The sequence below is a fragment of the Rhinolophus sinicus genome, linkage group LG04 (genome assembly GCF_036562045.2).
Source record: "Rhinolophus sinicus isolate RSC01 linkage group LG04, ASM3656204v1, whole genome shotgun sequence".
Taxonomy (NCBI): domain Eukaryota; kingdom Metazoa; phylum Chordata; class Mammalia; order Chiroptera; family Rhinolophidae; genus Rhinolophus; species Rhinolophus sinicus.
This window is the reverse complement of record NC_133754.1, coordinates 12,506,388-12,794,745: the sequence shown is the minus strand read 5'-3', so window position 1 is coordinate 12,794,745 and position 288,358 is coordinate 12,506,388. Positions and strand designations below refer to the sequence as shown.

General features: G+C 34.6%; 1 protein-coding gene, 1 long non-coding RNA gene and 2 pseudogenes across 6 annotated transcripts; 1 reads left to right on the top strand and 3 right to left on the bottom strand.

Moving 5' to 3' along the window:
* Window positions 1-27,825: 27,825 nt before the first annotated feature.
* On the bottom strand, window positions 27,826-28,690 carry LOC141571296 (histone-lysine N-methyltransferase SETMAR-like; annotated as a pseudogene).
* Window positions 28,691-78,008: 49,318 nt separating this feature from the next.
* PCDH17 (protocadherin 17) lies at window positions 78,009-171,695 on the bottom strand. 5 transcript variants are annotated; one of them, XM_019712614.2, is made up of 6 exons: window positions 171,137-171,695; window positions 166,598-171,013; window positions 135,897-135,955; window positions 135,591-135,763; window positions 96,595-96,678; window positions 78,009-82,765 (listed from the first exon to the last, which is right to left on the bottom strand). In XM_019712614.2, the coding sequence occupies exons 2-6, from the start codon at window positions 169,166-169,168 to the stop codon at window positions 82,083-82,085; spliced, it is 3,570 nt and encodes a 1,189-aa protein (XP_019568173.1). In that variant the 5' UTR covers window positions 169,169-171,013; window positions 171,137-171,695; the 3' UTR covers window positions 78,009-82,082. The 5 variants fall into 5 exon arrangements, with proteins under 5 accessions (XP_019568173.1, XP_019568174.1, XP_074185449.1 ...); XM_019712615.2 differs by having other exon boundaries at window positions 166,598-170,320; XM_074329348.1 differs by having other exon boundaries at window positions 166,598-169,708.
* Window positions 171,696-173,048: 1,353 nt separating this feature from the next.
* LOC141571285 (uncharacterized) lies at window positions 173,049-216,568 on the top strand. Its single transcript, XR_012496046.1, has 3 exons — window positions 173,049-173,195; window positions 202,437-202,496; window positions 216,383-216,568. It is a non-coding gene; the product is annotated as an uncharacterized LOC141571285 (long non-coding RNA).
* A 58,435-nt stretch (window positions 216,569-275,003) lies between these two features.
* On the bottom strand, window positions 275,004-275,159 carry LOC109435054 (thymosin beta-10; annotated as a pseudogene).
* Window positions 275,160-288,358: the final 13,199 nt, after the last annotated feature.

Sequence of the window (288,358 nt, the reverse complement as noted above, 5' to 3'; positions counted from 1 at the left end):
AGGCAAATCAACAACAGCAAAGGAAAACTGAAGATTAAAGCTACTTTTTAAAGAATGCCAAGCGTATCAATTTTTGCCTTATATATTTGAGTATATCAGAGAGGGATATAATTTCCCTGAATTATTTAGGCAATCGATTCCATTATCCAATATGTAATGATATGATGAAACAGACTCTTTAAAGTAACTACAAAGTCTATGAATATATGATTTCAATATATATTTTTTTACTTAGATGGGGGAAGGGACGATACATGGATTAGAATCCATTTTTGTCAACTCTGTTTGGTCTTTGTTTTCCCCATTAATCTGTCTTCTATAGTAGACTTTATTCTATGACCTAAACTACTTTTTTCAGTTTACATTGAATGCACTTTTATTTATTTTTCATTATCCAAAAACAAAGTTATCATTAAGGGTCTTCCTCAAATTCTACCTACGGTCACTGATGTTAATGTCTATGTAGAGTATTATAATTGTGTTGCCTCCTTGATTTCTCTCCTTTATCATCTGAACATTGCTTCTCTCTCCAGGCCTATTTCCTAACAATTCTCCATCAATATCTCATATCCAGTGATACTGACGTAAGTGAAGTTTTTCTAAGAAACTTCTAAGATTTTGCACATTTCACTTCTCTGTTGGGATTGCCATTTTCTCTTCCTCCTTCTTCCTCATTTCCTTCATTGGAATATCTCCTATTCATCCTTCACAATAAGGCCCAACCATTCACTTCACCAAGAACCCTTCCCTAATTACCCAAATGTGGGTAGGGCAGCACCTCTGTGATTCCAGAGCACACTAGTTATACTTATTCCACAAATAGAATGGTTTGCTGTCCTAGGATGAATCAGTGAACACCCTGTAACACAGCCCTAGGCTAATTTATTAGAACTCAGAGACTCTTTCCAGGTTCTACTTTTCATTCTTATAGTTTAATTTGGTTTCAGTGCCTTCTCAAAGCCTTTCTGATGGCCTCTACAGAGCGTGCACTCGGCACAACCCTAGCCTCACCCCACGAGAAAGTTCCTTGCACCCAAACCCCTTAGTCTGTGCTCATGATTTAAGAATTTACACTGCACAGCGCTGTCCAATTGCACTTGCTTCAGTCTTGAAAATTCTAGAACTGCTCTGTCCATGCCAGTAAGGCACTAGCTATATGTGGCTACTGAACACGAGAAATGTGGCTACTGAGATCAAGGAAGCAAACTTTTACTCTTAAGAACTAATTTAAATTTGAATAGCTCCATGTGGCTAATGGCTACTGTAATGGACAGCAAAGGTCTAGAATCTTAGAACCAAACTGAGGTACTTTTCCTGGAAATTCATGAATGGGTTCCTTTATGTCTTGAGAAATGGAATCTAAGGATCTGAGAATAGAAAAAAGGACTTTACCAAAAGTATATTAGAAGGCATAAAAGGAAAGAACAGTCCCTGCTTATTGTCTCATCTTTACAAGAGCAAATGTGGGCTTTGTAACTATCTGAGTTATATTCCACTTTCAATGTGCAAGATGCTGCTCTCAGCCACCCATTCTTCCTCTCATTAGTCCACTGATTCCCTTATTGATAATTTATCCATCTGATATGCATCTTGAGGTCCTACAAATGCAGGCACTGTGCTAGAAAATGGAGATAGAAAGATAATTCCATATATCATAGTTTGGACTATGAACTGAAGAACTTTCTAAGCAGAAGAACGTTTTCTCCCAACTTCAAAATATGAGGTACGAGTATATTCTTTTCTTCTGGTGTCCCTTTTTACTGTCTTAATGTTAAATTTCCAATGTTCTGTCTACATTTAATAAGAAGAAAGTACACCTGCCAAATTTTTACTTTGTTTTTGGCTCTCCAACCACAGTTTTAAAATTGATGGGTAAATAGCATGGGCCTTTTTTCAAAATCATGTCTAGCATATATGAGCTATGTGAGATTGTGAAAGCTACTTCTCTGAATTTCAGGATGTTGTCTGTTATGTGTAAAACAGGGTAATAATAATAACAAATATGTACACTGTTTCCTGTTAATTTCAGATCGTGTCCTCTTAATCATTGCACTGTTTTAGAGTAGCATGTTTTTCTGACAATTAAATGAGATATATAGAAACAGCGCCTAGCCAAATGTCAGACACATATTAGGCACCAAGGTATATTACTTATTTCTCTTTCCTCTGGATATGCCAGCAGAACATAACTAAGTGAGAGGCAGAGGCGCCTGTCTGCCTGCATTTCAAGCCAATTTCTAGCTGAATGAATGTGGGCAAATCACTTCATCTTTCTTTGTATTATGGCCACATTTACAATGGGGACAGTAAAAGTCCCTAGTGCCCTGGGGTGTTGTGATGATCAAATTGGTTAACATATATGAAATGTTTAAAAGAGCATCGAGCACAATATAAGCATTCAACAATTATTAACTATCATCATCATCTTGCAACTGTTTTTATTACTGGCTTCTAAACCTTCAGTTTCACAGTTCATAGGGCTAAAATGCCAGACAATGAATAAGAAATATTTTTGATTTTGAGCATGTAAGGATACTTGAAATATGCTATTTACCACCAAAAAATTGTGACGGCAGTATTACGGTTTTGTGAAAAGGACACAGACTTTAGAGTTAGACAAATGGAGTGCTATGTGTGTTACTTGGTACAAATTGTTCTGTCTCTTTTACTCCTCAGATTTCTCATCTGTAAAAAAAGCATAAAACCACTGCCCCCATCTCAGAGAGTTAGTTGCCATTACATAAGAAAAGTGTATCTAATGCAAACTCTGTTATGTAATAAATCCTTAATAAGTATTACTTCTCAATCGTGCTATTTTAGGCAACAGTTACTAAACGAATGTTGAGGAATCAGAAATACACATTCAGTGGATCTCAAATTAAGTGTGTTCCATGTTTTTAAAAATAATCCATGGTCCCTACATCTCCATGGGAAGATCTGACTATGCATACACAAATATGCATTTAATAAATTAGCCCATCCTCTCCTTCTCCCACAAACAGTAAACTCCAGTTAAGAGATCTGTAAGGTCCGATGGACCAAGTGTTGAATCAGGAATTTGGTGCCATTGCCCAGTGTATCCTGCTTGGCTCTTGGTTTTCTGGTGACTGTTACAAAAGTCACTTAACTTTTCTTCACTCCCTCTACCTGTGAAGTAAGCATCTAACTTCCCCACAGGAAAATTCATGAAGCAATGGGAAATCTACAGATGAGATGCATGTCCTTTGGCCTGAGGAATCTGTATTCTGTCCGTTACTCCAGTACCACATCTCAGTCACCGGTAGTTTCTAGGGTTGGTAAAATGCCCAAGTGCACATACACTCCGAACCAAGGCTATAAGAAAAATCTGAACTAATTTGCTGGTCCCAAAATGACCACATCACATGATTTGGAAATGCATCACCTTTCTTTTCCACATTGCCCATCCACAGCTTGGCACAGATCTAATGATTTTTCAAGGGCCAGTTTAAATGTCAACTCTTCTTTGAAGGCTTTGCCAAAATTCATTGGCTCTGCTCCACAGAATGAATCTCTCCATCTATCCTTTTTAATTCTACAGCATTTAATTGGTGTGATTAGGATAACATAATATTATTTATCACATTTTATTATAGTGCAGTTGTTGAAATGCCTAGACTGGGTGTTCCACTCCTAGACTGGGAGTTCTGTGATAGCAGAATCCTTTCTTTTTGGTTAAATCAGAGCCTGGCACAGAGTAAGCATTCTATAAATTTTACTTGAATTAAACCAAAATCTTCTTGACTACTTGGCAGTTCCTCTAAGCTATTTTACCTCACTGAAACAAATACTATTATTAAATGATTATATTCCTGAATAGAAACTCAGTTTTTATTTTCCTGTTGGATGATAATGTGGGATTTCTGATGGTAAACTGAAGGTCATGAAATCAGTGAGGTAAAAGGAAATGCTCTTTTAAATGAATAAAAACTGAGATATTATCAACCTGCCACATCTATTTTGAGCAAATGCGTGAATATTCACACAAACAGTAAACAGACAAACATAATTTATTGAATTAGTACAAAATAAAACATAGCAGCCTCAAATAAAATTTCACTCATGGTTTACAACGTATGCACATAATGACAAACTGACTCTAACTTTAAAACAACTGAGCCAAATGTTATTATTAAGTTGAAAAATGTCAACCAATCAAATGATGTCATATTATAAAGTTTACACAATACAAATATTTACTCTATGAATAAGTAGCCTGGGCATTTACTAGCTGGCTGGACTATTTGTTTTCAATGCATACATTTAAGTTGTATCTACATTAAACTAAAATAACTGGTTAAATGCGTAAACCAACCTGTCTGTCTCTAATATTGTACCAAAGGTTTTGTTCCATTCACTTCTGTATGACACGTAACCAATCTTAGGACTAAAGATTTTGTAATATTACTTGGAAGGCATAGAAGCATTCAACAAAATCAGCTATTCAATGATCTTAGCTGCTTTCCAATTAGTGCTGGGTCACCAACTAATTCTTTGCCAGGTGCCCAGTCTTCCTGGATACCAGCATTGGGCTGAGATCTCTTGATCCTTTCTCCTAACGCTCCAACTATATTAATGACTTGCGTCTCGGTCAGACTTAGACAGCAGCTTTCACAATTTAAAGAAAAAGTATCCTTTCTGTTTATTTTAGGAGTGGGGCAAGTCATAGCAAACCCAAATAGAGCTTTATCACCATTATTTGTTAGTCATATTCTAACAAATTTACTTGGGACACTAGCTTCCCGTAGGTATCACACTTGTATTTGTTCCACCAGGATTTTCTACCACAACCCCTGAGGCCATCTGGGACTTTGTCCTTCTTTCCCTCATTTTCTCACAGTTTCAATTTCCTGGTTTCCAATGTTTTCAGATTATTCAAGCATTTCCTTCACTAATAAGCAAGAGCCCCTCTCTCTAATCTTCCATGTCTCTAAAGAGATCTAGCTTTCATAGTTACACTTGTTTTGAAGGGAATGTTACAGTTGGTACCTACAAATATTTATTTTACTATTCACTCATTCATTAATACTTCTTCCCACGGTCATATCATTGATATCATTGATTTGTTCTTCTGTTTTTTCACATTATTAAATATTTACGGCCTTATATTTAAGTAACTCTCTAATGTTTGAAGATGTATTTAATTTTTCCAAGCAAGAAGGAAATTAAACTAGACGCTATTAGAAGCCAAGTTTTTTGCATTAAAAACTTGTTCACTCATTTATTTGATAAATACGCATTTACTGTATGTTACGTGTCGTCTCAAACTTAACAAATATAGAGCAGACTCTTGATTTCTCCCTCTTCATCTAGTCCTGGTCCACAGTTTTCCTCATCTTTTCAAACCGTATTATCCATCTCCTTTCCCACTTGCTCAAGTTAAAAATCTAGGGAGTATCTTTGATTATTCCTTTTTTCCCCCACCACATCCACTTCATCAGTATGTTTCCAACTACATTCAAAAATATATAGTGAATCGATCCATTTTTCTCCATCCTTTGTTGCCTGGTATTCCAATTGGTTTCCTGCTTCAACACTTGAGACCTTCTCACAAAAATCGTAACAGCCAGAATTGTCTTCTAAAAATGAATATCTGATGCCTTCACTTCCGAATTAAAGTTTGTCACTGACTTCACACTGTACTTGAAATAAATCCTGATTCCTTATCCTGCTTATAAAATCCTATAGATTCAGACTATGCCTTTTCTCCAACCTTATCCAATAGCCCCCTTTCGACCACTCTGTTTATGCCACATTGACTTTCTGTGTATTAAATAGTGCAACTTCTTTTTTTGACCTTATAGTCTTTGCATTAGCTGTTGCCTCTGCCTTTTGATTGCCCTGCTAATTTTCACATTGTTGGTGCTTTCAAGGCACCCATGTCTTCACTTAAATGTCGTTTCTCTGAAAGGTCATTCCTGAACACCAATCCCAAGTAGTCACCCAGATATATACTGTGACATCACCTATTTTAATCATATGCACAGCACTTATTGCTATGAGATATTTGCTTATTTCTTTAATCATCTTCCACTGGAATATCAGTTCCACACAGACTGGCAGCATTTACTCTTATTTACTCCTATGTCCTCAGGCCCTGAAACAGTGTATGAGTGAAGGGCAGGGCCCATATAGTTGCTCTTCTTCTGAAGGTTTTTTTTCTTTTTTTTTTTTTCAGCTTTCTTAAAGTAGAATTGGCAAAACTGGATATTTTTGATATTTAGAGGGTACAGCATAACGGTTTAATATACATATACATTGTGAATATATTTATCCTATCGAGTTACTTAATACATCTCTTTCCTTCCTTCCTTCCTTCCTTCCTTCCTTCCTTCCTTCCTTCCTTCCTTCCTTCCTTCCTTCCTTCCTTTCTTTCTGTACTTATTTATTTTGGTGAGAAGATTTAAGTTCTACTCTCTTAGAAAATTTCAATTATACAATATAGTGTTATCAACTATATTCAGCATGTTATACATTATATACATTATATCCTCAGGCTTTATTCATCTTGTAAATCAGTATTTATACCCTGTTACCAACATCTCCCTGTTTATCCAACTGCCTTCTCCCCTAGCACCTGGCAAATATTTTTATACATGGATTATTTTCTTAATTTCTAATTCTGATAGTTTATTGCTGGTATAAACACAACTGATTTGTATATATTGATTTTGTATCCTGTAATTTTATTGAATTTGTTTACTACATCTGAAGGTTATTTTCGGTGGAGTTTTTAGGGTATTTTATATATCTCATGTTGTCTGGAAATAGAGATACTTTGACTTCTCCCTTTCCCATTTGGGTGCCTCTTACTTGTTTTTCTTACCTTTACTGCTTTGGCTCGGACTTCTAGTACTATGTTGAATAAAAGTGTTCATTGTGGGCACTCTTGTCTTGTTCATGACCTTGGAGGGAAAGCTTCCAGCTTTTCAGAATTGAATATGGTGTTAGCTGTGGCCTCCTTGTGAAGTTTTATAGACATGTAGTTTCATGTGAATAGTGGCTTATTAATGGAGCACAAGTAAATTCTAATGATTGACATTGAAGTTTTTCTATTGCTGGTAGGCTGGCTACTGGAACTTGGAGTTTCAAAATGCTTGGGAAAATGACTGCAAATGTTAGATTCACAAAGTAAGTACATTCTAAAATAACATTTAGTTGGATGTAGATTAATGAATGTTCAGTAAAATCTGTTTCAATTCTGATATGCACAACTAGTACATCATCATATATAAATAGGTAAAATTTAGGACCATTTCAGTAGCCATAAAAATTAATTCAGTTGCCTAAAAAGAATTTTATTGAAAGGATCTGGGTTAGCTCACAGAATTGAAGGAAAAATTAAAACTAACTGAAAAAAAATAACTACTACATGAAGTTTATATATTAGGGTAACCTTGAAAATCTAATTAGTTTGGTTAACATATCTACTAAAAGTACCGAATATTATCAACACCCATGGTTTTCAACAATTTGTTTGAGATTCTTTCAAGTGTACTCAGTAGTTCCTAGAGAATAAACATTAATTGTGATGCTGACATTGCCAAATACCATTGGCATGACTGAAGACGAAAGTCACTTACATTTTTGGAGGCTCAGAATCTTTATTCATGGAAATGGGGTATTCAATAATTTTTCATGGGCATCACTGTGCTGATAAGATAATGTAAGTAGTAGCACTTATAGGCATTTTTGTACTACACATTTCAGTAGCCATTACACTCAAATCTTTATAGTGGCAGAAGGGGTCTTTTGTTTCTATCTACTTGGTGAGCTACTGTCTCCTAGATTTATTCAGGGAAGATCCTCCCTATAGCCTCAAAATGACAGTGCCTGTTACAGCCTCATTTCAATCTGACCCTGAATAGAGTTCAACAAAAACTACTTTTATTCTCACTGGATGACAATTATTACCATTTCCACATATCACTATGATATTCTTCTGTTGGATTTATAAGATAGTAAAGTTTGTGCTATGTCTATGTTATATAGGATTGGCATAATGCAAACGGGGCGAGTCATATTTAGACAGTTGCATGAATAGAGGTTTAAAACTATGTAATTCTTTATTTCTCTATATTTCTCAATGTAGCCTAGTTCCAAAAACCCTGCTTAACTCAGCAATACTAAGCTTGCCATTTCACGTAACTCAGTTACTTCCAATTTAAAACCATCTCTTTTGATAACTACTTAGTCAATTCTGGATTTCACACCTTTCTCTTCTTTCTTTCTCTTTGTTTTCTCTAACTCATAAGTGAGCTTCATCAGGGTGGCAATCTGAGTATCATTATGGTATTCTAAGTTGGGGGATAATTTTTGTATGTGGAAGTTCTCCCTCATACTGAGTGCTATTTCCTGAGACGTGTCCTTGGTCCCACAACAGCCTCCATGTGTTCAGTTTACACATATTTCTTCTTCATCTTCTCAACCATAAAACCTCATCTGACCGGCCATAGCACTCAGCCATTTCTGTATAATTTTAAGCGGGTAGGAGCACTAAGGAAACTTTGTCTGTGTTCTCCTCACCTCAGTGAAGAGTAAGGAACTTTGGAAAGCTCTACAAAGAGACATTTGTCTGCTTCACTCCCCATCATGAATGTGTTATGTTTCAGAAGCCATGTGAGAGGGGATAGTTTTCTAACGGTTTCTATCTGCCAGGCTACATGTTGGGAGGCTAGGCAATCTTCTCTTCTGCCCTGAGAACCTCCAAATTATAAAAGGTTTCTACTGTTTCCCACATACTTAGGAAAGCGGCCCAAGAAAGGTTATTGAGGAGTTATATCTTTCAAGAACCAACCAGCATCTAAAATTTAATCACATATCTGTTACACATCTATTGATTTTTCTCTGTTTTATTGTCTTATTAAGATTTCACACATCGTGGGGAAGAAAAAAAAAGACAAAACTTGTTACTATGCTTTCTTCCCTATTTCATATCTCATGGAATAATTACTACACTTTTAGTCTTCTTAATCTTTGGCTCTTAATATTTAAAGCCAACTTAGAATTGTAAAATGTTCTCTCTGATAGACTCCTGCCTGCTGCAATCCAAGCATGGATTTCAGGACAATTGATTCTACTATAGATTTCCAAAACATCAATGTGAGCCCAAAGCTCACGAATCAATTATCTCCATCCCAAGGACATTTGGAAAGAATACCTGACCGTGTGCTGTTTTTGGTGTAGTATCGAATAGTATCATATAAAGCAGGGATCAGCAAACTATGTGTCAAATCCAGCCCATCAGCTGTTTTCATAAATAAAGTTTTATTGCAACACAGTTGTTCACTTATGTATTATCTATGACTACTCTCATGCTACCATAGCCGAGTTAACTATTTGTCACAGAGACCATATGGCCTGGAGAGCCTAAAATATTTACTATCTGACCCTTTATGGGGAGACTTTGTTAACCCCTGACATATCAAAATATAACACTGCTATATAAATAAAATCTACTACTTGCTATTCTATAGTTCATCATGTCATGTCTTACTCTTTCCTGTTCAATAAAGGAATTCTTATGGAAGAGCCACAGAGTTGTTCTCAGAGGGTTGGAATATACAAAAGGTATTAAGGTTCATTGAATCATACTATGTCCTAGATATTGTGATAAGAAAGTTAAATGCATAACTCCACTAACCAGGGTTCTCATATTTGCCGGATGGACATCATCAGAAGAGATGTGTCAGAAAATATGCTAATTACTATATATCCAGAATCCTTTCTTCATTGTCCAGCTTTTCACTATCAGGGTCATTCACAAGCAGAGACCTTAAAGTAGAAATGGCATGATCTGACATCAAAATTGGATTGCAGTAGATGGAATGTTATTTGGGTTCCTTTTTTAAAAAAAAAAATTTTTTTTCTCCATTGTGTGAAAATATTTTGATGTTTCACAATAATTTGTTGTTGTTGTTGTTGTTGTTGATTTTTGTATTTTCTTCCTCTTCAGGGAGGGAGCAGGGTTTTGATGTATCCTCCACTAAATGTTACTATTTTTGTCTAAGTCTTATTTTTCATATTATCACTAAAACTTGAAATTTGTACAGATTTTTCCATCCAAGATCCCTTTCAGCATTAAATTTCAATGATTTTTTAAAAATGGGACTTTTTGGAGAAGCCAGATGTTACTGAGCAGTTCTGTTTACTCATTAGGAACTAAATAACAAATATTTGGTGATACCCACTTTACTCTTAATTTTGAGCATTCTGTTGCTATAAAGACAAATGACAAAACACTTTTTCTAGAGGGAGAAGAGGAGTTTTTCTGAGGCATCCACCTTCTCAATTTAGGGCTCTCTCATTTGTAAAACGAGTATCTAAGCTTAGTCATCTTTAGCTATGAGGGTATTTTCTTTCTTTTTACAATGAACTTATGTGCCCTTATCGTTATCATTTGAAGTTTATTACCTGCAAAATCTACCGTACCACTTATAGTTGTTTTATATCTGCTTAGTGATAATGAATCAGTAAATTTGTTCAAGATGAACATACCTGTAAATGATCTAGGCCCTTTGAGATTTCATCACAAATAATTTCTCAGCACATTAACTATTATGTTGAACAAAAAGAAAAAAAAAGTTCATTATGTTTTCAGACACTCTAGAATATAATATTGAAACAGAGGGTAATGGAAGAAAAATGAAAATATGTTCAAGAGGATGAGAGAGTAAAAGAGATAAGGAAAAACTGGCATCATTTGTTTCATTGATTATTTCAAGCAATGCTTCATAGAGTGAGAAACCACTAACTTCATCTTTAATATCTGCTTTACAACATTCCTGATGAAAAATTAACTAAATTGGGCTTAAAAATCCAGTATCTGGGAACTATTTACAAGAATGACTCCTCCATTGCTACATATTTCTTAAAGTGATTCTCAATATTGATCTAAGAATTTAGCATTTAGTAATGTTTCCCCATCTCCTATATATACTTTCTTTACAGTAAAGAGAGGAACATGTCTGTGTACTCCCTCTTGTGTATGACAGCCTTACAGATATTTGAAAACTGGTATTGTTTCCTTAGCCTTCTCTTGCCTAAGCTAATGACTCTACATTGACACAACCTGGTTTCTAAATTCCTCATTTATTCTGTTTGTCCTCCTTGGTACTCATCAATTTTGTAAAATACTTCTTAATATGGACTCATTACTGTACTTAATGTTCTCCACATGTCTAGGGCTATAAGAATCTACAGTGAACATTTTGCAATATTCTTTTGTGTTTTTTTTAGTTTTAATGTTTGTATTCAAGGAAGGCATATCCATATATATATATATATATATATATATATATATATATATATATATACACATATATACATATTATTTTTGACAATATTAAATGTATATACTCAAATCCCATTATAGTAGTGGGTCAAAGTAAAGTTTACCTCCGTAAACTCTCTCTAGAATACAAACTTAAATTAGATTAAAAAACATGTTTTTTTATTTCATTAAGTAGATTTTAATTCCAAAAGAACAGCTAGAACTGGATGATTTTGTTCCTTTGTCAAATCAAGTGTTCTTTAGCCTTCTTTATTTTTAGCAGACTACCTCTATGTCACAGGAAAGGTGACCTCCCAAAGCCCCAAACTAGGAAGTCACCATCTCAGAGGGAGGAAGACCCTAACTCTATATTTTCATAAGAAATCACCCCAAACAAATTTTGATTGGGTCTGCTTGGATCATGTGCCGAGTCTATAACCATCCATTTATCCACGGGAAACTCTGGCTTGACTACCGTGGCTCTCACACCCTCATCTATGCTGGAGTCATTGGAGATCTTAAATTGATAGTCCATTAGATGGAGGAGGCTTATTCTCAAAGAAAAGATGTTTTGTGGACCAAAACCTAACAGGGGATTACTGTATTCACTCTACTTCATTTAGTACTAATGGAAAATAGTTTCAAATCATTCCTTAAGTCTTCATTTACTCAATTTCCTACTAATGTACATGTCACACTGAAGCCTAGGTATCATGGTAAGGCAAAAGCAACCATGGTCAGAAAATAAGAAGCTGATGGAGACTCATTCCATATAACTGGTCTGAAAGTAGACTCATCAGGACTTAGTGATAGGAATTGGCAGCTTTTCTGCGTTTATGTGCACGTGTAAATAAGAGGCTCTCACTTAACAGATGTTAATCGCAAGGAAGATATATATTTTTAACCAAAAGTAGCTTATTTATTTCATTACATGAGGAAATCTGATTAGTTGCTGTGATCTGAATTTTTTAATGGCGAGAAGTGAACTAAAACATTTTTTAAATAATTTATCCTCTTGGAGAATAATAATTTATTTTGTGGCTTCAATAAATATTATATATCCAAGAAGCTGTGAAACATAGCCAAAATTTATCAACCACCTCTGTCTCACTGGCCTTCTGGAATTCCAAGGAATACACAAAGTTGCCCAGAGTAAGAAAAGTTATAAGAAAGACAAAGACAGTTGAGAAAAGCAGAACAAGCATACCCGGAGGGAATATGCAGTCTACCCAATTTTAGGTTTCACCTAAATTTGAAGTATCCAAGGATACAACTCTGTGTACAGGAGAAAGGTATCCAAACATTCCTGACTCGTAAGGTTGCAGTGACCTCTTTTAAATGTTCCACAGTTCTCACATATTCTTCTCTAACTGAAACTGTCTGACTATAAAGCAGTCTCTCCATGAACAATGACCTCCCCACGGCTATTTCTCTTTTTGTTTCCGCAGAAGGACATACAGCAAGAATAGCATATTGAGAACTTATATATGTTCTTATAGATAAGATGATGGCATGCTTGTTTTAAGTGCTTTATTTATATTAACTTATTTAATCTTTACAACAGATCTTTGAGATGGTTACATTGCTGTCACCTATTTACCAATGAAGGGATTGTGACACAGAGAGGTCACAACACTTTCCCTGAGGTCACTGAGTAAATGATAGAGCTGGGATCTGAACATACATTATTTGGCTTCGGATCCTAAGCATTTGATCACTTGCTCTACTAACCGCAGTACAGCAGGGACAGTAACAATAGCTACAGTCCATGGAGCAGTCTTTGTGGTAGACATTAATGGTTTAAAAAACTTACCTTGAATCCTGAAAACAATCAAAGCAACACTTTTAAGTTAGGGATTATTATCCCCATTTTCAGAAAAGGAATTGGTAGATCAGAGGCTTAATCTATTTTACATGAGTCATACATATAACTAGTAAAAAGCAGAGTCAAACTCAATGGTCAGATGTCTGAGTACAAAAGCCATTCCTCTAACATCAAGAGAACTCAGATCATAGGCTTAGCTCTATCCCTGACAGTATAACCATGAACATCACTTAATCTCCCGAGCTTCCGTTCACTCAACTATAAAATCAAAGTCATTCAAACTTAAGTAGTCTTAGGATACCTTTGAGGTATTTATTATAAATGCACATTTCCCAGTAAAGCCTAAAGAGCTTGATCAAGCATACCTGGGGCAAGGGTCCAATCTTTTGCACTTTAAGCAATCATCCTTAAAGATTCTGATCCAAGTGCTATGTGGACCATGCTTACAGAAGTAACTGGCCTCTCCGTGAAATAGTCATTAACCAAATGCTACTTTTGCTTTGCTCTGTTATGACTTTGATTGAAACTCAGCAGTCCTAGACTAACCCATATGGCACCTGGACCACCTGGGCACTTAAAGTTAATAAATACTAATATGTGTATGTCAACTTCATAAGCAGAGGGTTTATAAACCATACCCACGACTTTATTTAATATGCAAGCTTGATGCTACCAACTAGTCTAGATTCTATTCACGCAACATCAGAATTACGGCCACAGTGGGTCATCCTCCCTGGAGTCGTTTCTCTATAACTCATTCTGAATATGTTTTTATATTATAATTGTCCTTAAACATCATTTCATCAACACATTTGTAATGATCAAAGTCCTTAAATTGCTCTCTAGTTTCTCCTACAGTAGGTGTAAACTTCTTTCTTATTCTCAGAGTTATTAGGCATCTAATTACGAATGATTTCTCTTTTATAATTCCCTAGTGCCCGAAGCATACCTTGCACTTCAGCCAGGATTGTCTTCTCATTATTCTGGGAACAAACATGCTCAAGTTTATTCCTCTGATTTGGACTTTCCCATTTGCACCTTCACTTTGCTATTCTTATTGTTCTTCAAAATCTGGCTCAAATTCCATTTTTCTGAAGACAATTTCACTGACTCTGATATTAAACTATATTTTGTTTCATATTATCTTGCTCTCCTGACCTTGTTGTAACCTTCCTGAAGACAGAATCCTTGCGTACTCTAGAGCAGCATTTTTTTTTAATCTGCTCGTACTGGGTCTCAATTAACATTTTTAATTATATGGAATAAAATAACTGAATAGAGAGTAGAAATCAAAGACAACATCAGAGTGTTTCACTAATATAAAACTGTATTGTTCCTTGAAAACTTTTCTTTCTGTCGAAATGTGTGTGCATGTCTGTTGGTTCACAATATAAAAATGTATTTAAACGTGGATCTTAGTATAAAAGATTTGAAAACTACTTCTATAGAACCAAACATAGCATTTATCACATAGAAACTAAGCAAGCATCTGCCATTTGATTGGTTGAAATGATTCTCAATTAATATATTCAATTACTGGTAGGAAATTAGGTCCATGACAGACAAAATAATCATATTGGGGCTAAAACAGTGTACTAAAATATATCTTTAATTATTTAACCATTGCAAAGGAGAAGTTTAAGTTACAAATATAATAAGACTCATTTAGCATCACTTAAACTTTCCATTATTCTGGTTTTTTAATTTAATCTCCTCTCTAATGAAAAATCAACTCCAGGTTGTATATTTGACAAGAACAGGAAGACTAATAGGCTTGAGTTATTTTTTTTTAAGCCATTAAGTAAAAAAGGGATTTAAAGTTGACCTAATATGTTTTAGTTTAATGAGTTTTAGACTTTGGGGCTTTATTTCACTTCACCGTAAACACCTGAATTTTAAATCTAATACTTCTCTCCATAGGATTTTCTATAATCGAGGAATAAGGAAAAAGGTTTTAGCTTTTTCCAGTTGGTATAAAAGTGCCTTATTTTAGTACTAGTCACCACTGAAGGCTGAATTAAATGAAATCAGTTGATGATGAAATACGTATCATGCACATGTTTCGTTGGTTATATCTCAGCAACAACCTTTGAACGAAGCAGAAAAGATGGTTAAGAGGATTGGGGCAGGCCTTTATTACATAATATTTAATGATATGATAAAATGTGGAGCTGTATAATTCAATGCCAAATTTTTCTCAAGCACCATGAGTGAATGAATTACAATCACTTCAAAATCCTGTCACATTTTTTCCATCCGATGTCTCAGCAATTTTTAAGGAATAGTATTTACTGATCATTTTCTTGCCTAATGTCAATAGAAAGAGATAGAAGAGAGTGTTTGCTTATGTGCTTTCATTTTGTTTTGTTTTGCTTTACATAGTAAAAAAGAAAGCCAAGGCAACACAGGACAAATAGAAATATTACAAATAGAAATATTACAAATACAGCAGAGGTGAATTTTTTGAGAGCAACAACTTATAAAGTAATAAGGGCATTAAGGTCTCCGAGGTCATGGCTGAGAGGAAGTGAGACTAAGCAGGGTGCTGAGGGCACCCCCAGCCAGCACAGTGGTTTTAGATAACGAGGCATGACCCAACATGGGGAAGAAAAAGCGCACACAAATCACAGATCACATTTCACTTGGGAATCTGAAACCTTTGCATTTTAAAGCCAGAAGGGACTTAGTTCAACACTCTCATTTCACAGAAGAGGAAATTGAATCATGTTCTGCTAAGTTATACGGTATGTGTCCCATGTTTTTAAAAAATTGCAAGCAGCTTTTCACAACCAGGCTTACACGCTACATAAAATATACATCCGTCTCCCTCCCGCAGACCCCCTTCCATTGCTTACCCTGCAAACTCTGTTTATCCTTCGTCCCCTCTCACTTGCTATTATTATTTATTTTATTTTATTCATCAATACACTAAGTGTCTTCAAATTTTCAAGGATTGTACCAGGCACTGGAAATATGTGATCTTCACCTTTAGGAAATTAATGATCTAATGGGTGAGAAAGATGATACAAGATGGTTTTCTGTTAAAACGACAACTCGGCCATTCCCTAGATCTATGGAGAATGTGATGTCTAAGCTGAATCTTAATGCATTAGTAGGAGTTAATCAGCTTTTTATAAAGACTATGCAATGGAATAAGTGTTTTGTTTATATTTTCCTTTGTATTTACAGAGGTGGGGGAAAAAGACTTATGTAGGTAGTGATTTAAGTACAATACTTTGAATAAACTCTATTCTATTAGAGTCTTGTTTTTCTATCTATATTTACTCCCCAAGTGATTCTCATCCTGCCTCCTGATTTTAAATACCATTTATTTGCTGGTGACATCCTAATTTATACCCTTAGCCTGTACTTCTTTCTTGAACTTCAAACTTGTATGTACCCAACTGCTTACTCAGAATCTCCATTTAGAAGTCAAACAGGCATTTTTCATAAAATGCATCCAAAAATAAGATCTGATTGCCTTCCAAGCCTTTACTTACTGAAAATTCCCCATACCTAATTGTTGAGATAAAAACCTTAGAGTAATTCTAAACTCCATTCTCCATCAACCCAGATCTCCTAACTACACCTTCTCAAGGAATCTCACTTCATTGGTACCTCTCTGCTGCAATTATTATAGTCCGACCCACCTGGCTATCACAATAGCTTCCTGATAGGTTTCTCTATGTCTACTCTTGTGCCTTCCAATCTATTCTTGATCCCATTAAAGAAAATGAGTTTCCACATCATTCCTTTGCTCAAATACTTGAAAAGCTTCTCATATCACCTAGAGTAAAAGCTACAGTTCTTACCATAACCACATAGACCTCCCCGATCTGGCCAGGTGTTATTTCTGTGCTCCAATCATCAGCTCCTCACCCCTGTCTCACCCAGCTCTAGCCATTGACCCTCACTTTTCCTCAAACATGGCAGGCACACTCGTGCCATAGGACCTTGCACTTGCCATTTTTTTGTACTGGGAAGACATTGTCCCCGATATCCACAAGACTAACTCTCTTGTTTCCTTCAGGTTACAACTCAAATGTCATCTTTTCAGTGAGGATTTCCCTGACCATCTTATGTAAAATATATTTTACATGGGTATCTTGTTTTCGTTTTGAGGGTTTCTTTTGGGGGGAGAGGGTATTGTTACTGATGTTGTTACCATGCATTAGAATATAAGCTCTATAGGGACAATGTTTCTTACCATTAAGAATCAGTTCTCACAGGTTGGTACAAACCTATCCCAGCACACCAGGGCTAAATGTAGTGAGAATGGGAGAAAACCATTTCTGCCCAAAGGCACTGTCTCATCATCGAAAATTCCATGATTGGAAGTGGCTTGGATAAAAAAAAAAAAAAAAAAAAAAAAAAACAAAAACAAAAAACAACATCGTTTTTTTTCCCCTCTCTTTCTAAGTACTGATGCTCCTGGGAAGAGACAATACATCAAGTTAAATGAATTATTAATAAGTTAGCGTAAGATCATTAATTGCATATGATTGTTTCTGTGATAATTTCCTTTAAAATATGCACTAAAAATGAGGTTTTGCAGACTGGGAGAAGACAGGGTTAATTTGAAAAATGTGGCAATATCTGGGTGAAAGACACTGGACCACTCACTCCTGAAATAAGAAAGCCAGAGAAGATATAATAATGGATGAAGAGTAGGATTGGCATGCTAGGTACTTACGCCAATACCTAGCGTATTGTGATTCTGAAACAACTGGAAGAGTAGGACAGCAAGAGACTGAACTGATGGAGAAGAACTTATTTAGTTCTCAGGGTGAAAATCCTGAGATTAAAACAGGGGTTATGAAACTCATGGAAGTTATGTTGCATATCAGTAAACTGGAAATCAGATTTAACTTGTAGGTTTTTGTACTGAAGATGTATTAAAAATCTGAATTAGATAATGCTTTCAAAATATCTAGCTTCATATATGGCAAACAGAAGCTACTTTAAATAGAACCATCAATTGGGGCATATTGAAATTTCAGCTATTCATTGATGGTTTATATGGATACATTTCATTGGCCGCATTGTTGGTTTATATGGACATAGAGTTGATCTACACTGCAGATTACATACAGATTATATTTTTAAACATAAAGTCAGATGGATGCTCCATCTCCAGAACTTGGTATTACATAATTGGTAAAGGAATCTCCTTTTATGAAATCATCAATCATTGTCTGGTTTAAAATGATGTCTTACGCAAATGTAGAAATGTGGTCTCAGAAGATTCAGAGTCGGTTCTATTTTTCTATGACTCTCTGAAAATAGATGCTAGAAAAAGTCAATGTGTGATGCGTAGAAATAAATTATTTCATCTCCATTTAGTAAATACATCATTCTTAGTCCTAAATGGCATACAAGACAGATGGGAAAAGAGATAGTACCATAGATGACAGATATAGTTCAAAAAATAATTTTTTTAATAGTACAAATATCTATTTCTTGATTTTTTTGCCCCTTAGGTCTAACAATTAGCCATAGCGAATGAATAAAGGTGACACGCTTACATTTCTCTGGACCCCTGCATGATGTTTCCAAAAAAAATCAGAGGGCACTATGAATCTCACATTTCATGTAAATTTCACATTTTATGGCACAGGAAAGCAACAAGCAACCATTAATATTTGATATAAAGGAGTCAGAAATAACTGAGAAGAAGCAAAAAGTAGAAAGGCAAGTGATGAGGGAGATTGATCCAAATGAGTGAGCAATTATTAAGGAATCTTGCTTGAGCAACACAGAGTCAGCATTGTAGGGGGCATTAGTTGAACTAAGGAATCAGGACTGATTAAGAACAGCTGGTAGAAGGAGGCGCTGAGAACTACATAATCACCCTATGTGAATTCAATATAATTGACTCAGATTATCCCGGTAGCCTCAGCTACTTTCTAGCTCCACCAGGCACTTTCAGAAATAGAATTAACTCTTTCAGTCATTAATGTCTTTGATGTCCTGCAGAAAATTCTTGCAGCAGCTCACAGATGTGTCTTTGCCAGAAAATATCCAGATTCATTATAAAATACTACAATAAGACATAGTACAACTCAAAACAACTAGGAAACAAAATGCAGACATTTCATCTCCCTCTTGTTTCCCCCAAGAAAATGCCAGAAATTCAAATGTCTAAGTCTGAGAAATTCCATTATCATATTTTATATGGTAGTACACTTTGTTTCCCAGAATTGTAAATCATTTTCAGTGTGAATTTTACTTTTCTAGCCGACCTCCAGAAAGAACACGTAACTTTTTTTTTTCTCATTGGTACTGCACTTAAGGCATCACTGAGACATGGAAAAATCTGAATTTAACTTGTGAGGATTATGTAGCTTAATACCTTGACAGAGCATACATATACATTTGCTCTTAAAAAGAGGAAGGAACAGTGTGAATACCCAATGGGAATTTAAAAGGATCTATGTCAGTTAGAATATGTCAGGAAAAAGAGATTAAATAATACTAAAAGAAACTTTAAAGGAAATCTATATTTATAAATATATCAGAAAAGAGAGTCTACACACACGAGCACACACACGCACACACACACTATCTTTAGAATGGAAAAATTGAGTCACAATGGAATAATTACTGCAATTCTTTGGGAAAATTGTAATATAACAATTTTTAAAGTGCTTTAGAAATAAAAGAAAATGGGAGACTCATTTAACGTATTCATTTCAGATTTAGACTTATCTTTTACATAAATTATTTTGTACTAGCTTTAATTGTTAGAAATATGGGACAAGATATCAAAATAATGCTGTATGACTTAAAAAAAAAAGAAACAGATTTTACTGTAATGAACTAAGGAATGTAGCTGGAACATGTCAACTGCTATACTTTCCCAAGAAATTCATGCTCATATTATAGGATTCGAAACTCTGAATTTTGAGGCCGTAACTCATCTTCACATCTAGTCATATTCTGTTGCCATGTTTCAGCACCTTATGTAATATTTGTATACTTAGGCCATGGAACCAGCGTCATTGGGTCACAATAAATAGTGTTTAACTGGTGGCAAGCTAAGGATAATGTAGGGGAGTGCTTCTCAATTTGACCCTGCACGCAAATTGCCAGCAGCTCTTCTTAAGAGGCAAATTATGATATAGGCCTCTGAGGTGAAGCCTGAGATTCTACTTTTCTAAGCTGCACTCATGTATGTAACGCTGATGCTATGGCTCCATCACCACACTATATATGTAGCAAGATTTTAGACTTAGCTGCTGTTGATCTTTTCTTATTAAAAAATGTTGACTTAGATACACAAAATGGCACATTGCCTCACTTTAAGACGCTGTGCTAATATCCTTTTTCAGAAGCAGAGTTAATATGCGTAGAGAGTGTTGACCAACAATTTGCTTTTCAGTCGTTCTACTTCTAGATACTTTATTGCTATTCTTCCTTGAATCTAGAGAACACCTTAACAAGAATGAACCAGTAACAGGAAGTGACATTAATGAAGCCTCCACATTACAGGCTATGAAATTGGTCTTTGATGTAGGTTTCTGTCACCTTGGCAAAATATCTGTGACAAACAAGTCTGAGCTCTAAACTTTGACTATTATTGCATAATAAAATGCCAACATGGAAATTTTAGCATCAAATTTCAGATCTACATTTACAAAATATTTTTTAAGATTGAATCGATTCATTTTTTTGGCTTAGGTTGCCACATGCATTTCTCAGGCCTATGACATGTATGCCTGGGGACTCTGAAGTCATATTCAATTGCATTAATTTCTACAGTTGTGCAAAATTCATGACATGTACCAACTGTTTAGGTAATCGATAGTTTAGTATATTTTGCATCCTTTCCACGGTCAATGTAAAATAATAGTGACTGCGTATTTCCTGATAGAATATTTCTTTTCATTGGTATTTGCTAATGGATCCAATAATGTATCATCTCCACTGACAGGATCCACAATACCATGAAAATGGCTGCAGATACTAAAGAAAGTCAGGAAGTGATATATATACACTCAGAAAAATATGGATTATAGAGTAGTACAGAAAGCAAATTATGTGAACTCACATACTGATTGTAATTGCTAGCCCTCCAACAATTCAACCACCATCTTCATATTTGGGAAACTATAAAAATAGCAAAGGCAAACTTCCATGCAAATAAGTCTTCTTTCTTCCCTGTCCTCGATTTATCTTTTGCATTACATTTAAAGCCCTAAGCAAAGCAATGTCCTGATCCAATGAGCTAACATCCTTTTAACATGGAATAGAGCAGTGCAATTGTAACAAAATACAGGAACACACAATGCCAACTGTGATCCAGACTATGATCACTTTAAATTAAATGATGCCCGGAAACCAAAGGCACTGTCTACAGAATGTCAAAGTAATTTCTTATGAAGACTTCATGTACACATTACCAGGAGAGGAGATGTGCAGAATCCCTCCGACTGTTTGCTCCAAATGAACAAATCTCTGGCTTCAGATAACAGACCTGAGGCACGAAAGGTAAATTTTCCAGTTGAAAGGACAGTGGAGGTATGCGGCAGAATACAATAAATATAACAGAAAAGAAACATGCAAATGCTGTTTTTCTCAGGCACAAATGATAAAGGTAATTTATTAATTATTCTACATAGAATAACAACAGAAAATACTATAACCTAAATCAAGGAATTCAATCAGAGGTGAAAAAACAGGTTAAAGAATGTTACCTAAGGTTATCCAAAAAAATTTTTAAAAAGCTTTGTTTTTTTAAAATGAAGGCATCAGAACACTATACATTCAGATGACATATAGCCATTCTTTGCTATACATGTATAAGTATATTATTTTAAATATGTGAAATGCTTCAAATCATGTCTATACAATTTAGAGTTTATTCTCACTGAAAAAGCACAATTCAAACTATAGAAGCCTCAGCATTGCATTACAAGAAAATTAATGAAACTTTATACTATGTTCATGAAAACACATTCATTTCCACCACTGTGATCTATTTTGGATTTTGACATTTTCTCTATTCCTGTTACAAAAGCTTGTCAAGATATGCCAGAAAGTTAGACACTTCAGTGGCAGGAAAAACAACCAAAACTTAATATTTAATGTTGTTCCAGCTAATCTAAACATTTTTTTAGCAAGATAAAAAGAAAATTAGCCTTAGATCCAGCAAGGATCAATACAAAGCCTAGTATTTATGTAAGATAGAAGTTCATTTTAATGTTGAATTAACAATATTTTATGCTGAGTTGAGTTGAATGTGGAGAATCTCTTTGTGCTGCATGTTCCTTAATTTTAATTGCCCAATTAGCCGGGGCTGCCTTGTTCATGCTTAATAGGATCGAGCCAGATCTCTGTAGTAAGCAGCACAACCATTAGGTCTGGGAGTTTACTCATCTGTAACTAGAAAGCAAATTACCCTGCATTCCTCATGAGCAATATCAGAGGAGAACCAGGATCCAGAAATCTAAAAGTAATGAAAATAAAAGATTAATGTTAAGATGCCATTACTACTTCCCTCACTATTTTGCATTATTTTCTCAAAGAACACCATCAAAGAATACAATTCATCATTAATGGACCACTTTGATTAGAAAGAAGAAACAGTTCTTTAAAAAGAAGCTTTGTGAAAATTACTGCCTCCTATGGAAAATAGGGTCAATATATATATAAATATTTGTAAACCTTTATCCTGTGGGGCTACGGTAAAAATCTTTCCATCAGATTTTACAATATTCCTAAGTTCTGTATGCACCCCAGAAGACTCAAACAGAAGGCTTAAAAAAGAAAAAAGAAAAAGAAAATGTGAACACATTATATTATTAAGAACCCCAAGAGGTATATACTACTTCTTAAGTTGAACTTCATTGTGACAAATCACAAGCATCAAAGCACAGTAGGTAGTAAGTATAAATTTGTTAAATGACTGATTAAGTAGATACTGTTAAGTTTGAAAGTTAAGGCAGAAATAAGGAAGACCTAAAATTAATAAGCTTTTTACATTAAATGTGCTGCGTCAGAGCATAAAGATATGGGCAATTCTTGCACTATCAAAACCAAATGAGAAAAGGAGTATCCGAGACAGAAAAGCTCATGCAAAAATCTATAAATACACACACATACACACACACACATATTTATGATTTCAAAGCTTGAAGTGTAAAAGAAAAATATAAGTAAAGGAAAGGTGGCAAATGAAAAGAAGATTCCAGAAGACATTAAGACAAACAATAAGATTTTTTCAAGCATGGAAGGAATAAAATGTCAGTGACAGAGAGAGTAGAGTTTCTTATAGATGGGCAGAGCAATTTACTGACTGAAAAGACAGGCATTGCTAAAACAAAAATCAAATGAGTTCATTGCGTTTCTATTCTCACAGAGGACTTGGAGAACAGAATCAGAAATAGACATAATTCTCAGAGGAATAAGAAAAAGGCAAAAAATGGAGGACTGCACTGTGCTGAAACAGGTGCTTAACGACAAGATGAGTTATTTGTTTTTAAATAAGACATAAAAATTCCTTATATCCTTAACAAATATATTATTTTATAGTTTTTAAATGGAACTCCATGAGTTTCTGAAAGAAAAGTGTAGCAGAATCCCACCAGCCGCTTTTTCCAAATTGGGAGAGTCCTGGGACACAGACGCTCTCCATTTGGAGTCCATTTCCTAGGAAGAAAAACAATATTTGGAAAGTTTCTGTAAGGGGTCCCAAAATCTATACCAACCTCAATGAAGAGAAAGTCACTGAATGACGGGGCTTTTCCCTGAGGTGCCCATAACGTCCATTACAGAGCAAGAAATGGCACCAGAAGCAAAAACGTTGACCTCAATAAAAAATGCCTGAACTAAATAGAAAATTCAATTAAAAAAATATATGTAACTCACAGAAGCACTTTCACTAAACGAAATAGTGCTTGCATAAACGTGTCTTGTTCAGTCAGGACCCAGTTCCCACTGCTTGGCCTATTGGATCACTAAAGTGACAATTTCAAAGTACAGCTTGTCCTTGATATTAAATACTGAGAAGTGGCTTTGTAATACTTGTACATCCAGGTGGAAAGTGAGAGAGCCAAAAAGAATTTCATTAGACTTCAGAACGAATGACACACAGAGACTGAAAGTAAAGGGGTAGAAAAAAATTTTCATGAAAATGGAAACAAACAAACAAAAGCTGGGGAAGCAATATTCATACCAGACAAAATATACTTGAAAACCAATGCTATATAACAAGAGACAAAGAAGGATCCAGCAACCCCACTTCTGGGTGTTTATCCAAAGAAACCTAAAACTAATTCAAAAAGACATATGCGTCCATATGTTCACCGCAGCATTATTTACAATAGCCAAGATATGGAAGCAGCTTGAGTGTTCATCAATGGATGAATGGAGAAAGAAGAAATGGTACATATATACAATGGAATATTACTCAGCCATTAAAAAGAATGAAGTCTTGCTATCTGCAACAACATGGTTGGACCTATGTTGAGTGGAGTCAGATAGAGAAAGACAAATACCATATGATTTCACTTATATGTGGAATTTGTAAAACAAAACAAACAAAACAGAAACAAACTGATAGATACAGAGAACATTTTAATGGTTACTAGATAGAAGAGAGGTTGGCAGAATGAAGGGGGAAAGGATTAAGGGGTATAAATTGGTAGTTACAAAACTGTCAGAGGGATGTAATTACAGCATAGGGAATATAGTTAATAATATCTTAATAACCATATATGGTGTCAGATGGGTACTAGATTTATCGGGTTGATCACTTTGTAAGTTATGTAAATATCTGACTACTATTTTGCACACCTGAAACTAATATAATATTGTGTGACAACTGTAATTTAAATTTTTTTTAAGAATTTCATTGATACTATTTTGGGAAAAAGTAACATAAGATGAGTAAACAGGATGGACAGTGTGAACGTCAGCCTTGTAAGAGGCTTATAAAGACTATAAAAGATGTAGAATAGGCAGTTCCAGGTGTAGAAGAAGAACATAATTCTGAGAAACATATACGGCAGGAAGCAGAAGACTTGAGACACTGTTAGTCCCTAGCTGATCTGCTTTGTATGCAACGGGTATAGCCATAAAGATCACTGAAATGGTTACCTTCCAGGCGTTATCTGTGGGCCACATACGTATGATGAGATGATGGGGTGGTTTATTTTATTGTCAACTTGGTTGGGCCTGGGTGCCTAGATATTAGGTCAAAAATTCTCCTGAATGTTTCTACAACAGCTTATTTGGATGGGATTAATGTGTAAATCAGGGGACTCCAATGAAGACGATTACCTTCCATTGTGTGCGAGGGCCTTATCCAATCCATTGAAGGCCTTAGCAGAACAAAGATTGACTTCTCCTGAGCAAGAAGGAATTCTGCCACCAGAAGCAGACTGCCTTTGGACTTGAACTACAGCTCTTCCCTGAGTCTCTAGCCTGCCTGCCTACCCATCTGATTTTGGACTCACCAACCCTCCACAATTACATGAGCCAATTGCTTATAATGAATCTCTTGATACATAGATAGATGATGATAGATAGAAAGATGGATAGATGATAGATAGATATTCAATTAATTCTGTTACTCTGGAAAAACCTGACTAATATAGATGGCAAGATTAGGCAAACATTGTACATTAGAATGAATTTTAAATCCATTTAAATAAGCCTGGTCTTGAGAACAATTATGGTCCAAATGTGAGTCATAAGAATGGGACCTGTGTAAGTAAGTTGCCCCATAAACACCTTTACTCTTAAACCCATTCTCATTACTGTTTAGCCTGGGGATCAGAATCCCTCCAAAATTATAGTTAACATAATGCCCTCATGAAGCATTCGCCAAGTAAGACGGTAAAAGAAAGTGGATCCTGTAGAGAAACCAGAGTCAATTTAAAAGAGTGATGAGAATACAACGCTAGAAACTAAGAGAAAGAATTCATATTGCACAGCAAGAGGATGCAAGAATATTAGCTCTTTGTTCTTTTGACAATAAACTCCAACCCAGAAATAAGGCAGAAGCCATGACCTTCAATCTCAAAGTAAAGAAAAGCTAACCATTAACCATCAAATCCACAGTGGCCTATTATTGTGAGGTAGAAAAACTTTTTAAGATATGTCATAAATATTGGACATCTATTACAGCAGCTAGCGTAACTCTAATAAAAGCAGGAAAAAGTAAATGAACACTAAAGAAAATCAAATTAGTGTTGACTATGCATGGCGAAATATCTTCTATGTCTTTTAACTACAATAAAGAAAATAAAATTCTAGTTTTAAAACAAAGTCAACCAAAGAAATAAAAAATGTAAATTAAAATATTCATAATTATATTTAATATTTTGCATTTCAAAATGTGTTATGGACAAGTTGTGTTCATTAATAAATAACTACCTTCAAGACACTTTAATGTTCAAATAAAAACAAATTTATAGACTTCTCATTTAATTCCAATTTAAGAAACAAATAACAAAGCAAGTTTAAGAACAGGAGGTGAAAGAACAATAATGATAAATATAGAGATCAAGTATAATATTAAAATATTCCTAAAATATGTTCCAGAGTAACTGCTTTTATATGAAAATTGTTAAAGTTATAGTTAGATAAGGAAAACAGAAAAAGTACACAAAAATGAAGAATAAGCAAAAATATATTGAAAACTGTTATTATATTATTTGGACAAATTTATGCTAACAATTTTTTAAATAATAATAAAATAGATTATTTTTATTTTACATTACAAATGAATTTAGAACTTTACAAAAAAAATACTATAAAACCAAAAACCAATCATTACTCATGAAAGATATAAAAAAGCTTTAAAATAAAAGAATTAGAATATTCTGGTTTCCTGCAGTTTTACATGAAATCTCTATTAAGGTTTTATGAATCTGATAATTTTTACTTTATTTATACTAATTCAGAGAAAGCAAAAGCTATAAAGTTTCCAATAAATTTTGTAAGGCTACTATATATGCAAAAACATTGCAAAAGGAAAAAAATCTCACTCATTCTTAATATTCTAAATAAAATACAAGGAAATCCAGCCTAAAGATACAAGCCATAATCACATAGAATTTGTTTCAAGTGTCGAATTTTATTCCAAAAAATATATTACTATAACTCACCATGCTAGTGGGTCAAAAGTAGAGAAACCATATGGTCTACAGCAACATTTTCTGTTTTACCTGAACCTCTTTCAATCTCTTTTTGTTGAAGATTTTACCCTAAATAGACACATAAGTATATAAATACTTGGCTACTCTAAAGGTGAAAATGAACCACAGAAAAATATCTGTAGCATATTAGCAAAATGTTAACACCTTCAATTTATAATAAATAACTGTAGGTCATGTTTATAAAAAATGCGAAGTTCCAAAATAGATAATTGGCAAGACAATGGCTAATGTGCATTTGAACACCTGTTCGAAACAAGTAAAAACAGTGAGAAACCATTTTAACTAAATCATATTAGTAATGATTTAAAAGTAATTTAATTTTCAAAACTGGCAGTGACATAGGCACTCTCATGATTTCAAGGTGGGTGTGTAAATGAGTATAGCCTTTATAAAGAGGAACTTGACAGTAAGAAAAAAGAGCACATTTTGACATGGGAATTTGTTTTTTTAAGTTGACTTGAAAAAATATTAGGTTGGTGCAAATGTAATTGGGGTTTTGGACTGTGAATTTAAAATCATTATAGCTAAGCTCGAACACATCTTTATTAATCAAAATAGGAACCATTACAATCAACATTTTTGCCAATAAGAAATAAGTTTATTCCTGTAGGGTAAAAACCCATGCTTCATGATTCTATGAATTTTGGAAAGCATTTTCTGCATCTTTCTGGTTGTGGAAGTGTTTTCCTTGCAAAAACTTAAGATGTTTGAAGAAGTGGCAGTCAGTTGGCGAGAGGTCAGGTAAATTTGCTGAGCATACTTCTCAGATGTAATGGTTTCTCTGGAATTCAGAAAGCTGTAGTGGATCGGACTGGCAGCAGACCACCAAACAGTGACTATGACCTTTTTTTGGTGCAAGTTTGGTTTTGGGAAAGGCTTTGGAGCTTCTTCTCAGTCCATCCACTCAGCTGGTCATTGCCGGTGTCATATAAAAAAATCCACTGTTCATCTCATGTCACAATCCAATCGAGAAATGGTTCATTGTTATTGCATAGAATAAGAGAAGAGCACACTTCAAAACGACGATTTTTTTGATTTGCAGTCAACTCATGAGGCACCCACTTACCAAACTTTTTCATTTTTCCAATTTACTTCAAATGCCGAACAACCATAGAATGGTCAACGTTGAGTTCTTCGGCAACTTCTTGTGTAGGTGAAAGAGGATCAGCTTCTATGATTGCTCTCAGTTGGTCGTTGTCAACTTCTGATGACCTGCCACTACGCTCCTCGTCTTCAAAGCTCTTGTCTCCTTTGCAAAACTTCTTGAACCACCTGCACTGTACATTTGTTAGCAGTTACTGGGCCAAGTATGTTGTTGATGTTGCGTGTTATCTCTGCTGTTTTACGACCCATTTTGAACTTGAACAAGAAAATCACTCAAATTTGCTTTTTGTCCAACATCATTTCCATAGTCTAAAATCAATATAAAATAAACAGCAAGTAATAAGTCATTAGCAAAAAATATATAATAAAGCGAGAAATGCGCATTAAAATGATGCATAACATAGCCATACATTTATTTAAGAATGTATTCCAATATCAAACGGCAAATTCAACAGTGCAAAAACCACAATTACATTTGCACCAACCTAATAGTCGCAGATTATATTCATCACAGCTATATTTATATGAGTACAAATTTTAAATTAAATCTCAACTATGGTGGAAATATGTATAATTTTTTCAGAGGGTGAGTGTAGAGACATTAACAATTATGATATGAAATATTTGTAATGACCCATGGAAAAGTTAATGCTAAAATGTTAAATGGGAAAAGGCACAATACACATACCATATACATAAAGTATTAATATGAGATACTTCATATATATATATATATATATATATATATATATATATACACACACACACACACACACACATACCTAAATGTGTGTATATATATATATATATATATACACACTCACACATACCTAAATGTATGTATACATACAGAGAGAAAGAACTGTGACTGCAATGAAGATATCTATGCTAAAATTTTAACAGTGACTAATTCTGCTTATTGTTATTTGGGATAATTTTATCTTTATATTGTATGTAGTTTCCAATTGTCTATAATATGTTGTAATTTTCTTTATAAACAGAAAAATGGCTTACAGCTGATTTTAGTAAACTACATAACCTTTGGGTCAGTAATTATTTCCTTGAGATCTCACCCTAATGAAATAGCCTTAAGGAACATTAACTATATATGCAAAAACATGTTCATTAAAATATTATTTGAAAAAGAAGAAAAGTTGTAGTAGATTAAAGGTCATAATCATAGACTTGTCAACTTATGATAGCATGGATAAAGATGATTTTTCCACCGATATTATGATGGGCTGAGCATGTGTAGAAGACTTGATTGCTTATATGAAGTCCAATGACAACATTAATGTAGACATTAAGGCTTCTCCACCCCAGCTGTAATGACCCCACTTGGACAGTTGTACAAGGTGTGATTTTCTCCACAGTGTAACACCTCCTTGTTCAGACCACTTTCATTTTGTCACTAAAAATTAGAAGAAGCATTGCGAGGAGATGTGGAAGAAGTGAACCCTGGACCTTCCCCCAAGCCTTGCATTCATAGATAAAACAGGAACTAAAATTACCTGCATATTTTATCCTTTACCATATGCTAATCAAACTGCAACAAGTTTGAAAACAAAGAAAAGTGTTCTATCCTCGAAATATCTAAATTTATGAAAAAGGAGCATGTAAGAATGCTACAAACTCAGGCCTGGGACTAGTAGTAGAGAAATGACAAGAGATATCTTCCTCTTCCTCTGAACTGAGCAGATCTTTCAAATTTCATGGTTGGAATAAGTCCCCACTTCTTATACTTTATGATCATTAATTAAATAAAAATCCACCTCTGGAGAAAAATGCAGAATAGAAATATTTTATATTCCTTAAGACATGGGAAGTGGATTTGCAAAATCCTAACCTTCTTTACTCCTAGGATGGGACGACAGTACTGCTCACAGTTTTTGTTTTCTCAGTGTTAAAAGGCATACAGGACATGAAAATCCAGCACTGTGTCTGGCATAAGGTAGTTTTGACAAATTCGGACAACTTTTTTTTTTTTTATTGCTGTTGATCTATTACACATATACTGTCGTAATCAGGGCCAGTTACATGGGCTTGCAGTGTGTGCAGTTACAAAGGGAACCATAGTCAAAAGAATTTCAATGCTAGATTGAATGCTTTGCTGTCCTCAAACTGGAATTCTTAATAATTTGTTAACAAGGAGCTTCAATTTTTTTTTATTTTTTTATTTTTTTTTGCGTTTTGGCTAGCCAATTATGTAGCTGGTACTGGTTAGAATAAGAAATGACTTGACTTTATCAAAGCCTTTAGATTATTTTGATGTGTCCCAGTACTTACTATTTTATGGACTGCCACTCCTAAATAATCTAGGACAAGTCATTTATCTCCACTTTATGACATTTATGGGCACCACTTTTTACATAATCTCTATAGGATAAGGAAATACGTGATGCGCATAGGATGTCTTATAAATTCAATCTGATTTCAAAAGAGCACAGTCATCACTTTGATCATAATGACTTGGAATCATCCTGAAGATTTATGGCAATTTTGGAAAAATACAATTTACAATGTATTTAATGAAGTGATGTCTGTTAGAAGCACTTTGTAATCCACACAGTGTTATGCTAAAAGTACTTTATTGATTTAATTAGTTAAGACGTGCGCGGAAGGTTTATGCGATTTCTCATAGCAAAACAGCACACTCACATAGTAGCCATTATAGGAAGTCACAATTATGCCATCTTCTTCAAAGTCATAAACTGGATTCTAATTAGTAATAGAATAATCACGCCTCTACTTTCATTACTTAAAAAACGTCTACTATTGTGTGTGTGTGTGTTTAAAGAACCCATTTTGTAAAAAGCAGAATTCAGTAAAAGGCACAACTTCTTCTCTGCCTCATTTAAGTCGTAAAGGATCAGGATCAGATTTTTGAATTGGATCTGACAAGAAATTGATGGGAAGTACAGAAAAGAGGAGTGTTTAGTTCTGTGAGAAATCCATAGGAAATGCTTTTTAGGAGCTTCTGTCTAGGTCAGCATTCTGTAAGCTGTTGTTCAAAGTTCCAGTTAAAATATATTGTTAACATTAAGATATTAAATGGTATTAATCTGAGCTTCTTTCAAACTTCAAGCTTCTTTCATTCTATACTTCAAAGCTGTGAATTGATGTCTGTATCCCATAATCTGCTTTTTTAAAATTCCTCAATGAATAGAAATTGTAATCAAGATGTGATGACACTTGAACAAAAAAACCTGAGTGACAATAGCTCTACTGGCAATTCCCAGAAATAATGTTACAGAAATTAACAGCCGTTTACTCGTACTATGATAAAAGGTGCTACTCCCTTCAAAGCAGCAGATAATAAATGGATAAAAACACACGTACCGTAGCATGTTGGGCTAGCTTGAGTCAGACAAGAAACAGGAATGCTAAAACATTTATAAAGTGAAACTTCAATCCCTGTCGACAGCAGCAGCCTGCGTAGGTGACCCAATCTGGTCAAATGAGGCAGGAGAGGAGGGGAGAAGGCATAGAATGCAACTTGTTTAAATTCACCTTTATCACTTACTTCTGGAATGATTACAATCATCTTCTAATTGGTTTTCATTTTTAAATGTACGCATTCTTTTCCTTAGAAGTTTTCAATGACAGCTCAGGTCTTTTCAGGTTAAAATTCTAACTCCTGCACTTGTCTTCCACAAGGAAGGGCCTTTATTATTCTTCACCTGCTTACCTCTCCAGTGTCATTGATTATGTCACCTACACAAGCAATATAAGTTTTGTTGACTTCCATGAACATCTTCAAATTTCCGATAGGGACCATGGCTTTCCATATTTTTGTGGTTACCTATATTCTGTTAGCTTTGCTTGGAATTTCCTTTCCTAACTCCATCTGTCTTTTCTCTTTAAGCTCAACTCCCACAGTACTCCAGTTTGGCTTCGGTACTCCTTTTCTACACTTAGCATCGTTCCTGTTATGACAGCAATTGGAGTAGCGCCTGTCTGTGAGATTTGGATGTTCAGAGGAATATTAGAATTATCTGTATCTGTATAGTGCCACATAGTTAATTACCTTGAAACACAGAAGCTTAAAATAACAAATATTTATTTATCTCACCCTTCTCTGTGTGTCAGAAATTCAGGAGCAGCTTGGCTGAGTAATTCAGGCTCAGGGTTTCTCTTGAGGCTGTAGTCAAGATATGGGTTTGGGCTGAACTTATCTGAACGCTTGACTTGAACAAGAGGAATTCCTTCCAAGATGGTCCACTCCATTATCTTATGAAAGGCCTCAGTGGTGGCTGTAGACTGAAGGCCTCACTCAGTTCCTTGGGATTGGCCCTCCCCATAGTGATAACTCCAGTGTCCTCACTACCTGGCAGCTGGCTTCTCCAAGAGTAAATAATCTAAGAGTGAAACAAAAATGGCCATGTTTTCTATGACCTACACTTGAAAGGCATACTCTATCATTTCTTCAGTATCATATGGGTTACATAGGCAATCCTTAGCCAGTGTGAGAGAGGACTACACAAGGTCATAAATACCAGGAGGTGAGTATCATCATGAGTTATCGCAGAGGCTGTAAAACTGAAAAAAGTTTAATGTTATGGAAGATTATATTAATCATTGAATAATATCTTACAATCTCCTCAAGTATTCTATTTTAATTGTGGAAGAGAGTCTTCCTGAAAATTTTTGGCTTCCAGGAGATCCCAATTTAAAATGAAGAGGTGTGATTTTAAACGTTATTAATATTTTTATGTGATATATGTGTATACATGTTTATTTCATTTTTACAACTGTATTTTTACTTGTGAGGAATCATATAGTTAAAGAAAAGCTAAATCTCATGAAAGACAAAGTAATAAGAGGACAAAACTTTCTTTCAAGTAGCTGTGTGGCCTTGGATCATCTATGGGACTTCATCATGCTTTGCCACCATTCAGATGGGTAATATAATTAATTGTCCTTCCATCTCCTGAGACTATTGTGAGTATAAAGAAGATCACTGATGATAAGCAGCAATAAAAAGTTAAGTGACTATGAAAAAGTAAGGTGTCTTCATTAAGTGATATGCAAACATGTCTCATAAATGTTATTTGAATATTTGTAATTACCTAGCATGCATTACATACAAATAATAACTAATACAGTCATTGAATGACTTTTAATTTCAGGTGACTTTTATTAAGGCAACTTATTTTGCTACCAGATTAGCTTATTAAGGAGCTAACTAGATTTCCAATGCCACATGGAAAGACAAATGTGTTCTGATTCAAGCTCAGTGCAGCAAGGCAAGTGAGATGGAAGACTGGATAGGTGTGCGAACATTTCCATCTGTGTGTCCTCAAATCACAGTCTTTTTCAGAAACCTCAAAATTGTAGTGGTCTTAATCGATTTTGGAATGTAAAAAGGCAGACAAAAAGGAGGCCAGAAAAGTAATTACTGGTTCTAAAAAAAGCAAATTTTTCAATTTCCTCAAAGTTCAATTTGTGAACAGTCTTCCAATAAAAAAGAAAGTTACTCAGTAATGTTTCAGGGCATCCACAATTGGCATTTAACTTGGAATACAAACAGGTACTTTTCAGAGAGGAACTCAAAGCATTCGTACTAGCTAATGGCAGCCCCTTTGTCACGGTTGCCCAGTGGGCAGAGATTGGTTTTGTTCTCCTCCCTGAAGTCATGCATCCATCTAGAAGGAATGTTAGGCCTCTCCACATTACCACTTCTATGAACTACTTTTGAATTCTATCCAGAAACTATATAGTGACCTCTCATTAAACATCATTTTAAAAAATAATTTATTTCGCTCAGCATTACTCTGTCAAGATCCATCCATGTTGTCACAAATGTTCCTATATCATCTTTTCTTACCGCTGAATAGTATTCCATTGTGTATATATACCACAACTTCTTTATCCATTCATCTATCGAAGGACATTTTGTTTGTTTCTGTGTCTTGGCCAACGTAAACAAAGCTGCAATGAACATTAGAGCCCACGTGTCTTTATGTATAAATGTTTTCATATTTTTTGGGTAGATACCCAGGAGAGGGATTGCTGGGTCATATGGTAATTCTATTCGTAAGTTTTTGAGGAACCTCCACACTGCCTTCCATAATGGCTGCACCAGTCTGCATTCCCACCAACAGTGTATGAGGGTTCCTTTTTCTCCACAGTCTCTCCAATACTTGTTACTATTTGTCTTGTTGATGATAGCCATTCTGACTGGGGTGAGGTGATATCTCATTGTGGTTTTTATTTGCATTTCTATGATGATTAGTGATGTTGAGCATTTTTTCTTATGTCTATTTGCCATTTGTGTTCCTCTTTGGAGAAATGTCTCTCCAGGTCCTCTGCCCAGTTTTCAACTGGGTTGTTTGTTTTTTTGTAAGAAAAAATGATATAGGAACATTTGTGACAACATGGATGGATCTTGAGAGTGTAATGCTGAGCGAAATAAGTCAGACAGAAAAAGCAGAGAACCATGTGATTTCACTGATATGTGGTATATAAACCAAAAACAACAAAAGAACAAGACAAACAAATGAGAAGCAGAAACTCATAGACACAGATAATAGTTTAGTGGTTGCCAGAGGGTAAGGGGGTGGGGGTTGGGGGGTGGGAGATGAGGGTAAGGGAGATCGAATATATGGTGATGGAAGGAGAACTGACTCTGGGTGATGAACACACAATGGGATTTATAGATGATGTAATACAGAATTGTACACCTGAAATCTATGTAATTTTACTAACAATTATCACCCCAATAAATTTAATAAAATAAAATAAAAAATAAGAAAATAATTTATCAACTGTTAGGTTGGTGCAAAGGTAATTGCGGTTTTTGCAATTGATTTTTAACCTTTTAAACTGCTATTACTTTTGCACCAACCAAATAGTAACTTGTAATATGTTTCTCCTTCAATTTGTTTAGAGCAAAGAGTAAGAAACCACTTGACTTACACAAAGGATTCGTTGACCTTAATTTGAGGCATCGTTGATTTAAGTCCCTGAAATTTTGGAGATTTTTTTTTTAAGCACAGCATAACCTGTCCTTATATTACTGATATAGAAACTGCAACGCAGATGTCGAAACAAAAATCTAAAATATTGTATCATTGCTTAAGGGGCTCGCTGTTGGGGACAAGAAAACTGATATTAAATCTGGAAGGAAAGTTATTCAGTTTCTGCAGTGGTGAAATAATGATTAATAGGTCACCCAATCATAAACTGGAAGGCAGATAATGTTGATGGAGAAGATGTTGGAAAACAGAATGTTGGTAAAGTGTGCTAGATGTTAATTGAGAGGATTTCACAAGATCTTAAAATAAAGAGATGATTTCAAGAAAAACTGAACATTTCCAAGCAGAAAAGAACAAAAAAAAAAGGAGGAAAATTCAGGAACTTGAAGGTTCGGAAAATGCAACTACATCTCAATGCCCAAAGGTAAACTAATATGTTGAAAATTTATAAAATTCTGCTAGAGGCAGGGACGAAAACAATGTTTGTCCTTTTACTCATTATTTTAAAAATCTTTGAATAGCTAAGGCAGTGCATAATAAATCTTTTCATTTGCACAAAATTGTTTTGGAGAAAGAGAGAAAGTCTCCACTTCTCCCATGAAAGCTTAACAGGACAAGCGCCTGCAATTATTTTGAGAGCATGAGAGTGAGAAATTGGGGGATGGTGAAGGACAGAATGCAAAGAAATATAGTAAATTTAAGAATACATATCCATAAGAACAAAATGGAGCTATTGGCACATGGAACTGACTGGAATCAAATAAAAAGCCAGTAAGTGTTTCAAAGTCATTCTGCCAAAAGAAGCACTAGACTAAACTAAAAGATTATGACTTTTTTGGAATAAAACCATTATCTGGTTTTCAATCTTCTATAGGCAGAAATCAGTTCAGTTCTCAAGGAGGATATGGTCCATAATACTCAATTCAGTTATGGTCAAGAAGGATAATATAAAAGAAACTTCTAGTACAATGAACTGAGGACTACCCTGTTAGGGAGAAGAACTGAACCTAGTCAAAAAGTGTTTCTCTTCCCCAGTGTGTGAGGACCTCACCAATGTCTGCCAAGCAGGCTATCAGAGTTGGCATTGCTATCATCGTCTCCCAGTCTCCTCTTTTCTGTGTGTGAGTGCTTACTGTGATTATTTTGACCCTATTTATCCATTATAAATTGAGTATGTGAAATAGATAATATCTCTTTGTTCATAATTTTCAAGAGGATCCAAAAAAAGAACTATCCAGAGATTACCATCCATAATAAGGGCATTTATAGACCCTGACTATTGAGTCAGATGCTATAACTTCTTGACACTTTTGTATTGTGTTTATCGGAGAAAGACGAGGAGGATTTCTCTTGAGAAACGAGAGTGAGCTGAATAGTTGGTAAACAGAAGAAGGAACTCTGGTAGTTATTAATACTGCTCAAAGATACCCTACCTTCCTTTTCTAGCCTACAGAATTGGAAATCCAACTGGTTGAGACTAACCTTTTACAGGGATGGAATCGACTCCCATCAATGTGTTTCAGATTTTTGTAATGCTTATATATAAAGATGCCTTCTCTAATAACTTAATCCTTTTATGTAATGATGCCACTTTCCCTGAGTCACCTTTTTCTCTCCTTTAAGCGGTGAAATATGCACGGTTCTTCTGTATCCATAATCTCATACTACCTGCTCCCTGAGTGATGTGTTCAAATTTAAGAGCTTCAGCTATCAATTGTACTTTGGATGAATATTAAAGTCTGGTCTAGATTTCTCTACTGAATATTAAAGCCTAATATCCAACAACTAATGTTTATAATTTCCTCAAATTGAATTCATTGTTTTTATCACTGGAAATGTGGTTGTCTTCCCAAATTGACCCTCTCATTGATAGTACTGAAGTTCACAAGCCATGGAATTCCCTTAGAATCTTTTCTCTATATCCAATTGCTCACCAAGTCATGCTACTTCTATTAACTATCTCTAAATTGCAACCGGTTTTCATTGCTGTGACTGTTACCTCACTATCTCATGGCTTTGTCCTCCACTGTAATCCCTGACCCAAAGAACTTGGAATATTATTTGAGACAGAAAAAAAAAAAATCAGTGATTATGATAAAATATAATAAATTCTGTAATAGAGGTTTGCAGGAAGTAATATTAAAGAAAGACATCTGAAATCTACTTCACTTTGGGAGATCAGGCAACACTTCTATTTTACTACCTCACTTCATTTCATAGATACTTATGAAGTGAATTCCCTATGAAAGGTCGTCTTTTCCTTTGTACCAGGCAACTCTCCTGTAGACTGGGATATAACCATGAACAAGATCAGACAGCATCCCTCTTTAATTCTCTGAAGAAAAAGGTAGGAAATTATGATGCAGGGATAGTGTTGGAAATAATATAATTCCCTGGAAGTGAATTGAAGACTGAATTGAAAAGTACTTGTAGAAACATGAGTCCAGAAATGTCAATGTTGGACTAGATTGTGAAAGACCTTGCATACATTTCAATACTTTCGAAATTTTTATCCTTGTAACAACAGAAACCCTAAGAAAAATAACTACCTTCTGGAAAAGAGGTGATGGGATGGTAACTGCATCTACCCTGTGTTCCAGTCCTTAGGGGCAAACAAATCTAATTAGTTTAAAGACAGGAGTGGAGTTACCTCAAGATAACACTTGAATAATTTATTCAAAGTGAAAAATTAAAACGTGAGAGTAACCTAAAAAAACTCAACTGGAATAAGAGTGAAATTCATACTTTACACAGATCAAAATGTGCCTTCAACAGGAGTGTTCCGAACATAGAAATAAATTTAAAATGGTGATTGTGGGAATCAAGAGAATGGAGCAGTAACATATAACACCATTTTATCTGTGACATTTTTAGGGATGTAATAATCCTTATATAATTTTTCATATTTTGCAAAAATTTAAATGCACATGTATTATTTTATAATTGGGGATAATAAAGATACTAACAAATGTGTTAGTGACCTTCACATGGACTTTGTAGGAAAGCTAGTATTACCAGGAAAATAAAGCATTTCTTATTCTATTGGACATATTAAGAAACACATTATCATATTAGAGAAAAATATATGTACTCATGGCCTCCAACCCTCTCTATTGAGTTATGAGCTACTAACTGGAGTAATGCCACTGGTTGTTCAGATGTTCAAATATTGTAGGCTATTTGTCATGCTCTGTTATTTTTGTTGTTGTTAAATTGGGAGATTTCTAACAAACAATGGGTAGAGAAAGTTGGGAAGTAGAAACAAACTAAGAAAATGCTACTATTGAATCCACAGAATCTTGAAAAAATTGAGGATCTAACACAGATTTCTAGTCAAATCTCTCTTTGTTAGTAAAATAAAAAATTTACAAGTATTTGGTAAATCTAGTGAGTTTATACAAACACTGTAAGTAAATAGCCAACACTATTTGTCAGTACTTTTCCTTGAACAGACATGAAGAAAAATTATAAAGGCTTATATGTATAGAGATGTTTTAAGTCATCCAAATTGGTTGTCTGCCATAGTTAAGCCAAGCTACTTGGTTGATTATTTTATATTTAAAATGTAACTGTATTCCACATAAAAATCTGCACATGGATGTTTACAACAACTTTATTCATAATTGCCAAAACTTGGAAGAAATCAAGATACCCTTCAGTAAGTAAATTGACAAATAAATTGGGGTATATCACACAATGGAATATTATCTAGCATAAAGAGAAATGAGCTATCAAGCCATGGAAAGACATGGAGGAAACTTAAATGCATATGACTAAATGAAAGAAGCCAATCTGAAAATGTTACATACTGTATGGTTCCAACTGTATGATATTCTGGAAAAGCAGAACTATGGAGATAGTAAAAAGATCAGTGGTTGCCAAAGGTTGGAGAGGGAGGGGATGAATACATGCAGAGAATATACAGGGTGAAAATACTCCTTATAATATCATAAAGATGGATACATGTCATGATTCATTTGTCAAAACCCATAGAATGTACAACACCAAGAGCAAATTTAAACGATGGACTTTGGGTGAAAATTACATGTTTATGGAGGTTCGTTCTTGTAACAAATGTACCATACTGATGGTCTGGGCTATTGATAGTGGGGAGGTTATGCACATGTGTGGGCAAGGTGTGTATGGGAAATCTCTACACCTTCCCCTCAGTTTTGCTTCAAACTGCTCTAAAATGTGGAAGTTTTGATTTAAACCAACTTTTAACTACATTGATTTCAAGTAATTTTTCTGAAAAATTTTAATAAACTATTTTAATAGTAAGAATAATATGCTCAAAAATATTTCAAGACTTTAAATATCATTTTAAATATTATTTGTCTCACTTTACTTTGAAGGTGAATACAATTTGGGTAATTTCTTACTGAAGATAATTTAATATCCTAGACCTGAAAATAAAGATGCAACAAATAAAAATAAAACTTGAATTATATTTTAACCATTTGCACATACTTTAGTGAGTGTGAGATAAGAGTAAGCTTTAAGCCATAGACCAAATGGAAGTATTATGTAGGTCCTGAGCATCTAGGAGAACAAAGCATGATTCGTCAGAGTTACTCACTTCAAATTCAACATTAGGTTTCAGGATTATCCTTTTGACAGTAGGTTAAGGAAACTAGGTAGAGAAAGTCTCCAAGGAACAAGCATATTCAGCATGTGACAAGCAGTGAGAAAATACGTTATATATGGATCTTTGTATCTGCACTCACTATCTGGTACACATCTAATTCTACCTGATGAGCCCCAAGATAAAAAAGCAAACACACACACACACACACACACACACACACACACACACACCAAACATAAAAATAAGAGGAAATGGAGCCAAAGGGAAACATATCATGAAATCCTTTATAATATGATTGTTCTTGATATTCTTTGTTTTACCTTACACCCTGGTGTCTTTTCAGTTTTCCAGATAACAAAATAAGGCTTTCACATTCTTCTTTTGTAAAGTGTAAGTGTTTCTGTTAGTTCCGTTTGCCTCTGTCTCAAGAGACAACCAGAGAGATGGAAATAGGAGTTTTCCATCTTTGACTCTCCTCCTCCCAAAGAAAATGTACACAAAAGAAATAAGGTAAAAACTGCTTATTCATATTAACATTAAATAATGATCTTCCATTAATTCATTGCAAACACATTTAATATTATATATTTATGTAGTAAATGTATGCATTTATATTTGATATATACATTTTTAAATGTTATTAGGTTTGGTAATAATTACTCATACATAGAAGACTACACATGGTATATCAAATATAAATGCATAAATGTATTACATAAATATATCAAATTAAATGTATTTGCAACAATTAATGGAAGATAATTATTTAATATTTTACAAGCAGTGTTTACCTGTGAGCATCCACACACAAACACAAAAAAGCAACTACTGGTGTATTTGGCACGTTAGTCATGAGTGCAATGGTTGTCATTACTTATGCTTGTGCTTCTTGGCCTGTATCTGACTGACTAGAAAGAAATGGGTTGGCTTTCCCTAATTTGTTGGCATTCATGGCCTCCTATTTGTTAAAGGTGAAAAATTTAGTAGATTGAATATTTTATTTTTGATTGTTTTTTACCATTTTTTATTTCATTGACCAGTTCTTTTACTCAGTAATTTAATCAAATTGAATAAAAGTCACTGCTTGTATAGCTAAGATCTTAAGCAATAAAATGGTAGAATTGGTAAAAAGTGCCACCAAACATTCTTGGCTGATTTTCATTTGAACTGGTGTTACGTGCTGCTGTGCCAGTGTATCCTTAATTTCATTGGCTCTTGTTCTTCACTTATTACTGCAGGACCCTAACCTCCATGTCAAACCCTGCATATGATTTCTGGGATTCAACACAGGTTAAATTTGCTCATAAGAAAGTACATTAACTTCTCAACTACTCACAGGTGCTCTCTCTGATCAGTACAACTGCATCCTCACACTTTCATTTTTTTTTTAATTATTAAAGCTATAGTGTCTTCCTCTCCACCATTCTAGAAATCCAAGAATAACTCCTTTCTCAGACCTCACTGATAGATCCAATCGTGGGCTCAGAGACAAATTTGAGTGTACCATGTTGTATTTAGAATCACACCTTTTTGGTGAGTGCATTTTGTTATTCTGCTAGCTTTCTGACCTTACCTTTCTCTTAGGGAGAAGTTTCTTCTAGGATTTACTTTTGTGGACACAGCTGGGATTCTCAATGACACATAGTCGAGATGTTAGATTTCTTAAAGATGATCATTCTTTCAAATAAATATATGGCAATTTATCCTTCTTCACATCTGTACTATTTCCACTGGGAAATGCTGTCTTTCTCTTGAGAACTGACTGACTTTTTCTTATTATTTTTTTACTCCACTTAGACTTTATTTAGATTATCCCACTTATATTTAAGTTATTTTCTCTGGGATCATGGTGTATAATTTATAAGCATGACGAATATAACCCTAATAAATAAACAAAATAATGACTAAACATATTCTCTTGATTAATTTAGATGAGTCACATTATAGTTCTATTTACACATAGATAATATGTTGCTAATAATAAGTGAACATACAATTAAAATATGACAATAGTATTGCTTGGGATTTATACTTCAATATATAAACATCTCTCGTGATATGATTAAGTTTTACCAGCATTATATCAGTAAATGTTTAATAACTGGCTTTTCAGGAAATAAAAGAACCCTGATTTATAGCATTTACCAACTTCCATGTTGCAAATACGGTGACTGATTCAAGCTACCAATATGTCGTCACTGAACACGCAGTTAGGAAGAAATGTACAAAATCAGCGCTCTCTGCTTGGTGGTGCAAGACAGTGTCAGCCTGCTGGAAAACACTATTGTTTGTTTGTATATATCTCACAATAAGTACAGTTTCTACTTCTAAGTTAATGTATTTTAAAATTTGAAGTATAATTCTGTATATTTTAAGGACTAATGTTATATAATAGCCTTAAAATGTCAATCATTAGCAGCCTGCAGCTACAGATAATAAGAATGCTGTATCCTGGAAATCAAAGATAAATATTTCTATAAGTATGATACACAAATATAATGGGACAAAACTGTGAGAGAACCGTAATGCTTATCGTGATGGACACACATGGGCAGGGGTATTTCTTAGAAAATCAGTTGCAAGTATTTTTCTTAAGACACTTAAAAATGGCCTACATAAAATTAAATTGCTTAGAAAATAATTTAATATTGAACTCAGTTCACTTTACAAGAGATAAAAAAATCACACTGTTTACTAAAACCTTAAAAAAATTGTTCAGGAAATTCTGGTTTTGACTTTTATATATATATATATATATATATATATATATATATATATATATATATATATAATTGATCTCTGAGCCCATGGTTGGATCATATAAGACTGGGTCTTAATATAATATAATGTAATGTAATATAATATAATATAATATAATATAATAAATATAATATAATAATATTGGGTCTTATATAAGACCGAATCTTATATTAATTTTTGCTCCAAAAGACACATTAGAGCTGATCCTGCTAGGTCTTTTTTTTGGGGAAACATGGTATCAGTAAGATCTGAGAAAGGAGTTATTATTAGGTTTCTAGAATGGTGGAGAGGAAGACAGTATAGCTTTAATAATTATCTGAGGCCAGCACAGAAAAGAAAGTGTTTCCTCCTTTTCACTATATATATATCACAACCAAGTCTTTCTGTTGTGATCACCACATACAGTGAATGCTGCTGCCAAGTGCCATTCAATGGAAAGGCAGGGATCTTCAATAAGGGAGGTGGCAAGTTGAACCTTAGTAACAGTGTGTGACAAGGTTCAACTTGTTTGGTGCAATTAGTCAGGCGTGAGCTACCATTGAGAGAAGGTGTGTTTTAAAGTGTGCCTTAAATCATCCTCCATTATGACAACACTCTGTGTCACACATCGCTTCTAGTAAAGCAATTTCTGGCAAATAAAAACATTACGGTGTGTCCTCATCTACCTTGTTAACCAGATTTGGCATTGTGTGACTTCTAGCTCTTCCCCAAAGTAAAAATGATTCAGGGCATGGAGGCAGCCATGACAGCGCAATTAAGACACTCACGAAAGAGGACTTCTAGAACTGCTTCAGAAAGTGGGAAGAAGGATGGGATAAGTGTGTTTGAAGTGAGGAGGAGTATTTTGAAGGGGATTAATGGTAATGTGTCTTTTACCGTAATATATATTTTTTAATTTAAACATTCACCATATTGTTTGATCACACTTTATGCAGTTTATTTATTATAGATCATTTCTAGCATTTGTGCTTAAGGAAACTAATAGTCTGCAAAGTATATATTAAGTCGTCATCACACAAATCCATACACACACACACACACACACACACACACACACACACGCCACCCATAGAAGTTTATATTTGTATTTTTTATGTCTAGGACAGTAGGAACACCACTCTTGTTTTCTCTTGGCATTTGGGACTTTGTAGCAATAAAAATTGCCATAGAATCAACCAATGATAGTGGAAGTTAGGTACAGCAAAACATAAATAACAAGACTAGAATGTTCTTTCCCTTAGATCCCTCTGTTTTTCAATAATACACACTTAAATACTAATCTTCCAAAATCCTTTCCAAAGAAGGCCAAATATTTTAAATGATTGTAACTATATCCATGATTTCCTTTATGCAAGAAAGTAAACAAATTGGCCTTACCTCCTCTATCCTGGCTGGCAATTTTATCACTTGCTGCATACTTAGATACAGGAAATTATTTTTGAATGGCTGTCTATAAGTTAGCAGAGATTATAAAACAGACCTACATGAAATACTGATTCCTGGGGTTATAAAATATATTTTAAAAGATCAGAATAACATCATCATCCTCTTTTCTCCCCTTTTTCTTTCCTCCCTTTGACTCTGCTCCTGAGAGGTCAGATACCCAATGTGTGCTCAAAGGAGCATGGTCTTTCTTCTCTCTATTCCTGAATTTCTCTCTTTGGATTCTTCCTTGTACTCTACTATTACACCCTTGCTCTAAATATTTCTCTATTCTGTTTTCTCTTTCACCCTGGACATCAAACTTCTATATATCTAGCTTCAACATCATTTAAATCAGACATGATACTATAACTTTTCCCCTTATGTGTGGGTACGAGTGTGTATAAGAAAAAGTGACTGACAAGTGTCTCCTTAGTAAGGTCATGTGAGAGATAATTCAAGAATCTTTGAAGATAACTTTTGGAAACATCCGATATTCTTTTTTCTACATGAGGTTTTCTGTTTAATATTTGGATAATATTAAGTGTGAGTTTTCCATTAGCTAAATTAATAATATGTGTGAAAAACCAAAATTGCAAGATTTACGAATTATTGCTGAAAGATCTTAAATTTCCAACACAAATTCCAGTGGTTTTGATTACATTATAAACCCAGGATTTCCTGAATGAAAAGTGACCCTATGCCACTGACCCATTGCTTGTATCTAAAAGAAAAAGGTCTTAAATCAAAACTTTACTGTCCACACATTCTGGAAATATCCGCTTGTTCTTCCTGCCAGTTCTCAGCCAAAACCCTATTAAAATATTTCTATGCAGTTTATACCATAATTTGAATCACACAAAGAGTGACAGCAGTGGTATTTCATATGTTGATACCACTTTACACAGAGATGAGAGTAAAGATGTAAAGATCAGAGTATATTTTGATAAGTGTTTCTGGCACAATTAATGGTGCCAACTTATTTTTTAATTAGATTTAAAAAAATTTTAATTCTAGAGATTTTTTTTTCATATTCTATTACTCTGTGCAGCCAGTTCTCTGCACTAACCCTGGATAAATATCCTTTGAAAACTGGGAAGCTCAAGGAGAGGTTTAAAGACTCGAATTTTAAAAAGACTTCAGAGAAATGGTGTGCTTCTAATTAGTGTTGAATCTCATGCCTACCTTTTTCCTGGCCCTTTATACCAGTTTTTATTCATTGACTTTCTATGCATCTTCTGTTCTGTCCTCTCTACTTCCCTTTTCACTGCGATCCTGCCATATTGATTATAAGCGTCTCAATCCCTTTCTTTTCCACATTCCTAATGTTGACATTTCCCACTGTGATCTATCCTGAGCCACCTACGGCCTGTATATTCTGCCACAGGATCCTTTTCTCCCTTACATACACATACCAGTCATCTGCTCTGATGTAAGATGAGCCAAAAAGGAATATTTGGGAAGGACTGCAAAAAGCAGTGGGAAAGGGACGATCCTGCTCATGGTTTGTGATACACAGTATAATATTTGCCTTGCTGATGTTTTGACTTTATTCATGTTTCAACTTCTTCACAAAAATGTTACGATTGATTAAACACAACAAGGAAGAAGTGAGACGATTAGGATGAATCCTACATGACAATATTCTTATTTCAAATATGAGTAATTTTATAAGTAAAAATTTAATAATAGTCATTGAAAGAATACCTAGAATGTCACTTGGATGTTTTATTGTACATTGATGTTTTTGGAACTTTATCCATTTAATATATATGAGTCTAAAACAGCCTTTGGCTAGAAAAGAAATTAAGTGTGAAAAACTGCATTTGTAAACTGAAAAAAAAAAAGTGACTCTTGTCCATTCTTTATTTGCAGGGCAGCACTGGTGAAAATGTGTACTAGAGATTTGCCCTCTTCCTCAATTTTTTTTTTTTTTCCAACATGATCTTTTAGCCTCAGTTGTATAATGTGATAATTTTTACTAAGGTAATTTAACTGTTAGAATGTGCAATCTCGGGGCTTATTTGTTTTTCTTTCAACAGTTTAAACAACTTCTGTAGGCAATAAAATTACCTTTACCATCTCCTCACTAGTTTGAAACACTAAAAAAAAAAAAAAAAAAAAAAAGGATTTTAAACCATAATGGAAAAATGTGGTAAAGAAACCAATGCAAAAAGCCAAATGTGTTCTAACATGTGCCGAAAATATAATATTCTTTGAGCCAATGCAGCTCAAGCAGACCATAATAACCTGTTGGGGTTAGGAAAGTTCATGCCAAAAACTGATGATTTCCCTAGAGCCAATCAAAATGATGGAAACGTTGGTGCAAAATCACAGCTGAGCAGGTTTAGTCCGCTCTTCACTAGCTACAGATGGCATGTAATTTAGGAATGCCCATTTGGTGAAATTTACCAGTTCCTCTAGAGATCACACATATGGGTTTGCATTTAAAAAGCAATTGCACCACGAATAGCTTTTTAAACAACAGATGTAAGTATTGACAGTAAAAGGATGTCCAAAAAGCAAAGTATGTCCACATAAGAGAAAAGAGAGTGTATGTTATACTTTAAATCACTTTAAGTGGTCTTTTAACTTCAGAAAAAAAGACAAAAAATAATTATGAAATCAATGCATACAATATTTGCCAATCCATAGATATGAGATTCTGTCTTCACACTATGTCACTTCGAGTATTTTACTCCTGTTTTTCACCTTCACATATATTACAACCACATTCTTCAATCTCCAAAGAATACAAAAGTACCTAAGAGGAGTTTGAGATCTGTGAGTCAATCTGAGCTCTCTGCTTTTCAACAGCACTGTTTTTGTTTTTTTTCGGTTTGATTCTGTTTCATTGTTTGTTTATTTGTTTAAAAGAAGTTTACAATGGCTCTGTGAAAACCCCATTTTCATTTAAAAATTGAATGCATTTGTGTAAGCATACACAAAGGGGGATTTTTTGTGTTTGCAGATTGTGCAGTAGTTAGTAAAGGATGTTATAAGTTGTAAGGTTTCCAATTGCCTGTCCTTTATTGCTTCCTTTAAAGAAGGAAATTAATTGTGTGAAATTGCCTTGCTAGTAAAGTGATTCCAGATTGCAATGGCAGCATTGACCTAATCTAGCAGTAAAACAGGCAATCACATTCTCAATGAACACTCATAGACATATTTGATTTCAGGAGTGTGCCGGACCAAAGTTTCTCTGGAGAAACACACACATCATTTCTATTCTTGTGTTTAAAGGTAAGTTGTGGATTTCTCCTGTATAGTGCAAACTCTCTTTGTTTTTACTGAAGGATAAGCCCGTGTACCTCATATATAGTACAATCCCATATGGAAAGAAGCTATAATTACAAGGTTAGGTTTGGACATCAGGCTTTTGACACTGATTGTCTCTTGATTGAATAAAATATGATGTTACTTTTTCTCCTCTGATGCAATAACACACTGGAATACTAATAGCTATGCAAATGATGACATTAACAGGAAGATTCCATTTTTCTGGCCGCTTATGACTAGCATCAGGTGAAAAATTGTGGGAGATTGGTTCCTTTTGTTTGGAGGTGTAAAGATGGGCAATTGTTACTATCTCAGGAAGCAAAGAAAAATGAAATTGCTTATGCAAAAGGATGAACAGATTCAGATTAATACTGAAATATTTATGACACCATTAAATGGGTATAGTGAGGATGCAGAATATGGAATGTTCATAAAGTACATATTCAAATAAGGGAACTGTTGTTATCATGCTTCTTCATCCATATTTATCTTTATATTTGTACTGGATATGAAGAAACCATAACATTGCTCAAGCTGTATTAAGTTTGCATATTAAATTAATTCAAGTGTTTTCTTATTTCACAGAACAGAGTATTTTAGATATAAATGCTTGTGTATATTACATATATAACCATAAATGCAATTGATTATTGTATTCCCACAGTGTGCTAACTGTTACTATGCAATTAGATAGAGAGCTCTGATTTTAGAAATTTGCAATTTGAGAAAACAAAGAACCTAAACAAAACTTCCGCTTTACATGCAAAATTATCAATTGTTTTCATTAGATATGGAAAAATTTCCTGCAGACAAGAACGTGCATTAAAGCCAGTTTTGATGGAAGAGAATGTCTACAGCGGGCAGACAAACTGAAGATTCCAGGCATACAAAAAACTCCAAAGGTGAAACACAGAAGCTAATCGCATGAGTAATTGGGAAGTAGGGATGATGGTCAGAGTAGCTATGGCAGAGTTGTTCCATCGTGATCCATATGCTGGGAAGGGCTTTGTAGGGTATTTGAAGATTTGATTTTTCCCGCACTTTGATATCTCTGGGTTTTCTCCACTGCTTAGAGGCAGGCAGTCAAAGAATACCCTAACGTGAATATACATTTTTGTACTTTAGACTTCAAAAGTGGCCCTTCAGGGGTAGAAAAGATATAGGTTTCCAAAGTGGCCTTTCAGGTTTAGGGAAGACTAGGAAATAGAACAAATATTTGCTACCAATCCCCTTTTCTTTACACACCAACACTCTCCCTAAACTCCCACCCCACAGTCACATAAGACACACACAAGTCATTTGAAAATCATTTCAAATAAAAAGAATTGAAGGGGAAAGTAAAATAATGTAGGTCAGTACTGGGGAGTGGCCCTGAGAAGAGATCATCACACACCCATGACCAAGAAGGGGTGACCTTGGCTGGCAGAGCAAAGTGTAAGCAGGTACCCGGCAGAGTCAGGAAATCTGTCTGCTTCTTCATGGGGGACAGGAAAGCCCTCTATTCTTTGCCCAAATGTGGCTTGAACTAGCAGACTCTGTCCTTTCAACTGACATACAGAAATCAAGAGGTGTCCAGACATCGAAACCCCGGGTCACAATTGTCCTAGAACCTAGGCGACTTCCTAGAGAGAAGTTGGGAAAGTGTGGAGCTACAACTGATCAAATTTATCCTAAAACAACTGGGGACACTATCGAGTCATGCAATTTATCCTGAATTGGTGACATTAAGTATTTCATTGCCAGATAAAATACCTCATTAAAAAATTTAATGCAATAGAGAAAAAAAATAAGGTTAAATTTTTGCACATCTAAGTGCACAAATGGAGAATGTATACTTGCTATGTAAGTTAATCAGTAGACAGCATTTTAGAAAATAGCTGTGATTCTTGATTAAGATTTAGTTGTGGAGATAAAACTGGTATATGCAGGACAATTGTTAACCAATCCATGATGGTATGTGAGTGACCTCTCTAATCTTCGCTAATCATCTGTTTTTCAAATGTCCATGGTAACTAGTGGTCTGTATCACAAAAACAACTTCCTGGAAGTTCTGAAAAGATGGCTATATCCTGATAGAAAGAACATCTGATAATGGAAGAGGGACAGAAAAGGGATAGCAGAGAGACTAAACTGTAATCATTGTGAGGAAAAGGGCCCTGCCTTCTACTAAACAATGTATCATCAATACTCAGTCGGACATATGATGGACAATCAAGATGAAATTATTGACTGATGATAAAATATGATCATTATAAATTTCAAAGACAGAGGGAGTAGTCCAGGGTTTCTCAACATCTGTACTACTAACATTTTGGACCAGATAATATTATTTGTGTGTACTGCTGTCCTGTGCATTGTAGTGTTCTTGTGTCATCTCTGGCCCCTACCCACTAAATGCAAGTAGCAACCCCCCTCCGTCAAGTCATGGTAATGCAAAATGACATTTCTAAATGTCCCGTGGGAGGCAAGATTGTTTCCCATTGAGAACTACTGGATTAGCCTGACTACACCCTGGCAAGGAAATGAGGAGATGAGGTATGACAGGTAGAGTCACTGAACACATTTTTATAGATACAGGTTTACATGTTTTATTTGACTGAGTTACTGCTTTGTTACCTTAATATGGCACCATGGATTGAGTTCACAGTCTGTCCTAGCATTGTATTACGTGCTTTATACTAATTATTTCAACTCTGATATAGGTATTACTATCTTTATTTTGCAGAAAATGAACTGCGAAGTCACACAGTTAAGAAATGAACCCAAACTGAAAGGCATATTCAGCATTAGCTGTCCTGTTCTTCTATAATGCTATAAGCTCATGGGATAATCAGATTTTTAGATAGCATATTTACGCACAATATGTATGTATAACTATTGGCAGAGAGATGATAGATGGATACATATATACGTAAATACATACATAAACATATTTGTTCCACATCTTATGACATAGAATACACTGATTACTTTGGAGATGAGATTATCTGGAATGAGATGTGTATTTCAATTATCACCTGCACCGTATTAATCTTGCTTTATTCAATTTGAGGACAGTGTTGACTAACACTTCAATTAGTTCCACTTTGCTTGATTTCACACCCCATAAAAGTTAATGCCGGCTGTGTCTACACAGGCAAAGTGCAGATGATTATTAACAATATCATAAGTAGCAAACACACATTCTGTCATTGAAGAAAGGTGCCCTGATAATCCCAGACTATTCAGATTAGCTTTCTACTTTCAGGGCATAATGGTAAAAGACAAAAAAATGTTAGTTGACCCTTGGAGAAACTGATTTTATATTATATTTACCTCAGAAAAAGAAAGAAGGATAAAGTTGAAGAGTATGTCTGACCCTGCTTGACAACTAATGTTAAAAAATCACTGCACTGTACATCGGAAGCTGAAGCTGAACAATAATGAATGTCAACTACAATAATATATATGTATATGGTTACAAGAAGCGGAGTACAACATTAAGAATAGAGGCGATGGAAATGTAATGGCTGTGTGCGATGTCAGAGGCATAGTAGATGGGGGGAGGAGGGTTATCACTGTGTGAGGGATATAAATGATAAATGTTTAACTATTACATTGTTTTGTACACCTGAAACTAATAAAAAATGTTTAAAAAAAAAAGGAAAACAAAAACAAAAACAAAACCACAACAAAAAGCCACAAATCTAAATCTCAATTTCACATGTGAAATAAACAGGTTGGGAGAAATAAAAACTTTTGGAAGGCTCCCCTGAACTGTAAAGTCCTGTTGAGCTCCTGTTACTTTCACTAAGCAACATGGCTGCTGACTCTTCCAGTTACTTTAAAGACATCCTTTAAGGTCCTAAGGCCTCCAAGGTCAGGCAATTTAGTTTTTTCATGATAATGATCACAATACACTTGTTTTTGCACACAATACAATGGACATTCACATTAGAAAGCAACAAAATGATACTGGGCATTGCAGCTCTCCAGCTTGAGTTCAGAGGGCTCAATTATTCTGTCCTTGAGTTCTTGTACATTATTCCCCAGCTTTGTACCTATTCTCCAGTTTTGTCCCTTCAAGCAGGAAATCTGATTGGAATCTGGTCCAAACTCCAAAAATGCCATCTTATCATTTCTCCTTTTATTTGCCTGTTAATCTAGACTGGTTATCATGACACAAAACTTTTATGGCCTCTTCTCCGCAAAGGTAGTAATATAGAGCGGAGAAGAGAATGACCTCCTCGGGCTCACTGGGTACATCCCAGTGGTGGTTTCACCCTCACTATTCGCATATCTTAGAGCAAATTATGGAAGCTTTGAACTTCAGTTTTACTTATTGATACTATTAAAGTAATATAAATACATAACTACATAAGAATATTGTGAAGAATAAATAGCTGAATAATGACAAAGCACATACCATGTTTCCCCCAAAATAAGACCTAGCCGGACGATCAGCTCTAATGCATCTTTTAGAGCAAAAATTAATATAAGACCTGGTCTTATTTTACTATAATATAAGACCGGGTCTTTAATATGATATAATATAATATAATATAATATAATATAATATAATATAATATAAAATACCGACTCTTATACTAATTTTTGCTCCAAAAGACGAATTAGAGATGATTGTCTGGTTCCTATTAAGAAGAAGGAATTTTAAAGAGACCAGGACTGTTACCTTTAATACACCAGATGCTGGATTTGCCTGATTATTTTCTTATTTGTTCATTGAATCTACTCTTCTCTTTCTGTAGTTTTCCGTAAAGTGAATGTTAGTTCTTAGGTCTTGATTCAAATACAAATAAACTATTTTTGTTAAGAACATATCATACATAACCTGGGTCCTTTATGTGGTGTGTATCAGGAGGTATATGATATTGGGTTGTCTCACTATTACTTGATGCTAATTTGATCACTCAGTTAAGGTTGTGATCACAGGATCTGTATTAAGAGTCTTTTTCCCCTTAGCATGTAATCTATGGGATGATATTTTTCATTGCAGAAATATCTTTTAATGATCTTTGCTTGAATAAATTATTTCATTGCACATTGTAAAATTACTTTATTCAATTTTTCCAATTATTCTCTGTTTGCTGGTATTCTGGTAGTCTTCTGTAAATAAATATTTCTCTGATACCCTGTGGGTAAACTTAATTTACTCATTTAAAAATAAAATAGGACAGAGTACATGTTTAATTCCTCCAATTTAATTACTAATTTTCAAAATCTGTGTACTACCGTGTTTCCCCAAAAATAAGACCTAGCCAGACCATCAGTTCTAATGCGTCTTTTGGAGCAAAAAATAATATAAGACCCAGTCTAATATAATATAATATAATATAATACTGGGTATTGTATTACATTATATTATATTATATTAATTATACCCTGTCTTATAGTATATAAGACCGGGTCTTATATTATATTGTAGTATATAAGACCCAGTCTTATATTATGTTAAAATAAGACTGGGTCTTATATTAATTTTTGCTCCAAAAGACACCTTAGAGCTGATGGTCCGGCTAGGTCTTATTTTCGGGGAAACAAGGTAGTTACAACTTCAATGGTGTCTATTTTTATTTTATATTTCTATTATGTTTTATATATTTATGTATTATATTTTCTATTTTTGGAATATATTTTATATTACATTATAATATATTTATAGTATTTTGTTTTATACTGTATTTATATTTTATTTTTATTTTATATTTTTATTTTATTATTAATACTTTTTAGCTTTCTGTGTGTCAGAGTTTAGGATGACATAAATCCTCATAATCTTACCATTCTCAAGTAGGTCAGATTTGTAATCTTTGCCTATCCATTATGTATCCTATCATCCTGTCTCAGTTTTGATGACCACAGAGATACCCATGACATACTTTTCATCAAAATTCACTTGTTGCTTTGCTTGACTCTTGTCTTTTGTTAATATGGAGTCACTAGAGTAGAATAATGTCTGCACAGGAAGTTGTTAAGTTTTTCTAATATCTTTTCAACCATTTCCTCCATAACGATGACTTTGTCCTTTGAAATGAAAATTCCCTGAATTCTTTTACGTCGCCTCCATAATCAGCTTGTCCTCCTACATTACTTATTTGCTAAAGTCATCATCATCACTTTTCTAGTTATTGCATGTCTATTAAATTCAGTTGTCTTCAGGTTCAAGTTCATGCAGTAAATGTTTATGGAGGATCTATTATGTTCAAGACACAATGTTCTAGGTACTTGGGATACACAACAGTGAAGAAAGGAAAACAAAACAAAACATAGATCCCTTACCCTTAAAAAGCATAAATTCTAGTAATGAGATGAGTCAATAAATGTAAGTATTTTGGTAAACTATCACTGAAAACAGGCCTCAGTGACAAGGTGAGAATGAAGCTGAGACTTTAAATAAGTGAAGGGCTTAGCCAAGTTAATGCTGAGAATAGTCTAGTGAACCTGAAAACAGGGTAAGGGAATGGGAGAGTGGTGTGTAAGACAATAAAAGTAAAGAGCAAATAATCTTTTATGCCCTAATGAGGTCTTTGGCTTTTTCTCTGAGTGACATGGAGAGTTACTTGCAGGTTATGATTTCAAAGGATCACTTTGGAATTGAGTTGAGAACACTCACTTAAAGGGCTAAACCGAGGAGCAGGAAGACATGTTAAGAGATTATAAAGTAACTCGGGAAAGTAACAATGGTGTCTTGGACTGGAAGCCACGTGAAGTGGAAGGTTTATGTTCTTTGAAAGAAGTGCCAACAGGTTGCCTGGCAGATTGAATGAATTTGAAAGGAAAAAAAAAAAAATTCAAGGAGGCCTCGGTGGTTGGGGCTTGAGCCACTGAAAGGATAGACTTGTCATCAACTGAGACGCAGGAGGTTGCAAACAGATCATTTTGTTTTGTTTTGTATTGTTTCGGTTTAATTGTGGAGGTCAGAGTTTGATTTCTGGGTATGTTGATTTTAGATATGAATTACGCATTGCAAATAGAGCTATCAAGGAGGGAGTTGGATGTGTGGAATTGGAATTCAGAGAAAGAACTCCAGGCTGGGGATATAAATTTAGGAATCATTTGTACATTGATTAAAGCCATGAGACCAGATAAGACCACTAAAGAAATACATATAGGTAGGGAAGAGAAATGATCCAAAGACTGAATTCTGGGGTGCTCCAAAATTAAGAATTTATGGAGAAAAATGGAAGTCAGCAAATTATACTAAAGGATCAATCAGTCCCAGAGAGTCCTTGAATCCAAGTAAAGAAATATATAGATGAAAAATGAGTGATCCAGTACCTAAAATAACTGCTCATGGGCATACAATTGACTGTTGTATTCAACAACCTGAAAGTCAGCCTTGGGTTCATCAACCTTGACAAGAGTAGTGTCATGGGAATGAGAGAAGGAAGCAAAAGCCTGACTAGTTTGGACTTCAGAGAGGATGGGAAGAGTTTTGGAGACAGAGTATAAACAATTTGTTCAAGGGCTTTCATTGTAAATGGGAGTATCAACAACAGAATAGGAGAATAAGCAAAATGTATGTGTGTGTGTATATTTATGTGTTTATAAATAACAACATATTTGTTTGCTAATTGCAATGCTTAACAGAGAGCCAACCATTGATTCAGAAGAGAGTGACAAAAATTGCTTGGAGTAAAATCCCTGAGAAGATAAAAATTTGCGCAGAAATGGAGGAATTGGCTTGAATGGGAGTAGGCAAATTATGTGGGTACATATTCTATTTTCTCTTTTGATTGCTCCAATTTATCATCAAGTAGGAAGCAACATCATGAGATTTGTGAAAGTACTTTGATATCAATAGAGATCTGTTAAGGTCATTATTCATTTCCTATCAGGACAATTGCCTCATCAATTCACTTTATTTGTCATTCTATTACACATATGTTTTAGATAGACAGTTTCAAAACCTTTCACGGTCATCTTTGGTATGAAGTGCAAACTCATAACAGAGCACTCAAGGTCATCCAAATCTAGTACATTTTGAATATAATTCTTCAAGTTCATTGTTCCACATTCCATATTCCAATAACATGAGTGTACATCCCAATATCCAAATAATCTATGAAATATCAACCGCACATATCTTAGCTCTTCATGTCCCTTATCCTACAACTTTCTTTCATCTTCCTACTCTTTTAATCTCATGAAGGTCTAGTTTGACGGTATAGCCTTCAAAACTTGAAGGTAGGTATTCACCACCCCCTTGGGTAGAATTCACCCAGACAAAGGTAACGTACCGGTGAGACAGCACACATTGCAAAACTGGGCCTTGGTTAGAATCCTGTGTAAATGTCTAGACTTCAGTTTTCTTATCCATTAAAAGAAAGATAGTGATAATAATATACAACAAAATATTTATTTTTAAAATTAAATGGATTAAACCATGTTAATTAGAACAAATTATGTGTCTCTCTTCACCTGCCTTAGTACTTCTGTAGGTACATTACATATCTAGGATTCTCTTATATTACCCATCTTTCTATTTTACACAGCATCTAGCATATTTTTAAAGCTCAATAAATGTTTTACATTTTGAAGAAAAATGAATAGTAAAGGGATGGCATAATAATCAGCACTACCATTTCAAAAGAAACTAATATGAGCCAGGCACTGTGTACAATGCAGGGTCTCAGCTCCCGCTCCCTGCATAAGAACACAGGATATGGTGAGGCCAAAAAAGAACAACAACCGAGCCATAGATAGGGGAGCCATACCACTATGTTCTCAATGGCGGCTGGTCGAGACACAAAAACAAACATCTGCCAGTACCCCAACCAGGGGTCTTCCTGCACCCCAGTCTCGTTGGCGGCCGGGCAAGACACAGGTAGTAGGATCCACACGATCTGCAATCTGCCATCCACGCTTGTTAACCCCACTTGCTAGCTGCAATCCGCCATCCGCTTCTCTGCCAACCAACCAAACAACCAACCAACAAACAAACCAACCCTCTAGCATAGCCATGGCAGTTATATTAGTGGCTAATGGCTAACTGGTAACAGCTGATGGCCACCCAGCCACAGCAGATGGCCATCTGATTACAGCTTATGGCCATGTAATAACCGAGCCAGCACCTTTCCACGTGAGGCCGAGAGCCTGGAAACTGCTCTATGGGTCTCTGTCCCCATAGTGTTATACGTACATCGTATCATAAACATGATCACTCTTATCATCACAATAGCCTAATGAAGTAGTCATAATCATAGAAATGATAAAATGTAACTCACATAATTTAACAAATTGCCCAAATTCACCAATTTTGCAAGAGTTTGAAGTAGATTAGCTCATAGTCGTATATCCCTCTTATTTAAAATCCTTAATACATGATCTCTAATTATATCTCTTATATTTGAATTAGAGAAACTTTCAGATGGGAAATAAGTAAAATAAGTGACCATTTTAGGACACTTTACATAATGAATCTTAAATATATTTATGCTGCTTGTTTGCTTCTAGCTCAAGTGGTGGGCCAGGTTGAATAAATATATACATTTATATTTTTAAAATACTGAGTTTGCCTTATTTATGTGTGTGTGTATGTGTGTGTGTATATATATGTATATATGTGTGTGTATATACACACACATACACATAAATAAGGCAAACTCAGTATTTTTAATATAATTCTATACAAGAAAAACAAAATTTTAAATGTGTGAGGAAAGAGAGAATAAGACAACTTCTAAAGGTCTGTCTCACAAATGTGATTCAAGGGCACTGAGCCAACAATAGCAAAGGTTATAATTTTGGTAATATACAAATATTTGGTAGAAACCCTCACTCAGTGTAATGCAATACACCAGTTTGGTATAAATATTTTTTCCTGAAATGTTCCTTTAGGGACAACCAAATCTGTTGTTCCAACACTGCCACCCACATCCATATGTATCGTCTAGCCTGCCAATATTTTTAGGTTAGTTTTTGCTTTGTTTTGTTGTTTTGCTTTTGGCCACCATGTAGACCTTAAATAAGCAATGCATACCTATATACACAGGTATATCATGAGATATAAATGGCATATATGACATAACTTCAGAAAAAGGACTTTCCATCAAAGTATAATTAGGGAATACATGTCAAACTCAGGACATTTTAATTCATTGCTAATTACCAAGTTTCTTAGCAATATGAAGTAAGATCTTGTAGAAACTAGATAATTAATACAAATAACACATTCGGAAATCATGCCAAATTATCACTTCTTTTTGAAGGAAATCACTTATTTCCTTGGAAAAATATCTGTCTTCTTGGAATAACTCTTTCACTCTAGTTTTAGCACATTGTTTGGCAGTTTATTAAAACTTCAAGTGGGAGTCATTCAGGTTAGTTTAAATATCTTTTTTTACATTAACACTAGATTTCTGTTGAACCTGAGAACTTTATATTCATTCATCATCATTTGACTGTGAGGCTGCTGTAAGCCAAAAATAGTCAACACTGTGGAGTATTTAGTAATTAAGAGTAACAGTAAATTACATTTTAAGGGTTCATCAAGGTAAGAATGAGACGCTTCAATGCCACTTCTTGCTTCCTTGTTAGGAACTTTACCAAAATGGAAAAATTTAAAGGTTTGTTAAGTAGCGTCTTATCTCATTGACTTTTCTTCACTTGGAAGAGCATCACTCCACCTACACTCATTCTCAAGTTGTGGAGATCCCCTCCATGACACTGATTTGCTTTTTTTCAACTGACTTGTGGACAAAGGCACAACCTCTACTTATATTCACAAACTCAAATACAATTGCTAAAGCTGGATCATGTAATCCATTCTGCTTCTCTGACACATTCTATTGCATCTCACAATTTTATGTTTATACCGTGCAGGAAATACGAGAAACAAGGAGAACAAAAAGAATATGGACTAAAATAATCTCAGAATAATAAAATGACCACAATAAAAAGCTCTCCTATAAAGTTTCTCTAAAATTAGGACTCACATTTTCTCTGGGATATGCTGATACAATAGTTCCCCCATATCCATGGTTTCGCTTACTGCAATTTCAGTTACCCGTGGTCAAATGCAGTCTGAAAATATTAAATGGAAATAAACAATTCATAAGTTTTGAATTTTGAGCCATATGGAGTAGAGTGATGAACTCCCCTGCCATCCCCACTCAGTTCCACCCAGGGTGCCCATCATCCTTTTGTCCAGAATACTCACACTGCATGAGCTCCCCACCCAGTAGTCACTTAGCAGCCCTCTCAGTCATCAGACCCACTGTCCTGATATCACAGTGTTCGTGTTCAGTTAACCCTTATTTTACTTAGTATCTCATTCACCTCATTTCATTTCATCATGTAGACATTTTATCTCATATCATCACAAGAAGAAAGATAAGTACAGTACAGTAGGATATTTAGAGAGACAGAGAAGAGTCACATAACTTTTACTACAGTACATTTGTCATGCGGGGTCTCTGGTCCCTCTCCTCGCATAAGAACGCAGGATATGGTGAGACCAAAAAGGAACACCAACAAAGCCATGGATGAGGAGTTCATACCACTATAATCTCACTGGCAGCTGGGTTGGAGACATAGGAAACAGGCTCCATACGATGCACAATCTGCCGTCTGCTTCTCTGTCAACCAACCAACCCCACTTGCTAGCTGCAATCCGCGCCTGTTAGCCCAGCCACAGCAGTTATATCAGTGGCTAATGGCTAACCGGTAACAGCTGATGGTCAACGAGTCACAGCTGATGGCCATCTACTACCGGAGCCAGCACCATTCCACGTGAGGCCGAGAGTCTCGAAACTGTTCTCTGGGACTCTGTCCCCACAACATTCTTATAATTTTTCACTATTAGTTATTGTTAATCTCATAATGCGACTAATTTATAATTAAACTTTATTATAGGTATTTATAGATAGGACAAAAACAGTCTATATATAGAGTTCAGTACTGTCTGCAGTTTCAGGCATCCACTGGGGGTCTTGGAACATATTCCCCATGGTAAGAGCAGACTACTATGCATCCTTGAGTATCCGGACTTTCAAAGTGTAGGTTTTCATTTTTAAATTCATAGGAAATTTTAGTTATTACATTTAAACCTATATGATACTATATTTATTGTAGCAGGCTAAAAATGACAGAATTCATATGTAAATAAAGCCACGTTCAAAAGACATTAGGGTATGTGTACTAATTAATGTTTGACAACAGGTCAAAGAGATAAGTGGTAGGAGATTTGTGTCACTATAAGATGCTGAGTAGTTGAGCAAACTTGAAACCACCTGCAGTCAGTCCCTAAATAGAGCATTGTGCCATGTTCGTATTCATGTTCCAAAGTGGCAATTTAGTTTCCAGAAAACACAGTTATTCATCATCTAAAATTAATTGTGCTTAATTAGAGTTTCATTGGATTTTTATTCCTGTTTGTGTATAATTTATAAATTTCTTTTTAAATTTAAGGTCTATCAATGTGTGGAATTCATATTCAGTTTTGTATTCATTCTTATACACAATTAATTAACATAATAATACAAACGATCTGTTAATAACTGAAAACTTTTGATACGTTTACCTTTAAGGAAGTAGAGGACCTCCAAGGAAATATTGTGACATTGTCCTTCATACCATACTTGCCAAGAAAAATCGTTCAATGAGCTGATACGTCCTTGCAGCAATCAATCATTCTAGTATAGCGTTTTCTAGTAATATCTTTTTTCGAAACAAGTTACGTTTTTCAGGCATCTGGGTTTATATACGCTGCTTTCATTTCCTAGACTTCTATTCTTTCCACCAATTTTTCCATCCCTCCATCAGTATACAGACTCCTGCTTCACCTTTGAGGCAGCTAAGTAGTGACTTCCTGTGACAACACTACTAATGAAGATGATTGGCAGAATCAACTTCCATGCCTTAGACACAAAACGAATTCAGCTTACATCTCCCAACATGATCCTCAAGTGTCCTAAACCAAAACTCCCAGTAAAGAAATGGGCCCTAATTATTGACAATAGTGTGGTTCACCACTTGCATTAGTTAGCAATCACCAGAGAAACATAACCAATAAGAGATAGGTAGATAGATAGATAGATAGATAGATAGATAGATAGATAGATAGATAGATACATACATACATACATACATACATACATACATACATAATTACATGGAATTGATATATAAAATGAAACACTATGCTCCTTTGTATAAAATGCAAAATAAAAGTGTATGGAAACAACATAATTGTAGGATATCCAATAATTATTTTATTCTCCCCATAATGACTCTGATTCTTTAAAAAATATCGTAGATGAAAATTACAACTTTTTTTCTTTATTTTTATACCAGTGCTTTGCTGATGCTCTTAACGTGTGCCTCGTCTACTTACGGAGAGATCCAGCTTTGAATGTAACCTTACACCTCTAACGGATTTCCCCAATGCGGATTCATTCAGTTCTCAGCTACTAACATTAAGTTGTGAACTGCATGTCATATGTAGCTATTCTTGAGATTTCTGAAATGAAACAGTAATGAGAATTGAAAAGGCATATTCCTGAGAAGAGTATAAGCCAAGAAGCTGAAATGGGATAAAAAACAGCAAAAGAATCTAACCTTTAATGAGGATACTATATGGGCTTCATTGTGAATGCCTCTGATATTGTCAACGTATTCAGTAGAGTCTGTCAGTAGATATTTAAAAGTACAATAACCTACAATGTCTGTTTTTATCAGGCAAGGTGTGGAGCTCTGATTTTACTTTGTAACACTGCCCTCTCCCTCCATGCAATATTCAATAATGCCTAAATATTTTTTGGTTGGCAGAGATGCAAGCATTGTAAAAATTAAAGGAGAATATTTTGGGGACTATTGTGGGGTTTTTTTGTTTGTTTGTTTGTTTTTGTTTTTTTAAACTTGGGACTAGCCTTGCAGGCACAACTACATGGAGACTCTTTTTTTTTTTTTTTTTTTTTTAAGGTAATTTGGTCTTAAAAGGAGTTAAAAAGACTAATTATTGGTAGAAGTATTCCTAAAAACATGTGCATCTCTTAAATTTAAATTATATTTTACATTTTCAGACTGTTATTTTTTTATACTCAATATACTCTTGTAAAATTGAAACTTCATGGTTATATTACCTTTTATATTTGGATTAAAGAATCTCATTTAACTATATTTTCATTTTTACTTAAAGTGAGTCACATAAATTGCTCCAATGTGAATTATTACCATGATTGCTTCTTGTGGGATTCTAAAAGTTCAAGTGTGCTAAAAATACAATAAATTTCTCATGGAAATCTTATTCTTTCTGGATAAGATTATGAAAATATTTTACTTTCCTTTGAAAAACACAATGAACAGATGTTAGGTTTTAGGATGGGGTGGAATCAGAAATCAAATTATTTTTCCAGATTAAATACTAACTTTTAAAAAAATAATGCTGACTTTACCTATGGAAATTTAATTTAATCCTATGCCATTACTTTCTATAGGCATTTAAAGCTGTTTTAATGAACTTTGAGAGAAAAGGTGTCATGCAGGAGACCCTGCTCGCTGCGCCATTTGTCCTGCAGGGTGTCAGGCGGGGTCTCTGCTCCCGCTCCCCACATAAGAATGCAGGATATGGTGAGGTCAAAAAGGAACACCCACGGAGCCATAAGTAGGGGAGTCATATCACTATATTCTCTCTGGTGGCATCCGCCTCTCTCAATCCGCGCTTGCTAGCTCAGCCACCATCTTCTTAGTAGCCCCCATTTTTTGCTAGCATAGCCACAGCAGTTATATTAGTGACCAATGGCTCACTGGTTACAGCTGACGGCCAACTAGCCACAGCTGATGGCCATCCAATCACAGTTGATGGCCATTTACTACCTGAGCCAGCAACTTTCTATGAGGCCGAGAGCCTGGAAACTGCTTTCTGGGGCTCTGTCCCCACAAAAGGAAACTATACTTGCATGTGTTTTTTTTTTCCTTGAATTTTCCCACCTGTAGTAACTTTTCTAGTTATTTAAAAATAACTTCATTGACCTCCAAGAAAACTAAGCTTTTCCTTTGGAGCTAATGTTTAAAAGAATTCAAAATAAAGAAATATTTCTTTTTTCTTTTGTTAAATTGTCTCTTTCTTAATCATTTTTACCTTCCCCACCTTCAATTCTAAGCAAGTCTTTTCAAGTGGTTCTCACATTTGCCACCTCATTGCTTTGTGATCCCCTTGTAATTTCCAGGTGCTCTGTTTCATGGGCTTCATATGTTATATAGAGATGAAATCACGTATCATCAAATGCTTAATGCAGTACTTTAAGTAGAACACAATTATAAATGATTTTGAATATAATCTGAGGAAAGGTCAATTCACCCTTTTAAATGAGAAATAGTTGCTGCAGTGATACAGCTTTTTAAAAAAATTCCATTAAAACAATATTCTTTTCCGCCTGCTAATTTTACTTTAAAAAAAAAAGATAAAAACATAGTTTTAACAACTATCTGAGTTACACAGTAAGACTCAATTATACCAGGTGGTATTGACTGATGTATTTAATAGTGGAACAAAGAGGCCAACCATGACAGAATTGGTTAGTTTGATATTAGGGCAAAATGCCATTAATTCCACAAAGTTGGCTAATAAAAAATACTGCTTACAATGTGATGAGACCTGTCAAATAAATTTATGGTATACAAAATTCATAAGCTTCCAATATTTCTTTGGAGTTTGGCAGCATGGACAGCCTATAATGTGCTCTCTGTATAAGAAACAAACAAATTGAATGGAGGTGTGAGCTGGCTAGTAAGCAGGCCACATTACCATTGATTAATTAGAAATATTTCAAGTTCTGTATCCATCTTTTACCTAGAATGCTCTTCTTTGGAGTGTTCTATATTTCACATTCAATTTTTTATGTTCACTTGCAAGTTTCTCTGGTACCACAATTCAAAGAGAGTCTGTTGAAGGGGAAATTAGAGGCTGTGATTCAGAATTCAGTGAGTCTAGTCCCTGCAGAAACTTGGCAAAGGATAGAATCAGTTCTTGGGATGCCAAATTTAGTGGCCCTAGGCCAGATGCTAATTTTGAATGCATGGCACACATCACTTTGTGTCTCGATTAAGCCATGTCTGTGACTCCCATGCAAGCCTAGGAACAGATTTTATGCAGCACATGTATTAGTGTTCTGTGCATCATAGATTTAACTCTGGCTTTAAACATGTAAGGAAATTACTTACTTACATTATAAATTCCACCTCTTTGGGGGAAAAAATGAATAAGGAATGTTAATTGACATTTTTTTTTGTTCATGATTCCTTATTTGAATTTTAATAATATCATATTTGGTCATTCTTTATAAAGGCACATTCAAGAGGAAAGAAGTAACCTTACATAGTGTAAAAATATAATAGGAATGGTATAAGATTATTTTCCCCCTCACTTCTTGCTTCTCCCTATATATTAAATATAAATGTATTCACAAAACTGGATTTGTTAATTAAGCTAAAAAACAAATAAAAATTATGGAGCAAAGGAGACTAAATATCAATGTATAAGACTGAATAAAAAAGTTTTACTTATCAATATTTTCACCTTACTGGAATCATACTGCTGTTTTATCAGCTGGGTGCCTTACCACGTTTCCCTCTGTTGTCTACATTGGGAATCTAAAGCATTCGGTATTTGCAAGCCTGGGGAAACACAACCCTTCCCATAGAAGTTCTTTTGGCATTGTTCTTGTGGAAGTCATTTGTAAATACATATATATATATATATATATACATACAGACATTTGTAAATATATATATATATATATATATATACATATATATATTATATGTAGTGCATATATATATATAATTTAATGCAAAAAAATTAAGTTACTAGTATAGATTTTAAAAATGGGAGCTGGAGCCCCTGAATGATAGAGGATTGATGTGCTATCTTAATGAAATAACCTTGAACTGTGCCAACTTGCTTTGTTTTCAGCCCCAATTACAAAGACCAGGATGAATCAGATACAGCTGGCTTGCTGAATTACATTAAAGCATAATATTCTCGTAAATCTATTGTCTCAGAGCTGTATACAACCGTCTTTTACATATACTAATTTTTTTTTTTAAACTAAACCGATATAGGAGAAACCCTGACCTTTTGTTCAGAGGAAAAAAGTCCATTATTTAAATGATTGGTTTAGTGCTTAATTTTTTTTTTTTCTTTACAGCGTTTTATTTCCTTTCTGTGTTCCTTTTTAGTGTGGCTTATGTGACTCTGAGTACTTAGTCACCATTGGTAACTTCAAAGAGAGTGGAAAAGGCAAGGGCCAAATTAGAATCTTTATGAATTGTTGGCTCTTGTGGCAGCCAATCTTCTTCTGAGTCGAAAAAAATAATAATGTTGCTTTTTTTGAATTAAAGAGAGAGAGCGAGAGAAAAAAGAGTTCAGTGTAAATTACATCGTTATTTTACAACATGCTTGCATTGGCCTAAGGGAAATACACATTGAAACAGGAGAAAGTTTTGAAGCACAGTACGAAAAAATCTCGTTTGCATCCAACAATGGTTTGACTTTGAGAGGATCTGGTCTAAATTGTGGGTACCAGGGTCATATATAATTGGAATGAGATTGGGGAGGCCTGACATCTCTTTATTTATTCTACCAGTGTAATGCTAGCCACCTCCTGTTTTTATTATACCAATTTAATGCCAGCCATTTCCTGTTTTCATTAGACCATTGTAATGCTAGCCTCCTACTGTTCTCATTAGTGCAGGACTGTGTAATGGCAGCCACCTCATGTTTTCATTATAACGGAGCTGTATGGTGCCAGCTGCCACTTGTTTAACTTTACTGAGAGGCATTTGACCATGGACTACATATTTCTACAAGCTCGTGGCAAAACAAGGTAAAGGTGTCCGGGGTTCCGATGAAATAGTGCTTAAGTGCTTTAAGTGACTTTTTAGCTGTTAAACATAGCAGGAATATAGTTGCTGGTTAACGGCTAGGAAACTACAATAAACCAAATCAACCCTTGAACTGTTTTGTTATTGTTGTTGTTTTGTTATGTTTTGCTTTAGAATAATTTGTCTGACAAAGACCTTCAACAGGATATTGAAATTATGTATTGCGTTTATGTGTGGATAGATTTATATTACTAAGGAGAATCCATTTGCAATAATGGATAGCATTCATTGAGAGGTTACTGTGTGTCCAAAATGCTTCTAAGCTTTTTATGTATTATCTCATTTATTCCTTACAATTGCCTTAGGAGTTAGTTACTCTTGTTCACATTTTACAGATGGAGAAACTGAAGGATATTGTAGTTACATAATGTGGAGCTGGCAAATTTCCTCTGTAAAGGGCCAGATGATAAATATTTTCTGCTCTGTGGGCCATACAGTTTTGTGCTAACGACTCAAGTCTCCTGTTGTACTGGAAAACAGCCAGAAACAACATGTAAATGAATTAGTGTGGCTGGCTTCCAATAAATCTTTATTTACAAAAATAGGCTAGGGGTTCGATATGGCCCACAGGCCTTAGTTTACCCACTCCTGATAAAAGGTCACATAGCTAGAGAGTAGTAGGTGAGAGCTGTGGCTCTAATTGAACTACCTCTCAGCTGCACAGCCTCTGGCTTTAGCTACCACCGTCTACTTCCTCTCTGTGACTTTGTAACTGGAAATACTTCCAGTTCCATTCATTAGGAGCCTTCGCTGTGCTGTGATTAAAGTTTTCAGAGAGAAAAACAACTTTGCTTCATTATGTATTTTTAATTCTTTTGTTTAGTTCTGTATATTTTCATAGTTTCGTTCCTACTGCTTTTATTTATGAAGTATCTAAGAATTCTTTTGAATAGTAACATACACAAGAAATTTATTAGGAAAAATAATAGGAGCCTATGGATAAAAAAACAGACTTTCAAATATATTTTAACCTACACTTCATTTTCTTTATGTAGAAATGTTATGGAATTTTTTTTTTAATCCAACACTTTGTCATCTTCAGATTGCTGCATTATTAACTTTACCAAATAGGGTAATTGACAGATGTGTATAAGTTTGTTGAAATGATTAAAAGCTGTTGAGAATTGTAACCTGTCAGTGTTCCCTTGGAAACAAAGTCCTGTCCATCTGTTAGGGGACTCTCCAAATGATTGTAATGAGTCACTTTTAAAATAGCAGCTGTCACCTTAGGATGTGAACCTTGAAGCAGGGGAAAAAAATGCATTATATATAATGATGCACGTGCTTCAACAAAAAGGGAAAATATATCCCCCAGTTTCATGCTCTTGATCACAGAAGGAGGTTGAAAAGAAATGCCTTGTTATATTAGGCTGTGATCTATGGTTTGCGCTCCTGTCTGTCTGAGGCCAATAAAAGTCAGCAGGATTGATGTTGAAGTTTGGTACGACATTCTACCTCTGCATGTACTTCTCACTTGTCTTTCACAGTGAGTATACCCTCACAATGAACTTGGTGTGGCTCAGCATCACTTGTGACACTTACTTGCATGGAACTGCAAAAGTAAAGACTTAGAACAAGAGAGAAGGTTGAAACAGAAAGCCAGTGCACTGGTCCTGAGAGCAGGAAGCATCAAGGTTTTCCATGTCCTATCCAAGCTGCTGGGTTCACGGCTGCCACGTGGGCATGGATGAGTGAGAAATGTCTTACATTCATCCACTTCTTTAAGTGCTTCTATTTTGTCTCTTAGTTTTGGTGTTTTATCTAAAATAGGGCAGGTGGAGTCATAACATTTGCTGTGAAATCAAATGCAAATTCCACTATGCAAATAGACCATTAGAAAGTAAATTAGCTTGAACAGTAGTGGTATTTCAGCAATTATACTGCTTTTTAATATAGAAAGATTCCAGCATGAATAAAAGCCAGCAAGTCTGTGTATGTGCTGTGGAGGTGAATAAGTCTCCACTGGGCGGAGAACCTCCAAGGCTATGGCTGTGGTTTTCTCTTCTGCCCCTTGAATGCTTTTCAAAGTGTCTCTGGTCTGTTGGTAACACCATCATTTACTACCGTGTAGAACAACCATGTTTTTAACATACTTGGTGCATATTTAGCCGAATCATATCAAATAAAATCTCCAATGTGGATTGGCTATGGTAATTACAATTTATTTTAATTAGCCTGTCAATGTGCAGACTTTCAACTTTCCACTGGAGTTCCTGTCACCCTTTTAACACATTACCATTATTATTTTTAAACCAGAGTCATTTCAAGTTCAAATTCATAAAATGTGCATTGGAACCACCCACCCGGCATTCCAGATGGGTAAAACAGAATATGTGTCAAGAGAAATAAAACTTTTAAGAAACCATTTGCACTCACCTTCCCCTCACCTCTTTAAAAAGTCAATTTGACAGTTTTTGGCATTCCACATATTACTCTGAAAGAATTAAAATCAGTACTTATGGTAGGAAGAAGACTAAGAGATCAATAGGTATATTTGTTCTACAGTATGGAGGCATGTTTATGGCCACCTTGCTTCTGCTTGAATGTTGCCATTGTTTAACCTGCAATTTCCCCACCATCATCATCCTTTCCAGTTCTGGCCCCCACAAACTCCCAATGTCATGGTAAAGACAGATTACACATACACATTAAGGACAGGTGATTTGAGGCTGGAAGATAAACTGATCCTGCCAATTGATGTCTAAGGCAATAGTTGGCTAGACCCTCGAGACGTCCCAGAAGCAGACTCCGCCCCTTTTCCCCCATTACAGCTGGGAGATTGTAACTGCCCTTCTTAGGGAATCAGCTTTAGACCACTTCAAGAGGAGTGGAGCAGATATCCATCCCAAGCAACACCTTTCTCTTTCATTCCATGGAGATTCTTCCAGTACATGTGTTATTGGAATGGACTGAATTCTGAGAAAATACTCTCAGCTGCAAGAAGACACTGGCCCTGCCAATCTCCAGAGCAGAATATACCCACAAGAAGTTGGAGATATGTCCTTATGCTAAGTAATTTAGGAGAATTTCCAGGATTCCTCTCAAAATTCTGGAAGGAAACATGTCAACCGATTTAGTATCCAATGCCCATTATCTAAAGCCCAATGTTTTTCAATCACTTAACTACATCCTTTTTCTTGAAGGCAGGATTTCTCAACCTGGGCACTATTGACATTTTTGACAGAATAAATCTGTGTGTGTGTGTGTGTGTGTGTGTGTGTGTGTGAGTATGGAGGAGGGTGGAGTGTATTGTATATTGCAAGATGCCAGTAGCAACCAAACTCCACGACCTCTTGACAATGGAAATGGTCTCTAGATACTGCCAAATATCCCTGGGGTCAAAATTGCCCCAAGTTGAGAACCAATAATATAAGGCCATTATTCCCTATTTTACTGCCTAAATAATCAATAATTATGAGCTCCTCTACTGATGTGCATAGAACATTATGGAAGAATTAAGATAGGACACCTGTATCAGCCTAGAGGTGCCTGGGACAGTGAACAGAGACAAAAAATTCTTAATAATAGAATAATTCTGCCCAACAGAATTCACACAGCAGCTACTCAGAGATGCTTAGAAAATCTGGGAATGTTAAAAAGCCACTTTTCCAGGATGAAAATCATCCATGCTCTTGATCTTCACCATTTTCTTCTGTCTCTTTTTTGCCTCCCAAAGCTTTGAACATGATTACAGATATCAAAGGAAGAATTATTTCTGGGAAGCTGGAAACATACACATAAATACTCTGCTGAGGGCTTGAAACTGAGAACTTCAAGATTCAGCAAAGTTGGCATTGCCTCTAGATAATTGGACCCAACCCAAGAACAAGGTGCTATTAGGCAGGATCTTATAAAGAATGGCTCACCAGACAGCAGCAAGCTGTCCTAGTGTTATTTTCCTGAATTCACATACAGCTTGGCAAGCCTCTGCCAGAGCTCTCCCAACTAGCAAGCCTAATTCAGGTGTCCTCGAGTCTCTTCCTTGAAATTGTCATTTGTGGGACATCTCAGCTCAACAGTCAGTAGTTCCCAGCAGGTCCTAACCCACATTTCCAACCCTTTCTAACTTTCCAATCAGAAATATTAGGACTTCATTTAACTGTTTTTGCACACATGACTTCTTTACTTTTCCATAATGCATTTCCTTTATATCTCTGCTGCAAAAATCTTATCCCACCTGGAATATTGAATTCAAACGCTGCCTTCTCCAAGAAGCTGTTACTGATTCCCTCTGCCACCCCTCATTTCTGCAACCGAAAGGTCTCTCTTTCTCCACTGCAACTTGCACTTCTCTCACAGTACCAACTACAAACTGTACTGGTGTATTAAATATCTTCATTTCCCCGTCTATTTTTAATTCTATACAGAAACTGTGTTTTGTTAATATCTGTGTGCTCTATTGTATAAAAAAACACAATACATATTCCATAAATTAGTGTTGAATTGAGTTGAGGAAAGTCACCAGAGGAGCCACGTTTGACCCATTCATTTATTTCCTTCCCTCCTCTGGATTATGAAGAGAGTACATTTTAGTAGTTATCCAAAATGAAAGAAATGATGAAATATGTATAAGAGTTGAGTTGTAGAAGCGGCTGGGGAAGAAATGTAGATTGAGAAATCATGAGGACATCACCTCAGAGGTAAGAGTCTTTTCTTATATTCAATTGAAGCCAACCATTTGACAAGATGAGATATTAAAATGAGGATTTCTTAATATAGGAATTAATAACAGTCAGATGACTCAGTGTCTATCACTTTCAACATTTCAATGAAGTAGCTAGTCCCTCTGACATAAAGATTTTAACGAAATCCTGCATCCTCACCTGTTTGCCACTTTATATACCTTTGTATATTTTATTATGCATTTTGTCAATGTTAGCGCTCCATGTAGGTTATAGCTAAAAACTATCCTTAATTTTCCTGCAGCTAAATAAAAACAGTTTGGATATTTACAACCTGATGTAATTATCAAGTGAGACATCACTACCTCTATAATTGATCCATAAACCTGAAAATACATATAAATATGAACATATTTAATGGAAAATATAAATAGGTAGGGAAAGCTACATAATAATTAATATTGAGACAAAATTATGAAATGAAGATAAAATAAGAGAATAGTCTTATACAGCACAGTAAATAAATATTATAGAATATTTGCTACTATAAACAGATATAGACAAAGTCTGATTTTTTTTAAAGAGAAAATCTAAAAGTTTAAAAATCTTATCTCAAAGCAAATTATTATACTGAAGACATAGTCATTCAACTGCAATAATAAGGGAGAATAATATCAAATTGTGATTTAATATTGCTGAAGAAGTAGTGCTGAGTTATTCAGCAGATCAATAAAATGAATGAACATCACATCCCACCTATTTGAATTTAGGTTTCCAAAATATAAAATGGCTAGTTAGTGTTAAAAGGACATTAACATTTATTTCTGGGAGATGGACCCAAGATGCCAAATGAGGTAAACGCTATGCCTGCTTCATCCCATGACCACAAAAAAATTACAATTATAGAACAATTAACCTCAAGGATCAACTGAAGACAGGCTAAACAGAACCTGTATAACTAAGAATGTTAAGAGGAGGCCACATCGAGACTGGTAGGTGAGGTGGAATTTGAAACAGGCTGACCTCAAATCCACAGATAGTGGTTAAATACCAGGAGAGGCACCTCGGTGTCAGACGTCACCCAGAAGAGGAAGAGGTACCACTCCCACACCAGAATCCCGGCCCAACATCTGACAGTGAAAATCAGCGAGGTCTTTATCTGCCCATCCCATTGAGATGGAAGGCAGCTGGAAACTCAGATGGACTCTTAACCTGCACACAGACTTGCTCGCTTGCAAACACTCACCTGCTATCTGGTGGATGGGTGGCAATTCAGGGCGTGGAGGAGACATACAGGAAAAGACTGAGCTGTGTGGCTTTGGGTGAGTTTCTCGAGAGACAGGAACCATTACGCCTGTGTGGAGCCTGACTCACATGCAACCTACAGGAAGATGCAATATTTTCTGTTGAACCCTCCTCCAAAGGGCCAAATCTGAGATGGCGTTGGTCTGGGGAAATCCGTACATGCACACCACCTTGGTGATGCCCTGGTCCCCGCCCATAATGGCTGGAGCTGCATTGCCCAGGGCACTCTCAGATGCTTAGTGGCTAGCTCCACCTGACAGGTGTGGAGGCCTTTTACAGCAGCGGCCATCCTGCAGTGGCCCAGGAACAGTTTGTGGTGGGCAGTGACAAAGACCCTGTGCCACAGCCTTTCTCAGGCAACTCTCAGGGACCTGTGGGCCTGAGGTGAGCAGGGGCTGGCCATGTGCTCTCAGGACTTTTTTGTGAAGTGGTCATAGCCCAGCAACACCGCAAGAAGAGAAACTGTATTAACTTTGTAAAAACCACTGCCCACACCCTGTAGCTCCTCGGAATCCTGCCCTGCCCACCTAGAGCTGCATTGCTGGAAGCACTCTCAGCACTTGGGTGGCTGTCCCTGTCCCACAGGCTGCTGAAGACTTTTACAGCAGTGGAGAGCCTGCGGCTGCCTGGGGTGGGGATTTTGGTGGGGGGAAGTGGCCCAAAACCTGTGCTACAGACTCTCCTGGACAGCGCTTGGAGTTTGCAAGCCTGAAGTGAGTGGTGGCTGGCTGCAGTGATCTCGGGGCACTTTGCAAAGTAGTCACAGGCTGGGTACTGGTGCAAGACCTGAGTCTGCATTAACTTGGTAGAAACCTCAGTCCATGCCTGTGACTCACTGGGATCCCCTCCCCTCCCCATCCCCCAACTAGGGCTGCATCACTGAGGGCACTCTCAACTACAGGTCAACCAGCCTGGCCCATGCACCTAAGGAGGCTCTTTCAACAGCTGAGACTTTTAGGCAGCCGGCAGGTGGCAATAGGCCTAGAGGGCCCTGGGCCATTTGCTGAGCTGCCTCAGGCCCACTTCTGGTGGCAGTTGGCCTCAGTTCAGAGCAAGGTCAGCCCCACATGCTTCCAGGTCCAGCACAGGCAGCAGCCAACCACGTACAACTTTGTGGCTCCTACCATGTAGCTGTGGGCCAGTCACAGGCCAGGCTGAAAGTGGCATGTAAGGGAGACCCTCCTAAGAGACACCAGGGACAACACACCTAAAGGCCAGCTTCAGACCACACTAGAGAACTCTCTGGTTATCCCCACAAGTGGAAAACCCAAAGGGCGGTCTTAACAGGCACAAGAGCCCATGGAGGGCAAATCCTTGTCTGAGAGGTCAGCTCCCACACAGCAACTCATATACTGTGGACGTAGCCAATCCCAGTGAGCCTGGGAGGCAAGGGAAAAAAAGCATTTGACTAAATCCAGTATCCATTTATGATATAAACTCTCAGCAAAGAGGGAATAGAGGGAACATATGTCCACATAATAAAGGCTGTATATGACAAGCCCACAGCTAATATCACACTCACTGGGGGAAAAGCTAAAACGATTCCCCTAAAGGTCAGGAACAGGACAACAATGTCCACTATCACCACTTTTATGCAACATATTGTTGGAATTCCTAACCACAGCAATCAGACAAGAACAGGAAATAAAAAGCACCCAAATGGCAAAGAAAGAAGTTAAGTTGTCATTATTTGCAGATGAGATAAAATTATATAGAGACAACACCAAAGATTCCACCAAAAAACTATTACAACTGATAAATTAATTTAGTAAAGTAGCAGGATACACATAATCCTAAAATCCGCAAAAGACCCTGAATAGCCCCAGCCATCCTCATAAAGGAGAACAAAGCTGGAGGTATCAGCTACCTGATATCAAATCATACTACAAGGCCATAGTAATCAAACAGCGTGGTACTGGCATAAAAAAACAGACATTGATCAGTGGAACAGAATAGAGAGCCCAGAAATAAATCCATGCCTATATGATCATTTAATCTATGAAAAAGGAAGCAAGAATTTACACTGGGGTAAAGACAATCTATTCAATAAATGGTGCTGGGAAAACTGGACCACCTTCTTATGCCATATACAAGAATAAACTCATAATGAATTAAATACTTAAATGTAAAACCTGAAACCATAAAACTCCTAGAAGAAAATATAGGAAGTAAACTCTCAGGCATTGCCCTTAGTAATATTTTCACTGATATATCTCCTAGGGCAAAGGAAACAAAAGAAAAAATAAACAAATGTGACTACATAAAACTAAAAACCTTTTTCACAGCAAAGGAAACTATCAGTAAAATGAAAATACAGCCTACTGAATGGAATAAGATACTTGCCAATGATATATCTGATAAGGGGTTAATGACTAAAATATATATATAAAAAAAACTCATACAGCTCAACACCAAAGCAAGCAAGCAAACAAATAAACAAACAAAAAAACAATGCAATTAAAAAATAGGCAGAGGACCTGAATAGACATTTAAAGAGGTCATACAGATGACCAATAGATATATGAAAAGTTGCTCAATGTCACTAATCATCAGAGAAATGCAAATAAAAACCACCATGATATACCACCTCACTCTTGTCAGAATGGCTATCATCAATAAATCAACAAACAAGTGCTGGTGAGGATATGGAGAAAAGGGATCCCTTATGCACTGTTGGTGGGATTGCAAATGGTGCAGCCACGATGGAAAACAGTATAGAGGTATCTCAAAAAATTGAAAACAGAACCACCTTATGACCCAGCAATTCCACTTCTGGGTATTTATCCAAAGAAATTCAAAACACTAATTCAAAAAAATGTATGCATTCCTACGCTTATTGCAGCACTATACACAAAAGCTAAGACATGAGAACAGCCGAAATGCCCTTCAATAGACCATTGGATAAGGAAATTGTGGTATCATTCTGCCACAAAAAAAGAATGAAATCTTACCATTTGCAACAACAGGGATAGACCTAGTGTATATTATGCTAAGAGAAATAAGTCAGACTGAGAAGTACCTTATGATCTCACAAATACGGTATGATCTCACTTATATGTGGAATCTAAAGAACAGATATTTTTTTTTTTTTTTGCTAGATGGGGGGAGGTCGGGGGATGGGTGAGAAAGGGAAGTACAAATTGGTAGTTACAAAATAGTCATGGGAATGTGATTTGTAATATGGGGAATATACTCAAGTGTTGTAAAACTAAGGTGTTGGGTGGGTGCTGGACTTGACGGGGGGCATCACTTCATAAGTTGTACAGATGCCTGAATACTGTGCTGTACACCTGAAACTAATATAAAATAGTATTGAATGTCAACTATTTTATATATATGCTCCCCCATCCACCGTCATGGGATGTAGCATACAGCATAGGGAATATGATCAATGGTGTTGTAATAGGTATGTATGGTGTCAGATGGATAGACTTCTTAGGATTAGCACTTTGTGAGGAGTATAAATGTTTAATCATTATATTGTTTTATACACCTGAAACTAAAAATAATAATAAAAAAGGCATTAAAACTGAAATAATATATATTTCTGAATCTTTTGAGAATAAGGCTGTTTTTCTGTAAATTGTAAAAAGAGATATTAAACAAAGTGTTAGTAAGTTAAATATGGGCAGAATCAGAACAACTTTACTTTTGATTAACCAGTCTGAAAATGACTTTGATGGCAATTGCAATCTCTCTTTTTAACCTGATCACTGAAGAAGCCAATGATACAATATTTCATCCAATTGTGGATGAGGCAATTTAAAAATGAAAAAAAAAAATGTCATTCACCCCTTAAACATATGGCTACTGTTTAAATTCCCTCTGTCCTTAATTTTGTCATACTGGCTTTTGAAATTATTTGACTCTCATGTCTCTATATGTGTATATTAATTCATATATGTGGATGTAATATTTTAAAATCTCTTCAATATTACCAGTGTTTATATAATTATTTCTAAGAAGCCAATTAGTAATCCTATTAATTTAGTATGTGCAAAATTTAATGATATAAAGGAATTCAATAAAGTGTATATGACTACTTCTAGATGAGACAAAATACTATTTCATAAAATTCCTTTAGAATATTTTGGAAAACATCACACCAATGTTGGGAAACATTTTTATAGATGGCAGTAAAAAAAATGAGGGCGATCATAAGAGAGGCACAGTTCTTATGATGTCTTTTCATTTTCTTGAAAACTGCATTCCCTGTTCTCTGTTTTTCAAATTTTTTAATACTATTAGGAACTATTAAGATAGAGATGATCTAAATTCTATGATGTGACCATTAATTTAAAGGGGAAGACATATTACTGGAATACTAATATTTCAGTGATACATTTAAGGTACTAGAGAGGCAAGATGTTAGCTAGGGCAAGATGGTAGAATTCCCAAAATCTGGAACCAGCACAGGAACTGAACTTCTCATTCAAGGGCGGAAGCCTTCCTAGCTTGTTGCCCTTGGGTAAGGACATTTACCTCTTTGAGCTTCAGAATCCTTAACTCTGTACAGTCTTGTGAATTTGTGAAAGTGCTCTGTGAATTGGAAAATTCCCTACAAACAGAATTTATCAGTATTAATTTAGGTTTGTGTAATTATTCTTTTAGATGTCTGGCCTGAAGCTGAAAACCCCTAGGGAAGTAAGCACGATTTTCAGATAAGGACTGCTGAACACCAATGTTTTTAACAAAATACAAGGACAATCTGTATAAAGTGAACAAGAAGTGGGTTCCAAACTTGGTTCTGCTTGTTTATTAACAATGTTGAAAAATGTTAAGAAATAAAGTTGGCTGAGCAAGATAACTTCAGGAAACTAGATTTTTAAATGCACAGCATAATCAAAATTTAGTTTATTAAAATGCTATAATTTAATTGTGTATAAAAAAGGGAGTAGAACAAATAATAAGTTGTTCTTCTCAAAGTGAAGTGTTTCATTTGTAAGACAAAAAATAGAATACCTATTTTGATCTAATGGGTGATAAAGTCAACATGTGTGATACAGTGTGTACCAAGACCACTGAAATCTTCCTTCCTTAATCCATCTTTGCATGTAAGATACTCATTACCACATTAAATAGTTTGAAAAAACTGAGGCATTTTTTTGGATGACTTTTTCTGAAACATTAAAAAGGGGGAACAGTAAAAGAACTGTATCCTCTTTTAATAATACTGAGAATTTAATCCCTAATGCACAACGGATTTCCAGTATTATTAGTGTCTAAAATGAACAGAAAATGATATATTTCCTTGCTGAACCATGTGCAACCATCTCCAAAGGCATGTAATAAAGAGTTTGAGAATGGGTCATTAACTTGCTGATCTATTTCTATGTGCCGTATTGATGAACTTTAGGAATAGGTTCTCTTCATATTTTACAAAGAATTGTCTATGATTGTCAAATAATTATAACTTGTGGGCATAGCTGCTTAAAACAAACATAATTGGAAGAGCTTTAATAAACCATTGACATGGAATCAGCCTGTAACACATGTTCCATTCCTGACTTCCTCCTGATTGCAGCGTAGCCAGGTAGGTTCTTCATTTGAATGATTCAGTGCTCCCTCAACCCCAGTCAGATGGTTCAGGTGAGTCAATAAACAGCTTGCTCTGCTCTCACACTTGAAAGCAGTGAATGGCTGCTAGGTATGTGGTTTTCGCTCTTCTTAAAAGCGAAATGATTTTCATTATGAAAAAGTCACAGTGTCAAAGAAACAGCAGGTCAATTCCTATTTTTGTATGTATCACCTAAGCACAAACAATAAGTTCTCTGAGGGTAAAATGTAATTGATTTAGTTCTTTGTACCTGAGGATCCTTGCACAGTACCTGACACCTAAGTGATGCTCAATGAAAAAAGAAACAGAGAAGTCACACACAAAAAAAAAAAAAAAAAATGAAATGAGCAAAAGAAATGAATAGATAAGCCGTTTCGTCGACCCCAAATGACTCGAAAACTTACGTCTTCTTAAGTACGAGAAAGCAATGCACTTTTCTTGATATATGTTATGCTTTCAGAAGAACAGTAAAATTAAAAGAAAAAATCTAAGGAGGCAGAATGTTATGTTGGTTTGTGATTTTGGAGATGCCATTCTCTGAGAGTGAGACAGCAAAACTACGGGGTATGTGGAGTAACTGCAGAAAATGCAACACACTGAATCCAATTTATAAATAGTAATGTGAGTTAGAACTTACCTGTTTGTTTCACTCACCGGACTGTGACCCAGGCATCGTTCCTTGTTTACTGTTTACTCCTGGGGCATGAAAGCCCAGAGCAAACACACCATAGAAATTCAGTAGATGTTTTTTGAATGAGTAGAACGAGAGGCTTATTATTTTAAGATGCCATGATAAACATGTATTTATTTTAAAATGCCATTTATAAACATGTGCTGTCATAACTCATGTAAGATGACGAGAGGGCTTATAAAAATGATTTTTCTGAAGTCCTTTAGGATCTTGTACCAAAGTATCTTCAAACCAATAGTAAATATTAAAAGCCACTAGTAGCAATAGTCTATGACTCCCTGGTAATTATTCGACTAGCCCACTTATCTAGGCCATCTGAAATATTGTTAACCCATGCATGTGAGAACCTAGTGCCATTATTGTTACATAAAACTTTTAAAAATCTTCTACTGGCAAACAAATAACTAGCAAAAAAAAAAAAAAAAAAATTGTGACGCCAGAGTTACTTTCCAAAATAACTATGATCAGGGTCCCTATGGTATGCAGTGTGTAACACATCACTGGTGTGCTAATGAATTCAAGGGAATGCAATGCCACTATTAGTAATAGCTTTTTATTCGGAGTCCTCATTTTCCAAATAGGTCACATTAAACACAGCCATTAAACAATAGCATTGAGATAAATCCATACAATGTATGCTGCTTTTGTTGTAGTCTTTGTCCACCAATTACTTGGTGCAGCTAAGAACCTTATGGAGTGATGGGGCTGATAAATGGGAATAGCCAACCTGCAAAACACTGGGGCCAGGAAAGTCATACTTTAATCAGGTCTCGTTCAATTATGTTTTGAATCAACACATCTTGATAGCCAAAACTCTCATTTGAATCAATGCGCTGATAAATGCCGTCTGTTGTTAAAAGAGTTTAATTAGACAATAATGAATGGGCATATATTATGCCAGACCGCAGTCTACCTGTTGACCTCAGCAACTTCTCCATTAGGCAACAAACAGCTTTTAACATGGTTCTAATAAAGCATACTGCTCTATTACTACATGACTTTTTTTTTTTAATGGTGTCATTTTTTATGTTGAGCAGGGCCCAGGTTCTTTAAAGGGAAGTCATGTTTTACAAGATCTCAGCTAATGTAGGAAAACAAAACAAGTCAATTTCTCAAACAGGAATTTAATTAATTTATGTAGTAGTGAGCCAATCTTTGTATATTGCCTGCAAAAAGGATAAGTATGTCAGGTTAAGAATTATGAAAGCATTCTTTGAAATTGCATGATATGTCTCTTTAATGTTTACTTTGGTACAGATGTAACTAACACTGATTCTCACTACTTTTAATTTTGATGAAAAGATCTTTCACCATTCATATTTAAGGAAAAGATTGTTTTGTTACTGATCTGTTTTAGTTCATCAGTAAACAATTTTTAGAATGTTGACTTTCTTACGAAAATTCCTATAAGTTTTTTTTCTGTGCTTGACTTCAGTTATTTAAAGAACTAAAAGACAAAATGTTATCTAATTATTCATTTTGGATATGGGATTTTTTTTTTTTTTTGAGGGGTTAGTAAGTGGAGGATGTGAATTAAGACAATTTTTTCAGATTCTGAGTGATGCTGAAACCCCTAGAACTATCACTGTTTGAACATGCATCACCCCTTAGAGCAACTTGCTTTGTAAAGGGGTGATTTTGGCATCTCATAGGCTTCCTTGGAAGCCAAGCACCAGAGGTCTGTGATAAAGGCAATTGCCAGCCAAACGAATAAAAACAAGATTCCCTCAACTCAACTGTAAAAGCTTAAGAGTCCTGACTGCGGAATTACCACCAACTTGTAAATAAATAATCACTACTAAATACAGATAATGTGTTAAACAGCTAACACTAGTAAATCACTGGTGACAGATGGCCTAAAGGTAAATCCCTCACACATTTGCACAACCAATCCTTAAAATCTTATAGTGTTTTAATGTCTTCAGATACATATAATAAATTGAACAACCAGCTACTCCACGTTAAGAATGTTTTTAAAATAAACCCTACTCTCTTTGTTGGTTTCATTTACATACTGCCTTAGATTTTCCTAAGTGGCTATCTGTCTAGTAAGAGAGAGGCAACACTGGGTAAGACGAAATGGAAATTGGTTTCCCATCAAATTTCTGCCATCGAGCTAAATCAACCTGTAGTCTCCTGGCAGAAAATAACACCATATAACAGAGACAACACATTTCAGATACATAAATTGTCCAAAATATAGAGAGTCAATTCGGTTTCACATGTACAAGATCCTTTCTTTTCTAATTTAAACATTTATGAGTAAGAAAAACCAAGATTAGAGCTTTGGAAAGGCTGTTACTAGGAACCAAATACAGTTCTCGAGAGAATAAGGCTGATGGGAGTTGTCCACTCTTCCTTTCAAAGCAGTTTTGCAAACGAGGTACAGTCTAAAATCTTGACAGCATTTGACAAAAATATTTTCAGTTGAATTTGTTGAAGTTTGAAATTACAAAACTGAATCCAGTTCCATGTTTGTTTTTGTTCTTGTTTTTGTTTTTAAGAGAAGGATTTTATGACATTTATGCTGTTTCTACACTGGCTTGGTGGCCAGAAAAGAAGGCACAGAATTCCCCACCAGTTTGCAAATAATGCATTTTTTTTTTTTTTTTGCTCCAGTGCACAAACAGCCTTTATTTAACACAGCACCACATTTTCTAAGGTATGGGGGCTGGAAGCTGTTTGTCATGAAGCTGTAAAATGCCAAAAAATTTAAACACTGAAGGAAAATGTCAATCAAGGCATTTCCCCATCTGCTGCTACTTACTTCTGCAAGTGCTAATTTTATTTTTTTCCCAATTCCTGAAATTTGAGGTTTCCTAGCCTCATATGGAAGTACATTTGAAACTTGCTAAATGTCACAAGAAAAGATGCCACCCAATGAAGGAATAGAAGGTGTATTGTTCTCAAAGGACAGCAATACAAAGAGGCAGAAGAGCATTGAGAAAAAGGAAGAACATTTTGTTAAGACCCAGACCTCTTGAAAAACACTACACAATGCAAATAATCAGTGCTGGTACCACACATGCATTAAAGCATTTTTCATGGTTTTGAAATAAATGGGAACACACATCTTGAACCACTTAAGATACTTTTAAAAACCAATCAACAAACAGTATGGTATCTACATAGGCCGAATCTGTGTGTTATTGAGGAAAGATGAAGAAGTTTCAGGTATTGGTCCAAGTGTAATGCTTGTGATTTAGCATGACTTTAATAAAAGCTTCTACAAGGACTTGCACATAATCATGACTGACAGATGTATTCTTTGACCTTTCAGATAGCTCCATCAGCTCACTCAAACACATTTTGAACAGATTATGTACTGTAGTACTTGGGAGACTATACATTAAACAAGAGACTTTGCTCTGAGGCACTGCTTCCCACACTCCATGGGGAAAAGGAAGCAGGAAAAAACAAAACTCATAGAGTTCGACAGCTACCGAGGCAACACTTGCCATTTACAATATAAGCCCAAATATTTTTGCAACACAACTATATATTAATTTAATAAAATACACAATATAGCTCTTATACACTCAACAATTTGGCTCATATGCACTGAATCTGCAATAAATCAATAAAAATATGTCATTTGATGTAAACACATTGAATCTTCATACATTTGCACATTTAAATGGTCATGTGATCTGTGTATGTCTAAGACATTTTCACTTTCCTGAGCTATTTTAGTGTCCACAAATGAGTAAAACATACTCACCATGTTAATTTTCTCTGAATATTCTCATTCAATGGCAACTATTTTTCAGAAGTTTTACAGGTCAACTTAAAAATATATCCATCATTATTTAGATATTTGTGGACACTAAAATGCTAAAGAGGCATTTTAAACCTTTAAATCTTCTTCTCCTTTAATGAAGTGAATTAGTCTATGTGTGTGCAGAACAAAATGGACTATATTTTTTTACACTTAACTTTTATACGACATAAGGTGTCTTACAAATGATCAAGTTTCTTTTTTTCTTTTTTTCTTTTTTTCCGACTAATGATATGGAATGCTGTTTGTGTTTCTATGTGTGGCAGGTAACTTTATACAGAAATGTTTACCACAAATATGTGTTAATGTTTGGTGTAGCTTGGACGACTGCAAGGTCTTCTCGGGACTTTCAGTAGAAGCCTATGATGACGGCTAGAAATCCACCACAGATCACAAATTATGACCCTGCTTTGTATGGGGTTTATAGGTAAACAGTTAAGTCAGCATAAATCACGGAGGACAGTCTTAGAGTGATCAGAAATACTTCAACTCTCACACCGCGTACCTTCCTAACAGATTGTCAAAAGGTAACTCGCCTCCTCATCCTCCTTTATCTTCTCTCCTTTTTCTTCTCTCTCTTTTTTTTCTTTTCTCTTTGAGTGTCATTATTTCTGTCCTAATATAAGTTTGTTCAAAACAAAATCATTGTTATCTCTGAAAAAGAAACAGCAGTGAAAAGAACATACTTGTGGGCACTTCAGATGTTCACTAAAAGCCTTAAAGTAGCATTGGTCTCTCTTCATCCCCTTCTACTGGGTTGTCACCAGGAGGGATCATACTTACATCAACAGAAGAGACAAGAAAATGCCAATGCTTTCCTCCCCTCCCCCCTTTCACTTTCTCACAGCCACAGGGTCATTTCCCCGGCAGTCCTGCAAAAGCTTATCAATTTCTCTCACGACCTCATCTGCATCCACGGACTCTCGCCCCAGATCCCTGTTGGGGTGATCCAGCTGCTCAAGGACGGCACCCATCTCACTGGACTCCCGGCTGGCTCTACAATGCACGTCTGCGAAGACCCTTGCCATCTGATCGGAAGCGGGGAAGGGAGGGTCTCTTGGCTGCTTACTGGGCGACAGATACTGACTGTCAGTGGGCAAGTACTGGCTGCTTGCCTCTGCCAGGGCTCCTGGTTTTGCCTCGCAACCATCCAGAGTGCCTTTTGTTGAGGTGCAAGGCTCGATGCAGGCCTTGGTCGGGCTGCTTGATGCTGAGGGGACCTCTTGGAGGAGAGGGCTCAGGGCACGTTTGGCTTTTAAATAAGGTTTAACATTGGCAATGAGAATAGTGTGCTCTCGCTTGTCTTTTCCAAATGTACAAAAAGTCTTTTTCCCAGTGGGATTCACAGTTTCGTATGTCTCAGTCTCAACATTAGCTTCAACCGTGGGTACGAAGAGATTTGTGCGGTAATCTGCATTTTCAGCTTGATTGGCTGCAGGGAACTGTGGCATCCAACACCTGTCAGAATGACCAAGCACTCGGCATTCATCTGTGCAATTAACACACTCTTCTGGTTCTGCAAAACAAGAAAAAAAAAAAGCAAATCCAATCACAAGGGTGGCCTCTGCATTTCTATCCAGGCTGTGGACCAGCTCTCAGTGGGCTTGCTGGACCTCTGGTCTCTTAATTAAAAAGGAAAAGAAAACAATAATTAAAATGTTTCAGGATGGTTGCATAAACCTGCTGGTTGAGACAATGGTTTTTATTTAAGTCTATTCTCTAGATATTAATGAATTCCCATGGCCTCGGAAGAAGTAAAACGAGGCCGCTGGAGAATTATTCTCAGTAGAATACTACATCACTGTAAACTAATTTCCTGGCGATATCAGTCAGACTTTGTTCTGTATAATCCATCCTGGAAACAGTGAACTTCAAAAAGGATTAACAAGATTAATTTTTCAAATCAAATAACAGGGCAAAAACTGGATTGCAAAGTTTTATAACAACTCTTAAGCTGTTTTTTTTTTTTAATGTTTTATCCTAATTTTGCTTGTAATTGTTATTTTGATGACAGTCATAAAATAAAAGGTTTCCTTTAAAAATCTACTTTTCCTACAGAGAGTAGTAAATGGAATTTTCTATCAGAATGTGTTATGGAAAAGCTTATCAAAAAGTGCACATTCCTATTTTGTTAGATATGAGTATGGATTATGTAATCAGTTTTCTTTACTTCGGCTTTTTGGTTTTGGTGTAAGTAGTTGAAAATGGATTTAGTCAATAGATATAGTTCAGAATGAATGACAGATCATGATTTCCTATTTTAAACAATAAGCCTTTCAGTGAGAATTTTTGCTTCTTTCTTTTGCCAATAGGCATGTAAAGAATCTAAGTAAAGTATTCTTTCGTGATTCCTATTTCAAAGATGCTGAACAAGAAAATGTGAAAGAAAATTCCTTCATTATGACAATAGCTGCATATATCCATGACCCCAATATTTTAAACTATGACTTTGAACTAAATTTTCCCAGTTGTCTCTCTCATCTACAAATGGGTGCTCACCTTAATGCTTGATGATACTTTTAAAATCAGGTACTTTTTTTTTTTTTCTTTCAGGAGAGGATATTTACAATTTACCTGTATGTGATGGGAACAGAATTTCCTACACATTTAGAAACCCTTGGGATTGTCATTTAATTGATGTGAGAGGATCTCTACAAATTTATAGTGTCCTGTATAAGGGAAAAAAAAAAGTTTACATGAAAGGTATTTAAAATAAAAAACAGCAAATTTAACAGCATTGTGGTTACTTTTTAAAATCATAAATAAAATCTGAAACACATAAATAATTCCCTCTTGAAAAAGAAATAAACCACAACTTGATATATCTCAGAAGGTTTTAGGATAAAATAATTTCCTATGAGACTAATATTTTTCAAAAAGAAATCAAAATGGTGTCTTGACAGAACAAACACTGTGGTATTTCACAGCATATCTCATTCTCATCTGTAAAATGTTTAAAAACTATTCAGGTAGCTTGCCTATACTTTAATTGTTTTCATGTTTTAAAAAACATATTCACCTGTGAGTGAATGAAATATGTTAAGTTTATTATGTAATGCAGGCCAGAAGGGTTACATGTAGTCTCAAGCTGAACTCTGCACCAGAGGCTCAAATACTCCCTAGGACTTGAAAGGTTGTTAGTCAGATGGACACAAACAGAAGCAGAAGAATCGAGGCATATAAAATTTTCTAGGAAATCTTCATATCATGTAAAATAGAATTAAAAAAAAATATATTCAGAAAAGTTTAATATCAGATATCTATTTTCCTTACCTATTCTGAATGGCAGTCATAAAAATTACCTGTATATCTTTGTTAGTGAGTGTTAGAAAAAAGGATATGTATCATTTCATTCAACCCATTTTATTCTTCAAAAATGCAATAGAAAACTTACTATCTATTTCATTTGTTAATACTTTTGTATCTTTTAGAACCATGATTTTTAAAAAAATTCATTTACAACCCATACATTCTCTTTGAAACGTACTAACATAGTTTTGTATCCCAATATTGACTGGCCTTCAATTTCAGCCATTTGGAGAGCCTAGCATTGAATAAATTCAATATGAATTTAAAAAGAGAATGAAAGAGATGGAATAATGCAGATATATGAAAGTGTAAATCAACCTTGAATTTGAAACCATCAACATAAAATGATTGTTTGCACTTCATTGCTGAAAATCTGCAGCTTTTTACTCGACTCCTTTATGACACATCCTAGGGAGAAAATTTTGAGTATTGATTGTGATACATTATAAGCTGTTCACCTTGCGATTAGACTGTAATTTTGATGGCAGCGGTTCACAGAGAGGGAGGAAAATCGAATGGACACTTTTGTACAAGCAGCAGAAACTGGGAACACAAAGTGAACAATAACAGCCAGGGTCAAATAAGGATTTATGGGAGAGTGAAATTATTTCTGAAGTAACATAAATAAATAGATGAATAGGCAGGTACATAAAAGAGACACAGGTAGTATATATACAATGAATGACTAGCTAGACAAAAAAGAAAAAAAATGGAAGAAAAAAAGAGGGAAGAAGGAAAGCTAAGCAAAGGGAGAAAAGGAGGGAAGAGGAAGGTGAAGGGGTTTAAAGAAAGAAGAGTTGTCGTAGAAGCTTCCTACCATGTGTACCTTTTATTATATAACTAAAAATCCTTTCAATAAACTAAGTGTGTATAATGAAGAATAATAGTGTGGAGTGTTTTCTCAAGACCTAGTGCTATAAGGTAGATAATCAGACTTCTGTACCTTAGGAAAATAGATCCCAGAATAGGTATGTTGAATTATAAACTATAGAAATTAAAAAAAAAAGAAGCAAATTATATAGACAGCCACTATTTGTATTTATTAGGTATTTGTATCAGAAAACAAATTCAGAGACCCTGCACAGAAGAAATCAAAGCAAAAATAATTGATCCAAGATTCACTTTTTTTTTTCTGGATGAATCTGGCATTATAAAGAAATTATTTACCTTCATTTTCGTCCTTTCCTCAATATAGCATGATTACCCTTTCACAGAATGAGCCCTTTGCAAGGAAGATGACATAATTTAAATGATATGCAGATGAGAAAAATTGAGAGATAAGCGTGTTTATACTGCAAATAGAAAACAATTCTGAAGTCCAACAGCTGGAAATCTGGGCAGTTATGCCTATAGGGAAAGTTTACAGTGTCTAATTTTTAAAATGTATGATTCCCTGAAGGATCATGTGACAATCAGATAAATTTAAATACTCGTTTAGTATTAAGAATCATTTTCTATACTCCTACAGCCACATCTGACTATTACACAAGCTCCCAAAGGGGAGGATCTAAATACAGTCATCCTAATTAGTTCAATTTTGCATCTTAATTTGAATGACTTTTTTTGGCAAATGATATAACGTCACTCATATGACTATAGTACTTTTAGTTCAGCTGTACCAAAACATACACACACACACACACACACACACACACATACTTACACGCACCTATAGATCTTTATTTGTGTGTGTGTAGGATAAAGTTGAGTTTTCTACAGGATGCAATCCATACAAAATTTATAAATTCCAATGCATAGCCAATACATTCCTGAAAAGTAACTATTAGTAATTGCCATAAGTGAAGTACAAGTGAGTAAAAAAACCACAGGAAAGTTCTATATTCATAATATGAGGAATAACACACACACACACACACATTTTATATATATATATATATACACACACACACACACACACACACACACACAGAGGGTGCTAAAAAACATATACACATTTTAAAAAAGGAAAAAGCTGTATTAAAATTGTAATAATATATGCCAATAAAAGATGAATACAAGTCACGTTTGACTTCTGCAATTACAATAGGTGTTCAAAGTGGTTAACATCAGCATAATTTTAATACAAATTTTTCTTTTCTTAAAATGTATATATGTTTTTTGGCTATGTGTGTGTGTGTGTGTGTGTGTGTGTGTGTACTTATATATAAAACATTATATTATATATAATGGGTATATATATATATATATATAAAGCTTTTTATTTAATATCTATGATTGGCCCAACAACTTGACTACCTCTGAGTTTAAAATTTTATATAATTCAAGTTGATTCAGACATAAAGATGTCTGAAATCTGTATATTCATATTGGCTGACATATGTGAAAGCTCTCTATTTTTTTAATGTAGACTAAACAGTTTAATAACTTAATCTTAGAGATAGTACACAAGCAATCATTTTGTGCCAAGATATACCTTCAAAATAACTGTCATTATGGGAGTTATGTCTATGTAAGGAAAAAAAAAATATTAGGACTAATCATAAAATTATTTGCCCTTCAATTATTGGATTTTAGCAATCTTCTATAAAGGTTACCATACTTAATGTTTACAATGTGATTTTAACATTGTAATGTCACTATATCAATAGGAATGCATAGTCATTTCAACGATGGGTAATATGTACCAAAATTACTACCTATAATATTAAAATTTGAAGCCCAAACATGATTTAACATGATTTAAGCCAGAAAGGATTAACAGAGATTTAGGGGGGCTCTGCTGAACATAGTTATTCTGGGAAGAGTGAGGAGAAAAATCTTTGGGTGTTACAACTCTGTGGTGTTCCCTTCAAAGGAAACATGAACAAACCAGTCCATAAAATTTCTTACCTCAGAATAAATCTACCTCTTTATTAAAATCTGTCTCACTCTCAGGCAAAACTTTAACACAAATCAGAAGTTAAGTTTATTTTCCCTGTATTGAAAGCATTAAACCACACCACCCAAAGAGAGATACTTGGCAACTAATTTGTTACCACTTAAGGAAATATTAGATAACATAAAAGGATTTCCTCCCCTTAGTTTCAAACTTGTCTGTTGCCTCGGGAGCCCACATATTTGTACATCTGAAACATGAATATAGTTTCTAACATTAGAATTTAAGATATGCCTCTGATTTAATTTTTATAATGAGGAAATAATTGTCTGTGTCTTGGAAATTTGAAAACCAAAATCCATAAGTCTGGGCATTAATGGGTAAGCTTTAAAGTGCTGTGGCCATGGGGGGAGGGCAGTTGAGAGTTTTCTCTACTTAATGACTGTTAACAAAATGGTTTTACTTCAACTTTGTAAATAGCTTTAAATAGGAATAGTGCTCTTCTATTACTGTGGTGGTTGCTACTGTTTCTAACAGCGTCTTAAAATTAGAGTTGTTTCCAAGTAGACAACTCTATAAATGGAAGTCCATTTTTTTTATTTGTTCTCATTTTTCTTTTTTATTTCTAATTTACCTTCTTTCACTAACGTAAGCTTGCATAACACCTAATTAGCTGTCTAGAGAAGCAGAGAGCAGGCAACCATCTCTATTTAAGGCTGCCACAAGTGTTCTGGAGACTAACTCTACAGAATGTAAACTAGGCACCCATCACAGATTATCTACTAGCAAACAACAACGAGCCAAAACCTCAGACTGGCAGTTCATGCGTACCACTTTTCTACTGAAAGGTTCTAAGGGTGTAATAGCAGTTTGTTTTTACTGTCTTTTTCTTCATCAGCACACACACATATACAATCACACATGTGCACACACTTCTCTATAAACCCAACAAATTATGAGTTATCCAAATTTATTTCTAACATATCAGAGAAAAAATTCAATACTAAAATTGAAGTCTCATCGCAGTACAACAAACCTCTAATAAATTTTTTTTCCAGTAAGTTGACATAATTTGCAACATTCTGTGAACTGACAATTTTCTAACATAAATAATTCTTTCTTTTTTTGTTTTGTTTTGGTGGTATTGATTATTTTCCACTTACTACCCTTTACCATCCTATAAACCCCTTACACTTGTTATGATAGGGTGAGTCATTCCATATAAATGGCATCTCAACAATCTATATTCATTCAAATAATTTCCATTTATGATTTCTATGTCCTATTTACCGGCACGTTAGTTAAAAACAAACTTGATTTCACTCAACCTATGAGAGGGATACAAATTTTACTTTCAATATTATTTCTAGAGACAGTCTTGGAAAGTTGTCTCAAAATTTTTTTTCCTTATGTCAGAATAAAAAAGAAAGGAATATTCTCAAATTATAATTTTATCCCATGCTTTTTTTTCCCTGACAGTGTTCACCTGACTCCCAGCTTTAATTTTAGCACACTTTTTAATAAGCGTGGTGTATCCGTTATGCAGGGAAGAAAAGGGAAGGGTAAGGAAGAAAGTCACATCTGAGACCAGTCACTTTATTTCAGGTAAGTGGTGTTTCATCCATTGTCTTGTATTTCCTGCATTTTTTACTATGTTAGTTTACTAACCAAGTAACTTATACACAAATACACAGATGTAGGTTTTTGCTTCTTTTATTTTTTTTAATGTGCAGGGGGGGGGTTGTGTATCTTGTTACAACATGCTCATTTCTTCATTTTATTAGGATGTCTGTTCATGTGTTGGCAGTGATATAATGATGAAACACTAGGTACAGGACTCCAGAAACTTAAATTCTTTCCTAATAATTGGCCATCAAGAATCAGAACTTAGAAACAGTTCACATAAGAAAAGTACTAGGAGAGAAACATCTGTATTTCCAGGTGGGTGCACTGCCAGTCTGGCTTCCAGACTTTACCTCAGTTGTGAAATGCTATTCTATCTGCTTTTGATAGGTGGAGAACGCATTCTGAAGAGGAGGTTATTATAATTTTATCAAATAGTCAAACTGTGCAGCTTTAAAGTACTAATCCTCTAGCAAGCACCTGCATCGAACAATGCTTCTGAATGGATTGCCACGGCTGCATTCAGACACCAGAAACCATTTCCCTATGTCTTATTCAACTGAATCCAATTGCAGCTGGGTATTTGGGTGCTTGGAGCTTTTGCACTCACTGTTTAGCACAGCGGCACACCTTCCGGGGTCGTTTTCAGTGTTTGGGACCCACTGGACAGAACAACATGTCCCGAATGAATTTTTTGGCAAATATATTGATAACATATAGATAATGCTGTGAGGTAAAGAAAACTTCAATTAAACAGAAAGTTATGCTAAGGAATGAAAGCAAAAGGTATAAGGAAATTTCACATGACAGCACCAGGAGTACAAAAAAAAAAAAAAAGAGAATCTAAACCACGCTTTGGGAATCTATGGCACAACTATAATTGCGTCCCATGGCACACTGCTCTGAGATTAACATTCAAAATTTAGCCGCTTGCTTCCCCCAACCCCACCCTGTAGGCGTTGCCATCACCTGGGGCAGTCACAGATGCTGGGATGTGGAGGACCAGATAAATGGGGCCATCTTTTTCTTAACAGGTACCCTGAAGCTCGATACTGTTCTAATGGAACAAGTTTTTGTTTTGTTTTTGAGAAAAGAACTCTGACAGAGTCTCTCAAGGGAAACCAGTACAGTCCAAATACACTACCAGAGTAAAGATGGCTCAAGTTCAGTGGGAGCAGTAGATGTGAGTAGTTCAGCAGTTAGTTCAAAGACATTGTGCTCAATAATTCATAAGGGAAGAATGAATTAAACACTAACTCTGTGCCTAGGATAGGAAATCTCAAAGAAAAGCATTTTGAACAGAATGTGGCAGAATTGGTATCGCATCACGTAAGGTTTACAATGTATGAACCTAAGCCTATCCGTCCGTCTCTAAAATTCTCCAGTCTCTAAGACTCCATCTCTTCACCAAGGAGTTTACACTTGGATTGGAAACTAGAAACTAGGTTTGAAACCAGCATAGGGCAACTAATACATGAGCAATTACATTCTGAATTATGCTGCATGAACATCAAGCAACAGATACACTGAGAATAGTGTAGCCTGTAATAGGCTTTGTACAAGAGGAGGTGCGTGGTCTGACAGTGGAGAGCAGGAAAAGCATGATCCAGGTGAAGGGATGGCAGAGTGAAACAGTCACCACAAAGGAGTGTGCATTTCACAAGGTAGTAGGATGCCAGCTTTACAAGTCAAAGGACCTATGTCACAATGCCCAGAAGCAAATAATAATGTAGAGGAAATTGGCTAGGATTTAAAAGAGAATGGAAAAGCTCTAAATGAAAGACCAAATTCAATGTAGCAGGTGATGGAGCACTGTTGTAAGTATTTGACCAGTTTATTGTATGTCTCAGAAGATTCTTGAAGTATGAGTACATAAGAGCTATCCTTTGCTATGAGATATACAGTATTTAAAGTAACATCAGATCTGTCCGTTAAATACTATGTTTGTATAAAAATCCATAGTTCTCTATTTATTGTTGAAGGTACCAATTTCAATAAAATAAATCTTGGTTGTCATGTATACCGGGGGTGCCAAAACATGTATACACATGACTTGTGTATCTTTTGCTTTTGGTATATATTGAGTATTACAATTTTAATACAGCTTTTTCCTTTCCTAAAATGTGTATACATTTTTTTTGGCACCCTCTGTGTGTGTGTGTGTGTGTGTGTGTGTGTATAAATACGGAGAATGAAACATGGAGATCAGAATATTTTTCCTTTAGGGAATTTTTTAAACCAGTCACACTATTATTAAAATTAAAGTCTATATTTAAATAATCACCTCTTTATAATTTTAAATTATGAAAACAGTATCTTGAAAAACTACACCTCAGCATCTATAGGTTTCTTTCTTCTCTTCTTAGATTCTCCTTTCGTCCTTTTTTTGATTCTACTGCACTGTTGTGAAATGTGTCAGTTTCTCTCTTTTGTTATAAGTTAGCTGCCTCTATATCTCACACTTTATCTGGCAGCTGTCATCAACAGATGAATTAATTAATAAATCCCTGTAATTTTAGAGTCTTGAAAGGGTTAATGCAGCTTCCAAAAGAACTTGATTTATATGCAGTGAGAAACCTATGCTCTGGCATGCAATAGTTAGTAAAAGATGTTTGGTTTACAAGGACAAATTTAAAATTCTAGCAACTTCATTCCGTGAATTTCAGACCCAAGACTATTTAAATCTTTAAAAAGATACTCTTCATCGTTAGAGAAGATGTTTTCCTTATGCTTTTATTGTCTGTGTAAGCTAACCCCATTTCTGTTAATGACACTATTTTTGATGACATGGATGAATACATCTAAAATTCAAGTCATCCTCCTAGCAAAGTAATGACCCTGTAAGGAAGGTCAATGAAAACATGCCTAGTAAGCCAAACTCTTTGTAAAAAAGCAAGCAAGATAGTCTTTTTCATGTTTTTCTCTCATACCTGCTATCTGACTTCTACTGGGATGTATATCTATTTACTGGTTGAAATCCCACTGCTCATCTTATTTCTAGCACTTGTTTGTTTTCGATTGTTAGAGACAGGTAAACAAAATCAGATGTCCTTTTTAGCATTCTCAGTGAACAGAGTTAATTCAGATGCAACTAATCCTCCCCTGCTTATTAGTTAGTAATCTACCTGCCAATAGGATTTGGGTGTCACAAAAGATGGATTTTTAAAGAAAGGCTTTAACATTTTTCTATTTTAATGACATTCTAATCTCCAAAAGCTATTAATTAAATTCATAGAACTCTACTCTAGAGATAGATGTGAAGTTTCAATTAAGTTACCTTAAATTAGATGGACATGCTTCCAAGGAACAGATGGGTGCCTTGCTCGGATCAGTAATTTTTAAAAATATAATGTTTTTAAAGAAAGAAGTAATACAAAATACATTTTTTAAGAGTTAAAGGAATGAGAAATATACATGAAACTACCTGTCCATAAATGATTCCTACAAAAATTATTTATATTACAATTTAAAAAATAAACTGTAGCTAAATGTCCTCAATGCTTATGCATACACACACAAGTGATAAGAAATATGTATTTTTCCAAAGATGCCTCCTGTGAAATGAGAGTTTTTTTCTGAGAGAACTGTTAAAATTGATAGTGACCCAAATATAACTTTAGAATAAAGTCAGTTTGAACCTCAACAATTTGTCAGTGATCTTACTGAAACAACTCCTACCACCAAGCTGCTAATACGACCACTATTGTTGCTATTATTATTATTATTATAGAGTTTTAAAATATAGGAAGAGTAGAAAAGGAAAGATAACTGACATTTTAAATGAAGGCTGTTTTTGAAATTACTTCTCAAAAACCATTATGTTATTACCTTTAGTGTGCTGTATGTTTATAGGAAGCAGATTTTTCTTATCCTGTATGATTGGGTCATCCCAAGAATGAAAATTTAAGCAAAATCAATACACTCAATATCCATGTTCTAGAGTAAATACACAGAAGTGTTTCTTGTAATGGGTTTTACTGGCAATGACAAACCATTTTTCTAGTAACAGCTTTAATACTTTGTCATCATTAAAACACGGTGAAGCGATGAAGAAATTGGGAACAGAGATCGGGAAACTCATCTTTAGGAAGACAGGAGATTAGCCCTTCAGATCACCATGGTATGTAATCAAACTGAGGGTCAAAAAGCAATTGGAGAAGGCTATCTTGGAATCACAGCAAAGGCAAAAAATGTGTTTTTAAGTAATCTGAAAGCCTATCCATACATAATGCAGTGTAAACATCAAAAGTGTCTACGGTGGTGTTTTAAATACTTTCTTATCTTAGAGCGTACTTTCTGTGATTTAATTGATAACCAACCATTCCCAGAGCAAAGAACAATGAAAGTGAAGTGCATTGCCTGTGAGTAATAATAACAGGGAAATAAATATAAATAGAGGAGAATTTATTTCACTTTCAGACTTGTAATCTCAATCTAACCTAAAAGGAAATTCATATTGACCTCATGGAGAGAATTCACTGAGACCATCTTTTTTAATTCCGGTACAGCATATTTGAGTATTTTTCCATTTAAAAATCGGCACGCTCAATCTTGGAAAGAAGTGCATCCTTCTCAGCATCCTTCATGATGCCAAATTCATTTTGGAATAGTTTGAACAATTTCCACGGTCATTACTGAAAACGGTTATAATCTGAACTACTCAGTTTGGTGTTCACAGCCCTCCACCATCCAGTACAAAGAAATTATTTAGGTAAATCTATCATGAAAGAAAAAAATAGACTTAAATTCTAACCAGTCAAATGTACCCTTTCTTTCATAGCAAATCGCTTAGTAACCTTTAGGAAACTGGCAGCAATCTTCTGACTGAACTCTAACATTCCTTTAGAATGTTGTAGGACTCGAATCAATGGGAGAATGTAGAACCTGACACATAGGTGGGGTCACCAAGTGTCTGTCCAAAGGAGAGGACAGTTTGAATTTGAGAACGTATCACTCTAAACTTAAATTATTAGGTGATTTATTTTAATTTTTTTAAGTTCAGATGAGTGTATTCCTTGACCTGAAATTATCTAGCACTAAAATCCAAGGTCTATATAGAAATAGAATGAAATTTAACTACTTGGTTTGGCACATTTCTAGTAAAGTACTTATTATAATGTGCTTTTGTTGAATTGATAAAAATATACATAGATCACAAAATAAAATTACCTAGCTAATATTATTGCAAACACAGTCATTGAAGTATCATTGCCTAATGGAAAAATTATTAATTTAGAACTATTTGGAAAACAAAAACTTCCTATCTATTGGCTATGGTTGTTTTATTACTAAAAACATATGTGTCTGCAGCTAATGTTGTATAAAATTACAAATATAAGTGATTTGTTGTAAAATTAAGCATTTATTTACAAAGTACATCATCAAACATATATAACTCATTAATCTACTTATTATGTTTAAGCAAAAGGGCTGTATGAAGCATATTTGGGAAGTAATAGTAATTTAAACAAAAATATAGTTATTCTGATTATTTTGTAACATACATATAAATGATTATATGTGTAATAATTCTAGTATAATAATAATCAAAGAAGAAGATTACATTCGGTAAATTTTGGTAACTGAGTTTTAAATTCAAGAGTTTTATTATAGCATATATGTTAATGGAAAATATTCACAAGCTTCACTCTCTTGATACTTTGAAGAAAATGTAAGTTTTGAAATGATAACTTTCAATATGTCAGATAACTATCAACAGAGAAATACAACTAAAAACCAAGCATGCATATCCGTATGTACATACCCTTTGTACACATGATGAAAACACATATTCCTATACCAGATGGAAATGAATGGAAGGAGCCTTGCCTAAAGGCAAAAATCTTCCAGAACCATTTAGTAAATACAAAATCAAGGCCTAATCCACCTAACAACAGCTTCTGGTTTCCTGATGCTGAGTCACAGTTCCCAGATAGCTTTGTGTTTCAAGTTGGTAGATGGCCATGGTAAAGCACAGGTGTGAACGTGCACGTACCAGGGGACATATATGTGCACGTGCGATGAAAATGGACATCAGATCAAAAGAGAGATTTTCAAAAACATAAAATAATTTTAAGAAATTTACATGCTTAAAGCTAAAATGTTTTATTGGTATAAATGTTATCCTTGAACTTAACTGTTACGAGATTAAAAAATAACTCTTTTTCCGAGCTGATTATAATTTAATGAGTGTGAACTCACAACTATTTAAGGGTAATGAGGAAGATTTTATATGGATCTGTGTGTGGGTATGTGTGTGTGTATCCATGTACACCTGTTAAACTTTCCATCTCACCCTCCAAAATCTACTAACATGCTACTGCAACACCCTCCAAAATCACTAACAAGCATAACTTTCCTAAGTCTAACAATATTTTAAAGACTTTGCTTGTATATTCTCTTCAATTTCCATTCATTTCCATATAGAAAATAATTCAACCTCTTCTTTCCTTCACACCCCTCACCCCGAACACCCCGAGTAAAGCAACACAAATAATTATAACAGTGATTGTCAGATTACTACACATGCATATTTTTCAAGCACAGCAACAGACTGATATAATCATTTTCTCCACTGGCTTGTTCCCCTTATTTAGAGATTGAACTACTCAGAAACCAAACAAATCTCTTTAAAGCATTCAAATGACTCGAAGACTTGGACTATATACTATCCAGACATAGGAAAATATGCAGCAAGCTAAAATTTCACCTGAGATAGATATTCCTTCCTACTTTTCATTTAATCCACCCTGTTATTTCAAATTCCAATGTGTTTTCCCAGAGTATCTGAGTCTCATTCAGAGCATACTTAGAGATTAAAATATATTGGCCAAATGTATTGAGATCAGGGGATTGTAATACTGAGCTTCACTAGCTATTGCAATTTATATGAATTTGGTTCTATACTGACTTGAGGAATCTATATTAGGGCGATGTGTAAAGATTTTACAAAGTAATGTGTAAAGAAGCCTTTAATATATATCCACAGAATAACACTTAGCTAATATGGAGTATAATTGCCTGTCGGAAACAGAAAGAAGAATTTGGGGACCCTGTTTCTTATGTTAAACAGAGTTCTTCAGGCTGTCACAGTTGTGCTTTCCACCCACAACTAACATGCAGGGAAAATAATCAGGCCCCTTTCCTGTACCAGCCTACCCTCCATCCCATCAATTTTTCCCCCTAGCATTCCCTGCACTATTTGCAAAGTGAAATTACTATGAGTAGTAGAGATTTTAAAAAAATATTAAATAATTAAGAATTGGGCCACTTAAACTTACTTAAGAATAAAAAATATGAAAAGCCCCAATATACGTAAAAGAATATTTAGATTCTCTTTTCAACCCCTAACACTACACAGCTTTTCCTGAAATACTAATAGTAGCAGTGTAGATATCATAGAATAAATTACTTATTCACTATACTTTTTTCTTTAAAAAAATAAAGCCTACAAATTCCACATGGACCTTGTATATATATACAGCCATTTATGTGTGTATAGTCTTATGAGTGCCATCAGCTAACAAGTAAAATTCAGATCACAGAGAAGAAAGCTAGCAGATGAAGAAATTGCTCACCTTGAGGAAGCAGATCAACAGACTGAAGTCTACTTGTGATGGTGTGTAGGGTGAGGATAGCAAAGGAAAGCAAAGTCGGGAATGCTTGAAAAATAAAATATTTTTAGTTAACAAATAGAAAAACCAAGTGGGGAAAAAAGGGCCAATTGAATCATGAATCCTCAATTGATTTCAATATTTATTTTCAAATTCTTTAGCTTGATCAATCCCTAGAAAAATAAGCTCACTGGTATTTCCCCAGATATACATAAGACTTAGTCTTACTGGACAAAAACTTACTGGAGTATTTCAGTTTAGATGAGAGAGAAACAGTAAAGTAATTATAAGAATGCCTCGGTCAGTTGGAAAAATACTTTTATGATGATGATGGATTCATTTATCATAACTAAAATAAAGACTTTTCTGCAATAGTAGGTAGATGTAAACCAAAATTAAAGTTGCAAACTGTCTATTGCTTAATATCCCTAGAGAGTAAAGCTTTAATAAATAATTGTACTGCATGTTAATGTTAGTTACACACTGCATATTGTCTGGAACAACAGACCATTTGTAATTTAGTTTTTTACTCAATCACCTAGAAACCTTCAATTTTTAAATATGTACTGAGTTTATTAATGAGAAATATGTACATTTCTGTAACAATTTCTACTCTTTTTTTAACCCAACATAAAACATTTATGTAATGTGAAATTAAAGAAATGCTACATTTTGTGTTTTTTATTTTGCGTTTTATTAACTTCTAGCTTAGATGTATTATAGATGTGTATAATTGATCAATTTCTTAGACTTAAAAAAAGAACATTTGGTTTGCATTAACATTACTGAAATGTGCAGTAAATATATGAAATTGATTGCTGCCTAAAAGTGCTGCCAAAAAAAAAAAAAAAAAGATGCCTGTCAGTGAGCAAAAGTAGCTTTATTTTTCAAATAGTCTCACTTTCTTATTATCTTCACATGTCTTCAACATCTGTTGTTAGCTCCTCCCCTGGAATGTAATTATGCAGGATTCCAATGTAAAACAGGTTGCTTAGTTAATAACAGACAGCTCAAGCATTTTTTCTACACTGTCGGCCTACAGATGTTTCTCTCCATTTTTTTTTCTGTTTTCCCCTGTCTTCATGTTTAATTTTTGTGTATTTCTCTCTTATTCTTAAAGTATATTCCCACAACAGATGGAAAAACCTGAAAATAAATCTGCCTCATACACATATTTAAGTGATGCCTTTTGTGATATTTAACACAGTAAAGAGTACAGAATATACAGAATATTTACTTAGCGGAAGGAAAATAATTAATCTGCAAGTCATCTTGTTACTATATTCAATTCAAAATTCTGAAGAGACAGTCCAGTTCTCGTCAAAGACGAGAGCAGTTTATAGTCTACAACTTTCATTTACTATTTTCTTACTGGACTTGTTTGTCTTTTTTTGCATTTGACACCATTCTCTTAGATTTTCAGTCTTACCAAAAATAGAAAAATTTCCTATCCACTGACCATTTTACCATGCAAAAGGCACTACATTTTCTTGATAATAATCCAAACTCAGTGATCAATACCTAAAATACTTTAGATATGTTCAAAATGTCCTATATTTTTTCAATAATATAACCTGAGTCACATAAAGTATAGAACTCCTTTATTCAAAAAAAATATGTAAATCTCCCCAAATTGCAAAAAAAAAACAACAACAAAAAACACAGTACAGGCTATGCATGGGATTAATATTCTCTGCCCCAATAGTCCAGTCCACTGTAATATCAGAATATGATCTTTTTGAAAATAAGATGCAGATGGAATTACTCAAAATGAAGTCATATTGGATTCAACGAGGCCCTGATCCAAAATCTGGTGTCCCTTTAAGAAGGGTAAACTGAGGGAGCTGCACAGGGAGAGTGCAACATGAAAATGAAAGCAGAGAAGGCAGTGTCTAGGATTGAAATTGCTGGCAGCCACAGAAGCTGGTTAGAGACAAGGAAGAATGCACCCTGCTTCCCCTAGATCCATGAGAGAGCATGGACCTGCTGATACCTTGATTTTGAACTTCTAGTTTCCAGAACAGAAAGAGTATAAATTTCTGTTATTTTAAGCCTCTCAGTTGATGGTATGTCATTGAGGCAGCTCGAGGAAACCAGTACTGATTTTGGTACCTGGAAGTGAAATGCTACTGTAACAAATACCAACAAATGTGGCAGTGACTTTGGAATTGGGCAATGGGAATGAGCGGGAAGGGTGTTGAGATGCATGATTTTAAAAAGCCTAGATTGCCTTGAGCAGATTATTGGAAGATATATGGACATTAGGGGTGATTCTGCTGAGATCTCAGAAAGAATGAGGACGCTGCAGGGAAAAGTTCCATCATCTCAGAGAATTCATACATGGCTATATCATCATGGACAGAAAGTAGATAGAAATGTGAATATTAAAAGTACTTCTTGTGAGGTCTCAAGTGGACGCATTATTGGACACTGGAAGGCCATCCTTTTTATGAAGTAGTAGGAAATGTGGCCAAATTGTTGGGTGGAAAGTAGAAATTCTCACTGATGAGCTTGGATACTTAGCTGAAGAGATTTGCAAGCAAAGTGTGATAGTTGCAGCCTGTTTTCTTCTTGCTGGTTACAGTGCAATGCGAGAGGGAAGAGATTAGTTGAAGAACTAATCTTTTAAGCAAAAAAGGAACTAGCACTGATTTGGAAAAATTTCTGCATATCTAGTTAAGCATGCTGAGACAAAGATAAGGTGGGGCCGGAGAGTCATTTGCTATAGAGATTGGATGCGTGATCTGGGGATCCAATCAACCATCTCCAGAGAAGTCAGGATTAGAGATGGGGTTATCCAGGAAGGATCTATGGAGGGTACACTTGTCTACTGGACAGACCCCTCAACATGCAGAAGACAACATTCAGAAGACAAAGTTACTGAGAATTTTATAGTAGCAGAAACACTGCAAACATGGACGGAAAGGGATAGAGATGAGATGGAACGTGGAAAAACGACTCCTTGGCACAGATACAGGGACCAGGAAGGGAAGGTTACTGTCCCAGAGGGTGAAGTGGACTGAAAGTATAGGGTGACACACATAATTATTCTCCGGCCTTGACACCTAATGAAATTTGCCCTGCTGCATTGCTAGCTTCCTTTAGACTAGCAACACCTTTATTCCATCTATTTTTTTCCTTTTTAGAATGAAAGTATCTACCCTACACTGGCTGCACCACTGTATTTTGGGAGTGGGTCATTTGTTCTCTAGTTTGATAGGCCTGTGGAAGGAGGGGGATGTTGCCCTAGGATGGACCATACCCACAGACTCACTCACACCTGATTCAGGTACTGAAATTTGGGGCTTTTTGAGTTAACATTTAGATGAGATTTGGGACTTAGAATTTATGCTGGAAATAATTAGGACATTTAGATGACTTGGGAGGGGGGTGAATCCATTTTGTAAATAGGATGGATGTGAATTTAGGGGTCCAGAGGGTAGACTGGGTTGAAAAGTACCCCTTTAAAATGTATGTCCTCTCAGAAAATCAGAGCATTATTTATTAGGTGGGTGCAAAAGTAATTGTGTTTTTTGCAATTTTCTAACCTTTTAAACCACAATTACTTTTGTACCCACCTAACAACTTAGAAATGGGTCTTTGCAGGCATAATTACTTAAGATGAAGTCACTTAAGTTACTATTAGGATGGGTCCAATCCAGTGACTGATGTCCTTATAAGAAGGGAAACAAGAGACAGGGACGAACGAGGAGACTATCATGTGACGATGAAGGCTGAAATGGGGGTGGTGTGTCCAGGAATCAGCCACAACCACCAGAAGCTAGGAAGGACACGAAAGGGTCCTTTTTCTAGAGCCGGGGAGGACATGGCCCTGCTGCTGCCTTGCTTTTGGTCTTCTAGTCCCCAGACCTCCAGATAACACATTTCTGGTGTTTTTAGCCACCCAGTTGGTAGGATTTTGTGACAGCAGCCCTAGCAATCTAACAGTCAAAAAAGAAGCTTTGACATATAAAAGACCCAGAGAGCAAAACATGACTGTCATGAGTGACAATGGGGCGAATTACAAAAGCAGACTCTAGAAAAGGAAAACAAGATTGACGTGATTAAATTAAAATGTTGTCTTCTATATTATGATTCATCAATAAACTACATGTAACATAGGGATAAGGACGTATGCCAGTAAAATTGATGCTGCTGAGTACAAGACTCAACCGAAATCACCCAGGAAAAGAGTGTGTGTGTGTGTGTGTGAGAGAGACAGAGACAGAGACAGAGACAGAGAGATCATTCCAAATTCCACCAAATACTTAGGATATATTCTTAAAATACCTGCAAATTAATAGCTCTTTGTGCTTATGTTCTAAACTTCTTTTCTGTTCGTACTACTTTTCATTTTCACATATAAATCACGTTTTTAGTAATATCTGCATGGCAACTTAGCTTAACATTTTCATGTATCCTCATAGGCTATTGAATGACTCAAATGTGTAACTGTAGGTGTGTGCACATATGGCCGTGGGCATTTGCATTAATAATGCAATAATAGCCTTTTGTGAAGAGAAAACATATCTCCATATTTGTAAATATGGCTTCAAATCACTGCACGTTAGTAGTCAGAAACTTACTATGGATAGGACGCATAGATGATACAAGTCCATAGATACTCAGCAGCATATATTAATAAATGTTTCCACTTTGGGATGGAATGAATGCACAAATATTAAAACATTCAATTTATGTACATTTATTGGGACACATTTGACTACATTTTTATTTTATTTTATATATTTCCCTTAAGAAATATGACACTAAATTCCATCTTAAAATACTGCATATTAGCAATAGTTATATTCTTTATTACCAAGGGCATTTCTTTTTAAGTTAATTTAGTACACACATACACATACACACACACAGTTTCTTTTGGGCTTTATGTCCTGATATATTACTAATAAATCATCTTTTTTTCAGTACGACACTTGTATTAGTCCATGTGGGCTGCTACAGCGAACTATCAGAGACTGGGTGCTTATAAACAACAGACATTTACTTGTCACAGCTCTGGAGGCTGAGGAAAAGTCCAAGATCAAGGCACCTGCGGACTGTGCCTGCGGAGGACCTACTTCCTGGCTCACAGAAGGCTCCCTTTCCCTGTGCCCTCACGTGGTGGAACGGAGCCCTCTATGAAGGCACTAATCCTACTCATGAGGGCTCCACTCTTGTGATGCAATCACTTCCCACAGGCCCCACCTCCTCATCCCATCACACTGGGGGTTAGGTTTCAACATAGGAATTTTGGGAAAACACACACATTCAGTTTATTGCAGCACTCTACTTAATAAAAGAAAATAAATGCTGTGGGAGCGGAGAAGACTAAATATCAAGTAGCTCTGAAAAGAAATTGAGTCAAATCTCACAACTAGCCTGTTGTGAAACTACCTAGGAATGAAAAAAAAAAAAAAAGCTACACTTTATATATGCATTATATATACGTCTATATGTATGCTACTTATGGAGCATTCAAGTGACTTTTGGAAGTGCAAAGCCTAAGAATCAATCTATCCAACTTGTATGTCTCTCAAAGTCATTCACTCTAACAGTGTGTAAAAAACTGACAATAGTATCTTATACACAAATGCAAGGAAATATCTCTTGTATTGTTATATTGTTCACACTAGAATCTTCCTGCCACGTTATTTCAATTTATTTAAATGAAAAATCAATGCATGCTTTATTGTAGCACAGTAAATTACTCCATCCCTTTCTTTCCAATAATGTCTTCTGGGTACCACGCCTGCATCTTAGGTTTCTTTGACAGGGAATCTGAGTCACCAAGCCAGGCTTTACAATAGGGAAACGCTATTTAATTATTTTTCTTGATATTTAGTTCACAATCATTGTGCTGACCCAGAAAAATAATGCAAAGTTAGATTCTAAAAACTGACTTATATTATCAGAACTATAATCAAAGGGGAAAATGTTCAATACACGTTGGGTTTTATACAAAATTTCTGCTGACTACTAAACTGCTTTAATGAGCAGATTTTGTAATCTGTAATGCTTACCAAAAAGTCATGAAGACATAATAAGCCATGTAATCATCATTATCCTTGAAGACGGCTACAGAGAAGGGGAAATCATTTAATCTACATTATTTTGATGTCAAAACAAAATGGCACACTGACAGGTACAAGCCAGGTTGTGATTAAATTTCAGAGATTACAGACATATATAACTGAATTCTTATTCATTTTAGTCTTGAAATCAGAGGACAGGTATCTAAAAATAATAAAACATCCAACTAAGTCAGAAATGAATCTTATATTATTTTTCTGTGAATTTACCTCTTTCAGTAATAATAACAACAGTAAAAAGAAAGAGGTGAGTCAACAGAAAGCAAACCTCACTAGTGGTCCATGCAATTGAAAATACCAAACTTATACATGTATCACAATTACAAAAGAGTTATGTTCTAAAATTGTGTTCATTATTCTGAGTTTGGAAATTCAAAATGTACCTTATTATACTTTAAAAGTCATAGTAGATTCTTAGTTTAGTTTAGTTTATAAAAACCTGCTACACTTTTAGGGTGGCTGACTATCGTACTAAGAATACCAACTCTGGATTTAATTTGAAGTCCTACTAACAGGGAAGGATACTAGAGGAAGTAGAAGGACTGAGCGAGTTCCCTCCTTCCAGTACACAGAAGTGTTCTATGAAGATACGTGAACTAGGAGCTTGTTTTACTCCAATCTCCTTTCCTCTCCCTTCTTTAAATTTCCCCCACTTAACTCTTTCTCCCATCCGTCACTTTATTAGACCTCCTTTATTTCTTCCATGTAGGAAATATCATTTTGACTTATTAACCCCTCCCCCATAAGTTTACCAATCTCCCAAGTCACCTAAAGACATTTCCTCCCTCAAAAAATCTTCCTTTTACGCCAAGCAGTTTATATCTGGTGTATGCTATGCATACAAGCATGAAAGTAGATGATCAAACTATATCCAAATTCATGTGATTCAATGAACTCATAATTTTGCCAAAACTTCGAGAAAAATAAGGAACCTTTTATGAACTTTTTTAATGAACTTCTTGGCCAAAGAATCCATGTCTTTACCAAAAAAAAAAAAAAAAAAAAAAAAAGGAACATTTCCAAAACTAGTTAACTGTCTCATTTGTGAAATTTTAAGAAAAGTAAACTGGTGATATAAAAACGCAATTAAGGCAGAACACACAAATGCACATGTGCAGCTATTCCCACCCACCCACACACTCACACACACACACACACCAGTTTTGCAAAGAAACAGAAAGGCGAGTGGCAGGTGGGAGCCTGCCGGCATCCCTCCCTGTGCCTGCTTCTAATAGCTGTTTCCTTCCCCCACTTTTCGAAGGCACAGGAAGCAGCAGGAGTTCAGAACGCATCCAAGACAACGAGGAAGGGAGGGTGTTCTTCTGTGTATGTGGGTCAGTTATGAGGCAGACACGGCCGGCCTCACTACATGCAGCTGCACATAATATTGCGAGCTCTCTCAGGGCTCTGAGAGCACACAATGGCGCAGGCGAGCGAGAAGACACACGTAGCATGCTTTGACTTTACCCACCTGCTCCATTTGGGGTGTTGACATTTGAATTCTCTAAAGCCCGATTCTTATAAACATCAATAACGTTAGGCAGGTAGAATATTGGGGAAGGGCAAGACTGAGTCTGGCACACTCCATAGCAGGATCTTAAGCCCCACTAGATGTGTCCTAGGTCCAACTGCTTAACTTCTCTATTCATCCACTTCCTCGTCTGTAAGATGGGGTTAGCCTCATAGGGCTGTTGTGGGACTAAGTCAGCACACGCATGCAAAGTACTTAGAACGGGACCTGAAAACCATGCAGTGAAGTCTGCCATTAGGTTCTAATGCTAGAGCAGAAATGGGAAGTTAAGGAACTACAATACAATCTGGACACAAACTCAGTTTGCATGCAGAGCTTTTTGCAAGTGAGAACCATTCATTTTGGGACTGTTTTAAAGCAAAACATTATTGTTGTTGCTCTTATTTTTAATATGCTCAGTATAATGTTTCTCACTGCAAACTTAAGCCTATAATGAGTAACACAGAAAATCTTTTGGGGGTAGTATTAATTCCCAGTTTAGGTTACAAAGTCATACATACACTACTCTTTCCCTTTAGGGCATTTTTTTTTCCATGAATGGAATCAGAATTCCAGAGCCTTTGATGATCTATCTCGATGCTTCTCTAATAGGAAGGTGTTAGAGATACGCAAAGCCAAAGGCTTTCAAGATACACAAAGCCAAAAATAGATAAGACGCAATCTCCTGGAGAATAAAAATACTAAATGGGAAATGATTTAAGTCATTCCTTCTCTTAAAACAAATATTATTATAAAAAAGAAAGCAAAATTACGGGTATTGTCTAGCACTTGTTAGAAGACTCATAACTATGTTTTACTGTCCTCTGCTATTAGGGTTTCTTTAGTGGAAAAACGAGAAATACCAGGAAAGTCACGGGATGTGACCTGGGCCACATGCAAACCACAAACAAGATTAGCGGTTAGAACGCATTGCTGATGTCTACCATACAGTTTCTTTTCCACCTCCACTTCTACACTTTATGTAACAAAAATCAGGGAGGTGAAAGAAACAAAGTAATACTGTGAGAAGGTAATTTGATAAACTCTGAAAAGTGATGCTAGCTTTTGTCTTTCTTTGATTTTTTAATAAACTAAATTCCATTTTCAACAATTGTTTTTCCACCAGATCTTAATACTGGAAAAGAATAATGAGAGGTTTATCTTTAGTTTAGCCTTCTATTCATTATTTACATATGGTTTATTGACATTCAAAGAAATAGTGACACAAAAAAGGACATGTTACTTAACTCTCAATTGGCGATTGTGGAAAGAACACTGGTTTCAGAATTGCTTGGCCTCAACTTTCCTTAGTCTAGTTCAGATTTCCATGGGCCTGATTCACTGCTCAGATACAGAATGATAGTTACACGAATGAAGTTATTTTATATTTTTCTAAAGGTACTTGGATAATATCAATATAATGCCAAACCAAAGAAAGTAAATATTCACTCAGATATTCAGATAAGCAGATATCCACGTCATCTCTTAAATCAGGTATACCCAGCTAAACTTTTTTCCTTGCAACTATTGTGCAACTATTTATAACTATATATTTTACTATAAGTCTTAAAATAAGACTTATATAGACCTTACTATAAAATAATGTCTTATTTTACTGTAATATAAAACCCGGTCTTTAGAATAGAATAGAATAGAATAGAATAGAATAGAATAGAATAGAATAGAATAGAATAGAATAGAATAGAATAGAATACTGGGTCTTATATTAAATTTTGCTCCAAAAAACGCATTAGAGCCGATTGTCTGGCTAGGTCTTATTTTTGGGGAAACACCGTATTGCTTATACGCATAAACAATCTGTGTAGTTTGAATCTCAAAGGTGATGTAACTGTGTGTTGTAATTTACATGTTAGGAATGAAGGAAAGTTTAAAGATTGTGCAATAGAATGTCTTTGTTGCATAATAAACTAAGAAAATTGAGCTCCAGGGTAGTTAGTAGCAAAACAAAAATTATTCTCCTGATCTCAGGTACAGTTCTATTCCCACACTGTCTCTATATGTCTTGCTTTTTTATGTTGTTAGGTTGTAGTTACTCATAATTGGATGATCACATGGTATATTGTTCAAACAAAAGTATTTCTAAAGGTGGTAAGGGCCACTGCTAACAATTATGCCTGAATGATGGTGTAAACAGATTTTTCTGAGTAAACCATGACATGACAAGCTACCCAAAAAGTAAAGAAATATCAAGTTTAGCATCCTTTGATTTGTTCTAAAAAGGTCATTTAAAAATAAAACAAATATGTCATTTGGGACCAATAGTCTTAAAAAACTCTCTTTTCTGCAAAATAATATGAATTTTTATCCATTAAAACTGAATAACAATTGTGTATTTATTAATTGAATTAAAAGATGTTTCATCTATGTACATAGAAAAACAGAAGCATGTTAGGGAATTCCATGTAAAATATTAAGCTAATCAAAAACCTTTAAACCAATTTAAGAGTTATGAAAATTAGTAATAAAAACATACTTTGCAAAAATCTAATAGATAATGCAGCTAGTAAAGAACAAGACATAAAAATAAGGCCAAAAGAGCATTAGATCCAGAATGAAAATACAAGTATGCAAAGAGACAATGTGAATTAATCATACAAAACAGAAGGGAGAAATATAATGTGCAGATTTAATGAAGGGATTCTGGTGGTTTTCACTTGAGTAATCAAAGGATGACAGATCAATAATTAAAATTAGATAGATAGCTGAGAGAAGAGTTGCTTAAAAATTCAGGAAATTAACAGAAAGGAACTTTCACCCTTTTTTTAATTTGGGGAAGAAAAAAATCAGATAACGAATTATTATACACACACACACACACACAAATGCTCTCACACACACATGCACTTTAAAAACAGAAACAACTAAATGTAGACCTTTTAATACCTCTTTTGACACATCAATGCCTACAAGGGAATGCACACATTCTAATAATACAAGCCGAAACCATTCGAATTTACCATGGATAGTAATTATCTAGGACACTATAAAAGATCCCAGCGACAGTTAATCTAATAAATCTGCCATTATCTCTAATACTTCAAATCTGTGCCTTGAGCTAAACAGTTGCCAAGATGGAGCTCTTGTTTACATAGAACTGAATCAGAGTGGGGGACAAAATATGTCAAGACTTTTCTAACTTTTTTCTTCTTTCAATTGTTGACATAAAATGGTTAGCTGGTATTTTATTCTGATTTTCCACAAGATGCTAAAGATCTTGTTTCTCTTTTTCTTTCCCTCATAAATGCATGCTACCTAACGTGAAGGTGACGGCTCATTTAAGTTCTTGAGCTCTGAAAGCCGGCTTTGTTCATGGCCATCCTACGAGGCAGCATCTCTGATTATTATATCTCTGTGACCTGAATGAAAGCTGAATCCACTTCAGAATAAGAAACAACATGTTGGAATATTTTTTGAGCGGGGGGGAAGGGGTTTATATCATTCAATCACTTTTATAAAATAGGTAAATGAATGTCACTAGGTAATGCTCAAAATTAGTAATTGAAAGTGTGAAAAACACAATATGCTGCTATTAGGCATTTTCAGTCACATAAGCAGGAATAATTGTCCAATTTCTATCATCAGCCTCTGTGTCTCAGGAAGATTAAAAGACAGCAGGATGATCTTCACAAACCACTGAAGACCAGTATTTGAACCCTGACTTCACTTCAGAACTGTCACTCTATGCATGTGTTTGTTCTGTATCCAGTTTCTTTATCAGGTCAACAAGAGAAGTTCCTTCCCATGAGTATCTCCCAGTAATGGTACTTAAAATAAGCATGTAAATGAAAAATCATATGTTATTTAAAAAAAAAAAAAAAAAACTAAATGAAACAAAAAAACCCTCTCCTCCGTCTATATGTATCCCTCTACATATTCTTTCCATATTTATATGAAGAAATACAATCAATTCAGAATACTTTATAGGTCTGTAACACCACAAAATATATCAGGCCTAAGTAAAAATCTTACTTGATGACATCTCTGTATCCTGTTACACCAAAATATACACATTACTGCTTCATCAAGTTTGTGGGTGCTCAGTGCCGATGCATCTAGATGCTTCATTACTATGACTTGGTTACCTATGGATGACAGTGAAGTGTGTCTGGGAAACCAAAGTATATTTGAGCATAATAGAAAGAATAATGGAAACCCAAAGCAGAATTGTGATCTATTTGATTTCATATAATAAAGATAATTTAAATGTATTTAATGTGAACTATGTCACACTTTGAGTTTTGGTTCTGTTTCTGACCTCTTTTCCAATTACTTCGTAGCCTTAAAAAAAAATAAAATCATTTGTTTTGAGCCATAGGATAAGGATGGTAAACATACAGACTTTCTTTTATATCATTATTAGTCTATGATCTTAAAAAAAGAAAAAAGTTCTAGAATGTTTGACTTTTGACTGTATATCCAGAGTATATAAGTCTTATCCAAGCAGTATGATTTGGTAACAGGTCGTTCATAGCTCATTTTTGGTAAAAATGTGGTATAATAGAATCTAAATATTAGATTACATGGTAACACAGCTATACATTTTGGGTATAAGAGACAGTTTCCTTTTTAACATCATTTTCCCTATTTTGTTTATTTGGCAGGACCTCCGCATTCTTTTTTTTTTCTTTTTTTTCTATGAGTTCTATATAGTGGATGTGAGACATAGTAACATAAATCTAAAAGGATGGCCTAAAAGAAACTAATATCTCTTCAGGAATAAAAAAAGCCATCTTAGATTTCTAGCACGAAACATTCATGCAGAAATCTGCTAAATTGCTGTTCTGCAACATGGCTAATATGCATAAAAACCATTTTATTTTATGAATAAATAAGAACTATTCTGTGCAGCCATGAAGGACTAAGAAGAGTAAAAAACCAGCCTGAATTCATGGGGCTTTCACTTAATGAAAACAAGCACATGCAGCTCAATGGAGAGCGGGCATTGGAAGACTTAAGCAGGTGCCCAAATGAATAGAAGATTGTCTCCATAAAAGATGGATCGCCTCAAGAAAAGCAAGGGATGTTTCTAAAAAAGTACAGTTTTAATAACAAATAAATAAAGAATTAAAAAACAACAACAAAAAAAGAAAACCCAACAAATGATTTCACTGCATGCAACTATTTCCTAATGATTTCTTCAAGTCTACTTCAAAAATCCCTCCAAATTAAGAATTATTTAAAACAAATCAAGTGGGCAATTACCAGTTTGTTGAGAGTATCAATTGATGGTAGTTGTGGGAGGAATTTAAGTGCATGAAAGCAATGCCTCCCTTCATATTCGACTTATTTGACTCCTTTCTTCTACTAACACAGACAAAAAATTTCAGCAGTTTCACTGCCATTTCGAAGAAAAAAATGTTTTTCCTCATTGTGAATTTCACTTTACAATTTCTTTCTAATCTATTGTTAATACTCAAAAAGATAAAAAGGTTATACCTTGCTTTATTACAAAAAAGCACTAACTTCCTCTATACAGTGTAAATGATAAAAACAAATTATAAACTCATTAGTAATGCTTTGAAATACGTACTATATTTTGCTGGATACAGTTTAAGGTAACAGTGCATAGAATGAATTCTAAAGTATTTAAAAACAATCCAATTACTTTCCTCATTTTCTTTTGTTTCCAAAAAACTATATATCAGTATTTTCCTTTCTTAAAATAATCTATTTGAAGTAACATTGACATTTTCTATTGATATCCTATTGTAATAGGTTTCTCTATTTATTTAATGTGGTTTTCTTTCTCAAAATGTTAAGGCTAAATACAATTAGTTTGTACAAAATTGTAAATCCACTTTTTTAAAGCTTTATAAAATAAGAAAAAATTGGCTATATAAAACTGAAGATTTAAATAATTTTGTATCATCTGCAGTCTCTTTTTACATTTTAGAATCAAGATAGTACTTTCATAAAATGTTGCATGTGGAAAACTAAAAGTAACTGGTTTTGCAAATCGAGGTAATAGTGAAAAATATAATAAAGATTAACCATATATTCCTATTTCTTGTTCAGGATAACTGTTATAATAATATCACATATGAGTGCAGTTATAGAATTTACACACTTATTTCACATATATCAATACACTTGAACTTCATCCCTAAAGAAGATGGGACTCACATGCAAGTTGTTATCAGTTCTGGATATCAGGAGGACCCTAAAAGTCATAGCTAAAGGGACAAGTGGCAAAAATAAACCAGAACCCAGGTGTCCTGCTTCATAGTCTACTTCTACATGAAACAAGATACCCTAAGTAGACTTAAAGTCCAAGTATAATACCTGAATAATTTCTTTTTGAGTCATATGGGAATAACATCTACATTACAGAGGTTTGTGTGTGTAAAAAGTGAGCTACAAAGTGGAGCCATGGGAAATGACAGATAGGTATTTCATACACTGGTCCATCATTCTTCAATTTGGCCCAATTTTCGTATCCAAAATTAACTTCAGAAAAGCTTAGGTTTGGGGGTAAAATGATAATCAGCAGACTATAAGTTAAAAATCGGTTGGTTTTCTTTTCTTTTCTTTTTTAATTAAAGTTTATTGGGGTGCCAATTGTTAAAGTTACATAAATTTCAGGTGTACAATTCTGTAATACATCATCTATATCTCATATTGTGTGTTCACCACCCAGAATCAGTTATCTTTCCATCACAATATATTTTATCCCCTTTCATTGAAATAATTGACTAAATACAATTTTCCCTGAAGACATAATTTACCTTTAGAAACAAACTTTTCCCTTCCTTCCCCTCCCTACTTCCTTCCCCCCTCTTTCTTTCCCCCTTCTTTCCTTCCTTCCCTCCGTCCCTTTTCCCTTCCTTCTCCTTCTTTCCTTCCTTCCTTCTTTCCTTCTTAATTTGTAAATATCAATTTTATCTTGTATGTTTTTATATGAAAGCTCTGTTTCTGGCAGGATCTCAAAACCAAGAAGTGAAGCTAGAATTGCTAAATAAGAGGCAATCATTTACCAGCAAACTAAATATGATTATGTCCCTCCATTTGGGAATTACTTATTTTTTTAATTAAAGTTTATTGGGGTGAATTACTTAGTTTTTTATGATGCACATTATCAACATACTTGGAGCCATTGTTTTATTCCAGACACTTTTCAACAGAGAAAAGACAACTCAACTTTCCCTTCTTCTCCATACACCTGATTTTAATTTATTTAAAAAGGTAAAACATAGTCAATTTCATTTTTGCAGGCAGTGGCAAACTTTTCTCAATATTATATTTAATTGGACACTAAGACTTTCAATTACTGGAACAAAAGTGTGTCCTACTTGGCAGGTACACTGAGCAGCAATCAAGTGGTTAATAAAATACCAAACACTAAACTCTATAGAGTACAAAAGGCCAATATCTTTCTACTCCTCATCAGGGAATTATAGAAACGTCCTGACCCAGCTCTTTGGACACACAGGAGTTGCCATCCTCATTCAGAACCTTGATTAATATACTCTAGAATGATACATCTGGCAATGGCCTACATAGGATCTCTCTGAGGACTGGGGAAAAAATAGACTCTATTAAAACGAAACAATTATAGTACCATACAGTGCATCTGTTTTTTGGTTTTCAGCAAAATAAAACAAAACAAATAAAGAAAGGTTAAAATTTTTAAAATAATCAAATACTGATCTCAAGAGAAGAGACTTCACTTCAGGGTAGTATAAAAAAAAGATAACATTTACCTTTATATAGTTTATTTTAGAAAATGAAACTAGCATTAAGTGTGTTTACTCAACAATAAATGAATTCACACGGACTTAATTTTGAAGGTTAAAACTTTGCTTCTAACTGCTGAACTAGCTAATGCTTCATAACATTTTTCCTAATACTGGATGTGCACTTTTCACAGGAAAATCCCTGCATGTAAGAGGAACACAAGGATAGTCTTCATTCTCACCAAAACCTTTTCATATGCATTACTTACTAGATTTTAACAATCACTCTCAATGGTAACTATGCAAAGCATTACAGACGTAATTTTACCGATAAGGAGGTACCTGTTATAATATGGCAGTTGCATTATGTTCTGCAAACGACTGCAGAGATAACACCTCTCCATCAGGCATTTTTAACAATATACACCTTCGGCTGAGAAAACAGCAAAAGCCTCTTACATGAAATGGTTTACCTACTTCTAGCTTTCACATCTTAATAACTAAGTTAAGATACAACTTTTGCCATGTCAAGGTAGGATTCATTTCTTTTGCTTCTAACTTGATCCAGAAAGAAAACATAAAACTTGGCTATGAAATATCAAAGATGTGTTGCCATAAATTATCTGAACCTCCCTGAGATACCTTTCTTTATGTATTTGCCTTGAAGAAAAACTTTACTGAATGCTGCAACATGGTTTCCAAAATTTATGTAACTACAGTTTATAAATTGGAAGGATTCTTACAAACTACTTTGATTTTAATTGATCTCTGAAGACATGGCTTGAATTGTTATAAAATAATATAAGATGTGAAACTATAAAAATGTAACAATTTTTGTTTTATATTTCCTTGTTCAATCAGGGATTTATAAAAGTGTATTCATTTTTTTCTGATGATGTGTACACCCTCCAGAACAATGAAAGATCATAAAATGTGAGAAAACATAAAATGCCTTATATAATTAAGAAAACAGTTATTTGGAGTGGAGAGCTGTGTAATAATGTAACCCTTCTTATAAAACACAGTTCTGTGTAGTTCAACATTAAAATATACAGCAATCATCAATGTTGAATTGTCCCATCTTCTACCACAATACATTAAAAAAAAGATTGAAATGACTTAAGCAATTTGATTTCATTCACCATTGTCAAATATAGAGAGAATCTGCCTCTACTCTGACCTACCTGTCATTCCTCTAATAATATGCTCAAACTTAAAAGAATAAAAAATGAAAGAATACAAAAAATTCATATCTGAATCTCAAAACTTGAGTATTATTTGAAAATATATATATATTTTGTGTCCTAACTCCCCAATGTACCTATGAAAGTAAATAATATATCAGGTTCCTTTCAATTTTTTTTTCTTTTTTTTTACTTCAGATACTATTTCGATGAGTTATCACTGAAATAGAGAAAAATGTTGATCTGCATTCAAGTGTCCACCTTCACTACACGAAGAGCACTAGTTCCTTGGCATGTGAAAATTGTGGAAATATTGGTATTTGAAAAAGTGGAAGTATTGACAACAGTCACATCCCTTCAGAACCTATAACCTCCAAAGCTAACTGCGTCAGGGATTTCCTTCCCGGTATGGAAAGCTGAGAAATTCCAATGTCTTTATTTATGTAATTGAAGAAATCCTTAAACCTCTTAAAATTGTGTTTATAAGAGAAATGGATATTCAAATTTTTTATTATAAAACAAGTTCAAATAGATATAAAATCAAATATTGTGTCATATACAGAGCATGCCACAAAATGTATACACATTTTAAGAAAGGAAAAAAAAACTGTAATACTCAATACATACCAATAACAAAAGATAAATACAAGTCACGTTTGACTTCTGCAATTACAAGAGGTGCTCAAAGTGGTTACCATCAGTGTCCAGACACTTCTGATTATGGTGAAGTACTGTTTGAACAACATTGACCAAAGTGTCCACTTGTATACATTTTTTTGGCACCCCAATATATCTTACTGCCAATTATGTGTGTGTGTGTGTGTGTGTGTGTGTGTGTGCGCGTGCGCGTGTTTGCTTTTTAGGTGAAATGGTAATTTTGAAAATGAGATTCACTTTTATAACTTGAGCTGGAAAAATTAAATACAAAGTTGTTTTGCTCCCATTTGAAAGAGACAACATGAAAAAGGAGACCAAAAAAGAAAAGCAAAGGAAGGAAACTAATAGTCTAGAATAAATTAATGTTAAAATACAATTTAATTTGTGGTCTTTCCTTCTGTTCTAGATTGTATTAGTTCATCTAGTATTGTCTTATTTCAATGTAAGTCAAGTTGCTGAATATCAGCCCAGTTAACCTCAAAACACATTACAATATTTAAAAAGTAAAAATTAAAAGTAAATTAATACAGACATAACTGACTGTTCATAAACCAAGAGAGCAGCAAAAGTAATATTCAGTCAATGTATAAAAATGAAAACTGCCATATGCGTCCTGGGCATCTATGAGAAATAGAGAATCTCTCATTTATTTATCCATAAAATTGCAGACAATTCAGTGATACACACAGGACTGTTACTCAAAGTATGAAAATGCTAACTATCAATGTCTGTATTCCAGAAAATAGAGGATGAAAAAATGGTAGGAGAAAATGTTATCAGTCTGCATTATGAAGTTGAAATTATCTTCCTGAATTTTATAAGCACTTTAACTTCCTGTTCTCACTGGCATTTATTAAACCATAAGTCACCTTAAATTGGTATACTTGTATTAAAATTTAATAAGCTCTAGCATACATTCAAAATAGAAAAACAGTCTGCTATGCATTCAAATTTAGGTTTGCTTTTATTTCAAAAATAAATTACCTTTACAAGTAGACATACTATTAATAGGTTTATTGGTTTAGGCAAAGGCAAGCTATGTAAGGACAATATATTTGAACTTTGGCAGCAATTAAAATTATTTTAGATAGGCTGGTTTATCTATGAAAGAAATTTTAAATAATTTTCTTTCTCATGGATTCTCTTTCAAGCAACCCATTTCCACTTCAAAATACACACAGGAGATGTGTTAAACTATTTGTAAAGACATTAAAGTTTTAATTGATATGTACATATTCTACCTCTTTGAGTAACAAAAATAGCTTGTATTTTTAAATTAAAATGCAAATATTAAAAGCTTTAACATTAAAAAATAATCACAGAGGAACCAAATAGAACAATACTAATTTTACTTCTCACGTTTCATCTCTACATTGTACTTATATTTCAGTTTTCCTGCACACTGTTCATCCCATTATTTTAAAAATACCTATGTATTACGCTGACCATAGATTTGGATTTGCCCTGAAAATTCTGTCTCACAGGAAGTATTAAAAGTGCTTTCACCCTAAAAAATGAGCTATATTGGATAACAAATTATATGGTTATCCAACTAAATTCAGTCACTAAGTGCTATTAAAATGGTTATGAATTAATGAGCGAAGTTATAATAAAGTTCATTTCAAAGGAACAAATATATATATATATTCATTTAATGGAATTTTGGCTAAAACAATTAAATGTTTGTACATAATTTCTTTATATTCAACTTTTAGAAACACTTTTGACTAATAAATTGGTAGAATTATTAATTTCACCAAGGGATTATTAATTTATTATACTTCCAATGAGCAAGAGCAGATGAAAAAGTATATTGCAGACATTTTTTATAAGATATAGTGTTTAACTCAAATGCATGTAACTTAAATACCTGTAAAATGATTCTGCCAAAATGTTGATGCTGCACTTAAAAATCACAAAGGATACTATTTTCAAAGGTTACATAGTTATACTGTCAAATGAAGGGCATACAATAGAGCTAGTTAGAGTAATGTAATTAGTGAATATGCTGTGATTACATTATTTTGAAAACTGTACCTGGCACAGGGTAAAGACTACACAATTTACTCATTATACATCATCACACATAAATGACACTACACAGGATTTGTATTATGGCTCATGTATTGAAACTTTTTTTCTACCCATGAGAATTTTCAGTTTTATTCAGAAAACATATTCTCTGATTGTAGCTATCTACTAAATATACTACTTCACCTACTAAAAATTCATGATTTTTCTCATCCTCACTTTTTCCTTTCAGTTGCAGTTGCATAATTTGATGAAACAAGCTATACTCCTTCGTGTATACTATAGCAATAATTTTGGGTTTTCTAAATTGATGTATATAAAACTGAACTCCTTCACTTCATGAAATGACCTCTTTACATTCTAATTTGATAAAGAACCTTTAAACATAATCTGCTAAACTCTTCATTAAACTGATATTATAGTAATTCCTAAAACTAATTTGTGAAACAGTTTTCCCCAAATAATGACAACAATATAATAAAACTCAGCATGAATATAGTTAGGGTGCTGCTCTAAAATTAAAATAATTAATTTTTCATAGATGATTCCTGAAACCTAATTAAATATGAAAATTAATTGTACTTTCTTTTTAAGAATATTTCCTTTATGGATTCTGGACTGGCATTGCATGTAAAAATTTTGAGAAATTTATAGCCTGTTAATTTTATTTTAAATTCCTATGAGGTTTTAGTTTTTATCAATAACCTTAAAAAATATACGTATGCATTAAAACAATTTTCCTCCTAGGATCACTTCTTAAGGAAATTAACAAGAAATATTATAAACGATATCTTCAACAGCACATTACCTGTAAGAGTAATTAGAATAGTCCATCGTTTATGAAATTATAAAATATGTGTGTGTGTTACATGTAATGATCCAAAAATACAAGCAAGTTTCAAAAGAATTGCTCAATAATGAGTTTGAATATTGAGTTGAATAAGACTAATGCTTTTGACAAAATTTAGAGATCAGGAATTTGCTCAAGATAAAATGCTAAATGTTAAGCAAAACGCACAAATCATATAGTCGGGATGAATCCAATTGTGGGATATACAGAGGGTACCAAAAAAACATATACACATTTTAAGAAAGGAAAAAAAAAACTGTATTAGAATTTACTAATATATACCAAAAAATAAATACAAGTCATGTTTGACTTCTGCAATTACAAGAGGTGCTCAAAGTGGTTACCATCAGGGTAATTTTAATACAGATTTTCCTTTCTTAAAATGCATATACATTTTTTTGGCCCCTCTGTGTGTCATTCACAAATACATTCAAAGACAACTATTGAAGAAATATGCAAATGTGTTTACAAAGGTTATCTCTAGGCAAATTTGGTTACAATGTATAATTTCCACAGAGTTTGGTATTTTACAACAAGAGAACCTATTTAGATGATTCTTTCAATAAACAGATAGTGAGCATCTTCAGTAAGATATTTAAACAAGAATTGTGCCTTCCCATTTTCTATGAGTCTGTGGTCTTATACTATCCACCTACCACCTTCACCCCTCCCTGACACCTCCTGCTCCCTCAAACTCATCTCCTCTTCTCCAGCCATGCTGGACTTTGTGCTTTTTATTCAAAACACCAGACAACAGGGACTGCACTGGTCCTTCTATCTGCTTGGAACTTCCTATTCCAAAAAACCACCTGGCTGTACTTCTTCACTACGCTCATGGCTGTCCTTACCTTCATATGTTTACTGAAATGCCATATTCTCCATGAAGACTCCTATTTACACTTTCTGCAATGTTATCTGGCTTACTGTCAATACTTAGTGAAAAAAGCAATGTTAAGTGAATGAAACTTATGGCTCAGAAATATGTTTTATTATCAATGTATCACCATCATTCTTATCATCAGCAACAGACTTGCTGGAAATAGCACAAATGGATTCCCTCTCTAATGAATTCTTAGTTCTTGATATTACCTATGTAGAATTAGTCTTATTTCTATACTGAAAAAAACGATTGGTAGAATTTGAGTGGGGGCTGCCAAATCAGTCTTACAATTACAAAACTTTTCAGTTTCCACATCTGTATATATAATGATGTATTAAAGCAATTTTACGTAATATAAGTATGTCTGCAAATGCTTGTGCAAGCATAGCTTGATATTTAAGTGTCAGTAGGTATTTGTAAAAATAAAAAACAAAAATAAAATATTGAATTAAAGAAAAGATCAGCCTCAAATATAATAGTCACTAACTTTACTTTTTTCTAACCAAAAAATAATTAAAAACTGCATTAGTATGTGTTGATTAGTATAAGTATGAAAATTTTATTATACTTGCTATGTAAAACGCAACATTTGCCAAATAATTTATAAATACACTAACTATCCAAAGAGAAAAGCCCATGACCTCTCAAGATTTCAGAGAAAATGGGGAAAAGGTAGAGGCATGACTGGCTTAAGCTTTTTCAGCAGAGGAAAAAGCTCCAAAGATGTTTGTACCTCATTGCATTATGAGTGATCTAAATGAACAGTCTCTCTCTACATAGTTTATACCACCCAAGTACTCTCGCAGGATTCCAACCATCCTGAAAATATTTGCACCTCATGAGGGGAAATAATCTACCAGATTCCAGGACCTTTCCTTTCCTGAGTGAGCTCCCTCCATAGCTTCAGCTGTGGACAACACTGAGGGGAGTATGAGAGAACTGTTTTCACAGGAGTCTTTGTGGTATCCATTGTTTGTGTGGACCAAAATTCCATTATTCTTTTCAGGTATTCACGGTCACATTGGTGGTCAAACGGATCTTTGATCCGTTTTAATCATAAAATTATGTCATACTTTACTGAATCCAAATGAAAAGCACTGTATAGGTCAACAATGAATGTGGGCTCTCCTTCCCCAACCACTGAACTACTTCTATTCTTTTCATGACACAATTTTAGATTTTTTTTTTAAAAGAAGAGCTGTTTTCTTTAATAAGAATGACCTAAAAGAGCCAGTCAAGTCTATAAAATGTAAATTTAAATCCAGTTGAGATTATGTTTAATCTAATAGTTATTTCTACTTTGAACTCATCAAATTACCTACAAAAAACATTCTAGGAATCTCCACTGACATCAAAAGGACTTTTACACACAATGGGAATAACTGTCAGCCTTCTCTCTCAAGTCATTACCGGTGTTTTGGGGGTCACTTTGAAATTTAATGATTCCCGACATTTACCCTTCTTTAAAAGTTTCAGAAGTAATTTATTTTCCATTTGTGAGATATAGGATATAAAATTACTTTTAATAATCAAAAGTAGAAATGTAAATGAGAATAAAATAGAAGTTAACCACCTAAAATTTCATTTTATCAAATGAATTTGGAGTTGTAGCAATATGCCAGTTTTAGACTTCTATTATCACCATTAATTAATATTCTGAATACATATTAGAGATTACTGATTAAGTGATAGTTTGGCAGCTGGAAATTCTCCTATTTGACTCCTAATTCATAGTTTATGCAGGAAGAGGCTATGGCTCGCTCTGCACTTATGAAAAAAATGTTAATATTTCAAGTAAGAACACAATCATCATAACAAAAAGATTGTGAAAGAAACCACAATGACATTCTAGGTCAAAAATTCCAAACATTCCTTGCTCACTGATCAAGAAGTTTCAAATTGTGTAACCACAGGACATTCCTGGAGAAAATGATTAAACTTTTATTTACCCGTGGAAATTCAAATATATATTCTTTCACCCTATCTAATTTAACCCCAACTGTAGTTTATAAATATAAAATTAAATCTCTTTTCTAAATCACCCAGACTTTGTCCAATAGACTGCACATCTAAAAAAAATTGCCAAATATTAGTAGTTATTTTTACTGTGTCAAATCTTTATCGTTATATTCACACTGACCACCACATGAATTCTGTTTTTTCTGTCATTTTATATGGAAGTTTATTGAATTAGATTGGTTTCTTTAATGCCACCTTTCCCTTCCTACAATTTGTCTGTGCAGTCATAGAAAAACTTTCCCTAAATGACTGTATTAATTATGTTATGCTCCTGCCATTTTTCAAAGGTTTCCTACTGATCATTAAAAATACTCAAATTCTTACATTAACATCCAAGGTTCTGAACCGTTTGGTCTCCTCAAATGTTTTTCTGCTGGTAAATAATTTTTAAATAAACTTCAAAATGTTTAAATAGTTTTAGATTTAGAGAAAATTTGAGATGATACTACAGAGAATTCTATGTATCTTACACCCAGTTGACTCCATTGTGAATATCTGACATTCATATAGTACATATGCCACAATTAATGAAATGATATCAATATACTATTATTAACTGAAGTCCATGTTTTATTCAGATTTCCTTAGTTTTTAACTTATGTTCTTCTGTTCAAGGATTCCATGTACCCTATCAGTCCTCTTATCTATAGGAAGGGGACAAAATTCCATCCTACAACTTCCACAGCTGCAGATAAGATAAATTTTCCCCCCACCCAATTTTTAAAGATAACTTTCACATACGCATTGATTTTCACATGGTCGATCTAAGGAGTGCTTTTCTGACTGGTAACCTTCACTAATAAAAAGTCAAATTAAAGTTTTGTGTCTGCATGGTAATGGATGGTAATGACTTGTGGTAGTCATTTTGCAATGTACACATACATGGAATCACTACCTTGTACACTTGAAACTATGTAATATAGTGTTATACGTCAATCATAATTCAATATTTAAAAAGGCAAATTAGATGTTATTCTAAGAGCTTTGAACAACGTAAACATCTACTGTAAACTATAAGAGACGAGGACTTAGGTTTATTTTCTGCATATTTTCATCCCTGAGAGCCTTATACAGTGTCTGGCAGAAATAAATGTTTAATCATTTAATGCAAACTGCACTTGAGGACATAGAAGAGTATGTATATCATGTTGAAGCATCAATGATGCTGTATACATCACTATAATTATTACTACACAGATTTTTTACCTTGTCCAATATTTTAATAGATATTACACATTAGGATCATAAACATAATTATGAAGGGGTACTTATAGTACGAAGGGAACAAACTACTTTTTGTCTCCCTCAAATAAATTAGAAGCAAATTATAAATAACATACTAATTGCTATCTAACACATCCATTCATCCTTGAAGATTTTTAAAAGGATTTATATGGCAACATACTATTGACTCAATTTGAATTGCATGTCTTTGAATGAAAACAAAATATAAATCTGACTTCTTTTTACAGTAATTCATGATGCAGATAGGTCCCCCAGATGGAATTAATGACTGTCATATTATTAAAGTGAATTTGAGCAAGGAATTGATATCAGAGAAAAATTGGTTATATCTAAAGAAAATAACATATCACTCAAACATTGATGGTATTAACAAATGTATTCAGTGTTCAAATCAACTAATAATATCTAAGTAATAAATATGCTGCAATGAATGTACATATTTATATTCATAACACTATAGTTCTAAAAACTAATTAAGAAAAACACATAACCTCTCTTAAAGCTGCTTCTTTCATTCTTTTCAACATTCAGAATTCTGTAAATGAGGGTTAATAAATTGTCATGTGATCACAGAAATAATTATATTATCAATGGGTTTTTGAATACTCTTGTGCTAATAAATCTATGTGAAAATGCATTATCATATATTGTTTATACATTTTATAATTTTAAGGACAAGACTCTAGTAACCTAATATAATTTCCAGGCACAAGTACAATACATTTGAGTAGTTAATGATATCCTGGCTGATGTACCGTGTTTCCCTGAAAATAAGATCTAGCTGGACCATCAATTCTAATGCATTTTTTGGAGCAAAAATTAAAATAAGATCCGGTATTATATTATATTATATTATATTATATTATATTATATTATATTATATTACATTATATTATGTAAGACCCGGTCTTATATTAAAATAATACCGGATCTTATATTAATTATTGCTCCAAAAGACACATTAGAGCTAATGGTCTGGCTAGGTCTTATTTTTGGGGAAACATGGTAGGCTAAACGTAATTTAAGAAATAAAAGAGCTTTAGGCAATCAAATTTTGAAGATAAATATATGTGTATACATAAACTTATGTATGTTTTCATGCATATAAGTGTGGGTATAAGGCACAAAATTAGTTTAGTAATCAAAATATAGAAAGTCGAACTTATATCTCATAAAAACAAATCTCATAGATGTGTTTCCTAACCTCTTGAGTGTTATGTAGCCTGTTTTTAAAAAAATCTCAATATTTTATAGAAGAAAAGAGGGAATAGAAACATAGCAATGGTATCCTCATAAAATACAAGAAAGAATTCTGGGAAACTTTGGCTTCTGGAGAATTGTTTCTTTAATATTTATTATTTTAAATATATGTCGTTCTTAAAGTACAAACTCAAGGGGATCTCACATCATGCCCTGAAGAGGTACACTTATTGTTCTCTTTAGAAACTATCCAATATATGGGTACTTTCCTGCTCTTCTTTTTCTTAGTGTTGTCTATTATCTCTTTTGACAAATCTTTCATTTTCACCATACCAGTATCACTTTAGATGAACTTACCTAAACTCTTGGTTTTTAAAACCAGTACATATAAATAGCACACTTTATCAGTATTCCACAAATAAATGAACACTACTTTTTAGGTATTCAAATCTAATTATTTTATTGCAAATATGGCTTCTGGGTCCAGAACTGTGAAAAATCACTTCTGAGCCACGTGGAGTTTTTACCTGCCTTATCTAAGGCTCTATGTTGAACTTAATCACAAAACAAAGTGTCATTTTACTGGTCTGACTTGTGTTTCATAGTAGTAATTTGCTTTACTTTTTTCCTGACCATATCAGTTTAGCCACTTGCTCTAAGTTTTGTATATAATTTATATTCCAGTATTAGTAATAGACATTCAAAAGTTGACCCAAACGTATCCATCTTTCCCTCAATATTACAATATTTTGCGTCACATATTTCAAGTAGATTGTACTCACTTTTTGCCTCGTCCCATTTCTATTTTCACCCATTCCTATGGCACCATGTGCTTCCTCTGCACATCGCATTAGCCAGTCAATAATATTCAACACCCCAACAATATTGTTACAACCTGATAGAAGTTTTTAATATGGAATAATGTGAGGACAGCTCTCTTATTCCCTACCAAGATGCTAAGGTCTTTATTCTCGAAATGTTGTCATCCCAATGATTCTCTCTTATTTTCACTATCACCTAGACTGTTTAGAACTTTATTATTTCTCAATTAGGCTGTTGTCACTATGAAATAATGAAAAGACTCATGAAATGAGAATCAGATACCCTAGGCTAAAGCTTTGGATCAGCCCCATTTAAGCTCGACCTTAGAATGGTCTTTTTTTTTTTTTTTTTTCTATTCAAAATGAAAATGGCAATGCCTAGCTTATAAAATATTCAAAATTGTATATGTTAAATGAAATGGTTTAAGTAAATGTGTATACTTCAGCTCTGTGAAGTCACTAAATATTTCCTGGATCTGCTTCTAACTGCAACAGAACTGGCTTCCCTAAAGATTAGTTCAATGTCACGTTCTTTACCAGATGAACATCCTTTAACATCTACCCAATGAGTTCAAGTTATCCAAAATATTCTCCTGAATCTGTGGTTTTTAACCCTTAATACCCCCCACCCTTTTTTTAAACTAACCATTGGGAATACTTTGGAGAAGACCAGTATCTCCTTCGCACATGGAATGTGCAGACTACTGAGGGAGACAAGTTAGTGCAAAAAAAGGTCTCAGCACGAGAAAACGCTACTTTGAGAAAGAAGAAGAAACTGAAAGAAGACCTCCACAGCTGGTATATGGTGAGCTAGTAAGAGAGTAACACACGATGAGGGTGTATAGGCAAAAGTCAAAAGTCCAGATTTTTTTTTTTTCAACTACTTTGTGGTTGTAATTGTGGGGAAATGATTGAGCTTACGATGCAAACAAGACAGCAAGGGAAGCAAGTGACAACCTACCTAGGAGGGTTCTGTGGGGAGAAAGAAGTAACCTCTAGGATGGGTATATACACTGGACCTGAAGACACTTCAAGTAGAATTGGCTGGTATAAGATTTATTGACACATGCTGGGATGATGGGAAAAAAAGCAAGCAAGAGGAGTTCCTTTGTTTTGGATTGAGGTGACTAGGTAGATACTGTTTACTGGGATTAGAATGAAGCTGGCTGGGGAAGCCTTGAGAGAGTGGAGAGAAAATGCTGGCAGGTTTGGGATGGAGGAAATAATGAAATACATGGAATTTGCTCAAATTAGGTCATCACTTTAATTTTATGAAAACTTGGATCAAACACCTGGAGAACTGTGATGTACATATGGAGTACAGTGTCTTACAAATTAAATTAAATTTGTGTATCTAATTTAGATTTCTCTGAGGAGTCTTCATAGTTCTAAAAGTAACAATAATACCAGAGCTTAAAACATACAGCATTTAAAACAAAACAAAATTAATTGTATTGCTTAAAAATAGCAGAAATATCATTTGTCAAACTTAACTGGCAACGAATAGGGGAGCAGAACATACAACTAGAAGTCTTATTATATCCTATTTTTACCAGTGATTACATATTAATAAGCTAGTATGGGGGTAATTTGGGGGAGTATATGGAAACTAAATTATTTTCTAAATGGTATCAATGTGTTACTATAAGAAGTTTGGTGCTTTCTTTGTATTTTTAACAAGACTAAATAGGTTAACTATAGAATAGCAATGAAATAAAGGGTATTCTGGGTAAAGCCAGCTAGTCTATTTAAAGAGCAAAAATTAAAAGTCTTAGTACTAGATGCTGCTTCAGAGCAAGTCATGTATTAATAATAATAATATTAATAATAATAATAATATAAATAATAATAATAATGGAAATTAATCAGATGACTATATGTGTGACTGAAAAACCCTTCATAACCCTATACACTTAGGCATAAAGAATCAGATTCAACTCTACTTTTAAAAGTAAGATACCCTATTTTGAACTTAGAAATACCAGTATAACTGCCTCACAAATTCTCCACTGCACATTACTATTGAAGACTGTAAATAAGCAAGAGACCAGGGTGGAGAAAGCACAGACATGGCATCAGACAGACAGCTACTACTCAGCGAAGGGCAAGTTCCTTCGTTTGTCTGATGCTCAAGTTTTTCATCTGTTAAAGGAGATCACAGTTATCTGCAGCTTGCAATGAGAACAAATTTGTTTAAATGCACGTGGAGCAGTGATTGACTTATAGTAGATGTCCAATACATTTTTTTAAAAATTCCCTATTACTACTAGCTGATCTTTTGTTATCTGATTGAGTAAGTTCACAGAATTTGTCATGCATGTATAATCTTTTAAGGCTTTGATTAGGAATTATACTTAAGGGAGGGTGGGCAGCTAAGCTGTAAAATAAAAATGAAAGGGAAACATCAACTTTGATCATTATCGACAAATACAAATAGATGGTATTTGAGTTGAGTAACCTTTCTCTTGAGTTATGTTTTATACTCAGAATGAGTTCAGTAAAAACTCTTGCACATAGCAATTAAATTATATGGCATTATGATATACAAAATATATAAAGTATTAACCATGCCCCTGCCCTTTTGAAACTCGAATGATCCATTTGGCCACTGGTCTCCCCTGGCCTATATTTAATTGATCATTCTAAAACAAAAATCTGAAGATAACTCCAATCAAAACAAAGTTTTTTAATTGCCTGTAGAATCAGATACAAAATTCCTTAGTATGGCATTCAAGGTCTTTCATAATCTGACCCTAACCCACTCATTTGGTCCATTTTCTCTCCATTATAAATCTATACTTAATATTCCAATAAAAATATTTCTACTTATTCACCATTCCTGGATTATGCTCTGACACGCCACATCTCTCAGTCTCTGATCATGCTATTACCCCAGTTTCAAATACTCAATTCACGCTACATTGAGTAGGCCTGTTAAAAGCATATTTAATTTGTGAATTAATGCCCTATTCATTTCTGTAGCAGAATTAATTTTACTTATACATATATCATAGTATTTAACTAACAGATTACAGCTAGAAGGATAGATGAATGACATCTTCAAAGACTAAACACCTTGAAGGCAGAGTGTCATATATATGAGTGCTGAAATAATACTTATTGAATTGATTTATTCATGTATTAATTAATGGTAATGAGATCTTCCCCTCAGCAAGAATATCAGTATAAATCCATGAGTTAAAAAAATTATCAGATCTATTCACTTGGATTTGCTCTATTGTCTACTGTTTTCCTACAGTGTAAAGATAGAGTAATGCCCGAGAACATTACAAAATCACTCTTCATGTATTAAAATTTTCTAAAGTTTTATTGCCATTCTACTCTTAAATATTTCTTAAAATGTTAGCTTGTAGGGGTCAAAGTTCAGATGTCTATGGAAAGGATATTGTGTAACAAACACAGTAATTAAAACCAGGCAGGAAATGACTCAGGACAAAAATAAATAAATAAAACAATTTCACCCCTCAATATGAATTTTCAAAAGCTCAAAGAAAATAAAATCCAGGGCAGACAACTCAATCTCCATGAAATATGTTTTTTGTGTTTTTTTTTTAATATCCCCTCTAGCAGAGGCAGGGGTGTATTAATTATCAATCTGCAAATCCTGAAAGTACTATTTAAAATGATTTTATGAACTGATTAAACATCTAAATGTTCCCAGATTACTTGTTGGTTTCCCAAAGTAAATATTTACCTTATTAAAATTATTACAGGAGTAAAAGACCATTTTTTCTATATTTGGTCTGAAGCAAGACCCCAACTGCACATTTCTGTTCTGATTTAATAAGAAACTGTATAAAATCACTTCTTTTGGTGGTAGATAACATCGTTTTCAGTATGTCACTACTTAAATCATCAGTATAACTTGTTGTTAAGAATTTTAGAAAGCAAAAGCCCCAACATGCAAGTTAAGTACAATTCTACATTTCCTTGTCTATAATTTTGAAATCCAAAAATATTTCAGATCTGACAGTTATTTTGTTACTGATGTGACGGTAAAAATGGACTCGAATTGACATTGGCTAATATATGGTGTATGTATTACATCACTTGTCTAAAATATGATAAATTCTTAACTCTGGAAAGCTTCTGGTTCTAAGAATTGTAGGCCTGGACAGAAAAATGAAAGCTTTCATGGGAGCTCTAAAATTGAAAAGCATAAAAGGAATTAAATTTAACATGTTAGTATGTTTGCTTTGATATATTACAAGTTTCTATTTCTTGTGTTTTAGCAATTATAAATATTAAATAATGGGTTTATCTGGTTGTTGATGGATGTGCACTTTGCAGACTATCTTGGTAATTTCCTGAGCATATGTGAGTGTCATATATGTAAGTGCTTATGTGAAATAATGAAATTAGTGAACTTTGCCTTGCACTTTATAGAGAAGATTGGAACCACTTATTAGAGCCCCCTATAATAATTTCCCTTTACATCCACATTGCTATTTATATTTTTAAATTGATTTCTTTCTCCCGGTCTCATGCTTAGTCTCAGAAAAAAAGAGTTTATCTTTAAAGCTAGCACCCCCATTATGCTCCAGTGAATATCCTCTATTCCAACTCTTCAATATTTCCTTCTAATTGGATCATTTGCCTCAGTACCTTGATACTTATTTACCTTGAATAATTAAAACATTTTTCATCCATAATACCATCTTCCTTAGCTGCACAATTTTTTTTCTTTTTCTTCCTGTTATTCTATTATTTGCTAGTCTTCTTGCAAATAATAGGGATATTGCTCATTCCAATTCTTGACCATACATCCATGGTATATCCTATTGAAATCTCTTTTCTTTTTTCATTACTCTATCATAACTCCTCTCATAGAAATCAAGAGTGACCTGCCTGTTATTACACAGTCATTAGTCATAGTTATTAGATTGCACAGCATTATCCGGCTTTACTTAATGTATAGATTTAACTTGGCTATCAAGTATATTTGGCTGGAAATGAAATCTAATGAGTCAAATAACTCATCTAGAGGGTCTCTAGACGAGATTTTGGATTGTCCCAGATTTTGGATTGTCCCAGAACATACCGAATATGTTTCTAGGCAACATAAATGATTATCGAACCCTTCTGCTTCCCAATTCTAGATGTTGTGTCCTGCAGGATTCTGTCCTGGACTCTATTCCCCCAATAATCCTGCATTCTGATCCCCTGGATTCTTTTTTTCCAATAATCTTTCTCATCAATTTACTTTGACAAGTAATCTTACATCAGTGGCTTCCTAATTTATATTAATACCTCTGGATTTCTCTTTCAACTGCCAAATTAATTTCCAGATGCCTCTTCTGATACTCCCCTAAACTCTTCTTTTTACTTCCCTAATGTTTTCCCCTGGGAGACCTCACCTTGTCTTTCCCGCTTTCGTAAATAGAACTCAATTACCCAAATCAGAATGCTAAGATTCATCATCACACTATTTTAAACTACTGCACTGATTTCTGAAAGTTCTCCCAAAGATCTGGTTACCTGAAGTTCGTTTTTAGTTTTGTTTTTGCCTATCCTCTTTGAGTTGTAAAGTTTCTTTAGGAAATCCATTCGATATTAAATATTTATTGAAAATATATGAAAGACTCACGTTCTCAAGCATTGCTGCTCACATCCTCAGACTCAAACAGAAAGCAAATGTGATGACAAATCTGCAGTACCTGCTTGGAGACATGGAGATCTCCCTTTTGGGTTACAGGAAGGGCATGGAAAGATGGAAAGAGTCAACTGGAAAATTACACACCTGGAACTAGTACTGCCTCGACCAACTTCAAGACTCTGAAAGTCATTTAATCTCTCCGTGTTTTTGTTTTTTGTTTTTTATCTACAAGTTATGGAAGTTATACTTCAAGGATTCTTTGCACCCTGATATTTTGTATTATGGCTTAGACAAGAACAGGAAACGTATAATATTAAAATGTGCTATCAAAGTGGAATAATGGAAAATTTATGGGAGAAGTTTGAGATCTACCAACATAAATTTCCTGTAGCTCTTAATTAATAGATGGCTTAATAACCATTCTATATTTTTATAGTTTATTGGCATACTCCTAGTTTCATAACAGTGTACATAGTATTAGCATAAGATTTTATTTATATATACATATAAATGATTTATATATATATATTATACATATATACACACATTTTATATATTTTATATATATTTTATGTATATAAAATTAAGAAAATAAAACAAAAAGTAGAATTCTCTGGTTGTGTGGAAGCATTTGAGAGATATGATTATTCTAAGGCTGGGAAAGGTGTCCCTGCCCCCAAGAATGATGCAAAATGAGTTTCAAAAGTTTGGGAAATACTGTGTCAACATTTCCTAATTGGAATGTTTTAGCAAATGTTATTGCTGTGCTTACTAAAAGCAAAAGAATCTCAAAATCATATTGAAGCTGTAGTAAATCATTCAAGACTTGTTAGGGAGGCTTTACGATGAGCAACGAATGTGAGAGTGATAAAATCTCTATTTTCATGATACCAGCTGCTGGCTTCCAGAAGCAGATGTTTGCACATGAGAAAAAGAGAGATCATTGAAAGTTTTAAAGTTAGTTGAACTATGGGACAGTTGCAAAGTTTGGTAAGCAAAAATAAACTGAAGCTGCTTATAGTTTAGGGACCATTTTTATCCAATATAATGTAAAGTCAGGTGAATTCTGAAAGTTGTAAAAGACAGCATCGGTGGTTGGGGAAAAGGATATTAAGATGCTCTTAGACAAAAATGCAGTCTAATAAAAACTCACAGGGCTTGCAAATAATACAGGTGCTTGGCAAATAATACAATTCCTTAAATGCCACATATGTGAAACATAAAGCAACAGTGTCTTTAAAAAATTGTAAATGATTTCTTTCTGGTGTTAAATATTCAGCAGTTCTTTCCTGCTCCCCTATATAGCAGTAATTTCCCATTTCCTTCCTAATTGTTCCTTATTATTGATAAATTTATGCATCTTTTTTAAAAAAAATATTCAGAGGTTGCCAGATGGCTGCTGAGAGGATGGACGTTGTCATTACGTTTGTGTTCTTGTTTATGTCGAAATGGATTTGCTGATCTCTACTATAGGAAGGTCTGGGAAAGACACTGCTTTATTTATCAGAACTGCAGCAACCATAAGACAGAATAGAAAATAGAGCAAAAGCTTGAGAATGTAAAAGTACAAAGTAGGTCAAGTTGGTGTTCAGAGGCCTAGTCTTCTGTCTTAACAACCTCTTCCCAATCCTGTATGTATGGTTCTATCCTCACTCCTGCCCAGGGGACAAGAGCCTCAATTTCTATTCTCTCATTTTCCTATGGCTGCTTTTTAAAACATCTATTTCACGATAAAGTACAGATTGTGGAAAGTTGACACTATTTCCTTTCCAGACATAATTAGAAATATGGTGAAACTGCAGTCATTATGCAGTGAATTAGGGAGGGGGAATTAAAGGAACGGGGCTCAGAGCCTTGACAAACTCTGAAATCATATAACAAATATTGCAGTCATTTAAACTAGCCTAATCCTGTTTTGAATATGGAGGCCACAAGAAAAATTCAAGGACTAATTTCAAGAAAAAGAAGAGAGCAACAACAAAAAATCCATTAGCTTTAGTTTTTATAGTTTTCTAGACTGTTCTCTGGGAAAAATGAAAGGCAACCCTTAAGAATGTAATTTAGTTTTAAAACTGAAATTCACTGGAGCAAACCTAGCTTATTTGGAATTTCTATTATTCTCAACTTCCTATTGATTTTATTTTTATTAGATTTTAATCAGAACTCTATTGTAAAATATTTTGAATGCAATATCTAATTTAAGAAATCAGGTTTTCTAGCAGTAGACAGAGAACAGGGTAGGCACCGAATTGAATAGAAAAAAAAGAAAAAGAATTATAAGGCAGTTAAATAAAATGAGAAATAAAAAGCATTTGAATGGAGAATTCCTGAAGATCTGTAGTTTTGGATTCCAGTCACCTGGGAAGAGATTGCCACCGACAGGGGTTCGATTTGTGATGATAATGGTTTCACTGCAATCCCTGGCATGGGTCATCAATAGTCACAATGTATAACGCTATTCCACAAAACCCAGGTTTCAAGAACTTTGTTTCAGTCAATTATAAAGATTAAAAGACTGATTATCCTGGAAAATCAAAAACTGTCACCTGGTATAAACAAGGAGCTCAGAGAAATCTCAAGTCAGAATTTAGGAAAACTGCACATTTATTATTTGGGAATCAATAGAAACTACTGAATTTTAGGGAAAGCTTATTAAGTCATTTAATAGAAGAAATGGTTATTGCTAACAATCAAAATAATTTACAGGGCTTCTAGTGGATAGAAATTAAAACATACAGTACTTCACCAAAGAAGCCAAAGTTTGAACAATATCTGAAGCAAAAGAAGTTACCTTAAATTTTTTTGAAAGTTTTATTCTTTATAAAACTGTCTGTGACTCTTTGCAGAAATAACATTATATCTATTTTATTAGTTCTTGATATAAATTGCTTTTTTTCTTATTCCAAAATGTAAAATCAGCATAATAAGATCAAGTGTATGTTGGTCAATTTTCTGTGTCATTTTCTGATAAACAATGCTTAATATATATATATTTGCCTTTCTAACTAAGTAATGTCCTACAATCCACACAAATTCCAAAACATGTGTATTGTTTTATCTATGATATATCTACCTACCTACCTATAATAATATTTGGTGAAGGGAATATGGAGAAAATCTAATTTTAAAAAAAGAACACAAAAACGAAATCAAATAGAAAGAAAGTACATTTTTGAGAGTTTTCTTTTTCTCTTTTAAATCAGACTGGAAAAAAAAAAACACCTAAAATAACCTCTTTCTATTAGAGGTTTTATTAACATAAAATTCTTAAAGCTATCTTCAGCTATAGTGCAACACCACAGCTTCAATTAACTACTGAATCCTTTCAAATATTTTTGCTAAAATAATGGCCAAAACATAATTGTACTATATATTGGAGATGATGAAACTGATGGTAGCAAACATGCACAAGTATCAGAAACAGAATGGACAAAATCTAGCTGCACAACAGAAAAACAAAAAATAACATTTGAACTAATAAAATCTCAAAAGACCTGTCATTGGCAAAGGAAAACCATTAATAGCATTAAAATTTCCATTGAAATTGGGAAGATTATTTTTGGAATTGACTTTAATTTCTAAGTTAAAGAAATATTTCAAGTTAGAAATAGGACATTATTTTTCTTAATTGAGATCATTTAAATAGGGACAGAAGCCAACTAAACTAATTCAAAAAATGTAAAACATAATATGTGACTGAGTTTTTAACTGAAATCTGTTAAAGCTACACAGTTTTCATAAGAGAAAGACTGACAAACAAGTTTCTTTTTGTCTAGCTCTTAGTTTCTTTCTCTTAAGAGGAAATCTGCATTTGTTTCTTAGGACATTTTTAAAGGTATTAAAGATTAGGGTTTAATATTTGAAATCTGACATGAGATAATTGTTTGAATACAGCTATCATCATCTTTCACCTGTAAATAAAATTACTCTTTCTAGGTGTGCACTGAATTAATTTGGTGTTGTCTCTCATGATGCTTTTCAAATAAATTAACAGAGTACATTGACCAAGACACTGACTGATTGCTTCTTCAAACATTTTAAAATTATTTCTGAGTGAATCCTTTATTATGTGACTAGTATAAAGCATTGGTAAAGAGAGTAGGCTCTGAAGGCATGCCATTTTATTTCTAATGCAGATTTCACTACTTATCGCTGCAGAATATTGAGAAAGTTTCTCAATATCTATTAAACGTGAGAATAACAATACTTACCTATCTATAAATGCAATAAAAACTAAATATAATAGTAAGTTTTAAGTACTGAATAATTCAATTAATAGCAGATGAGCTATTTTGACGTTCTCCTCCCTGCCCCCTGAGTTTCATACACATGAACTCAGGTTTTAACTTCCTCTTCAATGTTTATTTGTGGTAAGGTCACAGCAATAAATCAGAATGTCAATTTGAACAGGTTCTCCCACCTGGAGACAAAGATGTATAGAAAAGACACAAGTTTTGGCCATATCTTGACCTAGGATTAAACTCCAACATGCTATACATGTTAATAAACAATCAGTTTTCTTATATGAAAGATAAAAATGATAACTATGTTAGAGTTTGCAGGTTAAATAAGCTAATGTCAAAATGAAGCTAGCACAGCTTATGGTAAGTAGTAAGAACTCAGTAAATGCGAGCTCTTCCTCTGGATCTAGATACATAAGTAGATAGATATGAACATAGATACATAGAAAATAGCTAGAGAAGTAGGTAGGTAAATAGATTAGATAGATAGATAGATAGATAGATAGATAGATAGATAGATAGGATGATATAGATAATGAAGAGAAAGAGACATATGGGAGGTAGCTAGAGATAGGTAAGAAGATAGGTAATGAATATCGGTAAATGAGAGATGAGAAATGAGAGATGGAGATAGAGGTAGAAACAGAGATGATAAAGATAGAGATGGAGATACAGATGGCGATGGAGAGATAGAGAAATAGAAACAGAGATCTCCCATCTCTACTCCTTACATACAGTTTCTTGAAGGCAGGCTCCAAGTCAAATTTATTTTTGGTGTTCCTAAAGAATCTAATATTCCTTACATACTTAAAGCATTTAATAGATATTTATTAAATAAGTGCATTAAGTAATCTAACCAATTAATAAATGAAATACTATTTTAGCTAATCCTTCAAATTCATGTTTTAAAGTAGAAGCCAGTCCCTGTCTTATGTAATTCATAGATTACCTAAGTGTGGCTTTCAGAGTCATAAAAACTTTCCGCTATTTATTAATAAGGATGTGTGGAAACTACTTGTTTAGAGGAGATATTTCTATTGGCATTCTTATTCTTTTGACTTGCAATACTTTATATGTAATATTAATTAAAACATATGCCACATACATGTTCTTTTAAGAATAATAGCCACCTTTCTAAGATATTACTTTTTAACATAAAAAATTTAAAAACAACGCCTTTTCAGTATAAGTTGTATTTTGAAAATAAATGAAAGCACTTTCTTTTTCTGTAGGGGTCTTTTCAGTCGCATCAAATACACTGCTCAGTAGATGAAAAGGAATTACAGCATTAATGTGAGCAGCAGTGGACTTGTGTTTGTTTTTGATTAACAAAGCTTCTCATGAAGATATGAAAATAAATGCAAACTACTTACTCTATGCAGTTTTAAAACTAGCAGGCATAAATTACATTAATCACTTTATTATACACATAAATGGGTCCATCTTATGCTGTACATTTACATTCAAGATTCAATAACCCATCATTTAAAATATGTCTGAAAAATTCATACGTTATATAATATTGCACAACCACAACCCATCAAGACGATTTAAGTCACTTTAAGTAAACATTAAATTTTGCATGAACTGTGAATAAGTATTTAAGAAGTTTTTGTTAAAAATAATTGAAGAAAAACGATATTGCATTGTTACACAGAAAGTTGCTATGGTAAAGGTGAGGAAAAAAGTTATCTGACATCTATTACTTAGAAAAGGCTTAGGGGGAAGTCAACCTTAAAATAAATCCAGTATAATTATATTCAGTGCAGAAATATTTTTATTTATTTATTTATTTTTGTATTGAATATATAAATTTGTGTATGTATGTTTGTATTAAAATTTCAACATGATTAGAAAAATTAGTATGCATTATATCTGCTAAAGTATATATGATAGGACAGACTGCACTACTCACAAAAATTTATTTTTTATGAATCAATAAATGACTTAGTAGTTATGTTCACATAGTATAAATATAGTTTCCATTAGAAAAATGAAATGAAATATTAAATATATTTAAATACTGTTAATATTTTGAAAACCAACATTACATTAATTAGTATAACGTACATCTGTGATTCCAGAATCCAATTCTTAAAATAACTCTTTTCATGTTTTATAATTGAACATAAAAATCACCTACTCATAGTTTCTAAATCTTACACATAAAAGTAGTTTAATTCTCTTTGGATGAATCATTAGCCAATATTCCATTGTGTTTGAAACAATGAAAATATCAAAATTAAATTTTAAAAAAGGTATATAAATGAATAAATGGAAAATAGACTTACATAAAAATACATGTATTTATTAAGAAGTATTTATTTTTTATCTCTACATCGTTAAACAAATTCATACTTATTTGATATCCATGAAAACTTAGGTAAATCAAAACAAAAAGGAGCCAAAACTCTGATTTAGCTGCTATTTGACTTTTTAAAAACTACTTAAAAGCTAAAATTCACACTAAAAATAAACCAACACCACTAAGAGCTATAAAATTCTGATCAAGTTTTCATTTCACGTCAAAGTGTTGAATTTACAATTTTAATCTGTCATTACTATATTAAAATGTGCATATCTAGCTAATATATGCCATACTTTCCTCGTTAATAAAAAGCAAACTAGGAAAGGTTAGGAAATATTCCCGAAGATAAGAACACATCTAGTGACTTTGATCAAGTGCTCATGTTAAGAAGATTCAAAACTAATAGCCATGGCCTTGCTTTTCTGTTGTGACTCAGGTATTGAACAATTGCTTTCTGTCTGGAACCTCCTTGGAATTTGCTGGCTCTTTTGGTACATTATGAATGGTCCATGCCACCGTGATAACCTGCAGCCCTAGTACAAATAGGTGTATAATAATTGCTTAAGCTTTACACTTGCACGTGGTAAGCATTGGAAGGCTTCACTCACCTTGTTCAAGTGGTTGGCTTTTAGTTGAAGTAGTTTTCATCTTGAGTGCCTCCCTAACAGACATGTCACAGCAGGAGCCTTTGTTAGTGTCTTGGTCACTGTCAGCCTGATCACTGTCCCCGTGCCCACTGTCTCTCAGGCTGGCTCTTTCTGGGTCCTTAAACGTGGAGCTACTGAAATACATATAAAGAAAAAGAAGAGAGAGTGTTGTCGCTACGAGTTTGAATCTGAAGTGTAGTCTCTTGCAAAGCAATTTGGACACGAATGCAAATGGGGAAGCTGAGAAAGTTATTTAATAGGCCTTACCTTTGAACAAACTGCTGCCTGCTGCCCATGTAATTGGGCTCTGCGGGAAAATTGTCTGTCTGTGAAAGAGAAGGAAAAAAATACGTATAGTTGTACACTGGACAAATCTCCTGCAGAGCAACAAGATTTCCTAGTGGAAAAATGATTAATAATTCAAAAATTCCCTTAATCTTCAGATTTGTACATTTTAATTAAATTGGAAATTGCTGACATGTAATTATGTACTCAGAACAATTAAATGATTCCGGTCCACAAATTACCTGTTAAAGTAAACAATGAGCCTGTCATAACTGGCATTCTCTCTGAGCACCACGATGGATAACACTGTGTTGTTTCATTATTTAGATATTAAGATTGAATATTTGTGGGAGGAGTGGAAAAATGACCTAATTTCTCCATATTAAAAGTGTGAATTATTTAATAATTCTCATTTTTAAACATAATTACATCATCTGCTGGGATTCTATGCTTTCCTTGATGTAATATCATTTTAAAGTCATCTACTCCTCAATTAAGAGAGATGGGCCTCTCCTTCAAATTTTGCCAATAACGAAGACAAGCATGGCACATATGGTTGAACTCCTCTTTATCATTCATTCTCATCTATATTCCTGCTGTGGAGATTGTACGCAAGCAAGACAATGGCAGGGGTGCTGCTTCCTGGTTCTCAAAAACCAAGTAAAGGAAAAATAAGAAGTAAAACATTACTTAAAACATTGAGAGTAAAAGACACTGATAAACCAGGCTTGTTTTCATGGCTGTTTTTACTCCTTCCAAACTGACGTGGAGGTCTGCCAAAACGAACTGAATTCTCCTTGTATCATGGAACAGAGTCTTTTGGGAGAAAGAGACTAGATCTTTCATAGATCTCCCTATACTGTACATTCACACAAGTTACTTCTTCTTGCAGCTGACTCCACGACAAAGCTGCTTCTGTTTTCTGCATCACTTCATATCACACCATTGTGGTCTGAAGCAGCTCTGGGTTCCTACAAGATCATCCAGCATGCAAGTACCAGTGACACAGGGGCGTGCAATTCAGGAAGCAGAGGGCCCAAGGTAAGGCTTAATGTAGTGCAATATGTGTTTTCCTTTAAATAAGGCTAATTTAAACTAACAGTACTCTTTTTTCTGCCCACGTCATAGTTTAAATTATTTGGCTTTTTGAACGATTCTTGGGGAAAAAAAAAAAAAAATACATGTTAAGAGTAACAGCTTTTCTCTCTGATATAAGTTTAGGGACAGAAAAAAACAATCCCTTGCAAATTTCTTAATTTGTAATCTTCTGTTGTTGTTCACATGGACATTATCAAAACAAATGCAAAGATCAAGGTGAGCAGGGTAGATTCATTTTTCACTCCTAATCTGCTTTAATTAGTAGTTGGTAGCAGACATTTTTTCCTTAACATGTTTTACTACTTTTTAGATACTGGGAAGCACCTTATGTGCTTTCAAAATGACAAACTATCAATTTCTTTAAGAATAACTTGATTGTCATTAAAAAATAATAGTGGAATCCAATCCCAGAGGCAAAAATGTTTGCAAAAGAGTTTTGCCAATTTTTAAACCTCTAATTACTTAGAAACTCCACATTTTAATTTAATAAAATCAAGTTCATCTTTTGAATTGGTCAAAAACAGGTATCCAACCCATTATTGCTGGCAGTTAAAAGCTAAGTATGAATATCTTAGAACACTTAAGAAAAATAGAATCCTGGGTAGTAAGGAGAGCCTAAAAAGTAAAATGAAAGTGGAAACTCTAAAATCAAGTGCTCTTATAAGTAATCTTCTGATTTTAATGGCTTTAATTAGGTGAAATGTCATAGAAAGTGGACATTTCAGTTTGGCACAGGGAGAAACACTGGGGAAACTTTTCTTCCCTGTTCTGATGGTATCTAAAAATGTTTGCTTATTATTAAAGTTCTAAGGAGTTCTGATAAAATAAGAGACTTAAACTAAAAAATAAAATACATTTTCTCATAAGTGAAGACCTGTTTTTAAATTATATGTGTGTTTGCAAGCATGTGTGTGCATGTATGTTTGTATGTATGTATCAGTGTTCGATGAAACTGGGAAATGGTATTGCTACCAAATACTATTTTGATGAAAATGGAAAAATAAGAGAGAGGAAAGAAGGAATTTTGAAGAGAAAACAGAGAAAAGAAATATAACAGCAGTGAGAAAGGCAAGGAAAAAGAGAGAAAGGAAGGAAGAAGAGAGAAACAAAAATATATGGAGAAGGAATGCAGGTGGAGGGAAGTAAAAAATGCAAAAGAAAAAAAAGAAAGAAAGAAATTGGCTGATTATTGTAGAATTTCACAAATACAATTTTAAAAGTTTGCAACTTAATTAGAAGCAAAGTATCAAACGTTTACTAATAATGCCTGCATTCATCCATTAAAATAGGTAGGGATGTGAGAGATTGTGCATGTGTTTATAATTACCATAATGAAATAGCCATTTGGCCTTTAACAAACATATAACTAATTCACTGTAAAAACCACCCTGGCTTTAATATAGAAAATAACATTTTCATTATCTAGGCTCCAAGGGTGTCAGAAAACTCATTTAAAATAATTGGAATATAAAATAAGAATGTTTGTATAGAAAAATGAAAAATAGAGAAAAACAGCCGTATGTATCACATCATTTAATTTAGAAGGGCTTGCAGATAATTTTCCAGCACTGTACTCTAAAAATTGAGTTCTACCTAGTGCGTTTATAAATCTTAACTTTTACGTCTAGGAAGAAAGTAAAATTTGAGGTCAGCTACTTGCAGCTTTTTAGGTCTCAGCAGAGTAATTAATTATGAATATTTATAACACCTGAAAACTCTATCCTCTTCCATACAAATTGATCACTGGAATGTTTTCCCCCTCAAACTCAACCTGAACATAGAGAGTTTTAACTATTGCTTTTAATACATTTATCATTAATTTTTTTATCATACAAGAAAAAAAGTATGTAGCCTGAGTTGGTGGGTAGTTAGAGAAAAGATCTGAAGTCGACACTGTAGATATCATTTTAATCTACTTCAAAGTCAGGAATAAAAAGACAAAAGTTTTGTGGGTTTTTTCTAAGTGATTATTTGCTTAAAATAGAAAAGAGCTGCAATTACTTATAAAACTCATTGTATGCCTTCCTATTGATTTGTTTTTTTGTTTCTTGTTATTTTGTGTGATGAAGATAATAAAAATTTAGATATTCTTTCCTTTGTACAGAAAACACAAAGAAATAAATCAGTTATCAAGCAAACCCACAAAATGGATATGAATGGTTTCTATGATTATTTGTCTTTATGCTTCTCTACAGTACTCAGAAAATTATAGTATATTGTACATATATACAAAATCAGAATTTTTGTCAATAGTAGTTAATAAACTGTTCCTAGATATGTCATCTTCTACAACTTGTTCATTCTTTTAGACCAATGAAAAATACATCATGATTTTAAAAATGAATGTCTCAGAATAAAACAAAACAAAGCACCTGCTAAAACTGAACTATGTTGGCTAAAACTGGGAAAGATCTTTATTTGTGGAAGTAGATTAATTTGATATGACCACTTACACATGCCTGCAGAAGTTGAAGTGAAAAATGGATATTTAATAAAAGGAGTCAAATAGATATTTTTAACTATTAAAATAGTAAAAAATAGAAATTTTAAAAATATATCAAGCATTTGACAAATTCAACACCTATTAATGATAAAAGTCTCAGCAAAACAGTAATAGAAAGAAACTTCTTCAACTGTATAAAAGGTATCTACAAAAAAAAACATATAACTAATGTAATATTTACTGGTGAAAGGTTGAAAGATTTTTACCACTTCTATTAATCACTGTCCTGAAAGTCCTACTAAGTTTAATAAGGCAAGAAAAATAAATTACACGCAAGTTGGAAAAGAAGGATAAAATTTTCAGATAATTTTATTGTATTTACAGGTAATACTATTTAGAAAGAAAATAATGTGAGAATACATTCAATGTCTCCCATAATAATCAATTAAATTTCTGTATTCTAGCAATAAACTATTAGAGATCGAAATTTCAAAAGCAACACATTTATAATAACTCCCTAATCATCAAACTTAGCAAATAAGTATTTAAAAATATACAGTTACATAGTCTGTATGCTGAACATTACAAACACAGGTGAAACAAATGGAAAAAAGTCTACATGGATAGAGAAGATATATTATGTTTATGGATGCTAAGACTCAACAGGGTAAAGATGTCACAGCTCCTCAGATGATCTACACATGTAATATAGCACCATTCATATCTCCAGCACAATTTCCTGTAGATATAAACAAAAGGACTCAAAAATTGATATGGAAAAGCAGAATGATAAGTCAAAATAATTGTGAAAAAGAAGAATAAAGTTGAAAGTATTACACTACCCTATTTTGAGAGTTACTATAATAGAAGCAACACTAATCAAGACAGTGTAGTATTGATGGAAAAGACACTTAGATCGATGGAATAGAAGAGACTGTCCAGAAGTAGCCCACATAAATATGAGCAATTGATTTTTGACAAAGTTGCCAAAAGCAATTCAACAGATAATTCAAAAGAAATGAACCTCAAGTTATATTTCACATTTTCTGAAAAAGCAAAAAGAAAAGCAAAACTCAAAACTTCAGATACAAATGTAAAGCATAAAACTATAAAACCTAGCAGAAAATCTTTGTGACCTGGTGTTAGGCAGAGTTCTTGGACGTGAGAACGAACACATGATCCAAGACCCTAATTAACCCAGTAATTTGGTATTTACCTTAAAGAAATGAAAACTATGCTCATGCAAAGATTTGTACATGAATATTTACAGAAGCACTCTTTGCCAAAACTGAAATCAACCCAGATACCTTTTAACAAGTGGATAGGCAGACCGTGGTACCTACTTACAATAGAAAACTATTTAGCAATTAAAAAAAAAAAGAAGAAGAAGAAAAGTGAACTATTGAGACAACTTGGATGAATCTCAGAAGTATCATGTAGAGTGAAAAAAGCCAGTCTCGAAAAATTGTGTACTATATGATTCCACTTATAAGACTTCTCATAAAAGAAAAAAAAATATGAGAAAAAACAGATTGGCGGTTGTCAGGGGTTAAAGTTGACCACAGAAACATAGCAGAAGGCAACTTTTCAGGGTGATGGAACTGTTTAGTATTTTGATTGTCATGGAGGTTTCATGGCACTATACGTGAATAAAAATACATAGAACTCTACATTCAAAGAAAGATTCATTCTACTGAATGCTAAGAAAAGGTAATTCCTAAAATATATCTAAGGAGATCATCCGCATTTCACATATGCTAAGGATCCATCTGTCTCACAGAGAACTTTAAAAATTACGAGTTCTTTTATTAAATATTCTCAGTAGAGTGTTTCTGAACTTTGTCTTTTAAAATTATATTGAGCCAACTTTTAAAACCTATGTAGAAATCCCATATTCATTTGGACAGACTACAAATGGATGCAAGATACAAAGATCAATTTAGCCACACTAGGAAATCCAGGCAACAGCTCTATAAGACAGGCACCTTAAATATGAATTATTTAGCTCAATTTTCATTTGTTTCAAGAATGCTTTTCTTGTGTGCAGTTTCCGTTTACCCAGCCATAAAACAAATACTTTAAATAAAGATTTCAGACTACATTTATTGCAAAGAAGTAGCTTTTCCTTTCAGTGTAAGAAACAAAGATGGCTATATCATGAAGAACTGGGAACTATCCTTAGAAATGGTGAGTTTTTAAATTTAGAAAATGCTCATACCTCGTAAAATTCTGCATTTGAAAGAGAATAGCGTATCTTTTTAAAGCCTCTAACAATATTTAACATGAAATGATTAGCATCTAAAATGTATCAAAGTGTATGCAAAATTTTGTCAAACAATTTTACAACTTTGAGGTGAAATTAGGATACTATCTAAACATGTGTGGTCTTTAACTGTTTTATATGAAATAATACAGGAAATTTTCTTAGTTATATAATACGATTCCTGTTATAACTTTTTCATTTTAAAAAAATCTTATATGCAGTAATGATCATGAAATCATGATAACTGGTTAAAAGTCTAGTAAATTTTAAAGCAATACTTGGATTTCTAGAAAATGAGACAACCGTGGGATGAGCAAAATAAAGATCTCATCATGTTTGAGTATTGTTTCTAATGAATGACTGAAAAAAAAATCAGAATACTAGTCTCCAAAGGGAGAGAATAATGTGAGCATTTCTGGAAACTGGATTCTATGGTTAATTTTCACCATCACAGATACTGTTTAGGTAAATGTTGCTAGAATTCAATCTGTGATCAGTGTAATCCTATGTGATAAATATATACACAATACCCTGGTGCTAATTTGCCAGTATTATCTTACAGAGTCAGGGGACAGTCAGGAAATTCCCTACGGAGAGAACAATTTTGACCAACCAAACAGCTCTGGCACTTCCAGAATCATTGGTGTGAAAACATAGGAGCTAGTAGTTTATGGACTGCTGGCATTCTTGATATACATTTGCTTTTTTATGTCAGTTTCTTCACCAAAGAGGACACCTTTGAGACAGAGGCCCAATGGGTAAATTCATTCCACAACAAACACTTAGCTCAGATCGTAAGCAATACTTAAAAATCTAGCATTCGACATTGTAAAATTCACAGTACCTAAAATACAATCATGAATTACAGGCATGCAATTAACCAGAAAAATCTAACCCCCACCTAGGAGAAAATCAACAGATAAAAATGGACTCAGGAATGAAATAGATGATGGAAATAACCAATAAGGGTCTTAAAAATGTACTAGGAATATTAAAAATATGGCCAGGATTGTATCCTGAGAATAAATGCCTCCTTAAACTTTTTGAGCCCTAAGTACTTCCCTTGTGTCATTTTAATCTTGGGACTAATGGAGAGAAATTAAAGATATAAAAAAGACCCAAATGTAACTTCCAAAAATTAAAACTATAATATTTAAAATTTTAAAAACACTGAATAGGATTGACAGCAGATTAGACATTCAGGAAGAAAAGATACAACATTTTGCATCAGGTTCTAGAAACATTTGCTCAAAAATAAAATATATTATTAAATTTATTTTTATATGTTGATCTGTATAAGTGTTATATACTATTTGTCTCAACGTTGTGTTTATAAATTTGTAATATACTAGATAGTAAGACAGGTATGTCAAATACAAAAAGTATCTCACAAAAATGTTAATGCAAATATGAAGAAAGTTTTAATTCTACAGGTATTGATCTAGAATAGAAATTACTGAAGAAAAAAGAAAGTATGGCTTAGACTCTTGATAGTCATTGTTAAGAGAGCAACTTACCTCTCAGAAACTAATTTGGGGATGGACATGTATTTATGATTTTAAATCATATCATTTTAGCTTCCGTTATACTTAGATGATCAGTGTTTTCCTAGCCCAGGAATAGGGGGTGGAAGTTTGAACATTCCTTTGACTTAGGGACACAAGTTCCATTGCGTATATTGGTGCCATTGGATTGAAATTAAAACAAAACAAGTTGAACTTTTCCCTTAATTCAAAGGCACTGCTTTTCACATTGATAACAAGCATTCTTTTTGCAGCAGACTAAACACAAGAGAGAGTGTTAAGAGGTGAATAATTCACTTTCAGCCTTTTCATACCGACGTTGCTTCTGCTAGCTTTGCCTGCGATAGAATATATGGTGTGGTTCTTCCTTCGTTGCTGAAGTAGGCAAAATCATTTTAAGCCACCACTTATAAAGTTATCTGACAGCACCTATGGCTTTGGAATTTTTTAAGTGCATGAGGTATGGCAATAACTGTATTTATCACTGATTTTCAAAATAATACGTTTTGTACAAATATAGTGTGGTCGACTTTGTGTTTTGTTACTAAAGGCATAATAAAAGCATGAGAAATTCTTACCACATTTAGCAACAACTAGCATTACTTTAAATTTAAAATGGGAAGACAAGAATGGCCACATCTTTAAGCAAGAATGTTAAGTCTCCTGCTCTATTAGGATGAATTTCATGACTTTGAAAAATAATCTGACTGTATATTAAAGTCTCTTGCAAATGTTACCTATTTTATAAATGACACCGATAACTTAACTTTGATAATAATTTCTGTGCCAGAATTTAATTATGCAATTTATGGATCTTGAAGAAAATCATATTTGACAAGAAAGAATTGAAATATAAGGTAAAACAAGGCCTATTTGTTATCTATAAAAGCACACAAAATAGGGAATACTGCACATTTTCTACATATTTGCTGAAGCTTGGAGCCCAGAGGTCACCAAGGTGCCACTGGAAGAGCTTTCTCATTGGCAATGGCAGAGCATTATGTCATCAGTTGTAGATGTCATCGGATAAATATCCAAACTTACTTCCAGGTTTCTGATTTCAACCTTGCTGATTAATCCATTCTCTTCAGCGAGGTCAGCTTCTCCATCTCAATACTATCCAATAACTAGTCTTCTCTTTTTCTTCCAGTGGGGCAGTGACAAGGACGAATTTGAAGTTCTTTTCTGTTTTTTTGCCATCTCTCAGTCAGACATTCTGTTTTAAGAGACTCTCCTTCTGCTGTGCTATTTTTCCAACTTTATTAAGAATATTAAAGAATTTTTCCACTGGAGGGAATATGAAAAATGGATTCTCTGCAATTGTGCCTCCAAGACTAAAAACTCCAAGATGATATGTAGTCAATAATATTCATGACAAGTCTGAACTTCTAGAATTCTTGACATATCAAGAGAAAGATAGAAAATGGAGGGAGACCTGTTGGTGATACATTATTTTACTTATTATCACTATGAATGCCGAATCTTCTGCAAGTACATTTTAAAAAATATTTTATTAATTTTAAGAAATCTGGTAATTAGCAAAAGAAAATTTGTACAAATTGAACTATTTAGACTCAAACCAGTTTTTAGTCTAATTCATTTAGCTAATATAGACAGACCTGCTTTGAAAATATACTGCACTGAATCTAAATGTATGTAAATAATGTCACTGCGTACATTCTGTGCCAGGAGATTTAGAAGCTGCTGTCCTACATTAGGATCTACAAAACAGTATTATTAATATTTATTATTCATTCTTCTCAATTTCCCTAGAAGTGTTACTGTCCACACTTTTTTTTTTAAACAGACAAACTACAGCTAACAGACTGTCACAGAGCTGCCCATCATATGCCCAATTCATGGTAGAACGTTCACATTGGCCCGGGACTGTCAGAGCAGCCATTTGCTGTAGTGACTCTCTGAGAAATAGAGAAAAATAATGATCCATTCCAATATTTTCAGAAATAAGTTGATGAGAAATTAATGTAACTTGCCTTGAAACTTTTTAAAAAAATTGTTACACACTGAGCAAAAACAGTATTATCACTCTAATAATAAGACAAGTCTTTGAAACCATCTATGCTTTTACCTTTTTATACTTTCATGTTAAATTATTTTAATATGATGAGATATATATATAAATATATATGTATATATACGTGTGTATATACACACACACACACACACACACACACACACGTATATATACATATATATTATGCCAATAACTAGATTTTTTGGCCAACAACATAAAAAGGTAATAATGGTCATTTATTATCAAATATTCTAAGGCATGCAGTAGGCTTAATTGTATGATTACTTGCCATCATTACAGTCATATAAATTGTCAAAATAGGCACTTCTGAACACTTACCTTTCAAAGTGCAAAATAAATTTAAACTATTACATTTAATCAATCATTATGTAAAATTCACAAATAACTAATTTCAAAGGTGAACCAAACCGTACATCTGCTATCCATTTCATCTGTTTATTTTCCACAATACACTAAAATTAAAAACTTTATGAATGCAATGATTTGGTAAACACTCTTCACCAGTCTTGCTCCTCAAAATACTAAATTGTTATTCAGAAGAGAAGGCCAATTATTTGCATGATAGATTACATTTTACAAATGAGTGAAAAAATGATCAATAAGATCAGTTTCTTGTCTGATTTTACATCAGCCTTTATATCACCCTGTGTAATAGGTGCATTCCAATTTTTATGAGGAGAAAAAAACAGAAGGAATTCAAGGTGAAATTGAATGATGCAACATCTTTCTAATGTTTTTCTTCCTCTAACTCTTGATAGGCATAGAGAATTTTTAACTCTTTATAATTATAACAACAATTCAAAAACCAGCTAACCCATATATTTTACAACAATTAGTAAATAATTTGGGGGAATTTTAAAGTCCCCAAACTATTGCATGGGTTTCAAAGATAATTTACTAACCCTTTTGAAGACAGCAAAAATTTTGCAATGTTTAAATTTCCAAAATGATTTATCCATTGGATATGAATTTCTGGATTGAAAACAAAAGTAATTTGAGAGCACAATTATGAAAACTTAGGAGATAATATGCAAGGAGTTTGGAAGACTCATCCTCAGAAATGACTAGTACAAAGGAAAAGGTATTCTTAAATTTCAGAAGAATATTAATTATTAATCAAATTTGTGAGTATGAGATTACTAGAATACTTATCATCGCACATTTAAAATGTATGATTCAATGGACATAGTCTATTTCAGGTTGGCATTCACACCTGAAATTAAAATAAAGCTAAGTGTCTTCACTAATGTTAACATATTTTCAATTAAACATTAGCACAAAGTGAAATGAAATATCTCTCTACAGATTATCAGACTGTCACTTAATACCTAACTCAAGCATCCCAATCTCTTTCTTTGCTTAAAGACTTTAATTATAAGAATTTTTCTCTTCTGGAGAAAGAAGCAGTCTCATCTAGACAATCACTTCATGAGACAATCGGCCTGTATTCTTCCATTTCAAGTTTTTACATAACAATCATTTTGATTTTATTAGAAACTGTGTATAAATCTACATGTTGTTCTTTTTTTTTTTTTTTTTTTTTGCAAACGCACAAATCGAGAAAAAATTAAGAAATTATTAACATTTAGTAAGCCTTACAAAAGTGGATGGAGAACTCTGGCCCATGGACCACCACCTGTTTTTGAAAATAAAGTTTTATTGGCACTCAGCCATGTGCTTTCATTTATATGCTGCTTTCATGCTTCAGTGGCAGAGTTGAGTAGTTATAACAGAGACCGTCTGGCCCACAAATTCGAATATATTTGCTATCTGGCCCTTACTAGAAAAAGTGCAAGCTCCTGGTTTAGAAAGACTAAGTCTGGGTTCTTAACCGTATAATTAAAAATTTTACTTTAATCACTCCTGTAGATAAAATACGAATGAAGCATTTGAATATATGCACTATGCTTAATTAGGTCATCATTTAGAAAATAACATGAGTCATTTTCATCTTCTGTAGGACACAGACTTCCTTCACAGAGTATGTATTTTAAAAATATCTGATTGAAAAACTGTGCATATTTTTTTAAAGTGGATTTCAGTGTTAGGTGATCTGTAGCATGTTTATATTCAATTCCAAACAACTTAAAACTGTGGAAACAGTATCATCATGGGAACACCTGAAAACAAAATGAATTTAGATACATGAAGCTTCCTGAAGTGCATTACAAACTCCTCTAGAGTGTACTTAGAATAAAAGTAAGTAACCTGTTCTTTCCCAGAGAAAATAACTCTTTAGTTCTTCTTGGTCTTTTGTCTCCTAAGTTTCCTTCGTATTTTACAGGGTGACCTTGTCACTGTTTTTCAACCCTTCTAAATATATTATTTCCTTTCAACATCAGCAGCCAGGGCCATCATAATTATTTCTATTTTATAGATGGAAAAACTGAGGCCTGTGGAATTCATGAAAGGCAAGCTGGAGGTGACAATATGAGTAAGCTTCATAAACAAGTTTCTTTTGACTCAAAATTTTGCACTCTTTCAAATAAAAAAACCTGTAAGTACTATATGATTCATCTTGCTTTTGTGTGTATTGTGCTTTGCTTTCTATTCTATTCTATTCTATTCTATTCTATTCTATTCTATTCTATTCTATTCTATTTATCATTGTATGATGTATTTTACAGATTTATTATTTTCATTCTAATAATGCTCGTTAATCAATGCTCCCCAAAGAGTTCTAATATTACGTGACACCCCCTTGAATGGCTTTGTTCCTAGAACTGTTTGGGTCTGAATTAGGTTAAACAAAAACAAAAGCAATGAGGTCTATTGGACAATGTTGATCAGAATAAAAGTATCAAATCCAGTTCTACGATCAAATCTGATAATCCTTGCCTGCTTCTGGAGTCTCCAAAATTTGGAAATTTTTTCACTATACAGAACAAAGCCATAGAAACTCTGAAAACTACTGCTGGTTTCCCAACTGGAAGACAACGATGCAATGTGTTGTACATAGTTCCCAGCAGTGTTCTTGACGCTTAATATGTGGAGGCCTTAAAGAATTATCTTCCAAACAGACCTTCAGAGTAGGAACTACATTGCAGTACTTCAAAGCAGCAATTATTCATGCTATAAGATATTCTCATACTCCACAGATGCCACAATAGAAACGTATGTCAAACAAGATATCCCAACTGGTGTAGAAGCAAAAACCCTATATTCTGAGTCAGATACAATTAGTTTACTATTCCTAGCTAGCTGTATATACTTGGGTAACATTTCTGTGCTGCAATTTTCTCACATGAAAAGAAGTGTAAATGCAATCAAACACAATCATACGTCTCTAACGTTCTAGTATTCATTGTCCTACAATAGTTCTTTTGTGGGAATTTCTCTTCAGTTTCTACCTGGTTTCAGCATTTCTTCTACACAGTCTCCTTGCCTAAAAAGCATCGTTCTTAAGGGAGACTTAATAATATCTTTCCACTTCAGCATTTACACTGGTAGTTTAAAAAGTTTAAGATATCTGGAAGCCAATTTTTGCAAGACAGCCTATCAAAAATTGGTCACATTTTTAAATGTCTATTTAACATTAAAACAAAAGTGACCAGTCCTGGTTTAGACAGGTCAAAATGAAAATTTGCAATAAAATAAATTAGCATTCCAGTAAAATTAATTTTTTATGATCATACATACTCTGGGATAGAATTGTACTCTTATAAAATTGTTAACATTTAGGTCAACTAAAATATTGTTATTATAGAGAATATGAGAGCATATCTGCATATCTGTACCCTAAAGTTTAACTGCTCCAGAATGTTTTATGTAATTTTCTGTGAACAACAATAATGATATACATTAATATTTTTTCAATATTTAGTATTCATCATATTCTTTATATGCATAATCATATTTCATCTTAATTTTTATTACACCCTTGAGTGGCAAATATTACACATGATTTTAAAAAACAACAGAAATAAAAAGATCTGGACTGAAAAACTAATTTTTTAAAACCAAGAACCTTGGGAATAGATTCTCAGTATAGAAGCTGTCAATCAGAAAGTAACTAATTAAAAGAATCATAATATAGCTATTAACTCACCCAGAATTCCACCATTAAGATAGTATAAAACTACATCATTGATAGGGAAAGATGTCTGTGATATATTTATGTAATTTTAAGTAAAAAACAACTTAATATATTATGTTTAGTATATATACACATAAGGGGATGGGAAGATATACGGATTCAAATCCTGTATTCAAAACCTTGGCACCCAAAGTTGTTTTTTTAATCCTTAACTCTTTCATACATAAGAATGACATTTTGTTGTGTATGTCATGTATCACCCATCCCAGCAGGGACAGGTAAAACACCTCAAAATTAAACATATTAATATTTCTCCAGTAAAAAAAATGTTAATGTTACCACTAATTGAAATAAAGAAAGATTTAAAATAGCCTTAAACCACTTTTGGTCTGAATTCTTTGGATTTTGTTATTTGAGACAGGATGGCAGATTTGAACAACAAAAGGTTAGCAATAGCTAACTCCCTGACTGCTAAATTATAAGCAAATATAACCTTGTAAATGAAACTTTCTCTATTTTCAGTCCACAAGTATGTAATGAGCTCTCAGTACATACCAGGCACTGTTTAGGTATGGTATTTTAGTAGAATTTTTTGCAAGGAATAAGAATTCCTCTTTAAATTAGGGGGAAAAAATATAGACATTTATTTAAAAAAAAAATCAAAAAGAAAGAAACTCAAAGACCTGTATATTGGAAACAAACTTGAAATAACTTTAATGCAGAAACAGGTTTTTTTGCATTATCCAGGTTTTTTAGTAGTTGTTTTTCCCAAGAGTAAAGTCTCTTCTTCTAGGGAAACTATTGACTTGCTAAAAATCAAACAGGAAAAGAGTACTGGCCCAGCAGTAAAATGTAGCCAATTCTTCCCTGGAGGCTGACTACAAATTCCAATGCAACCCAAAAGGCACTAGACTAGCAGTGCCTGAATCTCAACTACACAGGGGTAGAGGCACAATCTCAGTGGAATAACTTCATCTTTGGAATATCTGTCATGAAACAAAAAAATCAAGGGTTTAAAAATATCATATCTACATTTCAATTGCCCTTGAAGAACTCTACTTTATAGATTACCTAATTCTACATATACTTTTAAAATACTTGTCCCATTATTATAGCATTAGACACATTTTTGTATAAACATAAAACACAAAGTACATTATTTTCCCCCAGAAGAAATAAAAAAGCAGAATTGTTCTCTTCCCTGACAGCCTGCTTTCTCCTTCCTTCTTTTCAAAACAGGGAATCAGACTGCCATACATAGTTGGAAAATAGGTTTTCCTCTCTTGAAGAAGCATCAGTTTATTCAAATAGCGTCAGGTAGTTTATAAAAGCTACACACTTAATACAAAAAAGACAAAGTATAAAACTTCGCTAGGTCTCATTTGATTTAAGGATCCTGATACCCTTTTTCTTGAGACGACGGAACATCACAAATGTGTAACGGTGCACCTAGCAGCGCAGCAATAAATATCTCAAGCTGAAAGCACAACAATAAGCTCTCCGTCTATGATTGCAGAACCAATAAATAAGCATAATGAAAATCATGACACATTATTACATTATTCTGTATAGCCTCTATTCATTAAAAAAAAAGGTGGGTGCATTTAAAATAATTTCCCATGTCAAATGGCCATAAGCCTTGCACTGACATGCTGCTGAAAGAAGTTTTGTAAAGGGCAGATGCATGGTCATATGTAGCTTATATTAAGATGATGATAGAAGTTATGAGAAATCTGAGAAAAAAGTACTTCATACCAAAATAGTAGTAGTTTAGTATCCAAAACATTTACGTTATTCACCTGTGCTGTGTGTGTTCTGATATTATCATGTCAATAAAAAACACATTCAGAAGCTTCAGAAATAAACTTCCCTGTCAATTAGCCCATAGACGGATTCTACTTTTTCAATTTCCCCGTTGATTTAATATACCAGATTATATTAACAGCACTGGCTTGTAAATAAGGGAGCTCTGAATCCTATTAATGGAGATATGCTGCCAAAGTAATCAGCTTCATACTTAACAAGTTTCCAAGTATTTGGAAAAGCTGTGAAATAGGATTATAAGGTTAAGCTGTGTACATCTGGCTCGTCACTACATAAGTATTTCAGAAATTTGATCTCATAGGCTAAAGAAACACCTGTCTAATCATGATTCTTTTCCAAGTTACATGAACTTCAGTGAGCAGAGCAATACACAAATGCTGACAAGAAATCATGATCAATTTACATAATGTACTTGTGTTAGGTATATAATTCTACCATACATCACCCTTCTGAGCAAAGATAGACAGAAGAAATATTTTAGGAAGGTTCTGTGGTATCATACTTAGGTTGGCAAAAGGGTTATAAGGTGCCAACATTTTTGAAATTTAGGACATGTCAACATTTTTGAAATTCAGCTGAAATGTTAAACATTGCTTCTTTTTTCTCATGTCATGATATGCCACTTTAGTGTAACTAGATGTTTTAAGTATAAATGTAGTATAATATGAACCCAGAAAATAATTAATAAGAGGCAGGAGTTCATGCATAAAATAACAGTAAAAAGTTCAGCAGACTTCTAGTTAATCGAAACCTTAATGAAGTTGAACATTAGTTACTTTAACCAGATCCAGGATTAAATAACTACACTGACTCTTTGTCAAATATACATTGGCCCGTTAAGCTTGATTTTATTTTTGCAAATTTCATTCAAAAGGTAATTGGGCTAAAAGTATACTGAATATGACTCTTATCAAATTAGGTTCAAATGTCCGACTTGAAAACATAGATTTTGAAAATGTGGTCCAAAATGGCAGCGAAAGGTCAATGAATCAAATTTCCAATTATATTTCCTGGGAGCAGATGGGTGCAATGAAATCTAATGATTGAATTTTAAATGCTTTCATGAACCTTTTATCTGTTTCCCAACAAGTTGATTCTACCTTAATTCTCTAACAAGATAATAGGTTTATTACAATTAACCAACTGAAATGATATCTCCATTTTCCAATTATTTATATCATATTACCTGAGGATATTGAATCAGAGCTCGTCTCCCTCTCCCACCCCTAGCACCTTTCCATCACCATCCCACACTTCCCCCCAAACAAAACCCAAACTATAATATCATTAAATAAGAGATGCGTCCTTGGAGATTTGATTTCTCTACTTAAATAATAAGTAAAATAAAGCTCAAATTCTCTGAGGCTCAATGGAAAATTTCAAATGAAAATAATTGTAAGGAATTTTTGACTAAGTATATAAATTTCCTTTCCTTATGTTATCAACTAATATGTTAGTCAATTTCTCTGACCTGAATAAAGAACATTTATCAAGAGTTAAAAAAAAAAAAAAAAATTAAGCAGTTTATTTTCAGGAGTGGCAGATGGAGGATTTTATCTCTACTATATCTCAATAGAGCACACTCTTGCCTGAAGAACAAAAAGAGGGCATCATAGGGAGAGGTTTATTTTAATGCTTTCATATAAAAGAAAATCAACATTTTACCTCTTTAAATATATATTCAAGGTTAGGTTAAAGGAGATCCAAGAATCTTTTTTTTAACTAATAAACAAAAGTTTCTTGTGTATTAAATGCATTTAAATTACGCTAAACATAATACTCTTCAATCCAACCCATCTCAAATCTAGCTCATCCCTATGTAGCTCCACTGTGTAATATCAACTATATGATTCTCAGGTACAAGTGTATATATAAATATTTATCTGGTGGTAAACACTACCATAGTCTCATCAAAATATACACGGACTGACAATTTAGTTCACAAACTCATCCTACAAAAAGTGCTACAGACCTCATTGCTGAATAGCACTACAGTCACCTTCAAAGTACTCCCCTTGGGAAGCTATGCACCGATGCCAGTGCCTAGTCTACCCTTCAAAGCAATTTTGGAACTCTTTTCCTGGAATAGCCATCAGAGCTGTCGTAGTATTACCCCTTGATGTCCTGAATAGCATCCAAATGTCTTCCTTTCAATATTTCCTTTATCTTCAGGCAAAGAAAGAAGTCATTGGGGGCCAGATCAGGTGAGTAGGGAGGGTGTTCCAATAGTTATTTGTTTACTGGCTAAACACTCCCTCACAGACAGTGTCATATGGGCTGGTGCATTGTCATGATGCAAGAGCCATGAATTGTTGGCGAAAAGTTCATGTCATCTAACTTTTTCACACAGCGTTTTCAGAACTTCCAAATAGTAAACATGGCTAACTGTTTGTCCAGTTGATACAAATTCATAATGAATAATTCCCCTGATATCAAAAAATGTTAGCAACATTGTTTTGACTCTTGATTTGAACTGACAGGACTTTTTTGATTGTGGAGAATTGGTGACTCCATTGTGCACTTTGACACTTTGTTTCAGGGTTATATGGTACATCCATGTTTCATCATCAGTGATAACACAGCGTCAAAACATCGCCTCTCCAATAGGTCTTGGCAAACTGCGACTCTCCTTTGCTTTGTTGTTCATCGGTGAGCTCCTTCGGGACCATTTTTGCACACACCTTTCTCATGATAAGATTTTCAGTTAAGATTTTCCTAACTGTTTCTCTACTGATGTTTACTTGGTCTGCTATGCTTCTCACAGTCAGCCGATGATTTTGATGCACAATTCAATGAATTTTTGCAATGTTTTCATCAGTTCTGCTCATTTCTGGCCTCCCTGACCTCTCTTCATTAGTGACACATTCTCTCCCCTCAGAAAAACGTTTCATCCATTTGTACACTGCTGTTTTCTTCATGGCATTATCCCCATAAACTTGGACTCACATGTCCCTGAAATTGAATGTTTGTTCATTGCTCTAATTCAAGCTCAGACATTCTAGCGACGGCACACTAAAGCACACAACAATAATGAACGCCACTCAGCAAGACACCGCCACACATCGACACGAACACAACTGTGAGATATTGATATACCAAGGTTATGAAACCTTCCCGAGCTGTTTGTACAATGCTGCCAATGTAAGCACAGTGGCAAGTTTGCTAACTGAATTGTCATACCTCATATATCTAAATTTTTAAAAAAATACTTATATTACGTGTAAATATACAAGGTTCTTAAGGTATCATTGTAAAAAAGTATTTTGTACATGGGTATCACAGAAAAAAGACCAGATGGCACGGTTAAGAAAAAAGAATTAGAACAGTTTGATATAAGGCATAAATAATAATTCCTTTCCTTTTGCTTCACTCATGTTTTATGATGCTTTTCAAAATTTAAACAACTGTTTGAAAATTTTAAAACAAATGATACATGTTTTAGATTACATGATTTATGTGAAGACTAACATAACTGCATGAAAAGTGGTACATTTGCAACACACTAACATTTTTACTAACATAGTTTGGAAGTCACATTTCCAGTAGATTTCAAAGTGGTATTCTTTAAAAGAAAGAACGTGTAATAGTTCAAAAGAAAGTACATTCAGAGAAATTAGGAAAATATAGACAGATCATGGAATATTACAGGATGCCTGAAAGAATATCTGTTCCTAGTACTAACCCTCTTATAGTGACATGAAATCCAGACCTAGCCTGGCATCCCACCGGGAGAGAGCATCACCAATTGCTGATATGCCTTCTTTCCCAAAATGCCAAATATTCCAGGGAAAATTTACAGATGGACTTGAACTATAATGTTTAGATAATTATGGATACAAATGTCCCCATTGAGAACTTATTTGTGGGCTAATCTGAAAACATATGTAACACTATTTCAGAAAGTCTTTCTCTTATATTTGAATGTTGACAATGAACCCTAAACTTCTTAAATCTAGCGTTCTATGCTCCTTTCTGTTACATTTGCCTTTATTTTGTATCCCAGTTTCTCTGGCCAGTGGGGATAATTAAATTTTTAATATAGTTTGAATACTCATTCTGCTTGAAGCTTTTATTCTATCAAGTCCTTAGTGTTTGATATAAATTTTGCAGTTAAAATTTAAAATTCAGAAACATAGTAATTAAGTCATAAAATAGCTTAAAAGTAGTAAATTATTTTAATTGAGGGCTTTTTAATTATTTCATTTTTATTAATTGAATTAATGATTATGAATTGAACAACTCTGAAAGTCACAGATGTATTTTAAAGAACAATACTGAAAAGGGCAACATACTGTTTATGTGAATGCTTAGCTTATGTTTCTTCAATATGTGCGTGACAATTTCATACCACCTACACAAGATAGATTCTGAAATTTTGAAAAGACTTTTCTAAGCTGGGTGATTATAATTATACACATATGATAATTGCCCAGAGTGATTTTCTTTTCCCATTATCAGATGGCAACTTGTTGGTACCAAAGTAATTAAATCATAAAATTGCATGTCAACAAATATAAATAAATGTAATCCAAATATTACTATTTATGGCTTATCTGTAATTTCATTTCATTTAAAAAATCATATAAAAAATAAGTATTTACATTTTATGGAAAGCTTCTATAAATATAAGGGTCTTAAAACATTAGTTTCTTAATAATGTACTAGAGCTATGTGATCCTTGAAGACTTAACAAGCATTATAACATTTGTATTGGATAGTTTCAACACTTTATAAACCATACCTAGGAATAGGACAAAAGATGAAAGGTATACCCTAACACTATTTTCTCTTGATATGCTGCATATATATTTATGTGTTTATAAATATACACATATATATGTATGTATATATAAAAAACAAATTCTGTGAAAGTTGATACTCATAATTATGAAACTTGATCACGTTTTATTCCATGAACATGAAATATGATCAATAGAATTGCATAGGAATTTTCATTGTAGCTATTAAAAAGGTAACAACTATAAACAAAAATTATCAAAATATGTCACCTTTAAATAAATTATTTAGCAGCATATCATTATTTCAGCATTTTTCTGTAAACAATATCTTAGACTTTGGCCTTAGTCCTTTGGGGGTTTGAATGCTAAGCTCTGGCTCATATCTGATCGGTGATCACAGGAAATTATGAAGAATTCATATTTTTTCACTGCCAACTATGTATTAGAAACCATGCTAGGTTCTCTCAACTGCAGTGAGGAACAAACAAGATGATGGTGGCCCTTCCTCAGGTGTTCTGTTATCTACACAGCGTTGTGACAAATTAACTTCACTAATAAAGAGTTGCATCACTGATCCAGAGGTTTAAAACTGTTCAGACTTAATAACATTCATTAGTTTGTATATAGATCAATTAGATCTTTATTAAGAATAGAGGTTCTACACCACAACCCGAAGGAGAAATGAATGGAAACTGGTAGCATGACCTGCTCATCATTGTCTCAGTATCTTTATTATGACTCTTTAAAATTTTTATGCATTAAGTATCTTTAGCATCAAGCATGAAGTAAAAATACTTCCATTGATTTCTGCTGATTAGATATTGTTTTATAGTTCAAAGGACTGCAATCCTTTGTACCTGCCCATCTAAGTCCTGCATTCTCAACACTGCCAAATGGTCTCACTGTCATTTACTTCAAACTTAACCAGGCAACAGAGGAGCGTGCTGGAAAATATTATCTACTCCTTTGCTAAGATTTTCTGTGTCAACTTCTCGCCTAAAGCAAAATTTAATAGCTGACTTGTGGATCTTTATTTCTAGAGATTTACTATAGAAACACTGACATAACCTTTAACCACAGCAAACAGAGCCACTCTAATAAGCACACTACACCAAATCTAAAAAATGCACGAGGAACAGAAAGATCCTGGCAGGAATTAATCTGCCATTTTCACACATCGACCCAAGGGAGGTATTGTAATTGCAAAAATTTACTCTAAAACTGCTGAGACTCATAGTAATTATGTTTCTTTTTTTTTTAATAGAAATAGCCACAGGTGGTAACAAATTGGGTTTTGAGATGGGGAACTGGGCATGTATTTTAACCCAAATTACTATGTAATTGTCTTGATTATATTAAAAAAAAATAAAAAAGAATGTGGAAAGTCTGTTGCTCAAAATCAGGAAAAAAAGTACTTCCTTAAATACATACCTGTCTTTCAGTTTCTCCAATTAGGCATATTGCTTCATTCATTGGTATTGGCACGTCTGATATTAGGGCCACACTGGCTTTTGCCAATAACCCTTACAAATTCCTGTGAGTGCGATTTGTTTAATAAGATAGTTCTCTTAATTCCTGACTTATTATTATCTAGGGATAAGTAGTAGCTTTCCTAGAAAGACAGGATCTGAAAATTCAGCTAATAATCACTACTATCCCTGCATCTGCCAGTACTAAACATGCAAGGTTATACACTTTTTCAATCTATGTGCTGTGTTAAAATGTTTGCTATCTTTCATATATACATATATCTGCTCTCAATAATCCTCTATCTTACTTTACACTTAGGTTCATGAATTAACACCAACACATTTTCATTGTTTACTAAAATTACAAAGGTATTCCGGGCAAACCATACCAAGTAAGAGTCAATGTGTATCGCGGAACTTTTTTTCTTTAGGTTTTTCTGCTTTAATCAACAAAGATTAAAATAAGAGATTAGGTGTTGATTTAAAACAAACAAACAAAAAAACCCAATTGTAACAAGAGGTAATGCAAAGCTTAAAATAATAAAAATAAAATAATTAAGGGTCTTGCCTTGAAACTACGTGAAGGCAAGTTCGTATGTAATCTTTAACTCTATCTTAATGATAATAAAGATTGATGCCTGATTTCTCTTTTGTTTTGTATGATTTATAACAACTCTTATTCACATTCTTCATGCAATAAGTTAATTTGGGATAAACTATTTTAAAATAGATGCAAAATTGAAAACGCAAAATAGAAAGTAAGAAGATACTGTCCCAAGAAGATATTGATTAGAACTCACCAATATTTAAACAATATTCTAGTTTTTTGCTGATAAAACTATAAAATCGAAGCAAATTATTTTTCAGGTTTTCAGAAAGTTTTTATGACAATATTTGTAAAAAGATGTGTCATTAAGCAATTATCAGGTTTGAGTTTGATAATATTCCCTCTTGAAGGTAATTCCTTTTATTCCCAAAATACTAAATAACATTTTTCATAATAAATTTTGCAAGAATTTAAGCATATTATTTCTCAAACATTCTAATTTCTTACTGTCATCTCATCAACTGAAATGGAGACATCAGTAAAAGCATGCATTGGCCACTTTACACTGTGGTTAGATAATCCTGATTATAATCATAGGTGAATTGTTTTTATAAATATCAATTCTGCATATGCAGTTGCTCTGGTGAAATAGCAAAAACTCTAGTGAATATTCAGTCATTAAGTTATCTCAGTATACTCTGAAAAAATATTCTGTATGGAAAATAAAATGAGTACCTTCAGCAAAGGTATTTATATTGGGGTCTTTGATAGAAAAGGCAGATTATATCTTATGGGTGAAACTATAGTTTTAGGTTTCAAAACTGATGTATATGTTCATAGTGCAAATAAATAAAATTTTAAGAATTTATCTAAGACATCGATAGTCTAAAGTTGAGTTGTACAGTAAAATTACGAAAGATGTTTGGACCCCTGTGACCGTTTCTGCCTACAATAAAATACCTGTTGTATTTCTGCTTTATAAAGATAAGCTATTGAAATTTAGGATATATATGTGTATTACCTTTGAGTTTCATTGAATTGGACACATTGAAATTCTAGGTACAAGTACAATCCAATCGTTACTTAGCAATGGTTATGAAGGATTCGGGTAGAAATACTGTCAAGAAGTATAGCAATTGATGACTTATGCTTAAGTTACATTTTAAAAAAGTTATCATTAAAAAAGCCGACGAAAATAAACCTAAAGCACCATTGCTGTTGGAAAGAAGTTATTTAGTCACACTCTAAGTCAATTTTGTTATTTAAAAATACATATATTATTAAAATAGTATTAGAAACTTTCTGAATATGAAGTCATTATCTATATTATGTATTAACATAGTTTACAAACATGTACCCAGTGTCTCTTAAAAACAGTATGCATCTACAAAACAACAATGAATGAATATATAGCTTAGAAAACTTGAAATAGAGTTTTAATGCTCTTGCTTTCAAATTCCACAAAGGCTGCTTTTAGCTGATAAAGAGAGTAAATAAGAAATTGTCCTTTAAATGGTCCCTTTAATGTATTCCACTAATTAAAAATCATTCAAAAACATTACAAGTTCATAAAATAATAAATACTGCTCAGACAGGGTAAATTCCAGAAATATATAGAAGCTTGAGATTACATTTATCTTTACCTTGCCCATTTTTCATCCAATGTAAATTTGGTTCATGACTATGTTATTGAATACAAACAAAGAAAATGACACAGGTCTTTAAATATTTCAAAATTATTGAATAAAATTCATTTCTAATACTATTAAATTATTTTAATATATTCCATTCCTCTAATCAACCCAAAGTCTGTTTATGTAGATTAGTTACATCTAAAGTCTCATTTATCCAACCTGTATTTATCCTTTGATCACGAAGCTTGTTAACTTAAATGGTCTTTTATTGTTATGATTCGTTTTCCCATAATTATGCTGTTTCATTGCCTTATTTTTTGAATAAATATATGCAAACGTGCCAATCATATTCAACACAGTTAGGCTAGATGCTCAATGAACTGTAAGAGCTATTTCAGTGCAATAAAACTGTCTGGAATAGATCCAGGGCAAGACCTACAAATACCAGTAATCAGAATGTCACTAGGACCAGAACAAATAGAAGTGTGCCACATGGATATCAAACACTGACTGAAACCAATTTTACAGTCGCTCACTGGAAGAACCTGGTGCATACAAGTGAAAGGTGCCACCCAGGCAGCCACAATCTGCATCTGCATTTTGCTCTCTCTCTCTCTTTTTTTTTTGTTTTTTTTTTTGCTTTTCCTTTACCTTAAAACTATTGAACTTACACTTCTGCAGTGGCAAAGAAGCACAGTAAGCTTCTGCTTAGTCACAGCATGGAATTTTGATGTCATTAAGGACTTCTTTATTATAGATAATTTATTTCAGGAGACCAAAGGATAGCAATATATCACTGTCAAAGCCAGCGGTGAAAGCTATGACTGACTACAAAATAATACTGTGAGCCATGGCAGGAAATTCTTGTCAACGGCTCCTTTACTAAAATAGGTTGACAATAGATTAGTGTAGGACTGATGAACTTTAAAAGTGTTTTGTAGGTAGGTGGCAGAAGTCACACTATCTTCACATTAATAGCCAAAATGAACTTCATGCTATTCTCCAATAAATATACAGTCACTGGTTGAAGGAATTCAATACAAAAAAAAAGAAAGAAAGAAATCCTTCCCTAATGCATTGACTAAAATATAACTTTAAGATAATGCCCTGTGGGATTTATTAAACAGAAGTTATCACTGAGGGGAATACATTCTGGAGCAATGACTAATACTATAATTAGCGGGTGCATTTGTAAGAATTTACCCACTATTGAGTGTATTGCAAGACTTCTCAGCGTAAGGGACTTAAGTTTTACTTCCTAACTGGCAGGAGCCCAGTTCCAGTGGCTTCATCTTCCTCCTGCTGTTTCATCATCTGACTCACAGTGCATGGTCTCACAATGCCTCCAGCCAGTCTACCATCCTCTAAAGAATCAGAAACTTGGATGAGACTTTCTTTCTCTTTTAATCTGCATAAACTCCACTGAAGGCCAGTTGTTCTTTAACTGCTCTGCTCTAGAATCACAGGCTCTACTCTAAGGAACTTCAAACCATTTGAAACTTGGAAACACTAAAATCAATAAGTTTTAACATATTTTCAAGGAAAAATAATGGTTTGAGTTCATCCTTCAAAAGAGAACTGCCTTTGAACTAATAATATATAAAAATGAGCTAATATCTGTGCATATGTATTTACATGCATTACACTGAAAATATAAAGCTGTATATACATGTATACAAATACTTTAATTTTTCCAAGTAGTGTTATTGTTCACATGTTCATAATTATAGGCAGAGCCAACTTGCACTGCAGTAAATGCAAATAAACATTTATTAGTCTGAAAAAACATCAAGTATTTTATTAATTTATACCTATTTCATATATATATCTGTATATATATATATATATACACACACATATATATATACACATATATATATTTCTAATGCATGATATTACATAAGCAGAATTAACAGTGAAAAATTTGAAACCTGACAATGGTAGTGAAACATGATAAAGTACAAATACTATATTTTTAAACAGTATTAAATATGTATCTGGCGATTTTTAAGGATTTTTCTTTTTAAATATGTATATTTCTTGGTCCTTTAATAGGAATGATATTTGGGATTATTTTAATAATAATTAATTTATTTTAACCTCATATATAAACCTGCATCTATGCACTGTAAAAAGATGAATAATGTATATTAGAACATCTACTTTATAGAGAAAAGTTTCTGGAAAATATGATTTTGGGTTGTTTAAAATATGTAAATTATTTTCTTGACTAAAAACTGTTCAAGCAGTTAAGATAGGAATTGTAGGGCATACTTTTCTATGACCTGATATTTTTCATGCTTAGACACAGCCTTAAATAACATGCCAAGAATACAATTCTAAAATCCTCCATGTAGACTCATGCATGATAAATTTATTGAAATTATAAAACTCACTTATAGAACACATATAAAATTATAGAATTCTCTCATAGAACGCAAGTAAAATTATAGAACTCACTCATAGAACTCAAGTAAAATTAAAAATTATCTTCGTCTTATGTTTATAAAAGACTACTGGATTATCTGTGTAAGGATGGTAGGTGTTACCTAGCTAGTACTTCAGAAAGTTTATTGAAAACTAAAAACTAATGGATGAAGAAGATATTACCTTAGAAGTAGGTATATCAACTAATATTAAAAATAAGATTCTCAGGTTTATAGTTCATATAATTAAAAATTATATTTTTTATGTTTTCATTTATTGTAACATGGAGAAATGCACACAGATTTATATTGGAGCTCAGATTTTTATGGGCACACACAAAACTAAGAATCAAAGTAACAATATATTAGGAATGATGATAATAATTTGGATTTTAAACGCTTGTAGAAAGATAGTCAAAACACTAATGGCTGAGTATTTTTTTAATTATTGTACTTTACTTATACTACTTTTAATATATGATAAAACAAGTGTTATGATTATGGACGCATGTTAATTTGAAGTAGGAATTAATCCTGCTGTCATTTAAAAATCTTTATAAAACAATCAAGTGTACACGATACTCCTGGAGGCATGCAGCAAGCAAGGAACATTCCTTGCCTACTCAGATAAACATAGCCCATATAAAGAAGATGCATATAAAGTTTATGGAAATTATTTCATGTAACGAATCAAACTGTGCTCTTAGAATAACATTGTAGTAAAATATCTTCAAAATTACAAGTGAAGAAAAAAAAAATGTTTGTACACTCTGTGCATGTTACTGAAGTCACTAACATCTAGAGCACGAAGTTTTGAAGGTCATGATCTTGAGACTTCATGTGAGTTCCTATTGTCAAGAATCTCTTGTATTAGAGAAGTAGGAATAAAAGCAGACAAAGATTAATGTTTCTAGTGAAGATATACTTTCTCTTTCATCTCTTCATTCTAAAATACTGAGTTTTGTTATCTACACTATAAGACTTTATGTAGTCCTTTATGTCTCAGTTTCATTTTTATATATTTACCATGTATTTAATTCCCTTTTACTGAAAAGGCCATGCTCATAGCTCAAAAGGATTTTCTCGTCTAGCATAAAGAATCTAAAGTCAATGCTACTATGAGGCATTTAAAATTGAACTGTGAAACACTGTATTCCTTCTAAAAATTCATTTTAGAACTTATTCTGCTGGCTCCATGTATTTTCTTCTTTGAAAGAATATTAAAATGACTTGTAGTAGTGCTACCAAAAAATCTGAAAACACAGATGTTCAAACAATCTAGAAATTCTCCCACTAGGGAGAAGTCCCAGCCTCCTCCCCTCTTCTCAGTGAAGCTTTCATTGAAAACACCTGTTGAGAAGTTACCCTGAGACTGGAAATAATTCTTAATAAGCCAGGATGAGCAGTCAGATGATCAGTTACTCGTGACAATTACTAATGATCTCTACTTGATTTTAGATTCTGATATTAACATATGAAATAATCCACATGGAAATTGCTCCTCTGAAAAGTGCTTTTATAAATTTGCATGACAATTAATTTGCCTTACCTACCACAAAATCTGTGCTATTTTTCAAAATCAGTTTTATAGCTTTAAAATGAATAAAATATTTCATTATAACTATGTGGTATTATGAGTCAATCTACTGAGGATATTTTAATCCCTAGGCTATTGTTTAAACACTTCATAGACTGACTTTATTCCAGCTGAGGAACTTGAAATAAAATCTCTTGAAAACCTGAAATTAAAATCTCTTCTCACAAACCAGTCTTTCTACACCAGCTTCCATGATAGTTCTGCATCCCTGTTCAATAAAAATACCCTTATTTCCAAGAACCTACAGATATTAAGCTTAAAGTATTAGGCCCTGCGACACACACAAAATCTTTTGATATTTAAACAAATCTTAATTTGAGCTATACCATGAGTCTTATTAATTCTGAATTTTCTAAGTTTCATATCACCACTCTTTACCAGTGTATCTCAAACAATTGTGAACCTCTTTTCATTCTATCAATAGAAATACACTGCACACCTTCTAAACGACACACAAGATGCTGGAAAATAAAGATAAACCAGCTCTAGTAGCTGCTAGTTAGAGTGCATGCTGATGGATTAAACTTCTTCCTTCAGAAGTACATGTGAGGTGACTAGTTTCCTCGGCTGTGTTAAGTACACCCACTAATAAGTGCACTTGAAACAAGATAATGGGATACCCAAACACCTTAATTTAGGCATGTCACTTCAGCACAAAGTGTTTGTAGCACACTAGTTTAAAAAAAGAAAAAAGAAAGGTCACTGTAGTCAATTTACTCTGTTCTCCCTAATAGGTATTGAGACATATCTGAAACATTTAAATGAAACATTTCAGGAAATTAACATATTAGGAATTTACAAAACATCCTTTACAGAAGAAAGAGGAAAAAAAAAAAAACTCAGGAAGAAAAAAAGAGCCTGTTTTAATAGTTTACATTGAGCATATTTCTGAGACTGGAGCAATATGGGAAACTGAGCCACTTTGGAAAAAAATTAAAGAACTTTGAAAGGATTTTTTGTGTGTCTTTATGGTATGGATTAAGATTCTAGAAGAAAAGGAATGGCAAGGAAGTTTGCCTTCTGTTTTCTGTTTAAACTCTGTGTGTGTGTGTGTGTGTGTGTGTGTGTGTGTGTGTGTGATATTTCCTTTAGCTCCTTATTTACTGCTAATGAGAGGAATCAGCAGCAGCAGCAACATCCATCCATCAAGCAATGAGCAGCTTCAAGAACAGCATGGTTCTTGAATATATAGTATGGGCAGCCCTGTCCCGCAAAACCTTCTACAGACTTCCATCCAAGGTGGTCCTCACTAATCTGACCAAGGAATGAGGCTTGCTGAGAATTCTACTGCACCAACTTCCTTAATACTTGGAGCCTAAATAAGAATTCAACTGACAGCACTTCAAGTGGAAGGTTAAGCATTAATCCTCTGTGATAGCTCTGTAATTGCCAATGGTGAAAATACAAGTATATAACATCTGTGTATTTGTAAATGACTGCAAAAGGGCTATAAATGTAAATTTTAACGTATCTCCTAAAGAGATTGATTAGTATAAATACCAGTTTTACACACTCACAGAAAGACTTTCACAGAAACCACAATTGGTTTTTAAGGGAGAAATTCCTTGTTTAGTTTTATATAGACCTCAAAAAAATCATGATTACTGGTAAAGAGTAAACACCATAAGAAGTGGGATTTAATATTGCAACTGATAGTGTAGTATTCAGTAGCATCAAGTACATGAGTGTTTTACAAGGACATCATACTATTATAAGAAAGTATGTTCTGCTAAATTTTAGTATGTGTTACACTTAGAAAAGATAAGATTATGAAATTTTAATAATTAAAACATTACTGAGTCAAGTATCATTAAAAGGTATGTGCTTTTCAAAGCATAACGAACACATTATTTTCATTGCCCCAAACTAATCTTCTTCCCAAAGTGTCACTTTTAGTTAAACTCAATCTTGAATTTCAAATACTGCTCATCCAGAGTAATTTGTACCAACATGCATTCATAATAAGCAAGAATTAAGTTTTCCTGTGATACAACTCAATAGTAGATAAAAGAAACTTGGCAGTGACTACACACAGGACAGTCACCTGCTGTCATTAGAATCTATGCCCACGCTGAGTCGGTTTTTTCATTCATCAATAATTTTGGACAATACTACCCGATATGTATTAAATATCACTTAGATATATTGAGAATACACTGTATGCAAACTAGATACATCTGTTATTCTTTCTGGCACAATTGCCTTTAGTGAAACTTTGCCTCCAGTTTTCAACAGCCCAAAATGTATCTGTGACTCTGGTGAGCTTTGTTCATTCCTCAGTCACTCCAATAAACAGATCAGGAAAACTACAGGACAAAATAAATTTCAGTTCTTTATAGATAGTTATCATTACCCAGAGTCCACATTTATTCAAACTTTTGAAAGATGTTCAGGGCTTAGGTCACATTTCCAAAGCTTAAGCTACACTTATTTCATTATGCTGCAGTTTCAGCTAAAGAATATGTGAGGTTAATGTTCTTTAAAACACTTTTTAAATACAAAATTGACATTTTGGGGAGAGAAAACTTAGCTCAAATTGATTCAGGCTCTGAAATTCTGACTGGTTGCTATATTGCAAGTAGCTAACTTCTTAATATTTGGGTATACATTTCTTTCACTTGGCATCAGATTTTTAATAGAATTAAAAACTTTTTAAGTGAATTAAGTAAAGCAATTTTTTTTCTACTCTGGGTATCCTTTGTTATGGAAAGAAATGTAGACCAACAAATAAAAATAAAGTGACATAAACTATTCCTACTGAATACCGCTAATGTTTTTAAACCTATAAAAATAAACTTTAAAAACACAATAAAAGTAAGACATTTACAACTTGTAGATTTTAGGCTATTTACATGGGAGGGGTTATGTACAGAATAGTTGTACACACCTTGACAAAAGTGTAACCATCGTAATTAGAAAAAAGTTTCCCCTCTCACTGCTGCTGGCAATGTGGCATGTCCTGTACCAAAGGTTTCAGGACAGCTCCAAAAGCAGCAATGAAGTCCCAGTTATGCTAAAAGTCTCCTACCTGAATTATGGACATCCGAGTGGCAGGGGTCTCGCTCGCATTAGTCCCTTGTCCGGTGAAGCTGGTGTGGCAGCCCGCGTGCCCCTGAGGCACAGTCAGGTTGTTGGAGGCCGGTTTCAGATACATCACCTCCGACCGGGGCGAGCTGAGGGGCAGGCGGGTCTGGTAGTCGAAGTACATGGGGGAGGTGGCCAGGGAGGGGCTGCTAACCACATTCATGACGTTCATGGCGTTCCTCTCCTCCACCTCGCTCTGCACAAGCATGATGTCATTTTTGTTGATCTTCTTCTTCTTGCCTTTGCCCCCTCCCAGCTGCGGGTGGCTGTACTCGGCGATGCGGCAGTTGTAAGTGCGGATCTCCTTGTTTTCGCGCTTGCACTTGACGGCGATGGTGATCATGGCCGCTAGGAGGATGATGGAGATAGTGCTGAGAGTCACGATGAGCGGCAGCGACATGTCCCAGTGGTGCTGCTCCCCGTTCACCCGGGGAACCCCCTCCGGCAGGGAGCCGCTCACCGAGCGGATGATGAGCTTGGCCACCGCGGACAGGGTGGGCTTGCCGTGGTCAGTCACCTTCACCACTAGCTCCACCACCGGCGTCACGTCCTCCCAGAAGGGGTGCAGCGTGCGGATCTCGCCGCTGGACGGATCGATTTCAAACAGGTGGTCATCGTTACCGTCTACGATCTCGTAGGTCAGGCGTCCGCTCTCGCCAAAGTCGCTGTCAAGGGCGCGCACCGTGCTCACCAGGTAGCCCAGACCAGCGTTGCGGGGCACCTGCAGCTCTGCGGTGTCATTCTGCAGCGTGGGCAGCACGATCACCGGTGCATTGTCATTCACGTCTAGCACTGTCACCCTCACAGTGGCGTTGCTCTCCAAGTGCGCGGGCGCCCCCGAGTCCTTAGCAAGCACCTTGAACTCAAAAGCCTTAGTCTGCTCGTAGTTAAAGGAGCGCAGGGCGTAGATGGCCCCATTGGTGGGGTTCACAGACACATAGGTGTAGATGGACACGTCGCCGATGTGCGAGGGCAGGATGGAGTAGGACACTGTGCCGTTTTGGCCCAGGTCGGGATCCTGGGCGAGCACCGAGCCCAGGTACTCTCCGGGGATGTTGTTCTCGTGCACCTGCAGCACGTAGAGTCCCTTGGTGAAACGAGGCGGGTTGTCGTTCTCGTCCAGAATTTTGACGGCGAACGACTTGGTGGAGTTGAGCGGAGGCGAGCCCCCGTCCCGCGCCACGATTGTCACGTTATACTCGTCCTGTGTTTCCCGGTCCAGTGGGCGATCAGTCACCACGGTGTAGAAGTTGTCGTAGTTCTCCTCAAGCTTGAAGGGCACAGAGCCTCCGGACCCCCCGAGGCCGCCGCCACCGGCCGTGCCCCCTCCTCCCAGGACTCGGCACTGCAGCTGCCCGTTCTTGCCGGAGTCGCGGTCAGTGACCCGCACCAGGGCGATGACGGTGCCTGGAGGGGCGGCCTCGCTCAGCGCCCCCTGGCGCACGGAGACGAAACCGATGGACGGCGCGTTGTCATTGCGGTCGATGAGCTTGACAGTAACCTTGCAGTGGGCCGGGATGGGGTTGGGGCCCAGGTCTCGGGCCTGCACGTCTATCTCCAGCATCCCATTCTCCTCATAGTCCAGGTTGCCCTTGACACGGATCAGGCCGGTCTTGGGGTCGATGGAGAACAGCTCCCGCACGCGGTCTGGCACATAGCTGCTGAAGGAGTAAAGCACTTCGCCGTTTGGACCCTCGTCGGCGTCGGTGGCATTCAGATCAATGACCACGGTGCCCAGAGGGGCGTTTTCGGGCAGCTCCACCAGGTAGGAGGGCGCCTCGAAGACCGGGCTGTTGTCGTTGGAGTCAATGACTTTCACGTTAATCTGCACCGTGGCGGAGCGCGGCGGCTCGCCGCCATCCAGGGCGGTCAGCACCAGCGTGTGGTGGTTCTGCTGCTCACGGTCCAGCGCCTTCTGGATAACCAGCTCGGGGAACTTGGTGCCGTCGCCGCGGGACTTGACGTCCAGCGCGAAGAGGCCGTGGTCGTCGCGCGTGAGCAGATAGGTGCGGAGCCCGTTCTCGCCGGCGTCGGGGTCGTGTGCACTGGTGAGCGGGAAGCGGGTGCCCGGGGCCGCGTTCTCGGAGATGTCCATCTCAATCTGGTCCGAGGGGAAGGAGGGTGCATTGTCGTTGATGTCCTGGATCTCCACCTTGATCATGCAGATCTCCTTGTCGTTGGCGAACACCTCGAGGGACAGCTGGCACTTGGCATTGTGGCGGCACAGGGACTCGCGGTCGATGCGCTGCTTGGTGTAAAGGAGTCCGCTATCTACGTCCACGTCCAGCAGGTGCGGCGCGGAGTTCTCCAGCACTCGGTAGCTGCCGGACTTGCTGCGCCCGCCGCCACCGCCGCCTCGCTCTGCGGGCGGAAGCCCGGGCTGCAGTCGAGCATCCTTTCCGATGTTGCCGATCACGGTGCCGGCCCCTTGCTCCTCCGGCACCGAGTAGTTGAGGTTTTTGAGCGTCAGGGCAGGAGCCCATAGCAGGAAACAGCAACAGATGGAAAGGTACATTCCAGACCGGCGGGGTGGGGGCAGGACCAGCCGGACTGGAGGGGCCAGCGGATGGGCGCGCGCCAGCCTGGAGCCCCGGCGCAACGTGAGCGCGCGACGCCAGCCACAAGTCTGTGGGTCCTTCCTTCCCTCCGCTCCCGGGCTGCGGCACCCGGCAGTCTCTCCTTATTCCGCTCAAGTTCCCGAACCTGTTGATCTACAGCATCCGCACTGGGCGAGAAGCAGAGGCGCAGCAGAGCTGCAGGGGCACGGAGCAAGGCGGCTCCCTGCGGCTGGGGGCGAGCCCGGGGCTTTGTCTCTGCCACCCGGACTTCAGGCGACTCAAACTTGAGCGATGATGCCGGCGATAAGAAGTGAATCGAGTCTGGCCGGGATGATAATGAGCTAAGAATCCGTAGGTTTTCCTCGCTCCCACCTGGGCGCTGCAAATCCACTCCTGACGGTCGCCTCCGGAATACTCTTCACATTGGGTGGGGGAGGGAGCGGGAGGTGTGTCTCAAGGCAGATCGGAAAGTGAAATCCTTACTTGTTTCTCGTCTCCTGTGATGAAATTGATGGGGATGAGGAGAAACGAGGAGAGAGTCAGATGTATTTTGAAGCTTCCCCGGAGCCCTGTGAAATGTCTGCTGGCTTCGCGGGCTAGTCTGTTTTCAGGCAGTGTTTTGCTGCATTTAGAGATCTAATCTTGCATTGCTGGCTGAAGGAACGGCGGCGGCGGACTGCATCCTCCCAGCCACGCGTATTTTTCTCTCTCTCTTGCTCTCTCTCTCTCTCTCTCTCTCTCTCTCTCTCTCTCGCTCTCTCTCTATTTCTCTCTCTCTCTCTCTCTCCTTTCCGAGCAGCCAAAGGGAGGGGAGGAAATGCAGCGCAAAGAACTAGTGTCCCGATTTGTAGTTTCCTCCCTCCATCAAGCTCCTCCCTCTCTTCCTCGGAAAGGCTCTCCCCCTGAAGTCAAGAAAGCCACAGCATGATCCGCGTTTGCGGTCTGAGTCTATTGGGAAGGGGGAAATGTATCGATATATCTCCGCCTCTCTTCGGAGAACACACACTGATTTTTCTACGCGAGGCCAGCAGCCGCCGCTACCATCCCATTCTCTCCTGGCGAGCAAGGACTTCTCTCGCTGCAGTTTAATTCCAGTTTGCTCTGCTTCCCTGGCGAAAGGAAATCAACAGGCAACTCATGGTTGGATGTGCAGATCTGAAGGGGGAGGGGAGGCAGAATAAAAAAGAAGGGGGAGCCACCTCCCAGTTCTCACACACACACACTCTCCCTGTCTCTCGCTAGAAGGGAAAAACAGTCTCTGCATTCACAGGGCTGGGCTGTCAAGTGCCTCTCTTTTCTTTCCATTCAGCATCTCCTTCCAATGGCCCTGTCTCCCAGTCCTCTTCATTTAGAAAGGAAAACCTTGGCGAGGAATAAAAGTGGTGAATATTTGAAGCGAATAAAGTGCGGGTTTTTTTCCCCCTTCAATTTTTTTTTTTAGTAGGAGTGGGCTGGAGGAAAGCAACACATTAAGGTTAGGCATGATGCATTCTGCAGTCTCGCTCTCAGTCTCGGGGCGACTCGCGGAGGGCAGGAGTCAGGAGCTGCGGCCCCGACAGTCCAGCCAGGGCCGCCCACCCCCGGGAGCTGCCCCCGAGGGGATGGTAGGTACAGGTCTGTCTACACACTATTGCGGGTTCTCGAGGCGCCTGGACGTGCGGGAATGACACATCCAGAAATGCAGGTGTTCCGATCTGCCAGATGAGTCAGAGGCAGCGGAACGAATCGTATTCACTCTCGCCTTATGGTCCTCCCTTCAGATATTAGTTGCGGCTTCTTCCTAACGCTTTCTCTGACTCACTCTATAGGAAGAAGAAAAAAAAAGAAAAAGCCAGATTCATGTTTTGGAGGAAAAGAAAAAGCGAGAGAAAGGGAGGGAGGGAAGGAGGAAGGTGAAGCTGAATCCACCAGCACTTTTACTCTACCTCTTTCTGCTGGAGTCCGAGGCTCAGGAAAACAAGGCGTCTGTTTTGCTAGGTGTATTTATTTGTTTATTTATTTTTTTTGAAAAAAAAAAAAAAAAACCTTTCCTTTTTTGTTAGGCGTGAGGAACCCCAAAATCTTTAGAGTCTTGGGAAAAATAAAGAAAAACAATCAGGATTCCAGGGACTGTTCATAGCTTAGCCCCGCATCACAGTTCATGATTTTCCTCTCAATGTTCTCTGTTCACAAAGTCCAGCACTGATGTGCACAATTAATTGTGCAGTCCGTTGTAGAGGTGTTTTGTTTTTTTTTCCTCTCCTTTTCTGTCACGGGTGGTCTCAATCTGGTGCCTGTCAGGATCAGCTCACAGCCTGTGAAAGACGTGCGGATTTCAAAGCAAATAAATCCATCTCCGCAAGCAAAACATCGAAGGAAATGAAAGGTGAAAATTCAACAGTTGGAGTAGCGTCTCCGCAGCCACCCTCCGCCGCTGCCGCATCCGCCGGGCTCGCAGTCCCTGCTCTCTGCTCAGCGCCTCTTGCTGACTGACTCTATTCACCTCACGCCGCCGCTTAAACATTGATACTGATTCCTTGCCAGCCAATCCGCGTGAGGAGCAAGACTCTGCCTCCTCCGCCTGCGCCCAATGGAAGGCAGAGAGGAGACTGGCGGGGGCGGAGCCAAGAGCCCCAGTGCTACAGAGTCATTGATTAGATCAGTTAGATGGGAGACCTGCCGGGCTAGCAGAGCCCAGCGCTCCGCTGTAGCGGTGGCTCCCGGGGCCTTGCCGCCGGGTCTCTCCAGTGAGACCACTGTCTTCCTCTTGAAAGGAGAGGTTTAAATGAAAGAAAAAAAGTTTGACAGCGATTTAATTATTTTTGACCGGTGTACACAGGAACCGGAATCGCAGTTTGCTTGCAGAATAAGGTAGCTGCGGTCTTCCCGATGGGTTGCTGAACACACACACACACACACACACACACACACACACACACACACGTCAGCACTATACACACACCCATACCAAGCGAGAAGCAAATCTGGCTTCGCGTGGACCCATGTGAATGAGGTGCAGAGGGATGTGGTGTGTGTGTGTGTGTGTGTGTGTGTGTGGTGTGTTTCTGGGGGGTGTGATGTGCACTTCAGTGAGTGTGTGTCGATGCGAGGGCACTCGCGCGCCCGCTTCTGCCCGCGCTGGTGCAAACACACCGCGAGCAACAGCAATTCATATGTAACTTTCTTTATCCTCAGAGAAAAATCAGCTGTCCCCAGGCGCCCATGCAAGGAAAGTCACTTGATTATGAAAGTGTTTCAGAAGAAAAGTAGAAGCCCAGGGAAAAAGAGGCCGGGTCTCTCCAGGGGGAAAGCTCCTCTCCTTTAAGGAGAAAGGCTCTCTGTCAATTCAAGCTTTGTAGCTTGTTAAAACTCAAATCTGGCTAAATAATATTTAGGGCTCTACGTTTTTCAGTCTTTTCAGTCATCCGCATCTCAGCGCAGATACAAGGTAAAGCAGACACCCACCCACCCACACGTAGTTGGCTTGGTGTTTATCTAGCCTCGAGCTTGTTATTAAAGTTCCATGCGGCAATTTGAATTTTATCTCCTTAAACCAAATAAGTGTTGATAAGCACATTCCCAAACTCCCATGCTTTGAAGCTGAACTATGAACGTTAAGGCAGATCAGTGGGATATCTGTTAAGATTCATATTTTGTAAATAACACCACCACTACCACTACCACCACCCCTCCTTCCACTCCACGCACACGCACACGGAGGTGCGGAAGAGGGAGGGAAGGAGAGAGGAGGAGGGGGAGGGAGGGAGAGGGGGGAGGGAGGGAGGGGGGAGAGAGAGAGAGAGAGAGAGAGAGAGAGAGAGAGAGAGAGAGAGAGATTGACTCCTGATTGACTCATTTACAACATCAGTTACAAATCATCAGAGAGTCTTTCTTCCCAAACTATTATCACAAACATCCACAAGTGAAGACTACTTTCTTGTGATCCAGCAGTTCTGGGAAAGAGTTAAGAAGGACAAGGAAAATTGAAGTATTGAAATAGAAAAGGTGAGTGTTTTGATTGCCAGAGTATTGATTGCAATTCATAAATACTAAAGTTAAGTTGCCATTTATAAATTGTGAATGACTTACATACACGTCTGTAATATGAATCATTCAGGATTCAAAGAAAATCAAATCCAGACCAATTACAAGAACGTTCTGATGATTATTGTTGGGATAATTGCTTAAAGATTCATGTTTAAAAAAGTGGTTCATTTCCCGGTGGATTCAATTATATTCAACCTATAGTCTAAGTTTACAGTCAGATCTCATCCAAAACCCACCACTCCCTTAAGAGTCTATCTTTAATAGCTGAAAAATTCAAAGAGGAACTCTTTACAGCCAGACCTTTAAATCCTAACATGGCTTTATGTTTTCTCTAAACGGTAGTTTCTCAGGCATATATCTTTGCTAAACAAGGGAGCTAGAGCTTTGTAGAAATCTTGAGTTGTTTTGTTCAGCGGGTGCCTAACCATGCTGCCTTGTGAAATCTGATCTTCGCATCTCTTTTCTATGAGTATCTCTGTCCCAACTGGTGTACCTTGGAAGGTGAGATTTTGAGGCTTTAAAAACAGCAGCTAACTTAAATAAAGAGTAGTGATTACACACTCATTTATCAATTATTACTTTTTTCATAAGATAAATCTGTGACTCTTGCTTTTCATACTAACTCAAGGAAAGTCGTAAAATATCCTTATTTAAGGTTTACGATAGGGCAAAAACAAGAGAATGAAAAAATTCCAAAGAAAGGGCAGTATGGTTTATTGATTATCCTTAATTTTGTGTGCTGTTATGCAAATGAAGGGAGAAACACGGTGTCTAAGAAGAGACCAGTGATAGGAAATACATCCTTGTTGATTTCAATTTGCCCACCACCCCTCCAGAGTAATTATGTCACACCTCCCCCTAGTGTATAGAAAGAGAACTACCACATCTACGGTGATACCACAGGGCATATGCCAAAGGGAGCAGAAGGGAACCATATCAGGTAACTTATATTTTATGTAATTTGTAGTATTGAGTTCTGTTGTTAAAGACTAATATGTCCCCCAAATATGTCTAACCCTTATTCTATTTTTAAAGGAAATAGGATCAGCTGATACTTCTAATTGTTTGGCTTCCCTTTAATCAGACACTTTTTAAACTATAATCACTCCTAATTTTTAACCATCTCATAAGTTCCATCTTTACCCCCTAAATATTTTTTTCTGTTACAATATAGTTACTAAGGAATTTCTTTTGGCCTATGCTTAAAATATTGAGCTCATTTTTTTTTAAAGGAGATGATATAAATATGGTTAAACAGTTCAAAAAATACTGTCGGTTTTTGTAATGTAGTAGACTATGGACATATGAAATCTAGTGAAGACATATAGAAGAATGTGGTGTTAAGCATAAGTAACATACTTACAACCTCACATTTCTTAAGAGACTGGTTCATAATCATGATTTATAATTATAAATCATAGTCTTCACCTTAAACCAAAATTACATTTTTCCTTTGTTATTTACACACATATTGGACATCCAAAGTCTTGTGTGAGTTAATTAAGATATATAAGTAGGGATTCATTGAGAAAATGTACTTGGAAAGAGATATAAACATAACATTATTTAACTAATAAGATTATGCTTATCTGGGTGAGTTTGAAATAAATTGATTGCTATATTGGAACAGTTTCAAGCAGAGAAATACTGGGTTTCCCCCAAAATAAGACCTAACAGGAAAATAAGCCCTAGCATGATTTTTCAGAATGACATCCACTGAGCATAAGCCCTAATGCATCTTTTGGAGCAAAAATTAATATAAGATCCTGTCTTATTTCTGGGAAACAAGGTAGTAAGTTCTATTTTTACAGTGTGATAAATACCGATTAATACTGCTACATTAAATCAATAATTGAATTATTACTAAAGAATAATTTTTATGAAATTTTGTTATTGGAGTTGCTTAATTTAGTCTCTGGGAGACTCCTCAAATTTATATTTACTAGTTGGAGTTATAGTTCTGATAGTTTATGCACACAGCCATAGTGGCTGCAGTTATTCTTCAAAAACTTATCATGCTTGCTATATTCTTGAGTTCAATAAAATATAGTTCTTACAAGAAATTTCGATGCTATTTTCAATACAGCTACTGTTTATGTTAATGAAAAATTCTCTGTCCATTATTTCCCTCTCCATCATTTTTACCATTATTTCACTACCTTGTTTCATGTATTTGTATTTGTTAACAGAATTTTCAAAGATAAATTTAATAGCTAAACTATTTTAGATATAATAAGTATCAAAATTTTCCATAGTGTATTTAAGTCTTCAAGTGAATGATATTTCATTCACAGCTAGTTCTCCTAGTTTTCATTGTCTTTTAGAGATATTTACAGCTCACCTCTAAACACACTGGCTACTGGTCATTTGCTGGATTGTAATCAAAACTTTCCCTCTTACCAAATGACAAATTCACATACCAATAGGGTAATTATTAAAACATATCTTTAAACTTGATAAATATGAATTCTAATAAAGCAACACAAATTATTATTCTTAAGCTTCAGGGGAAATGTTTTATAATTTTAAAATTTTTGAGACAATCTCTGCTACATAACAACAAAAATAAGAGAAAGTGTATCTCCATAAGTAAACAGTTTTTAATTGAATATTATTTTTCTAATTTTTATTAAAACTATTAAATCTTGCTATTAGAAAAATATCTGTCAAGATAGTATATTTTAATTTTCTTCCATATTTATGAATATGTTATGTAACAATATAATAACATATACATGTATACGAGGTATGACAATTAAGTTCGTAAACTCATTGCAACAATGTTGCTAACCTTTTTTGATAGCAGAGGGATTATTCATTATGAATTTATAACAACTGGACAAACAGTTAACTAAGTTTACTATTTTGAAGTGCTGAAAAGGCTGCGTGAAAAAGTTAGACTAAAACGAGCTGAACATTTTGCCAATAATTTATGTCTCTTGCATCACGACAATGTACCAGCTCACACCGCACTGTGTGTGAGGGAGTTTTTAGCCAGTAAACAAATAACTGTATTGGAACACCCTTCCTAGTCACTTGATCTGACTTCTTTCTTTACCTGAAGATAAAAGAAATACTGAAAGGAAGACATTTTGATGACATTCAGGACATCAAGGGTAATACGATGACAGCTGTGATGGCCGTTCCAGAAAAAGAGTTCCAAAATTGCTTTGAAGGGTGGAGTAAGTGTGGCATCAGTGCATAGCTTCCCAAGGGGAGTATTTCGAAGGTGACCATAGTGATATTCAACAATGAGGTGTTAGAAATTTTTCTAGGGTGAGTTCGCTAACTTAATTGTCCAACCTCTTATGTGCCCTCCTCCCAAACACAGGCTAGAAGTGTGTTTCCAATGAACACTCAGAAATAAAGTTACAGGATTAACCCTACGAAAATATGCAAGATCTGTTTATTTCAAGTTCACACAATAAATGAAGTAAATTTCCAACTGGTGTTTATGTGTTTAACATATATTTCTAAGTATGTAAGTCAGAAGGAAATATTCATACATTAGTTTCCAATGATCAACTTTTGAATGGTGACAGAAATGTCAAAACATTTATTTTAAATTATTGAGACAAATTTAAAAGCTAATTTAAAATTTGTATATTTAAGTTTTACAATTGAACGTCATTTGGTGTGGTTTAAATAAATTGTGTGTGTGAAAACTAGGAGAACTAGCTGTGAATGAAATATTATTCACTTGAGAATTTAAATACAGTATGGAAATTTTGGTACTTATATCTAAAATAGTTTAGCTGTAAAATTTATCTTTGAAAATTCTGTTAACGAATAAACATATATGAAACAAGGTAGTGAAATAATGGTAAAAATGATGGAGAGGGAAATAGCGGACAGATAATTTTTCATCCTAATGGTGTGTAGTGTACTTGAGAAACCACATAGAACAGGAAACTATTAGAGCAAAAAGTAAAATCTGTTACATTGTATCTAATGTATTAGCATGTATTCAAGAGAAGTTGGATTACATTGTTTAAAATGTAATTATAAGAAGAATTATCTTGAGCTTTATAAATTCCAAGTGGCATATTTATATATTTTTCTGACTTAGCTAGAAATAAAGGGGTTCAATTAATTTTGAAACCTCACTTTCCTGCCCCATAACAAGTTACATGCTGGCTCCCCCTTGTGGTCACTTTGACGGTAAAGACAGGCACTCAGGTATTTGTTTTGAAAATTTCCTTCATAAAATAGTTAGGTTTGTTCAATTTTCTATACTTCTTTTTAAAGCAAATGAAAAGTTTATAAGTGAAATAGTTAACTTATAGATGTGACGTCTGGGTCGTTAAAATAAAGTGGCTGAAACTGGAAACAAAAATAAAAAGTAGTTAATGCTGCAATACCATTATTTCTTAGAGTAAGTGTGTTAGGACAATTCTAAATCTCGGAGACCAACCCTTGGAGGAAACCCGGGAAATTTGATTCAGTAGGTGGCACTCTTTCCTCAGAGTCAAGTTTGCTATCTTGACCTGAAATGATTGTTTCAAAAAGCTATGTCACTGGAGGTCCTGTCTTTCAGGTGAGGCAAAACCCAAAAGCTTATAATCACATATGGTGATAACGGGTCACACACTTCTTTCCATTATTCAGAGGCATTTAAACATCCTGTGTTCTAGCTATCGCACAGAGATCAATGAGAAGAATATACCAGAAGTACACTGAGCTCTTCAGAAAGCAAATAAGTGCTCTACAAATCCTCTGCATTTTAATTATCATCATAATCATTAACCCTCCCAAGTCTCAGAGACAAGGTGTTACTTGGATAATTATGTTCTACTTATGTAAATTCCTCTTTTCAGTGAGCTAGGCATATTATTTTCCCTTATCTTTTACAAATTCGGAGCAGTTCAGTTGAAAACCAAGCACTGTTAAACAGCTATTGTCTGCCACCCTGGAAATAGCACACTTTTGTTTCAGGTAAAACGACTTTGTTTAGTTTTTCCCTCCTACACGTACATAAACAAGAACACATCCAATAAAATTATTTCTGTTCTTACTCAAGTGATGTTAAATGTTACATAAAAGGAATTACTGGAATGAAACATCTTTAAAATTACCATGGCTAGACTTGTAGAGCTCCTGAAACCTAATTTCTAACCTCAAATTCTTAGGAGGGTGTCCACAGCTTTCTCAGTCAGTGTCACCTGTTTCTAGGGAAAGAGAGAGAGAGAGAGAGAGAGAGAGAGAGAGAGAGAGAGAGAGAGAGAGCAGAATATTCAGGAAAAAAATAGACGATTGTCATTTACAAATGGCCAATTCTAAAATAGGAATGTAATGATTTATAATATTTTAATTAAACATTGAAGAACTTTGAGGAAATCCATCTTTGGTAGTAAATGAGTGAGATATCTTTATTTCTCACCAAAAATAGGATGTCTGATATGTGATAACCCTAAATATACTATTAAACAAACATAATTTAGATGCTTGAATACTAATTTAAATATTGCACAACTCATCTTAGAAAATCACAGATTAAATCCTGAAACATATTGGCTGTACTAATTAGATAAGCTGGGATGATCTATTTTTCCCTTCTAAATGATTTCATTGGGACATAGAGATCAGAGAAAAGCATTTAAAAAGAAAGAATTTAACATTTACTGCACTGTTCACATATTTATACTAATGTAAATTAACAATATTCTAAAGGTGTATCATAAGGAACAGTGGTAATTAAACTCTTGTGACAAGGATGCTTTCAAGAATCTGGTGAATGCTACAGAACCCTTTTCCAATAAATGTGATGGTAATCTACAAATTCAATTTGTACAAATATTTTCATGAACACTTATAGGAATTATACATAGTTGATTAGCATACTCATTGTGTACAAACACTGAAGTAATTCTGTTTTGGAAAATTACCTAAAATCTGCTTTGCTCTGATAGTATTAAATTTTAAGAGAAGTGAGATGGCTTTGTGGGATGCACTGCACTATGAGAAATATGTTTTAATAATTGAAAAATCCATTTTTGAAAAGAAAAAGCTTCCTGTACTTTGATCAGCAGCTTGATTTGCAGTGGGAGGCTTAATTGATTATAACCATTGTGATACAAGTGAATCTCATAACCAGCAGGGAAGTAAAAGATTGCCGAGGGAGCAGCCTTTTCACTTTACTATTCAGGTTTAGCAGCAATAAGTCCGTTGAGATGTAGAGATCTTTCTCAGTCTGACTGCTGAAAGATGGACATATAATTCTGTCTAGTTAGAAATAAAGGGCACTGCTGATGTGAGCAGGCAAAGGCAGTCAGAGAAGGGCATAAAAATGGTGAGGATTTAAAAGTTTATTTTATGGGTCAGCCATCTCAACAAATATAAATTAACAATATTCTAAAAGTCGTAACTCGACTCTTGAGTCATGGACACTTCTAAGAATCTGCTGAATGTTTTGGAACTTATTTCCAATACACCTGCATATAAAAACATACATTTAAAATATTATACCATTTTTAAGGGAACATTTATTAAGAAACAACTCATGGTATTTCTTGTGTCCCATGGACTTCGTATTAGAAGAATCTTGAATATTTTGGGGTAGCATAGTGTATCATTCCCAGTAGTTTAAGAATGAAAACATTTAAGAAAAGGAAACCAAAGTACTTGGTTTTAAATACATTAAAAGGAAGGACTATTTATAATTAATCAAAGTCTAAAACCTTGTCCTAGTTTCAAAGTGGATTGGTGACATGTGTAGATATCACTTATTCCTCCCTTGCCTCAAACTTTCCTAAATTGTCATAGAAAATTGTGCTTATTATGGAAAGCACAATAGTGACATACTTGAATAGCTCAGGGTATTCTATGGATACAGTTGAGAATGGACTAGATTAAAGGAAACTTCTCAAGTCTTAACTCCCCAGTCCACTTCCTTGGGAGTAAGAGGAAGACACCTGGACAAATATAAATGTCATGTACCCTAGACAGAAGAAGCCAAAAGAGTGGCATTGTGGGGGACCGTAGTTGCATATTTGGTTCTATCAGTAGTTCTGGGAAGTGCACCTTTATTTTTGTAGTAAAAAAGACTAAGCCTTTACTTTTGTCTAGATCTGATCAAAATCTGCAAAGTCTCTCAGGGAAAAGCTGTCTTTATCCTCAGTCATCTCCCTCTGTGAAGATGAACGGGGTCAATGTATCTTTCTGAAGTATAGGTACTGCAGATGAGTTTTAGGACCACACTGAGTAATCAAAGCATATACTCTCTCTGGAAGTAGAACTAATGAAGAGATAGAAGGAAGCGTACCAAAATTCTAGTTCACACTCTCAAAAATATTTTTGGAGATAGCGAATCCAAGAAACTTAAAGAGGTGGCTATGAAAGGGAAATAATGTAAAATTTAAAGCGTCGTGAGTGTGAAATGTGAAACAATAGTAGGTGCAGTCAATAACAGAAAGAATATGCAGGGACCTTGGAGAAGAAGTTCAACTATTTTCCTATAACAGAGGAAAGGGGCCAATGACAAGATACATAAAATCAGAGACAAATAACCACAATCACAGGTGCAGGATATTCATTAAGAGAATACAATAATAAATAATAAATCACAGAAATTAGAAAAGAGAGAACAAAATAGAATGGGGAAAATGAGGAAAATCTATAATCATAAAAATATGAAGACAAAATGGTTTTGGGGGTGAAAAAAAAGGCCCAGGTTTGTTCGTTAAAATAGCTCTTTGACTACCAGGCAAAACATAAAAACTAACACAGGAAGAGTTCCTTGGTTTTAAAATTTCAAGGATAATGAAAAAAATATATATATTGTTAATTATTAACTCCAATTTATGCTCCCCAGTGCTGCTTTTGGGGGGCTGCACCCTATGGACAGAGAGACCAGGATAAGCAGTAGTCTGCCTCATTTATTCAAGTCCCAAACCCAATGGTCCATTCCCAGGGCAAGTGACATTGTCAGGGAGCAAGCTGATGGGAGGAAGAGGAAGACAGCATGGAAGCATTTTAATTGCTTGACTTGTAGGCAAACCATTGTAACTAAACCATGGGGGGTGGGGGGACAACACAGTTCTACAGAAGCTCTTTATCATTTAGACTCAATTTAATCTTTTTATAAATAATGCACATCTCTCCTTTCATGACTTTATTTATTGCACAAAATCAGTGTACACTCCTCTGTGGAACCAGGAGTGGCGTTTCAATCTTTAATAAAACCTTGATTCCATATAATATACTCAGAGTCCTCTGCATTCTTGGTTCTTTCCACACCTGCCCCAGAGTAAATAGGCACTTTCCATAGTTCTTCCTCTTTCTTTTCCCTATTTACTTTGTGTTTTTATAAGATTCCCTGAAAAATACAGTTTTCCTGATTTTTACTGAATTGATTCTTTTTATTTCTAGTAACTCCCTGTGGTGCATTTCTTTTCTCCTATAACATAGATTTTTCTCCTAAATTTTGCATCCTAACAATACTATATATTTCATACAGAACTTGTAACGCCTACAAATCAAGAAAAATAGAATCATCTCTCAAAAGAAAACAAACAAACAAACAAAAAAACAAACTCTGCAAGTGATATTATAATTAAAAAAAAACAAACAGTTTACAAAAGTAGAAATATAATCCATGCATTCTTTTGGCAAATGAGATGTACACGTTAGGGTGTGGGATTATAGCTGTGAACAAGACAGACCAGGAAAGTCCTTTGTCCATGATCCAGGATCTTTGGCTAAATTCAGTGGTGTGTGACTGTACAAATGGGGTCAACATTTCCTTGTTCGTTGTCAATCAGAAGATTTTCTCAGCACATTAAGGCTGTTTGTATTCTTTGTCAAGTTGCCGTCTCCATTTTCAAACTAGCCAAGCAGTCTTCTTTTCAAACTTTGAATCTCTCTGACTTTCCCGTCTCTTTTTTTGCCTCCAGCTGGAGAAGTGTCTCTTCTTTTAACGGCTCATGTTATTAGACTGGATCCAATAATATTATTGAAATTAAGGTATTGGTGAGAGAAAATGGTGCTGTTAGGTTATTTACATATTTTACACCCAAGTAGTCCCTTTTTCCATGAACTGTAACGTATTTTCAGATTCCAGAGACTAGGATGTAAACATCCTTGCAGGAAGAATTCTGCCAACTGCAGAGGGATTTGATAAACACATTATAGAATAGCTATATGTTATTCTACTCAAATGTTAATATAAGAAAAAATAAAATGGAACAACGCTTAAAATTTCACATTAAACAGCATTTTATCAAAGCAGAGTATACAATATTAGAACTTTCTTAAAACTTGTGAATACATATTTATACATAAAAATTAAGAGGGGAGAATAGCATCAAGCATATATAAGGCTAGACCATAAGCATTTATAACTGAGTGATAGGGTGGTGGGTGGCTTCTTAATAACTTCAATTTTATAAATTTTCTATTATGAACACATACTAATTTATGTTAAAGAAAATATGTAGATAACCTAATAGCACCGTTTTCTCTCACCAATACCTTAATTTCAATCATTTCATTATCTCTCATCTAAACAATGTTAATTTTCATACTTGCTTTTGTTCTTCTTCCCACTAGGCAAATCTTTTTTTTTTTTTTTTTTTTTAGAGAGATCACTCAGTTTTCCAAAACACAAGAAACAAATGATTGCTTATGACTACTTGCTCTTGTTTTCAATTGTTACATTAACTGTAAATAATTTATTCCCCAGGAAGAATAAATAGCAGCTTCCTTGGTGTAAGTCCATGAATACCGTTCTTTTTTTATTTTGCTGCAGTATTGGGAAACTAGTCAATGCTAAAATTAGGAATTAATTTATAGGTTAATGTAATAAGAACCCATTGACTTGGTATGCCACAACGTAACATTTCAAATGGAAAAGATTTATTGGTACATTCCCACGTTTATTTATGTGATTTACCTCTTTAAATAAGGCATACTAAATTGTTATGTTTCAATATTGTTGTATAAGTAGTCTAATATCTGATAGGTTTCTTTAGTGAATCAATTAGATTAGTGCCATATTAATAGAATACTGTTTTTCTTATAAAAAGTGTAGATTGATTCATTGACACTCACAGTTGTCTTCACTTCTGTCCAATATATGCATTTATCATTTATCCCGTTGGGTTTAAAATATCTATGACACAAGAACTAAACAAATCTAATTAATTTATGGAGCATTTTCAACATAATCATTAATAAATAAGTTTATTCAACAAAGCATTCATAAATATAATAATATAACATAAAATAATCGCTTATTGGCAATCTTAATTGTGACTAAAAGTTGTTGACAGTCTTGGTGTGGGGCGCCTGGGGGGCTGTTCCGGATAGAATGTGTCATTAATAATGTTGAAAATTTATTGAAAGATCTTGATTTCATCTGGTCTAATAGGCCAGTTAGTTAACTTTCCAGTTATCATCTCAAAATTACTAATAAAATATCCGATGTTTCTCCCTCCCAAATGTGTGGGGATCAGGTGATATTTGAGAAGGATTTTGGTAACTCTAAAAAACAGTTGTCATTATTATTATAGCATTAGTGCATTTGTAGCTAAATTATGACAAAAATGGATATAGTGAGCATTTAAGAATTATAAATTTGTCTTAAAATACAATAACTGCATTTATTTATAATCATTATCTCTTGACTATTCTACATGCCATGTCCTCTCAAATGTTTCATGTGTTTAGAAATGTACTTTCTGTTTCAGTATTTTATTTGATTAATCTATTAAATATTTTACATATTGTAAGTAACTCTCTTTAAATTTATATTTCTATCTGTAAATAGCGAACTAGGTCATATTTCTGCTTTTGTTTACTTTTTCATTTGTTTGCTCCTGAATGTGTGGCAGCATAAACACAACTGTAAAGAGCACAGATAAGCTCTCAAAATGTTACATGGCATTTTACCCAAACATCTGTCAAGTGAAAGGTTAGAATTTCCCTTCTACAAGAAAAACATATACCAATTAGCAGCAATATTCTGCTATCTATTGCATAATTTTGTGGGAGGGAAACTGACATGCTTCTTGAATATATAGGGGGCATTTCTACATGGGGCTTTTCCTGTTGAATGTCTACAAGTTGATTCAAAAGATAATGCACATTACTTAGATGGTTATTTGATAAATATACATTAAGGTTCAGCATGTAATTTGACTATATACTAAACATATTACCAACATTATCAGTTAAATTCACTACTAATAAGCTTACATATTCCAAAACACTAGTGGATATTGCTTTTCTGAATTTGTGGAGAATTTGCTACTAGAAGTCCTATGCTGAATAAAATACTTGAGGTTATAAAAATATTTTTAGATGTCACTAAAATTCCTATAGATACCTCACGTCAGAAAACTACTTTTTCAAATAGAAGTTTTAATTATTTAGATTAATATTAAATATAATTTGAACAATATTTTAAATTTGTGTGTTAGGGATGAAATAATATTTAGTACAAAATAATACTAACATGCACTTTCAAAATGTGGTTCCGTCGTAGTATTTGTAAAAGCAGCAATATCTTACCACATTGGTAGAATATATCACATAGATAGGATATGAATGTATGTGATTAGAGTACTAAGCACACTTTTATATAATTTATTTTCTCCCAGTAATCATAAATCAAGCACATCTTTCTATACCAGAACATTTTATTTCTGAATAAATATGTAGGATTCCATGGGGTAGATATCTAATGATGTATATAAGTATTTCACTCTTAGTAGATATATAAATTGCTCCTGATGTTTTATTTTTAAAGTGTTGAAATTGACACAATTATCAACATACTTTTATATATGTGTGGAAATATTTTTCACGTAAAATTAATTTATGAGAAATTAATTAGCTATGTCAAAATAAATGTATATTTTAATAACAAATAGCTATATTCTACTAAAAAGTTAGGGAACCTGTATTCTTCATAAATGTCAATGTCATAAAAGACAGAAAGACTTTGGAAACATTTCAGAGCAGACTAAAGCAACATAACAATTAATTATAATACTTGATCCTGGACAGAATTCTACACAGAATTAAACATGCTATAAAGGATGTTATTGGATAAAGTGAAAAAATTGAAATATACATAGTTGATTAGACAAAAAAAGTATCAGTATTACATTTTTGATGCCAGTACAGGTTATGTAAGGCAATATTCTTATTTTGAGGAAGTGTACGTTAAAATATTTAGGAGTAAATGGCCATAGTATATGAAATTTACTGTTTGTATGTATGAACAGATTCATATGTATATACATATATGCTCTAAGAGCATATATGTATATACACAAGTGTCATATAGAGAAAAGACGAGAGAGAAAATTAGAAAGCAAATGTGGTAAAGTGTTTACAAAAGATAAATCTTGTAAAGGATTTATAGGTGTCCTTGTAATATTCCTGTTGCAACTTCTCTGTAAATTTGTAATTATTTCTAAGTAAAAAGTTATAAAAATTAATAGACATTTACAAATTGCTCTTGCAAAAGCAGGACTGACTGTCCCTGTTCCTCTTTTTTCCCTTTTTATTAAGCAGTATTTACCATTTTCCTCCCTGTATCTTCCACTGTCCTTTTTTTACTTTCTTCCATTGTAAAAACTCCATTAGGCAAACTCAAATAAGGTAGGCAGTACTGGGCTAGGCAAACTGAAGTCAGTGTGGGGTGGGGCCACCCTAAGAGGGTGGGGCCTCCCTGTGAGGGTACAGCTGCCTGGCTGTAATGGGAGGATTGGCTACATTCTACAGGACTAAGATGATGAGGGTCATATTTCACCCTCCACCAAGGGAGACACAAATTTAGAAGTGGGTAGAGGTAGTGTGGACTCTGTAGATTTGGAGTGAAGTTGGAAGTACTGGTTATCAACATGCATGCACAAATACAGAAATAAATAAGGGTGTGTGTGTGTATATGCATGTACTTATGGCTTTTTCCATTGAGAGACTGGGATGAGTTGTTGTCTTGCAGCAGCCTACCCATCTGTCTCCTGGTACCTGCCCCTAAAGCAAGGAGAGTCTGTGAGATGGATCCTTTCAGGGACTTTGCTTCACCTTTGTGCTTGCACCTTATGTCTCCCTGTTTGGCCCCAGAAAGATGGCTGGTTAGCCAATGACGAGTAAAAGTCCCCACGGGGGGACAACTCAAGCGAGGCACAGTCGTGTGGGAACCAACAAGAGAATCCACAGGGTTGATAGAGGTGGGCACAAACCCCCACCTTCCCCGGGCTAAGGAAAGCCTCTGCCTCTGTGGCCGTTCCTTCCCACAACCTGCACTGGAAGAGATTCAATGCTGTGCTCTCCATCTATTCATATGCATAAAGGTTTTTTTTCCCCTTGGGGAAGTACATACATCCTGAGACTTAGCGTTCTGCTGCCTGCAGGCAAGAGTGATTGGCTTGAATCAGTTTCCTATTATAATGTATGGGATTCAGAGATCTTGAGATTGACAAGTTTTATCTCCTTTACTTCCCCACCTAACTAACAAAAGCTATGGGTAGGCCTGATTAGGGGCTCAGTCCTTGAGGCTGGAGTCCGTAGGCCCCCCTTGCACTCTACTCTTGGCTACTGTCTTTCTTAACCCTGTGCCACCCTCCTCACTCCCGACAAACTCTCATCATGGGACCAACAATGAGTGAGACTCCAGAAGCAATGAGCTGCTCTAGACCCCATTGTTTTTGTATATTACTCTCCAATTGAGGAACTAGGCAGCCTTGAAGAAATTGTTGCTTCTAGGGCTGGGGTAGAGAAGAAAGCAAAATGAGCCTGAAAAAACACACACACTTGTTTTGTAAGACAGTATAGAGAAGTTCAATAAATGATGGGGACATAGTAAATAAAATTTATAGAAATAAAGCAGGTCTAAGTTAGAACCTCACCACAATGTATTCATTCTCTACTTCTGCATGTCATCTTATTAGTCAGTATTATCAAATATTTTTATTCATTGCCAAATTGATAAATGAAAAATTATAATTTGATTATTAGCAATTTATATTTTTATATATGAAGGCGTGCATTTCTAAAAATCAATTGTATTCTTGATTTTTAGGAAGCTTGTCCTTTGTTTAGTGAAAAGTTTGTCTATGTAGGACTGAATATCTTGACAAAGCTGAAAAACAGCTTAAATCAAATGCTTTGCTTATACACCAGTAAATTTATTGAATTAAATAATAAATATATAGAGTTTAAAAACATGAAATAAATGTAGGAAAGTTTAAAGAGTTCAAAAAATACGTTAACTTAACTGAAATATTTATCTAAGTGCACCATTTATTTTTTAATTTATAAATATATATTTATTCTTCAAGGATTACATTAAAGAACATTTAACCCAATAATTATTTATTCATTCAATTAAACAAATTCAATTTATGCATTTTTTTAGGAATTCATTTCTTGTTCAATTAGCTCAATCTATGTGGTTTAAGCAACCTTTCCTTTTTTAAAAGATTTTTTATTTATTGGAGTGATATTGGTTAGTGAAATTATATAGGTTTCAAGCATACAGTTCTATAATACATCATCTACTTGTTATAACCAAAATGCATTTCTTCTCTAACAGAAAATTTTGGGTTAAGGTGCAATTTTCTGAGTCTAGAGGTCTAGGCTTAATTAGAACTTATATTCTATCTTACAGTTTATAAAACACTTTATGCTTATTTTAATTATGCTATACCCTTCTGTGATAGGTATGTAATAAGTAATCATTCCAGGGTTTGAAAAGTTAACTAAGGATCACAGAGATCAAATAAGTTTCCTAGGTCACAAACAGAGCTATTAGATGGCAGAAATAGGACTATATACGGGAAGTATGATTCAATTAGTATAATCAAAGAATTCATGATCTCTTGGATCTATTTTATTTTCATTGATGTGTATTAATAATATAAAACTGGTAATAGTTGATGAAGCAGCTGAGATTTGCATTTCAGAGTGAAATCACAAAGTCAGATTTCCTCAGTTCAAATCCTGGCTCTAGTATTTCCTTGCTGTGTTATGATAGGCTATTGTCTTATTCTGTCTTTGCCTGTGTGTTCTTTCTTTTTTCTTTTCTTTGAAATTTATTTATTTATTAAATTTATTGGAGTGACATTGGTTAGGAAAATTATATAGGCTTCAAGTATACATCTCTATAATGCATTATCTATATATGCACATTGCACTGTGTTCACCACCCAGAGTCAGTTCTCATTTCATCACCATATATTTGACCCCCTTTTCTGTGTGTTCTTTTTGTAGTTAGTGACCTAAAAGATATAAAAACCTTGATCCAAATCTTGACAACTAATAAATGCCAAAGAAATGATTTTGTTATTACTATTATTATGATTTAAAGTGAAATTAAATGGCATTGATCTAATGAAATAAATCAAATCAACATCATTTGGGGGAAAAAAGTAACAATGGGATTTCAGTGTTAGATCAGCTATTGAATGTAAATCACCTAGTTCAGGATGTGTAATAACAAGTTCAGATTTCTTCATCATCAACATCATCATCATCCTCCTCCTCCTCCTCCTCATCATCATCATCTGTGAGGAAAAGCAATGTGTCTAATTAATACAAAGGAAAAATTTGCACACAAAGAGTGCTATTTAGATCTCTTCTTTGCTTTCTGTTCTCTAGGACAAAAAACAAAATCAAAGTCTCAATTCTTTTCATAGTTTATGCTAATTCCATCATTTCAATGATGCTTTTACAATGAAGCCCAGAAATGTATTACTTGTACTACGTGCACTTGTATTTTGGCTCAAGCAAATGCTAGATGTTTGGTGTTGGGCAAGTAATTTAAACATTTCTATGCATCCTTCCTCAAGTATAAAATGGAGATATCTAATACTTCTGGTGGGGGTGTTACCAAGATTAAATGAGTCTATGACAAGTGATTGCAATGCATGAGCCAGTTCAGTGCTGGTGTCATAGAAATCAAAACTGGAAGAAGCCTAATATTTTTAAAATCTTGGTATATAAGATGTGTTAATAATTAAGAGGGACCCATTGAAATCCAAAGTACACAGTAGAAAAATTGACAAACTATTATTAGTATTTTGCCTTACTTCACAAGATGTTCGTTTTAAGTAAAAGGTGAAACAGAACATCTGCCCAAGATGGTCGTAACTTCCCCATCGGCTTGGCTACACCTCAGGCAGGCTTCTTCTGACTCTAGGACCCTGACCTCCTTTCTCTCACAGAATTTATTTTAGAAAACTTGCAATTGTAAATTCTTTCCCTGCTCTTTTGAGATGTAAATCTTCTACAACCAAGGATTATCTTCCTCAAGGAGTTGGGAACCATCTCTTTGAAATGTGATCATCTAGAATGAGAGGGTCCCTATCTCCCATTTTCTGTGGGAGTTTAGAGCCTTACTTCCTTAAATGACAATTAGTAAATACACAGACTACATTGACTAAACTTCCCCAATAAGTACATGTGCAGTATCTCACCCCAGCGTTTAAAAACTCCCTTGTCTTTTGTTTCCGTGGAGTTAAGTTCACTCTTTCTCTCCTATTGCAATAATTGTCTTTAATAAAGTCTTCATTGCCTGTTTAACTGATCTGGTGAAATTTTTCTTTTCTGCATCTTATCACAGAAATTGTCTCCAGAATTAGAGAATTTATTACACTATTGTGTATAAAATAATTATAATAGTCTGCTAAGTTTTCAAAGAAAAGGGTCATCAAAATTCAATAAGAATTTCTATTTATATTTTCATTTAGGTAGATAGTTATCAATGTTGACATTGTATATTATATACTTGACAGGATTAATTTTGGAATCATTTTATGATGTCTTTTAACTTGCTTTATTGTTCCAATTATTCTTATGAAGTTAATTCCATTTTCTACTGAAGTGTGAGGTCCACAAATTTTAGCAAACTGCTTTACTAAGTCATACATAAAAATGACTTGATGCTATAGTTTAAGACGTGTTATGATAATTAATCAAGGACTTAATTCTACTTGAAGATGAAGACTCAAGAAATCATTTTTATTTCTTTAGTTGTTTACTTGATCTTAGAATTAAAAATAATTTATGAGATACCAAATTGTTATAAGCACAATAGCTTACTGTTAAAGGTTTAGTTACATTTCATATGGTTTTAATATAATGAAAAGACTTACAAATTCTACTTTTATACACACTCCATGTGATAAATGTATAAAATATATTTTTTTATTTAAAGTATAGATTGTGAATGGTTTGGTTGGTAAGTTAAATGAAATGTTATGCATTTAAAGCCATACATAGGGCAGTAGTAGCTACAGCCTTAGCTCTTCCTCTCTCTAGCTTTTCTTAACTTATTCATTAATTTAGAATAGAATGATACAAGTTAGGTTAGAACGGTACTTAAAATTGGCAAAGGTCAGTTGGATGTGGACAAGCACACTGACAATGTGGTTGAATGATAATAAAACACTCACTGTATTAAAAATCATTATTTAAAACAATAATATTAAACCTTGAATGAGGACTGTGTTATTGGATTACATATGGCTTAGTTTCCTGCCATTGAAATGGAGAAAAATCATGGCAATAAGTACCTACTAGAAGTTTTGTCTTTTTATCCATTTAGTATTATACCTGTTTTATAATGACTAATTAAAATAACACATTACCTATGTTCAAACTTAGAAGAAGTATAATTAAATAAAACACTGTAATCACAAAATAGCATAAGTGCAATGGAAAAAAAAATATACAGGAGAAAAGTGAATTCGCAATCAGTAAGTTCAACATGTAATAACAGACAATATGCCCTAGGACGTGAGATGTTTAAAAAAAGTAAGATATGAAAATTTTTTTAAAAAATCATTTAGATTTTGAAATATTTGCAGATATTAGCACAGAATATGCCATAATGATCTGATCCAAAATTGTATTTTTCTCACAGCTTTTCTATTGATTTTATAAGAATAAGGTTTTTCTCTTTAATTTCAACTTCAGAAAATATAATTGTTCCTAACTATTCTTATTAACAGATTTTTAATACATTATAGGTAAATTTACTTGACTGTCTATTTTTTAGCTGGTATATTATTTAATGAAAAACAAGACTTCCAATTATAGCGACAAAAAGAGAAAAACAATCAATATAAAAAATATGACTTAAGAATGATTTTTAGCTTTCAAGCAGAACATAATCATTTTATATAATTTGAAGGTGTCATTTTAGAAGACAATAGACTATGTACCCAATTACATTCTTTTTTCAAACAACAGTTTGTAATCAGGAGAATGTGTGATGAGGTTTAATCAAAGATTAGAACTTTTTAATTAAATAGGGCCTTTTGTGACTAGTCATTTGACATTAATTACTGTTTTAGTTGAATTCCTTTTGATTTGTAAAGAGCCCTGAGCACTGCAAAAATTATATCGCATCACAGAAATTGTTGATAATTAAAGCAAAAGCTTGTCTTCATCAGCCCATCACACACCTTAAAAAGGAACATCATTTTAAATGTTAAATGACTGCCTTAGATAAACAGACTAGAAGCTTGTAAAGGAAAAATAACAGATGGCATGTCAAGACCAGTTGCTCTGGATGGGCAGTTTGAAAGTTGTTAATTGTAATGATTTATAAGCTGTTTTAAAATGTTCAGCCACACTTTTAGGTGCTAACTAATGGAAAGAGGTATATGTGTGGTTCAAAGGCTCAACACCCCTATAAGAATCATTAACCTAACTCACACCACTGGATAGAGGTCATCAATCAGACTTAATCGTCAAACAGAAACTGATCTAAAAGTTCAAATAATATTTTTATTTGTGGACCCATGGAGAATGAAATCAAAGTTGAAAGAAACTATTTTTATGAGATGATAACTCTAAATCTAGATCTAATACCCATAGTAAGCACCACCATTTGTCTCTCTGTGATTCAGAATATGCATACAAGGGTTAATCAAAATATAAGGATTTAAATATTAATGAACTAATTTGCTTCAAAAGAAATGGAAGAAAAAAACCAAGAACTTATACATGCAAAGGTAATTTAAAAAACAATAACGTGCTGTGTTTATGTAAGAGTACAGTGGTTTGACTTGTATAGACATAGACACCAAATTGTTTTTCCAGCTGGGGAAAAAAGAATCACATATTTCCTCTGGGCTGGCTGCCTTGTAATGAAGGGCATTCAATTTTCATACAATTTGCCTTAGGTTAGGGTTATGGTCTGTGGACAGAGTAAAACTAATTGGCCTGAAAACGGATGTCACCCATGCCCTCGGCTTCATTAGCAGCATGCACTAACCAACTGAGTTAAATAGACATGGTAGTACTAACACAGAACTTTAAAAATATGTGATTGTGAGAGCAAAGGATACACAGCACTGAGAATGGAATATGTGATTAATTTTGCCTTTATTAGACCATGTGTAAAAGCTAGTCAGCTAAAATGTGTTCAGTATAATTGTACTTAAGTATCTTAAAGATAATGATCTCTCACAGCAGTAAACTACTTAAATAATATCAATAATCAAGGCTACTTCAATCTCCATTAAAATAAAAATTATCAATATAATTTTATAAGAGAAGATAATCAGTGTTGCCTGTAGATATAGACTTATTTAGATTTTTTATGAGCTAACATTAAGCTTGTATTTTAGGCTTTGTTCATGTCTGATGGAGACTTACTATGAAAACACTCAAAAGTGGAAATTAATTGCTCGTTATGGTGAATAACTTGAGGGTGCTGAGGAGACATTGTTGACTTCACTCTTCTTCTCCAGCACTAGGATAAAACTGGCACCATAGCAAATGACAGCTACAGTGCCACATTTTCCACAATAACTAGGAAAATGGGCAAGTCATGGTGATATGCCCAAAGTATCACTAAAACCTTTAAGCTTGGGTTACCTAGCAAGCTGCAGAATTAAAGAAATTCAGAAACAAGTGACTGGACAGAACTTTACAATTAATCAGGATAATTATCACCTATTTGTTGCTGGCTATTTACCACTTTACATGTGCTGTGTCATCTAATCCTCTCAACATTTTGATTTATGATTATCCCCATTTTACAAATGAGAAATTCAGAGAGTTAAGTGTGCTGAGATGACACAGTTAGTGTGTAGCCTGGCTAATATTTACATTATGGTAATATTTGGAAAACAAATCTAAGATTAAAAAAAATACAATTAGAAAAAGATCCACTTGAAATGCTTCATTTGATATCTCAATAAGTAGATTCTATTTCTTTTAAATGCTGACATATCACAGAAGATATAGAAAAACTAGACAGAAAAAATGTTGAGCAAGAAGAGGAGACATGGGGTTAAAACTTGCACTGGAAATGTCTTTTTACATTGAAGTCTCCCAAGTCCAGACCAGGGATTCCTCTCCTGAGTATTGATTTGTTTATTTAATCAATGTCTGTCTGTCCCAACTTTTACCTCAGTACTTTCTGCTCGACCTTAACGCTTGGGTTCCACTTGGCTTTTGGTCTTGTATCGGACTCAAGGATGTACTTTTTCAAATTTCTCCTTTGCTCTCTCACACACATAAAAAACAAAACACAAAACAAAACAAAAAAACTTCTGAAAAAAATGGAGCCTCCAATTCTTCTTTTCCCTTGAACCAAAGAATCCCACAACTCAATTTGATTAAACATAGACCCCATAAGAAAGGGACTCTATGTCCTTGGGTCATCCTCTCCAGCCTGTGGTCTAGACTTCTCCTCCGGGTATTACAAGCTCCCTTTGTAATCACGTTCCTTTTTGTTTAAACAAAACCAAAGCTTTTAAATTAATATCCCTTTAAGCCATGTTCTCTTCAATAACTATTTTCAGAAAACTCACACTCTTCCTCTGGGCTAGAAATAGTTTGTGGGTCTCCCACAGTGTCCTTTGGCCTCTAGATTAAGAAACTAGGACACAAGAGAATCATGCTCTCAACAAAAATGCCTGTTCCATGCACCGATTCTCTGACTCTTACTGCCTATGGATAATCTATAGTTTGATATTTAGCCTTGAAATAAGAATCTTTCTCACTTCTGGTCTAAGTAAAGGGAATGACACCAGAGCTGCTCCACAACAGGAACAATCTTTGGCATGGCGTTAATCAAACCAAGGTTGGAACCTGGGGAAAATTCCTCATCTTTGTGACATACTTTATTACTACTATTTCTCTTTTTTTCTAATCAAACCAGGAGAGTGCTGATGACCTTCAACTTTCTCTTTCATTACTCCTCAACAAATGAAGAAAAGCTAAAAGTCAAGAATAATAGTGTTGTTGTTTTTTAAATTTGATTTCATACTCCTGAGAAAACATTGATGTTTCAAGTTTACAATTGAAGTTAATTCTATCCCTTGTAGCCGTGAAAGGCTCAAACCTAATCCAAGCATGAGATTTAGCACATCAAACCTGAAGGAGTTAAAATTACAATTCATGGGTTGACCTGCATTTAAAAGAAGGGACTAAAGATTTTCATTTAATGGTTTTTAAACTCAGAGATGTATCTCATTAAGGACAAACAAATATAAAATCAGTAAGTGTCATAAGAAGCTTGTTTACAATTGAAATAATTAAGTTATTATCCCCTTGGAAACACTGGGGAAGACTATAAAATTAAAACTATATTTAGTATTCTTTACATTGCTTATTTTCCCGCAGAAAGCCTATCAGTACAAATGATGAATTTTAACCTTTTCCATTTCTCCTACAGAACATTTAATTCATAGTCTTCAGGCTTTTTGAAACGGGTTCCCCATACTAATGAAGAAATTATTGTTTTTATAATATTTACGAAGGCCCAGTTAGTGAACCTTCCTCAAGGACATTTCATTTGCTTTTAATGTGTAAATCTCTGAGAATCATTTTGGGGAAAAAAGGCAGGCAAAATATATTAATATATGCAGCTAATTGCATGGTTTAATGAACTCAAATTAAGTCATAATATATTATATTAAATACAATTCATGCTGTGCATAGAAAATACAAAGGTCATTGCATCTAAGAATAGCAGGATCAAGAACTGAAATACTAATGGATCAAAAATATCCTGTTTAAATATCTTTTTCCTCTGAGTTCCATTTTTTTTCTTTTCAATTTGTTCTCAAAACTACTCAAAAAGTCAGCAATGTGATATTTTAGTGTTCTTTAACTTCAAGAAAGTACAGGATTATGTCATACATTAAAATATGCTATTTTCAGAAATAGTTAAACCATAATGTTCGGAACATTAATTATCTGAAAATGTGCACAATAAGCTACAATTTCAGAAAAACAACTTCTGACTCTCTTTACAATGACAGACTTTGAAATACCTTGCTCAGAAGATGTTACCTCATCTAATAGAAAGAACCGCTACTCAGATGCCTGCCTGAGAATAGTTACCTAAAAGGTGTATGTAGAACCAAGGTAGCGGGACTTGGTTCTCATGACTTTTCTTTTCTTTTCCAGCCAAAGAGGTTGTAACTGAGGACTAAGGAGAGGAACATTATCTTCAAAATCTTTGCCCCATGATCCTTTTGCTGTATGATTTGATAATTTCTATTATGTATTTTGGTGTTATAGAACCATGCTACATATATATATATATTTTTTTCAAAATCACTCTTGTAATCTTGCTATCATAATAACTATGACTATGTAGTGTTTATTGCTCCATTCAGTTGGGGATGTAAATACAGTTGGTGATGTAAATTTTAAACTCTGGAAGTGAGTCTAGAAATGTTAAATATTACAACTTATTGTCCACTGTGATGATGCTCCTTTCCAGTTTCCTTTGTGTATTTTTCTTCTTGCCATGGTGGTATGAGCGTGAATTCTGGAGATACTGATAGCCTCAGTCAAAATCTGTGTCTACTGCTTACTAGCTATGTGATCATGGAGAAGTTATTTAAAATCTGTGTGGATTAGATCCCTCATTTTTAAAGTATAGATATTAATATTAACAATCCTGTAAATGCCAATACTTGTTACCCAATTGATAAAGAAGAAAGACATATCTCACACAGTTGATAAGGTTTAGGTGAAATCAAATAACTGGTATAAAATGATAAATTCAGAAATTTACCAACCGTGTTTCCCTGAAAATAAACCTAGCCGGACCATCAGCTCTAATGCATCTTTTGGAGCAAAAATTAATATAAGACCCAGTCTTATTTTAATGCATTATAAGGTGGGGTCATATATAATATAATATAATATAATATAATATAATATAATATAATATAATATAATACCATGTCTTATATAATTTAATACCGTGTCTTATATAATATAAGACCAGGTCTTATATTAATTTTTGCTCTAAAAGATGCATTCGAGCTCATGGTCCATCTAGGTCTTATTATTGGATAAACACAGAATAACTAATAAGTATCAAAGCTAGTATTTGAAAACGGAATGAACATTTTTCTCCTCTTTGTTATTGATAAAATATGTTTATTATTTTTACAAAGAGTATAAATTTACAAATGACACAGGCAAGCATGCTGCCCTTCCATCATGCCCCTTTCATTCACTCGACCGAGTAGATACCCATGGAGGTTTCTGGAAAGTAGATGGCAAATATATAATTTATTGTTTATTTTGGGGGGTGAATGTGAGAAAGATTGATAAATAGCTGCATCATTTTATGATTTAACTTGGAAGCCTTACCAGAATATTGCTTATTCATTTGGTTTCTTCACTATTGGAGACTTGCATTTAGGGTTGGCATCATAAAAGAGGATTTTTCTCACACACACAACAACAACAACAACAACAATAAACCCTAGAGGGTTGTAGTCACAGAACTGAGGAATAATTATATACCAGGCCCTTATTCCCCAGGTGTTTTTTTTTTTTTTTTTTTTTCCTTAGATGGAATTTGGCTTTTCTAGAGGTAATAGTGATAAAGAACTGGATGGTGGAATAGAGCAATGATCAGATAAAATATACTGTGCTTAACTGCATTTCTGACTCTGAACTAGTTGACATGCCTTAAACATTCCTTCTGTTTTCCTAAGTATTTTTCCTTGAATTAAAATGCTTTTGCACCTCATCTCTACCTGTTGAAATCATATCAATTCTTTACATTTATAGCACATAAGGTTATCTCTTAATATGTTTTAAGGCCCACTTACAAAGCCTACGTCTATGTACGTCCTCTCTTGATTCCTTACAAGTGGGTGTGATTCCTCCTTTCTTAGACTGTTATGGTAATTTATAATTTCTTATGACACACATTTGATTTTGTTCTGTATTAACCCTTCTGTTTAGTTGTTGTATCATTCTTCTCCACACGAAAAGTATAAAGACCTAGAGGATAAAGATGGTTTTCCCATCCCTGTGTATCCCAAAGTGTCTTGCACGATGTTTTGCAAATAGCATCTACTCAATGAAAACTGAAATAATTATCCTGCCCTTTCCTGGTAGTGCCTGTAACAGTGTTATGTTCCCTCTGGCAGAATACTTAGTCAAACATCTGAAAATGTAGAAACATGGCTCTTTAGTTATCTTATCACACAATAAATACAAGAGAGGAGCTGTGCAATTACTGACTCTCAAATGAGTTTAGCCAATCCAGATACCAGGTCTGAGCATCACTTAGTACAGCTGAGTTAACAAAGGACTGACAGGGAAATATTTAATAGTTATCCTGTGTAAGAGTTAAACCTATAAACTGGGAAAGGAAAACGTATGCAAACCTTATCATTTATAAATTGTCATAAACAAATGGCATCAAATAAATACATCCAGGAGACATAAATGTATTTATGTTATATATGTATATGTAAAATTCTAGGATACGTAAACAAATTGTATGTACAGTCATTAAAAGCCATTTTCTAAAATCATGGCTCAAATAACCCTTATTTTGCAAATGGGATGTCCTAGCACATTACTTTATTGTCCTAAAATTATTGCTTAATTGTAAGGGACTTCATTTAAGCTTCTTAAAATATGACATGGTAATAATTAGCATAATTTGCATGAATAACAAATAACTGATGATACTGCAGTTCTTTTAATGAAATAATGTGTTATTTAAGCTGTCTTAGCATTATGCACGACAGCTACCCTATCAACAGAGGAATTAATTCACTGTACATGGAAGAACAGTTTAAATATTAAGCAATCAATCTATCATTTTCTCATCCTAGTTAATGAATAAGAAGACTATTACTTCAGTTGTCTCTTCTCTCCTGAAAGGATGAGCATAATAATCAAATTGGAATTTTATAGAAAAGGAGGCAAATTAACATTATACTCCATATTCATATAAGCTTATCATAGGTTAGAATTACTTAGAAATAATATTAAATAGATCAGTGGAGATTCAAACTTATAAAAATTATTTTAGCTTTAGTCAGTCTTTGGTAATAAACACTGAAACTGTTAACATGACCAAACCATTTACTTTAAATCATTTGCATGTATTTTATTTACACGGCAGGTTTCTTTCAGGAGTAACTATAGTTACCCATTTTTACAAATATTATAAGTATTAGAGAAAATGTACCGTGTTTCACATCATGAAAGAATTATCTTTGTTAACACTTGACTATGGGCCTATACTATGGAAAGTTTACATATAGAACAAATATATAAGAAATCCACCTGTGTAAGAGTAGCTTATAAAAATGTAGTAGGTAAACCAAGATCCTTACTGAACTGTTGCAAATATATAAGGAGAGAATACCTGTAGAGAGAGACAAGATATACCTCAATCAAGGAAGAGTTAAAAAGATTTTGACAGAAAGAGATGGTGTGCAGTTGTGTCCCAGGCATCCGAAAAATATCCAAGAAACCAGCACACAGAAAGACTGGTAAATTACTGGAACTTTTGTTAACTGTAGGTGGGATGGAATTAGAAAGTCGTATCAAGGATAGGAGTCTTTTACAAAGAAAACAACAATCATTAAGGTCTTATCCTATTAAAAAGAGCTGATGGTGAGGAAATGTTTGGGATTCTTTCAAATAAAACATGTTAATGTGTCTCGTCTTGCCAGTGAGAATGGTTCAAATAAAGTGTACAATAAAGAATATCTGTATATAAGTAATATACAGAAATGGTATAGAATGAACACTGATGATTAATGCAGTAAATTAGGAATCATTATCTTAAGAGTTTATGAATTCTTATATTGAAAATTTACCATTTGTTTAATTTGAAATAGCATTATAAAAGATTGTAAGAAAAAGTAATCAATAAGATTTAAATATAATTAGCTATCTAGTAACTATTTGAGATCACTGATTTTTATAGAACCCAGGAAATAGAATTTGTGTAAAGAAAGGAGAAAAACTTCACCAAAAAATCAAAACTAAAAATAAAATATACAACAGCAAATTTTTACGAGCCCTTTCATTTTATTGAATGGATGGACTACTCCTGAGTCTTCATTGGTGGAACCCGTAGGAGGCTGCATATGGAAGATAAAGATGTCCCTACAAAGGTCCACTTATAATATGATCACCAATATCTCTTCCCATTTAGTATCAGCTGTTCTTTGGTCTATTGCATTAAAATTTTGTCAGTTATTTTCTCCTTCACAATCCTATATTTCAAACATCCCACAATGCAATATAAACATAATGCATATTTTTAACAATCAAAATTGAAATTATGAAGAAAGATGGAGGATTTCATGAAAGTAAAAGAAGTGATACTACAGAACTACAACTGCTGAAATCAAATGCAAAGTATTAATAATATAAAACATTTCAATATTAAAATAGTTAATCACTGATGAAGAAAAATTTATGAAGGATCTTGACAAGATTTATTTTTTTATTTTAAAGTCTGTCTCCCAAACCTTGTCTTGTCCTCTTTTCATATACGTGTTGAGTCTTTGCTTTAAGTGCATTTGCACTGAGTGACTTTTTATTTTTCTGGAACTGATTATTCTTAGATAATAAGTTCTTATATTTAAGGATTGAAAAGGTTTAACCATAACATGCTAAAAAAAATAAGTATACAGCAGTTGATTGGAAAGATCCTTGAATTAGAAAAAAAAATAAATTGGGTTTGGATTTAGGAAGATGAAACAGGAAAGCAACCAGCACCTGCAAACACCGTAGATAACCTCAGACAAGCTTTGAGTTCAGGCTCAATAAATCCAAAGAGCAAAAGATGAGAAGAAATTGTCTGAGTAATTTATTACTGAACTTTAATTAAAACATCTGAGCCAGCCTGAGCTTCCCTCCTCCCATCTCCTTGCCCTGCATAGAAACCACAGGCAGCAAGTGTTGTGTCCAGATTTAAAACTGAGACCACTCTTTAAATTAAGTGACAGATATGCCACAGGAAGCTCCAAATGTGGCTGTCTGGGCCCAAGAGAAAGAAATAGCTTCTGAGGGGAACATTTTGAAAAGCATGAAAGACCACCTTTGCCTAGTAATAAAGCTTAAGAAAATATCACAAACAGTAAAATCCTCCTTATTTGGCATTCCTGCTGTGTTCAGGCATTCTGCAGGGGAGTATCCTACCCCATGGCACCCTCTTATATGGAGCCCCTCATCAGCCTTCCTAAGGAAGTGATCTCGTGTGGAAGCAGACCTATACAACTGGAAAAGAGACCTATCAAGTCCTCATGTCAAACAACATGGTCTTTTTTTGTAAAAATGAAACAAAAACAAAAGATTGCTGGACATCCATAGAATAACCAAGACATGGAAAAAAATGATGTTGATACCAAATAATGCAGAAAGAAAACATTCAAAATAACAATTATAACACTAGTTTCTAATGAATTTTTATGGAGAGATTGCGTAGGCTAAAATATAATTGAGAAAAACAGACCTAGCTGCAACAAAATAAAGAACAAATAAAAGTGGCTTGATTTTTGAAATAGGCAAAATCAGTGAAAAAACGAAATTAGCAGAGCTAAAAACAATTATTTGAAAAAAATAAATAGATAATGTTTATTTAGTGATTACAATTGCCAGGTACTGGTCTACAAACTTCATGCATTCTTAACTCATCCAACTCTCACAGCAAATCTATAAATTTGATGCTGTTGTCATCTGCAGTTCACAGATGAGGAGATGGAGACAGATGGAGGCTGACTAACCAGCCTAAGACTGTACAGTTGGTAATGAGCAACCACACCTTGAATCCAGGTGGTCCTGTGACAAAACTACACACCTACCAATTGGGCTTCAACACTCTTAAAGCTGAAGTTAAGAGAATGTCCAAAAGTTACGATAAAGAATTTGAAAGAACTCTAAAGAGTTTAAAGATTTATAATTATAAAATTACAAAGAGTTTGAAAATACAAAACAATATGGAATTTAAAAATACAAAAAATATGGAGACAGGACAAATAAGGTCTATTATTAATTCAATCAGTACAATACAAAAAAATCCTCAGAGGGGAATATATATGTGAAGGTTTCATACACACACACACACACACACACACACACATATATATATACACACACATATATACACACATATATATACATATATATGAAGGTTTCTATATATGAAGGTTTCAATATAAGGCAGCAGAAGATTTTTGAAGATTCACTCTTAAACATATGGAGGTCAAATTTCAGAACACTAAGGAAGTTGAAAATTTCTAAAAGTATTCAGAGACAAAGTCAGGCAGGCTACCTACAATACAACAAAAATAAGAATGATGAAACAATTGTGTCTGAGGGCCAAATAAAATGATCAATAAGTATATCAATAAACTTTATAAATTTTCCCATATGTGGGAAAATTTATAAAGTTTATTGATATATTTATTAACAAACACATACAATATTTAATGTTTGTGTTATAAAAGCATCTGTGAGAAAGATAAAAACTTATAGCAAAGTTTGGCAATCCTCAGAAAAAATAATGTAAAAATAACTGTCCAAACCTGTCCTGCCAAATGGACAGAGACGAGCCTCTTAAAATAAATCTTCAGTAAGAAGAAGAAGAGTTTAATTTAGGAATACCTTTTCTTTTGTAGATTTTTTACATTGTTTATTAAATTTATTGGGGCCATTTTGGAATATCTTTAAAAAAACACCAACGGCATCGAATGGTATTTAAAAATAACTGCAATATTAAAACTTTTATTAAAGGATATAAATGCTAACACTTATGGAAATAATAAGCATTGGATTTAGAATAAAAAAGGGATAGAAGATTCAAGAAATAATGGATTTTTTGTATGGTCTAGAAGAGGTAAAATAAATTACATAAAAATGTAAAGAGAATAAATTGAGACAGTTTATGTAAAATGAGCACAGTTTAATCACTTAGGCCTAATCCAATATTTTTTTCTTTAGGCTCAGTCTCACCACCTGGATCTGGAATAACTTACATGAACACAATGCTATGGATTTTATGTAAGTATTTTATAATTGAAAATTGACCTGCAAAACATTAATAACTATAGCTAGAGTTGAATGCAGTATTTATAGACAGTATAAACATAACAAAATGACTTCATATCCATCTGTACAAACACAATTTTCTCCCATTATTTCAATTAAAGCAGGTGTTCCTTTAATTAAGTTATATCCATATGTCTTCTAATCATTCATATTAGACTTCATGAATTTTACTTGCTTTTTTCCTAAAATCAGACACAATATCACAATAATAAATATCTATTCTCCTGGTTAAATACTGTATGTATGACTGTAACATTACTATATTTTTCATAATATTGTCATTGAAGGATTTTGATGAACAGGGTCTGGAAAGAGCTAAATTGATAGCTTAACTCTGGTGCATTTTCCTTCAATTGTAGTTGCTTTCTCTCTAAATGGGTAACATGCTCTTTTTCTGCTTTCTCTTTTACTCCCATTCTATTTCTTCACCTCATCCCCACACTCTAAATTTGGTTAAAGTGAGGTAATGAATATCATGCATGTGAAAAAATTGGTATTGAATGCTACTGATATGTTTATGTGTTTATTTATCATACTTCTAACTTCTTGGGTAAATTGCTTTAATTACTTTAACTCTCCAAATTCAACTCAAGGCCAGGCAGTTCTCATTCTATTTCAGTGTCAGCTGATAATCAGTATTTTTCTCAAAAATATTTATCTCTAGTTGAGGAATTGTATGTAGTAACGGAAGTACTTAATATACCAAGTTCAAGGCCATTGTACCAAAAAATAATTAGAGAACTGTGACATCTCTTGGACATATCTTATTCTCAGTTCTATTTGTAAATAGGAGGTCTGTCTAACTTTCAAAACCCAGACTCTTTTTGCATTTCATGATTCTAAAAGCCCCAAGACATCAGTAGGATTCTGTCAGGTAAAGTAAGTGTAGAAATAAGCAACAGAATCCACAACTTTTTAGCAAGTACATAGCGCCACATTAAGCATTCCAGAATATCCCTGTCCTCACTCACTGACAATTGCAGTTGAGTTTAACATACCAACATCTTTGGCTGCCAGAAACATTAGAATTGCTCTACTGAAAATACTTTCAGTTTCCTCAGGAGGTCTAATATGGGATGAGGTCCTTAGTGGTTGATTAACACTTTGTCTCCTAAAGTACTGCCAGGCTCACGTGGTGTTTGTACAAGCCATTCCACATGAACAAGGCAGACTCTGAAGTTTTGCTTTGAATTGCTACATCCACTATACAATAGGTGTGACATAGCTTCTTAAAATTTCAGCCACAAACAATCTACCAAGGGGTATTATTTCATTCACAAGTAAATGAGAGTAATTTTATTTTCCAGTCCACAGCCAGCGTGTTTTGTTTGTTTGTTTTGTTTTGTTTTTGTTGTTGTGTCCTTTAGGGGAGCTAAGGAGATACTCTGGGGGGAAGTTTTTGTGAGAGCCACTAACTAGAGGATAGCATCTGCACTACAAGTCGTATGTATAACCATCCATATTGAGAATTATAATTCCCCTTGTGGTTTGAATACAAACTGTAATTTCAATATTACTGTAACAGAGCTTTCAACTATAGCTTGTTCCAAAAATAAAACTTAATAAATACAACTTTAAAGTGGTGTGTGTGTGTGTGTGTGTGTGCGTGCGTGTGTGTTTGGTACTTGATTCCATGTCATGTAGAGAGAATCTTATGTAGGTATCTTATTTTTCCTTTATTTAAGAAAATCAAGTTAAAATGTATGAATATACTCTCCCATCAAGAAAAATTAACCTTAGTTTAGGCAAAGAGCTTCATATATACTATAATAACATAACAAAATCCTCATTAGGTATACCACCTCTATATGAAAAGTAAAAGTAGAAGTTTGTTTTGGTTTGGTTTTTCATTTAATTTTAATTCATTTGTTCTGAGGAAAGAAAAGATTGTGTGCAGTTTGGAAAGGCTTTGACACATTTGCTAAAGATGTGAAATTTTTGCAATGTGATTACTTTTCACAGTAACACAACTCTCCTTGTTAAATCATGTGACTCTGTTAACTTTTTGGCTGCAGATGGAGCTTATGGTTTACACAAGAGTAAATTCATGCAATTTCACAGTAGCTGACCTATTGAATAGATCATAAAAACATTATATGTGAACTATTTTATAAGTCAACTTAGTGTAAATAAAATGGGGGTAATTATTATTTTTTTGCTGTAGGAAGAAAACTCTCCCTAAATTGAATGCATGAGAGGTACAGACTCTGGTGTATACAGATGCCTTAAATGTTGATAGAAAAATGCAACAAAAACAATAACAATAATAATAAATGCCAATTATTTAGCACCAGCTAGGCTTCAAGCACTTTGTTTACCTATTCTTTCATACTGAACTTCATTCAAATAAAGAATGAAAACAAAACAAAAATTCACTTGTCTCGTATGGTCTAATGCAGACATAGCCATGAAAATAATTGATTTTAACTGTTGAAATGACTACAAATTTAAAAAGTAAAGCTGGAGCTGAACCATAATTTGAACCCAAATCTTCTCATAGTAAGTCCAGCTTTAAACACTATGTCATGCTATAGACTCAGCAAAGAGATCCAAGATGGTGGGGTAGATAAACATTGTGCTTCTTTCCTTCCATGAACACATTGGAATTCCAACTAAATTATAGAACGTTCAACCTAGAGAATCATCTGAAGTCTAGCTGAACAGAAGTTTTATAACTAAGGATATAAAGAAGAAGCCACGTTGAGATTGGTAGGAACAGAGACATGAAATGGGCTAGTCCCAAACCTCCGTGTGGTGGTTGAGAATGAGGAAGGATATCTTGACCATGGAGGTTCTACGTGGAGGAACAAGGGACTCCAGCCTCACTCCAGGCTTTCCAACCCAGAGTACTGGGCTGGAAGAGGAACACTCGCAATACCTGGTTGTGAAAAACAGTGGGGATTCTGGCTGTCCAGATGGGACAGAAGGTTGGGGAAAATCCAGAGGTCCTCTTAAGGGGACCACACACACAGACTCACTGACTCATAGGCACTCACCCTGGGCTCCAGTGAAGGAATGGTGACTTGGGGGGCATCCAAGGCATATGGGAGGCAGACTGATGTGTGTGGCTTTGGAGGATTGTCACCATTTTCCCTGTGAAGGGGCCTCTTACCAGCAGGTGGGTACCATTTTTCCTGTGTTGAGCCCACTCCCCCACCATAGACAAATATGAATCTGATTGGTCTGGTGAGCTCCATTGCTCCACCCTGCTGACTCAGCTGGGATCTTGTGCCACCCAACTCCCCCAATGCTGGAGGCACTTTCTTCATGAGCATCCAGACCTGTCTGCATTACAACATTTCTTAGAAAACTATCAGAGTCCACAGGCCCCAGGCAGGCGATGACTAGCTGTGGTGTGCTCTGAGACTTTACTGAGTAGCTCCAGGCTCAGCACTGGCCAAACCAGAGTCTACATTAACCTGGTGACCATAACTCTTCCCACTCTAGTGACTCCCTGAGATCCTGCCTCACCCAACTCTCATACCGCATGAGGCTTTATCAGTGGCTGAACCTTAAGGGAGTCGGCAGGTGACAGCAGGCCTTGGGATGTCCTGGCTTTTTGTGGGGCTACCCCAGGCCCAGTACTGGTGGCAGCCATCCTCAATTTATAGTGTGGCCTCTCCCACATGCCTCCAGGGTTAGTACAGGCAGCAAATAATCACAGATTGCTTTGTAGCTCCTACGAGGTTATCCCCAGCCAGTCACAGGCAGTAGGGGATCTGGGCCTGTACCAGAGCACCTCCAAGAGACCCCAGAACCAACATAATTAGAGTTTGGCTTCAGAACACAACAGATCACTGCCTAATTAGCCCCATAAGCAGCATACCCAAAGGGTGGCCTCAGCAGGCAACAAGCCTTTTAGGGCAAATCCCACTCAGTGGGGTAAGCCTGTAAGCTGTGGATGTGGCCAAACCCCATAGCCAGTGGACCTGATGCACCCAGTGATGTGCTAATAGCAATCAAGGCTGAACTATAACAGGAGGATACATACAACCCACAGAAGGGACACCACTGGAGTACCCAGAGCAGGTGATCAGGGAGACTGTGCCAGGGCCCCACAGGGCACCTACTACATAAGACTGCCTGGCCAAGACTGGGAGACATAGCAGATCTACCTAATACAAAACAAAACAAAACAAAACAAAAAAACAACGACAACAACAAAAAACAAAACAAAAAAGAAAAACACACACAGAGAAGCAGCCAGAATGAGGAAACAAAGGAATATGTCCCAAACGAAAGAACAGGAGAAAACTCCAGAAAAAGAACTAACCAAAATGGAGGCAAGGAACCTACCAGAGACAGAGTTCAAAACAATTGTTATAAGGATGCTCAAAGAATTTAGTGAGAACTTGAACAGAGAGATAGGAAACATATAAAAGGACATAGAAACCATAAGAAAGAATCACTCAGAAATGAAGACTACAACTGAAATGAAGAACACACTAGAAGGAATCCTCAGCAGACTAGATGAAGCAGAAGATTGAATCCCCAATTTGGAAGACAAGGTAGCAGAAAACACCAATCAGAACAGCAAGAAGAAAAACAAATCCCCTCCCCCCCCCAAACTGAGGATAGTTTAAGTGTTGACCTCTGGGACAACATCAAGCATAACTACATTCACATCATAGGGGTACCAGAAGGAGAAAAGAGAAAGCATAGGATTGAGAATGTATTTGAAGAAATCATGACCTTTCTAACCTGGCAAAGAAAATAGACATACAAGTTCATGAAGTGCCGAGAGTCCCAAACAAAATGACCCAAGCAGGCTCACACCAAGACACATTATAATTATAATGGCAAAGGTTAAAGACAAAGAGAGAATCCTAAAAGTAGCAAGAGAAAGGCAATCAGTAATTTATAAGGGAGCGCCCATCAGATTTTCAGCTGATTTATCAACAGAAACTTTGCAGGCCATAAGGGACTGGCACTGAATATTCAATGTGATGCAAAGCAAGGACCAAGACCCACAGGTATTCTCAGCAAGGCTATCATTTAAAATCGAAAGACAGATAAAGAGCTTCCCAGACAAAAAAAAAAAAAAACCTAAAGAAGTTCATCACCACCAAATCAGTATTACAAGGAATGTTAAAGGGACTTCTTTAAGATGGAAAAAAAATATATGAATAATAAAATGACAATAGCTACATATCTATCGACAATTACTTTTAATGTGAATGGATTAAATGCTATAATCAAAAGACAACAGGAGGGCTGAATGGATAAGAATACAAAACCCTTACGTATGCTGCCTACGTGGGACTCACTTCAGATTGAAAGACACACACATGGAAAGTAAAGGGATGGAAAAAGTTATTTCATGAAAATGAAAATGATAAAAACACACAAAAAGCTAGGGTAGCAATACATATAGCATTCAAAAAGACTTTAAAACAAACGTTATAACAAGAGACAAAGAAAGACCTAGTAATGTCACTTCTGGGAATTTATATGAAGAAACCCAAATCACTACTTTGAGGAGACATGTGCATCCATATGTTCATTGCGGCATTGTTTACAATGGTCAAGATGTGGAGGCAGCCTTGGTTTCCATCAATAGATGAATGGATAAAGAGTAGTTGGTACACATCTACAATGGAATATTGCTCAGTCATGGAAGGGAATAGGTTCTTGCCGTCTACATAGCAACATCTCCGTGGATGGACCAGGAGAGTGTTGTCTGAGTGGAGTGTCAAACAGTGAAAAACAGAGGCAATGTGATTTCACTTTATTGTGGACTCTAAAGAATAAAGAAACAAACAAAACAGCAACAAACTCATAGATTCAGAAACCATTTTGATGGTTGCCATATGGGACAGGGGTTGAGAGTTGGTGAAAAAGGGGAAGGGATAAAGATGTACAAATTGGTTGTTAAAAAGTAGGTATGGGGATGTAGGGATATATTCAATAATATTGTAATAACTATGTATGTTGTCAGAGGGGTACTAGATTTATAGGAGTGATAGATGGGAGGGGACTAGGGGAACTGGGTGAAAAAGATGAAGGAATTAAGAAGTACAAATTGATAATAGTTACAAAATAATCATGGGGATGTGAAGGAAAGCATAGGTAGTATAGTCAATGATATGGCAATATCTGTGCATAGTGCCAGGTGGGTACTTGACTAGTCAGGGGGATCATTTCTTAAATTATATGAGTGTCTAACCACTATGCTGCATACTTGAAATTAATATAAAATAATATTGAATGTTAACTGTAATTGAAAAATTTAAAAATGGGGGAAAAGGAATAAGAGGTGCCAATTTCCAGGTATAAAAGAAATCATAGTGATGTAATAAATAGCGTAGGGAATATTGTCAATAATATTGTGATAATGTGGTACAGTGTCAGATGGTTACTGGACTTATCATGGTTATCACTTCTTTAGGTATATAAATATTGTATAACTATGGTGTACACCTGACACTAGTATAATATTGTATATTAGCTATATTTTTAATAAAATCTTAAAAAATTAAAACTATATCATGCCGATATTCCATAATACAAATAAACATAAAGAATAATATAGTACTTATTGTTGCATATCATTTAATTTTGGCTTTAAGTATTCCTAAATTAAAGTTTCCTATTCTTTACCAAGAGTGCTATTTTAAGAGACCTACATCTGCAGGTGGTAAATAAAACCCTCCCAGATTTATAAAACATACTTGATTAAAAATGATTTTTAATTCAAGGGAGCTTTGAAGTAATTTAAATTTTTCTAAATAATACAGCTGGTGTATACTAATTTTACTGAAGATTTTCAGGTCCTTGATACAATTATTGTTCCTTCTCATAAATCCTTAAACATTTTTTTTCTTTTCTAAGTGTTTGCAGATAAACCTTTCAGTGAATTAATCTTTTTACAAGCAAATGAGATTAACTCAAGGAAAATTCCATAGAATCTTTCTCACTTTTGGCTTCTTAAAGTTATTTTTTTCTTTTTTTTAAACCTGCTATGAGGATAATTAACAATGCAAATATAAGTATTATAACTTGATAGTTTCTAAATATCACCGGCAAACCCAATGCCGTTCTGCCATATATGTACTTGTCCATAGTCAGTCTTTTTCATGTTTCCTGTAGCAACTATTCCACATTTTTACTCAGCGCATTCTCCCTATTCAACTTGGTCCAGAGCAAATAAACAGAGCAAATGTAGTGCTCAAACCTTTAACTTCTCTCAGAGCCCAAAGATCAAACTCACTTATAATTGAATCCTTCACCTTCCTCCTGCCTCAGCCCCCTCCCTATCTATTTTTCTTTTGATTTCTCTTCACTTCCAGACATTGGAAAATAACAAAAATCTGAAAAAGTTTCTGTTTCCTCAAATCAATTCACATCACACCCACAGCTTCTGACTTCTACTCCAAAATTACACTGCTGCTGAAGTCACCCACGCAAAGGCCCATCTTATGTTTTATTTCATCTGACCTATTAGCTTTTGACATTACTACTCACCCACTATATCTGTGAAACTCTTCTCCCGTGCATCTCATGAGTTTACTCATCTGTGTTCCTGTCCTATCATGAATATAACTACTCCTCTTAGGATTCTTAGCAGATCTCTCTCCTTCTGCATACTTAGCACATTGTGATGCTCTCATTCATTCGTTGGCCAACCTCTCACTCCAGATGCAGAGTGGAATCATCTATTCTTATGAGTTCCAGTCTATGGGTGATTGCCAGGTCTATACTCTCCCTCCTCTGTGATACATTCCCTTCTCTGTGTCTTATAGACAACTTAAAATTTACATGAATCAGTCTAAAATAATTTGCTTCTGAGTTTCACTCCTACTGTACTCACTGACTTAATGATATCATCATTTACTAAATTTTACAAAACAATAAATACTAGTGTCAACTTCAGCTGCCTTCTGTCCCTCAATCTCCACTCATGTCACACAATCAAATCCATCAATGTCATACTATTTTATCAATTAAATAGACTTTGGGATGTAGTTTAAACTTGTCATCTAGACAGTGTCTAGACAGTGGGTTCAATTTAGATTTTAGAATATGCTGTGAAGAAAAAAACAAAATGAGAAACATAAACGTTGAAGAAAATTTCATGATGCATTTGTATTTGTTTTTTGAAGGATGAACATGAGGTTAGATAAAAATATTTCATTTATCACACAATCATTTATTTTTATGATCCTAGTTAAATCATAAAGCCATATAATTTATTAAAGTATAAATATATTAGAATCAATTTTTAATTCATCTTTTTCATTACTTTTACTGCATTTTTTAAAAACTGAGATTCTCATCGTAATGTACAAATCTCCTAATTGTTCTCCCTGCCTTAGAAATTTCCTCTCTCTGTTTCCCTTTATGCTTTTTTTTTTCCACTTCATTCAGGTTTAGTTTTCTAAAAGTCAGAGTTGCATAAATAACTACATTCTACAGAAAATACTCAGATGTGCAAAGAAAATTGAGCTTTTGTACTTGATCTGCAATGGATTCAATTTTACAAAGCCCTTCTACCAAATACGTAATAAGAAAAAACAACAACACAAAAACTAGTTTTAAAATTTTAATTTTGTAATCGTTATGTAGTCTATTTTACATGTTCATTCATTTTAGGGAGAAATGATTAGTCTCTTAAATTTTAGTTATGCAAATCCTCCCGCTTTCCCTCCACCCTGCCTCAAATAGGTGTTTCAGAATATGGAGGCAGCTATGGTTTAGCTAACCTAGTGGCTTCTGCTGTGATGATTCTAGTAATTCTTGCCTGGTGTCTCACAGCTTGTCCAGGTGCTGGTGGTGCTACCTAAATGACTCAGTTCTACCTTAAATGGCCCACATTGAAGATTCCTCAGGGTGTCTTCCATGTCCTTCTGAATCCTGAACTCATCTGCTTGCCACCCAGTCTTGACTTTGGGGTAAACTTTCCCTTAGAAACAGAAGGTACAGAAAGGCTACTAGCCTTGACATCAGTGATCTTCTCAGTGTCCTTTATGGAGCAGCAGGAGGCTAGGTCTTACAGTATTTTCGGGGAAACACAGTAATATTAGTGCTGTTTTTCAGTATACTACCTACTACCTAACTAACATATCCAGATAATAATAATAATAATAATAATAATTAATATTAATTGAATTCTTGGTATATGGCTTACATACCATAACTCAGTTGATTCTCAAACAACTCTATGAGATACGCAAAAATTTTAACCTTGTTTGATGAATATTAATTTGCCTGAAAATCCATGGCCTTTGAGTAACAGCACAGGTATTTAACCTTGGTCTCTGACACTGATACTCTGCGCAAATAACACTAGGTCCTATATTATAGAGGACCAATAGAGAGAGAACTATAGCATATATTTCATGAAACTGTATAACTCATTTAGTAGTTTTCAGTGGCCCACCATGTACCAGTGATGCAAAGGTGAATGAGATGTGATCTCTATCCACAAAAGACCTACACTCTAATTGGAGAGGTAAGACATGATTAATTATATAGTGGTGGCCCTGTGGATAGAATGGGTAAGGGTACATGTATAACAATAGTAAGATTGTTAGGTAAGTATTAATAATAAGAAAAATAAATTCATGAACTTAGTCTTAAAATATTTACAAATTACCCTTACAACAGAAGAGTACAAGAGTATATATATATATAATCTAGACACATGCAAACCAGAATGTGAGACATCATTTTAGTTTTAAAGACCAAAATATAGTCAGTAATGCATACTGTGTTAAAGTTTTGAATATTAGCAGGTTAGTGACTAGACAGACAGGAAAAAGGGAATACAAAACATACAGATATTGGATATCAGACCAATTAAGTGCTAAGTGTCAGCCAAAACAAACATTTGGAAAGATGCATTAAAAAAAAAAAAGGGCCAAGGTGCTAACATGATTCCAAAAGAGCCTTATTAACTGGGGCAATGCTTGCTCATTTGGGCTCCAAAAGCTCTGCCAGACAAGTAATATGTCTGAGAGAACAAGTATAACACTTGTTTTGTGTTACTTTTTCAGGTTTTAGTGATAGTCTAATACATTAGAGTGACATGTTTTACATTTTACTTTTCAGGTGTGCAAAAACATATATTTGTGAACATTTGTAAGATTATCTTACAGTTGACAAATGCATAAAAGAGCAATTTCGAGTATTTGGTTTTAAGAAATTTGGGGGGAAAAAATGCTTAGCACAAATCACAAATTTACATACAGTGATACGCGCTGCAAATATCTGCACAACTTCAAATCAAGAACTTTGTTTGGTATATATATGTGTATATATATAATATAAATTTTATATATATGTAGAAGTATATATATATATATAATATATATAATGAAGTAAGAATTTTTATTGCCTACCCATTTCATCTTCAGAGCATCACTGCATCATTTTTCATTCAAGCAAAAAATTACATATATATATGTGTGTGCGTATATATATATATATTCAGAATTTTTTGAATTCTGTGAATGATTCAAAGGGTCCATAGAAGAGACTTTTGTCCTGACAAAGCTTTTGTTTTTCTTGAAATGGCAATCATCACTGAAATAAAAAAGTATATTTGTACCTCCCTGCCATGTAAGCTTAAAACCAGAAAGGACAATTTTAGTAGCAACCAAGAGACAGACAGATAATCTTAACTTATATGGACTGATTGTTTGTGTCCCCCTAATTTCATATGTTAAAGCCATAACCCCTAATTTGAAAATATTTGAAGGTGGGGCCTTTGGGAGATAATTAGGTTTAGATGAGGTCATGAGGATGCGACCCCCACCATGATGGGATTAGTGTCCTTAAGAGGAAGGGATGCAGCTTGTTTTCTCTGCCTAGTGAAGACACAGCAAGAGAGTAACCATCTGCAAGCCAGGAAGAGAGTTCTCACCAGAACCCAGTCATTTGTCACCCTAATATTTCAGCCTTCTAGCATTCAGAACTCAGAAATAAATTTTTGTTGTTTAAGCCACCCAGTCTATGGGATTTTGTCATGGAAGTGTGAGCAGACTAAAACACTACCCTGCTGCTGGTCTTCAAAATTCTCTCTAGGCTTGAATATTCCCCACTTCGTTCAAGGATGGTCAGACAGGTAATTATTCTCTGTAATAACAATATGGAAACTAAATAACATAAAATAAGACATTATGGCAGCATCTAAAATAAGGAGATACTTTGGGGAGGGAGAAATCACAAAGAAAAGAAATATATATTACACATATAGATTTACAAAAGTAGGAAAGGGGAAATGAATAACAGAGATAAAATTAAAAATTAGGAAACAAGCAGAATTAAAATTCAATGGAAGCTATTTTAAAATTATCATTAAAACTTAAAATACTAGATAATGTGAGAAAAGATAAAATAAATGTACAAATTTTAAACCACAATTATATAGAACTTAACTATATATATATATATATATTCAGAAAGTATTTTAAGAATCAGAATAAAATGGAAGATTGTTAGAAAATGTAAATAATCAGTAGGATTTATAGAAGAAGTAGAGAATAATACTAGACCTATATCCTTGGATGTAATAAAATAATATGTCTAATAATTATCTCAAATAGAATGTACCAAGGTCAGATGATTTTTTGGGTACATTTTTTATAATTTTCCTAGAATGGCTTTTTTAAAAAAAAATATTGTCCCAGTGAATAGACTAGGATACAAAATTTCTAAAACATTTTTTGAAGCTAGAAAAACCTCTACTACTAAAAACCTGACCAAAGTAGTACAAAAAAATAATACGAAAGACAAATTTCATGTTTGAACATTAAAAGCAACATCTTAGTTTTTAAAAATATATATTACAAAACTAGTAAAACAATCTAGAAATACATAATGACAGTTTTTTCTGCAAATTCTCAGAAAGGGTAATGTGATCAGTCTATTAATGTTTCAATGTATTAAAATAATTTGTTTCATTATAGGTCAGAAGGAAAGAAAGATATAGTTATGCAATAGATTATAAAAGTTTGATAAAATTAAAAATATATTGATAAAAGTTGTTAAAATGTAATCAGGAGAATCATTTTCCTGTCATAAGGATATCTATTGGCATTTCCATTGTTTTGAAGAAACTTGTCTGCTATTGTATTAATCTTGACTATTTATCCAGTGTAATAAGATAAGAAATAAAATAATACAGCCATTTTAAAAAAAGAAGTAAAGCACATGTTCCTTATTTCAAAAAATGAGATGTTCTATCTTGAAAGGGCAAACATATTGATCCAAATGCCCTCTGGAATAATGATAGATCAGTTATTAGGCTAGTTTTCAAATAAGAATTGAAAAATCAATATTTCCCATGTTTGACAATAACTTGTCAGGTAGAGTAATAAAGAGTAATAAGAAGAATCACCTTTTCACAATTAACTGAAAATGTAAATTTAAAAAGATTATTTATGCAGAAATCTAAATCCCAGTGGAATTCAAGCTTTGGAAATTTCCCCAATTTTTTTTTTCCTCAAAGATACTTCAATTTTAAAAAATCCTGTGTGTGTAATAATGGAAGAATAATTTAATGAAGTGCTCAGTGAATGACATGGATGAGATCTTCTCTGTAGAGAGGAGCAGGTGGCCAGGTCTCACAGCTCAATTCACATGATGATGACATGGGTGGTGTGAGTTGTAATTAATGGAGTGTAAATGGCTCTATGAGAAGTTACTTCATGTTGCTAAAATATGCCATACATTTCCTAGGACATAGGTCTTGAATTTCTGACTGGAGAAATTCCAGATATGCAAAGTATAAATGTCAGAAATAAAGCTGATAAGATGCTAAATGTGTATTTTTCAAAAATACTGTTTATTCTTCACTGTGATTTTCTGCAGGTGCTATGAAAATCAGTTCAGTTGAAAAGTTATTTTGTAACAGACTTATTGTAGGATTTCCTGGTAAACAAGATGCATTATTGATTTTTTAACTTTTTAATGAAAAATCGGTGAATTTTGCAAATTCTGATTCTTTGTAAAAGATCTGGTAGAGCAAATACATTATTCAGCTTAAGTCTATAAATTTTAGCTTTTCAAGTAACAGGCTCTTTTTTCACCCACTGTTATACAAACCAAATTATTTTAAATACATGCAAAATTGATCGAATATCGGTAATCTATTTTTTCGTTGATTGATATTGTATATAGGGGAGGGGTCTTACTGACACATATCATGGTTGCCACAGAGTACAAGTATAGAGATTTTGGGAAGATAATACACAAGGAGAAAATATGCTGCCCTCTGAATTCTCATTTTTCCACAGTACATAGGGACATGAAGCTGTTTTGTAGATGTCATAGCCAAGATTTCATCAGAGGAGAGCCAGCATCAGCCAAAATCTAGGCATGGGGCCAGAGCACACCAACAGGAAAGAGCAGGGGAGAAAACGCTGCCCCCCCATTACATATTTATAGGTTAGCAGTCTCAAATGAACCAGGGAACACCTTGTTTCTCTATGTCACAAGATCCCTGGTCCAGAATCCTTGCTGAGAATATGCACAGTGAGAACCTAAGACTGCAGCGTACTTCGGCTCTGGGAACAGCTTGACCAGCTAGGAATTGTGACAGTAATTCAGCTAAGTCAATTTTTTGAAGTGCTTTAATAATGTAACATGTATTGTAGCCCTGCAAATGTGTATTGGTTGAAGTTCAGTCTTGTCTTCTACACTATATTATGTACCATATCTTTTGTGAGAAAATTTCCCTTTTCATTAATTTGATCTGCAGCTGTAATGAAATCAGAGTTTGGAAGGCACAGTGGGGGTGGGGGTCAAATTATATTTGATATGTTGGAACAATGCACATAATTTGTGGGCAGCAGGCCAACTATTGTGGACTAAATGGTTTGCCACTTTTCTTTCAGGCAGTGGGATCTAGTTCTCTTTCCCTTGAATCGTGGCTGGCCTGTGACCGCTTTGACCAATAAAATATAGCAAACATGACTCTCCCATCCAGGTCTTTACAAAGCTGGAAGCTTGAACCTCAGTCCCTTGGACCCTGGTATGCCATGCATGAAATGATATGGGGAGGCCCTGAGACTAAATGAAGAAGGACGTTTTCCAGCCATCCACATTTGAATTATAGGTATGTGAATGGAACTGTCTTGGAACCTTCAGATCAGATTAGTAGGAGTCAAATATGACTAAGTGACCAGAGTCAAAGCTATTGGGCTCAGAATTGCCTACCAAACCCTGCGCACATTCTCAACCCACAATATAATAGGATATGATAAAATGTTTGTCATTTTTAAGTCACTCAACTTTGGGGTAGTTTATTATACATGAGTTCATAACCAGGAAAAACTTCTCTTCAAATGAATTTCACATTTTTATACCATTTCAATAAAATCCCAAGTGTTTTTTATTGATAGAAACATCTTTCATGGAAGAAACACATGAAATACAAATAAAACAATATTGTAAAAGAAAATTAGTGAAGGGCCACAAGGCAACATACAGATGTATTCTAAACTTTAAATAATTTAGGAGAGTTTGATACTGGTGCTACAAAAAACAATCAAAGCAACAGAATTAAACCCAAAATAAAGAGATTTCAGTTTATATAATTGAATTTATGAAAAATTTGTCATCAGTAAATCATTCTTTCATGAAGTACCCTGTATAGCACTGTGCATGTGATAAGCATATCTAAATTGAATGAAACAAAGAACTAGAATAAAATGTAACTGAATATTAGATTGGAATTTTGTAATTATTTAAAAAGCATATTTGTTCATGCATTTTAATTTTCTAAACTAACTGCAAATTCTTGTGGGCAAAAATTGTATATTTATCTTTTTAAATCTCTCACAGTGATTATCACAGTTTAATATTTTTTGTGAAAAATTTCATGCATTCTTGTAAATGCATATGTTGCTTCCAAAATATATTAATGCAGTTATTTAGTAACAATCTTGGCTTATATTATTAAAACTTAGACAATTTTCCCTAACTAATATGAGAAAAATTTGCATGCTATTAATTTTTGTTCTCTTAAAGAATCTTGCTTGCAAGAAATCAGAATATAGAAACCTGTTCTTCCAGTGAATATACTGTTATATAGTAAAAATGTATAGTTTCCCCTGAGCACGGGCTCATGATATTGTGAATTGACATTTTGCAGCATTTACCCCTTGGCTGCCAATTCTTTATTTTGCATAATCCTTTTTTTTTCTTACATAAAAACTGAAACAGGGAAATTTTGGGTTGCTATGCCCCTGTGGGATGACAGCATGATCGACATATGTGTAATAAATGCAGACTTCTAATGTACAGATACAGTCACACTTTCACACTCTGACATTTCCCCACACCCCAGACTTACATGTTGAAATGCTGAACAGTTACAGAAGGAAAAACAATGCATCATGGAAAAAAGTACTATAAGAATAGATAACACTAAGTAGAGTTGCCGTATGGTATACCATTCACTATAATGACAGTTCTATCCGTTTTGGGTAGCTACCTAAAATATCAGTTAGTGTAGAAGGCAATATATTCATTTTGGAAGAAATTTAAACTTCTAGGCAATATTATAAACATTTGTTAAATCATAGAGATTGGCTATGTAGCATTTTAACTCAAAATTTTTCTTATTTTCCCTGACATGTTGGAAATAAAATTCCATTTTCTCCAAATTTCCACTGAATAATATTTCTAAGTTGTTGTAATGTGAATGCTAGTTGTTTAAGTGAATTTACATTTTATTAAGTTTATGCTAGCATCACTACTGCCCTTTGCCTCCTTACAAATAAAACAACAGAGTTAGGGGATAGAGGTGAATACGAGACACCTCATAGACATTGAACAATTCCTGAAGAAATAATTACCATTGAGAAAAGGTGATATACATGTATTCTGTCACTCATTTAGTTTCTTAACTGCAGCTAAGACTCAGACTCACTCATTCATTTACATACACAATTAAAATATTTATTAATTATTGCTACCCATAATTAGTCAATAAATGATAGGAATTCAAAGACAACATGGTTTTTGAGGCTGTCACAATTTAGTAAGAATTTAGACACATAAGATTTGTATATTCTAATAATATTATTTTGCTGAGGCTATAAATCAGATATAAAGAAAGGGACATAGAAAAACAGGAATGGAGGGATTTAATCTAACTATCTTTGCAGGGGCTTCCTTAGCAATATTAATGAGCTGAGCCTTGGGTAAAACTTCAATAGGGACACACACACACACACACACACACACACACACACACAAAATAAAAGGTGTTCCAGAAAGCAAGAGCCGCCAGAAAAGACAACATTTAACCTAACTATGCTGAAAAACAAGGAGCATTGGGATCAATGCCTTGAGGAGATAAAGCTGTAATATTAACAGAAGTCAGGTGATGGAAATATGGGAAATTTCATCTTTATTCTGCACTGAATTTAATTTTTTAGTAGAGGTGTGACACTTTCAGATTAAGCCTTTAGGAAAAAAGCATTGATAAAAAACACAAAAACTTGTTGGGGATTGTGGAATCCAGTTATGGAATCATTGTACAATGCAGAACAGAGGTAACAAATACAAAATTTAAGGTACTAGGAATTGGGGTTATACGAAGGGAACAAGTTACTGATGAGGCAAAATATTTAAATGTAATCAGTTGAGAATGTCATAAAATTATTAACTGAGAGGGAACTTGGGTCTGCGGGGAAAAGGACTAAATTTTCTTTGGGACATGCTCTGATGAGGGTAACTGCATACTCTTTGGATAATTGGAGTATGGAGCTTGGGAAGGTAACCCATATATTTGGAAATCACAAAAACATGAGCATGGAAGTCATGTGAGGGGATGAAATTGACCTGGAAGTGTTTGTGGGTTAAGGAGTGAAAGTGGGCATAGCTAAACCGAAAATAGTGGTGGACAGAGACACCTAACCAAAGGATTCAAGCTTATGGCTTGCATAATTCAGAGAAATACTAGGAGAGAGCTGTGCTATACAATCCAAGGAAGAGGTTTAAGATGGGTGATGGTAAATGCTTGGAAGAGACCAAACAGGTAAAGTTACAAAAGAGACAGTAGGCTAAAACATCAAGTGAGTCATTTGGTGATCTTTGAGAAAGCAGCTTTATCGGGGTTTTGAAACAAAAATCAAATGTCTAAAGGTTGAAGAGGAAATGTGAAGTGAAAAAGAAGTTGATTTTAGACTACACATCCAAGTAAGTTGGAATTTATGAAAACAGAAGAGATCGATAGTGTGATACACAGTGGATCTGAATATATACTTTCCCAATAAAAGTAAAAGTTGAATATATTCTTACATCAAGGAAGTAGCAAATGAACATTAGTGTAATATTTGGTTTGATGTATTTATTATAAAATTACTCTAAAATATTTTGTGCTTATCTCTTATATTCTTATTATTTGGATCTGTAGTAAGTGTGGAAAGACATAACTCTAAATAAATATATACTTTGTGGGTCATATAAAACATTATTAAGCTGTTGTAATCATTTTTGACTTCCTTGAGAAATCACATTGTCATGTCATGTTGGTGGGCTGTTGGGATGACATTGGTTGGTCAATAGCTAGGAATAATTGTTTGACTTTTTCCTCATATATCTTTTTTATGGTAGGCATTAATTTTAAGTCCATGTAGAGGGAAAAAGAGGCTGCTTCGTCATTTTGGAATAAGAATAAACCTTCTTTTGTCATTGTTTGTAGCCACTCTGTGGCCTTTTATATCACTTCACAGATGTTATCTATAGCAATATATTTCTCTGCTTCCATATTAAATGAGTTCAACCAAGACACATTCATCCATTGCCACCTCCCAACATTAAAGTGTTTAATGCTGCCTAAAGCATCCTAGTCACGTGCCAGATACGAAGCAGTGAGGAAGTAAATATTTCAATACTGTTTATTGTGTCCTCGTTTTTCTGCACTCTGGTTGCATATTTATTTGTAAAGAAGACGTTCTTCTTTAGTACATATAATGTGCATCACAGAACTACATGGCTTTGCAGGATTTGTAGTGTGAGGTATCCACCCATGTAATTATGACTTTTCCTTAATGTTATTCCCATTATTCAGAAGATTGCTTTGTTGGACTGACGGATATCCACTGGTGCAGTGAAACTTTCTATTAGCTTTCTTAGAATTTCTACCCCTCAATGCATGCCTTGTCTGTAGGTTTAGCTTGTTCTATTATACTGCAGTGTATTTGCCATCCTGTGGTTTCTCACTGTTTTGATCATTTTGAAGTACTGTAATGCTTTTCTCCCTGCTAGGACGTTTCTTATACTGTTTCATCATCAACACGATTTCTTGTACTCTCAGAGAAAGTAGGATCTCTCTATCTTATATATCTGCAACTATGAAAGTAATTTTAGAGCGGAGTTAACCACAGGTGTTCTGTGCACTGTTTCTGCTGGGTTGCCCAAAGAAGCATGGAGGGCACTACTTAAAGCTCATTGCTTGGGATTTTATATCTTCTTGGTTATGGAGTCATACAAGTCTCCATACAAGTCCTTGATAGTCTGTATGATGCTTTGCGATGATAAGGAAGATGGTGCAGTCTGTCTCTTCATAGAATAAGGCAAGCAGAAATTGATAAAATAAGAGTGAGTAATCACCTAATTTCATAATTGGTTAACAACAGTCTAATGATTCTATTATTATGAAACTAGGAGTTAGAAAGAATCTGCAGGAGGCTTATAGAAATGACTTTTTTTTCCTCTTTAAAAAGGATGTTGGTTCTACTTTGTCTTACCTTACCGATGAGCAAATAAAATACCCTCTTTAGAATAATGTTGATTAATTATGGATGACCATTGTTTTAATGTTTGTTCTTGGTAAACATTTGCAAAGCATTTATCATCACCTGCTGCACCCAAGGTCTTTAAGGGGAATCCAAGCAAGTAAATGTGTTTGCTGTGACATTCTAATTATATTGTAATTAAATGTTGGGCTTTGGTTGGCTAAACTTTAAATCTCAGGTAAAATTAGCATATGGGAAGGAATATAACTTAAGTGAAAACATTTTTATTTTCTTAATATACACTGAAAAGAATATGCTCTTCAAACACACAAAATAGCAATTCGAATTATCTTAAGTGTTCACTATAAATGTGAGAAACCATACTGTAATTTACATTCTGTTTTATTTGTCTTTTTAGACAATAAATGTACAAACACTTTACTTTCTAAAACTGTGATGAAACATAATACTACAGGTAAAAATATACACATTATATTTCATAAGAAATAAGTACTTAGGAAAAAAATGAGGGCTATACAGTCTTTGTACGTCTGAAATATTTCATCACCATCATAATGAAGAAGTGAAAGAAGAATTCAAATGAATATTGTGCTTATTTATAGGAACAATATTATTAGGTGTGATGTGTGTGGGAATATGAAATAGAAATAGAAAATCATTAGGAACCAGCATGCATTACCTAAAAATCAATCACATTTATAATACACAGTAATTTAGGATGCTTTTGTCTCATCAGTATTTCTCACAGTAACTTACATGTAATAAATCCTTCCTATTTTTGTGATTTGATGAAATGTTTATCATGTTAATGGTTGATGATTCCAAAGAATATAATAGGCACATTTTATTTTGATTTTAGATTTGTCTTTGATAATTCATGTTGACTCATGTTCATGTTTATCAAATATGTGTAGTTCCTCTTTGGTGAAAATCTGCCTCACATTTGCCTGTTCCTCAATGGGATTTTACTGATTCATGTACAATTTACATGGAATTTTCATATTATAAAGAAATTAACACCCTTTCCTGCTGTTTTTACTGTGAATGCTTTCTGAATTTTGCTTGCCTTTTAATAGTTGTTTTTTGTTTGTTTTAGATTAGGTAATAGTAAAATCTGCAAATATTTTTCTTTCTGATATTTTTTTATCAGTTCAAAAGTTTTTAGTTTTTTCCATTCATAATTTATACAAATTTAATTTCTTTAGTTTTATTTTATATTATTGTTTTAGCTTAATTCTTACTGAGTGTTGCTGCTTATGGTTCTTGGATGTGTCGGGTGCATTTCCTTCTCTTCATCCTCCTGCCACTACAGAAGGTTAGTCAGCCCTGACTCTTCCATAGATTATTGCATCAGTGACCCTATTCTTCCTCAGGCTCCAGTTTTACCTCTTTTAATCTATTCTCCATGCTTCAAACTGAGTGATCTATTCATTTTACTTTGATACTTATAATCTTTCCTGGTTTTCTAGTGCATAAGTACCCTTCGTCTCATGCCCTTGGTGATCACCTGCTGAGCTTTTCAACTTTGTTTCCCAGCACTTCTCTGCTGGCACATTTTACTCCACCAAATGGAACATCTCTTAGTCTCATGAATGTAATAAACTCTCTCTTCTGTGCATTTTCATTCCTACTTTCTGATAATTACCTTTTTCATGCTTCTTTGACCTTTTATACAAGTTAGTGCTTACTCAGTTTGTTCAACCAACATTCACTGAGGGCTATTTTGATTAAAATAGAGTTAGTATTTAATCTTCATAGCTAACAAGTCTGGTTGTGGGGGCAGAAAGTAAATACTACTACTAATAATAATAATACAAGTAGATCTGTAACTATAATTTGTGACAAATTTCATGTAATATGAGAGCCAATGAAACAGAATAACAAGGGATAAATAATTTATATTAGAAGAAAGTACAAAAACAGCATCTGAAAAAGTGGCAGTTAAATGTGGAATTGAAGGATTAGTAGGAGTTAACCAAGATAAGAGGAGAATATGCCTGTGATTCAACTAATCCTTCAGATATCACTCTTTGTAGGAAACTGTAACTGCCTAAGAGGCTTAAGTTCTGTGGTCATAGAAAACCTTCATCTTATCATAGCTGGTTCTTATCATAGTTGGTTACTAAGTAGTAACAGTATGTGCTTCTCTGTGTGACTCATGGATTTACTTTTTTCTTTTTATTTCTGGCTGAAGCTGCCACACTCTGCAGTCTGACTGTATACATATTCATATTGAGACCGGTTAGTTAGCATTTTGTTAGATAGACAGGGAGGTCCCAGGTGGAATAAACAAAAGGCAGCCATATCCTGAAACTCCAGGTTCTGGAATGGCTCTTTCACTCCAGGACAAAGATATAAAAAATGCACCTTGAGGTTAATAAATTATCTCATAAATCGCTTTTGGCCAGACAAAAGGAACAGATCTGATAGACAGGAATGGGTTCTTTACTCCCTTTAGGGTGGGCAAACAGGACAAACCTGATAGATGAATTCCATTAGACGGCACTAGCTCCCTTCTCCAAACTGGCAAGGGAAGGTAATAGCTTTTGCCTCAGTCCCTGGACAACCCGGTCGGGACCCCATCTCGTTCCGAGAGCTGCGACTCTTTACTCTTTACTTTTAATAAACTATCCTCTTCTACAACTCCTCACCTCTCTTTCATCTGTGCTTCCATTCTTCAGTTTCACGAGACATGATACTGGCATAAAGAAAATATTCTATGTCAATATCACTTCCCACATGGAAGGCTGTCATATCATCGAAACCTATTTCAGAACCATGTACTTATGCATAAGAACAGGGTAATATGCCTTTAATTCTAATAGACTCCAACTAGCAATCGACCAATTTCTTTTCCCAGAAAGCACTACCCACAACCATTCCAAACTTGCATCTTTTTATAGCATGAAAATCTTGTTGCCATTCAGGTACTTAATACAGAAGCATTGACCAGATAACCTTCCTGAATTCTGAATGGTTATAAGCAAATGCAAACTTTCCTATTTATCACTGGTCACTGGTAAAAGCCTGAGACCTCCTCGTCCCTGCATTCACAACTCCCGGCTAGTCCCCTGTTTATCTAATCCTGAATGGATACATTTAAGCTACACTAATAAGATTTGGCTCTACAGATACATTCTTTTATAAAGCCTCCATGACCTTCTTGCTGTGAACATCTTCCTGTATTGTATTTGTTGTTCTCTGAATCCAGTTTGCTCTTCCTTTCAAAATCTGAATGGCTTAATCCATCACTGCATTCAAGTGTCTGCTTGAATGTCATCTCCTTGACGAGATTTTTCCCTGACCACATGATTTTCTATAGCACTCTCTGTCATCATCCATTCCTTTTATTTTTCTTCATAGCGGTAATCCTCACACTCCAAAGTTGATAGGATGAAGTCAATAGGTAAAACCCAGCATCTTTTGGGACGTGTGTTGCTTATCCCTTAATAAAAATGCGCTCTATATGCTTAACTGAGAAAACACTACCACTTGTCCAATGAGAATTTTCAACGTTACCTTCTTAAGATTCATAACTACCTTAAGCAGTTGTTTATTATGTTTCTCCAAAGTCTTTTCATCATATTTCTCTAAAGTCTTTTCAAACACAGTGTGGTGTGCATCTGGTACTTCCAGTAGTTCATTTCCCAACTGTTGGAAGATGATGCCCTCCACCAGGCAGACCAAAGCACTTTCTCAAATTTTATGAGCCTCCTGAACAAGTGAAGGCTATTTCCCCTTATTCTTCTCCACAATAGGGTGCTTACTTGTATGCATTTCTTAAATCTAACTCTGGCTCTCTACCAGGCAATTCAATTTTCTGAATTTGGTGAACTGTATATCACTCTACCTTTGTTCAGTATTTTTTAACTGACATGAATTCTAATATTCCAGACTTTTAGGCACGGACACAATCAGAGATGCATATAGACTCCAGGAAATGGATACAGTACCATAAATGAATGGTTCTATAATAGTGTTTCTTATATTATTGACCACAGGCCTGTAGGTCTGTTGGATTATTTAATAAAATGTCTTCTAAATCTCTCATGCTGCTCATCTCACTTCCCATTCTAGAAAAGAACACACTCGTCCTAGTGTGTTGCTTTTCCTTCATCTTCCAGTTTTATTCCTCTGGCATCAGTAAATCTGCAAAATCACAACTCTCTATACTTAGAGCTCTGGGGACTCTCTCCAGAGTCTTTTGGCTGTGAAGTTAGCAATCCTCTCCAAGAGTTTCTTTATTACTCTCTGATAGTCTGCTGAGCAAACTGTGCATATGAAAAAGTAAGTAGGGAGAATACTGCTCTCTTGTTTGTTTTAGGTTTAAGGAGGCTCAGATTTAGGGCTTCCTTCTGACCCTCAATTTCCTTTGGAGACTCTGGGCTTACCACAACATTAGCAAGATAGACATACCGCTTAGTACTCTGGCCAAAAAAAGGCAATGTATGGAAACAGGGGAAGTCTGTTATTAAAAAAATTAAGGACTGAAATTTATTGTTTCTTAAGGTCCACTGTCAAGGACGGTTTTTCTCTTCTCTTATGAATATACTCAACAACAGTTGTTTCTCTAGCCTTGGAGAGATAGGCTATGTAGTTGGCAGATCTTCTGTTGGATGTACCTCAGTTTTATTAATTAGAGTTGAGCCAATTGTTGGGGTTTGGCTCACTTTTGCCCAAGGTTGCAGTCATGTTTCCTAAAAGTCATGTCTCATGACTTTTGCAGAGAAGGACTACATTTTCTTCAAAACTGGGCTGATGTGCCATAAAGCACTATCACTCTTTCAGTAAATCTGCTTCCAACTAAAAAAAGCATGAAAATTTCCAATTCCAATAGTTATTGGCTTAGATGCAAGATGCTATTACTATTTCAGTCATCCTACCTGGTTGTTAATACTGTATGTAGTTTGTGTGTATGTGTATGTGTGTATTTGAGGGGGCGGGAGAGAGAGAGAGAGAGAGAGAGAGAGAGAGAGAGAGAGAGAGGTTTTCTATTTATACATATTTTCATTTTTCATTATAATAAATTATAGCAATAGAATGAATGCCAGGTGGAAGCTGAAAGTGGTAAGCTCTTTGGCACTTGAGTAGTTTGAGGCGGGTGAACCAAAATTAGTCCCATTAGTATTCTTTGTCCTTGCCTTGTATGACTCAAATCATTCTACAGCATCACCATTGATAGAATTTCCTTTAGTCTATGTAAAATTTACTTTTATAGGAATAGATCATAAAAAAAAAAAAGCAGGAAAAATTTCACCTTCCCTTTATTTGGTCATAAAGTAGAATTTTTTTTTTTTTTTCTCGGAAATTTCTACTCTACCAAATACTTGCTCAGAGTCAAGAAGTCAGTCAAGCTAAGTTTGCTTCTGCTTAGTGTTCTATCTTCTGGATTAGGCCTTCTGGATTCTACAAAATTCACCTAGTCATCGCAGTTGTTGAAGAATTTCTATCCTGTAACCCAGGGTAATCCCAAGTTCTTCCTCTTTGCCACTCTTGCTCTCTATCCTTCTCTGTCCCTGCTCCTCATTTTTTCCCTAGTCCTAAAAGATAATTATATTAGTTCATCAAGCACAGCTTCAATAATTGTTCTATCACTTGTCATGCCTGCATTTTTCCAGAGCTCCATATGGGGAGAGCCATATTATGATGTCCACTTGAACCCTCCCTGTAGTTTGACCATTTAATTATTTCCTGGAATAATTGAGCTTACAAAATTATTTTTAACTAAAAAGTAGTTCAAATATATAGAAAAAAACAAAAAATATCAAATACATTCTTGCATAAATTCAAAAATTCTCTCCTGCTATTGCCTGCAGAATATTTTCTGGTGGGATCACATTGTTATGCTCACACAATTTCATGTGCAAATTTAGGTCTCACACTTCTTATTAAAATATTGATTCTCATACGTTCCAGACTCCAAAACAATCACCAGAATGGAAACCTCCATGAAAATAGTAGCTGGTCTATTTGGTTCACCAATGCATGTCCAGGACAAAAACAGTGGTAAATATTAATAAGTAAACGAGAGAACCATGCTTATCTTTCCCTACTTTCTCTCCCACTTTTCAATAGTATGTTTTTTTTTTTTTTTAATTATCTAGTTAAAAAATAAAACAAAATGTTTATGGCCTATTTTTGTCCTGTATTTTTCTTATGATTAATAAGAACTAATATTGACTTGTCATAGTGTGCCAGGCATAGCATTAATCAATTTACCAATATCTCTTTTAATTATCATCACTATTCTATGTGGTGTTAGGTGTGTTATTCTCATCTTCAGAGGCATAAATCAAGATGTATAGTGACTTGCTCAAGGTACATACTATCAAACAGTTTGAAACTCGCAAGTTTCAAACACAACATGCCTGATTTATAGGCCTGGATTCCTATTATATTACCCTACCACCCACACTTGCATACAGTGTATTATTTGATTTTCACTGAGTCTGTATGATAAATACCATTAGCAGTATTTCATAGATACAGAAATGGAAATTTAAGGGTTAAATGACATGCTTAGGTCGATAACAAATTGGTGGTTGGATTTTGTGTATAACTCTGTTCCATTTCTACTCCGACCATGCTGCCTAAGTTGGTAATGAGCCCATCAAAAAGTGGGTAAGCCCTGTGTAGTCCAGGTAAATGAATTCTTTTAACTCCATATTATACCTTTGCTCATCCCTCTTTAGCACGAGGATGAGAAAATAATGCAAGTTTACTCTCTTCCAGGTAAAATGATATGGAGAAATGAGACGAGAAGAAACTTACAATGTTAAGGGTAGAATTAAGTGCCTCGCAGGGAGCCCTTATACAAATCTTCATTTAACAAATGGGAGGAAGAACACTGATGGAAGAAAGCAAAAGAAAGAGGAACTATTTGGTATGTGTGGAGAATACCTTATAGAAAAGAAGGTGGAAACTGAAGGAACTGAAAGGTAGGTAAGGGAATCTGCTATGTACAGAAAGTGCACAAATTGCTTTGGCTGCAGCTCAATTAATAATGGAAACAGCATACTCAGAATAGAACTAGTCTTAAATTACTGCAAATTTCCTCCTTTCACTCTGCATTACAGAACCAAACTCTTTGACTTCTCTCTATCAAAATGATTTTTCTTTTATTGTGAAGTTTTTCAGTGTTTTTATTTTTAAAATATCATCTTTATGACCTAGAAATAATGTCTGGGCAGATTTTATGTCTAAATAGAAAATCTGAGTGGTAGGATGGTGAATATCAATCTCTGTGGATGTTTATTAAATGCTAATAGGTGATGGTAATCCAAATTTTGAACATCTTTTGGTGATTGTCATGTGATTGGAATTTTATTTTGACAAAGACAGTTCATGCTTCTGGTTGCTGATTAATAAGCCTGTGAATAACTCTAAAACTAAACACTAAAAGATTAAACAGGAAAAGGAAATAAGTATCAAAGGCTATAGATAAAATTAAGTATGGGGCATATAAGAAAAGATCTACACCTTAAGTTTTTAAAGCATGTTTACCCTTATTTTTTCTTTAAAAAAGTTTGGACTAAAATATATCTATATACATATATATCAGAGTAGAATATTTATTATGATTCATTAGAAGATTCCAAATGAGTTCTTTTTACAAATTTTGTTTGCACTGCTTTTCATAAACTCTTAAATGAAAGCTAGACATGAGAGGATGTGCTAATCTATTTTATTTGATTTCGTTTGAATAGAAGACAGGGCTTCTTTAATTCTTTAAAAAAAAAAAAAAAAAGAATGGTCCACCACTGCAGTGTACACCTGAAACTGAAGCGAAATAATAATGAATGTTAACTATAATCTATAATATATATATAGTCACAGGATGTGGAGTACAGCATAAGGAATAGTCAGTGGAACTGTAACAGCTACATACTATGTAGATTTGGGGGAGGAGGATTTAACTATTACATTGTTTTGTACACCTGAAATTAAAAAGAAAAAAAAAATCAAAGAAAGAATAAACATAGGTTATAGAATTGCAATTTAATAATACCTCTTCTGCTTGCATATCCTACTGAAAGTATTGGCTAATTATATTTTACATGAAACAAGAATATAATATCCAATGTTTTGACAAGCAACAAATTGCACATTAGTTAGTTGTAAATAAATTTATTACAAACAGTTGTCCTTGTTTGTAGATTCTCCTTTCAAACAGTAAATTAATTTAAGGCTCATCATTCACAAGAAATGTATTATAATATCAAAGCAATAGTTATGAAAAAAACAGAAACAGAGACCAAAGCATACCTACTAAATAGCAGAAGAAATCTGATATTGCAACTAGATGAAAGAAGAAAGTATGTGAAGTCTATGAAATCAGCATGGTGCCTTCTGGTAATCAGATTTTCAGTCATGATTAATTTGGCTCGATTATTTTGCTAATAATGTTATCTGTGCTATCATATGAACATAATATTGGTTTCCACGGAGAAATGTAAATTACAGAATGTTAAGCATTTTTTTTTTTTTCTTGAGGATTCTTTCATTGTCAATTAATTGGTGGGAATGTCAGCTATTTTAGACTTCAAGATGCAGTGGGATGGCTCTTGAAGTATATTTACAACAGTGGGTATATGGGGATCCTGATTTTTTTTTTTTTACAAGATTTGAATAACCTAACTGAAATGCAGAATTCACCTGGTAACTGCCAATTTTTATGGGTAATTATTTAGTTTGTGAAAAATGGCACAATTCTGTTATAAATATTTCCTATATGTGGATGAGTCAATTTTTTTTCTGATTTTCTTAACAATTGGTATTATTAAAATGCTTTTTAGTTGCCAGAAGTTGGGTTAAATGTTTAACATACCCCTTCATATTTAATTATCCCAATTACCTCCAGAGGTAGGGTTAATAGCCTTATGTTAAGAATGAGAAAGCCAAAGTTTGGGCAAGTGAAATAATCCAGCCAACTTCACAAGAGATAGTACCTGTATAAATTTCGAACTTGAAGGAAATGTGGATAGATGTGCTCATTGTCCTAGGTGAGGTACCTTGGGAAGTAGACACTGAGACAGAGATCAGTAGGCAAGAAGATTACTAGACAGTGTTCCTGAGGACACTTTGGAAGAGAAGGGAAGAAAGTGGGAGAGTCCACAAGGAGAATTTGGGCTAAGATATGTGCTCCAGAGGCATTTGTTCACTCTATACAGAGCTCTGAAGTCCACATGGCCTTTCAGAGCTTTCTCAAATTTGAGAGAAGAGGATATCCCATTACACCTCAGTGTCATTCAGTCATGGACTGTGGGCTGTTCTGGAAAGGGTCATGGCCTTGGGCAGTAAGGCATCTTCAGTGGACGTGATTAGGTGATTCCCGAAGAGGGTGGAATAGTACTGCAGGCTCAGTGCAGGGGGTACTCCTAGCAGTGGGGGAATAAAATGCCAGTCCTGAAGGAGGATTTTGGCAACCTCATAACATCCACTCCCTGTGTATATATACCATATATATATAGAAAGAGTAATGTCTGTTTAAAGCTCTTGTACTGATGAAGCTCTGATTCATATTAGAAATTAGTATGTGACAACAGGAAAGTAAATTTATTAAAATACACTGATACTGTTGTCCTGGTTGGAAGCTGATTATTGAATTTGTACTGTTCTTAATTCAGAGTTTAAAATAAGGACAATGGCTTTCACATATTAAACAAGTAACAGCTTGCTACAGGCACTAAGACATAGTAGAATTCTATCTTTAAAACTCTAAATTATGTAAATTATACTAACTACAAATTGACTCTATTTCTTGCTGCTATCCCTTTCTTGTTCATAAAACAATAACAACAATTAAAAATTGTTTTAATTTTTGGTTCATATGTCTATATATATATATACATATATATATATATTCTTTGATTGTATATAAATATGAAATACCAATAAAGAATTAAATGTAACTTTAATTGCACAGGGTATTAGAAAAAACATCATTTGTATTTTTCAATATAGAGACAAATTTTTTATGATAGTCAAATTACTATTTAAGTCTGAAAAGAAATATATCTATATATATATGAAGAAGTATATATAATATATAATGTATATGTAATATATATATTATCAATTTCAAAGATAAATTATGATTTGAAGAATATAAATATATGTAATGTTAAAATCTCAGATGTAACATATATTCTAGACATGCCCTTAGACGCAGGTGAAGGAGAACAAAGATTATTTTAGTTATAATGGGTAATAATGAGAGTTAGCAATAATAAAAAATGGCTCTGTTTGCTTGCTATTTCCAGTTCAAACTACTGTATGCCCTCTGGAGAAAGGTTGAGAAAAAAAATCTACTTATAGTCAACTGACCAGATTTTCAAGGTAGAACATGGTGTTTGCGAACTTAAAAAATACGTTTGAGAACAACAAGAAATGTTTTAAAACAGGGTAATGTTTTATAAATATAAATTAGAGATCATATTGTGGGTAATTTAAAATGTTTAATTTAAAATCTTAATAAGTTCTTGCATTAATATAGATCCTGCAGATTTTATTTTTGCCTTAGAAATCAGCACTGTGACAGAGAACTTTCTGGCTAGTCTAGCTTTAATTTTACTTTGCTTCATTTAAATTCATTTTTTATTTTAATTTACAAATCCACATGTGGCTTGTGGCTACCATACTTGACAGCACATTTACAGATCTTTTCTGTCAAAGACAAATGTAGACATTGTAATAGTAGCAATAGAAACAGGAAAGTGACTCACATGCTAAAGAAACTATTAAGTTAGTAAAATATTGTGGGTTCTAGATGAGCTATGTAGATTCACACCGCACTAGGGAGCTCATAAGTGTACAGATGCTCCTTGGCTTTTGATAGGGGTATGCTGTAATAAATTCATCGAAAATTGAAAATATAAGTAAAAATTTCATTTAATACACCTGACATGCTGAACATCATAGTTTACCACAGCCTACCTTAAACACGTTGAGAACACTTACATTAACCTATCTGGCAAAATCATCTACTGCCACTGCCCAGCATCATGAGACCGTATCATACTGCATATCACTAGCCTGGGAAAACATCAAAATTCAAAATTAGAAGTACCGTTTCTACTGAACGCGTACTCTGATTTTGCAGTTGAAAAATCGTTAAGTCAGACGATCTCTACTTCAGTAACACAATGCAAGAAACGGCATTATGACACTACTGAGCACTCGGAGGCACTGATTTGATAACACATAAGAAACACGAAAAGAAAAGCCACACTGTGTAAAATAAACATACCAGGTTAAAGGATCCTGACGTTGACAAAACAAGAAGATACAAATTGCTTGTTTGTCCGCTCTTTATGTTCCGGTGAATAGTGTCAGGGAGCCAGAAATAAAGGTCTCACGTAGTATGTGTGTTCTCAGACAAGCAATCCTACAGTATTTCTACTTTGAGTGTGTCTCATGAACATGATAGGCAGGAAGCCATGACAACTAGAAATATACGAACGGCATCAGAGAGAGAAAAGCTAAGCCACTCTACGGCTATGATAAATACTATTTGCATGTTTCTGGTTTACCTAAATTAAAGCTTTCAAATCCATTTGTCTGGACTTCTTTATTTTTTAATTAATGCTTTTTTTTGAAAAATAAGCATGCATCCTAGAAGATTGGGGGAAGGAAAAATTTTTAAAAAGACACAGATTAATGCAGTCTTGCATAATATTCTGTTTTCACTAATAATTTCTAAAGAAAAAGAAAGCTACAAACAAATACAATTCCAGTTGATATTGTTTACTCTACCAAGGTAATGCATATTGCACACAAAACCTTATGTATTATAATAAAATCAACATTTACATGACTGTTAACTAGAGTTTGAATTACATTATTTCTCAGTGTAATTAAACAAAGTCTTGATAGATCTTAAACTCACACTTACAAAACTAAAACTAACAAACGAAATAGATCAAACATGTAGAATTCCCACAGAAATATTTCTCCTCTCTCTCCAGTCCGTTTTTTCCTCCTAGTATCCCCGAACTCAAAGCAATGTCTTGATCCATTGAATCCTATGTTAGATAAGGCTAATTCCTGATAAAACGGGAGCCCAAATCAGTTTACTTTTAGAAGGATTATATTTTATATTATATGTTATACGAATACTTTGGAGACTACTACTATACTATTTTCAGTTTAGAGCTGAAGTAAAATAACAGTGTACAAATTAAGAAGTATAAAGTTTGCTCCACATGTAGAAACACTGAGTTCTTTGTGTGAAGACTGTTGACCTAGATTTTGGGTCCTCTCTTAACTGGAGGACCATCCTACACTGCCCATTCTTAACTACAAGTTTGCTTGTTTTCATCAGAATCCTAGAACTGAGTTTCTGATGAAGAACCTCAGTCTATGACCCAATATGTTAGGAAATCTTTACCTGAGAAGAAACACATTTTATCATTTATGTGTCGCACAGTGCAAGTGTACTAGAGTGATTAAATATCAGAACTCTGAAGTCAGTTTGCCTGGGTCTGATTTCAGCATCCTTTCTTTAATCATACTAGTTTTCTCTGTACATATTGGATGCTGTAATCTCACCCACTTCATGAGGTTGTTAGAAAATCACTTAGCAGATTGCCTGGCACACAGTAAATCCTTGGTAAATGTTAGCCGCTATCTTTATCATCACCATCACCACCATTATCATGCTAATCTTCATCGAAGCAATTTTTAAGCCACTTTAGCTCATAACAAAGGTCTTGTTGACCATCTCAATTACTTTCAACAATTTGGCAGAGCATAAGTAGAAAGAAAGAATTTCATACAGGTGGTTTTACAAAAAAAAATTATATACTAAAGTTTTTCTGTTACATTTATCTATAATATTTTTTCATAGGGCAACATCGGTTTGTCAGTAGAGGTTCTATGGATAGCTTACTGCTGAAATTTATTTCTCATTTCCCTCAATTAGCTTTTCATACATATTTTCAGCATCTCAAATTTCCCACTCCAATGTTGGAGGTTATACCCATCTTCAAAACTGTCCTTTGGGGAAGTTTGGCAGAATTACACCCAATCATTGTTCCCTGAAAATGAGCACTAAGCAGGATAAAACGTCACCTCAAGAGAATGATGAAAATCTTTTCTCAACAAACTTAAGAGGTTAATGAAAGAATGTGCATTAAAAAAAAAAAAAATCATCAAGAAAGGCAATATGGCAGAGTTCAAAGTTTAGGCTTAGGAACCAAAATAACTTGGCTGGGATCTTAGCTCCCCATTTACTAGGTATGTAGACCAGTCAGGACTGGGTAATCACAAACACATACCAAATTTTTCTTGATTTAAAATAACTAAGTTTATTTCTCATCCACATCTTATATACCTTTAAGGGTTTGGAAGGGCACTCTTCTCCACATCTTTTTCTGACCCAGGCTGACAAAAGTTCTGCTTGATACATCCCCACTGGTTACAGAAGCTCGTAAGAGAGAACATGGTAAATTTTTGCACTGGTTCTGAAAATGTATGCCCAGAAGTGACAGGGACTTCTATTTACATTGCATTGGATGAGCCAAGTTACTTTGCCATATTGGAATTCAACAAAAAGGAAAAATAAAATTCTTTTAAAGAAAGAGGGCTCAAATAATTATGAAGTAATAAGATAGTCTGCCGTATTGGGTAACTATGTAGCAACAAGAAACAGGTTTATCCCTTGAGTTTTCTTTTATCAGTTAAGTGGAAATAATAATAAAACCTATTTCATAGTGTTGCTGGGAGGACCGCATAAAATAATACTTTTAAAGCATACTCAAAATAACTCATAAAATAATACTTTTAAGAGTTTTATAAGGACATGACAAGTGTTAAAGGTTTTTGCTATTCAGATCCCATGTGAAAAAAAATCATAATTAAAAAACTATGGCTTCTAAAAATAACTAATTGTTTAATAAATATTTCACAAGTGAGAACTGATATTTGCAACATTGTTTTTGATGTAAAATACATAGTATTATTATAATTTGATTAATAAGACATTTGGTTAAGATTGATCAAATCATGGCTCAAATATAAGGTCTTCTGACTCTAGATAATAAGACATGTAAAATTTGGAGGGTGAAGGATCTTCAGACATTTTGTGGACCAAAACTGAGAAGAAAGCTATGGACCATCTATCCAGAAAAATGTATATATACAAAATTTTGCATAAAATTTCAAAATGTACTCACAACCTGGTCTGTAGTATTTCATTATAGTAGCACACACAGAATAAATACCTTACATATGTGTATTGGGGGTGACAAAAAAAGTATACACATGACTTCTATTCATCTTTTGTTATCAGTATATGTTATTACAATTTTCATACAGTTTTATCCTTTCCTAAAATGTGTACACATTTTTGGCACCTTTTGTATATGTCTGTGTGTGTATATACATATATATATTTGACATTCAATATTATTCTACATCAGCTTCAGGTGTACCACACAGTGGTCAGGCATCTACATAGTCTATGAAGTGATATCCTCTGATAAGTCCAGTGCCCATCTGGCACCCTGCATAATCTTTACATTATTAATTATATTCCCCATACAGTGTTTCACATCCCTGTGACTATTTTGTGATTACTAATTTGTACTTTCCAATCCCTTCACTTTCTCCCCTATCCCCCAACCCCCTCCCATCTAGCAACCATAAATTTTGTCTTTGTATCTCTGAGCCTATTTCTGTTTTGTTTGCTTGTTTATTCTGTTCTTTAGATTCCACATATAAGTGAGATCATATGGTATTTGTCTTTCTCAGTCTGATTATTTCACTGAGCATAACATTCTCTAGGTCCATCTATGTTGTTGTAAATGGTAAGTCTTCATTCTTTTTTATGGCAGAGTAATACTCCATTGTATAAACGTACCACAATTCCTTTATCCGATTATCTATTGATGGGCATTTTGGTTGTTTCCATATCTTGGCTATTGTGAATAGCGCTGCAATGGTCCCTTGACATATATTCCAATAAAATTGACTTTATTGTTTATTAAGCAACTCTTTCATATGATCATTTATACTCAGAGCCTTCTCATTTCCTTCACCCTAAATTTCTCATTCTCTGACTTCTTCAATTCTTAATTTCTTCTCGTACTCTATCCTTCCTCCTCACTACCCTATTGTTATAAAGCTGATCAACCTGACTTTGACCTCCAATTCCTGAAACTCTTTCCAGTTTAACAGTTCATTAATAATCCTTACCACCAACCTCATCACCTCTGCCACTATGGGCTTACATTCTTCCTGTGGGCTGTGGACATCTCAGTTAAAAAGCACAGAATAATACCCATAGGTCCTTCAGTTTCTAAACTTCTCTTTATTCTGTAACTGCATTGTAAATGTGCATTTCTAAAATTACCCAAACACTTGTTTCCTTTTCTCCTGGTTCTAGAATGTGGAATTCAATGGAGAATAACTCTCTTGATTGGCTTGACTAGCGTCTATGCAATTTTGCAGGACCTATCTTGTATTGTGAATGCATGTTATCGTGTTCACCTCTGATTTTAGCCTGTGACCTTTTCAAGGATAGTTTACTATTTTACTCATTTGTCTGTGTTTTTTATTCCTGTAATCAACATAGCAGATAGAACATAATCAATAAAAAATTATGAATAAATGTAGGAAATTAAAGCTGACTAATATTAAATATAGCCACCAATAAGTTATACATATGTGTTCTGGCATATAAACTATTAAAAACATATCTTCAGAAGCTCATAATCATGTGATGGGCTGGATGAAAATTTAAGCAGTTGAGAAGAGATAATATTTTCACTTAAAAGACTATCTTGAAGACTTTCGTCAATTTGTTTAACTTCCAGGAACCTCAGTTTTCTCACGTAGTCAACAGAAACAAGTAATATTAAATATGCCATTTGGTTGTTATAAGAATTAAATTAGATTATACTTTGCACATACTTTCTATAAGAATTAAATTAGATTATACTTTGCACATACTTTCTGTCAAGTCCCATGTAAATGTACAATAATGTAAATCAATTTTTTTTTTACATTCTGCAGAAACCGTCTGCCTCCTGAGTTTAAATATTTTTGTTATTATCATTTTTCTAACACTTATGGATTTTCTGTCATCTTCTCTTCTTGCTGAATGGAAGACACAAATAGTGGATACTGAAAGTGTTTGTCGCCAAATTTTGAAGATCTGTAAGTAGAATTTTAAGAAAGCATATACAGAAAACAAAATATGACAGGGGAATTATACGCTTTGTAACACGGCTTCAAAAATACGTCAGGAAAATATAAGTTTAGTAAAATAGGCCTATACGTTCAAAGGAGTGGCTATTTTAATACTATGTTTTAAAGAAATTTATAGAAATAGCTCATATGTGAGAAAATGTAATCCCTCTTATGTTGCAAAGGTTGTAGAATCTTTACACAATGTTGTTAACACAAATGGTTTTATTACTTAGAGCTCCAAAGGACTATTTTGTTATCTTCCTGGGTACTCCAAAGCTCATAAAAAATATTAACATATCTATTTCTAACTATCCTATATTTTCAAAGTTACAAAGAAAAACCATTTCTTTGTTTCAGGGGTTAAATAAATTATTCATACCTTACAAAAGAATTTAAAAATAAATGACTGAATCAATAGCTGATGTGATAAAACTGCATAAGTAAGTTTTATTTTGATATATTTTCACTCTATCTAAATAATAAAACCTGCTTAAAGATACAACCTACCATTTCATACTGTCAGGAATTTTGAGAGGCTATTGTTATAAGTTTGCAATAGCTTTCTTTAAAATATGTTAAGAGAATTCAACTTAGGCAAATTTTAATGAGACATATTCTAAATTATATATTTTATCCATACATTTATATTTTATCCACAAGTGTAAGCTTAGTAGGTATGTAGCTATTTAAAAGAAAACATAGTTATATAATACATTGCTTCTCACATTTTGGTTACAGATGAAAATATAATATACTCACCATATTGGAATAATTCTCAGATTCCTTGTTTACCCTTTAGGGTACTACAAAATAACTATAATACATGCAAACAGAGAAGGTAAGGGAAAATGCAGTAATGACTTCTGTGGTAACCAACACCAGGTGAACTTACATAATTTTATGCATTAAGTTTAAAAATATCAAAGTTCCTCAAAGTTTCAATCAGCTCAATTTCCTATGATTTTATCCTTTTACAGCAGCAAAAATGACACTGATTTTAAGACAGATGTCTCAACACAATGTAGGTGAAATAAGTCAAAACAGTAAGTCAAGAGGCAAGCACACACATTGCTGATTTGTCACTATCTGTGTGATTTGGGGGAAAAATATTTCTGGCCTTTTCTCTTCAATTACAAATCAAAGAGGTCATTTATATTTCTAATGATCGACTCCTTGCTGTACAAGTCTATCAATATTTTGGTAATTTCATACGTCAGAAAGTTTTTGGTCATCTATGTATTGGGAAGTTGTCAAAAACATACATCTTGTTTCATGACTATTTGTTACAATAGAAGGTGATCAGTGACATAAGTGTAAAGGAGGAGAATAGAAAGGTAGATACTCTGAAAATACCGTAGAGGGGAAAGTCACTGTGAACTCAAGGGATCTGGGAAAAATAACTTAGTGTTTGAAGATCATAAAACGTGGCCTCAATTAGCACTATGAGTTTTGACAGTGAACTAACTACTTCACCTCTCAGATCTTTATTTCCCTGACTTTAAAAGTCAATATTATGGTATCTAATAGAGATATATTATATTATATTAATATATATGTTATATAATATACATTATATATACCTAATAGAGCTATGTATTATGCATGGTGTTATTCTCAATATGTGTGTGTGTATTCTTTTACATTGTGCAGCAGATGTTGCCTCTACACACTCACTATTTGTGTTTTATTTTAGTTAGTTTAGTTTTTGTTTTAGTTAGGCTATTATTTGATTCATCATGACAATTGCAGAATGAAGGGAACCATTTATTTATGCCATGAACCCATTAATTTTTATTTTGAACATCTAAGCTATATTCAGGACTATTGCAGGTACTATGGAAGATGCAAAAACTAACCCCTTAAATGACGTAAGTCATGAAAACTACCTCTAGGGGTAGTTCATTTGACTTTCTTTGAAAGTCAATAAGAGAGTGTCTTGAATTAGATTGCTATATAGTAAATTATCTCTACGTTAACTTTAGAGAGATTTAGCCACCTTAAAGAATGGGATAATTGTATTTGCAAGTGGCTTGAAATACATAGACTTGTTCAGGATTAAAAATGATCATTGAGATAATTGTTATTTCACATACAATTTCATTAGTTATAATTTGACATTTGAAATGGGTATTTGAAGGATGAAAGATGAATGTGAGTAGTGGCACTAAGGTTATATCAAAATTTAGCCTTCATGTCCTTTATTATTCCATCCTCCTGGGCATGGAAACTGTCTTCAGGGCTGACATTTCCTATGCAATTTATACAGTACTCTATTCTTAAGATTTATTTATTAAAGGCCATGCATGAAACCACATAAATTTGGTCTCTTTAGAAGCCAGTCAGATTGAGGAGGGCAGTTAAAGGAATAAATGTCATGTGGTAAGTTTTAGAAGGGCATTGTCCCTGAGAATAAATAATTTTTAAATTTATGGTTATGACTATGCTTTCCACTCAAGGTTAGATCCTCTCTCTCTCTCATTTTTGTAAATTCAGTTATAATTTACAAATATTTTCTGATATGAAGTGCTGTCCATAAGCATGGTTTGGAGTGATCTTCTACCTGGTCCATTTCCCCCAAATCATCTGCTTTCTTATTTGCTTGACTGAAGAAGATTAAGGAAGCTGTAAGGTCTTCTTAGTTTCAAAAATTCGATACAGGGTGGGAGAAGCTCAAGATAGTATTCCTTGTTCTCATGGACAGGGGCAACACATAGTAGGTGATACACACCTACAGGTACTGTTTTCATCTTTTATGTATTTTTCCACAAAATCCACCCAAACTGGCTATTGCAATGATTTTAGAAGACGTGTAGAAATGAGAACCAGCATATTTACAGCTCTGTATTACGGTACTCTGAGTAAATCTTTAAAAAGGATATTACGGACATTGGAAAAGGAGTGACTATGGTACCAGGAAAAATCTTTTGGAAACAATCTATCTTCTGTAAGTCCAATAATTTTTTTTAGTTATTTAAGAAGTTGATATTTATTTTTCCCTCCTCCTAAGCAAAATTGATTATTTAGTATATGCAAATGTCTAAATCCTATATATTATAGTTAGATATTGTGAGGCTGTTGTTTTTAGTTATTATGTGAACTTGTGAATGATATCTGTATTAATCTTTATTGTAATTTTTTTTGGGGTATGTGGTTTATAAAGTGTTTTGCTTTCCATGTTTTCTCAGAATTGTTGACATTAGTCAATTGAAAAGACTTAGTGTTCTCCTCAAAGCATAATTATTATTCCAAGTGGTCATCAAATGGTAACAATTGTATTTTTCTTTTAAAAATACATATTCACAATTATGGTTAGCTGAAATGTGTATGTTTTAAAATAATCTTTACATAGATAATTCTTGCTCTATTTTATAGTTTATTAGATTGTTTCATAAATTATATTAAGAATAATTATATTACCCCAAACAATAAACTGATTTAATGCATTTTGCCCTCAAAATTCCAATGGCCTTTTTCAAAGGTATAGAGCAACAACAACAACAAAAAAACACACATCAGATTTGTATGGAATCACAAAAGACCTTGAATAGCAAGTACAATCCTAAGAAAAAAGAACAAGCTGGAAGAATCACACTCCCTGTCTTCAGCTTGTACTACAAAATGACAATAATCAAAACAGCATGTCATTGGTAGAAAAACAGATCAATGGAATAGAATTGAGAACCCAGAAAAAAACCCCACAAATATATGGGATGATACTTTTTGACAAAGGAACCAAAAACATACAATGTAGAAAAGAAAGCCTCTTCAATAAATAGTGCTGGGAGAATTGGACAGCCACGTGCAAAAGAATTAAATGAGACTACTATCTGTCACCATATAACAAAATTAACTCAAAATGGATCAAAGACCTAAACATAAGTCCTGAAACATTGCATAGAAGAAAGCATAGGTACTAAACTTATGGACCTTGGGTTCGAAGAGGATTTTATGAATGTGACCTCCAAAGCAAGGGAAGTAAAAGCAAAAATTAGTGAATGGGACTACATCAAACTAAAAAGCTTCTGCACAGCAAAAGAAACCATCAACAAAGCAAAGAGGCAACCAACTGAATGGGAGAACACATTTTCAAACAACACCTCTGATAAGGGGCTTATATCCAAAATATATAAAGAACTCATATAATTCAACAACAATAAAATAAACAATCTAATTGAAAAATGGGCAGAGGACCTGAACAGAATTTCTCCTAAGAAAATATACAAATGGCCAACAGATACATGGAAAAATGCTTAGCTGCACTAGCTGTTAGGAAAATGCAAATCAAAATCACAATGAGATACCACCTCCCACTTGTTGGAATGGCTATTATCAACAAGACAAGTAGCAAGTTTTGGAGAAGCTGTGGAGAAAAAGGCACCCTCATACATTGCTGGTGGGAATGTAAATTGGTGCAGCCACTGTGGAAAACAGTATGGAGGTTCCTCAAAAAATTAAGAATAGAATTACCACATGACCCAGCAATCCCTCTTCTGTGTATCGACCTCCAAAAATCTGAGAACATTTATTCATAAAGACATATGTACCCCTATGTTCATTGCAGCATTATTCACAGTGGCCAAGTCATAGAAACAACTGAAGTGTCCTTTGATAGATAACTGGATAAAGAAGATGTGGTACATATATACAATAGAATATTACTCAGCCATGAGAAAAGATTAAATATTGTTATTTGTGACAACATGGATGGATCTTCGGATTATCATGCTAAGTAAAATAAGTTAGACAGAAAAAGTCGAGAACCATATGACTTCACTCATATGTGGGATATAAAACTGAAAGCTACAAATGAACAAGATAAACAAATAAACAAAAACTCATAGACACAGACAACAGTTTAGTGGTTACCAGAGGGTAAGAGTGGAAGAGGAGTGGTAGAAGAAGGAAAAGGGAGTCAAATATATGGAGATGGAAGGAGAATTGACTCCGGGTGGTGAATACACAATGTGATGTATAGATGATGTATTATAGAGTTGTACACTTGAACCTATATAATTTTACTAACCAATGTCACCCCAATAAATATAATAAAAGGTAAAAGAATAATTAGAGAATGTTCTAACTTAAACTCACAAAGCTAGAAATTCATAGTTAGATTTGTCTTTATTCTAAGTCACACCATTTTGTTATTTAGGACCATTTGAGTAATAGTGTACTGACTGAATTTTCTTGTACAAATGTTGCACTATTTTACTGAAATATAAGGAGAAAAACAATCAAGAAGGATGAGATCTAGTTTAGGTAGAAATGTACTTTTTATATTCACTTACATAGTGTTACTTGTAGCCAACCATTTCCTTAATGTAGCTGTGTGTACTTATATTTGGAGAATTAGGATAGATGACAATTTATAGTCCTGTTAGTTTAATAATTTACCAATATTTCACTTGAATTGGTTTTCAATTAATTACCGTTTTAAAAAGACTTATGTAATAAAGCCACTATTTAATTTCTGTGCTTTGAGGTTCTGCCTTTGTCCTTTCAATGACTGAGTGTTAGTATTAGCAAATCATAGAAATTTATGTAAGCTTCTTGCAATTATTTTAAAAGCCCGAATAGAATTGATGCATGTTATTTCCAAGAATTTTCATTATATTTGGAAGAGGTTATTAAAACCATTTTTATTTTCAAAAAGATTAACACATTGATCATTTTGTACAGATCCCTGGGAATATTCATTACATTAGGACTCAAATAGAAATATACCTGACACTTTTATTATCTGGCAATCAGGAATATGACACATCACCATATTTTTGTTGAGTTTTTCCTTAATCTCTGCATATTTTATCCATATCTTGTCAGTTTATTTTATAATACATTTTCAACATGCCTTAGCAGCTTTCTCTTAAGATTGCTCACTGTAGGAGCAGAGCAATGTCCCACATTTTTTTTTTTTTTTTTTCAATGTGTGGTCCTTTCTATGTGACTTCACAGATTACAATACCCTCAAAGCTTCAGAAAATGGATAGTTTTTTCATAATCATTCAGTGGTAGAGTGGGGTAAAATTTTGGAAGATCAGTTCTTCATTCCCTGTATAACTCCTCGTGGAGAGATAGGTGTCAACTTGGTCTTGAATGCCAAATCTCATTATTAGTCTTCTTTGAGTACTTATGAAAATTATTATTTGTATCACATGACTCATGACTTAATTCTCAAACTCTTTTGTAATATTTTGTTTTGGAAATATCTACAATTATTGGAGTAAACAATTTAGCTCTAGAAACCATGGGTTGTATATCTTTTTCAGAAGAAAACTATAAAATTCTTAGAAGACAACATAAGGGAAAATCTAGATGACACTGGGAGTGGGAAAGCCTTTTAGATACAACACCAAAAGCTTGATCTATGAAAGCAATAATTGATAATCTGGACTTCATTAAAATTAAGAAGTTCTGCAATGTGAGATACAATGTCAAGAGAATGAGAAGACAAGACATAGTCTAGGATAAAACATTTGCAAAAGACCCATTTGATAAAGGACTGTTATCTAAAATATACAAAAAACGCTTAAAACTCAACAACAACAACAACAAAACAACCCCATTTAAAAATGAGCCAAAGACCATAACAATTCACCAAAGAACGTACACAAGTTAAGTTTTCACAATTATCTTGTGAATTGGAAATTTAGGTACCATAAATTTGTTACCAGGTAAGATTTACATACATTTTATTTACCTATTGAACAAGTAAAATAATTACCTTAGTTCCAAGATAAGTAAAATCTTTAATAAATTTGGCATTGTACAAATATATTGGAATACCACCTCACCCTCACAAACTTCATGTAAAAACTTGCAAAGTTTTAAAATGGTGACACTTGACATAGAATATTTCCTGATTGTGTTGTCTCTTTCCTCATCCCTGCCTCTAGAAACCATTTTAATATTTGCTATTTGCTCTGTGTATGATATTAAATTTGTTGTTTTATACTGTCTCTGACACAGTGAGGCTATGCAGTTTTACTTGTATCTTTCTTTCACAAACCTTGATGGGTTCTGCTACCACTCATTAATTTGGGTCCCATTATCCTCTAGAGAATGAAGGAGTGATTCAGGATGACAGAAAGCCCAAGCTTGTGGGTTTTCCTGTGCATATATGTAGATCACACTGACACCTTTACAAGGCTAGGCATTTGTGAATATCCTGTTAGGAATCTCTCTGTGATGTTTCTGTGGCAAGACTGAATTACTTAGTTTTTGTTGTTGTTGTTGTTTTGTTTTGTTTTTTGTTTTCTATTACCATAGAAAAACAATACTGGAAATTTGCTATTGGTTTTTAAATGTCCTTAAAATTGTTCCCTGTTTCCATGGGAAGATGGAACAGAGATGAGTAAGCTAATTGTCATGCAGCTAAATTTATTTCATATTGCTTCTTGCAAACCTAAGAATTCATCATACTTTGGTGTTTTACTTAGAATTAAAAAATAAAGTCCTCTGATGTGTGATAGTTTTGAAATATTATTACTGCTTCCAACGTGTGATTTCATTTATAAAAAAGTATTTATTTAAGAAATCAATGGAAATGAAAAGTTATTTGAAAATATCTTCATGCACTTTATCTTCACATCACACAACAAAGACATGGACTATGAAAGAACAATTTCAGTCTGATTTAAAATAATGTGAACGAAAATAGTTGATCCCTCCACAGACACCTTAAATTCTTTGTTTATTTGTTTAGGATCAGAACATCAATATGAGATTAATATAAAAATTGAAGTATTACATCCCCACTAGATGTCCAAGAACAGATTGAACAATTGCTCCAAATGATTGTTAAATTAATAGGTTCTTTTAATTGAAAATAATAGATTAAAATTATTAATCATTTGACTTTTCTCTATTGATACAGTTTTAAGAGTACTGCCTATATCTTAGTGTATACTAGGCCAGTCTACTTAATTTCTCAAAATAAAATATTTAGTGATAGGTATAAGGTAGAGAGAAATAGTTGGAGTCCTTTGTTAGGACATTTTTTTTTAATTTTATTTTTTTTGTCTTTTAGATAGTGAACAACAACAAAAAGAGGTAATTAGTAAATGTAACTGTATATTTACCTCTTGTAGCATTTTGTTCTCTGTTTCATCCAATGTCTTTTAATGGTTCAAAATCTGATTTCTAAAGGTACCTCTATCTCTTATAGCAGCAATTTTTAAATTTTGTGAATAATAATCACTTTGGAAGCTTGTAAAAAATAGAGTTTTCCAGGCCACACTTCCCAAATTCTTACCAATGGGGACAGTCCCAAAGATCTATAGTATTAACAATCACTCTATGTCTTTCTATTGTAGGTGATCCAGAAATGAAACTTAAAGAAACACTAGGATAGAGGATGATAAAAATTCAGATTTCTGTGTACTATCATCTGAAAGTTGCATTTTTGGTTTTTAGATCCTATGTAGTGGAGGCAGCTATGGGAGAAGGAGGGTGTTAGTAGAAGAGGGTCTGTCAATTTTCAGCCTTTGCCACCGAGGGAATTCTTCATCTTCCAAACCATCACAACTGCCTGTAGTTGTTTCACGTTCTCTGCCATGTAAACAAGTGTCAGTTCCTTTTTCTAAATGTTGTCTGAATTATATCCATGTCCCTCCTCATTCTTCTGTTACGGATGATGGATTGGCCATTTAATATGTGTGATAGGCAGAATAATATTCCTCCAAAGATGTCCACCCCCTCATCACCTGAACCTGTGGACAGAGTACCTTACATCTGCAAAATGAATTTGCAGATGTAATTGAGGGTGCATACCTGGAGATGGTACAATTTTTTGGGATTATCCAATAAGGCTCAAGCTATCATACACTTCCTTAAAAACAAAGAACCTTTCCCCAACTGTGTTAGAGTGAAGAGACTGAAGAACTAGGAAGCCTGATAAAGAATGAATCTGCTGTTTTTGACTTTGAAGGTGGAGCCAAGGGGCCGTAAGCCAAGGAATGTGGGTAGACTGCAGAAGCTGGGAACGGTTCTCAATCTGATAGCACAAGGAACTGAATTCTGTTAACTCAAATGAGCAGGAAACAAATTCTCCCCTAGAGCCTTCAGAAAGAAACACAGCCCTGCTAACACCTTGATTTTAGTTTAGTGAGACCCTTACTGAACTTCTGATCTACTTAAAAGTAAAAAGATAAGTTTGTGTTTTAAGCCATCAAGTTTGCGGTAATTTGTTTACTGCAGCAATGGAAACCTAACACAGAAGGCAAATAAATCTATTTTCCCTTAAAGTATGTTTATTGCATTTTTATTTGAGTTAAAATTCCAGACTGTTTTTTTTTTTTTTTTTTTTTTAATTTGATGTCACTTGTTTCTTTAGGGATCTAACAGGTTTTCTATCTGTTGATTCCAAACATATTACAGAACACCATGGGACAAATATCTGCCAACTACTGACTGCGAGTTATTCAGCAAAGATTTGAGGGACAAACCTGGGAGCTATTTTAAGCAATACTTCCTTTGAAGTGTTTTCATCAATTTGTTGACTAAGTTCGTTGATGATGGTTTTTGGTGCTGGTATTCCACTTCTGCCTGCCATATAAATGAACCATGATAACTGAGTTTCACAGAGCCCGTTGTCTCCTTCCTTGGCATATATGTGCAAACCCAGCTTCAGTATGCTGCCTGTTGACATCACGGGTTTCAGACCTTGATAGTGTTCCTATTTTTGGATTCTCTTGGCACACTTCATTTCTTCATGGATTCCTCTGGCTCTTCAGGGAAGTCTTCTTATTTTTTTGCTGTAAATTTTTCCCCACAGTAAGCTCAGATGGTTAATAGTCTTGCTTCCACTGTTGCTTAAATATGTGGCCATAAATCTCTGTTGCAACTTGTATTTCCTGTTGTAGAGCTCAGCATCATTAAGAAGTTATTTTTCTTCAGAATAACTAAGTCTTCATTTACAAAATGTTGGTGTTATCAATGATCTCAGGGGACAGATATAGTACAGATGGTCGGGAGGCATTGTTTGTCCTCACTTATCAGAAATACAAGAAGGCCTATTTTTCATGTTTTATGATTATTTTCAAAAACAGGTAATTTAATCTTCCTATCTGCTGTAAAAGAACAAAATGAAATCAACTCAGTGGCTTACAATACTTGTCATATTCAGGTTGCCTGTGTCTTCCTCATACCACAGCCCAGACTGAAGTGTCTACCTATATTTAGCATATGATATTCTTGTGATGGAATTATGCAAAGACTGGTAAATTCTGAAGCATAATTGTATTTCATCCACCTTTTATTGGCTAAATCAAGTCACATGCCAAAGTGTAACATCAACGCGGTGGGAAAGATTCCTCTCATAGAAGGAACTAGAGATCATGTGGCAAGGGGTTGGGATGTTACAGAGAAGGAACAAAATAATTGTTACAGTAATAAAATCTAGCATACTATATTTATAATAGATTTAACATATTCTTATATAAAGCTCCATTTTTCCCCCTCTCATTTATGAGTATGTAATTAAATACCTCTCACTTTGTGGAATGAGTAAACCTCAGTTTATTATCATCTCATATGTAACATAAGCCATAACTTCGCACCCAATTTTCTCTTTACTATATATAGGGTAACAATTACAAATATGAAATAAGGTGTTACATTGATTAATGCTATTCTTAGCTATCATTAAAATTATAAAGATTTATTGAGGGTCCATTTTCAAATTACCTGGTTTTTGGTATGAGTGGGGAAGGGATAGAGAGGAATTTTTACTTTATCTTCATTTTATAGAGGAAGAAAGATGGACAACAGAGCATTGTGCAGGAGATTAATATACACACGGGTAGTTGGGAAAGCAGAAAATGATCTCTTTCTTATTCTTGATTAAATACATATGAGAAGCTTGGGGTAAAAATATGTCATTGAGACCTGAAAGTTGAAAGTTTATGCCAAAGGTCAGTTCATTTGTCCTTTGAGACCCTTGCTTTGTTACATACCAGGGGTGCCAAAAAATGCATATACGTGACTTGTATTCATCTTTTGTTATCAATATATGTTGAGTATTACAATTTTAATACAGTTTTTTTTTCTTTCGTAAAACGTGTATACATTTTTTTGGCACCCTCTGTATGTTAAAAAAAACTGATAATTTTCCTAATAAAGACTTTTTTCCAGTCTCATTTTCCCTTATGGGAACTGTGAAGATGAGTGCTTATGCTCTGAAAAGACCCTTCATATGTAGCACAAACAAAATTCATTTACTATCCCACAAATATAAATAAATTTGTGGTACACTGCACAGCCAGGAAATATTTACTACTTTTAAAAATTTCATAAGTATATATTACATGAATTAATAAAACTCATTAATGACATCAATTTGCATAAAATAAAAATTATATGGGGTAGACTTAAATGTTATAACATAGTGTTTATTCATTTGCTTGTTTGTTTAATTTTTAACTTTCCAAGTGAGAATTAATAATCTATTAGGTGTATGATTACCTTACTGTAAAGAAAAGAGTTAAAGCAAGAAGACAATGCGTTTTCTAAATCTGATGAGAAAGATCTCTTTTAACTGTATAAACTTAATATTGCATTAAATATTTTCAATTATTTTCCTTACTTTAAAAATAATTTGAGAAAAAGAAAATTAATGACATAACTGAAGTGGCTATAACAACTAAATTTTGATCTCAGTGTGATAAATGCTGTAAGGCAATACTGATTTATTCTTTGTATTTTTGTTTTTAGGATAATTCACATTCAATTTTGAATTTCATTCAAGTGCCTATATATTTTGAGTGCCCAAAATAAAGAAAGGAAGAAAGGAAGGAAGGGGGAGGGAGAGGGAGAAAAGGAGGGTGGGGGAGAAACGGAGAGAGAAGGTGGGAGGGGGACAGAGAGAGAGAGAGAGATTGATTTTTTTTTCTTCTCATGAGTACTTGTTGAGTAGGAAAGGGATAAAAAGATAAAAGAGGGGAAAGGAGAGGAGTGGAGGAGGGAGAGGAAGGGATATGGGAGAAGAAAGGGGGAAGGGGAGGAGGTTTAAAAAAGGGAGGGGAGTGGGGAAGCATGCAGGTGGGCCCCAGAGGCCTCTGGGCTAGGCCAGCCAGCTGCTGTCCCTATGGCCCAGCTTTCCCAGCCACTAGCTGGGTCCTTCTCAAGTGGACAGGTGGGAAAGCAAGTTATTGACAGGCTGTTGAGCAGCCCTGATCTGGGACGCCAGGCGGGATGTCAGAGGAAGGCTCTTCCAGTGGCAGGGTGGGGAGCACAGAGGTGGGCGTGGGGTGGCATGGGGAGGATGTCACAGCTGGGAGGCTGTAGCTTGATGGGGTCTGAGGTCAGGCCAGGCTGGCCCACAGTGAGGTTCCAGAGAAACAGGTGCTAGTGGCTAAAGCTTAGGCCCAGCTAGCCATGCTCAGGGCTGCCCCTCACAACAGGCAGGGCCCTGACAATCAGCTCCCTCTGTCAGCAGGCCACCCACGGACCAGCCACATCCTCCCTGGCCCCTTCTCTGTAGTGAGTCTAAAGCCCTCCGGCCTCTGGACCGTCTCCTGCTTGGGATTATGCTTGACATGTGCTTTCCTGCCAACTCCTGGGCAGCAGGGGCCTGTCCACCACCTCCCAGGAAGCCTCCAGCCACGCCAGGCACCTGGACACCACCTCGTAAAACGGGGTGATACAGGGAGGTCATGGCGGCCCTGGGTGGACGGTCCAGTGTAGTCCCTCCCCTGCTCCCCACCAGGACTTCGCGGAGGGCTCAGGTGTCCAGCCAGGACTTTGAAGCACCGCAGCTTCGGGTCAGGCGTGGTGAACACGCGCGGCCAGACGTCTTGCGTTTGGGCCGGTGTCCTTGGTGTAGCTGACCGTGCCCCGTCGTTCCCGCCCGCTTCCGCACCAGGTCTGCGTCACCCGCCCCTGAACTCCACCTGCAGTTGAACCCGTCCCCGCTCTCCTTCCTGGCCTCCAGGTAGACAAGGTATCACAAGTGCTGTTGTGCTTCAGGTAGGTGACCTGCGGGCCGCGGGGTGGCATATCTTGGCCGGCTTTTTTGGGGGTTCCAGTGAGCTTTTAGTGAGATGAATGTCACAAAAATCAAGGTTTTACTAAGCATCTTTTCTAACTTTATGAATTTAGCCAAGAGTGGTCCATATTTGTCTACACACAACATAACATACCCCCAAAAAAACAGAGCCTGGTAAATTACAACAAAATACCCGGCAAGCAGTTTTTTGTTTTTGTTTTTCTTTCCTTTTTCTGCAGGCTAAAAAATGAAGAGAACTTTGAAATTTTAAAGTGTGAATATAGTATTGTTGACATATTTGTGTTTACTTTGGATATTTCTCTCTTACATCAACTAAAAATTTAATGAGTAGTTGACTGTTTTAATGATATGTGTATCAGTTTCAAAAGTTGTACAGAAATGAGTGAAATATCTCTTGGATTCATTGGAAATTATATGAGGGAGTAGTGGTTTTAGATACTGACGAAAGGAGTTACCATGAGTTGTTAAGTTTTGAAACTGGGTGATGTGTGCATAAGAGTTTATTATGCGTTTTTGTCTACATCTGTGTAGGTCTGAAATTCTACATAATAAATTTTTAAGTTATACAAAAATGGGTTAAAGAACAAAATTCAACCAGATAAATGTGAGGATCTAAATGGCTTTATTAAGCATTTCATGAATTGTGCAGCATCCCATGCAGGAAATATTAATGGAAGGGCACTCTGAGGGGTTGTACAAAAGGAACGTTTTTATAGGAAGAAGGGTGAGGCAAGGGAGCTAGTAACAAAAGCAAAGAAAGGCTTACTTTTAGATCAGTATATCTTCTTTTGGGGGGAAGTTTCTTATCATGCAGATTTCCTCTTCTTTTTATGGAGGATGGAGAGGGCCCACCTGACAGAGGACCTCATAGGCCTGGCCAGAAAATTTCAGACTGGTTGATTAAGATTATGTTTCTGCTTAAGGTTGAAGCAGCAATTAAGTGAGGTATTAAATCTAGGTTTGGTAGCATGGACTTAGCACAGGTGACACCATTTTGAGCCTGTGGTTTTGCAAGTCCCTGGCCTGTACTTCTTACTTGCTGGCTATAAATCAGGGGTTCCCATGACCTCCTCCTCAGGTTTGATAATTTGCTAGAATGACTCATAGTACTCAGGAAGTCAGTTTACTTACATTTACTATTTTATTATAAAGGATACAAATGACAAGCCAGATGAAGAGTTATCTAGGGTGAGGTCCAGAAAGGTCCTGAGTATGGGAGCTTCTGTCCCTATAGAGTTGGAGCCTGTCAGTCTCCCAGAATGTGGGTATGTTTGCCGACTTAGAAACTCCCCAAACCACATTGTTTAGAGGTTTTTATGGAAGTTGCATTATGTAGACAAAGTTGATTAAATCATTCTCCATTGGTGATTCCAGTGGGAATGAAAGTCTCAAGCTTCTAATCAAGGTTTAGCCTTTCTGGTGACTAGCCCCCATCCTGAAACTGTGTAGCATCTCATCAAGAGTCACCTCCTTAGAACAAAGCATAGCATTATCACTTTCACTACTGAGGAAACTCCAAGGGTTTTGGGAGCTCTGTGCCAGGAACCAGAGACAAAGAGCCACGTATCTTTATTATTATATAACCGCACTGCTTTGAACATTGCATGCAAGTTTTTGCCTGTCAATGTGGTTTTTATTTCTTTTGAGGATATACAAAATATACATTGTTGGTTTATTTGGTAACTCTATTTTTAACAGTATGGGGAACTGCAAACTTTTCCAAAGCAGCTGCATCATTTTATAATCTCACCAGCAATGTATGAATTACAATTTCTTCACATTCTTACCAACAGTTGTTAGTGTCTGTCTTTTTGATTGTTCCATCTGAGTGGCTATGAAGTAGAATCTCTTAGTTGTTTGGATTTACATTTTCCTCACAGTTAATGATGTTGAGCATCTTTTCATGTGCTTATTGGCCATTTACATATCTTCTTTGGAGAAATGTCTATTCATATATTTTGCCCATTTTGTACTGGGTTATTTATCTTTTGATTATTGAGTTGTAAGTGTTCATTATATATTCTGTATTCAAGTCCCTTATCAGATACTTAATTTGCAAATATTTTTTCTTCTGCAGGTTGTGTTTTCACTTTCTCAGTGATATATTATGCAGCATAAAAGTGTTTACTTTTGATGAAGTGCAATTCATCTGTTATTTTCTTTTGTAGCTTGTGTTTTGGTATTGAATAAAAAAACCTTTGCCTAATTCAAGGTTACAGAGATTTACTCCTGTATTTCTTCTAAGAGGTTCATCATTTTTGTTCCCACAGTTATGTCTACGATCCTTTACTGTGTTTATTTTAGGGTATCGTTTTATGGCATCAGGAAGGAGTCCAATTGTGTGTGTGTGTGTGTGTGTGTGTGTGTGTGTGTGTGTGTGTATCTTGTTACCCAGCACCATTTGATGACAAACTTTTTCTTGGCATTCTTATAAAAAATCAATTAACCATAACTGTCATGATTTATTTCTGGATTCTCAATTCTATTCCACAGATCTATATGTTTTTTCTAATATGAGTAAAACACACTCTTGTTTAGTGTAGCTTTGTAGTAAGTTTTGAAAATAGGAAATGACAATCTTCCAACTCTGTTCTCATATTTCAAGATTATTTTCGTTAAACAGGAGCACTTGTAATTCCATATTAATTAAGGGTCAGCTCGTAAATTCCTGCAAAAAGAACTTGTTGGATTTTCATTGGAATTGTCTTAAATCTGTACATCACTATGAAAAACAGAGCCATATTGAAATTAAGTCTTCTGGCCCAGGACAAATGGAATGTCTTTCCATTCTTTTTTTAGATCTTCATGAATTTTTTCAGTGATAGTTTATAATTTTCCATGTACATGTCTTGTACATCTTTTGTTAAGCTGATTCTAAGTAGTTTACTTTTTAATACTATTTTAATGCATTGTTTTCTTAATTTCAAATTTGGATCATTCATTTTTTGCGTATAGAAATACCATTGATTTTTATATGTTGGTGGTGCATCCTGCATACTTATAAATTCTTTTTTTCATTCTAGTAGCTTTTTTGTGGACTCCATCAGCTTTTCTATATATATAGAAAGCAGCCTGAAAACAGAGATCTTCAGGGAAAGCTTTGATTCTTTCACTGACATTTAGCATGATGTTAACTGTGGGTTTTTGGTGGATAACTTTTATTAGGTTAAGGAAGTTCCCTTTTATTTATTTATTTTTAATTGTTTTTCTCATAATAGATTATTGGAATGTCAGATGCTTTTTCTGCATCTATAGAGAAGATCATGTGTTTGTATCCTTCTTTCTATTAATATGTATTAAATTTATTTAGATTATTTATTTCTAGTTGAGTCAGTTTCAGTCTTTTGTGTCTTTGGAATTTATCCATTTAATTAAAGTTATCTAATTTATTCACATATAATTATTTATAATATTCTTTCATAATTTGTTTTATTTCTGTAAGATCAATATTAATATCCCCACTTTAATTTCTGATTTTAGTAGTTTAAGTCTTCTCCTTTTTTTCTTGTTCAATATAGTGTAAAGTTTGCCAATTTTGTTAATCTTTCCATTAGTTTTCTTGATTGTTTTTCTATTCTCCATTTTATTTGTTTTTGTTATACTCTTTATTATTTCCATTTTTCTGCTGATAGCTCTTTTCTCCCCCAGTGTCTTACTTAAGGTGCAAGTCTAGATTATTGACCAGATACCTTATCACTTTTTTGAGGTAAGCATTAATATTAATAGCTATAAATATCCCTGTAGGCACTAATTAGCTGCATCAATAAGGTTTGGTATGTTAAGTCTTCATTTCCATTCATCTCAAAGTATTTGATAAAATTCTTTCTTTTTTGACCTATTGGCCAAAGAAGTGTGTTCTTTAATTTTCATATATTTGTGTTTCCCAAATTTTTTCTACTATTGATTTCTAATTTCATTCCATTGTGTTTAGAAAACATATTTTGTATTATTTTAATCCTTTTACATTTACCGAGATTCATTTATGGCCTAGAATATTATCTTTCCTACAGAGTACTACCAGTGCATTTGAGGTGAATGCATGTTCAGCTCTTTTGGGGTATTGTGTTCTATAGATGTTCTATAGATGTCTGTTGGTTTATAGTGTTGTTCAGATGTTCATGTTTCCATGTGGATCTTCTGCCTAGTTGTATCCATTATTAAAAGTGAGTCATTGAAGTCTTCACCTACTGTAACTGAATTGTTTACTATCCTCTTTATTTCTGTGCTTTATTTTCATGTATTTTAAGTACTTATATGCTTATGATTTTTATATCTTCCTGATGAGTTGACATTTTATTATTATAAAATGGTGCTCATCGTCTCTAGGAACATTTTTCGTTGTACAGTCTCTTTTGTCTGAAATTGGTACAGACGCTTCAGCTCTCTTGTAATTGTTATTTGCTTGATCTATCTTTTTTCCTTTCACTTTTGATCTATTTCCTGTAGATAGTACGTTCAGTCTTTTTTAAAAATCCAGTCTGACAATACATTTTTTGATCAGGTTGCTTAATCCATTCACATTTAATTTTACTATTGCTACAGTTGGATTTATGTTTCTCATTGTACCTTTCGTTTTTTTTTTTTAATTTGTTTTGTATTTTATTTATTCCTCTAGTCCTCCTTTATTTCTTTCTTTTGTATTAAGTGAATGTTTTCTAATGTAACATTTTAATGATTTTAACAGTTTTTTCCACTGTACTTTTTTCTGCTATATCTTTAGTGGTCGCCCTAGAGCTTACCACAAATATTGTAATTTATCAGAATCTACTTCAGATTTATACTAACTTAATTCTAGTGAGATACAGAAATGTTACTCCTACATAGCTCTATTCCCCCTCCCCCCTTTAGGTGCTATTATTGTTATATGTAGTACATCTGTGTAATTTAAAACCCACCAATAAATTGTTTTGGGTATTAGTTTTTACAATTTTATGTCTTTGAAAGGAGCCCAGTAAAGAAAGGAGAATAAGTGTGTATTTATAGTGTTTGTTATACTAAACTTATTATTTTCCACTCTGTATCTCTTCATTTCTTCCTGAAGATTTAGTTACCATATGGTGTCATTTTCTTACTCCAAAGCATCTTTATTTTTACCCGCCTCCTTTAAGCTGTTAGTGCTAAATATATTCCATTTCTATATGTTATAGGCCCAACAATGCGATAATATACATATTGTTTTATACAATTGTGTTTTCAATAAGTTAAGAGAAAGAGGTAAAGTCATGTGCATTTATAAATTATACTGCCTTCTATAATTACATAATTACCTTTACTAGTGGTCTTTGTTTTTTCATGTTGATTTGAATTTCTATCTGGGTTTACATGTGTTCTGCCTAATGAGCTTCCTTTACTATTTCTTGGAAGGTGAGTCAACTAGCAATGATTTCTCTTGGGTTTTGCTTTTGGAAATGTCTTTATTTCACCTTCATTTTTGAAACATACTTTTCCTGGATATAGCATTATTTCACCTTAATTATTGAAACATACTTTTCCTGGATATAACATTCTTGCTTGATAGCTTTATTTTCTGGTGGGGGTGGGGGAAAGAGAGAGCGCATTGATTATTTTACCCACTGCCTTCTGGACTCTACTGTTCCTGAGGAGAGGTCAGCTGTTAATCTTTTTGGAGGGGGTACCCACTGTAAGTGATGTTGTTTTATCTTGCTGCTTTCAAGATTTTCTCTTTGTTTTTGCTTATCAATGTTTATATTATGATGTGTCAGGGTGTGCATCTCTTTGCATTTATTATACTTGGAGTTCATTGAGCCTCTGAGATGTGTAATTTTATCTTTTTCAGCAAATTTGGACAGATTCCAGCTATCATTTCTTCAAATATTTTTTCTGCTCCTTTTTTTCTCTCTCCTATTTATCTCACACTCCTGTTGCAAATATGTTGATGAGCTGTGTGATTTTCCACATTTCTCTGAAGTAGTGTTCATTTTTCTTTAATCCCTTTTCTCTTTGTTCTTCAATGTATAATCTTTGTCAATCTATCTTCAAGTTCACAAATTCATTTTTTTCTGCCAGTTCAAGTCTTCAGTTGTACATCTTCAGTGAATTTTTCATTTTCTTTACACTTTTCAACTTCAGAATATCCATTTTGTTCTTTAAAATAAAAAACAACAACAATATTTTCTGTCTGTTAAGATGCTGTCGTGATACCATCCTTTAATTCTTTAAACATAGTTTTCTCTATATTTTCAACATATGTATAATATCTGTTTTGCAGTTTTTGTCTGTTAAACCTAATATTTGGCTTCCTTCAAATGCAAACAATATTGTCTGCTTCAATATTATCTTGTTTTGTTGCACATCTTATACATTTTTGTGGAAAAATGAATACTTTTAATGCGTTGTAGCAACTTGTGAAATTGATATCCTTCACCACATCCCTAGATCTTTTTGTTGCTGTTGTTCGGTAATATATTGTAGCATCTCTGGACATTTAAGACTACTCCATGCCTCAGATCTTGGTGGTGGTGTCATTATTTGTATTTTGCTTGTTTGTTTGCCTGGCTGCAGTAGGTCCAATCTTGGTCAGTTGGATGCCTACAGTGGGAACTGGGTAAAGGCAGCCTCTGTTTTCTCACTTGCACTTTCTTGTAACCTAGCTTTTGTATCATGGAACTGAGTAGAATGAGATGTGCTGCTAATCTGCCCCACCTAACAGTGAAACTATAGTCCTAGACTATAGCTGGGGGAGGAGGGAGCCCCATCTTTGTGACAGAATCTGCTCAGAGAAGAATTTCTGTCATACTGATCTGGAGAAGAGGATGGGAATGTCTCATGGCTCAAATGCTATAGTCGCATGTTGGTCTTACAGAGATGTATTAGGTTACCTTGAATGAAATTTTATTCATTTCCTGTATGTCACTATGATAACTTACAGATATTTCTTTTATTATAATGTTCACTAGTAAATGATTGTTTACCTGAAGAGTCTACCAACTTCCTGCCACTGCCATTCTGGAAATCCCACTGCGTCACTTTTCTTGTATAAAAGAAAACAAATATAAAATTCGAAGACATCCGTGCTAACATTATATTTTTCTTTCTTCACTATTCCAGCATAAGTTTGTTGACTACTATTTAAACTATTTCCTCAAATATTATTAATTCTTACACTGCATTAACTATTTTAGTTTGCTAGTTAGTTTCTAATAAATTGATATTCTAATTCAGGAAATATTAGTTATTAGTACAGTTGATTGTATAATACACACAATATTCATATGAGTTTTATAAATTTTTATGATTCAATACCTTTTAGTGTTTGGTTTGGCTTTCTAAATAAGACTTTTTTAAATCTTTTTTTTTTTTTTTTTTTTTTTGTGGGGCTTACTATTATAAAAAGAAACAGGAAAGAGATGATATATGGATATTAAATCTGCTTGTTAAAATGGTTACACTTTTACTTTTGGTATTGTGCATTTCATAGAAAATTCAATAGATAAAAATAATATGTTTAACTCAATTTTTTTTTTCTAGATGTGAATGTGATATGGGAGAGAAGAGTTTTTTTTTTTTAAACCTTCTTTAAATTTGTTCATATTTTAATCTATTTGAAATTAAGAAATAAGCTTCTCTGAGGCTACCTTCAGGAATTTCTAACTACTCAGGATGTGAATGACAATTTTGAGGCAAAAGGAAATATACAACTTTCCTAAAGGGAAAAGAATTGTAATTAATTAAAATGACTAAATTCTTTGAGAACTTCAAAAGGAATTTCAATTAAAATGATAAATTAACAAGATTTTTGAAGGACATTGATTTAGAATTAAGTGTAATTACTGATATATAAAAATAGAAAGTTTGGTTTTATGCTGTTTTAACACAGACTATGTACTTATTGCAGACATATGGTTTGACAGATTAGAATAGCAGAACCTTAGAATTTTAAGAACCCTCAAGTACTAGATAAGATAATGTCCTCAATGTTTACTTTAACAGAAAAATTTAGAAATCTCAATGCTCTAACAAAATAGTTGTTTACTGTTTATTCCTATTAAGGCCAAAACAGGAAGCTGATGTTTCTACATATAGCTATACATCCATATTGTTGTTTTAGTTACTTTTTTTTTTTATCTTGCTCACCTACAGAATTTTACTCCTATACATGAAGTTGGAAAAGCATAGAGAATCATGTTGGGAAGGATGGATGGTCAGGTATTTCCTTTCTGGTCACATTCTATTGGTATACAGTCACCTAAATTCAAAGGAGGTCGAGATATAAATTATACTTATATGACCTGGAGGAAAAGAAATATGTATTTGGTGAGCAGTTATCTAATGTGCCATAACATGCCATCTGGTGGCTTGACTTTCAGAAAGAAAAATATGAAGTCATCCACAATTCAGGATTTGCAAACAAGAGAGTAGAAAACAGTTGCAGTGTTTCATTTCTGTTTTCTATGTGCTTCTGAATGCTTTCATTTAAAAGTATTTGCTAATTTTTGGTACTTAATAATCTAGGAGTCATAAAAATAGAAAATGTGACAGTGAGAAGGCATGTTCCCTCATTTTGTAGAAGTGCACGAGAAACAGACCTAGAGAGATAAAGTGACTGGATCAAGTCACAAAGCTAATTAGTGAAAGAGTAAGTTTTGAAATCTCCCAATTGACCATAACATAAGCAGTGAGACAATATACAATAATAAATAGAAACTTAGATTGGTCCAAGGAAACGTGGATTAAAGTGGATGAATCTGACTACATGATCGTGATCTTGCATCTGTGACCTCATCTAGGGACAAGAGATCAGTTGTTCGTTAGGGAATCACCCTAAAGTGTTGAAGAATCTTCAGGTGATTTCTTGCTCTGAAATGAAATGACTGAATTGATGGGAAGAAAACTTCAGAGTCATGTCTTGTGTTAATAAAGACAAATTGAAACAACATTGAAATCCCAGTTTAAAGAATGTCAGTAAACCTAAGGAGGGATTTAACTTTGCTTCAAAAAATGTAGAATGACATTCTTAAGTTTATGTATTGGGGAAAATGCAGTTCTCATTAAGAATAAAAAGGTAGGACAGAAGAAAAGTAGATAAACTAAGAAACACTAAAAGCAGAAGTAGTAATCCAAAGCTTTTTTCCCCTCTGTACACTGGCAATAAAAGTATGATAAAAGTGTGGTGATGCCCTACCCCCCCCGCCAAAACAAAAAAAGGTTTTTTGAACCTTGCCATCTTTATCAGTAAAATAAAGAATTTGAATGAGAATACTTAAATTTCTCTCTAGACTCTGAACCTAATAGCCCAAATCATAAACAACAAATGCTGCAGCAAGAACCATTGATGTAAAGTAAGACAAATTCATATTGTCAAAAGTTGCCTTCTCATTTGACCCAGTTTATCCTCTATGTTGCTATCCTATGTTGGTATCCTCGGTTTGTTCTTTGTACATCCTATTGTGAATGATCAAGATGACGCTATGTCATTCCTTCTGTGAATTGGGAACACTCAGGCTGTTGCTTTATAGAGATGTTTTTAGAGATACAAATAGTATCACAAAAGTATCCATAGAGTTAGTTTCTGTTCTAAAGTCTGAATTTAAAGATGGGAGACATTTACAATATTGCATTGTACAGGAAAATACAGGTGTATGAGTTGACATGGAATAAAACTAAAAAAAAAAAAAAAAGAAAGCCCTGTAGTGATTTTACTATAAGGGCATATTCAATAATGATATTTTTCTTATATTGTATTTAGTTTTATATTTAGATTTTAGTATTTACTAGCTCCTGTAGCTTTAAGGAAAATAACACAGGGGGTTAATACCTTCTCCTTGATACTAGGTTTATGCGTTAAAACTTGAAATTTGATTACCCTCATTATTCTTGACTGGTGTAATTATAAATGTGATTAGTGGGAATAAAATATAATCATACTATTTATAAAACCAACCAGTGTTTTTCAAAACCTGAAAAATTTACCAGGTGACTTCTCTGCTTATATTTCTGTGTGTGTGTGTGTGTTTCACCTATCCATCCCTTTAAAATCCATTAGTCACCTTATCACCTCCCTATGCCATCTTCTCTTTGATGCATTTTAAATGTTTCAATGTTAAATCAATACTAAATCAATAGTGAAATTGCTGGCTCAGTATTAATTCATTATGGTGAATTATGAGTTTTACAAATGCATGTTTAGTTCTTACATTTTTTTTGCACTAGGGTGATATCAAGATAAATGATGTGTAGTTCCTGATGACTGAGTTGAAGATCAAAATAGACATTTAAATAGGTAATTGCACTAATGTGTGGTGAGAACAATGAAAGAAACATTCACCCCTAACTATGGAAGCATCTGGGATTGCTCCTTGGACAGCAGCTCCCCAGATGGATTCGCATCCCTAGTAGGAAATGATCAGGCAGAGGGAAAAGAAAGTTCTGCATTCCAGGGAGAGGGAGCGAGTAAAGCACAGATACTAGCAGCAAATAATAGCCCCTCATTGCAATACTTTAGCAGAAGTAGAACCACCTCGGTGCACTGCTGTGCTGGAGCTGATTCCTACTGGCTCAGAAAAACTGCATCTTTCCCCGGCGCCATCCCCAGTGATACCACTTTGCTAAATACTGGCCATATTGGGAATTCACACATTTCCAGTGTTGTTCTCTCTCCCTGTCTCTGTCTGTCTCTCTCCCTCTCCCTCTGTCTTTGTGTTTCTTTCTCTCTCTCCCTTTTCCTGGAGAGTTAGTTGATAAAAATTACCAAGACACTGTTCTTTGATAGTAAAATATTTTTTTAAAAAAAATTACACATAAAATCATGCAGAATTATGACTTAGCCACTATGGACATGGGCCTGAAAGTCTGTATTTCTCGCAAGTTCTCCATGGGACATTCTATACTCTAAAGCTTGGGAAACATTGACAAATATATGACAGGAAGCCATTGAGCATTCTGAGGTGGAAAGACAACTCTGATGATTTGTAGTGGGAGGGAAACTGGTGACTAAAACCAGTCACACTGGGTGTTTCATGAAAACATGGAGATGCTTTTCTGTTTTTCCTGGGAATTGTAAAATTGATTGCTTGGAGAGGTGTTGAAAAAAAAAAGGAACACCTCAAAATCAGATGCAGTGCCATGTGTTCTTCTGGAGAGTTTCAGAGGTTGAAAGAAAAGTAAAGAAAGTATCTGAAAGGGAGTCAATTTTATTTTTCCCCAGGTCTAAGAAGAGGATTTCTACAGTGTGAGGAAGGAAGGGATTCATCTTTTCTGTATTGTAGTATCATGGCAGTGAGTGGCGACTGTTGTCAAAATCTGGAATGCTTATAGAAGGAGCATTTAGAAGACAGGAATGGAGTACCTTCAGGATACAGAATATACCTGGTTGAACTATACAATGTGTTGCTTTGGCACTAGGACAAGAGTCTGTGCTTAAGTGAAGCTGGAAAAGAGCTGTCAACACTTTATAAACTGTTGAAATAACTTCTTTATCAGTAGAGCATTGCATTGTCTCGCCACTTAACTTTCACAACTTTATCTTCTTTGAACTATTTAATTTCTTATTGTGATCTTCAGTGCTTGGCAGATAGATGCATATAAAATGACATAATGGACCTTTTATGGGCCATTCAACTGGTGATCTTTGAACTCATATTGCTAAGTAGTCTGTGGAAAACTAAGCCATTTTAGTGCAATTTTAAAAGCAATCTGCATTTCAAAACCACCCTGATGGTGCATTTATTGGTTTTAGTAAGACATTATACATTGTTAAACTTTTTAAAAAATGATACGAGAATATGTCAAGTTTAGAAAGGAGCGATTATATTCCATTCAGGTCACTGACCATAAATTTCATGACTGAGTTCTGGCATATTACCTTTCCCACAGTCATTTTGGTTGTACTCTTGGGGTCTAAAAAGATTCAAATTAAGTAAACTGGTATTGTCACTATACTCCAGATGAATTGGCTTAAACTTTAAAGCTATTGGTTGAGGAACCCTTATATAGGTAAAGATTAGGATGTGGAGTCCCAGCAGTTTCCCACTGTATTTGTCCTTAGAAGTATTACGTTTCTCAGTGTCTGTGGTAATGGGGATGGAGGTATATATGTAGTTATATAAAACCCCTCTTCTCTGGATAATCCTTCACCAATAGGGGTAAATGGGTCAGGATACAATTACCTTAACTCTCAGTGACCTATGCATATCCAGGATAAAATTAAGAAAAACAACAACAACAACAACAACACACACACACACACACACAGAAGTTAAGAAGTATAAAGAGTCTGAGATTTTTTCCGTACTTGTAAGCGACAAAATTGTCCTGCCACGGGCTTGTAGATGCTGGCAGAAGACATAGGGCTCCCGAGTCAGAGACAGAGGACATTATTACTCACAACCCAGTAAGCAGTATGAGCTTCAGTGTTTGCCTCGTTTCCCATGTGCCCTGTGATGGACAGACCGTAGGTGACCCTCTGCCCTCACAGTGATTCCCATCTCCTGATGTTCATGTTTTCATGTAATCCCTTCCCCTTGAGTGTGAGGGGGTCAGACTTACTTCTAACAATAGAATATAGTCAACATGATAGGATAGCTCTTTTACGGTTAGGTCACAATGTTATGGCAAAGGTGACAACATGTCATCCCTGTGCTTCCACTGTATAAAATAAGACTCTGTCTTAATGAGTGCAGCAGGCAGGATAGTAATCCAGTTTATGGGCGTGGTGAAATACACTGCCATGCTGGAAAAGCACTTGTCAAGGAACTGCACACAGCCTGTGAGACCTGTGGGCAGCCTGTGGTCAACAGCCAGGGAAGCCTCGTTTCCTCAGTCACACAGCCACAGGAAACGGCCCGTACCCTGAGTGAGCTGGACGCAGATTCTTCCTCTGTTGGGCCTCCACATGACAAGGAACCCAGGCGGGCACCTTTATTGCAGCCTTGTGACATTGTGAGCAGAGAACCAAGCTAAGTTGTGCCTGGACCCTTGACCCATGGAAAGTGCGAGGCAATAACTGCATGTTATTTTTAGCTACTATTATTGTGACCCTGGGTTATGTGGCACTGAAACACTGCTGAAGTCTTATGGGAGTAGTGAAGAAACAGACCTAGGTAGATCCTGCACACGGTGGGTTTGTGTCACAGCTCATGGGCAGAGATTAGGAGCCCCTAATGTCATAGTAGGGACATCTAGCAAACCTGCCTCAACTTTCTCCTTGGAAAGACACATTACCTTTATAATCCTGAACTGCAAACAAATCTGCCTTCTAGCCATGAGGAAGACACTGTCTTCATCTTCCAAGGCTGTTGGCTCTACAGATATCCTTGAAAAACTAGTCTGGGACAACTGCTGTCACCAGATTTGCTATGGAGAATTGTTGCCAGAAGCTCAGAAGTTCTTGCGGCACTTTAGGTGAATTTCCATACACTTAGTGTTGTACAGTTGTGTGGGAGAGATCACGGCAAGTTTCATCCATGCCAACAGGTCCATTTGGGGCATGGTAGGATGGTAGAGAAATAATTGAACCTATTTAAAAAAATAATATTTATCTATAGTTTTTCCCTTGATAAACTTAAGTTGCAGTCACTGTTAATAATGTGCAGGCAATATTATACTTTGGTGCACAGCAGCTGTGGGAATGTGCATGAATTTAAATATATCCATAAGGATATAAAGGGAGATTTTATGCTCTAACTTCCTCAAATGTAAAGAAGATATCAATGTATTACTGCCTTTTCACTACTCAAAATGTTGGTATTTTAGCCTATATAAACATGAGGCTTTAAAGATATTACAGAATATGAATAAAATTCAATAGATTCATTTCACTGAAAACATTTTCCAGCTACAAATACTTTTCAGTTTTAGACAAGTTTCTAATATCTTTAATACATAGTGTTGGTAGATCATGACATGATGGGTGAACTTAAATAGTCTTACTAGGCACAAAAATTCTAACGTTAACTTAGGAGAACAGATGTAATAATAGCCAAAAAAGTAGAATACTGATATATTAGTTTCCTATGGCTGCTATAACAAATGACCAGAATCATAGTGGCTAAAACAAATACAAATTTATTGTCTTCCAGTTCTGTCAGTCAGAAGTCTGACATTGCTCTCACTGGGCCAAAATCAAGATGTCCATAGGGCTGCATTCCTTTCTGGAGATTTTAGATAGGAATCTATTTTCTCGCCTTTTCCAGCGTATTAGAGGCTACCTACATTCCTTGGCTTGTGGCCCTTTGTTTCTGTCTTTAAAGCCAGCAATGGCTGGTTGGGTCCTTCTAATGTGCTATCATTCTGTTCTACTCCTCGTATGCCTCCTTCTTCCGTATTCAAAACCCTTGTGATTATTTGGGGCCCAACTAGGTAATCCCGGAAAATCTCCCTATTTTAAATTAAGATGATTAGCAACCTTAGTTCCAGACTCAACCTTAATGACCTTTTACCATATAAGCCTAACATATTCACAGATTCCACAGCTTCGAACATGGATATCCTTGGTGGGACATTATTCTGCCTACCACAGCCAGCTAAGTCTGTTCACTCTGTTTCCTCACATATTCCCTCTAGTTTTCCTTCCAGTCCTACTTATAAGGTCAAAAAGATCATCTGTGAATATATTTTATAAACTGTGAGGCACTCTCCTAAGATAAAATACAATGATAATTCTGCTTGTATAATGATATTTATATATTAATTTATTCTGCATAAGTGAAAATCCCATCCTTTCACAAAATTACTGAGACGTCCTGTAGCATAGGTCATTAAATATAACAGCCAGCAAATGAAAAACTAAACATGTTTCTTTTATGGTCAAACCAAAAAAAAAAAGTGTTTTCCCTTAATTTGTTAGGAAAGTGTTTCATTAACCTATAGTACTGAACTCTTTTCCAATCAGATCTTTTCAGTTGCAGAAAATAAATTCAAATTTCACTTAAAAACTGTCCATGAAATTAATGCACTGATCTTTGGTATTATACGTGAGTGATACTGAATGAAAAGAAAATGTATTTCTAAATACATTATGCATGCTTTCATGCAGATTAACACAGAGCAATTAATTGTGAACTAGTAACTAAACTTGAATAAATCAGTGAGTCAACAGAAAAGAGCAAAGATACTTAAAGCTTAAATAAAATTAAGAAGTTTCGTATTTATACTCTTTTTATCAATAATGCACAAGGTGGGGAATTTTTCCCTAACTATATTTCCAAATATAGGTAATAGTTTAACTTCTTTAAATTACACATAAGATGGTTTTGGTGGTTTAATTGTACTTCAGTTCTCTTGTGTGAAATTTATCATCTGTACACTACTATATATATATATATTTTTTTTTTTTAATTGAGAATGTCAGAAATATGCAGATGGACCAAAGTCTATCCTTTGAGCCAAAGAATATGTTAAGAGATGTAATTGTCCTTGTTCACTCACCTAGGGTACTATTTTTTTGACCTGCTCTCAGGTGTTCAATAATATTTATTGATTGACACAAAGTAAGCATTTTGAAAGAAAAGCATGCCACATTTTTGTATGAGCTCAAAAGATAACATTTCTCAATTTTCCTTGATAGAATAATGTTCCTATGACTAAGGAAAACAGTGGAGATATATAGATAACAAAATGCAGAAACTGAGAAGAACAACTCTGTGTTTTAGTGATTGACTATCAAAAATCTCTTTATAATCACATAATTCGTTTTGAAGACTCTCTCGTTTCACAGTCATTATTGAGGTGAAATGCTGCAAAAGAGAAAACTCTTACGAAAAGAAAGAAAGATGGAAAGAGAATGCAAGGAAGTAAAGAAGGAAGAAAGGAAGGAAGCAGGAAGAATGGAAAGGGGAAGAAGAAGAGAAGGGGGGGGAAGGGAGGAGGATAGAAAGGAGGAAACCTTTAAACTTGCCTTGCTTTAATGCCCACTGAAAAGAATACAAGTTTCTCCGGTTTTACAACAGGCATGATCTCTCAAACTCCCTAAATAATATTTAAAAATAGTTTCTTTCAGTGTGTTTAAGGCTATCCAGATGGCCTCAAAGGGATCAACCAGTGGAACATATACTTATATCTCTATCTCTGTCTGATTTAAAAGTAGTGAAATATATGATCCTTGTCTAAAACCCTACTTTGTCTATGGGAAGATTAACTTAGCTGAAACCATCGAATAACAATGAAATTAAAAAATAAATTCTAAATGCTAAATTGTGTTTTAATATTTAATTGCTTTGACATTCAGAAAAAGGACAAATCCCTCCACACTGGATTATTCAAATGTATTTTTATACATTTATATTTCTTTTCTTTTTTTTTTGAAAAAATGGTTTGTTTGACATCCTAAAACTTTGATAGCAGTTGAGTTGGCAAAAAGGAGAGGGAAGTGCTTTCCAGGCAGGTGAAGTGAGAGTCCATGCCCTTCTGGCAAAATGGTAAGATAGCTATGATATTTGTTAGTAGCTCTGAACTTATTCCTCGGTAATTTATTCAAATATCGTATAATTAAATAATTGACTTAAACTTTGTGGTAGGGTTTGACAATTGTTTTTCTATGTTTGTGTGTATGTTAGAAGTCCACACCTTTGGTCTTGTACCTTCAATTCGTAGTCAGGTAGAATTTCCTTATAGTCTCTTTCCTTTAAGGGTTCTGAGATTATATAAGATTCAGCATCTTGATTATATGTGAACTTACTTACATGGCTTGTTGTAATATTGCTTTTCTGATTTTCTGCAATAAATAATTCTACATAATAAATATTCTCTCAGTCCTTTTCCATGTGCCACTCTCCATGGGGAAAAAGTATCTGACTTCTGCTGCTTAGGATATAATTTTCAAGTTATGTGTCAGTTACTGCAGCATATATTAAATCAGCAATAATAAAATTGACATGGATTGTTTGACTGTTACTTAGGTTTGTGTTCATTCTTGTCCATCTCACAAGCAAAGCATTAAAGAAAAACAAAATTAATTTATTTTAATAATGGCCCCAAGAGAGATGGAATCCCCCTACCTCTTAAGAAGAAATCTTATCAAAGAAGGCTAATGGAAGTATCTGTCCCTCATCATGTATGATAAGAGAGAAAGCTTTTACTGAAGGTAAAGCAAAGGAAAATAAACCATTAAGCTTTTTCAATTGCCCTTTCTATTCTTCCCCCACCCCCAAATACTTAGAAATTTGAAATTGCAATGGTACATTCCAGGAAGATTCTATTCTTGATTGTGAACCTCATTTTGCTGCTTGGTTTTACACTAATCCATAACTATAGGTCCAATAAAATGAAGTAAAGGCCAACATAACTAATTAGGTAAAATATCTTTATCATGGGTATATACAAAATAAACCAAACTAAAACCAAGTTAAAGATTGGAAATGCATTTGAACTTAGTGCAATAAAAAGATGATAGAGATAATATTACTTGGGTCTATCCAAAAATATGAATTTATATTGAAATCTTTTTAAAGAATCTTGATCTCAGCTCTAAAACTGGGATCATGAAATACCCAGGGCTTTATTTGAAAAAAAAAAAAAAAAAAAAAAAAATCTTCTTTCTCTTTACCGTACGTGTCCACAGAAAAAATAGCAGTGTTAATTGCCAGGTTCAAGTAAAGGGTAGAAAATGTCAAATACTATGAAACAAACTTCTTCCTAAAGCAACTAACAAAGAGGACTAGGGTTGAAGTGGCAAGTATTGTAAATTATACATTATTCATAGTACAAACAAAAATACTAATACAAATAATACTCGATAGCCTTTATTATACATCTTATACATTTGGATGGAATTATATATTATTCTATTATCGCAGATATTTTGGATATTTCTTATAAAATTAACCATACAACCCAGAATTGGTACTCCTAGGCATTTATTTTAGAGAAATGAAAAGCAAAGCTCTGTCCACATAAAAACCTGTACCCTGATGTTCATAACAGCTTTATTTTAAATACGAAAAACCTGTAAATAAATACCCTCTCCTTAGGTCTATCTGAAGGACTACTAAAATTGTCTACATTGTGTTCTCCTTTATTCTATAAATTAAGTAAGCCTAGCTTTACTTAATCAGCTAGTTGTTCTGTTAGCCACTTTGCAAGTTGGCAACAGATTAGAAAATATTTATTGAGTCTGCACTATGTGTTGGGCACTGGGGATGCAAATCTGAAAGTCAAAGGAGGCCTGTACTCTCACGGAGATGGGAGTTAAGTGGGGAAGAACGTGGAAAACAGGTATACCTAGACATAAATAATTGCAAAATATATTGTTACGAGAGAAACAAACAAGGTGCTTTTATTTAGAACAAGGATTGGCTAATTACCACCTTTTTTGTTAAAGTGTTATTAGAAAACAGCCACTGCCATTTGTTTACATATCGTGTATGGCTACCATCAAGCCACAAGGGCAGAGTTGAATAGTTTCAACAAAGATTGTATGGCTTACGTAACCTAAAATATTTACTATTTGGACCTTCAAGAAAAAGAATCTGTAGACCTCTGACTTGGGATAAAGATATTTTAAGTCTCAAGTTGGGTCTCCGTACTTTCACTTTCCTTCGTTTAGCGAGAGCCTATCTGTGAAAGCCAGGTGTTGACGAATTTTTTAAATGTTTTTTGTTAGTTTTTAGATTCCCTTATTTCTCGTTTAACATATTAAAATCTGGTCTGGTGATCTACTATATAGTAGAGTTTCTTCTCATTGTAGCTAAACTGTGAACCTTGGTAGTAGGACGGGGTGAATTTCATGCCATAGCAGAGACATATCAGTAGATCTTGAAGTATATTTTCTGGTCCTAACAAACATTTTTTTAATGAAATAGACTAGGATAGAAAAATAGAGTGGTATTGTACATATGAAGGCCTAGATTAGTAAGATAGCTTATAAAACCATTGTTTCAGTCACACACGCGCGCACTTGTTTGTTCTGGTTTACTGTTTATGGACACCAGTTTGAAAAAAATTGGCAAGTTATATTTTAATGAAACATGAAGCCTGTAGCCGAAGTATTTTGGAACATTTGGGTGATGGTGTAAAGTGTGACTCTCAGTGTTCCCATCTCATCGTTATGGGCCAAAGTTATTGGGAGAAGGTATTTAATACAAAAGGCTTTGGCATTCTTTCTGATGTAGGATTCTGGGAGGTGATCCCTTTGAAGACTTCCCTGCAAACAACCATGGGCATGCCAGGGAGAGTTGGAAAGCCTGTGGGTATATTTTGCATATATTCATTTCTAAAACGGCATGGCTTATTTTACTAGAGTATGGATGAGGGTGCAGCTGTGTCTGACACAACATTCTTGTTTTCCCAAGGCCTACTTTGTGGCATCAAATTTATCTCCATGATGCAGGGAAGGGTGGTGTAATTACCGACAGACCGGCAGACTGTTAGGGGGAGTGAGTTCAAAGCAAATAGCCCTCCTATTCGGCTACTTTGTGATTGAAAGGAAATGGCTTAGATGTAGTTCTGCCACTCCCTTTCCCCTCTCCTGAAGCCATAAAGATCTCAATAATGACCCCTGTAGGTTGCGAGGCTGACCAGCCATGCATGCCTCAGGGGAGACCAGGGCTTTTCTAGAGGCCATTACACGAGTCTAAGAACCCTCTCTTATTTCTGCTGCAATAACATCGAATACTGCATGCCCTCCGTGCAGATCCTGGTGTTGTGAGGTACCCTTTAAGAAAAAGAATTCAGAATTGTAAATTCTTGCCAAGGGCCCATGAAGCTGAGGATCCTAGAATTGTAAGATTTATTTCCTTCCCACTAAAGCCGCCTTTGCAATTATTTCTACAATATATATTGAAAATGCTTAGCAACTATGAGTCATGGGTAGAAAATGGAAATACTGAGGTTAGCAAGCAGAAATTACCTGAAAAGAGAATTTACTTTTTCAGGCTACATTTAACAGGGTTGAAAGAATCTTTCATTTTATTTCATCTGCCTTGCTACTTTATGCAGTAACAGATTTAAATATCAGATGTTTTAATAAGTACACAAACCCACATTTAATTTTTACATATTTTGGTATGAGTAAATTTGGAAACTGCCCCCGTAGAATAATGAGTAAACCATATATTTCATCATGCTTTATGAAAGGTGGCACAGGGTAAGAAGTATGTGGCACAACTGGTTGCCAGTTTTGCACAATAGCTATTCACAGTCCCCCCCCCCTTTATATTTTCTTTTTGAAATTATTTCATTTTAATGATCCAATTTTATTTTTTGACTTTGAGACAATTTTCACAGTAGAGAGTATGAAATTGCCAGATACTTACATCCTACGCCAACCTTGAGGCTGGGGCAAAGGTAAATGGTTATGGTCCTAGCCTGGCAAGTAAAACTTTGGAAGTCTAATGACGGCTTTCTGGGAAATTAGTTATTTTCAGATAAAAAGACTTAGGAGAGACCTAAGCCAGATACCACAACTGGATATAGTGCCTAAAAGTGTGATAGACATCTGCCATCATAAAGAACACACCTGATTTCTGAACTATAATAATATGTTCAGGATAGTGGCACATAAAACAAAACAAAAAACTAATAACCTGGTTAACTGACATGATCTGTGAGGTGCTGAACTATTTCACCTTCGAGATCCAGACATTTGCAATTATAACATTTCCTCGAGCTTTTAGTTATTTTCATTTCTCTCTCTTTTTTTGTGTGTGTGGTCGAAAACACATGAAATCTACCCCCTTAACACATCTTTAAGTGTATAGTAAACTATTGTTAACTATAATTACAATGTTGTACAGCAGATCTGTGGAAATTTACCATCTTAAATTGACAGAAAATTTATACCTAGTGAACAGCAACCATCCATTTCCTCCTTCCCTCAGCTCCTGGCAACCACCATTCTGATTTTCTGCTCCAATGAGATTGACTGTTTTAGATACTTCATATAAGTGAAATCATGTAGTATTTGTCTTTCAGACGGGGAGAGGGAAGAGAAAAGACATTCCAGGCAAAGGAAATCTTCCTTCTATCTCCCTCCCATACCTCAGTATTTGCATAAACATACTTCCACTCTGAGGAATGCTGATTTTAAATATTCTGGGCTCTAGACTCTTCAACGTAACAGTCATGTAGGAAGAAACAGCCTGAAGATTAAATGAGACTGACTGATGATACACTCTGTAATGAGAACCACACATACACACGGCCATGTGCCACATAATAGAGTTTTGATTAACAACGGACCACGTATACAGTGGTGGTCCCATGGGATTATAATGGAACCGCAGAATTCCTATCGCCTAGTGATGCCATGACCATTGTAACTTCGTAGTGGCGGCATTGCTCATGTGTTCATGGTGCTACTGCACTGCCAGACAAAGAAAAGTATAGCACACACAATTACAGTGGTAGTTTATACCCTCAAGGTTTGTATAAGTGCACTCTGTGATAATCCCAGAACAAGATCACCTAATGATGCATTTCTCAGAATGTATTCCCGTCACTAAGTATGACTCTCTGAGTATGACTCTATAACAAACTAGAAAAGACATACAGTGTGTTTCCAAGTCCTAATAAACCGATGATAATTCTTAATCAGCATGGCCAAAAGGTAAAAGTTCTACAATGATTTGGTCTAGAGCATTCTTCCTGCAGTCTCTGTGATGCTTCTGTCTGCCCACACTGCTCACCTCCTCTGCTATCTGCATGAATATCTTCAGCCCTTGCTTCAGAATTTGTTTCGGAAGTCATTAGTCTTTGCTTATGCATGTTTTCAAACCATGCACGGTCATGCACACCATGTGCTTAAAAGATACATCCAGCTTGGCAGAGGTGTAGGGAGGGGGAAAAGAAGGAACTGAAATCGAGTCTGTCCTCTGCTAGCCACACCAGGCAGAGGAGGTATATGTTTGTAATCTGTCTACTCAAAAGAACTTCAGTAACTAATTTCTTAGCGTAAGTCCTCCAGGTTTATCTGTGTTGTAGTATGTGACAGGAGTCTTTCTTTTTTTATGACCGAATAATATTCCATTAGATATATATAACATTTTCTTTATCCATTGGTCTGTTGATGGACATTTAGATTGTTTCCACTTCTTGGCTATTGTGAATACGTTACAGTTAATATGGGGGTGCAAATATCTCTTTGAGATCCTGATTTCAATTATTTTGGATATATGTATACCCAGAAGTGAATTTGCTGGATCGTATGGTAGTTCTACTATTAATTTTTGAAGGTACCTCTATAGTGTTTTCTATAGTGGCGGCACCATTTTACATTCCCACCGACGGTGTACAGGGTTTCCAATTCTCCACATCCTTGCCAACATTTGTTGTCTTTGTTTATTTTTATAAAGTCAGCTTTTCATTTTGTTGATTGATTTCTTTGCTGGGTAGAGATATTTAGTTTGGTATGATACCACTTATCTATTTTGTTTGTGTTGCCTTTTGATGTTTTTGTTGCCTTTTGGTGCCTTTTGATTTTTTTGTACTTTTGATGTTATATTCAAGAAATCTTTGCCAAAACCAATGTCAGGAAGCTTTCCTCCTATGATTTCTTCTAGAAGTTTTACAGTTTTAGGGATCACATTTAAGTCCTTAATCCATTTTGAGTTAATTTTTATGTATGGTGTAAGGTAAGGATTCAGTTTCATTCTTTTCTATGTGGATGTCCAGTTTTCCCAACACCATTTGTTGAAGAGACTTTGCTAACCCCATTGTGTATTCTTGTAAACCTTGTCCAAGATCAGTTGACTGTATGGCCGAGTTCATTTCTCGGCTCTCTATTCCATTGCATTAGCATGTATCTGTCTTTATGCTAGTACCATACTGTTTTAATCACTGATACTTTGATATATATTTTGAAATCAGGAAGTGTGATGCATCCAGCTTTGTTCTTTTGCAAGATAGTTTTGGCTATTTGGGATCCTTGCAGGTTCAATATGAATTTTAGGATTTTTCTTATTACAGTGTAAAATGCCATAGGGATTTTGATGGGTGATGGCATTGAATCTGTCGATTTCTTTGGGTAGTATGGACATTTTAACAATGCTCACTCTTCCAATCCATGAGCATGGAATATTTTTTATTTACCTGTACTTTTAATTTCTTTCATCACTGTTTTGTAGTTTTCAGTGGACAAGGCTTTCACCTCCTTATTTAGTTTGAAGTAAGTACACTTTATTCTTTTTAATGCTATTGCAAATGGTTTTATTTTTAAAATTTTCTTTGCAGACAGTTTGTTGTTAGTGTATAGAAACAACTAATTTGTATGCTGATTTTGTGTCCTGCAAATTTACTGAATTTTTATTAACTGTAACAGTTTTTTGGTGGAGTCTTTATGGTTTTCCATATGTAGGATCATATCATCTACAAACAGAGACATTTTTGCTTCTTCTTTTCCAATTTGAATACCTTTTATTTCTTTTCTAATTGCTCTGATTAGGTCTTTCAACACCGTGTTGAACAGAAGTGGTGAGAGGGGGGAGCCTTACCTTGTTCCTGATCTTAGAGGAAAAGCTCTCAGCTTCTCACCATTGAGTATAATGTTAACTATAGTCCTGTTATGTACCGTCTTTATTATGTTGAGGGATTTTTTCTTTCGGATGTTGATTTCCAGTGTCATTCCACTGTGCTTGGAAAATTAAATCTTAACATTTGTTAAGACTCATGTTTTAACCTAACATGTGATCTAGCTTGGAAAATGATCCCTGTACTCTTGAGAAAAAATGTATGTTCTGCTATTGTTGGGTGGAATGTTGTGCATGTCTGATAAGTTTATTGGTCTATGGTGTTGTTCAAGTCCACTCTTTCTTTATTGATTTACTATCTATATAGTCTACCCATCGTTGAAAGTAGGATATTTAAGTTTCCTATTATTATAATGCTATATCTCCCTTCAGGTCTGTAAATGTTTGCTTTATATATTTATGTGCTCTGATGTTGCATGCATATGTATGTACAATTTTTACATCTTCCTGTGAATTGACTCTTTTATCTTTATATAATGTCCTTTATCTCTTTGTACAGTTTTTGACATAGAGTCTAATTTGTCTGATATAAGTACATCTACTTCTGCTATCTTTTGCTCACCATTTGCATGGAATATCTTTTTCTTTCACTTTCAGCCTATGTTTGTACTTAAATTGAAAGTATGTCTGTTGTACACAATGTGTAGCTGTATTTTGTGTTTTTTTTTTTTTTTAAATCTGTTCCACTAAACTCTTTTGATTGGGGAATTTCATACATTTATAGTAAAGTAGTTAGTGGTAGTAAAGGTCTTACTAATGCCATTTTGTAATTGTTTTCTGTCTTAGTTCTTTTATACAACCCTTTTCCTTGCTTGCAGTCTTCCTTTATTTTTTGTTGAAATTTTGTAGTGGCATGCTTTGATTCCTTTATCTTTTTCTTTTGTGTATTTCTTTTTTTTTTTTTTTTCCATGAGGTGTGTTTTATTTTCACTAATCATACAAATTATTTTCTACAATATCCCAGGGCAAATCAGAGAATCTGGCAGTCTGATTGGTAGGGGGTCCCCTCAGAGACCCACAGGCTGATGGCATGGGTGCAGAGTGCCCGGGTTCACAGTGCAGCTTGTCACTTGTGTCCATTTTGCAGGTGGCCCCTTCTCCACGTCATGACTGGAGCCTCCGAGATGATGGGGGTGAGGAGTGCTCTAGGTTATTAGGAAATTTCACTCTGCTTCTCCTGCTCAGTGGTCTCTTTGGTGGGCAGGGTGTTCTTTTCCTGCATCTCCATCTTCTTCAGTTTGGCCTTATCAAAATTGGTGATTTTCCTCACGTTGGGCTTGTCTGCCATTTTCTTGAAACGATCCCTGGTCTTCGCTCTGAGCCAGGGCTCCTGGTTACTGCTCGTGTTGCTGCAGCAAGAGACCTTGTACATCTTTTATCTATATTTTCTTGTAGTTACCATTGGGCTAACATAAAATATCTTTTAGTTATAACAATGTAGTTTAAGCTAATAAAAACAACTAATCACATACAAAAACTCTATACTTTTAGGCTCCCCCCCACATATTTTATGTTATTGATATCACCATTTTTTTTATATATTGTGTATCCATTAACAAATGTTTGTCATTTAAATTATTCTTAATTTTTTTTTTCTTTTAACTTTTACTCTGAAATTAAAAGTCATTTGTGCAGTTTAGATCCTTTTTTGATTCAACATAGTTTGGATCATTGTGTTTCTTGAATCTGGATGTCCATTTCCTTCTCCAGATTTGGGAAAATTTCAGCCATTGTTTCTTCAAATAAACTTTCCGCCCCTGTCTCCTTTCTCTCTGCCTTCTGGGACTTCCATAAATTGTATATTGGTCTCTCGGATGGTTTCTTGTAAGTCCTTTGATCTTCATTTTTAAATTTTCGTTCCTTTTTTTCTTTTTGCTCCTCTGACCGGATAATTTAACTTCTGTTGAGTTGGTTGATTCTTTTCTTATTACTGTTCAAGTTTGCTGTTGAACCAGTGATTCTTTTTCAGTTTATTTCATTTTTCAGCTTCAAATTTATTTGATTCTTTTTAATATTTTCTCTATTGAAATTTTTATTTTGTTTGTGTGTCACTTTCTTGAATTCATTGAGCATGTTTTTCCATTTACTTTTGAAATCTTTGTTGCGTAATTCATATATCTTTTCTTTAGGGTCTGTGTCTGGAATATCATTTGTTCCTTTAAGTGGCACATTGCTTCTTGTAACTTTGTGTTGGTATCCACATGTTTGAAAAAACAGCCACTTTTCCTAGTTTTTATCGACTTTTTACAAAGAAAGACCTTCACCACTCAGCCAAGTTAGAGATTCGGGGGGCTTCTCACCCCTTTTCTGTGGATATGTCTTTTTCCCACTTGCAGATTTCTAATTAGAAGGATTTGCTGGTCTCTTTTTTTTCACAGGAGTTCACAATCTCTTGCTCCCTCTGGTGTCTGTCTGTCTGTCTGGTATACCATAGGTCCTCCGAAGCAGTAATATGCTTACCTATTCAGAGGCCCCCAGGCATGTTAAGTATGTGGGTCGTTTTTGTAAGTCAAGTTGGGTTATGCAGAATCTGGTTCTTCAGAGAGCTCCCTGAAAAGCTAGAATGTTGATTGTAGTGTCCACTCTTCTCTTTCCCTCCTGAGGGAAGACCAGTGAGCTGTTACTCGTACTTCTGCAGCAGCAATATACCACACTGATCATTTTTCTTCTTTCTGCACTCTGAGAAAAACTCATCCCTCAAGCAACTTCTCTGAAAAGTCAGGATGTTGGATGTGTGGTCAAGTCTTCTTGTTCCCTCCCCAGGTTGAAACTGAGAGCTGAGAGTCTTCGCCTGATCAGGTGGCACTGCACTGGGGGATTGACAATGGTGAGGGAGTGTCAAAAATTTTCCTACTGGCTATGAATTGGCTGGTTGTGTACTTGCCTGGGGTCTAGAAGTCTCCCAGCGGGTTTATGGATTTCACACAAAGAGTATTGTTGAATCCGTGTCTCCATTGATGGAAGGAACGTATGAGGCTTCCTGTTCTGCCATCATATTGGCATCACTCTATGTAATCTCGTGTGTGAGAAACTTTTTAAAACACATGCAGACACTCTGGAGAAATTATAAAGAAAATGCCTCCAGCAAAGGATGTGCTTCACTATAAAGATAGTTACTAAAACATAGTATTGAAGCATGAGTTGTGACAAAAAATACTTAGCTACTGAGGAAGCTCAAATAGGAACTCCTCCCAATTATATATTCCATTCAAACTCTCTGATCAATGTAGATAAATCTTCAGAGATTTAACAACATGGGAAAACAAATGTTTTCCAGCTTTATAATCTCAAAGTAAATAATAGCATAACATGTCAATTAAAAGTATGAACGTAAAGGTGTAATTAATGTAAATATTTTCCCAGATATTCCACATAAAATATCTTTGAGAAGATATTTTAGCCCAGCTGTATTTCAGGAACTTGTCTACATGGGTAACTAATACTTTGGGACAAAGGTAGCTGGTGTGCTATGTGTTCTAGTGCAGTTTATTGCAGATATTCTGTCTTAGCTACCCTTCTTGATTCTAGACCATTCTTTCCTCACCTGCTCTTGAACACCAGCACTTCATAATCTGTCTGTGTACTAGGTTCATCATGAAATTCTTTATCTGCATTAAATCTGTATTCTTGTCATTTTCTTTAGAACTCCTTTGTTTCCTATAGTCCTCCCGTATCTGTATTTTTTCTTAAAGCCAGAAGGAAAATACTGAGCACTGTGCCCGGGACATTGTTTAGATGCAATACGTGCTTGTTAAATCTGCTTTTGCTGAATCTGCATCTCAGATTGAAAGCTCTGTTCCAGTCAGGCTATTCGCAATGCCTCAAATATAGACCACACTGTCATTTCTAGAACACCCCCACTGCTTTTTCTCGGCACCTTCTCTGTGCATACTTTAACATCCAGACTGCACTATACCTCCTTCACAAACCATCCGCTGTTATTCTCCATGAACTTTACTTCTTCCAAATGGTATCATTTATAATGTTTTCTATAGATTTGAGGTCTCACTCACATAAAGTATCACATGAGATGCTAGCATTTTCATTCCAACTCTATTCTCTGCTTCTGTATTACAAAGATAATATGTCATGCTTCCGTGTCTCTCTCACATAAGTCTCTTTATAATTTAAAACTCGTAAGTCAATACACATGGATGATTCATTCATTCAATATGTGTGGCATTATTTTGTGCGAGGGAATGCATTAACAATTTTAACTGCTACTTCCATAGCACGTACAATGTGCCAAGAATATTCATTAATTCATTTCGCCCTCATAATAAGTTAATATTAAACAGGCACTATTTATTTTACCCAAATATAAAATTACAGGTAGGGAAACTGAGATACTGAGATTTATATGACTTCCCTGAATTTTACATACAAAAATAGGTTGTAGAGCCAGGCTTTGACCTTAGGTGTTAAGAGTTCTGGGGTCAGGGGTCTGTGCTCTGACCACTGTGTACTTGTGTGCAGTACCTTTAAATGCTAGAAGTATTCATGTCTTAAAACTTTCTTTACCCTCAAGGAGCTAATAGTTCTTTAAGGAGAGAGAATGATGTAAACATGTAAGAGCAATATAATTTCATAGGTGGTATGATATTAGTTTGTATAAGGAAGTGGATGGAGTAATCAATTTTACATGAAGTAGGGGAGCTGTGAGTCTTGTAGCTAATCTGATAGTTGAGCTGGACTTGAAAGGCAAGTAATTGCTTGCGAGTTGAATAAAGGCACATAGGGACACAAGAAGCATGATGCTTGGGAAAATTTTATGTAGTTTGGTATATAGGGCTACTTGCCAACCAATATCTAGTCTCTATTTCCCATTTATTTTCACACTGATTTTGTTTGTAAGGACAATGTGGTCAGTCTCCCGTGTAGCTGGATCTGTCCATATGATTAAGTTCTAGCCAGTGAGGCGTAAAATACAGGGTTGTGTGGGACTCTCGTAACAATGCAGAACCCTCAATGTGGACCTTAAAACTGTTATTTTTGTTTTGTTTTGTTTTTTTAAATAAGAGAAAAGGATACATTTGTATTCTGTTAAAGCCACTGGTTTTGAGTTCTTCTGTTACATGAAGTAGAATAAAATTCTAATTGATGTAGAGTAACTGGAACACAGAGTGAGGGAGTAGTCCTTGTTTAGGAAGGCAGTTCGAAAATATTTGAAGAGAGGTAATAAAATGCATTGATGTAAGAAAGTTTTACTTTCTTTCACAAGTAAATGTTTACCAATCCTGGCTAAATTATAATCACCTGGCTAATTTATAATTTAAAAAGATAAAAACATATAATTTCCAGGTCCCACCATAAACCAATTGAATTAATCTCTCGGGAAAAGGTTTTCAACCTTGGCTGCACATGTAAATCGTGAGACCCAGGCCACATCCAGACCTAGTATGTAAGACTATCTTGGGGTGGGAACTCAGGCATTGTTATTTCAAAAAAAAACCTCCCCAAGTTATTAAAATGGTCAGCCATGGGTGAGAAAAACTGCTGTAAGCAATAGGCTTAGAGAGTCGTATGAGAATTTTTAGGTTGAAGAGATGTAGTTATCAGTTTGTGTTACAATTTTCACTGCAGTGTGGAGGATCGATTGATTCAGAAAAACAAAAGAACATAATATGTTTTAGAATAAAATGTACTACTTTTATCTAAATTGTTCAAAAGAGGATTCTTTGGAATAATAAGAATCTCAGTATTCTACATTAATGTGAGTAGGTGTGCTTCACCCGGCATGGTATGATCTGATTTTTAAAAGGCCCTAGACAAGGAATCAGAGTATCCTAGGAAGGCTCATTCTAACTATATCAGTTTGAGCTGTTGGAAACCCCACTAAAAGTGACTTGATCAATAAGGGTACTTATTGCTTCACCTGACAAAGTCCGGAAGTGGGGTGCTTTCAGAATAATTGTGGCATTACCTCCTCCCGCCTTGCTTTTCTTCCACGCTTGGTGGATGACTTATGGGTTGTTGTAGATCCAAGCATTACACGTAGATGGTAAAATCCAGAGACAGGAAGCGAGAGTAACATGTCTTTCTGTTCTTTATCAAGAGTGAGGACAATTTCTGAGGAGCCCTTCAAGCCCATTTCCTCTAACATTTCATTGGTCAGAATGGCATCGTGTGACCATGCTTAAGGAAGGATAGCTGTGAGTGCCAGCTCTCAGTTCTACCTGCTCTCTGTGGATCTTACGGAAAATTTGAGCTTTAGTTTTGGCCAAGATTTAGGAAACCTTTTAGAAACCATATGGTAAAATATCCAGCCAGAGAAAATCTTGACTTCAGGAGATAGTTTTAAATAAAAAGTCAACCAGAACTTAAGCTGTGAGTACCTCAAGAGCAAGGAGGAAGTGGAGCTTCTTTATCTAGAATCAATCAGATGGAGAGCATATGGAGACAAAAAAACTGAAGTGGCAGGGCTGCCTTGTGTTGTCAGCACAGAATGATAAAGGAGCCTACGTGAGTCTAAAAAGACATATATTATACTGTGGTGCTCAACAAATCACGTAACCTTTCTTGGTCTCAGTTTCTTCAGTATAGTGGTTATAATACCATGTTCCCCCAAAATAAGACCTAACAGGAAATTAAGCCCTAGTATGATTTTTCAGAATGATATCCCCTGAACATAAGCCCTAATGCGTCTTTTGGAGTAAACCTTAATATAAGACCCGGTCTTATTTTAGGGGAAATATGGTACTTTCTAGATTTCTTAATGTGGTTCTTTTTTTCCTTGAAAAAAAAGAGGACATTAGATACATAATCTATCCTCTACAAATTGCAATTATATGTTTTTAACGCATTTTATAGGAACTGTAATAGTAAATAGTAAATACAGGTAGGTGTTTATTACATCAAAATGATACCTGTACATTAGATTGTTATTTTTACTTGAATAAGGGGAAAATGGCACCTGTTGACTATCTGCAGTGTTCCAAGTACTGTGCTAGGAATTTTTGCTTATTATCTCCATTCTGTGAAATATATCTCTATGCTATGAGTAATCTTAAAGATGAGGAGACTGAAACTCGTGAAGTTGAGTTAATTAACTTAATATTACACAGATAACAAATGCCAAAGGTGAGGTAGTAATTGTGTTAAAGGGAGTACTAAGCTTCTGAGAGATAAGAAATTCACAATTTAAATTTACAAGTGTGAAAGCTGAATTTTTGTTACAGCTTTGAGTTTGGAAGCAGTGAGAAAAAAACATACAAAGTGTGACTCAGGGTTGAGATATTAGTTGGCTATAGTATTTTCCCTGGTGTAATGATATTTATGTGATAGCTTCTTTGAAAATACCTTTGAACCCTTCCTCACAGGGCCTACTTTTATCAACATTAAAGCAGAGTTTTCTCATTCTGATTCTTTCCATGGCTAGGAAATACTTTATTTTAACATCAATTAAGTTCTCATGTTATTCTATTTATAGGACATTAACTTTTGATGTTTTGCAATATTATTTTCTTAATTGGTTCACAGTGTTGACAGAAAATTGTTAGCACTTGGTCAGACCCTAAGTAAATGTTGATTTAGCCTTTTGGGCCCCAGTTTTCTTATCTAAAAATTAAGGTTATTCTTTTAGGATTTGAAGAGTGAAAACCTACTTACTTTTAATAACAGCAATGCACAATTGAATCACCATGCCCTTAACCACAATGAAGAGCAATCCTTGATGATTAAGCTAGGTTGTATTTTAATGTTAAGTCATAATCATACTAGAAATCAGATGGGTCCTCGTATTGAGGAAGTTACGGAGGAATCACCATCCTAGGTTTATATTTTCATAAAGAGCAACTTTCTGGGAAAGACCCATTTTGACAGAGAAGAGAATCCAGATGCCAATATTTTATTCATTACCAATGAAAGTGTCGCAAAAATGTCAGTAAAGAAAAGCTGATCTCTGAGTTTGGACTCTGGCTTTCCTTTTGTAGGCTCACCCCTGAGTTTTAGCCTAAGAACAACAACAAAATAGCAAATCCACAGTAAACTAAATGAATCCCCACCGTCCTGGAGGCTATGCGGCAGCTCTGACGTCAGTGTAGGGGCTTCAGCAGGGCTATGAGACAGCTTTGCTAACGTGCCACAAAGGTCCTGATGGTCTGGGTGTCAGCAGGCTTCTGGGGACACCTGTGGCCAGGAGCAGCAGCATAGTTAGGGACCTCAACAGGATACCTGCTGTTTGGCAGAGCACATAATACAATGCCAGCTACTTAAGTCGCAGTCTCCAGAACAAAAATCAAAGAGGAAAAAAAAAGAGAAAGAAAACAAAAACCAAAAAGACACAAGGAAACTTTGGGAGATGTTGGCTATGCCTGTTCCCTTGACTCTGGTGATATTATCATGAAGTTTGCATATGCCCCGACTCATACAATGCCCCAAATTGTATACATTAAGGAGCTAATATCCAAAATATACAAAGAACTCATACAACTCAACAACAAATAAAGAACAAACAACCCAATTGAAAAATGGGCAGAGGAACTGAAGAGACATTTCTCCAGAGGATATACAAATGGCCAATAGACATGTAAAAAGACCTCAACATCACTAATCCTCAGAGAAATGCAAATAAAAACCACAATGAGATATCACCTCACCCCAGTCAGAATGGCTATCATCAACAAGACAAAGAGTAACAAGTGTTGGAGAGGCTGTGGAGAAAAAGGAACCCTCATACATTGTTGGTGGGAATGCAGACTGGTGCAGCCACTATAGAAGGCAGTGTGGAGTTTCCTCAAAAATTTAAGAATAGAATTACCATATGACCCAGCAATCCCTCTCCTGGGTATCTACCCAACACATCTGAAAACATTTATCCATAAAGACAGGTGTGCTCCAATGATCATTGCAGCTTTATTCACGGTGGCCAAGATATGGAAACAACCAAAGTGTCCTTCAATAGATGAAAGGATAAATAAGATGTGGTTTATATACAAAATGGAATACTATTCTGCCATAAGAAAAGATGAAATAGTACCATTTGCGACAACATGGGTGGATCTTGAGATTATAATGCTAAGTGAAATAAATCAGACAGAAAAAGTACAGAACTATATGATTTCATTGATATGTATATATAAAACTGAAAACAACAAAAGAACAAGACAAACAAATGAAGAAACAAAAACTGATAGACACAGACAAAGTTTAGTGGTTACCAGAGGGTAAGGGGGCAGGGGGCTCTAGAAGAGTGTAAATGGGGTCAAATATATGGTGATGGAAGGAGAACTGACTCTGGGTGATGAACACACAATGGGATTTATAGATGATGTAATACAGAATTGTACACCTGAAATCTATGTAACTTTAATAACAATTGTCACCCCAATAAACTTTAATTAAAAAAAAAGTGCAGATCTTTGTATATCAATTATACATATGATGATCTTATGTAAAACAAGAGAGGAATGATGGAGACAAGGATGCTTTATATTTGGTTATATTAATTTTATGTTGCTGTGCAGCAAATAGGCACAAACTGAGTGCCTTAAAACACCACCTATTTATTTTATTGTTTCACTGTTCTGTAGGTCACAAGTCCAGGCCTGGAATGACTGGCTTTTCTGCTTTAGGTCGTACAAGACTAGAATCTAGTTGTCACTGTCACGGGGTATGTTCCCATTTAGAGCTCCAAGCCCATGTGGATATGGTGGCCTTGATTTCTTTGCCATGTTGGACTGATGTGCCTGTTTCCTTGCAGGACGTGAACTGTGGGCTGTTATCAGGTCTGTCGCTGCCCCAAAGCCTTGCCATGGGCCCCCTCAATCTTTAAGCCAGCAACAAAGACTGTCCCTTGTGTCAAATCCCTCTTAGGCTTCAAATCTCTGACTTCTAGAAGATTCCATTCTCTTTTAAGTGGTCACTTGATTACGTCATGTCCATCCAGGACAGTTGCCTATCTTAAGGATAACTGTTTTGATACCTTAATTGCATCTGCAAAAATCCCTTTGTAGCAGCCACCTAGATTAGTAAAAGGTGTTTTATGCTAGGGAGAGGGCACATTGGGGTCATTTTAAAAGCTCTTGTAAGGACCCCAGAGAATATGCACAGGGTTTACATTTGTCAAGGCCTTTGTTGTTTTCATCCCAAACTTTCTTTCTCTTCTTGACTACCATGCAAAGCAAGTCCATCCAAATTAGTTTATTAATTGTTGTTCAGAAAACACTTATGTTTTTCGTTGTCTTTTGTGCATTCAGTTTGGTCTGCCAGAAAGAGCCTGGTTTTAATTTTTTTTCTTTTTCTTTTTAATCATGTTTTTCGTAACTCATAAGTTCAAATTCTAAGTACTGTGTAAATTTCCCCTTATCATTTACACCTGAAATGACCATTTTTCCATTTTGTTGATCTATACGCACCAATCATTTTTAAGTTTTTGGCAGTATAGGGGAGATATTTTCAGTAGCAGCAAACTTTATTTTTCTAAAACAAAATATTTTGAGGCAATTCACATGCTAGTTATTGAGCTCTCCTGTTTTCATAAGTGCTACTTAATTAGGAACATTTTCAATAGAGCATCAAGTAAGACATTAGAACAGTTTCCTGTTCTAAGATTTTCCTTTGTTCTAATTCAGAAATACTCTGACATTTTATTATTAATTACAAGTATTTACTGAACTCTGTAGTGTTTACATCTTAATTACCAAGCAAAACACCAACAATTTTGCATATTATTAAATATATATATGATTAATTTTTGTGGATTTAGTAAGTTTTATTTTTGCTTTAGTCTCTACAATAACTTGGTCACATAGAGGGTTCTCTGCTTAGGGGATGCGGTATGTAGTGGAACGTGTACTTTGGAATTAGATCTAGGTTTGCATCCTGGAGCTATGTGTAATTGGGCAAGTTATGTAACGTCTTTGAGCCTTATTTCATTTGAAAAAAATGGAGATAACATGTCAAAATATTATTGTGAAGATGTGAGATATTTTAAAGCATATGCAATAAGTAGGTAATAAATAGTTTCTTTTTTCTTGTTCTTCCCTCACAATTTCCAACAATTTGAAATGGTATGCGTTTTAAATTGAATATTTAAATTTGTATGTGGTAATATGATTGATTAATCATGCAAGTGCTAGCAGAACATCTTAGAGCTATGCACTGTTTTGCGTGTAGGAGGCAATCATCTTTCTCTTCTCTCAGTTTGCTATGTAATAGACACTTTATGCTGAGCAAGCATTTATAGCTTGTCCATTGGCGGAATGGGCCAGAAACTTAGTGTTAGGACCTGTTTTAAAAATAAAGTATCTTGAAATAAAAAGAGGTACTTTAGACAAAGGCACAGGAAAGAGACATGATGGGGAAATCTAGAAAAACTATTAGAAAGAAATGATAATATATATAAAACACAAAATGAATGCTAGTACTCTAAAGAGGGCACCTGGAACAATGTGGTGACCAAGAATAGGACCCAGAGCCAGAGTGGGGTGAAAAAAATTCCTGCAGAGATGTGTAGAAGCTACAGTATGGTCTTTATTATAAGTAAATATCTATAGACAAACCATGAACTATATATTTAAAAGAATTGAAATTGAAAGTTTTATTGAAGTCAACAAACGTATGCATTGAACGGATATTACGTATTGTAAACTGTGCAATTTTATGTTGATATATAATGTATAAAACATGATGCACGTGTTCCAGTTGTTCACAAGGGTGATGAAATTTATCAGGTTATAAAAATTGCAATACATGATTATACGGTATAATAAACTGTGATGACAGTGGAAGGTCAGTGTCTTTAGGGGATCATGAAGGAGTATATGGGTTACATGACTTCTGGGATAGTCAAGCCAAGATTTACAAAAACGTTAAATGTGTAGCTGAAATTTGAAAATAACAGTGTTCACAAAATAGCTAAGGCAAGAAGGACAGATTACCTGGGAAGGTAATCTACCTACAACATCTGCTATGCCCTTAGGAGTTGATCCTGGTCCAAATGACCTGGTTGGTACTATCTTATCTCCCTGTTTGATCTGACCACTTCATGTGCATCCATCTTGAACTTGATACCTCAATCCAACAGTATGATTTTCCTTAATTAAAGCTTATTGCTTTTTGTGTTGTCTTAATTTTTTAGACAATGTTAACCTAAGTTTTGGTTTTATGCCTTAGTAGAAATGTTTAGTTTTTTCATAACAGGTTAATTTTTGTGGAAATTATTTATTAGCTCACACAATCCCCCCAAAAAGAAATATAGTTAAAAATAAAGCTTACTATATGGATTGAAAAATTATACTAAATAATTCTATATAAGAAATAAACTATTCTATACCCATCCCCATTATTCTTGTTTTGTAAAACCTATATTGACTTATATCTTGCCTGGTTTTTATTTCTAAGTGACTGTAGCCATTAAATTTTTTTAAAGAAATTTCAGAGGATATTTCTACACATGTATTAATTTAAGTAATGTGACACCATCTATCAGCAAAGGACATATTACTGAGCCATGATGAGTCTGAGTTATTTAAAAAATATATTCTGATTTGCAAAGTGATTGTCAAAACCATATATATTTGGTCGATCTACCATCTATTATAATTCCTTATATGCCATTTGCATTTTATTTACAAAATTGTGATTATATGTATTTAGTGGAAATACTTCAAGTAAATTTTCCCTTTCTTCTCCCTGGCCTTTCCTATGTAAGTGTGTAGTTTTCCTATATAGCCTTATGAATCTATAGAAAATGTAGACTTGATAAGTAGTTCATTTACATATATCCATCTCCCATAAATTTAGGGAGTATAGATTGTTTTTACAACCTTGTAGGTATCTTCTAGGACAACTAGTACTCCACTGTTAATTTTAAGCAGGAATAAAAAAGAGATGGTATTTGCAATGTAATTACTCTACTTGAATAAATCTATTAAAAAAATCTTTTCTGAATCTAGGAAACCAGTTATTTTTCAAGTATTTTACTTCTTTGGGAAGATGATAAGAATTAAAAATAAAAGTGTTGTGTGTAGAATATATTTCTGAGTAATCCCACCACCCCATGAATGAATGAAAATAACAATTGGAAAAGATAGAGAAGCCAATAATATATTTTTAAAAAAAGCTTTTATAATCAAGGTTAACATTTATCCATGGCTCACTTTGTGCCATACAATTTTCTAAGGACTTTATATTAACACACATATGTACAGGTAAGCAGTATTAGGTTCTCCACATATGAGACAAAACAGGCATAGATAATAAATTAGCTTGTTGGTGTACAGCTAGTAATGGACAGAAGTCCTCTGAACTCAGGCAGTCCACCTCCAGCCCCAAGTTCTTAATCATTAAGCATTCTTACGTCTTAGGTACAATTAGATCTACTTTTATGGAAGAAGTAATAAATAGTACTAAATAGTACATGATACTTTTTCCTACAGCTTCCAGCTTTGAGCCATGAAATGTCTATGTTCAGAATATAAAAGCCACATTATTGTAGCAAGTGCCCTTGTCAGAAATACTGTCTTGCATCCTAGAAATCATATGAAGAGTTGTTTTATTCACCAAAACGATCTTGGAAATCTTTCAATATGACTCCTGACCTAAACTTTTTGATATGGAGGAAGACTATTATTTACACTGATGAATCTGGAAACAATACTGAAAATGTTATAGGTTAGCAGGGTTCTGACTAGTGCTAAATAGCTCGGTGATAGCTTTGTAAGTCACCTCATATCACCTGTTCCCTGAACCCTGGATCCTGTGAAGCCAAATGTGGCTATTTCCATTACATTTTGTTGGTGAACTTGGAGTATATGTGGTTAAATTTTTTTGTATTTGCTGTGCTTAAGATAAATACAATTTACAAAAACCAATAGTTTCTTTTATATTTTTTCCTTTATAATTACTGTAGATTTTTATAAATTTTATCTCTCTGTTAATTTTCTAATTATTTTTTAATCCCATACTCTCCAAGCATCTGTCTGAATAATTTACTTATGTCAAAGCAGTATTTGCCACCTTTGGAAAGAAGCACCATGTGTGTGATATTGAATAATTATTATTGTGTGGTAACAAGATACATGATTTGTAGAATATAATCCTGCTCTATGATTTATTAGCTTATTGCCTTGGGAAATTTTTATTACCTTTATAAGTCTCAGTTTTTCAACAGTAAAAATGGATTAACAACAAATAGTTTCAATTTTTTTCTCAATTAGAGAAGATATTTTAAACCTATTAATCACAGTTTAACCAATTAAAATATCAATTCTTATACAGTTTATATTTCTAAGAGCAATTCTTTAGACTTCCACCATTTATCAATCAAGAATCACAGACTTAAATAATTTCAGGGCCCAAGGCAAAAGTAAAACTAGGAATTATTTATCCTGGCTTATTTCATCTTTAGACAATGGTAACTGTTCGACTATTAAGTGAAAAATCTTCTCTCTGATTTTCCTCCATGGATCTAACTTCTGATGCCTGAGGCCAAAGAAAACAAGTCAGATTGTTTCTAATGATGTCTGACTTGGCTTCACTATTAAT

Excerpts from the sequence above, each read along its gene's own strand:
- PCDH17 (XM_019712614.2), bottom strand. The coding sequence starts at position 169,168 with ATGTACCTTTCCATCTGTTGCTGTTTCCTGCTATGGGCTCCTGCCCTG. Across the intron at positions 135,956-166,597 it reads CTCGGATGTCCATAATTCAG|ACAGACAATTTTCCCGCAGA; the intron begins GTAGGAGACTTT and ends TCTCTTTCACAG. Across the intron at positions 82,766-96,594 it reads TGTTGATCTGCTTCCTCAAG|AACCAGAAGAGTGTGTTAAT; the intron begins GTGAGCAATTTC and ends CTTGTTTTGCAG.